Here is a 275,528-nt window from a genome sequence, read left to right on the forward strand (position 1 = left end):
AGCATCACTCAAGGATGAATAATTTTCCCCGTGTTTTTTCACATTTTCCATCATTTCTTTGCTCCTTCGACGCAAAAAGAATTTTTCAATTCGAACCAGTAGTTCCTGAGATTAGCGCGTTCAAACAAACAAACTCTTCAGCTTTATAATATTAGTATATATACCTACTACCGCTTCCAAAGCGCACGTGTAGAAGAAGCGGCGGAACAAACTACGCTACAGCTGCACTGATGCTGATAAAAACTAGTCGAATAATATATTTACATGCATACATACATAAATCACGCCTTTTCCCCGGAGGGGTAGGCAGAGACCACATCTTTCCACTTGTCATGATCCCTGCACACTTATTTCGCTTCATCCACAATAATATTTAATAGTAGCTGTGCCCGCAACTTCGTCCGCGTAGAATAATTATTTTGACCATCATTGAAGCCCTCAAAGGTGAAAAATTCTTCCTGATTTTTTCACATTTTCCATTATTATTTCGCTCCTTATAGTCTAAGATCCGGCTGCAAAATCACTACGTTCATCGCGTAGTTAATCAAACTCACATTTTAACATACATTTATGAATAGGATAATACATAGATAATAGGGTGCCAGTCAATAAGTGGCCGCAAGTAATTTTAATTAAATTAATGTTAATTAATTTTCCAAAAAAAATTTCGTTCACTTGTTTTTTAAATAAAATATCATCCACATCATAGAAATGTATGTAAAGAATTCGAAAATCAATGGGTGCCGTTACACACTCGGCCGCAACTACTACGCAGCCAGGTGTAAACAGGTAATATTTTGGTCTATTTATACGTTCATGTCGTACGCGCATGTTTTTTATATCAAATTAAAGCTAATTTTTTTTTAATATGATGATATATCGCTGCCTGTGAATAAATGGCCGCAAATTAAGGTTGCTAGCTGTTAAAAACTCGAGGTATCCGAGATAAAGTGATAGAGAGTTAGCGCGTAACGCCACTTGTTAGACAAGGATGGCGAGTACCAGCTGTGCGAGTATTTGAAGCCATTGCGCACGCGTCAATAGATTGGGTTCTCAGCCAGCGATGCAAACAGTAATACGAACGACTTTACATTTACTCCAAAATTATAATTAAGTAATTAAAATTCTGCAAAAAAAAAATGAAAATAAGAAAATATTTATTTCATAATAAAACATTGTTTATAAGAATAATTTAGCTGCACTGTTGAGAACCCTATCTATACGCGTGCGCAATGGCTTCAAATACTCGCACAGCTGGTACTCGCCATCCTTGTCTAACAAGTGGCGTTACGCGCTAACTCTCTTTCACTTTATCTCGGATACCTCGAGTTTTTAACAGCTAGCAACCCTAATTTGCGGCTATTTATTCACAGGCAGCGATATATCATCATATTAAAAAAAAAATTAGCTTTAATTTGATATAAAAAACATGCGTGTACGACATGAACGTATAAATAGACCAAAATATTACCTGTTTACACCTGGCTGCGTAGTAGTTGCGGCCGAGTGTGTAACGGCACCCATTGATTTTCGAATTCTTTACATACATTTCTATGATGTGGATGATATTTTATTTAAAAAACAAGTGAACGAAATTTTTTTTGGAAAATTAATTAACATTAATTTAATTAAAATTACTTGCGGCCACTTATTGACTGGCACCCTATTATCTATGTATTATCCTATTCATAAATGTATGTTAAAATGTGAGTTTGATTAACTACGCGATGAACGTAGTGATTTTGCAGCCGGATCTCGTACTATTATAGTTGAAGAGTGATGTAATATAGCCTAAAGCCTTCCATAATAAATAGTCTATTCAACGCAAAAAGAATTTTTAAATTCGAACCAGTAGTTCCTGAGATTAGCGCGTTCAAACAAACAAACTCTTCAGCTTTATAATATTAGTATTAGTATACCTATCTAATAAATTTAATTCCTTAATTTAACATATCAGATATAAAGAACTCGGCCCGTAAAATTCTACAGCCGTTCTGCATAGACACAAAGACTGATGACAGCGAGATTCTGTGGGGGATGATGCAGTGTGCTGACAAGGAGAACACTCCAAATAATCACAATTAATTATAATTAATTTTATCATTCAAGTAGTTTCATTTTATTCCTAAGTACCTGCTTATTTTATTCCTATTTACTGAATGTAATCAAGATGTTGAAATAATTAACTTTTATAAGTTTTCTTGATGTTCCGGCAAACGTTGTTTTGCCATATAGACGGCCTCTGTGGCGCAGCGGTAGTACGCTTGTCTGTGACACCGGAGGTCCCGGGTTCGAATCCCGGCCAGGGCGTGATGAGAAAATAACTTTTTCTGATTGGCCCGGGTCTTGGATGTTTATGTATATAAGTATTTATTATAAAATACAGTATCGTTGTGTTAGTATCTCGTAACAAAGTCTCGAACTTACTTCGAGGATAACTCGATCAGTGTAATTTGTCCCGTATATATTTATTTATTAATATAAATAATTATTTAGTAATTTCTAGTTAAAAAAGAAAATATTAGGGGTATGAAAAATAGATGTTGGCCGATTTTCGGACCTACTCAATATGCTATGCACAAAATTTCATGACAATCGGTCGAGACGTTTCGGAAGAGTACGGGAACGAACATTGTGACACGAAAATTTTATATATAAGATATATTTTTGGTTGTATTTCATTTATTATATGTATATGTATTTCATTTATTATATTGCCAATATCAAAAGTTTTAATTATTTCTTTTTTGTTTGATTTAAAATTGACAATCCATAAAAAGAAATATTTTTTTTTTATCATTTCATTACATAGTATAAAGCAACGTCTTTTCCCGCGTCTGTATGTATGTATGTAAGCTTATATCTTTAAAACTACACAACGGATGCGTTTTTTTTTTAAATAGATAGAGTGATTTAGGAGGAAGGTTAATATGTATAAATGATACCCGTGCGATTTTCAGACTGTTGTTAGAAATTTAAATAAAACAAATACATCGTAACAAAAAAAATATAATATATTCTAAGCGTTATGGAACACGCTTTTAGCTTTCTTCTCTTTTTTCCGCTGTTCCCGTTTCTTCTTAGTCTTCTCTGTTTTCCGGAGAAGATTCCTTATCGCTTCATCGGAGTCTTCTTTCGGATTGGACTTGACTTTCTTCGTAGGAATTGGATCTGATTCGATTGGTGTTTCACTGTGAAAAAAAAATAATGATTTATAAATGCGAACGTTATTTTGTTTGTTTGTTGTCTTTTCACGCGTTATCTTCTTAACCAATCTTCTCGAAATTTAAAATACATACATATATATAGTCATGCCTATATCCCTTGCGGGGTAGACAGAGCCAACAGTTTTGAAAAACTGAAAGGTCACGTTCAGCTGTTTGGCTATGATATACGTAATTGAGATTCAAATAGTGACAGTTTGCCTATCACCTAAAAGAATTCCAAGTTTATAAGCATCTATCTCCCTTAGTCGCCTTTTACGACATCCACAGGAAAGACATGGAGTGATCCTATCCTTTTTTTTATATTTGTTTTCATTTTGAGAATATTTGACTAGTTGTAGAAACTCACGTAAAATCAAGGTATGTATGAGTGTGTATGTGTGTTTGAGTGTGCGCATATACGATACTGTTTGTGTGTGTGTATGCGTGTGTGTTGTAGAATGTCACGTAATAGCAAGGTATGTGTGTATGTTTATGTATGTGTGTTTATTTGTTTGAGTGTGTACATACACGAGACTGTGTGTGTGTGTTGTAGAAACTAGCGTAACAGCATGCTATGTATGTATGTATGTGTGTTTGTTTGAGTATGTACATACATACACGAGACTGTTTATGTGTGTGTATGCGAGTGTGTGTTGTAGAAACTCACCCGACAGCCTCCATATCATCGAACAGCTGGTCCATCTCGTCCAATTCCTCCGTCTTTGCCGCTTCGTCGGGTGTACGCAACAGCGGTGTGTTCCTCTCAGTCTGAGCCAATACTCTTGCTAGTTTCGATGTTAGGTAATGCTGTTTAAAAAAAAGAAGGAAAATAGTCACGTCCATATCCCTTGGCGGGGTGGACAGAGCCGATAGTATTGAAAAAAACTGATAGGCCACGTTCAGCGGTAATGCTGTGTAAAAAAATAAGGAAAATTGTATCTACACAGGTACATGTACAGTCACGTCTATATCCCTTGCGGGGTGGACAGAGCGGACGGTCTTGAAAAAACTGATAGGCCACGTTTAGCGGTAATGCTGTGTAAAAAAATAAGGAAAATTGTATCTACACAGGTACATGTACAGTCACGTCTATATCCCTTGCGGGGTGGACAGAGCCGACGGTCTTGGAAAAACTGATAGGCCACGTTCAGCTTAATGATGGAATTGAGATTCATATAAAAGTGACATTCGCTAGCGCATCGCCTAAAAAGAAAGAATGCCAAGTTCAAGTTTATATGAGTACCTTAGTCGCCTTGCACGACATCCATGGCAAACACATGGAGTGGTCCAATTCTTTTTTTCTAATGCCGCCGGGAACCACACGGCGTTCATTTCAAAAACAAGCAACTCATCAACTACTTGAATTTCAATTCTATCTTAAAGCCAAACAGCTGAACGGTGGCCTATCAGTCTTTACAAGAATATTGGCTCTTTCTACCCCGCAAGGGATATAGACGTGACCATAATGTATGTATGTATGTATGGTAAATAAAAAGCTTATGGAAAAATTTTAGTCAATCTCAATGTTTATCCTGTCTATGTTTTTGTAAACCAAATTTTTTTTTTATTTAATATTTATCTACATATATCGTTATCATATATTGTATCTCTTAACTGTTTGCATTTTCTTATATGGTCTTCGTATGTAGGTACACTGTTTTTGAATTGTAGTGCAGATCGTAACCTTATAATTTTACTACTATGTATATTTTTACTACAATTTGTTATGTTGTATTTAAATAAATAAAAATAAAATTTCCTATACTAACATGTAGTTATGTATGTATCCGTGAAACCTATGCTTGGGCGATTAGTGCGGTATGTAGGTAGCTGAAGACCTAGAATAACATATAGGCTACTTTTTATACCGGCGTTCCCGCGGGATTGATTGTTATGATAGGGTTTCCACGTGCACAAAGACGCAGGCACATACATACATATGGTCACGTCTATATCCCTTGCGGGGTAGACAGAGCCAACAGTCTTGAAAGACTAAATGGCCACGTTCAGCTATGTATTTGGCTTAATGATAGAATTGAGATTCAAATAGTGACAGGTTGCTGGCCCATCGCCTTAAAAAAGAATCCCAAGTTTGTAAGCCTATTCCCTATTTTCGATTGACAGAGTCGCGTGATTTGCTGTTGTTAGACACTTACGGCATGGAGATATCGCCACACTCCTGTCTTGTTCCACTTACCTTACAAACCAGCTCCTTAGTATCGAACTGGTGCACCCTGAGATGTCTGTCCAGGCTGGAGCTGACCACGAGCCTCTCCCGGGGGAAGACGGCCACGTCGGTGACGGCCCCTGTTGCACCCTTGTAGCCCTTGTCAGGCTTGCCCCTGCGAAGGTCCACCAGGTGGAGCTGGCCGCGGCCGAAGCCCACCAAAACTTGGCTGGAGACGGAAAAAACAATTGGCGAAAAGTCTTCTTTCTATTGGTTTTAGTCCCGGTTGCATCCTCACCGCGGAGAGGAGCCCGGGGTGCGCCTTTGACCATGGACCCTGGATGGAAAACCTGACTCACCTAAGTCAGGTTTTTTCACGAACCACTTAAGCATAGAAGCACCATATCTTTTCCATGGATTTCAACGTATGTTCAATGTGTAACATAAACATAGACTACTTTTCATCCCGGAGTGCCTTGATTGAAGATTGATTGTTAAATTATGATAGGGTTTCCACGTGGACAAAGTCGCAGGCACAGCTAGTATTATAATAATTGGTGACTCACCGCTCGTCAAAACTAGGCGTAATACAGGTGGCGGCCATTTCGAAATCCACGTTGATAACTGGTCTACGTTGGGCTCGCGAGTCGTATAATCTGAAAATAAAAAAAGAAAATCCTACTACCTAATAATATAAATGCGAAAGTTTGTGAGTATGTCAGGATGTCAGTACGGATGATTGTTACTCTTTCACGCAAAAAACTACTGAACCGATTACGATGAAATTTGGCATACCTATAGGTAGCTGAAGACCCACTATAACATATAGGCTACTTTTTATCCCGGAGTTCCCGCGGGATTGATAGGGTTTCCGTGCGGACGAAGTCGCGGGCGGCATCTAGTACCTACATACATATATACAAAAAAAAAATCGCGCATTTTTCCCGGAGGAGTAGGCAGAGACCACATCTTTCCACTTGCCACGATCTCTGCACACTATCTTCGCTTCATCCACATTCATAACTCTTTACCTGACGTATCCATGCCTCGAACATGCCGCCACCAGGTTCCCCCCCTCGCCCGGCACGAAGGCCAGGTCGGTCACCCACACGGGCCTCCTCAGTTGAAGCCAGTCGTGTGACAAATTCTTCGCGGAGAAAATTGGTGTCTCATCGCCAATACGATAGACTTTCAGATCGTTTTCTTCGCCCCCTGTAGACATACATACATACATGTAATCACGTCGAAATACCTTGCGGGATAGACAGAGCCAACAGTCTTGAATTGACTGATAGGCCACGTTCAGCTATTTGTCTCAATGATAGAATTGAGATTCAAATAGTGACAGGTCGCTAGCCCATCGCCTAAAAGAAGAATCCCAAGTTTATAAGCCTACCCCTCGTGAAATCTTTGCTTGCGCGATTTAGGTTTTTCGCTGTTTTCGACTGACAGCGTCGCGTGTTAAATATAATTCAAACTTCGCGCCTTTATAGAATCATAGATTCATTCACTCACTTCATGTCGCTGCTCTGTCTACTCTGTGACATTATCGAAGTGTACATGTGCTACTATTAAAAATAAAAACCCGTTTTAAATCGTCTTCCATCATTTCAAAGTTTATCATCGTGTGATTCTATTTATCTTATTTTTGTCACTTGTGGCGTATAGTATAGAGATCGTGGCAAGTGGAAAGAGCGTAGTCTCTGCCTACCCCTCCGGGAAAGAGGCGTGATTTAATGTATGTATGTATGTATGTGGCGTATAGATGTCGCCACAATGGTAACACATCCAGTTGCCTACCAGGACTAAAAGCCTGGAGGAGGAAGAAGACTCTCTTCTCCCCCCCCCCCTGGCTTCAGTCCCACCAGCAGTAGGTAGGTATAGTATGTAGGAGACCCTACCTGTAGCGAACATAGTTGGATCATCAGCGCACACCCTCATCCGATCAAGTTTACCAGTTTCTATGGTACACTCCTCTTTTCTGCTCCAAATCTTGACCACACCAGCGGATAATGCAGCTATGACCTTGAACAGGCATCGTCATAATTATGACCTTTTTGTGTTGCTGCAACTCACACGTCTATATCCCTTGCGGGGTGGACAGAGCCAACAGTCTTGAGAAGACTGATAGGCCACGGTCAGCCGTTTGGCTCGATGATAGAATTGGGATTCAAATAGTGACAGGTTGCTAGCCTGTCACTAATCAAAAGAAGAATGACAAAATTATGACCCTATCCCTTAGTCGCCTTTTACGACATCCATAGGAAAGAGTGGTCCTATTCTTTTTTATTGGTGCCGAGAACCACACGGCATAACAACAATGCTGCAACTCACACCCTTATAAATTTGTTATTTTCTATGTACATTGTAAATTGTGTGTAGCAAATCAAATAAATGAATTATCACTACATAGTATAAAACAAAGTCGCTATTTTAGTCTGTTTGTCTGTATGCTTAAATCTTTAAAATTACGCAACGGATTTTGATGCGGTTTTTTGTAACAGGTAGAGTGATTCAAGAGGAAGGTTTTTATGTATAATTTTTTCCGAATTTTGCACCCGTGCGAAGCCGGGGCGGGTCGCTAGTTATCTATAAATTAGATAAATATCCAGGACCCAGGCCAATCAGAAAAAGTTCGTTTCTCAACATACCCTGGCCGGGATTCGAACCCGGGACCTCCGGTGTCACAGACAGGCGCACTACCGCTGCGCCACAGAGGCCGTCAAATATTTTGAATTTCAACAATTCCAGTGCCCAACAGACTTGTAGCTATCACATTTTTAGTTTTTCCTGGCAGTTTAGTTAGAGCTCTATTTGAAATTTCCTGCTTAACAGTACATAACTTGAGATCGTGGAGTACTTTTTTTTTATATTGTGATGAATGTTCTACATTCATTCATGTTTTTTAATGTAGACAATGTGCATTCGCCCACGATTTAGATTTAAGCGATCTGTGTTTGTATATTTTGTGGACGAAGCGAAAGAAGTATGCAGAGATCGTGGCAAGTGGAAAGAGGTAGTCTCTGCCTACCCCTCCGGGAAAGAGGCGTGATTTTATGTATGTATGTATGTATATTTGTATATTGACGTCCGATGACAATGCTGCAGTGTAGTTTGTTCCGCCGCTTCTTCTACACATGCGCTTTGGAAGCGGTAGTAGTTATAATTGGATTTAAGTGATGTGACGTCAATAAGTGATACCTTGTATCCAATTTTGAAAATAAATCTATTCTATTCTAATGAATGAATGAAAGAATGAATGATTTACCTTCCGTTTACATCGGCCGAGGCCCACAAGATGTCCTGTGCCGAAGTCGGCCGTGTAAGTTTTTGTAACTGTCCTTCCCTCGGTGTTATAGATTTGGATCTGAAACATTATGCATTTTAGTTACATACATACATACATATGTATATATAATCACGTCTATATATGCCGTGCCGTGTGGTTCCCGGCACCAATACAAAAAAGAATAGGACCACTCCATCTCTTTCCCATGGATGTCGTAAAAGGCGACTAAGGGATAGGCTTACAAAGTTGGGATTCTTTTTTAGGCGATGGATGAGTTAGAAACCTGTCACTATTTGAATCTCAATTCTATCATTAAGCTAAATAGCTGAACGTGGCCATTAAGTCTTTTCAAGGCTGTTGGCTCTGTCTACCCCGCAAGGGATATAGACGTGACCATATATATGTACGTCTATATTACTTGCGGGGTAGACAGAGCCAACAGTAATTAAGTAAATATAAAACAGTAGTTTAGTACAAAGGCGGGCTTATCCCTTAGTGGTATCCTTTTCAACCAACCTGACAATAATAAGTTTTAAACAGTTTTGAAGAGACTGATAAGCCACATTTAGATGTTTGGCTTTATGATAGAATTAGATTAGTAACATAAGTAAAAACACACATCGTCGTTCACGGAATGGTCAGTAGAGCCTTCAAAAAAAGGAGGATATCTGTTGGGGGCAGAGATGAACAGCAAAGAAGACATGGGGGGTGCGGGCTGCGACCTTCTGGATGCTGAATCTCAGCCTAGTCAGACATTCAGCCAATTGACTCGCAAGTGTTAGAGAGACAAACCTCTTTAGAGTTTTAGAGGTTTTTCATCTAATTTCATGTTTGAATTGATTCTATTTTTTGATAGATTTTGTTTTAACTTTCATATCATGTCTCCGCCTCTCATATTATATGTAACTTAAAATAAAATGTCTTTTATATTACCGAGTGCTCCGTTATTTAAAATAAACCACTACTCTGCTAAATTAGTATGTCTCTAATCCAAACCTAGAGGTATACTAAAAGCAAGGCGCTGCGTGTCTTCGCTTCGCTGCTATTGGCTTAATGTGTCATATTCTTTTCTATGATTGACAGTTGGTGTGTGATGTTAGTGATGTGGGTGAACTCCATTTTGTTGTAAGTACAATACAATAATGGCCTCTGTGGCGCAGCAGTACTACGCTTGTCTGTGACACCGGAGGTCCCGGGTTCGAATCCTGGTCAGGACATAATGAGAAAAGAACTTTTTCTGATTTGCCTGGGTTTTGGATGTTTATCTATATAAGTATTTATTATGACATATAGTATCGTTCAGTTAGTAACTAATACAAGTAATATAAGTCTCGAACTTACTTCTAGGCTAACTCAATCTGTGTAATTTGTCCCATATATATTAAAAAAAAAATTAAAATAATATCTCACCTCCTGATTAGCTCGCCCTAGTAGAATCTCTGTCTGATCAGCATTCCCCCACTCCATACATGTAATGCTGTCATCTTTCTGCAGAGATTTTATGTCAACAAGATTTTCTATACATTTCTTATTGTTTTTAGAACTGTCCGTGTGGTATTTGACATCTGGAATAAACAATTATAAAAGAAATAATGTCATCATCATCTTTCTGGTGTTAGCGCTTTTTGCGCCCCTTTTTTAGTTTGGGGGAGCCGCTTTTGAATGTCATAGAGCAACACAAGATAGACTTTAGGAATTAAGTGGAATTTATTCAGCTATGTTGTTGCACCAAGTGATAGTGTTTTTATCCTTGTGATCTCTCACGATATCTATAAAAATTATCGGGGCAGTAGGGTATAGAAGGAATTGATTAAGGTAATTAATTAGAACTTGTGGACTTACGTTTAAAAGAACCTATTTTACTTGCGACGAATATGTCGACCTCTTTGTCTTCTGTTAATAACATAGTTCTGTTGTAATTGTTCTGCAAAATATTCACAAATAACCGCACATCGTAATCAAAACACACGTGAGGCTGACTGAGCAATTGAATTTATTTACTGTCAATGTCAAAACTGTCACTGCCAGTGTAGTGTTGCGCGTGTGTTGCGGTTTTCTACTAAATTTAATTTTTGTAAAAGAAATCTTTTAAAAATCAATACGTATCGTAGCGGGACGTGGAAAATTTATTTGATGAATCAAATAACAGAATATAAATGTATTCTTTTGTTGTGTTGAGTTGTGAGGTGAGAATTTTTTCTTTCAGACCCGTGAAATATCAAAGTAAATATAATCGAGAAGTTTAGTGTTGGTAACACTCGTAAAGTTCATTGATCTCGTTCGTTTTCAATTTTCGTGTTTTTATGTTTTGTTGCAGTATGATAATTCAATTGTATTTTCAACTTATTTAAATTCTATTAAAAGAATTTCCAGCATCATTTATTTACACTATAAATTAAGAGGAAGTGGCATAGTTATTATTGCTATATTATAAAAATGCTAGCCGTTTTATTATTGAATCGAATGAGTATGAAAAGGCGTAGTTCTAAAAGGCAAAATGCATTTAAAATTGAGACTACAGTTGACAAAAAGCCTGGCGTACAGGATTTGTGCAGGACCTGCCTCAGTACGCAAGATTTGGTGTCTTTATTTTTCAATAAGGAAACCGAAAAAAAGAGGTCTGAAGACTTGAAACTTGTCACCGGTTTGGAGGTAAATTTATTTGTTATTAAAGTCCTTTGAGTTTTTGTTTATCTTTTAACCATGATATGGCAGAATTATGATTCTGCCATATCATGGTTAAAAGTCTGGTGGAAGCCATAACATAGAAAAGAAAGAGAGAAAGAGTTTTTGTTTACTTTGTTTTCTCCTTAAGTTATACCTACCACCAAATTTTTATTCACAAAATTCCTTTTATATGTGTTAGTTCTGTTTTAGGCAAAAGGGAAGTAAAATTAAATCAACAAAAACTAAAAATACTTAAACAACAAAAAATATTATACTCTTTAGTTTAATTTTTTTTTTCTTATGTATGAAAAGCGAAATTATTTTACAAAACAGTTAAAAATTTATTGTGATTTCAGTCTTCTCCTATTTAAGATATAATTTTGTAACTTGTAGTCCACCTGTGTAAAATGAAACATCCCTATAATTTCCTTAGCGTACTGCGGGTTTTTGAGAAATTGTTTCTTAGCGCACACCTAGACCACATAACTCATCATAGGCTCACAAGGGACCGGAAAAAGTGGAAAGATCTGGAGGAGGCCTTTGTGTCTAAAGGATACGCTGATGGAGACTGATGTGTTTTTATTATAACAGTTGTATATGTGTAATTGTAGAATCTGTATGTCAGCAATAAAGGCTTTTGAAATTGAAATATGTTTACAGATCAAAATGGACGATGAATTATCACAGAAAATATGCGTCAAATGCGTTGAAGCCATAAACAGCGCATTAACCTTTAGAAGGACGAGTCGGAAAGCCGAAAAAGCTCTGTTGTCTATGGCACCCGTACCAAAAACAAAGAAAAAACACGAGGGCAAGTGCAAAAAGAGAGTTGCCAAGAAGAAAAATAAAAAATGTACTGAAAATGCGGATTTGGATTTTAAAAATGAAAACGATTTCGTTAATGATGATGATAATAATGACGGATTCAATAATGACGATTATGTTAATGATGTAAATGACGATTTTGTTAATGAAGTACTCGGTGATGGTGTGAGGTCCGACAGTTTGAATGACGATACTCTAGAGGAGGCAGTTACGGTATATATTTATTTCTCATTAAAAAGGAGTTTTTTTTTTATATATTTTTGTGTGGTTCCCGGCACCAATACAAAAAAGAATAGGACCACTCCATTTCTTTCCCATGGATGTCGTAAAAGGCTACTAAGGGATAGGCTAACAGACTTGGGATTCTTTTTTTAGGTGATGGGCTAGCAACCTCTATTTGAATCACAATTCTATCATTAAGCCAAATAGCTGAACGTGGTCATTCAGTCTTTTCAAGACTGTTGGCTCTGTCTACCCCGCAAGGGACATAGACGTGACCATATGTATGTATGTAAATATATTTTTATGTTGGTAAAAATATTTAAAAATTTAATTTATGAACAGAAAATACATACATTAAATTACGCAGAGACTACATGTTTCCACTTTCTTCGATCTCTGCATACTTCCTTCGCTTCATCCAGATTCATAACTCTCTTCATGCAAGATCGGCAGTTTCGGGTACACTTGACCTGAACTTTTACCAAGGACGTCCTTAATTCGATCAAGAAAAAGCGAAATGAAATAACAAATTATATATTATTTTTGTTAAATGTTATTTTGTGTCATGGACATCATGACACAGTGACAGGTTGCTAACCCATCAAACCTACAAATTGAATCCCAAGTTTACTAGCCTATCCATTGGAAAGATATGGAGTCTTTCTTATCCAAAGTGCTGGGAACTACACAGCAAATAGAATAGAATAGATTTATTTTCAAAATTGGACACAAGGTATCACTTATTGACGTGACATCACTCAAATCTAATTATAACTACTACCGCTTCCAAAGCTTGTGTATGTGTAGAGGAAGCGGCGGAACAAACTACACTGCAGCATTTTCATGGAGTTAACATTATTTTTTTTTACAGACAAGAAAACGAGTACACATTCCGAATGCGTCTTCCTACAAATGTCCTACTTGTAATAAGGAGTTTCGTATGAAAACCACTTACAAGGCACATTTGAGATTCCACACAAATTATTGCGTTTGTGAGGTGAGAAACACATACATACATACATTCAATCACGTCTACATCCCCTGCGGGGTAGACAGAGCCAACAGTCTCGAAAAGACTGATATGTAATGTTTAGCTGTTTGGCTTGATGATAGAATTGAGATTCAAATATAATATAAGTGATATGTTGCTATCCAATTGCTTACAAGAGGAACCCCTACTTTATAAACTTAGCCCATAGTCGCGTTTTACGACATCCGTGGGAAAGATATGGAGTGGTTCTATTCTTAAGTGCAGGAAACCACATGGCAACATTGTAACATAATAAGGCGACTAAGGGATAGGCTTATAAACTTGGGATTCTTCTTTGAGGCGATGGTCTTGCAACCTGTCACTATTTGAATCACAATTCTGTCATTAAGCCTAATAGCTGAACGCGGCCAATCATTCTTCCACGACTATTAGCTCTGTCTACCCCGCAAGGGATATAGACGTGTTCATATGCATATATCTATGTATATTTACTGACGGCCTCTGTGGCGCAGCGGCAGTACGCTTGTCTGTGACACCGGAGGTCCCGGGTTCGAATCCCGGCCAGGGCATGATGAGGAAAGAACTTTTTCTGATTGGCCTGAGACTTGGATGTTTATCTTTATAAGTATTTATTATAAATATCGTTGAGTTAGTGTCTCGTAACACAAGTCTCGAACTTACTTCGAGGCTAACTCGATCTGTGTAATTTGTCCCGTATATATTTATTTATATTTATTTATTTATATATTTTTCCAGTCGTGCGGTAAACGCTGCAGAAACAACAATCAGCTGCAGGAGCATAAACGGGCCCGACACGGTCTTGGCAGGATACACAAGTGCGCTTACTGTGAATACAGCTCGGCGACTAAGGAGGCTTTGGTGGTGAGTTTTTCGACACATACATACATAAATCCTACTACTATTATAAAGGCGAAAGTTTGTATGGATGTTTGTTACTCTTTCACGCAAAAACTACTGAACCGATTACCATGAAATTTGGTATGTAGGTAGCTGAAGACCCAGAAAAACACATAGGCTACTTTTTATCCCAGAGTTCCCGCGGGATTGATAGGGTTTCCATGCGGACGAAGTCGCGGGCGGCCTCTAGTAGGTACTTACATACATCTAGGTATCTATTCTATTCTTGTCTTGAAAACACTGAACTGCTTTATGATGGAATTGGTTGATACATATGTATTTCATTCATTCATATAATCACGTCTATATCCCTTGTGTGGTTGACAGAGCCAGAGCCAGTCTTGAAAGACTGATAGGCCACGTTCAGCTTTACGGCTGAATGATGGAATTGAGATTTAAATAAGTGACAGGTTGCTAGCCCATCGCCTTAAAAGAAGTATAAATCCAATAACTGTTTTTGTAATTTGTTATATTTATTTTTATGTGCAATAAAGTGTTAACAACAAACAAAAAGTAAATAACCAAATAAAAAGTTGTAAACTACCTACAACAACAAAAAAAAAAATAAACATCAAAAAAATTATTAAAAAAAAAATTAAAATTAAATAATTATCCGTTATTGTTGTATGAAGATACATGAGCGGCGTCACACCGGCGAGCGGCCGTACGTCTGCGATCATTGCGGCGCGACCTTCCATCGGCGCTCCAATCTGGTGCAGCATATAGCCATACACCTGCCCGAGAAGAACTTCCAGGTGGGTTGTGGTCACGTCTTTTCACTTTACGGGGTAGACAGAGACTGTGACGGTTTGACATGACAGCATATACATAGCTATACACCTGCCAGCATATAGCCATTCACCTACCCGAGAAGAACTTCCAGATGGGTTGCGGTCACGTCTTCACACTTTACAGGGTAGACAGAGACTGTGACGGTTGGAGTATAATCAATTTGGTGCAGCACATGGCTATGCGAAGGTATGGCTATACCAGGTGTGTTGCGGTCACGTCTTTTCATTTTACGGGGTAGTCAGAGACTGCCGATTGGCGCCACGTTCCACCGGCGCTCCAACCTGGTGCAGCACATAGCTATACACCTGCCCGAGAAGAACTTCCAGGTGAGTTGCAGTCGCGTCTTCACAGTTTACGGGGCAGACAGAGACTGTGCCGGTTTGACATGACAGCATAGAGCTATACACCTGCCCGAGAAGGTGTTGTGGTCACGTCTTTTCACTTTACGGGGTAGACAGAGACTGTGACGGTTTGATATGACAGCATGTAGCCATACACCTGCCCGAGAAGAACTTCCAGGTGGGTTGTGGTCACGTCTTCACACTTTACGGGGTAGACAGAGACTGTGACGGTTTGACATGACAGCATATAGCTATACACCTGCCCGAGAAGAACTTCCAGGTGGGTTGTGGTCACGTCTTTACAGTTTATGGGGTAGACAGAGACTGTGACGGTTTGACATGACAGCACATAGCCATACACCTGCCCGAGAAGAACTTCCAGGTGGGTTGTGGTCACGTCTTCACACTTTACGGGGTAGACAGAGACTGTGGCGGTTGGAGTATAATCAATTTGGTGCAGCACATAGCCATACCAGGTGTGTTGCGTTCACGTCTTTTCACTTTACGGGGTAGACAGGCCTCGTGCCGGTTTGACATTATACACCTGCCCGAGATGGTGTTGTGGTTACGTCTTTTCACTTTACGGGGTAGACAGAGACTGTGCCGGTTTGACATGACAGCACATAGCGATACACCTGCCCGAGAAGAACTTGCAGGTGGGTTGTGGTCACGTCTTCACACTTTACGGGGTAGACAGAGACTGTGACGGTTTCACATGACAGCACATAGCGATACACCTGCCCGAGAAGGTGTTGTGGTCACGTCTTTACACTTTACGGGGTAGACAGGGCCTGGTGCAGCATATAGCCATACACCTGCCCGAGAAGAACTTCCAGGTGTGTCGTGGTCACGTCTTCACACTTTACGGGGTAGACAGAGACTGTGCCGTTTGGACCACATCCAACTTTATCCTGCTCAGTATTCATAATTATGTGTGTGCGTTTCGTGACAATAGGGATGATGTCAAGGTCAAAACAAACAAGCACATTTGACCAATTTATCATAATTATAAGCACTCCACTTAGCCAACTAGCGTTTAAAATTAAGTAGTAAGAATGAGTTTGTGTCTTAAATTCCGCGGGAAAAGTACTTTTTAAAGAGATGAAAGGTAGACTATATCCTGCTCAGTATTCATAATTATGTGTGTGCGAAATTTCGTAACAATTCGTCCTGACGATAATGCGTTAGGATAACACAAATAAACAAGAACATTTGACCAATTTATCGTATAAGTAAGTACTTTAAATAGCGTTTAAAATGAATTTAAGAAGTAGTAAGAATGAGTTTGTGTGTCCAACAGTGCGACATGTGTCCGAAACGACTCAAGTCGCGCAAGTTCCTGCAGATACACAAACACAACGCGCACACGGGCCGCCGCTACGGCTACCTCTGCGCCGTGTGCGAGCACAGATTGTAGACACAGTTTATGTCATGCATTATATCAGCAAAATACATCTTTAAATCTGCTGACTTATATTCCATAGTTTATTAGCAAGTCGCTATAGGCAATGCTCCGGTATTAAAGTCTTAAATTCCGCGGGAAAAGTACTTTTTAAAGAGATGAAAGGTAGACTATATCCTGCTCAGTATTCATAATTATGTGTGTGCGAAATTTCGTGACAATAGGAATGATGTTAAGGTCAAAACAATTATGATAATTATAAGCACTTCACCTAGCCAATTAGCCAAATGAGTTTGTGTGTTCAACAGTGCGACATGTGTCCGAAACGACTCAAATCGCGCAAGTTCCTGCAGATACACAAACACAACGCGCACACGGGCCGCCGCTACGGCTACCTCTGCGCCGTGTGCGAGCACAGATTGTAGACACAGTTTATGTCATACATTATATCAGCAAAATTCATCTTTAAATCTGCTGACTTATATTCCATAGTTTATTAGCAAGTCGCTATAGGTATTACAGTCTTTAATTCCACAGTAAAAGTACTTTTTAAAGAGATGAAAGGTAGACTATATCCTGCTCAGTATTCATAATCATGTGTGTGCGAAATTTCAAGGTCAGATGAATGGCGTCAAGGTCAAAACAATTATCATAATTATAAGCACTTCACCTAGCCAATTAGCCAAATAAGTTTGTGTGTCCAACAGTGCGACATGTGTCCGAAACGACTCAAGTCGCGCAAGTTCCTGCAGATACACAAACACAACGCGCACACGGGCCGCCGCTACGGCTACCTCTGCGCCGTGTGCGAGCACAGATTGTACACACAGTTTATGTCATGCATTAATATCAGCGAAATATCTTTAAATATGCTGACTTAGTTTATTAGCAAGTCGCTTTAGGCAATGCTCCGGTATTAGTCTTTAATTCCGTGGTAAAAGTACTTTTTAAAGAGATGAAAGGTAGACTATATCCAGCTCAGTATTCATAATTATGTGTGTGCGAGATTTCGTGACAATAGGGATGATTTCAAGGTCTAAACAATTATCATAATTATAAGCACTCCACCTAGCGTTTAAAATGAAGTAGTAAGAATGAGTTTGTGTCTCCAACAGTGCGACATGTGTCCGAAACGACTGAAATCGCGCAAGTTCCTGCAGATACACAAACACAACGCGCACACGGGCCGCCGCTACGGCTACCTCTGCGCCGTGTGCGAGCACAGATTGTAGACACAGTTTATGTCATGCATTATATCAGCAAAATATCTTTAAATCTGCTGACTTAAAATCCATTGTTTATTAGAAAGTCGCTATAGGCAACGCTCGGGTATTTAAGTCTGTAATTCCGCGGAAAAAGTACTTTTTAAAGAGATGAAAGGTAGACTATATCCTGCTCAGTATTCATAATTATGTGTGTGCGAAATTTCAAGGTCAGATTAATGGTGTCAAGGTCAAAACAATTATCATAATTATAAGCACTTCACCTAGCAAACTAGCGTTTAAAATGAAGTAGTAAGCATGAGTTTGTGTCTTAAATTCCGCGGGAACAAATAAGAACATTTGACCAATTTATCATATACCTAAGTACTTTAACTAGCGTGTAAGAATAAGTTTGTGTGTTCAACAGTGCGACATGTGTCCGAAACGACTCAAATCGCGCAAGTTCCTGCAGATACACAAACACAACGCGCACACGGGCCGCCGCTACGGCTACCTCTGCGCCGTGTGCGAGCACAGATTGTACACACAGTTTATGTCATACATTTTATCAGCAAAATATCTTTAAATCCGTTGTGATAATCTATTCGATAGTTTATTAGGAAGTCGCTTTAGGCAACGCTCGGGTATTAAAGTCTTAAATTCCGCGGGAAAAGTACTATTTAAAGAGATGAAAGGTAGACTATATCCTGCTCAGTATTCATAATAATGTGTGTGCGAAATTTCGTAACAATTCATCCTGAGGATAATGCGTTATGATAACAAATAAACAAGAACATTTGACCAATTTATCATATACCTAAGTACTTTAACTAGCGTTTAAAATGAATTTAAGAAGTAGTAAGAATAAGTTTGTGTGTTCGACAGTGCGACATGTGTCCGAAACGACTGAAATCGCGCAAGTTCCTGCAGATACACAAACACAACGCGCACACGGGCCGCCGCTACGGCTACCTCTGCGCCGTGTGCGAGCACAGATTGTGGACACAGTTTATGTCATGCATTATATCAGCAAAATATCTTTAAATATGCTGACTTAGTTTATTAGCAAGTCGCTTTAGGCAACGCTCCGGTATTTAAGTCTTTAATTTCACAGTTAAAGTACTATTTAAAGAGATGAAAGGTATACTATATCCTGCTCAGTATTCATAATTATGTGTGTGCGAAATTTCGTAACAATTCATCCTGACGACAATGCGTTAGGAGAACACAAATAAACAAGAACATTTGACCAATTTATCGTATAAGTACTTTAACTAGCGTTTAAAATGAAGTAGTAAGAATAAGTTTGTGTGTTCAACAGTGCGACATGTGTCTGAAACGTCTGAAATCGCGCAAGTTCCTGCAGATACACAAACACAACGCGCACACGGGCCGCCGCTACGGCTACCTCTGCGCCGTGTGCGAGCACAGATTGTAGACACAGTTTATGTCATACATTATATCAGCAAAATATCTTTAAATCTGCTGACTTAGTTTATTAGCAAGTCGCTATAGGCAACGCTCGGGTATTAAAGTCTTAAATTCCGCGGGAAAAGTACTTTTTAAAGAGATGAAAGGTAGACTATAGCCTGCTCAGTATTCATAATTATGTGTGTGCGAGATTTCGTGACAATAGGGATGATGTCAAGGTCAAAACAAACAAGCACATTTGACCAATTATCATAATTATAAGCACTCCACCTAGCCAATTAGTGTTTAAAATTAAGTAGTAAGAATGAATTTGTGTCTTAAATTCCGCGGGAACAAACAAGAACATTTGACCAATTTATCATATAAGTATTTTACCTAGCGTTTAAAATGAAGTAGTAAGAATAAGTTTGTGTGTCCAACAGTGCGACATGTGTCCGAAACGACTCAAATCGCGCAAGTTCCTGCAGATACACAAACACAACGCGCACACGGGCCGCCGCTACGGCTACCTCTGCGCCGTGTGCGAGCACAGATTGTAGACACAGTTTATGTCATACATTATATCAGCAAAATTCGTCTTTAAATCTGCTGACTTAATCTATTCGATAGTTTATTATAGTATATATATATATATATATATACTATAGGCAACGCTCCGGTATTAAAGTCTTAAATTCCGCGGGAAAAGTACTTTTTAAAGAGATGAAAGGTAGACTATATCCAGCTCTGTATTCATATCATTATGTGTTTACAAGGTCAAAACAAACAAGCACATTTGACCAATTGTCATTGTTATTAGCACTCCACCTACCAACTAGCGTTTAAAATGAAATAGTAAGAATGAGTTTGTGTCTTAAATTCCGCGGGAACAAACAAGAACATTTGACCAATTTATCATATAAGTATTTTACCTAGCGTTTAAAATGAAGTAGTAAGAATAAGTTTGTGTGTTCAACAGTGCGACATGTGTCCGAAACGTCTGAAGTCGCGCAAGTTCCTGCAGATACACAAACACAACGCGCACACGGGCCGCCGCTACGGCTACCTCTGCGCCGTGCGCGACCACAGATTGTAGACACAGTTTATGTCATACATTATATCAGCAAAATATCTTTAAATCTGCTGACTTAATCTATTCGATAGTTTATTTAGCAAGTCGCTTTAGGCAACGCTCGGGTATTTAAGTCTTTAATTCTACGGGAAAAGTACTTTTTAAAGAGATGAAAGGTATACTATATCCTGCTCAGTATTCATAATTATGTGTGTGCGAGATTTCGTGACAATAGGGATGATGTCAAGGTCAAAATAATTATAAGCACTCCACCTAGCCAACTAGCGTTTGAAATGAAGTAGTAAGAATGAGTTTGTGTGTCCAACAGTGCGACATGTGTCCGAAACGTCTGAAGTCGCGCAAGTTCCTGCAGATACACAAACACAACGCGCACACGGGCCGCCGCTACGGCTACCTCTGCGCCGTGCGCGAGCACAGATTGTACACACAGTTTATGTCATACATTTTATCAGCAAAATATCTTTAAATCTGCTGACTTAAAATCCATTGTTTATTAGCAAGTCGCTTTAGGCAATGCTCCGGTATTAGAGTCTTAAATTCCGCGGGAAAAGTACTTTTTAAAGAGATGAAAGGTATACTATATCCTGCTCAGTATTCATAATTATGTGTGTGCGAGATTTCGTGACAATAGGGATGATGTCAAGGTCAAAATAATTATAAGCACTCCACCTAGCCAACTAGCGTTTGAAATGAAGTAGTAAGAATGAGTTTGTGTGTCCAACAGTGCGACATGTGTCCGAAACGTCTGAAGTCGCGCAAGTTCCTGCAGATACACAAACACAACGCGCACACGGGCCGCCGCTACGGCTACCTCTGCGCCGTGCGCGAGCACAGATTGTACACACAGTTTATGTCATACATTTTATCAGCAAAATATCTTTAAATCTGCTGACTTAAAATCCATTGTTTATTAGCAAGTCGCTTTAGGCAATGCTCCGGTATTAGAGTCTTAAATTCCGCGGGAAAAGTACTTTTTAAAGAGATGAAAGGTATACTATATCCAGCTCAGTATTCATAATTATGTGTGTGCGAAATTTCAAGGTCAGATTAATGGTGTCAAGGTCAAAACAAACAAGTACTTTTGACCAATCCTACTACTATTATAAAGGCGAAAGTTTGTATGGATGTTTGTTACTCTTTCACGCAAAAACTACTGAACCGATTACCATGAAATTTAGTATGTAGGTAGCTGAAGACCCAGAATAACACATTGGCTACTTTTTATCCCAGAGTTCCCGCGGGATTGATAGGGTTTCCATGCGGACGAAGTCGCGGGCGGCCTCTAGTTTATCATATACCTAAGTACTTTAACTAGCGTGTAAGAATGAGTTTGTGTGTCCAACAGTGCGACATGTGTCCGAAACGTCTGAAATCGCGCAAGTTCCTGCAGATACACAAACACAACGCGCACACGGGCCGCCGCTACGGCTACCTCTGCGCCGTGTGCGAGCACAGATTCGAGAAGCCTAACAAAGTGCGCGCGCACACGAGACGCGTTCACGGTCTGCCGGATGAACAGCAACCGCCTATAGTTAGGGTGCAGTTGTAGTGTGGATTTTTTTTTTGTTTGCTAGCGGTTCCCGTTTAGTCTAATCTATCTAATATATTTAAACGAGCAATTCTTGTATATATATAATCAATATCTCGGAAACGGCTCCAACGATTTTCATGAAAGTTACAGATTAGGGGCTTTTCGGCTCAAGGAATCGATTTATCAAGGTCCTAGGTTCGAGAAAAGCTCGGTTCCCAAGATATTTAAACATTTTAAAAACCGCGTTTTAAGAAACTATATCAGCGCCATCTCTGGTAGACCGAGCAAAGCAAATATTATAAAGCTGAAGAGTTTGTTTCAACGCGCTAATCTCAGGAAGTAGTGGTACAAATTGAAAAATGATTTTTGTGTTCAATAGACCATTTATCGAGGTTTTAGGCTATTTAATATCACGCTTCAACTATTAGGAGCGAAGAAATAATGTTAATTATGAAAAAAATGGGGAAAATAATTCACACTTGAAGGCTTCAGTGATGTCTAAGATAACTATTCCACGCGGACAGAGTCGCGGGCACAGCTAGTACGTACATATGATCACGATCGCCCTTGGGGGGTAGACAAGAGCTGACAGTCTTGAAATGACTTGATAGGCCGCGTTGAGATGTCTGGTTTAATGTTTATGGGAAATTATTCTGAAAATTATAAAATATTTGCGCTTGAAAAGAAAGATGATAATCTATCTAAATTGTCTTTTGTTAATGTTTTCTTTTTTCTTATTTCAAATTGCATTATGCTTGTTTTTTTTTAAAAAGGAGTTCGTAACACTCTCTACCCGCCAAATGCAAACTGTTTCAGTATCTGGTTTGAATTTTAAGCTACGAAATCGGGATGATGCTGATACGCTATTTATATATTCGGCTACAAAATGAATTAAAAATTTGAAGTTTATAAAAAATAATATTTTAAACAGTATTTTCATGTAAATATAGGGTAATAAGTCGCACAAATTCGCTACAATGTATTAGGTTATTTTATATTTTTTTTTATTTTAGTATAGGTAGTAGGAATTCTCATTTTTACTCGTAAGTACTTATACTAATTCGGTCTAGTCAAAATAAATCAGTATTACTTAAATGCATAAAATCTATTAAACTATATTTACAAAATTGATTTTTTTTTCTCAAATTAATGTCATCAATATGCTAAAAAGATGAATAGGATAGGACTGAAAAAGATTTTAAATAAGCAATCGAAAGACTTGTATTCACGGACGAAAAAAGTATTTTTGTTTAAGCTGCAGTATTAAAAACTTCTTTGCGGTATATTCACTTTTATAAAAAAAATATCATAAAATATAAAAATATTTAGAAAATTTATAGTTTTAAATCCACACTACAGCTGTTACTCTATAAATCTATGTTAAATAAATAATCCTATTAATATACTGATTATTTATTTAGAATAGACAAAATGGCGGCGAAGACTAACACTGGAGATGTCAGGTAAGGTAAAGGCACTTATTGCTCTGACATTTCATAAGTTTCTTTCTTTTTTTTAATTTAATTCAATTTTTTAAAAATTATATGTATTGTGCCTAATTGTAGTAGCTCAGAAATTTTGTAAATCGTTTTTTTTTTCTTTTTACACTTTTAATGTTTAAAGGCAGTCTTTATTTTTTTTAAATTTTCTCTATTTCAAGAAGGCACTGGTGGTTGGATGATATTATATATAGTACTTAAATAAAAAAAAATTGCGATTAAATTTTGTGTTAAATGAATAATTTAAAAGTATTTCTTTTTAATAATAAAAAATACAATTTGTATGTCAAGCACTAGTGCCTTTACCTACCTTCGATTTTAAAATCTTAATATAAATATTTTTTGTAACTTACAACAAGTTTTACAACTTATTTTATATCAAGCCAATTATCCTTGAAGTCCAGTCGTCGGTCGGTTAATTTTATTTATAACATTTCATCATACAGACACGAAGAAATAGGGAGTACTTGTAGTCAATAAGTCATATTTATAAACAAATAGTTACACCCTATTTCCTCGTGTCTGTATGTATGCATGCGTTAATCTCGGAAACCTGTAGAAATTTTGTTCCTGTTCCGAAATGTAGTTGGTGCCGTGTGGTGCCCGACACCAATAGGAAAAATAACAGGACCACTACGTCTCTTTCCCATGGATGTCTTAAAAGGCGACTAAGGGATAGGATTATAAACTTGGGATTTCTCTTGCTATCAATTCTATCATTCAGCCAAACACCTGAACGTGGCCTATTAGTCTTTTTAAGACGGTCGGCTGATGTTATTGATGATGTTATATAGCCTAAAGCCTTCCTCTATAAATGGTCTATTCGACGCAAAAATATTTTTTCAATTCGAACCAGCAGTTCCTGAGATTAGCGCGTTCAAACAAACAAACAAACAAACAAACTCTTCAGCTTTATAATATTAGTATAGATATAGAAATATAACCTCTCTTTTTTCCCGCCAGATATAAAATATAACCTCTCTTTTTTTTTCTTTTTTTCAGTGTGAACATTGCGACAAACGCGAATATTCGCAGAAACGTCTCAACCTGCACATCTATTGCCGTCACAAGATAACCAACTACAGATTCATGTGTCCAATGTGCGCCGGAGTCTTCACCAGGCCGAGGAATGTGAGGAAGCACCTGACGAGGATCCATGGCGTCGCCAGGCCGGATCAGGGCCGGATTGAGAAGATAGAGAAGATGATGGTGCCGCTGGCGTCTTATGCTTGTTAGGGAATTAAATTTTTATTAAAAAATAAAAAAAAGTTGTATTGTGCATTTTTATTTGTTTAACGGGCCATTTAGCATACATGCATAGTCACGTACTTTATTTGCTAGCGGGCCATTTAGCATACATGCATAGTTACGTAAAGACGTGACTATGCATGCTAAAAGGGATAAAGATCCCTTGCGGACAGAGTCGACAGTCTTGAAGAGACTGGTTGGCCAGGTTCAGCTGTTTGGCTTAATGTTAGAATTGAGATTCAAATAGTGACAGGTTGCTAGCCCATCGCTTAAAAGGAAAATTCCAATTGTATAAACCTATCCCTGGATCTGGCACCTAACAATTAAATAAAAAGGAATAGGTCAGAAATCATATGCAATTATTTTAGCCAATCAACTGATTTTTGAAATAAATTATACATATGTAAATTTTTTGGTATGGACACAATAGCAATTTTTGTACCTACGTACTAAGTACTACATCAATTTATATGTTGTTATTTGTATATCTGTCATAATAATATGTGAAACTGTATAGAAAGCAAAATAAAAATAAACGCTTCTCATAAAGTATTAAAATGTTTTATTTTTTTAACAAAAACCATGATCAATCCAATACGGGTCAGGTTTATCTGCAAAGGTTGCGGAGGTCAGACGGGTGTCGCCTTGTGGAAAAACCTGACTCACCCAATCCAGGATCCATGGTCAAAGGCACACCCCGGGCTCCTCTCCAGAGTGGTGTGGATGCAATCGGGACTAAAGCCAGGAGGAAATAACGTCAACTTCACAATTATCAAACTTAGAACAGATATGTATACGAGAAAAAACATAAATTAAATCACGTCTATTCAAATTCAAATTCAAAATTTTTATTCATTATTATAGGATACTATTATATCGCTTAATAATTGTCGTATGGTTTAACAACATTGGTTGACGTCAAATAAATTACTTAAAAACTAAGTTTACTGCCGCTTCCAAGGCGTCAGTGCAGAAGAAGCGGTAACAAACTGCACTGCAGCATTTTCTTCAACAACGTCAACTTCACAATATGTATTAAATTATACTTAGAATAGAATGTGGACGGGAGAATACATTGTACAATATATCGCTTGCGTGGTAGACAGGGTCAAAATTCAAGGGTCAACTTGAAAAGACTGATAGACCCCGTTCAGCTGTTTGGCTTAATGATAGAATTGAGATTTAAATAGAGACAGGTTACTAGCCCATCGTCTTAAAAAAGAATCCCAAGTTTATAAGCCTATCCCTTAGTCGCCTTTTACAACATCCATGAGAACGAAATGGAGTGGTCCTTTTCCTTCTTTTTTATTGTTACCAGGAACCACACGGCGAGAGAATACATTGTTTTGATAAAGTACTTAATTGATTTAATACATACATACATACATACATAAAATCACGCCTCTTTCCCGGAGGGGTAGGCAGAGACTACCTCTTTCCACTTGCCACGATCTCTGCATACTTCTTTCGCTTCGTCCACATTCATAACTCTCTTCATACAAGCTCGGCGGTTTCGGGTACTTTTGACCTGACCCTTTACCAGGACGTCCTTAATTTGATCAAGATACGTTCGTCTAGGTCTTCCCACTCCGACCTTTCCCTCCACACTCTCCTTGTATATCTGCTTAGTCAACCTGCTTTCATTCATCCTCTCCACATGACCGAACCATCTTAACATACCCTTTTCTATTCCTGTAACTACATCTTCTTTCACATCACAACATTCCCTTATCACGCTGTTCCTTATCCTGTCACTCAATTTCACACCCATCATACTCCTTAACGCTCTCATTTCCACTGCATTTATTCTGCTTTCATGCTTCTTTTGCCATACCCAACTTTCACTCCCATACATTAATGTCGGGACCAACACGCCCCTGTGCACAGCCAGTCGAGCCTTTTTGGATAGTTTCTGACTGCTCATAAAGGCATGCAAAGCTCCATTCACCATTTAATCGAAATTTAAATAATTTTATTTCGCTTGCCTCGATTCCCGTAAGCGAGTAGGTATAAAAATCTTCAACGACGTTCATCAATCTCTTCATTCAAACTCGTTTGCACACTCTGAAAGAATGAAATGAAAACCATGTTTCTTTTTAACAGACTTCATCTTTATTCCAATAACCTAAATCGTCTAGAAAATTGACACTTGACAAATTATTGTTGTTGAAAGATTCTTAAAGAATATGTAAAGCCGGAAGCATTTATATTAATAAATAAATACAGGTTAGGAACACAAATTATCAGTAAAGGAACTGAGTATAAATATATATAGTATATAAACCAGAGAAAAACATAGATATCAAGGAGTAAGTATCGGCAGATATCACATCTTTCCACTTATTGCCACGATCCTTGCATATTTCACTCGCTTTATACATACATACAAACATACATATCATCACGTCTATATTAAGTAAGTATAATTAAGTAAGAGTTATGAATGTGGATGAAGCGAAGGAAGTATGCAGAGATCGTGGCAAGTGGAAAGAGGTAGTCCCTGCCTACCCCTCCGGGAAAGAAGCGTGATGTTATGTATGTATGTATTATTAAGTCAGTAAGCTTACATGAAGAAAGTTTTGAATGTTGATAAAGCGAATAGAAAAAAGGACTACTCCATCTCTTCCCCACGGATGTCGTAAAAGACGATTAAGGGATTGGTTTGTAAACTTGGGATTCTTCTTTTAGGCGATAGGCTAGCAACCTGTCACTATTTGAATCTCAATTCTATCAAAAAGCCTAACAGCTGAACGTGGCCTTTCAATCTTTTCAAGACTGTTGGCTCTGTCTACCCCGCAAGGATATAGACGTGACCATATGTACGGATGCAGGTTTATAATCAGACATTATTTTCTTCAGCCTCAAGATACGGATCCAATTAAAAATGTTTCACTAAATATTACATCATCAAACCTTGGATCTGATGTCAGGTCATCCCTTTTGAAGCCATCTCCTGTATTTCATGAGACGACGTCACATTTCGCCGGCCGCGGATGGGGAATGGGTTCCTGCCTCAGTTCTCCTGATAGGCCAAGTGTATGTGTACCTATATAGAAATTCCTAGATTTATTTTCGTAATAGCATACAAGGTATCTTTAACTTTAAAGGCTATGTATAATTAACTAGCTGTGCCCGCGACTTCGTACGCGTGGAATAGTTATTTTGGGCATCGTTGAAGGCCCTCAAGGATGAATACTTAGTTTTTTTCACATTTACATTATTTCTTCGCTCCTAATAGTTGCAGCGTGATGTTATAAAGCCTAAAGCCTTCCTCGATAAATGGTCTATTCAACACAAAAAGAATTTTGCAATTCGAACCAGCAGTTCCTGAGATTAGCGCGTTCAAACAAACAAACAAACTCTTCAGCTTTATAATATTAGTATAGATTACGTATTGTAAGTTGAATCGGTAAGGTGCACGCTTAAATGCGTGATGCGCAGAAAGGCGCAGGTTCAAATCCCACCTCGGTCATGTACCTATGACTATCTTCAAAAGTAACGTAACTACATTTGTTTGAATACTAACCGATGCTCTTACCTTGAGGGAAAACATCGTGAGGAAACCTGTACATTCAGGCAACTGGATGTGTGACCATAATCGATTTAATACGGGTTAGGTTTACTTGCAAAGAAAGCTCCTTCCGCAAGGAAGTCAAATGGGAGTCGTTTCGTGTAAAAACCTGACTCACCCAATCCAGGATCCATGGTCAAAGGCACACCCCGGGCTCCTCTCCAGAGCGGTGAGGATGCAACCGGGACTAAAAGCCAAGAGAAAGAATATAATTAAATCTATTACCGCTTCCAAAGCGCAAGTGTAGAAGAAGTGGAACAAACTACACTGCAGCGTTCGCCGGACTTCAACCCCAACTAACAAAAGTTTCTTTGTTTATTTTCACATCACGCGAATTTCACATTGAACCAATCTTATGTCGGTTTATTAATCTTCGAGGTATAAATAAAGCGACATTGAGACATATATACATATACTTGAGATTTTTCTTTTAGGCGATGGGCTAGCAACCTGTCACTATTTGAATCTCAATTCTATCATTAAGCCAAACAGCTGAACGTGGCCTATCAGTCTTTTCAAGACTGTTGGCTCTGTCCGCAAGGCATATAGACGTGATTATATGTATGTATGTTTGTTTGTTTGTTTATAATATCTTTATTGCATAGAAATTTGCACAGTAACAAGAAAATAGTAGGTTCATAGTTATACTTAAAAGAAACAAATCACTTGCAATGGCGGACTATGTTATATTTATTTAATGATGACTTTATTCTGATTAGCCTCCAAATCCGCCTATGATGCAGGCACAGCAGATGCCGCCGCAAGGCTACTCTGCCTATCCCCATCCAGGTATTACACATTAATTTACAATATTACCTTACTGTTTTTTTTTTATCTATAGCTGTAAAATTTTTTTGAGCATAACATTTTTTGGCATAATCATCGTTTGACATAATTTGTATGCTTATAATCTTGTCTACCAAATTGTCAAAAAATTAAAAACAAAAGGCAATTTTACAATTAATAAATAATACAGGTATTAAACGCGCGCGTAATGTAAGTACCTTTATTCGCTCGGTGACCATGACTGACAACATGATTAGTAACATGATTCGAAAAGTCCGAGACAAAATAATGGTACGTTACAAAAAATAATTGCCTTTTGTTTTTAATTTTTTGACAATTTGGTAATTTGGTACCTGAAGTCCTATTTACAAAAAGTACCTACTTATAATGCAAAACGAAAGTTTAAAATCAGTTTAAAGATGAGTTTTGTTGCAGGCGGCTATATTTAAATTCACATTATTAGTGCCGTGTGTTTCCCGACACCAATACAAAAAGAATAGGACCACTCCATCTCTTTCCCATGGATGTCGTAAAAGCCGACTAAGGGGTAGGCTTATAAACTTGGGATTCTTCTTTTAGGCGATGGGCTAGCAACCTAGTATAGCAGCTACTATTTGAATCTCAATTATTCTATCTTAAAGCCAAATAGATAAACGTGGCCTATCAGTCTTTACAAGATTGTTGGCTCTGTCTACCCCGCAAGGGATATATGTATAGACGTGATTATATGTATGTATGTACCTATGTATGTATTATTATTGTTACAGGTGCTGTAATGGTAAGATGTTGAAATTACTACCTCATAATTTCATTGGTAATGTGAGTAGTGTCATTCGTTAAAATAATTTGATCATATATGTATAGAAAAAATTAAACGTTACAATTTGCCAACAAAAAAATGGCGGACGACGCTCCACTTAACTCCACCGACAAGACTTAGTCTTATGTTTTAGAAGAAAATGATTCATTCCCGCCAAAACTCCGGGAAATCATCTTTGAATTAATGTCAAATTCTACAAAATGTTAGTTCTGAACAGCCCCTACTATATATACTACTAGCGACCCGCCCCGGCTTCGCACGGGTGCAAAATTATAAATGTTATTATACATAAAAACCTTCCTCTTGAATCACTCCACCTGTTACAAAAAACCGCATCAAAATCCGTTGCGTAATTTGATAGATTTAAGCATACAGACAAACAGACTAAAATAGCGACTTTGTTTTATACTATGTAGTGATTATCAGTCCCTTACATAAGTACAATATTAGCGAAAGATATTGCAATGTGAAGAGGCTGCTTTTTGTTTTTTTATTTTATACAGTAATTCTCAGTTAATTGTTTCAAAAAAGGATTAACTATGTAACTACCTACTAAAGTGTTAAAATCTTATGCGCAGGCGCCGCAGCCGGGCTACCACCAACCAATGCAACAACATCAACAACAAATGGGTAGGTAATTAAATTTGGATCCGTAATTACATAAGTAGTGCCCTTGTACTGAATTTCTCTTTATTTTAAGATTTTTTTTTCTTATTTTCCTTGTTGTACATAAATATATAAATAAATAAATAAAAATACATTTCGAAAGTCATTAGAATCTCATATTAGGTAGGTATAGGTACAGTTATAATCACTTTGTGGAAAAAAAATTGCCGTGTGAAATTAAAGTGTGCCGTGTGGTTCCCGGCACCAATAGAAAAAAGAATAGGACCACCCCATCTCTCTCCCATGGATATCGTAAAAGGTGACTAAGGGGTAGGCTTATAAACTTGGCATTCTTCTTTAAGGCGATGGGCTAGCAACCTGTTATTATTTGAATTTTAAAGCCAAATAGCTGAACGTGGCCTGTCAGTTTTTACAAGACTGTTGGCTCTGTCTACCCCGCAAGGGATATAGACGTGATTATATGTGTGTATGTGGAAAAAAGGAAAATAAACAAACAGAAAAATTTAAATAAAGGAACTATGTCGGATAACTGAAAAAATAGGACCACTCCATTTCTTTCGAGACGGATAGTCTTAATAATTCTTCGGATTCTTCTTTTATGCGATGGGGCAGCAACCTGTCATTATTTGAATCTCAATTCTATCATTGAGCCAAACAGCCGAACGTGCCAGTCTTTTCAGGACTGCTGGCTCTGTCTACCCCGCAAGGGGTATAGAAGTGATTGTATTGCATGTATGTATAGTATTGATAAATACTAATATAATGTTATTTTACATTGGACGCCGCCTATTTGCCTAGCCTGTAAAAGGTAGCAAAGTTTTAGCTCCATTCTTAATTTTAAAGACCAATGTACCTACACTTAGTTGTCAAATAAATGAAAATATATACATACATACATATCATCACGTCTATATCCCTTGCGGGGTAGACAGAGCCAACAGTTTTGAAAAGACTGAAAGGCCACGTTCAGCTATTTGGCTTAATGATAGAATTGAGATTCAAATAGTGACAGGTTGCTAGCCTGTCGCCTAAAAAAGAATCCCAAGTTTATAAGCCTATCCCTTAGTCGCCTTTTACGACATCCATGGGAAAGAGATGGAGTGGTCCTATTCTTGCGTGCAATACACGGCAAATGAAAATGAATAATTTTATTAAAACTTTTGATATTTTTTCTTTTGTTGCAGCCCCTCATGCGGTAAGTACCTAATTATTAGCCAATCACGCGACGCTATTAGCCAATAACAGCGAAGAGTCTGAATCGCGCAAGCAAAGATTTCACGGATGGGATCATCGGGTCGGAGCCGCGGTTCCCCAGTTATAACACCAACTCGTGGTCACCCCGACGCGAAGGATTAATTAGGTGATGGGCTGGCAACCTGTCACTATTTGAATTTAAATTCTGTCATTTAGCCAAACAGCTGTCTTGCATTTCCGCAACACATGTTTAACAACCCTGATATATGTCAGACCTCCTGGTTTTAGTCCCGGTTGCATCCTCACCCCTCTGGAGAGGAGCCCAGGGTGCGCCTTTGACCATGTTTCCTGGATTGGGTGAGTCAGGTTTTAACACGAAGCGACTCCCGTCTGACCTCCGCAACCTTTGCAGGGGAACCTGACCCGTATTGGATCGATCATGGTCACACATCCAGTTGCCTGAATGTGCAGGTTTCCTCACGATGTTTTCCCTCGCCGTAAGAGCATCGGTTGGTATTCAAACTAACATACATAAATTTGAAAATAGTTATTTGTACATGGCCGCAGAGGGATTCGAACCTGTGCCTTTTCGCGCCATCCGCATTTTAACCAGGCATTTTACGGATTCGACCATCGACGCTCTTGTTGTGTATATACTTAATCTATAGATACTAATATTATAAAGCTGAAGAGTTTGTTTGTTTGTTTGAACGTGCTAATCTCAGGAACTAATGGTTCGAATTGAAAAAATATTTTTGTATTGAATAGACCATTTATCGAGGAGGTTATATAACATCACACTGCAACTATTAGGAGCGAAGAAATAATGGAAAATGTGAAAAAACACGGGGGAAATTATTCATCCTTGAGGGCTTCAATGATGCCCAAAATAACTATTCCACGCGGACTAAGTCGTGGGCACAGCTAGTATTCTATATTGTCCGAATTATATTTTATAGTTAGCGTGTTTTCAAGTAACACAAAATGATTTATCTATGGAACCAAAAAGTTTAATAATCATTTCTCTTCACAGACGCCACCGCAGGCAGGCTACCAACCGATGCCACAACAACAAATGGGTAGTAAATATAATTTTTTATACTTAATTCTATCATTAATAGGCCTCTGTGGCGCAGCGGTAGTGCGCTTGTCTGTGACACCGGAGGTCCCGGGTTCGAATCCCGGCCAGAACGAACTTTTTCTTATTGGCCTGGGTCTTGGATGTTTATCTATCGCACACACACACACACATGGTCACGTCTATATCCCTTGCGGGGTAGACAGAGCCAACAGTCTTGAAAAGACTGAATGGCCACGTTCAGCTATTTGGCTTAATTAAAGAATTGAGATTCAAATAGTGACAGGTTGCTAGCCCATCGCCTAAAAAGAATCCCAATTTTGTAAGCCTATTCCTTAGTCGCCTTTTACGACATCCATGGGAAAGAGATTGAGTGGTCCTATTCTTTTTTGTTTTTTGGCGCCGGGAACCACACGGCACTTGTGGTTCACATGTTTATCTATATAAGTATTATAAAAATACAGTATCGTTGAGTTAGTATCTCGTAACACAAGTCCCGAACTTACTTCGAGGCTAACTCAATCTGTGTAATATGTACCGTAAAAACAAAATCCAAACAGCTGAACGTGGTCTTTTCGAGACTGTTGGCTCTGTCTACCCCGCAATTAATATAGATGTGATTATATGTTTGTATGTATGTACGACTACTTATATAATATTATATTTCCCTAAAGATTTGCTTGAAACCTTTTTTCTTTCGTATGTGGCGCGAAAGATAATAAAATGTGCCTTTTGTTATCCAGTTCCTTCATTATCAATATTATCTGTGTAAAATAAAATAAAAAATATGCGTATTAAGAGCATTAATTGCATCTTGCTTGGCTTGGGTTACTTTAAAATTTATTAACAAATATTTTTATTATTGTTACAGCCCCGTTGGCGGTAAGTATTATAAATATATATTTAAATCAAAAGCAGTACGTATTTAAGACAAAATAATTTCTAATGCCAAGTATTGATCGTTTAAATTGTATAGTGTTGCCAAATTCTTTCATTTCACGTTGCAGATTCTTGATGTTTTTCAAAACCTTGATCATTTTTACATATATACGTTCAGTCACGTCTATATCCTTTGCGGGGTAGACAGATCTAACAGTTTTGAAAAGCTTTATGATGGAATTAAAATTCAAAAGGCTGCTAGCCCATCGCCTAAAAAAGAATCCAAAGTTTTTAAGCATACATATATAAAGCTTTAGATTATTTAATTATAATAAATATATTATATAATAATTATTATACATAATGTATAATGTTTACAGCCCTATCCAGCCCCGTATCCTATGCATCCACAGCCACCCATGGGTAATTATACATTTTGATCAATGTTAATTCAGACTTCACATAATTATCTATACCAATATTATAAAGCTGAAGAGTTTGCTTGTTTGTTTGTTTGTTTGAATGCGCTAATCTCAGGAACTACTGGTTCGAATTGGGAAATTATTTTTGCGTTGAATAGACCATTTATCGAGGAAGGCTTTAGGCTATTTATCATCACGCTGCAATTATTAGGAGCGAAGAAATAATGGAATATGTGAAAAAAACGGAGAAGATTATTCATCATTGAGGGCTTCCTCAGTGATGATGAATGATGCCCAAAATAACTATTCCACGCAGACCAAATCGCGTGAAATAGTTATTTATGAGCGCGTAGATTAATGAATTTAAAAATATTACACAGAATGCGAACGGAGGCCTGGAGTCCGACTATGTTCACATTTAACATACATATAATAACGTCTATATTCCTCGCGGGGTAGACAGAGCCAACAGTCACGAAAATACTGATAGGCCACGTTCAGCTGTTTGGCTTAGTGGTAGAATTTAGTTGATTTGAATTGACACTATATTATACATACACTCACACACATACACATTTTCTATATTATTAAGGATATAGGACTATACCTAATGTTTAATGGCACAATTGATCATTTGGCATAATTTTTTTTCGCATAATTGCGAAACGATGATTAGGTATGCAAAAAAAACGTTATGTCAGAAGTGATTTTCTAACTAAATATTATGGAATCTATACTTATATTATAAAGCTGAAGAGTTTGTTTGTTTGAACACGCTAATCAGGAACTACTGGTTCGAATTGAAAAATTATTTTTGCGTTCAATAGACCATTTATCGAGGAAGGCTTTAGGCTATATCACATCACGCTGCAACTATAAGAAGCGAAGAATTAATGGAATATGTGAAAGGGCTGCAATGATGCCCAAAATAACTATGCCACGTGGACGAAGTCGCGAGCACAGCTAGTCCTAAATATAAATATATTGTTACCCGAATAAAAGTAACCTTTTTTATTATACACTTTACACATTTTTTCTCTTTATAATAAGTAAGTATACTTACATTGATCATGTCAGATCAGGAAAAGGTAAAGATAATTACATGAAATTTTCTTTATTTTTACAGCTTATGGACCACCACAGATGGTGCCCCAGCAAGTAAGTGTATTTATCTATACATATATATAAAAGCGAAAAACACTCACTTAGGAATCACGAAATCTCGAAATCTAATGAGCCAATATAGATGAAATTTGGCAGGAAGGTAGATTTTAATTAGGATTTTTGAAAATTGCATTCCTAAGGGGGTGAAATAGGGGTTGCAACTTTGTATGAAACTTCGTCATTTTTAGTGTGGGATAATTACTTGAAATTTTAGATTTAAATTTACGGTTAGATTAAAATAATAATTCATTAATTAAATTTTGAAAATTGCATTCCTAAGGGGGTGAAATAGGGGTTGCAACTTTGTATGAAACTTCGTCATTTTTAGTGTTGGATACATTATATTTAAATTCACGGTTAGATTAAAATATTAATTCATTTATTGGATTTTGAAAATTGCATTCCTATAGGGGTGAAATAGGGGTGGTAAGTTTGTATGAAATTTTGTCATTATTTCATGTGTCCAACATTATATATATAATGTTGGACACATGAAATTAGTAAAAAATTCGAATACAGTAATAAGATTTTAAAAATTGCATTCCTAATAAATAGGGGTTGTAAATTTGTATGAAATTTCGTCAATTTTAAAGTTGGGCATTTGAAATTTTATAATTTAATTTTGGTTAGTATGAAATAATCATTAAAACATTGGATTTTGAAAACTGCATCTCAAGGGCGAAAAATAAGGGTTGGAAGTTTGTATGAAACTTCGATTTTTGATGGGTGTCGAAGTGCGAGAAGTCTTAAATATTGGTTAGTAAAAAATAGATATGTACGTATCAGTTGCGGAAAGCAGGATGGCACTACATAGGATGGGATGGGACAGGATAGGACTGGACGGCGCAGAACGGGACACAACTTTTTTTTGTGCGATGGACTAGCAACCAAACAAAGGAAACAAAAGTTGAAAGCCAAACAGTTGAACGAACGAGGCCTATCAGTCTTTTTATGACTGTTGGCTCTGTCTACCCCGCAAGGGATATAGACGTGACCATATGTATGTATGTATGTATCGTTGAGTTAGTATCTCGAAACACAAGTCTCGAACTCACTTCGAGGCTAACTCAATCTGTGTAATTTAATTTGTCCCGCATAATATATATATTTATTTATTTAAAAAAAATACCAAAAGAATATAACTTATGTGTGTTTATACGTTATGTTTTTTTGGTAGGTATATATACCATATTGGTATATACAATCAACTATATAAATAATACAAGTAATATGTTATCTATATAAGAATTTATTATACAATACAGTATCGTTGAGTTAGTATCTCGTAACACAAGTCTCGAACTCACTTCGAGGCTAACTCGATCTGTGTAATTTGTCCCGTATATATCCTACTACTATTATAAAGGCGAAAGTTTGTATGGATGTTTGTTACTCTTTCACGCAAAAACTACTGAACCGATTACCATGAAATTTGGTATGTAGGTAGCTGAAGACCCAGAATAACACATAGGCTACTTTTTATCCCAGAGTTCCCGCGGGATTGATAGGGTTTCCATGCGGACGAAGTCGCGGGCGGCCTCTAGTATATATATATATTTATTCACAGCAAGCAAGAGGCGGCGGTGCGGGCGCTGGTCGAATGCTGGGCGCCGGCCTCGCTGGCATGGCCGCTGGGGGCCTGACGGGATTCGCAGCTGGTGGTGGATTTAACCCTAATGTAAGTTTATTATATACCTCACATCTATACTAATATTACATACATACATACATATGGTCACGTCCACGTACATACATACATACATACATATGGTCACGTCTATATCCCTTGCGGGGTAGACAGAGCCAACAGTGTTGAAAAGACTGAATGGCCACGTTCAGCTATTTGGCTTTATGATAGAATTGAGATTCAAATAGTGACAGGTTGCTAGCCCATCGCCTAAAGAAGAATTCCAAGTTTGTAAGCCTATCCCTTAGTCGCCTTTTACGACATCCATGGGAAAGAGATGGAGTGGTCCTATTCTTTTTTTTAATTGGTGCCGGGAACCACACAGCATTATAAATGCTATACTAATATTATAAATGCGTAAGTTTGTGAGTATGTCAGGATGGCAGTATGGATGTTTGTTACTCTTTCACGCAAAAACTACTGAACCGATTATTACGATGAAATTTTATTATGTAGGTAGCTGAAGACCCAGAATAACATATAGGCTATACTTTTTATCCCGGAGTTCCCGCGGGATTGATAGGGTTCCCTTGCGGACGAAGTCGCGGGCGCAACTGCGTAATACGTAATATAACTGAATGTAACATATAATCACGTCCTCATCCTCTGCGGGGTAGACAGAGCGAACAGTCATCATAAGACTGGATGGCCACGTTCAGCTGTTTGGTTTAATGATGGAATTGAGTTTCAAATAGTGACAGGTTGCTAGCCCATCGCCTAAAAGAGGAATCCTAAGTATATATGCTTATATACTTGGATATATAATAACTTAAATAGTTTATGATTTAGATGTACAATTCTTTATTTTCATAACTACTATTTAACGCAACGTTTTTTTTTTAATTTATTTATTAAGGTAGTCATACGAGTACAGACAGATTACAAAATTGCGCTATTATCCTTAGGAAATATAGTATTTATTATATAGTGAACAAGTAAAATGTCCAACTTTAGTGTAGGTACTACTAATGAGTCATCATTAACAGAACAAGAACTCGAACAACAAGACATTAAAACAAAAAAACGTTTGTATTACATGTACAATCGCGTCTTTCTATTTTCGAAAATTGATAATTGAATGAATATATATATATTGTTCCTTTGAAAACAAATTACGACAGTGTTCTTTTTTTTAAATTAATTTATAGTTTTTTTTTTTAAACATAACACCATAATTTCAGAACCCAAATCCGCAAGCGGCTCCCCCGCCACCGGCGGGCGCTCCGCCACCACCGGGCGCTCCGCCACCCTCTGCCGCTCCGCCGCCAGATACACAGCCTGACGAAGACAATGAAATTGACAACTATGATGGCGATGATAGCTACGGTGGATTTGATGATGCTGATGATTAGGGAAAATTTATACTTCCATCAAATCTCCACACTCCTCAGCCTGACTGTCCTCTAATAATACATATACTTACAATAATACTTATTATATGAGCTTGACGAAGACTAAGTACAACGAAACTGCATGCAGCCGAGTGATTTTTGTTATAAGCGTACGTAAGTGAAAAAAAAAAAAAAAATCACGAACGTTCGATTTTATATCGGACTTTTTGGCGGGAACCTAAACGTCAAACGTCATGTTATTTGTGTTGTAATATTTTTCAAAATTTGTGTTTCACTATTAATTTTGGATAGAAGTATACCTGAGCACATAAGGCTAGTCTTTATTGCGAAAAAAAAACTGCTCATAAGCAAGTTTGATCTTGCCAAAACGGAAAAAGAAACAACTTTCTTATATTTCTTTAATATAGATTCGTTCCACATGAAACAGGCTAAAGTCTCCAACTTTCTTAAACTCAATTGACATTTTATTTTTTTAATAGACTCAAGTTTGTGGCAATGACAAATTTTGAGATGGTATTTTAGTACTTATAACATTCTTTGGCGGGAAACTTGCTGTCATTGTCATATATCTTTCCTGACCTTTACTCTTGACCTGGAAAGTTGGAATAATAATGACACATTAAATAAATACATCACGTCTTTATCCTTTACGGGGTAGACAGAGCCAACAGACTCAAAAAAGCTGAAAGGCCACGTTTTGGTTGGATTGGATTTGCGAACACCACTGCGTTGGCACCTCGTTGTGCAGGATTTTACAAGTTAAAATTGACTTGTATTTACTTTACTGTACATAGATATTATTTATGTGATCAATTTTTATTTGTTTTGTAAGTAAATATTTATTGTTACATTTTTAAATATTAAAAAATAATAACAAGAAATAAAGGCTCGAGTTTAATTTTAGACTGCTCTGAACTTTTAAATAGGTATGTTGAGTGGACAATGTAATGTGTTAAGGAAACTAATTTAACTAAACAAATTTATATATCGCATACCTAACTCATATTCGTAACAATACTCTCAGTTTGGATTATATACGATTGTCCGCGATTATCTCACTTTTCGCTTAACCGATTTTAATGTGGTTTTTAGGTAATTGTTTGTTACGAATAAGTTTTTGGAAAATTAGCCTACTTCAAAAAAGTTTGATATCGATTGGAAGCGATTCTGTTTTTACAAACGTTATACTTAAATACATACCTATAAGCACGTCTATATCCCTTGCGGGGTAGACAGAGCCAACAGTCTTGTAACGACTGATAGGCCATGTTCAGCTATTTGGCTTTAAGATAAAAAAAAACGACATGATGGAAAAACTGACAGGTTGCAAGCCAATCGCCTAAAAGGGGAATTTTAAGTTTATAAGCCTTCCCCTTAGTCGCCTTTTAAGACATCCATGGGAAAGAGATCGGAGTCTGCTGGCACAGGCATTCATATGCTTAAAAGTAGGCTCCAACAACAAACCTATGTAAAGATCTGTAATTACTGAATAAATTCTTTTTCATTTTCATTTTTCATCTTTCATCTTCAAAGAGATGGAGTGGTCCTTTTCTTTTTTCTATTGGTGCCGTGAAACAAATGGCACATGTTATAAGTACTTACATACATACATACATATGGTGACGTCTATATCCCTTGCGGTGTAGACAGAGCCAACAGTCTTGAAAAGACTGAATGGCCACGTTCAGCTATTTGGCTTAATGATAGAATTGAGATTCAAATAGTGACAGGTTGCTAGGCAATCGCCTTAAAAAGAATCCCAAGTTTGTAAGCATATTCCTTAGTCGCCTCTTACGACATCCACGGGAAAGAGATGGAGTGGTCCTATTCTTTTTTCTATTGGTGCCGTGAACCACACGGCACTTATAAGTACTTAAAAGAATAAAATACAATATAGCCGACAAGTATCTCAAATTGTCCGACAGACATTCAAAACATACACATTGTATTTGCTACGGTATCCACTCCGATTGTTGTGAAAATTTTTCGGTGCATTCAGTTATTTTATGCCGTCACAAATTTGGTTAATGTGGAAAAGTACCATAAAGATGATGTTACCTTGTAAGTAGGTACACGTAACCATGACGTGAGTCATAAAAGCATGTCGGACAGTCAACGATTACCTAGTGTTCTACAAAATTTCCTCGTTTCAGGCAAGATATAGACCTAATTTATTTAATTATTTATAAGGCAACACAACGGGCACTAAGTAACAAGATACGAGGTTTCTTTATAAATAAAATTGTTCCAATAATTGTGCCGTGTGGTTCCCGGCACCAATACAAAAAAGAATAGGACCACTCCATCTCTTTCCCATGGATGTCGTATAAGGCGACTAAGGGATAGGCTTATAAACTTGGGACTCTTCATTTAGGCGATGGGCTAGCAACCTGTCATTATTTGGATCTCAATTCTATCATCAAGCAAAAAAGCTGAACGCAGCCTATCAGTCTTTTCAAGACTGGTGGCTCTGTCTACCCCGCAAGGGATAAAGACGTGACTATATGTATGTGTGTATTTACAATAATAAAGTACTAAAATTACAAATGCATACAATACCTACAGTTAATTACAAACAATTACAAAAACAATGCCAGAATATGTAGGTACTAATTGTAATCATGTATTTTATCCTTTACGTGGTAGACAGAGCCGACAGTCTCGAAAATACTGAAACGCCACGTTCAGCTGTATGGCTTAATGAGGAAATTGAGATTCATATAGACTATATGACGGCCTCTGCGGCGCAGCGGTACTTAGTACGATTGTCGAATCCCGGCCAGGGCATGATGAGAAAAGAACTTTTTCTGATTGGCCCGGGTCTTGGATGTTTATCTATATAAGTAAGTATTTATTATAAAATATAGTATCGTTGAGTTAGTATCTCGTAACACAAGTGTCAAACTTACTTCGAGGCTAACTCAATCTGTGTAATTTGTCCCATATATATTTATTTTAAATATAGTATCGTTGAGTTAGTATCTCGTAGCACAAGTCTCGAACTTACTTCGAAGCTAAATCAACCTGTGTAATTTGTTCCATATATAAGTATTTATTTATTTAGTGACAGGTTGCTAGTTTGTCGCCTAAAAAATAATCCCAAGTTTATAAGCCTATTTCTTAGTCGCCTTTACGACATCCATGGAAAAGTGATGGAGTGGTCCTATTCTTTTTTGCTTTAGTGCCGCGAATCACACGGCAAAACTGATTAAAACAGATAGATAGATAGACTCTTTATTGCATCATAAGAAAAGAAAAACAGAAATATAATAAACACAGGTAAAGGGGTACAAAGGCGGACTTATCGCTAAAGCAATCTCTTCCAGTCAAGGAAATTAAAATAGAAAGGCTTTGGCTTTGATATGGCTAAAACAGTCCCATCATGCAGCCACGAAGTGAATTTCTTCTGAATAATGTAAAGTATCTGTCCTTGCATTATTCAGAGCTACAGTGACCATCGACAAACCGTCTATAACGTGCAATTTTTCCATAAATATTCGGCGGGAAAGCTGTATTTTATCCGTCATCATAACATAATTGAGACTTCAAGTTGAGTTGAATCAGGGTTGACATATTCAAATTTCAAATTTATTTTTACATACAATACATATAATCACGTCTATATTCCTTGCGGGGTAGACAGAGCCGACAGTCTTAAAAAGTCTGATAGGCCACGTTCAGCTGTTTGGCTTAATGATCGAATCGAGATTTAAATAGTGACAGGTTGCTGACCCATCGCCTCAAAGAAGAACTCCAAGTTTATAAGCCTATCCCTCCCTTAGTCGCCTTTTACGACATCCACGGGGAAAAGATGGAGTGGTCCTATTCTTAGATATAAATTTTGCACCTACTTACATGAGTGTATTGTTTTGTTATTATGTTTTTATATTTTATCAAGTACGAAGCAATAATAAGAATAATTTGCCAAGGAACTTGACCGGTCACGCAAATAAAATCACAGTTTGCTATTTTCCCGCTTTGGCAGCCCTATTTCACTTTTTAAAATATGAATGACGATTGATTTTAGCTGATGTTTGAATGTTTTATTTGAAAAAAGTTCAAATCAATAATGTAACTCTTTGTGCAGTCTGTAACTTAGACTTACCTATTTAATTAAAAATAATAATTAAGTACCTATTAACAGGGTGTAGTTGAATTGAATTGTCGTAAAAGGCGACTAAGGGATAGGCTTACAAACTTGGGATTCTTTTTTAGGCGATGCGCTAGCAACCTGTCACTATTTGAATCTCAATTCTATCATTAAGCCAAATAGCTGAACGTGGCCGTTCAGTCTTTTCGAGACTATTGGCTCTGCCTACCCCGTTAGGGATATAGACGTGACTATATGTATGTATGTAGTTGAATTGATTATCGTTTGTGCTAATGCGCTATGCCTGTGGTGGCCCGGTTCAAATCCGACCCCGGCCATGTACCAAACACTATTTTCGACGTTACGTACATTAGTTTGAATATTAACCGATGGTCTTACGGTAAGGGAAAACATTGTGAGGAAATCTGCACGTTTAAGCAACGAAATGTCCATGTCCATGATGATGAATTAGGTTCCCCTGCAATGGCTGCCAGCGGCGGTCTTATGAGAGTCGCTTCTTGTAAAAACCTGACTCACCCAATTCAGGCATACCCCGGGTTCCTCTCCACAGTGATGAGGATGAAACTGTGACTAACGCCTGGCATACTTTATCAAACACATAGTTACGTCTATATCCCTTGCGGGGCAGACAGAGCCAACAGTCTTGAAACGACTGAAAGGCAACGTTCACATGTACGGCTTAATGATGGAATTGAGATTCAAATAGTGACAGGTTGCTAGCCCATCGCATAAAAGAAGGATCCCAAGTTTATTAGCCTTATCATGAAAACTGTATCACTACATAGTATAAAACAAAGTCGCTATTTTAGTCTGTTCTGTCTGTATGCTTAAATCTTTAAAATTACGCAACGGATTTTGATGCGGTTTTTTGTAACAGGTAGGAGTGATTCAAGAGGAAGGTTTTTATGTATAATAACATTTATAATTTTGCACCCGTGCGAAGCCGGGGCGGGTCGCTAGTATAATATAAGAATAACATGCTGTAAACTAAATATATAAGTAAAACAACCTTATATATGTATAGCATAAGCAACCTTTATTATGTACCAAAGTAGGAGTTACTTAGAATGTTGTCAACATACATACATACATACATAAAATCACGCCTCTTTCCCGGAGGGGTAGGCAGAGACTACCTCTTTCCACTTGCCACGATCTCTGCATACTTCTTTCGCTTCGTCCACATTCATAACTCTCTTCATACAAGCTCGGCGGTTTCGGGTACTTTTGACCTGACCCTTTACCAGGACGTCCTTAATTTGATCAAGATACGTTCGTCTAGGTCTTCCCACTCCGACCTTTCCCTCCACACTCTCCTTGTATATCTGCTTAGTCAACCTGCTTTCATTCATCCTCTCCACATGACCGAACCATCTTAACATACCCTTTTCTATTCCTGTAACTACATCTTCTTTCACATCACAACACTCCCTTATCACGCTGTTCCTTATCCTGTCACTCAATTTCACACCCATCATACTCCTTAACGCTCTCATTTCCACTGCATTTATTCTGCTTTCATGCTTCTTTTGCCATACCCAACTTTCACTCCCATACATTAATGTCGGGACCAACACGCCCCTGTGCACAGCCAGTCGAGCCTTTTTGGATAGTTTCTGACTGCTCATAAAGGCATGCAAAGCTCCATTCACCATGTTCCCCGCGTTCACTCTCCTTTCAATATCACTATCATACTTGCCATCTGATGTAAACTTTGATCCTAGATATACAAACTCTTTCACTTGCTCCACTTTTTCTCCTGCAATCAAAATATTACATGCTGTCATTTCTTTCTCCATTTCAAAAACCAGTGTTTTAGTTTTACTTACGTTCACTTTCATTCCTTTCTCTTTTAAAGCTTCATGCATACAGTTTACCATCTCCTGTAACTCCTCCGCTGATGACGCCAGTATAACCTGATCGTCGGCATAGAGCAGACATTTGACGAGTAACTCATTCATCCTTAATCCACTTTTAGACTCTTTCAAAACTGTCAAACAGCTATCCATAAATAGGTTGAACAGCCACGGTGACGCAACACATCCTTGCCTAACGCCTTTCTCAATCTTAAACCACTCAGTGTGCGCTCCGTTTATCCTGACACAAGCACTCGAATCCTCATATAAGGATTTCAGTGCTCGTATTAAGAGACTGCTCACCCCATGCATAGAAAGTGCTGACCACAATTCATTCCTCTCAACTCTGTCATAGGCCTTTTCCAGATCTACGAATGTGCAATAGACTTTTTGACTCTTGGCCAAAAACTTTTCGGCTATGCACCGCAAGGAAAAGACCTGATCGGTACATCCCATTCCCTTTCGAAATCCCGCTTGAGCATCCCATATTTTGTCATCAGTTTCATTCCTGACTCTATTAATCAATACCTTAGCATACAATTTGCCGACGACGCTAAGCAGGCTTATACCACGATAATTTTTGCAGTCCAGCTGTGACCCTTTTCCTTTGTAAAGTGGCACGATAACAGCCTTACACCAATCTTTTGGTACTCGGCCACTTCTCCAACACAAATTGAAAAGGCAGTACAACTGACTAGCTACTACGCCTTTTCCTGCTTTAAGCATCTCGACCGACACTCTATCACACCCAGCAGCCTTTCCCGCTTTCATACTCTTAAGTGCTTCCACAATTTCGAACATTTCAATTTCGCCTTCCATCTCATTCTCTTTTTCTTCGCTATAGCAGAAATCTTTCTTATTTCCTTCCTTTTTTTCAAATAAACTTTCAAAATAGTCCTTCCATATCTTTAGTACACATTCTTCTCCTTTCACAACGCTACCATCCTGGCATCTGATCCTAGTCAGCTCTCTGGTTATAGTATTTCCTCGGGCTGACCTTACGGATTTCCAGAATACTTTCAGATTTGACTGAAAGTCTTCTGATAGCCTTTTATCAAAATCCTCTTTATACTCTTCTTTCTTTCTAATCACAGCTTTCTTAACCAAATCTTTCATTTTCTTATATTCCTTACGTGCTTCATTCACATCTTCATCTATAACCTCTTGCATTCTTAAGTTAGCTTTTGCTGCTAACAAATCCAGCCATGCTTTCTTCTTTAATCGCACAAGTTCTTGCACATCTTTACTCATCCACGCATTTTTGTGATTTTTTCCTTTCCTTCTTCTACTTACACCACACACTTCAACAGCTACTTTCACAATTCTTTCTTTAAATTCCTTCCATCCATCTTCAATATCGCTCATTTCCTCTAAATCTTCAAATTCATCCTTCAGTCTATTAATATACTTCTTACCTACATCCATATCTTGCAAATTTTCTACTTTTACTCTTTCCAAAGCGCTGGTTTGCTCCCTTACCCTGTGCCGCCAGCGATTGAAGATACCCCTTATCCGGGATATCACCAGTAAATGGTCCGAGTCAATGCCAGCACCGCGATATGCACGGGTATCCAGCACTTTGTTCTTCAATCTTTCATCTACAATCACAAAGTCTATCATACTTTTTAAAATACCTTCCACTCTTGTGTAGGTGTGGATCTCTTTATGTTGAAACATTGAGTTCGACACAAAAAGATCCCACTCTAGACAAATTTCTAATATACTTAAACTGTTACTTACTTAAGATGTTGTCAACATATACTTCAAATTTAACTTAAAACTGAATGTTTTATTAATGGTAAAATCTTAAGGGTCATTTCCACTGTTATAGGGACTAGCACGTGCGTTTTAAACATTTCAAAGACACTAGACATTAAAAAGTAGTTGTTGCGAAATCTCATTGTATAGCAAAATAATATAATTTAATTATATAAGCCAAAGGTCAGGTCAAGAGTACCCGAAACCGAGCTTGCATGAAAAGAGTTATGAATGTGGATGAAGCGAAAATATTATGCAATGATCGTGGCTAGTGGAAAGATGTGGTCTCTGCCTACCCCTCAGGGAAAGAGGCGTGATTTATGTGTGTATGTTATTTGTATATGTAGCGCCTACAATAATTATCTCATCCATTGAGATAGTTAATGGTTTGGGCTGCCGCGTCTCATCCTGTCTACACTAAATTAAATCGATAACACAAGCACCCCATTCAAATTCTTCGGAAAATTTTCGATCGCATTAATGAAATCATACCTTAAACATGTTTATCGCGCACATAAATAAAACTGCTTTAGTTTTCGTACCATCAGTTCGTTACATGATTTTGCGCGGGACAAACAACATAACGTAACGTGTTATTTATAGATTCTAAATTTAAATTAAATTGTATTCTCAATTGTTTTAAAATGGCCGCCGTCCCATTGATGAAATTTGAAAATGGTAACACTTGTCCCGTTATTGGATTGGGAACGTGGAAGGTTAGTTTTTTTAATTATATTTATTTATTTTTATTTTCGGAACGACTCTAACAACTTCCGGTTTTTGATATACAGAATGGGTGCAACAGCTAAATTTTCTAAATAAGTTTAGCGAAACTTAGAGTCCTCTAAAATTATGCATTTCGCCGCTAAGTTCGTACAGGTTACAGTTTCTGTGCGGAATCGAACGTTTTCTGAATTAAAATAATAATTATATTGTATGTATATGTACTTAAGAAAGTATACCATAGCACAACTTTTTATCTGTGGTCTGTGGTGTGTTTTTTTTTTTCAGAAAATAATAAATGTCAAAATAACGCCTTTTTTAATTTCTAGAAAAGTAAAGTTTCAGACATAAATTAAAATAGCTCCGCAAAATTAAGAATAAATATTTCGTGGAATATTAAAAAAATCTTTTAATTAGCGTTTAACAAAGTTTGGTGCTGAGAGGGCTTAACCGAATCAGTTAAAATTTATTGAGAGTAAACGCTTGAATGTCGCGTTATTTCATGTTTCTCTAGTTATACCTCTTAAACTTATAGTCACAGAATACTCGTTATACCAAGACAAATCTGTAATAATAGTATCTAAATATATAGGAGATATAGCATAATTCGGGAATAATGCCCGTCGAACCACGTTTTTTTTACATGTAGCCTAACTTAGACACTTAATATAAAAGATTGGTACTTTAGCAAGTAGGATTTTTTGGCTGAAAAGGGATAGGTATTTGGACACCTAAAATACGAGAAAAAAAATGTCACTTTATTATGATCGAATTGCAGAGTCGAACTAATGAGAATGAAAATGGCGGCTATTTTATGAATTTTTATTCGTATGACACACATAGATTATATTCTTTTAGTATCTTTTAACGTTATAATTTATGTTCTTATTTCTAATAGTGCTGTGTGGTTCCCGGAATCAATTGAAAAAAGAATAGGACCTCTCCATATCTTTCCCATGGATTTCGTAAAAGGCGACTGAGGGATAGGCTTAGAAACTTGGGATTCCTCTTGTAGGCGATGGACTAGCAACTTGTCACTATTTGAGTCTCAGTTCCATCATGAAGCCATACAGCTGAACATGGCTTTTCAGTATTTTTGCGACTTTTGGCTTTGTCCACCCAAAATATTTAGACGTGTCTTTATGTATGTATGTGTTTAATGTGTATGTAGGTAATAACGCAATAAATATTTTTATTATAACCTAATTCGAAAGCGGCCCCGTAAAATAATAAATATAAATATATACGGGACAAATTACACAGATTTAGTCAGCCCCGAAGTAAGTGCGAGACTTGTGTTACGAGATACTAACTCAACGATACTATATTTTATAATGAATACTTATATAGATAAACATCCAAGACCCAGGCCAATCTGAAAAAGTTCTTTTCTCATCATGCCCTGGCCGGGATTCAAACCCGGGACCCCTGGCGTCACAGACAAGTGTACTACCTACCGCTGCGCCACAATGGCAGTCAATCCTACTAAAAAGTTGGTTGGAAAGGGAATAAGACTGGTGTGTCGCCGGGCCATCCGGAACAATAAAATAAAACTTTATATACTGCACTGCGTTTATTTGTGACCGAGAATATAGTTTAACAATTTTAATAAGTGGAAAGACGTTCTCTCACATGGAAGAAAGAGGTAAAAAGGAAGGAAGAGTTGTTTTCTTAATGTTGCCAGCTTGTGTTCCGGCGCATAAACAAATACAAGAGTAATCTTATTATTTATGGATACATCACAAAGACTTTTAACCGTCTCCTGCACTTTGATTTCCTTTATTTATTGTTTAGGTTCAAAGTCACAACGTGGTCACAGGTCACAGATAAGAAATTTTCATAAATCCCGATTAAATATATCGTTACTTGCAAAAATTAAGTATGTTTATAAATAAATCGGCTGTATGTTGTGTTTATAATTCAAAGGTCATAAAAATGAGTACAATGTTTCTATTTTTTTAAGAACCGTGATAGTTTGCAGCTGATTTTTTTACTATTGTTGTGTTTCTGTTGCTGCTATTGAAATATCGACTCAGTCTACCCTGTACGGAAGGAAGACGTGGATTTATTGATTGAATTGGCGTCGTAAATAATTTGACTTAGAAACCTTTTAATTTTTCAATTTGGTTATCAACTTAATTAACTTGGGATTTTAAATATTTCATTGTAGGCAATGGGTTAGCAATCTGTCACTATTTGCATCTCAATCTATAAGTACTTATATTATAAAGCTGAAAGAGTTTGTTTGTTTGAACGCGCTAATCTCATGAACTACTGGTCCGAATTGAAAAACTCTTTTGCGTCGAATAGACCATTTATCGAGGAAGGCTTTAGGCTATATAACATCACGCTTCAACTATAAGGAGCAAAGAAATAATGGAATATGTGAAAAAAAAAATGGGGAAAATTATTAATGCTTGAAGGCTTCAATGATGCCCAAAATAACTATTTTACGCGGACGAAGTCGCGGACAATGCTAGTTCGATCATAAAGCCATACAGCTGAACGTGGCCTTTCAGTGTTTCCAAGGCTGTCGGCTCTGCCTATCCCGCAAGGGATATAGATGTGATAATATATGTATTCATGTATGTAGGTATGCTGAATTTCAAAGTTAATTCTCAAACATGTGTAAAACAATTCGCCGAGGTCTTATTAGCGCCATTAAAAACGTTAGGTCATTATCAAATTTGTAGAAATACCAGTTTTATAGGTTATTACATTTGTCCCGCTATTTTTTCTGTGATGATTTGAAACCGATATAAATAAAATAATTAATATACAAATATATATATATATTAATTATTATATATAATATATATATATATATATTAACTAGCTGTGCAGTATAGATTCTCGTCTAGATTTTCATGGCATCTCACTTTCCGTTCGATCTCGCCTGACCATAGCTAAATGTAGATATCTAGAATAGAATAGCTTTCTTTTCAAAATTGGATTCAAGGTATCACTTATTGACGTCACATCACTTAAATCTAATTATAAGTACTACTCTTGTTTCAGTCGAAGCCCGGCGAAGTCACCCAGGCAGTGAAAGACGCCATTGACATAGGTTACCGCCATATTGACTGCGCACACGTCTATCAGAACGAGAAGGAGGTGGGGGAAGCGCTCAAGGCCAAATTCGATGAAGGCGCTGTTAAAAGGTACATACATACATATGGTCACGTCTACAACCCTTGCGGGGTAGACAGAGCCAACAGTCTTGAAAAGACCGAATGGCCACGTTCAGCTGTTTGGCTTAATGATAGAATTGAGATTCAAATAGTGACAGGTTGCTAGTCCATCGCCTAAAAAAAATCCCAAGTTTGTAAGCCTATCCCTTAGTCGCCTATTACGACATCCATGGGTAAGAGATGGAGTGGTCCTATTCTTTTTTGTATTGGTGCCGTGAACTTATTTATTTAAAACTTTATTGCACAAAAAAGTGTACATACTTACAAAAGGCGGACTTAATTATGGTAAGCGACTATCAGTATTGACAAAGGATGACTTGTCCACGAGCCACATTTCGCTGTTTGTTTGTTCGCGTCACGTCGCCACCTTATCTCCGTAACTTTACCTTGATAATGATTGATCTTGTTTCAGATAAGCACTAGTATATTACTATAATCTAGATCATAGATTTGGATGACGTGTTCTTGCGAAGATTAAAGACTTATGACATTTTTTACGAGATAAAATCACACAGATTGACGTAGACTAAAGTATAGGACCACTGCTTATCTTACTTATTTTTCGTAAAAGGCGACTAAGGGAAAGGCTAGTTAACTTGGAATTCTTATTCTAGGCTATGGACTAGCAACCTGTCACTATTTGAATCTCAATTCCATCATTGAGCCATACAGCTGAACGTGGCCTTTAAGCCTTTTTAAGACTGATTGCTGCAGAAAGAAAATGCTACAGTGCAGTTTGCAAAATTTTAAGTTATAAATTAATTTGACGTCAATCAATGTTGTGAAACCAAAAGATATGACAATTGTTAAGTGATTTTTGAAATGTCACTTATTCATGAATAAAAATTTTGAACTTGAATCGATTTTTAAAATCTGCGCGGGAATTAAAGCCGGTGACACTATTCGCTTTAACGGAAACTTGCATTAGATTAACATGCGCTTATTGCCTTAGTCGCCTTTTACGTCATCCATGGGATGGGAAAGAGATGAGGTATGGTAGTTTTCAAAGATTGACTTGTCGCTTTTTTTACTTAATTATCTAGTTCCTTTATTGTTTGCCGGTCGACTTGAAGAGATCCGTTCGTGGGATAAGTCCGCCATTGCAAGTGATTTATTTATTTTATAACTATGTATTATTTCTTGTAATAATATATATTGAATACATATATATTGTCACGTCTATATCCCTTGTGGAGTATACAGAGCCAACAGTCTTAAAAAGACTGATAGGCCACGTTCAGCTGTTTGACTTAATGATAGAATTGGGTTTCAAATAGTGACAGGTTGCTAGCCCATCATCGCCTAAAAAAGAATCCCAAGTTTGTAAGCCTACCACTTAGTCGCCTTTTACGACTACCACGTGAAAGAGATGGAGTGGTCCTATTCTTTTTTATACTGTTGCCGGGAACCACACGACACTTGTATTTCTTTTAACTGTGTAAATTTCTGTGCAGTAAAGATATTATAAATAAACAAATAAATAAACAAATAAACAAGATCTATTCCATTTCAGGGAAGACATCTTTATAACCTCCAAATTATGGTGTACGTTCCACCGGCCGGACCTCGTGGAAGGAGCCCTGAAGGTGACTCTTGAGAACTTGGGCCTGGACTATCTGGATCTCTACCTCATTCACTGGCCGCAAGCATTCCAGGTATGGTTACACTGTGATTTTCCAAAAAAATAAGTACATACATACATACATAATGGTCACGTCTATATCCCTTGTGGGGTAGACAGAGCCAACAGTCTTGAAAAGACTGAGCGGCCACGTTCAGCTATTTGGCTTAATGATGGAATTGAGATCCAAATAGTGACAGGTTGCTGGCCCATCGCCTAAAAAAATAATCCCAAGTTTGTAAGCCTATATCTTAGTCGCCTTTTACGACATCCATGGGAAAGAGATGGTCCTATTCTTTTTTGTATTGGTGCCGGGAACCACACGGTAACAATCCAAAAAATTAGACCGCCACCAAAGGGTAGATCTTCCGCCAGGCTAGTTGTTATGCCTGGGGAACCGCGCGACAGAAGATGTTGTGCCGGAGGTTGTATATATGCTCCAATCCGTGAAATCTTTGCTTGTCCGATTTAGGTTTTTCGCTGTTTTTGACTGATAGCGTTGCGTGATTTAATTTTTTATTATTCTGACTTGAAAAGAATAGAATAGAATAGATTTATTTTCAAAATAGGATACAAGGTAACACTTTTTGACGTCACATCACTTAAATCTAATTATAACTACTACCGCTTCCAAAGCGCATGTGTAGAAGAAAGAAGAAGAAGAAAAGAAAAGGCGGAACAAACTACACTGCAGCATTTACATCGGACGTCAATAAACAAATACTTATAGATCGCTTAAATCTAAATCATGGACAAATGCACATTGTCTACATTAAAAAACATGAATTAATGTAGAACTAGTTATTTCAATACGAATATTTCGTCTTGTGGCGTATAGATGTCGCCACATACCTAACGATACACAAAAATTTGACCGCCAAAATTTATTAACCAGATTTTATAGGTTATGTTATCATCAAGGCCAAATATGATGTATGGCTGTTTAGTTTCATTATCGGTAGTCTCACAAGGCAAAGAACCTTGAGTGTCGTGTCATAGTCGTGATTTTTTATAACGTCAAATTCCGCGATAGTTATCTACTCAGTGCGTGACCAGTTATCATAAACTGAAACTATAAAGACAACATCAAAACTTCAGCAACAACCTTCGCCTTTGGTCTACTTCAGCGTTCACCAAGTAGCTTACTAATTCAAAACTTTTATTCATTACTAGCTGTGCCCGAGACTTCGTCCGCGCGGAATAGTTATTTTGCGCATCATTGAAGTCGTCAAGGATGAATAATTTTCTCCGTTTTCTTTTTACATATTTCATTATTTTTTCGCTCCTTATAGTTGCAGCGTGATGTTATATAGCCTAAAGCCTTCCTTGATAAATGGTCCAATCAACACAAAAAAAAAATTTCAATTCGAACCAGTAGTTCCTGAGATTAGCGCGTTCAAACAAACAAACTCTTCAGCTTTATAATATTAGTATAGATTATGGGAAATTTCAATATAACTTAATAATTGTCATATCTTCCGGTTTCACAACATTGGTTGACGTCAAATAAATTACTTAAAACTAAGTTTACTGCCGCTCCCAAAGCGTCAGTGCCGAAGAATGGTAACAAACTGCACTGTAACATTTTCTTCGGGCACTCTTGACCTGATCATATTAAATAACGTATTCGTACATTTATTTCGAGGAGTAAGAAGTCTTGTGGTTCACTCCATCTCTCATGGATGTTGTAAAAGGCGATTAAGGCAAAGGCTATAAACTTGGGATTCCTCTTTTAGGCGATGGGCTAGCAATCTGTCACTATCTGTATCTTAATTCTATCGTTAAGCCAAACAGCTGAACGTTGGCTTTGTATACCCCGCGAGGGATAGAAACGTGACTATATATATATATATGTGGGTTGTGAACGTTTTTTTTATATAAGTTATTCGTTATTTTTAGTTATTGCTAGCACTGGCAACTTTATTTTAGAAGAAAAAATGACGTTAGATGTCAAGGTGTCATTAAGATTTTGAAGTTTGTAAGATGTATAAGTCTATTATAAAAACCGAAATAAGATATTTGTTTTACTTAATCTAACTGAGTAATCCCACAACTTTTTTGGGGGCTCGTCCGGGATGGTGCTCAATATTGTGGTGGTCAATATTGGATTGAAGTGAAACAACACGACTGAAGACGAAAAATCAAGACGACTATTTAAGAAGGCAAGTCGTCGACGGACATATTACAGACTGTTTTACCGACTATTAGTATCCGACGGTTCATGTTTAACCGCTACGTGACGTCATTTCTGAATTCTGTTTTACCGACGCTGATGGAAAAATATTGCCAGATACATGAATAACGTTATTCGTATTCGTTATTTATTAACGTTATGATAAGTTGATACAACGATTTATAATATTCAGAAATAACGTTAACCCGATTTTATTATGAAGAAATAAAGACTTTAATTAATTTTCACATTGAAGACGAATATTATTGATGAGTTCAAAGAAAATATCTTATTGTACGGCACAAAGACGACTTTCATTTAAGACGAATAAGATTGCAACTAAGATGCCGCCGAAGAAAAATACCCAAGACTCAGATGTAGAAGACGTTGAAGATGTTGAGGTACAGATATCATTCAGAGACTTGGAAAAGTCTATGAATACTTTCACTGGAGATGATACTTACCCGGTTAACGAATTTATTGAAGAATTTGAAGATGTTGCTGATTTGATGAAATGGACTAACGTCGAAAAATCAATTTACGCGAAAAGGCTTTTAGGAGGTACAGCTAAATTATTTCTACGTTCAATGGGAAGAATTAAAGATTACTCTGGGTTGAAAAAAGCATTAAAAGAAGAATTTGGTCCGAAATTAAACAGCGCCACGATTCATAAAAGACTGAGCACCCGCAAGATGAAGAATGATGAAACGTATCAACAGTATTTTTTGACAATGAAAGAAATCGCTCTGCATGGTAAAGTTGAAGATGCTTCTTTAATGGAATACGTAATTGATGGTATTAGAGACACAGAATCTAATAAAGCTATACTCTATGGTGCTTCAGACCTAAAGGAATTTCGGAAAAAAATGGATATTTACAGCGAGTTTAGAAAGAAGATGTCTTCACGTTCCAATTATGTTTCTCCTTCAACATCAGTCCAGTCTGGATCTAGAAAGAAAAATGACGCCGCACCACTTAAGAAACGATGTTATAATTGTGGAGATTTAAACCACCAATCATCAGCGTGTACCAAAGGCATTAAATGCTTTAGATGTAACGAGTTTGGACACAAAGGACCCGACTGTCCGAACCAAGTAAAAAAGACGTTAAATATTTTGAAGAATGACAAGATCGAAGCTCCTTTTAAGCTAGTCAAGATTAATTCTACCCCGATGATATCACTTGTTGACACCGGAAGTGATGTTAACCTCATAACTGAAACTGGATTTGAAGATATAAAACGAAAGATTACTGACTATAAAGATATGAAGATTTGTTTAACTGGCATAGCTGAAAAAGAAATGTTTACAGAAGGAATATTTACTGCAAAAGTTGAAATTGATGATGGATTCTCGGATATGACTTTCTACGTTGTGAAAGATAATTCCATTCCTGTAAAATTGATTATTGGCAACCCGATCCTGAAAGAGTTTGAAGTTAAGTTCACTAAAGATGGAATCGAAATGGAAAAGATCATGCATCTAACCCTACTTGTAGAAAAGAATGACAATACTGAAGAATTTACTATGGAAGACTCACAATACACAGCTGAAATAAAGAAAATGATAAAAGACTATAATCCTAAAGAAGAAACTAAGAAAAGTAATGTAACATTAAAAATAATACTTACCGATGAAACGCCGATATACCAAAGTCCACGTCGCCTGTCACCACTGGAAACAGATATAGTTCGTAAACAGATTAATGAGTGGCTGGATAAAGAGATAATAAGACCTAGTAAATCAGATTTTGCATGTGCAATAGTTTTAGCTAATAAAAAAGATGGAACCAAAAGAATTTGTATGGACTACAGAGGAATTAACAAGAAGATAATAAGAGAAAGATTTCCTTTGCCGCTGATTGATGATCAGATTGATAAATTAAAAGAAGCTATTATATTTACGTCTCTTGATTTAAAAAATGGATTTAATCACGTGGATGTTGATGTAGATAGTCGGAAGTACACTTCTTTTGTGACACCGCAAGGCCAGTTCGAGTTTATCAAAATGCCGTTTGGCCTATGCACAGCGCCATCCGTTTTTCAAAGATATATCAACGATGTTTTTCACGATTACATAACTGATGGTACTGTACTATCTTATCTTGATGATTTAATCATTCCCGCAAAGACAGAAGAAGAATCACTGGCTAAAACAGAGAAAATATTTAAAAGAGCGGAAGAATTTGGTCTGATATTCAATTGGAAAAAATGTCATTTTATGAAGAAGGAAATAGAATATTTAGGATACATAATTTGTAACAATGAAGTAAGACCATCCAAAGAGAAAATAAAAGCTGTTGCAAATTTCAAAAAGCCCACTAATATCAAAGCCGTTCAATCGTTTCTTGGTTTAACTGGATATTTCAGAAAGTTTGTTCAGAATTATTCTCTAATAGCTAAACCTATGACAGATCTGTTAAAGAAAGGAGTTGTTTTTAATTTTGACGAAATATGTGAACAAGCCTTTATAAGATTAAAAGATGTACTTACCAATTCGCCGGTTCTCCGAATTTATAATCCTGCTTTATATACAGAAGTACACACCGATGCAAGTGCAGATGGTTACGGAGCTGTTTTATTACAAAAAAATCCGATTGATGATCAGTTACACCCAGTGCACTTTATGAGTAAAAAGACTACTCCAGCTGAGAAGAAGTATCATAGTTATTATTTAGAAATTTTGGCTATTGTTGAAGCAATAAAGAAATTTAGAGTATACTTACAAGGGATACACTTCAAAATTGTAACCGATTGTTCTGCATTAACGATGACACTACAAAAGAAAGACTTACCTCCACGAGTTGCACGATGGGCCTTATTGCTCGAAGAATACGACTATGAGATAGAACACCGATCTGGATCACGAATGAAACACGCAGATGCGCTGAGCAGATATCCTGTCTGTTTAGTTCTTTCAGAAACTACAGCTCGGATAAAGAAAGCACAAAACGAAGACGAACATGTAAGATTGATTAAGAAGATTTTAGAGACAGAAGATTACAAAGATTATGTTGTTCAGAATGAAATATTGTATAAGTGGAAAGACGGAAATAAAATAATTGTTATACCTAAAAAGATGCAATGGGAGATCATTAGGAAGAATCACGAGAAAGGTCATTTCGGAATAGTAAAGACTGAGGAACTTATTGAAAGAGAATATTATATAGAGAATTTAAGAGAAAAGATTAAGAAAATTGTTGATAATTGCGTTGAGTGCATAATTGTATCTCATAAAAAGGGCAAAAAAGAAGGTTTGCTTAATCCGATTGATAAGGGTAGTGTCCCATTGTCGACCTATCACATAGATCACTTAGGACCCCTTACATCAACAAATAAAAGTTACAAGTACATACTTACAGTAGTTGACGCGTTTACCAAATTTACTTGGATTTATCCTGTGAAGACTTTAACAACAGAAGAGACTATTAACAAACTGACTTTACAACAACAAGTTTTTGGGTCACCCGAACGTATAATAACAGACCGAAACGCTGCATTCACTTCAAATGATTTTAAAGAGTATTGTAAGAATGAGAACATTACACATTATTTGATTACGACTGGTCAGCCAAGAGGAAACGGACAAGTAGAGAGGGTACATCAGATTATTATAAACGTACTAGCTAAACTAAGTGCCGATGATCCTACGAAATGGTACCGTCGTGTATCAAATGTACAGCGTTGTTTGAACGGAACTTATCAACGTAGCATTGGAATGACGCCGTTTGAATTGATGTTCGGAGTAAAGATGAGAGATAAAGATGATGGAATATTAAAATTAATTGAAGAAGAAATTATTCAAGAAGTAAACGACAAGAGGCAAGAATTAAGGGAGAAAGCTAAAGAGTCTATAAGGAAAATACAAGAAGAGAATGTGAAGTACTACAATCGGAAGAGAAAAGAGGCTTTTTCTTATGATATTGGAGATTTAGTAGCGATCAAGAAGACACAGTTCTCACAAGGGAGTAAACTGTACCCTAAGTTTCTAGGACCCTACGAAGTCACCGAAAAGAAACGTAACGACAGATACGTACTAAATAAAATAGGAACGGCGGACGGCCCTATTAAGACGACTAGTTCTGCAGATAAAATGAAGCCTTGGGTCTCCTCGGAAGATAGTATTTCATCTGGGACAGATGAATAGTCAGGACAGCCGTGTGGGTTGTGAACGTTTTTTTTATATAAGTTATTCGTTATTTTTAGTTATTGCTAGCACTGGCAACTTTATTTTAGAAGAAAAAATGACGTTAGATGTCAAGGTGTCATTAAGATTTTGAAGTTTGTAAGATGTATAAGTCTATTATAAAAACCGAAATAAGATATTTGTTTTACTTAATCTAACTGAGTAATCCCACATATATATATATATATATATATATATATATATATATATATATATATATATATATATATATATATATATATATATATATATATATATATATATATAGTATATACTAAGCCAACGTTCAGCTATATATATATATCTCATCAGCTTGACCTGACTGTACCATTTGATTAAGAAACTAACTATTTACAAACACGACAAAATCTAACATACAACTAAAGCCCAAAAACTACACACACAATCTTAGAATAAAAAGTAACTTAATTTAGATACTATTTGAGGGAGCACAGCTGTGCAAAAAGTTGCCTAATGAACTTAGAACAAGTATGAGCTTAAATGTATTTAAGAAAAAAACTTAAGACTACACATCGCGACCACTACCATATAATTTGTAGCGATAGATTCAAAGCTTACTTGATAGAAGGTGAAGCGCAGTCAGAGTAAGAGAATAGGGAAATGGATATAGGATGAAATAAAATAATTAAATTAATATTCAAGCGTATAGCAACAAACGGGCCTAGAAATACAAAAAGATTCACACTTGTCAAACTGTCATTTTTTCATTTTACTTGTCCGCCGAATTTATGGCAGGACGAAAGAGTTCCGCGTATGAGTAGTGATATAGGTTGTCCGTTTATTACTAAATTATAATTTTATTTATTATTTGATGTATTTACAATTAAAACTATTAAAATTATTATGAAAATCCCTACATCAGCCCCCCCTTGAGACCGTCAAGGGCGATAATAGTCGGGGAATCTTACCTTACGACCTGATCTAGTTTTAGTATTTACTTCTCGATCAGGTGGGTTCTGATTATCTGATTGTTGTACATGACGTGTATCGGTGTCGTGTTTGTCATGCTTTTGTGAAGTATGTGTGTGTGATGCGTGATCTGAAGGTATGTATGGAGTGGTGTCTGGGTCACACAGTATGTAGGCCGGCTTGACTCGGTCTATCGATACCGTGACTCGTTTACCCCTAACCAAGATAGTGAATGCCTTATTATCTCGCTGAAGTACCTCATATGGTCCGGAATATGCAGGTTTCAAGGTGCCACCAACCGTGCAATCACGCAAAAATACGTGAGTGCAAGTGGTTAATTCCTTGAAAACGAATGTTGGACGTTTTCCGCCATGATGAGAGGCTGGTGTGGGCTTCAGGCTTTGGACTATATTCCTAAGTCTTGAAGTGAACTCCGTCAAGTCTAAGGGATAGTCAGTTTCAGAATCAAAAAATTCACCTGGCAGACGCAACGGTTCGCCATACACCATTTCTGCTGAGGTAGCTCGTAAGTCGTCCTTGAACGCGCTGCGGACACCCAACAATACAAGAGGGAGAGACTCGATCCAATTTGTGTTACCGTGGCAGATTATGGCAGATTTCAGCTGCCGATGGAATCTTTCCACGAGGCCATTACAGGCGGGATGATAGGCGGTTGTTCGGCGATGAGTAAATCCAGCGATGCGTGAAAGATTTCCGAATAACGCTGATTCAAACTGTCTGCCACGATCTGTCACGATATCAGCAGGGCAACCAAACCTAGAAATCCAGCCACTGAGTAAGACTTTTGCAACTGCCTCAGCCGTAATTTCTTCTAAGGGTAATGCCTCAGGCCAACGCGTAAAACGATCAATGGCTGTGAGACAATACTTGTAACCTTGGCATGAAGGTAATGGTCCGATCAGGTCAATATGGACGAATTTGAAGCGAGCTGCAGGAAGTTTGAAGTTGCTAAGAGGAGCACTAGTATGACGCGTGATCTTAGACTGTTGGCACGCTATGCATGCTCTCACCCAGTTCCTACAGTCCTTTTTCACCTTCGGCCAAACATAACGTTCAGAGACCAATCTGGCTGTTGCATTGGCACCAGGGTGGCTGAGACAATGTAGACTCTCGAACACCCTTCTCCGTAACAGCTTGGGAACAAACGGTCGAACCATGTCTGTGCTGGTGTCACAAAACAGCTCTGTGTTGGAACCTGGAATCCTAACTTTCTTAAGGCACAGTGAAGTCGTACCTTCTGCAAGTTGCCTAAGCTCTGGATCAGAACGTTGAGCAGCAGCCAGCTGTTCTGAATCGATTGGCTGGGAAATTTCCTCAACTCGCGAGAGGGTATCAGCTACCACGTTGTCCTTACCAGAGATGTGACGGATGTCGGTGGTAAACTGCGCAATCAGATCCAGGTGTCGGAACTGTCTTGGCGAGCAGTTTTCCTTTCGACTTTGGAAGGCAAAAGTCAGGGGCTTGTGATCGGTGTAGACCGTAAAAGTTCTAGCTTCGAGCATGTGCCTAAAATATTTTATGCTCTCATAAATGGCGAGCAATTCTCGATCGTAGGGTGAGTATTTCTGCTGGGAAGGACTCAGCCCACGAGAGAAAAATGCCAATGGCTCCCAGGACTCACCATCAGACTGTTGCTGTAACACCGAACCGATAGCTCTGTCTGACGCATCAGTAACAAGCGCCAACCTTGCGTCACACTTGGGATGAGCCAGCAAGGCGGCCTGACACAGACCTTCTTTGCAGGCTTCAAAAGCCTCAAGTGACTTACCAGTAATATGTACCGGGTGTGAACCTTTCACTGATCCTGTCAGCAGTGCGTTCAGAGGACCTTGTTGTTTAGCGGCGCCTGAAATAAACCTACGATAAAAGTTCACCATACCCAAGAAGCGGCGTAGTTCCTTTACCGTCTTTGGGACAGGGAAATTGGTGATAGCTTCGACCTTTTCAGGTAGGGGTGTGGTACCTTTACCTGAAATTCTATAGCCTAAAAAGGTTACCTCAGACGCGCCAAAGACACACTTCGCTGTGTTGACGACCATGCCGTACTGCTTGAGTCTTTCGAAGAGTTGACGAAGGTGCTCTTCGTGGGTCTTCTGATCCTTCGAGAAGACCAGAAAATCGTCCAGATATGCATAGGTAAAATCCAGGCCCCGCAGCATCTCATCGACAAATCGCTGAAACGTCTGTCCGGCATTACGAAGTCCGAACGCCATGAACGGAAATTCGTAAAGACCGAACGGCGTTGTGATCGCTGTCTTCGCTATGTCGTCTGAATTGACCGGGATCTGGTTGTAGGCCTTCACCAAATCAATGGTAGAGAAGACGGTGCAGCCTGATAAAGAGTGGGAAAAATCATGAATGTGTTTAATGGGGTATCTGTCGGGTATTGTCCGGGCATTCAGCATGCGGTAATCCCCACAAGGACGCCACCCATTGTCCTTCTTGGGCGCAAGATGAAGGGGTGAAGCCCATGCTGATTCGGAAGGCCGACAAGTACCATTCTGTAACATAGACTCGAATTCCGATTGAGCAATTTTCAGTTTATCAGGCGCAAGCCTACGGGGAGTGCAAGAGACCGGTGGCCCAGGTGTAGTGCGGATGTGATGGACAGTGTTGTGGTGCAGTGTACGATGTATTCCATGTGGGCGAGTGATTTCGGGAAATTTTGCTAGTATGTTGTGATAGACAGAGTTACCAGAAACCACCTTCACGGAAGAAATACTTTCGTTACTAAAGGCAAGCGAAGCCACGGTCGCGACCATAGTGTTACCGTCGATAAGGCGTTGATTTCGGACATCTACTATAATATTGTAATGTGATAAGAAATCCACGCCTATTATCGCCCTCGTTACGTCGGCTACAATAAAATGCCAAGCAAAGTCACGACGCAGCCCTAGGTTTAGTACGCAATGATAGAAACCGTACGTATTTATGATTGACCCGTTAGCGGCACACAATTCAAAATTTGTTTTCGCACGATAATCTTTTAAAAATTTGCGAGGAAATACACACAAATCACTACCTGTATCTACTAACAATTGTAACTTCGTCCGTTTGTCCGTAACAAACAAGCGACCGGTACTTGGGCAGTCGTCGGTCGCCATTATCGACTGCCTTACGCATTTCCCGTATAGTCACACGGCTTGACACATCTTTTTGCTTTATCACCGAACTTGTAGTGATACCAGCATGTCGGGAACTTCCTGTAATTCGAGTGCGATCTTGTTGACGTAGAGCGACCTCGCCGACTTGAAGACTGCCTGGTTCTTGACTTTGACCGCGACATACGGTCGACCTTGTCAGCTAGCGCTTCGACTTGTCGTGTTAACGCAGCAATCTCACTCGACCCACTATCGTGTTTTGTGGAAACTCCTGCTGCTTGCAAATTCGGTGATACTGCATCCAGCACTTGATCAGCTAGCTCGGCGACCTCATCGAGTTTCATCCTAGCCTGCGACGCAATGATGGGTTGTACGCTGTTGGGTAAACGGCTGGCCCAGAGAGTTCTGAGTAAATCGTCTGGCACCTCAGAACCAGCTAATCCCCTTAACCGCCGCAGGAACTGCGATGGTTTGCGATCTCCCAATTCTTCATGATGAAGTAGTTGCTGGACCTGCTTTTCGCGGGACGCTGACAACCTCTTTACGAGCTCCGATTTAAGCGTCTCATACTTATCTGTCGTAGCTGGCGCCTCGATGATATCTTCGACGATCTCTACGTACTGAGGTTCTAGATGCGATACTGCATAGTGGTATTTCGTCGCCTCTGACGTAACTCCAGCTAGAACAAATTGGCTTTCCAGCGAAGCAAACCAAAGCTTGGGTTTCGATGGATAAAAAGGAGGTACTCTTACGCCCACGCGATCCAAGGAAAGCGGCTCTCCGGCTCCTTTGTTCTCACTTTTTGATTGCGACATCGTGTTAAAGCGGGGTCACCAATGTAGCGATAGATTCAAAGCTTACTCAATAGAAGGTGAAGCGCAGTCAGAGTAAGAGAAGAGGGAAATGAATATAGGGTGAAATAAAAGATTTGAATCTGAAATCTGAAAATTAATATTTAAACGTAAAGCAACAAACGGGCCTAGAAATACAAAAAGATTCACACTTGTCAAACTGTCATTTTTTCATTTTACTTGTCCGCCGAATTTATGGCAGGACGAAAGAGTTCCGCGTATGAGTAGTGATATAGGTTGTCCGTTTATTACTAAATTATAATTTTATTTATTATTTGATGTATTTACAATTAAAACTATTAAAATTATTATGAAAATCCCTACAAATTAATTTGTGATTTGTAAATATTTTTTGATGTACCCTACTCATGTCATTTTAAGTGGAAGTACCCGGTTGACCGAGCTTTGCTCGCTCTACCAGAGATGGCGCTGATATAGTTTCTTAAAACGCGGTTTTTAAAATGTTTATATATCTTGGGAACCGAGCTTTTCTCGAACCTAGGACCTTGATAAATCGATTCCTTGAGCCGAAAAGCCCATAATCTGTAACTTTCATGAAAATCGTTGGAGCCGTTTTCGAGATCCTGATTATATATATATACAAGAATTGCTCGTTTAAATATATTAGATGTGATTTCTTTATGAGAATGAAGTTCTTTAAACCTTATTACATTCTTTATCAGGAAGGCGACGACCTCTTCCCAAAGGATGAGAACGATAAGTTCATCCCCTCCGCTGTGGACTACGTAGACACCTGGGCGGCCATGGAGGCGCTGGTGGAGAAGGGGCTCGTCAAGAGCATTGGAGTCTCCAACTTCAACAAGAGACAGCTGGAGAGGGTTCTCCAAGCGGCCAAAATCAAGCCAGCTGTTCAACAAGTGAGTTTGAGTTACAAACATACATACATACATACATATACAGGGTGACCTTTAATTCAACTGCATAAATTTAACTGTTAAGTGTACTCATCTAAAGGATATTTAAAAACGTTAAAAGAAAAATATCGGTTCATATTTCAGAAAGTACGAAAAAAAATAAAAGTTTCAAAATCCACGATCCTAAATACGTAATATCACCCCGGTCGGCGGAAAAGCGACGCGTACGATTCAGAGGTCAACGACACAAGTCATTCAGCTGAGCGATCTCGACAACTCTGTGATCTACTTGATCTTGATACTAGAAAAATAATTTATTTTTCAGACATTTATTTACATGTTTAGTTTTTATTTCTTTTTGTAGTATTGGTCTTTAATAAAGCGTGTGACGTAGTTTTTGAGGGTTTTTGAAATGTGAAAATGATGACGTTTAATTTAAATAAAAATAGGCTTAAACGGCTCAGAAGCATGGGTATAGTCTATGTTTAAAAGGATGCAGTTGTTTTAAATGTCACCCTGTATAGGTAGACCCTCTTTTCTCCATCTATCTTCTGTTGGAATAAATAACTTTATAACTATACTTCCTACACATACATACTTACATAAAATCACGCCTCTTTCCCGGAGGGGTAGGCGGAGACTACCTCTTTCCACCTGCCACGATCGATCTTGAGTTACAAAATCTGGAAATTATCTGGGCCCAGAGAAATAGCATTGCCATTCAAATTGGCAATGCTGCCAGCTTTCTGGGCACACTCCCGCATGTCGATATGCAGGGACATGTACGATTTGTGAATTAAATTTTAGTTTGTACTCATCTCTTTTTCTTTCTTTTTTACAAGTAGTTTTGGTTTTAATTTGATTTAATTGTAATCTAATTATTGACTGATACATACATAATCAACACGTCCATTTCCCCTGTGGGGTAGACAGAGCCAACAGTCTTGAAAAGACCGATAGGCCACGCTTAGCATAGACTATATTGACTGATATTTTATTATATTTCTATCAATATAGTTACAAAATTCAGTTAGAAGTAACTTCTATCCGCAGAATAACCTGCGTTAATTAGGCGCCGCGCCGTAAAATACCAGCGAATATAACGCCATCTATAAGAAATCTTTTTTTCTATTGGTACCGGGAACCACGCGGCACCAATAGAAAAAAAAATGGGACTAAATACTCCATCTCTTTTTCCATGGATGTCGTAAAAGGCGACTAAGGGATAGGCTTACAAACTTGGGATTCTTTTTTTAGGCGATGGGCTAGCAACCTGTCACTATTTGAATCTTAATTCTATCACTAAGTCAAATAGCTGTGCGTGGCCTATCAGTCTTTTCAAGACTGTTGGCTCTGTCTACCCCGCAAGGGATATAGACGTGACCATATGTATGTATGTATGTATTAACGTGCTGATATAACATAAAACTATCTATGTGCAAAAAATGTCCTAGTCTGCGGTGGGTACTATTGCTATTGCTATTCTTCTCCTGTTAGATGCATTAAAATAGTACATACATACATAAAATCACACCTCTTTCCCGGAGGGGTAGGCAGAGACTACCTCTTTCCACTTGCCACGATCCCTGCATACTTCCTTCGCTTCATCCACATAACCCTCTTCAAGCAAGCTCGGCGGTTTCGGGTACTTTTGACCTGACCCTTTACCAGGACGTCCTTAATTTGATCAAGATATGTTCGTCTAGGTCTTCCCACCCCGACCTTTCCCTCCACACTCTCCATGTATATCTGCTTAGTCAACCTGTTTTCATTCATCCTCTCCACATGACCGAACCGATTTAAATAGTATATCCTCAATATTCCAGATCGAAGTCCACCCCTACCTGAACCAGCAGCAGATGTTCGATTTCTGCCGCAGCCAGGGTATCGTGGTCACAGCGTACTCCCCCCTCGGCTCCCCGGACAGACCCTGGGCCAAGCCGGGTGACCCCAACCTGATGGAGGACCCAAGGTTGACGCCCATCGCCGAGAAGTACGGAAAGAGTGTGCCTCAAGTTCTGATCAGGTTATTTATTTATTTATTTATTTAAACTTGCCGTTTAAGTGCCGCGTGGTTCCCGGCACCAGTACAAAAAAGAATAGGACCACTCCATCCCTTTCCCATGGATGTCGTAAAAGGCGACTAAGGGATAGGCTTACAAACTTGGGATTCTTTTCTAGGCGATGGGCTAGCAACCTGTCACTATTTGAATCTCAATTCTATCATTAAGCCAAATAGCTGAACGTGGCCATTCAGTCTTTTCAAGACTGTTGGCTCTGTCTACCCCGCAAGGGATATAGACGTGACCATATGTATGTAAATAAATTATAAGTTAGTAACAAATGGACAACTGTAGGTATAAAACTCATACGCGGAACTCCTTCGTCCCGCCATAAATTCGGCGGACAAGAAAATTTGACAAATGTCAGTTTGACAAGTGTCAAGTTTATTGTGTTTTTGCCCGTTTGTTTCTATACACTTCAAACCTTTCATTTTATATTATTCAATCTCTATTCTTCCATAGAATTCGGAACAGGAAAATAGAGAATAGATTGGATTAGAATGAATTAATAGGTCCATGCTATTCTCTTACACTGACTGCGCTTCACCTTCAATTAAATAAAGCTTTGTTTGAATCTATCGCTACAAAATAATTCATTTCATCCAACCAGATACGCCATTGACCGCGGCATGATCGTCATCCCCAAGTCTGTGACCAAGAGCAGGATCGCCCAGAACTTTGACGTGTTCAATTTCAAGCTGAACACCGAGGACATTGTCCAGATCGCCAGCCTGGAGTGCAACGGGAGACTCTGCAGTATGGGGGAGTGAGTATCACACACACACATACATAAAATCATGCCGAAAAAAAGAGAGAGGGAGAGAGAGAGAGAAAGAGTGTGAGAGAGAGAAAGAGTGGGAGAGAGAGAGATAGATAGAGAGGGAAAGAAAGAGAGAGAGAGAAAGAAACAGAGAGAGAGAGAGAGAGAATTCCCTTAGTTGCGCCGGCCTTTTATGACATTCATGGGTGTGGGAAAGAAATTGAGTGGTCTTAATTCAAATTCAAATTCAAAATTTTTATTCATTATTATAGGATACTATTATATCGCTTAATAATTGTCGTATGGTTTAACAACTTGGTTGACGTCAAATAAATTACTTAAAAACTAAGTTTACTGCCGCTTCCAAGGCGTCAGTGCAGAAGAAGCGGTAACAAACTGCACTGCAGCATTAAATCTAAACTGCAAGGGACCGTATTGAATTTTTCCTCCAACCCGTAAAAAGTATTATTGCGCAATTAAGACTCTTCGCTGCGATTGGTTGATGGCGTGTGACGTTTGAAATGTCACCACTATCAGAGGCGAATTAACTGTCAGTACCTAGGCTGTTCACATTTTGCCGCCTCTCGTGATCTGTGCATTTCGAGAGAAAATGAGTAGGAGGTGAAATGTCAAATTTTATAAGTAAAAAATGTTATATTTATGTTTCATATAGGACTTTATTACTTAATAAAACCACACTAAGATTCAGTTGCATGATGACGCCATCACAAACTTTTTTATTGTATCTCTCTCTTGACAATGACTTTGACAAGCATAGATAATTAATCATATGACACAATTTAAGTTGTTATTTTTTTTATTCTGTAACAAAGGAACAATTCTAGGGTCTCGAATTTGCCGCCATCTCAAATCCGTCGCCCTAAGCTTCAGCCCACTCAGCCGCCGGTAAATCCGCCGCTGACCACAACAACTAATGAATGATTCACTTTTCATTTCAGCGTCCACCATCCGGACTACCCTTTTCACGAGGATTATTAAACACGCACAATTAAGCAGAAATAACAATAGATTCATCCACGTGTCCAACTTAGGTTCGAATCTCTGAGACCAGGATGTGCAAGATCGATTAGCCTGGCACCACGCACGAGTGTAACATTTAAAAGCACGTCACAATTTTATTGGCGCGAAATTAGCGCAATACTAGTGATAAATTATGTCAAAATAAATTATTTTGTCATTATTTTTTTTTATTTTATCAACCCGTATCTGTGGTGTGGTACCCGGCACCAATTGAAAAATGAATTCGTTCATGTATTGATTGTATGAATTTTTTAATGTAGACAATGTGCATTAGTCTACGATTTAGATTGAAGAAATATAATTTTGTAAATTGACGTCCGGTGAAAATGCTGCAGTGTAGCTTGTTCCGCCGCTTCTTCTACACATGCGCTTTGGAAGCGGTGGTAGTTATAATTGGATTTAAGTGATGTGACGTCAATATGTGATACATTGTATCCAATTTTGAAAATAAATCTATTCTATTCTGAATAGGATCACTCCATTTCTTTCCCATGGATGTCGTAAAAGGCAATTAAGGGATAATCTTATAAACTTAGGATTGTTCTTTTAGGCGACAAGCTAGTAACCTGTCACTATTTGAATCTCAATTCTATCATTAAGCCGAACAGCTGAACGTGGCCTATCAGTCCTTTCAAGGCTGTTGGCTCTGTCTACCCCTCAAGGGAATAAACGTGACTATTATGTACACGTATCCAATCCATCTACTGTCAATCATCCTCTCCACACGACCATACCCATTAATAAAACAAACGTAATTCTTAAAACATTTATAAGTACTACGATTAAGACTGATGATTATATCAATAATCATCAGTCGATGGACTTTTTGTAGCTAAATATTGCAACGCGCGCTGAATTGCCGGCGGTATGGGCGGCGGTGTTGGCAAATGCTGACCCTGGGGTTGGAAGCCGTTCTCGTCTGCCTTGTAAAGGAGGTTTATCACCTGTAATAGAATAGACATTACATTACATTACTTTACATTACATTACATCACATTACATTACATTACATTACTTCACATTACATTACATTACATATGGTCACGTCTGTATCCCTTGCGGGGTAGACAGATCCAACAGTCTTGAAAAGACTGAATGGCCACGTTCAGCTGTTTGGCTTAATGAGAATTGTAATTCAAATAGTGACAGGTTGCTAGCACATCGCCTAAAAAAAGAATCCTAAGTTTGTAAGCCTATCCTTTAGTCGCCTTTTACGACATCCATGGGAAAGGTATAGAGTGGTTCTATGAAAACCACACGACAATATATATCACATCACATCATATAATCTTAATTCTATCATTAAGCAAATGCTGCAGTGCAGTGCCCGACACTGCGGCCGCTTCTTCGGCACTGACGCTTTGGAATAGTTACTAATAGAAAACGTAGTTTTAAGTCTGTATATGACAATTGATTAGTGACTAGAGGCCGCCCGCGACTTCGTCCGCATGGAAACCCCATCAATCCCGCTGGAACTCCGGGATAAAAAGTAGCCTATATGTTATTCTGGGTCTTCAGCTACCTACATACCAAATTTCATCGTAATCGGTTCAGTAGTTATTGCGTGAAAGAGTAACAAACATCCATACTGACATCCTGACATACTAACAAACTTTCGCATTTATAATATTAGTGGGATTCACACATTTTTAGAGATTAATTTCTTATATTTTAATTGATAACGTCATTGTTTTATAAATAATAATTAAACTGAACTCAAATCAAAACTAAAGCTATATCTACCATAATAATGAAAAAAAAACTCAAATTCAAATTCAAAATTTTTATTCATTACTATAGGATACTTCATATCGCTTAATAATTGTCAAAACGTATGGTTTAACAACATTGGTTGACGTCAAATAAATTACTTAAAACTAACTTTACTGGTGCAGAAGAAGTGGTAACAAACTGCACTGCAGCATTTTTTTCAACAACGTCAATAATTTATTATATATATTATGTTATACAAACAATAATAATTTGAATTAAAAATAGATACATTCTTTTTTAATTAAAAGTTTAATAATTTTTACCTGGCCATCCGGCGCTGTGTACTGATATTGTCCTTCAACGACTAAACTAGACTCGCCGCCCGGATTTGCTTGCAAGGAACCACGCTGCTCGTGGTAGATACCTCCCTCTGAAAAAATATCATTACGGTAAGATAATTTATATTTGTCAAAACACGTAATCGTACATTCATGTTTAACCGTTATTATGTAGTAGTTAAGATAAAGATAATTTATATTTGTCATAACAAGTAATCGTACATTCTTGTCCATTATTATATACTAGCTGTGCCCGCGGTTCGTTCGCGTGGAATAGTTATTTTAGGCATCAGTGAAGCCCTCAAGGGTGAATAATTTTCCCCGTTTTTTTTTCACATTTTCCATTTTTTCTTCGCGTCTAATAGTTTCAGCGTGATGTTATATAGCCTTAAGCCTTCCTCGATAAACGGTCTATTCAACACAAAAATAATTTTTCAATTCGAACCAGTAGTTCCTGAGATTAGCGCGTTCAACAAACAAACTTTTCAGCTTCATAATATTAGTATGTATAGATAATAGAACACTAAACAGTGTGGTTCCCGGCACTAATAGAAAAATAATAGGACTCTCTCCTCGTCTCTTTCCAATGGATGTCGTAAAAGGCGACAAAGGAATATGCTTGTAAACTTAGGATTCTTCTTATAGGCGATATGCTAACAACCGGTCACTATTTGAATCTTAATTCCATCGCTAAGCTAACAGCTGAACGTGGCCTGTCAGTCTTTCAAGACTGCTGGCTCTGTCTACACAAGGGTTATAGACGTGATTATATGCATACATACATACATATGGTCACGTCTATATCCCTTGCGGGGTAGACAGAGCCAACAGTCTTGAAAAGGCTGATTATATGAATGAATGAAAATTAAGATAAACAAAAATCGAAATACAAAAACACAAGTTACCAGTTTGCAACGCCCATTTATACGACCCGTCAGCGTCAGGTCCTTCAAAGTCATTCCGAACTATCATGTCATTATTCTGCCCTTGTATAGAAGTTACCGCCAAAAACTGAAAATTAAAAAGTTGTTTTTTTTTTTTAAATGGATAGGTTCACAAACTTGGGATTTACTTTTTTAGGCGATGGGCTAGCAACCTGTCACTATTTGAATCTCAATTCTATAATTTAGCCAAACAGCTATCCGTGGCCAATTGTTCTTTTCGAGACTTCTGGCTCTGGCTACCCCGCAAGGGATATAGACGTGATTATGAACATAACACATTTTTTTTAGTACATAGCATTACAAAAAAAGTAATGCATAGATAACGGCGGACATTTCCCTAAGAGGGATTTCTTTTTTTTTTATAAGAATGTCAATAAGTCAAAACTGGTAATGAAAGTTTGTTGAACTTTGATGGATAAATAAATAAATAAGTAGGTATATATGTGTAACATTTTCTTTTTTTCACCAGCAAATTGAATAAGACAATCTCGGGCTTCTTTTACGCGTGAAAAGTTAAAAAAGCTACCGATTTGTTTTCTGAATCTCAACATGTGGCGTATACCTATCGCACCTAAAGTTTATGAAATTGATATAAAACCTTTTTTTTTAATTGGTCGAATAATAAACAGTCGAGTCGAGTTTTGAAACTAGATGACATTTACCATGCCGTTTTATGTGCCGTGTGGTTCTCGGCACAAATAAAAAAAGAATAGGACCACTCCATCTCGTTTCCATGGATATCGTAAAAGGCGACTAAGGATGGGCTTATAAACTTGGGATTCTTCTTTAAGGCGATGGGCGATAGACAGGTTGCTCTGTCACTATTTGAATCTCAATTCCATCATAAAGCCAAACAGCTGAATGTGGCCTATCAGTCTTTTCAAGACTGTTGGCTCTGTCTACCCCGCACGGGATATAGACGTGATTATTTGTATGTATGACATTTACCAAAGATTTGAACCTCAGGATTTGAGATTGCCAGAATTCCCGCCAAAATGTCGCACAGTTTCTGGCATAGATAATAATCTATGGTAACCGAATTCAAATAGGTTACGTACAAAATAGTTTAGTCAAATATTTGCAAGATCGTGAATCGGTAAGTCGTGCCCTTCGGATCAGCATTTGCCCTTTTTAATGATATTTAGGATCAACATTGTCTCATGAGAGCGAAGATGTGTTTGACGTGACAATACTTTGTTTGGGCCACGAAAGGGCAGTCTTGTATAAAGAAGTTCGGGTAATAGGCACCTATAAAAATAAAAGCGAATTCAAATGTCATGTTGTTCAAATTGTAACGTTTTTCCAAATTGTACTTACCTACATATGTTTCATTGACTAATAATGATTTTTAAGTGGGGTTAATTTAATAATGTACCTACATTATTCGCGTATTTATTTAATTTTCTCATATTTCATTTTCATAATATTTATATCTATATATATATAAAAAATTAAAATTTAAAATTTGTATCTTCACCAGCGGCGGAGTGAAGCAAAAGTCAGGCAAAGTAAAGCTACTCGACCATTAAAGTTTAACATAACATGATGAGGACTGACATTAATAGATACATTATAAAATAGTATACCGAAGAGGACGTCACTTCGAGAATCGCCAAGGCAAGAGCAACCTTCGCACAGCTCCGTCCTGTATGGCAATCACGGAAACTGACAAGGAGAGTTAAGCTCAAAATATTCCGGTCCAATGTGAAAACCGTTTTTCTGTGTGGGTGTGAGACGTGGAAGGTGACTAAAGACATCTCGCACCGTCTCCAAGTCGTCATTAACCGCTGTCTTCGCCGTATTCTCGGTGTTTACTGGCCTGAGAAAATCTCCAACGTAGACCTGTGGGAACGCTGCGGTGAGACTCCGATCGACCAGCAGATCAAACGCCGCAAATGGAACTGGATCGGCCACACGCTCCGAAGGGACCCCGAACACATACCGAGGCAAGCCCTAGACTGGAATCCCCAAGGAAAGCGTAAACGTGGCCGCCCTAAACAGACCTGGCGGCCGACAATCACCGCAGAGGTGAAGAACCTAGGGAAGACTTGGAGCGAAATAAAACGCGAAGCTCAAGACCGAGCGGGATGGCGACGCACTGTGGATGCCCTCTGCCCCAGCTAGGGGACATAGGACCTTAAGTCAAGTAAGTCATACTCAACACTGGCACAAAATAAAGAAGTTTTAAAGCGACAATGAAAAAAATAAAAAAAGTTAAAGCGGCAAAACGCATAACTTGATAACTTGATACTTGACCTCATCGGCAAATCTATTGACAATTACATAAAAAAACAGACATCAAGAAATCGAAGCTATTTATGTTTCAGCAACAATTTATCACTTTACATCGCGTGAGATTTGCACATTGCGTAATAGAGAAACATTAAGATGTGTGTACATTGAGTGCCGAGTGATTTTTTTTTTTTTACTATGCTTAAGCATTATGTTGACAATATTTTTTCAAGATAGGGTTTTCAAAATTTATAGTAGACACAGGTCGCGCCGATGGGCACCTAGTGCCGAGTGGTTTCCCGCACTTCAGAATAGAATTACTCCTTTTTTTTCCTATTAAAGGTGGCCAAGAAATCAGGTAAGTTAGGTTTTTACAGCTGAACGTTGAAGCTGAAGACTGTTGGTTCTGTCTACCCCGCAAGGGATAAAGACGTGATTATGTATGTATTTACGACCGGAACTCCGTCTAACCTCCACAACCTTTGCGAGGACCTAACCAATAACGGGTCATGTTTACATAACCAGTTGCCAATGTGCAAATATACAAGGAGAGTGTAAATTAGAACCGCATAAGATGACATGCGAGCCAATGGACTGAAAGTCGAGGACGCCGGAAACCGGTCCAAGTGGAGAAAGAAAAGTCGGAAGACGGACTGTTAAATGTAATTCAAACTTCGCGCCTTTACCTATAGAATCATACACTCATTCACTCACTTCATATCGCTGCTCTCTCTCTACTCTGTGCCATTATCGAAGTGTAGATGTGCTCCTATTAAAATAAAGTTTTCTCGTTTTAAATCGTCTTCCATCATTTCAAAGTTTATCACGGACCCCGAGCCCCGAAACGCTTCTGTGAAGGGTGCTACCGGGAACACGCAGAGATGAAAGAGAATGTAAATTAGAACCTTAAAAACATTAATTAAAAAGTATTACCACACCAAGCCTTGCTAATTTGGTATCATTTGTATATTAAGTATTTTATGTAAATGCATTATTTGGTATTTACATATGTATTTTATAATATTTTATGTATGTTTTTATTTATATATATATATATAAAAAGTTGTGTGAGTTTAGTGCACGCCCGTCACTTTTTCCATCATGTCTCCTGTCTCGGGTCGGCTGGAAGAGATTTCTTTTGAAATAAGCAGAACCTTAGTACCTAATTTTGTTTCTTGTGATTCAGTCTCGATGTTTTCTGTGTACCTACATAAATTAGTGAATAAAGAAATAAACTTTTGAAGAGAATTATGAATGTGGTTAGAGCGTAAAAGTATGCAGTGATCGAGACAATGTAATCTGTGCCAACTCCTGGAATGGGTATGATTTTGGAAAAATAGATTTTAATATAGTTACGCCTCTTAACCAAATGGGTAGACAGTTACCGAATATTTCACAAAAATCTGCTTATTTTCTGTTGGTCGGTTAAAAAGTGAATGTCTCCGCCTAATTTTTTGCCTAATGCCAATTAGCAAGTTAAAGCTGAGGTTTTCAAATATATTACACACACAATAACTGTCACTAATGTTATAAATAGAATTTTTTATGCCGCTTCATAATAGCTTATTAAGAAAAAAAAATTGTTTATGTACCGACAGAGTAACATTACATCACTTTATTTAAAGTTTTAAAATAAGAACGTTTGAAATGGGAAGGCGATGACGAGCCTTGATCAAAATTGAAGTCTTAATCTTAATTGAAGTCACAATAACAGCGAAGAGTCTAAATGGCGCAAGCAAAGATTTTACTGACAGGAGCATTTCGCGGTTCCCCAGGCATCACCCCTTTTTTTGCTATCGAAGGGGAAATCGTTTTTCGGACAACCCCGGAAGAGTGTGGGATTCCTGGCATCTAATGTACCAGTCTACCCACTAAAAACTCTCCGTGCGCCCTTTCCATGAAATCTTTGCTTGCGCGATTTAGGTTTTCCGCTATTTTTGACTGATAACGTCGCGTTATTTTTTATTTTTGTGACGTGTGGCTGAGAGAGACAATCTCATTCATGCACCCCTCATTGTCATTGAATTAAAAGACGGAAAATTTGTGATTCAAAAAAAAAAGAAAGAAAGAAAAATATTTATTTGGCGCAAAAGGTAACATTACAGTGTTAATGAACATAGAAATATAAAAAAATTACATGATGCGACCAAAAGGGTTTCCACTCAGCATATGCATGTGTATGATGGGGTTACACAATGCGATGATTTTCAGTGCAAACTAGTGCGGAGGGGGCTTTGCCATTCAATATAAATGATACATATTAAAAATATCAATACAAAATAACAAGTAGACAGCAAGAGTTACAAATTTAAGCTTTTCAAGATGCGATGTTAGATGACCTTTTGTTTTTTTTTTACGATTTTAACAAGTTTTATTTTCGTTGCTCTGACAAACTTAATTTTAGTTTATTATGAATTAAATTATGTTAATTCCGTATGCTTATGATATTATAGTTTAGCTCCAGGCGTAATTATATTATTATTGCGAGAAAAAACGAGTTTGAAGTAATATAGCGGGCGAGAGATCGCGTGATTATTAATTTTATTGACTTTGATTGAGATTTCCTTGATCTTAGCCTAGACATCAAAAGGAACGTATTAAATTCCGTCATATAGTCACGTATGTATCCTATGCGGGGTAGACAGAGCCAATCGTCTTGAAAAGACTGAATGGCCACGTTCAGCTTTAGGGCTTTATAAATGATGAAATTGAGATTTAAATAGTGACAGGTTGCTAGCCCATCGCCTACAGAAGGGATCCCAAGTTTAGCTTATCCCTTAGACGCCTTTTACATGGAAGAAATATGGAGTAATTCTATTCTTAAGTGCCGAAAACCACACGGTATTTCTTCTGACTTGAAAATTCGCTCGCAAAATTTAATTGTCTTATTCGGCGTACTTAACTTATTTATTTTACATTCATTTGCTGTTGTTACTTAAGTTTTAAGGTTCAAGTAAACTAGTATTTTAAGTGCTAACGTATACTAATTCCAGCTTTTACCAGCCATGCAATAAAACGCCTAATCAGGCACTTACCATGAGAAATCCTATGGTGTTCTTCATTTTATGTAAAATTATTAAAAGACCTTGTGATCTACGCGGATCAATTTATTAAAAATACACCAAATATTTGCAAACGTGATAACTGATTGGTTTACCGACCAAATTATTTCCTTCCTTATTGAATATCCGTGCGCAAATAAAATAAAAACAAATCGCTAATACTCTATGAAAAAAAAAAAAAACACAGACAAAAAAAAATATATAATTGGGTAGCTAAAATTCGCGCCCTTTCTTTTAAATTTCGAATTTTCTGTCAAAATTTAATTCACCCAGTGATGGCGGGCGGGTTCCGCGACGTTCACTAAATGTTTGAGGTTGTAACAGGTAAGTACTGCGGCCTATGACCTCTACTTTTGATATGTATAACGTAATATTTGCGTGGGAGCAGTGAAAGAATGTTTAAAAACTCATCAATTCAAACGTGTCATCAATAAAACGCCATAATTATGTTATTTCTTGTGACTGTGTAAATTTTTGTGCATTAAAGATATTATTACAAAGAACAATTGTAATGTTTGCAAATGAATTTTCATAATTTTGTAAAAAATCTATACTTACTGATCTTATAAAGCTGAAGAGTTTGTTTGTTTGTTAGTTTGAACGCGCTAATCTCAGGAACTACTGGTTCGAATTGAAAAATTCTAGAGTTGAATGCGGTTTACAAGAACTGTTATTAAGATAATTTATATAAAGCTAGAATTTCTACTTAGGGCTTAGTGATAGAATTAAGATTCAGATGGCTTCAGGTTGCTAGCCTACCGCCAAAAATAATTATCCTAAGTTCATGAGCTTTTCTCTTAAATGACTTTTACATCGTCTTGTTCATAACATTTTTATTTGAGGAAACTGTCTAAACTTCTATGAAAACTACATTGAACCTTTTTGTATTACTGCTTGTGTTTGTTGCTAGCCAAGTGCTGGCCAGTTGTAAAAACTATATTTTTTTTTTAATTTATAGAATGTTGGTGAAAAAATACGAATTTTTTTTTCACGAAAAAGAACAATTAGGTATATAGTGCTTAGATAACTTTCTTCTTCGTCACAAGTTCCAGTTTTAATTTTTCTCCATTAATTTCAAATCCCAGCCAACCTACAACAGTTCAGTATTAAACACTGACCGTTCGACCACTGACAACAAGCTAAGATCTACCCATAAACATAGAAAACCAGCGTCATGACAACAGGTGAGTGGAACCTTTAATGATAGCGTAAAAGTAAGAAAAAGATTTTTATGTCATTACGTCTATATCCCTTGAGGGGTAGACAGTTCCAACAGTCTTGATAAAACTGATAGTCCACGTTCAACTAAACAGTTGAACGGCTTAATGATAGAATTGAGATTCATATAAAGTGAAAGGTCGCTAGCCCGTCGCCTAAAAGAAGAATATCAAGTTTATAAACCTATCCCTTAGTCGCTTTTTACCGACATCCATGGAAAAGAAATAGAGTGGTGCTATTCTTTTTTCTATTAAGGCCGGGAACCACACGGCATAAGTGTTTTAAGATATGTTTATTTGTATTTCATACTCCAATAAAAAAAATTCTTTCTTTCTTACTTAAAAATCCCAACTATCAATGATGATGAAATTAAAAGGTATCTAGGTTAAAATTAATTATACCATCACACCCATATATAAGTATAATTTAATTAAATTTCATTAGATAGATATGTTAATTAAATGCCACCATTACGTCTATTTATATTTTAATTTTTAATATATTAAGTGAATATAAAGGTCATGTCACATGTATCACGTAAGTGACCTTGGGGCCGCGATAAATCATCGGAACGTAGTGTAACTGCGCTTGCGACATGGAAAAGGTTGGGAATACATAAAATGATCATCTTAATGATCAATGTCAACATTTTTTATAAATTAGCGCGTTTTATTTTTATGAAAAAAAAAATACAGTGTCGTGTAGTTGCCGGCACTTAAGAATAGAACATATCTCTTTTCTATGGATGTCGTAAACGACGACTAAGGGACAGGTAAATAAATTTTGTATTCTTCTTGTAGGCGATAAACTAGCAAACTATTGCAATTTCATTATGTAGCCATACAGCTAAATGTGGCCTTTCAGTCTTTTCAAGATTGTTGGCTCTGTCTACCCCGCAAGGTATATAGAGGTGATGATATGTATGTGGATATGTCTATAAAATAGTGAAGAATATTCACCTCCATTCATATGTCAAGGGATATAGATATTTTGAAGGTTTACGAGACGTAATAAATGTGTGTATGTATGTATGTTTCATCTATCCGTAGAAACTGTAGAGTCAATCATGAGAGGCTAATACACTTAAGCCGTCACTGTATTAGTTGTTAAAGTTGGTAAAGGGTCAGGTCAAGAGTACCCGAAACTGCCGAGCTTGCATGAAGAGAGTTATGAATGTGGATGAAGCGAAGGAAGTATGCAGAGATCGTGGCAAGTGGAAAGAGGTAGTCTATGCCTACCCCTCCGGGAAAGCGGCGTGATTTTATGTATGTATGTATTGGTTGTTAGTGATAGTCTCCTTTAACCTCCTCTTACGACATCCGCAGTGGTCCTTTCGACGGAAAACACACGGCATAAGCCATTCGTATGAATCAGAATATTATTTGGCTTAATCATATTAGACTTACGTAATATAGTGTATGTTTGTCTTGTACTTGACTCAAAAACCTCGGATGAGGTCAAGAGCGATGTTTATGAGAAATAAACATACATACATATAGTCACGTCTATATCTCTTGCGGGGTAGACAGAGCCAACAGTCTCGAAAATACTGATAGGCCACGTTCAGCTGTTTGGGTTAATGATATAATTGAGATGATGGATACTACATACATATTGTCACGTCTATATCCCTCGCGGGGTAAACAGAGCCCGCAGTCTTGAAAAACTGAAAGCCCCGTTCAGCTAAGATAGAATTTCATAGAATTCATATATTCATCATTTCGTTTATAGAATTGATATTCAAATAGTGACAGGTTGCTAGCCCATCGCCTAAATGAAGAATCCCAAGTTTGTAAGCCCATTCCTTAGTCGCCTTTTACAACATCGATGAGAAAGAGATGGAGTGATCCTGCTTCTTCTACACATGCGCTTTGGAAGCGGTAGTAGTTATAATTAGATTTAAGTGATGTGACGTCAATAAGTGATACCTTGTATCCAATTTTGAAAATAAATCTATTCTATTCTATTCTTTTCCTGTTCTTTTTTATATTTGTGCCCGGAACCACGTGATTGATATCTACTAATGGGTATTAAATAAAATATTAAATTGGCATGTGGTATAAATATAATATGTACATCACTATTTACATGTTCATTACATTAAATAAATGTCGAAAACATATTACAAGCTAACATATAAAACATATCAATGATAATGAGTAAACATTTCTTTAAAAAAATAAACGATTACATAAAAAAAATTGTAAGTAGCATATTTTTTATTTTCTAAAACATATACATAATTGTTATGGATTCGTTTTGATCGGTAGACCTGAAGCGCTCCTTGTTTCAGAGATGCCTCTAAATAGCGGCAGGAATAAATAAAAATATAGATGAATGCAAAAATACGGTGTTCATTTTTCCACTGACAAAACGAGACAACATCAAAACACTATACAAAAAATTACATACATAAGAATAAAAGAAACATTGTCAAACCCAACCCTTTTTGGTCATCCACAACAATATTAATTCCTAACCAAAAAAAAACAGTGCAATATAAAAAAAAGCGAGCATTATAAAGTCAAATTAGTAACATAATTTTAATGAGTGTACATATTGGGTTCCATAATTTTTAAGGCATAATCATCATTTTTCATAACGCTCTTTGGCATAAACATCGTTCCGCATATTTTTTGTATACCTACGAAAAACGTTATGCTTATCGGTGATTATGCCATTAATTTTTAAGGTATACTCATCATTTTTCATAACGCTCCGCAGCTCCGACGATGTTGTGTCGGAGGTTGTATATATAGCTCCAATTCATGAAATCTCTGAAATCGCGATTTGGGTTCTTCGCTGCTATTGGCTGAGCGCGTCGATTTCTTCGAGATGATTGACACTTGTTGTGTGATTTGATGTTTGTGACGAGTGGCGTAGAGATGTCGCCACAGCATAAACATCGTTCCGCATAATTATTTTTTATACGAAAAGCGTTATGCTCATCGGTGATTATGACATTAAATATTTTTTGGGATCCAATAGACATTTTTCATTAGGTACTCACTATCGTCAATTTAAAATAAAAACACGTTTACATATCTATAAATACAGTGGAGTACATTTAAAAGTATATAGAGAAATCGTTACATACCTACGTTATAACTACTACCATTTTTATAGGTTACACCAATATACCTGCGCAGGAGTCTAATGTTTACTGATACCTTTATTTATTTTTTATTTTATTTTATTAAAGAAACCAACAGCGTATACATTAAATATTAATACAGTATTAATCTTATGCTATTATAAGGCCAATGACAGGTTTCTCTTACTATTACTGTAATAAAGTCAATAGTTACTGATGAAGAAAGTACTTATCGCTTAATCAAGACGCAAGTATGTTTTAAGTCTCTAATTTTAGGTGTGAAGTTAAATTTAACCGAATTGGAATGGCAATCTGTGGAATGAGTGGTTTGAAGTCAGACACTTCATCCAATATCACACCGAACTAAAATGGACTGAGAACCGAGTCTTGGTGAACTCCTACTGAGACAGAGAAGGGTTTAGAGCGGTCTGAACGAATTAACCGGAGTCGTGATATTTTAAAATTGCGATGCCCAACAGGGCTTATATTGTTCCTCTTTATAAGCAGTAACTGTAATTCAACTGATGTACTTTATGACGTGCAATAAAGATTTTTAACTTGAATTGATACATGTCGCGGATTACATCAATATTGATTTCAGGAACCCCTTTAGACTTTACATCAGAGGTGGTGGGGTAAGGTTTGATAGTTTTATTTTCTGTTTTTTTAACGATTTTCATGGTTTTTCTGACGTCCATCGAGCACCGCTCGGTCAACCAGGTACTGACTATTATGAGCGAGATAGCTGTAGACATGTTGTTTTTGGCTTTTAAGTTTAATATACTTGTAATAAGGCCTTTATTTCATTGAGTTTTCATCCAGATTTATACTCGGATGCGTTATTATCGCCTTATAAAAATGGTTGTAGCGTACGTACCCTATACTTTTAAGTGGCCCACTATAATTAAAAACATAAATAATAATAACATGTCCAATTTACTCCATGTACTATAACTAACCTTAATTAAAAAAAAAAACAAGAAAATCTGTCAAACGGACAATTTTGTATTGGTTCCCACGGTTTGGTCATGATGTTAATTACAAACTCTTTCTGATCTGCATAGGTGTTGGATGTTTATATATATATATATATATATATATATATAGTAGTATATATATATATATACTACTAGCTATGGTCAGCGACTTACTCCGCCTCAAATATCTATAAACTTATTGTGTCATTCCAATGTTTGTAGAGATTTGAAGACGAATTTTCATGAAACTATGCAGTAATGTATTTATTAGTACGTATGTCTGTAAAAGGTCGCTAAGTTATAATGTCCATTTCTAATTTTAAAACCTTTTTAAGTACCTTCTTTTTTAATTTTTCTGTGCCTACGGAGACGAAATAAATACTTTTTTACTTTACTTTAATTTACAAAATGAACATGAATCTAGCTTAGACATCACTGCAAAGTTTCATGAAAATTCGTTCAGTACTTTTTGACGTTACAAACAAACACACAATAATATTCGCACTTATAATATTAGTAAGATGTATTTTTATTTTTTTTCAAAATATATTTAAGTTATTCACATATGTATTTATTAATTTTTACATGTAAATAGTCCGTTTGACAGATCTCCCGTTTAAACTTTAAATTACATTAGATACATTAATTCACAAAAGGCACTATGAAATATTTCATCTTTTTTTTTGTAATTTTTCCAAATATTTTTTTTTTCATGACTATCTAATAATATATTTACATCATTTGTTTAATCCACTTAACCTATTATCACTCGTATTGGTTTTAAATATTAAATTTTAAGCTATTTTTTGCTGTGAGAATTTCCAATGATAACTACTTATTTAAAATAATGAACAGATTTCATATACAGTTTGTTTTTATTTCTGCCTACTGCAGTTCTGCCTGCGCTAAACTTAAATTTCCAATTTTTCACTTCCTTATGGAAAATTCGAAAAAAATGTATTATTATATTCACAGCGAAAACGGCAAAGATAATACATACAAAATTGAATTAAAATCGGTACAGCGGTTTCGCCGTGAAAGCGTTACAGACAGAGAGGCAATCCTTTGCATTAAAAATATTAGTACGGATTCAGCTTAACGTAATGACTATAAGAAATTAGATTAAAACTAAAGAGATGACGAAATTTAACATAACAATTTTTTTTTATTTTAAAATTTTTTGGTCAATTTTACTACGTCCAAATATTTTTATCTAATTTTTATCTTTGTGAAAAATTTTACCTAGACGATTATGGCAGTAGGTTTAATAATAGCTATTTTTTTAAATCTATTTACAATATTTTCCATACACAAGCGCTCTGAAAAGTAGGTACGTTACATAAATCAAAGTTTACAAATAAAACGAAAATACAAAAATAAATATGATAAATTTTACCTAAATATTAAACATGTTACCACTTCTGAAAAAAAAAATAATATAATTTTAAACAAAAAATGATCAAAATAATTTAAATTCAAATAAGTATACTAAAATCCGAATAAAATGAAATTATTTATTTTTTTTATAAGTTTTTTTGCTTTTTATTTTTTTTAAATCCCTTATGTGAAGTCCCTCAAGAGTGTCCTGACCTTGAAAATATATTTTACACACACACTTATATATACACAACATCCCGCCTCTCTCCCGGAAAGGTAGGCAGAGATTGCACTGTCCACACTTCCACTCGACCTCCGCCACCTTTGCAGAGGAACCTGACCCGTGTTGGATCGATCATGGTCACCCGTCCAGTCGCCTGAATGTGCAGGTTTCCTCACGATGTTATCCCTCACCACTATAATAACAAAGTCTCTATTCGTATCATACATGGAGTATATAACGTTCAAGGACGTTACAACTTGAACCCTCTCAAGTTCTTCAGCCTCCTCTCGAGGTCGTCCACGGCTTCCTCATCATCAGGCCAGGCCGGCTGCTTCTTCCTCTCACCGCCGGGAGCCATTTGGAACGAGCCACCGGTCTTTCCCGGACTCTCGGTACTGAAACAAATATACATATAATCACGTCTATATCCCTTGCGGAAGGGTAGACAGAGCCAACAGTCTTGAATTGACTGATAGGCCACGTTCATCTGTTTGGCTTATTGATAAAATTTATATTAGAATAGTGACAGGTTTCTAGCCCATCGCCTAAAAGAAATGTTCCAAGTCTATAAGCCTATCCCTTAGTCGTACTTTACGAGATCTATGGGAAAGAGATGGAGTGGTACTATTCTTATTTCTATTGGTGCCGGGAACCACACGGCCGGGCAGTATTAAAAACTGATAATATAAATAATCATTGCCTCACCGCTACCCCCAGTAACTGTTAGAGAACTTTTCATCCTACTCAGAGAGCAGGCAGAAGAATCTTTCAACATACAACGATCCCAGAATATTTTATTGCTTCACCTGCATTCATTGAAACATTATGGGCTCCTACATAATTAATTATTTAGTTATCCCACCGCTGACCCCCAGGATGTTAACGATGACCACGTATCAGTCGTGAAATCTCACCTAACCCACCCAAGCTGTGTAGCCCACTTCCGGCAGTTCTCACTTACTTAACTAAATAGTTGTGTCCCACCGCTGACACCAAAATTTCAACGATGAACTTTTTAGTGTTTTATGTGATAGATATAAATCTCACCTAATGTATTCTGTGCTGGCCGCAAAAGCGCCATCTTCCATGTTATTGTTGAAGTACCACACCCCGTTGTCTATCTTGTGGTCGCGCACTTGGAAGTCGCTGCTGTACAGCCGCGGCGGCGATGTGTAATCCACTTCCGGCGGTTGTCCTGTACCAAAAAAAACACATATATTAAAACATAAACTGACCGATGTTTGTACTTAAAAGATAGTATATAACGAAACATCAGAATGATCTGTGGCAACTATTCTGCTGTGGAAGTTTATAAGCCCATCCCTTAGTCGCCTTTCACGACATCCATGGGAAAGAGTTGAAGTGTAGTCCTATTCTTTTTTATATAGGTGCCGGGAACCACACAGCACTTTGTGTCCAAATAAGATATAATTAATGGTTACAATTTAAAATGTTCGTTCGATGCCTTGAAACTGTTACATTAAAAAAAAAAAACAAAAATACAATAAATATTTAGGAGTTCAACTAAATAAAAAAATCTAAACAAATATATACGGGAAAATATACACAGATTGAGTTAGCCTTGAAGTAAGTTCGAGACTCGTGTTACAAGATACTAACTCAACGATACTATATTTTATAATAAATATGTACTTATATAGATAAACATCCAAGGCCCAGGCCAATCAGAGTAAGTTCGTTTCTTGCCCTGGCCGGAATTCGAACACGGGACCTCCGGTGTCACAGACAAGCAAATTCAAAATACATAAATAACTTAAAATGGCCGTCAAAATTAAAAGTTAAACTTTAAAAAATTCTCATCAGGCAAATCTGTAACTCGTACCTGGATGTAACCTTTCGTCCTGTCTCAGCTCACGCGGCCACGTGTCGACGAGGCTCTGTCCGGCCGCCGGGTACCAACTCTTGGACGGTCTACTCGGAGATTCTTTAGATTTTTCTGTTGACAATAATACGTTATTATAGACAAAAGCGTCGTTGGTCGAATCGGTAAGATGTCCGGTTAAAATGAGTGTTGCTCGATTCCGTGTGATTCAAATAGTGACAGGTGGCTAGCCCATCGCCTAAAAGAAGAGTTACAAGTTTGGAAGTTTTGAAGACTGGCTTTTTCAATGTAAAATGTAATGATTAAAAAAAAATCAAACCTTCCACTGGCCAAACGGGTACAGCCACTTTTTCGGGTTTCTCGCGCCGTTTCTCGGGTTTCTCAATGTGTTTCTCGGGTTTAGGACTAGCGTCCTCGATGTCCAGTTTGTCCAATTCGGCCAGGATCCGCTCCTCGCCGTCGAACACGAACTCCCGCTCCGATACCTTGCGCGGTTCCTTCTTCGATACTGGAACACAAACAGACATACAAACCAAATTATCTCACATACATACGTAAATGTATTTTTTGTACTCGTGCCGTGTGGTTCCCGGCACCAGTACAAAAAAGAATAGGATCATTCCTTCTCTTTCCCATGGATGTCGTAAAAGGCGACTAGGGGATAGGCTTACAAACTTGGGATTCTTTTTTTAGGCGATGGGCTAGCAACCTGTCACTATTTGAATCTCAATACTATCATTAGGCCAAACAGCTGAACGTGGCCATTCAGTCTTTTCAAGACTGTTGGCTCTGTCTACCCCGTAAGGGATGGAGACGTGATCATATGTATGTATGTATGTACTATATGTATGTTTGTACGTACTACATGTATGTTTGTAATATATGTATGTATGTATGTACTACATATATGTATGTAAGTACTACATATATGTATGTATGTATATAAATAAGTACCTCTATCCTGCTTGCCGGGAGCGCCGCCCCCGGGAGCCCCCGGCGGCTGCTGCAGCAACTCCCTCAGCTCCGTCTCCAGCTCGGCCGCGTCGAAGTCGTCCACGGTCGAGCTGAGCGCTTTCTCCACCTCGTTATACTCTTCCAACACCTAAGAATTGGGTAGAGGTTCTTAAAACAATATATACTATAGTAGAACCGCCTAAATGAGTCCTCGCCCGCGGAGTACAGGGGCGCGGGGGTATGACGACGAAGGGGACCGAGAGAGGTGCGGGCGGCGGGCGCATTCTTGTAAAAACTCAGTTCGCTCGCTACGCGGTTAGCGATCACACGTGTTGACAGTTGCGGACGCCTTGTGAAAATTATACATGAGATTACATTCTCAAGATGAGTCGAAATATTTTCGGACATAGAATTAATAGTCAGTGCAAACAAATGGCGTTTAACGTATATGAATATTTTAGAAAAAAGAAACTCGACCCAAATTCTGATGAATATAAACAAGATATACCTTTAAATAAAACTGTAGCAGAAGTTACTGGACTATCAGAAAAGACTGTATCTAGAATTGTACAACAAGGGAAAGCATTAAATGACAACGAGAGATTTAAATCACCGAGAAAACCAAAACAGGTTCGTAGAAAAAGAGTGGAAATAGACGATTTCACAAAAGGAGTGGTAAGAAGAAAAGTCACTCAGTTTTACACAATTTTCAAAAAAATACCTACTCTGAAAACTTTGAACGCTGTACTTAGAGAAGAGAATATATTACACTGCGGCAGGGAATATTTAAGGCTATTATTACATGATCTAGGTTTTAAATTTAAGAAATGCGGATCTAAAAGGAAACTCCTTATCGAACAGCCAAATATCACATCGTGGAGGTGGAAATACCTAAATACTATTAAAAAATATCGTAGAGAAGGAAGACATATTTTATACCTTGACGAAACTTATGTAAACGCGTCTCATAACGTTTCAAAATGTTGGCAATCAAAGGATGAACTTGGCGTTCTATCTCATATTGGTAAAGGGGACCGTTTGATCATCGTACATTGTGGAGGTCAAATTGGATTTGTAGACGGAGCCCTTGTGATATTCAAATCCAAATGTAAAACAGGTGATTATCACGATTCTATGAATTTCGCAAATTTCAGTAAATGGATAAATGAAAAGCTCATGCCTAATATACCGCAAAATTCTGTCATAGTAATGGACAACGCAGCTTATCATTCGGTTCGAGAAGAGAAAAAGCCAACTATGGCTTCTACCAAGCCAACTATGCAAGAATGGCTACGACGACATAACGTGCCTTTTGATGAAAAACTTAGAAAGGATGACTTATATAAATTAATTAAAAGTAATTTCACAGAAGATATTTACAAAATTGACGAGGTATTGAAAAGAAACGGACACGAAGTATTGCGTTTGCCTCCATATCACCCAGACCTGAACCCAATTGAGTTGGTCTGGGGTGATATCAAAGGACAATTAGCACAAAAAAGTATCGACTCTAATTTGGACCAGAAAAAAGAAATATTAGAGAGATTATTTGCTGAATATCCCAAAGAGAAATGGGAGAATTGTGTTAAACACGTGATTAAAATCGAAGACGAATATTGCAAACATGATGGAGTCCTAGATGAAGTTGTTGATTTTATTATTAATGTGCAAGACGATTCTGATGATTCTGATGATGGCTGTTGTGAAAGTGAAGAATCAAGTTCCAGTGATAGTGATATTATGGACATAAGTGATTGATTTATAATTTTGATAAATTTTGCATAAATAAATATTACATACATAACTTTATTACCTTTTTTTTACCTACATATCATACCTATATATCATAAAATCACATTTTTATCGAATTGTTTTGTATGAAAAATAAAAATTTGAAAATAACAATAATCGAAAAATGCTTATGCTATTTAATTCATGTACGTGGTCTCGTTGATACCATGGAGTTATGGGATAACAAAAGGAACACGTTGTATAGTTTACAGTTGTTTCATTCAAATTTTGTATAGCCATTATTATTTTTTTAATAAAAATCTTCACCTGTTTGCCGCTAACCACTATGACGTCACATATCTCAAGAAATGTCCAGTAACATTTCGCCCCTTGTATTACACGCTACGCTCGACCGCCGCCCGCACCTCTTTCGTTCCCCTTCGTCGTCATACCCCCGCGCCCCTGTACTCCGCGGGCGAGGACTCATTTAGGCGGTTCTACTATAGCTACCCGCCCCGGCTTCGCACGGGTGCAAAATTCGGAAAGAATTATACATAAAAACCTTCCTCTTGAATCACTCTACCTGTTACAAAAAACCGCATCGAAATCCGTTGCGTAATTTTAAAGATTTAAGCATACAGACAAACAGACTAAAATAACGACTTTGTTTTATACTATGTAGTGAAGACTAGCTGTGCCCGCGACTCCGGCCGCGTGGAATAGTCATTTTGGGCATCATTGAAGCCGTCGAGGGTGAATAATTTATCCCGTCTTTTTTTCAAATTTTCCATTATTTCTTCGCTTCGTATAGTTGCAGCGTGATGTTGTATAGCCTAAAGCCGTGTGGTTCCCGGCACCATTACAAAAAAGAATAGGACCACTCCATCTCTTTCCCACGGATGTCGTAAAGGCGACTAAGGGATAGGCTTACAAACTTGGGATTCTTCTTTTAGGCGATAGGCTAGCAACCCGTCACTATTTGAATCTCAATTCTATCTTAAAGCCAAATAGCTGAACGGTGGCCTATCAGTCTTTTCAAGACTGTTGGATCTGTCTACCCCGTGAGGGATATAGACGTGATTATATGTATGTATGTATGTACTTACTTCCTTCAGATCGTCCATGGTGTCGTGAACGGCGTCTCCCTCCAGACCCGACTCCTTCATACCCCGCCGCATGGCTTGAGAGCTAGTCCTGAAATTGATATATATACAACTGTTAATATGTGCCATGTGGTTCCCGGCACCAGAAAAGAATAGGACCACTCCATCTCTTTCCCATGGATGTCGTAAAAGGCGACTAAGGGATAGGCTTACCAACTTGGGATTCTTTTTTAGGCGATGGGCTAGCAACCTGTCACTATTTGAATCTCAATTCTATCATTAAGCCAAATGGCTGAACGTGGCCATTCAGTCCTTTCAAGACTATTGGCTCTGTCTACCCCGCAAGGGATATAGACGTGACCATATGTATGTATGTAACTGTTAATACTGTTCTACGACCTCTGTGGCGCAGCGGTAGTACGCTGGTCTGTGACACCGGAGGTCCCGGGTTCGAATCCCGGCCAGGGCGTGATGGGTAAAAAACCTTTTTCTGATTGGCCTGGGTCTTAGATGTTTATCTATATAAGTGTTTATTATAAAATATAGTATCGTTGAGTTAGTATCTCGTAACACAAGTCTCGCATTTACTTCGAGGCTAACTCAATCTGTGTAATTTGTCCCGTATATATTTATTTATTTAATAGCATAGAAGAGGACTAAGGCGAAGAATCACGAATCCTCTGCCTACCTCTCTCAAGACACTTTGTTTACGTATGAGATTGCCTCAATATACCATTAGTTATGTTGACCGGTCAGGCGCATTATGTCCAATTCGAAAAATGTCCAATTGGTCCAGTTCGAAATTGGTCCAATTCGCGATTGGTCCAGGTAACTGAACCAATTTCGAACTGGACAATTGGACATTTTGCGAATTGGACATAAATGCGCCCAAAAGATGTTAACTACAAATGGGGGGAGACTAGTTTTTCTGAGATACAAGCATCTGCTTAGTTCAGACACTTGTCTTTCATAATCTTATGTAATGTTCTTACTGCTTATTATGACACTGTCCACCCCGCCAGCTCACCTGTAAATGTCCACTATCGCCGCGTTGACGTCCACCTCCCTCATCTGATGTAACAGTTGCATGACATTGTCCAACGCTGACTCGGCCACTGTCTCCCCCATTGTGACACTGTCTACGCCATTATGACACTGTCTCCCCCATTATGACACTGTCTCCCCCATTATGACACTGTCTCCCCAATTATAACACTGTCTACCCCATTATGACACTGTGTACCCCATTATGACACTGTCTCCCCCATTATGACACTGTCTCTCCCATTATGACACTGTCTACCCCATTATGACACTGTCTCCCCCATTATGACACTGTGTACCCCATTATGACACTGTCTACCCCATTATGACACTGTCTCCCCCATTATGACACTGTGTACCCCATTATGACACTGTCTACCCCATTCTGACGCTGTCTCCCCCATTTTGACACTGTCTAACCCATTATGACACTGTCCACCGCGCCAGCTCACCTGTAAGTGTCCACTATCGCCGCGTTGACGTCCACCTCCCTCATCTGATGTAACAATTGCTTAACATTGTCCAACGCTGACTCGCACCGAGTGAGCCGCTGCTGTGCTTTGTGCTTCCTACGGAGATGGTTCTTGGCCTAAGATAAATATAAGAAAAAATAGTTAAGTAGTTAGTATAGAAAATAAGTGAATACATACAAACATACATACGGTTAGTTAATAGAAAATAAGTGAATACATATCAGCACGTCTATATCCCTTACGGGGTAGACAGAGCCAACAGTCTTGAAATACTGAAAGGCCACGTTCAGCTGTTTGGCTTTTTGATAGAATTGATATTCAAATAGTGATGACAGGTTGCTAGCCCATCGCCTAAAAGTAGAATCTCAAGTTTATAAGCCTATCCCTTAATCGCCTTTACTATATGTTTGTTACCACTTTTGAAGCGGCAGTAAACTTAGTTTTAATTAATTTATTTGACGTCAACCAATGTTGAAACCGTATGATATGAATAAAAAAAATGAAATGAATTATTAAGCGATATGAAGTCCTAACCCATATGGTCACGTCTTCATCCCTTACGAGGTAGACAGAGCCAACAGCCTTGAAAAGGCTGAACGGCCACGTTCAGCTATTTTCGGCCATTTGGCTTAATGATAGAATTAATAATTTTTTAAAAAATTAATTATTATGTCCTAACCCATAATAATTAATAATTTTTTATTTTTTAATTTGAATTTGTGCCGTGTGGTTCCCGGCAGTGCCGTGCGGTTCCCGGCACCAATACAAAAAAGAATAGGACCACCCCATCTCTTTCCCATGGATGTCGTAAAAGGCGACTAAGGGATAGGCTTGTAAAAATGCGATCCTTTTTTTAGGCGATGGGCCAGCAACCTGTCACTATTTGGATCTCAATTCCATCATTGAGCCGAGCAGCTGAACGTGGCCATTCAGTCTTTTCGAGACTATTGGCTCTGTCTACCCCGTAAGGGATATAGACGTGACTATATGTATGTATGTGTGTATGAATTTGAAATTAAACTCACAGCGAGCCTGTTGCCAAGTTGCAACGCCGCCCGCGCGTCGCAGTCTGCGGTCGCGACGTCGCGCGACAGTCGCGTCGCGTCGCCCGACAGCCGCGACTCGGCTGTCATTAGTTTCACCAACGCTTTGTCGGTTTCTGACACAGGTGACGCTTTCTTGTCTGGCTCGGCTGTGGATTAAACGTTTGATATTAATTCTTCATCATTATCATATCATATGACCTATGACAGGAGAGTGTGGAGGGAAAGGTCGGAGTGGGAAGACCTAGACGTATCTTTATCAAATTAAGGACGTTCTGGTAAAGGGTCAGGTCAAGAGTACCCGAAACCGCCGAGCTTGCATGAAGAGAGTTATGAATGTGGATGAAGCGAAGGAAGTATGCAGAGATCGTGGCAAGTGGAAAGAGGTAGTCTCTGTCTACCCCTCCGGGCAAGAGGCGTGATTTTATGTGTGTATGTATGTATGACCTACATAGATATGACGGCCTCTGTGGCTCAGCGGTGGTGCGCTTGTCTGCGTCAAACGGAGGTCCCGGGTTCGAATCCCGGCCAGGAAATGATGAGAAACGAACTTTTTCTATTAGTTTAACTATTTATAAGCATTAACTATAATTCAACTGATGTTCTTTATTATATGCAATACAGATTTTGAATTAAATTTAATCTCAATTCAATTATCAAGCTAAACAGATGAGATTTTCCTTTCAGTCTTTTCAAGACTGTTGGCTCTGTCTACCCCGCAAGGGATATAGACGTGACTACATGTATGTATGTAACTTCAAACAAATCTTGTGTGGTTCCCGGCACCAATACAAAAAAGAATAGGACCACTCCATCTCTTTCCCATGGATGTCGAAAAAGGCGACTAAGGGATAGGCTTTCAAACTTGGCATTCTTTTTAAGGCGACGGGCTAGCAACCTGTCACTATTTGAATCTCAATTCTATCATTAAGCCAAATAGCTGACTGTGGCCATTCAGTCTTATCAAGACTGTTGGCTCTGTCTACCCCGCAAGGGATATAGACGTGACCATATGTATGTATGTAGGTATGCTTACCCAATTTAACCACATCATCTTCCTTCACGGCGCTGCCCGTGGACACCAGATATCCTAATAAGATCTCAAACGCTTCCCGTCCGTGCTTGTAACCGCTGGTTCTCATCAGCTCGTCTATTGTGCCAATTCGCTCTTCTCCGGCTGGGTAGTTGTATAATAGGTCTGTTGCTTGGTCCTGTGGGAGATATATGTATTAATAATAAATATATATTAAGCCAAATTGCTGAACGTGGCCGATCAGTCTTTTCAAGACTGTTGGCTCTGTCTACCCCACAAGGGATATAGACGTGACCATATGTATGTATGTATGTATAATAAATATATACGGGACAAATTACACAGATTGAGTTAGCCTTGAAGTAAGTTTGAAACTTGTGTTACGAGATACTAACTCAATGATGCTATATTTTAGATTAAATACTTAAATAGATAAACATCCAAGACCCATGCCAGTCTGAGAAAGTTCGTTTCTCATCATGCACTGGCCGGGATTCGAACCAGAGACCTCCGGTGACACAGACAAGCGCACTACCGCTGCGCCACTGAGGCCGTCAATATAATAATAATATATTAATGTTTTACATACCTATATACATATAATCACGTCTATATCCCTCGCATTTAGGTATTATCTCATAAAAAGACTCAAAAGGTATAATTATATTTATTTAATTAGACCCCACATAAAGTTCTCTGTCAGACCCAATGGTTGACTGGTAGATATGCTTCCAGCATTAAGTCCGCCAATTGTGCTATACATATGTTTTTTGTGCAATGAAGTTTAAATAAATAACTCATTTCTTTCTTACAGATTCATCTCTTAAAAAGCCATACAGTTGAAGGTGGCCTATATTCAGCAAAAGAACTTTTTCCGATTGGCCTGGGTCTTGGACATTTATCTATATAAGTATTTATTATAAAATATAGTATCGTTGAGTTAGTATCTCGCAACACAAGTCTCGAACTTACTTCTAGGCTAACTCAGTGTAATTTGTCCCGTATATACATATTTACCTTAACAGCACTCTCCAGTACAAATCTCTGTGTGGAATCAATACTGGCTTTAGGCAACCCGTCATTGTCTAACTGCTGTCTCGCCGGCAACAGGGACGTGACCGCTGTGAGAGCGAACGCCGCGGGTTTGAACGCTAAACGGGCCCCCCACCGGACCCAGCCCTCGGGGCCATTGTGTAGGATCTGCTGGTATTTTGAAAGAGGTGACAGTTCGCTGTTTCTGAAAAATGAAAAATATATTTGTATATTTTATATGCCTGTAATAACAAATTAGAATGTTTGGGGGTCGGCTGGAGACTGACTCAAACTGTATAATATCATGGAAATAAAAATGTATGGAGTTTGTAACTTGTATCTTTTGACAATTAGTAATAATTTAGAAGGTATAACTTAAATTTATTGTAATATAAAATTATGAGAAAAAGTGCTTGTGAAGGCTTATTTTCTGAAAAATATTTTATTTTGATTTTGTAACTGTGCTTGGAAATTTCTAAGCGTGGATTTGACTATTACAACCGTTTTACTAACTACCACAACAAGAAACTGTCGAATCTCTGGTCAAGTCAATTTTTTTTTTGAACCACAATCCTAATGTGTCAGATCTTACATCTTAATCAAAAATTTAGGCATCGTGTGCACATGACAAAAGATTCCCTTCATACCCAGGGTCATAATAACCGGATCGTTGCAGCTATCAACAATACATACATTCATAAAATCACGCCTCTTTCCCGGAGGGGTAGGCAGAGACTACTTCATTCCACTTGCCACAATCTCTGTCACACTCATATCTCTCTTCATGCAAGCTCGGCGGTTTCGGGTACTTTTGACCTGACCCTATCAACAACAATACAAATAGCTATTTATAAACACTTACCTGAACAGCTCTTCAATCACTATATCCAAGCAAGCGCAGGTTCTTCCCTTACGCTGGAAAGCAAATTTTGCGTCCGCCGAGCACAGTATGGGATCGCCCTTGTATTTACACCACTGTCTCAACATATCCGACCAAAATTTCATTTTCATATCCCAAGATTCAGGGTTAGCGGACTTTATACGAAATGGAGCGAATAAAGCATTCATTCGGACGTCGTCCGACCAACATTGCGGTAATTTGTCTTCGGGGAACACAGAACCGGGTAAAACCATATTGGTTTCGAGATAACAAAATCAGATTTTAAAAGGTTAAAGATTTTTTGCTACAGCAGCAAAATTAACTTCATTTAACAAAACACAATGGCGAGCGATTGACTTGACGGACGAAGCGAGGCTAGGTTGTTTTTCCGTTTTGACATTGACAGTTACGAGCACGTTACGAAGCACAATATATTAGGCAGACTGTATTCTTAGCCGAAAAAACACGGTATACTACATGAGAGGAAACTGTGTTTGTCCTCTTCTAAAATAAATAGATTTAGACTTTTCGTTGCTATTGACTGGGCGCGTCATTTCTTCGCTATGATATTAGTGATGTCGCCACATATGTATTTCTAGTAACTACATTTTTGAGCTTGTTGGGGTGGAAAGTTAGAAACCTTGGGTCCATCAGCTTTTTAATTTTACTTTCTAAGAGATTAGTCGAGATATCCCGTGACCAGCGGGCTGGAAACTTCTTAGGTCAAAGATTAAGCATTGTCATTCAACGTGGCAATGCAACCAGCCTTCTGCGCACGTTGCCATGGGCAAACGATTTACAGGTACTACATAATTTATAAAACGAGCTTTTTGTTTTTCATTTCTCTTTTTATTATTATTTAAAATTCCGATTTTGTGGTTACTTTTTAAAATTGTTTTATTAGAATACAATTTGACTAGATTGTTAGCCTCAAAGTAAGTTCGAGACTTGGGTTACGAGATACTAATCCAACGATGTCCAAGACCCAAAACGACTTAGAAGATAAAGTAAATGCGTTCCGGGATTCGAACTTGGGACCTCCAATGTCACAGACCAGCGCGTTACCGCTGCGCCGCAGAGGTCGTCAAAAAAGTAAGGCAAATTGTGGTAAAAAAATAAAACAAATTAATTGTAATAATAGTTTTAATTCTATAATATAAAACATTAAATAGCCCAAATTTTACATCACGTTGCGCACATAGTTCACTATAAATGCTAAACCTGCGTTAATATACAAAAAAAAAGAAGAAAAGTTCATGTCAAACGACATTATTTTAATAATCTGTAAACTACATAGGCAATGAGAAACTATAAATCAAAGATTTTTGACAATTGTCTGTCACACACGTCCATCCTTCATCAAAATAATTCTATCAATCAATATTTTTTTACAAATTCCACTGCCTACGATGAAGTTTTTCGCACAAGGATAATATCACATATCTAAAATACCGTTTCCATAGTCAAAACTAACCTCAATTGATACAAAAGTGTGATTCAAAGAGTACTTCGTTGACTTGTGAGGTGCATATGCAGCATTTTCAACCCCAGTGTAGAGTAAAATTACCTACTATTCATAAATTGCAGGCAAATGTTAAGACTAAAGAATTCTTCGTGTAACAAGTTTTTTACCGAAATAGCACATACATATAGAAAAAGAAAAATTCATTTAGTCGAAAAATCTATAATTCTACAGATAAAAACTAAGAGGGGTTGGCAACACTGACCAGTTGAGTTACCATTGTTACAAAGCTACCAATGGTAACAAATTCGGATCATAATTTAGTTTGTTGACATTAAATATATAAGATTATATTTTTACAGGAGAAATCATAAAACATAAATAGGTAAAATTTAAAAAGATGGTCTGTATTTATTACAAATTAAGTTAGCCTTGAGTTCGAGACTTGTGTTACGAGATACTAACTCAACGATACTATATTTTATAATAATTACTTATATATAGATAAACATCCAGACGCGGGCCAATCAGAGTAAATTAGTTTCTCATCATGCCCTGACCGGGATCCGAAACCCGGGACCTCCGGTGTCACAGACAAGCGAATTACTACTGCGCCACAGAGGCCGTCCAGATATTATACAATATCTTTGAGTTACAATTCCATAAAACAACCCTCTAACTTACTTACCTCTTTCAAATCTGATAAGCTAACTTTTCTATGACTTCTAAAACGAGGCACCACGCGGTTACAAAAGTACTCTCAATCAATCTGGCGCAAACATACAGAGTATTTTATCATTCGCATCGCCTTTCTAAGGCTAGTATATTATAGGTACATTTAAAATTCCCTTTAACAGAAGGGTTAGTGTGAGTTTTAGCGTTTTTTCGGGCGAAACGCGTCGAGTAAGTAAAACTCGCACTAACCTTTCTGATCAACGGCATCCGGAAGTAAAAGGAGAGAAATCCTAAAAAAAAATATATTCCTCGGTCCATTTTGACATCTGTCAAATTTTGGCGGGAATCGTAACGTGATCTTTCTCGTTTTGGATCTCCGCCAAAAAAGACGCGAATAACAGTAATTTGTGCATAGTATCTTCACGCAATTTAAAGTGAATACCAGGAATTACGTCTAAGAACTACATAGTTTCCCGGCTCACATAATTGTTCATGTAAACATCCCAAAATGTACAGACGTTTTTTCAAGATTTCTTATGCTTAAACAACGTCACTATAATTACATTTGTGATAAATTTTATACCGGGACTTCGCTCCAGTGGGAATTCCTAAAAGCATTGGCAGCTGGTTCAATTATAACAATGTATCTAAACGTAACAAAAACCTTGTCCGATGAACAAATAAGATATAAAAAGTGAAATGTAAAACAAAAAGAAATTAGGAAATAAAGTATAAATTTAAAAACTTTAATTTCCCCAATATTTGATATTGACAATGAAAATCGACATGCCCAAGTGTAGCCATATAAAGTTACTGTCTGTAAAATTAAATTTCATATACTTTTAATACATATATATAGTACATAATCAGAGATCGGATATTCGGATGCATATTTACCTAAAGTAGGGGTATTGGATTAGTATGGAACGTACTTCTGTAAAAAAAAACCACGTGGTATAATTCTGGAATCCCGGTAAGTAGGTAATTTTTTAATAAATATCCATCACTTATGTTTATAAAGGTGTTTATCATACCTAATATACGATAAGTTTCAATTTCTTGTTTAATAAAATTTCAGGGATTCAAAATAATTCGAATCCCGAAAGCAAGAAGCCGCCTCCATACTTTCTTAGCCGAAATATTAGTTTAGGTAAATATGCATCCGATTATCCGATCTCTATACATAATTCATATGAATTCTGTCACACACATAAATAGAACGTTTAGATACTTCCCAAGATGACGTTCAAAGCTCGGACAGAGTTTTCGTTACAAATATTCTACAGTCGCCCGTAGTCAAATACATATATCAAAATACAAACCAATATTAAAGCGGTCAGGTGTCCCTGCAGGTGACAGTACCGATGTGTAAAAGGTAAGTTTTGATCAATGCAGTGGCCGTGCCATAATAAATTCACCTAATTTTTTTTTTATTATACATTTCTCTCAAGTAATTTTAATTTAACAATCTTTAAATTACATTTATGACGAACTATTATGCAAAACAATATTTATGCATGATGACCTGAAACCTTTTTACTATAAACCCGAATAAATATTTACATTATATTCTACGACCTTGGGTAACTTACAACGCAGATAATTTAGATGGACCGCCATTTTTTTGTTTAGTGCAATCTGGATCCGGTGCCGTGTGGTCGTAAAAGGCGACCAAGGGATAGGCTTATAAACTTGTAGGTAGGCGATGGACTAGCAACCTGTCACTATTTGAATCTAAATTCCAACATGAATCCATCATAACGTGGCCTCTCAGTTTTGTCTCTCACTGTTGGCTCTGTCTACCCCGCAAGGGACATAGACGTGACTATATGTATGTAAAATTAGGATAATGCGACCTCGCTTTTTACGTTTAATTCTTAATTACGACAGTGTAAAATCAAGTAATTTCATGTTACTTTTTATACGACAAAATTAGCCGGTCCCTTTGACATAATTACGTCCGAATTCTAAATTAATTTGAACGATCACGCTTGCCAACGAATTGCACTATTTAAAAAGGCACACATGCCACTAAAACCCCATTGATTTTACTTTTCAAATTTTTATGCAATATAATATAATTTTACTAAATACCATTTTTTTTTTTCATAATAAATTTACGACAAAACTAAGTTATGCGTAAAAAAAATATGTGTAGGTACCGTTTCGAAATTACGCAACTGTAATATAACAATTGCTTTTTATGTCAGAAGATTTTATGCGTAATAAATAATCTTTATGTGTTCCAACCTCAATATAAACTTATATTACATTTTGCATCAACCAAAAAAAGAATTTTGTGACTTGTTGTACCCAGTATATTTTTTCTTCTTTTAAATTTCACTAAGTACCTATATAAAAAAACAAAATAAACATATTTCCAATTAAATAAATCTGAATAATAAAATATCTATCTGGAGCTCAAGACTTAAAAACAATTATACCAATAGTAACGATGATTAACATATTTATATAATCACGTCTAATCCCTTACGGGGTAGACAGAGCCGATAGTCTCGAAAAGACTGAAAGGCCAATTGTGTTCAAATTACTATGGTATAGACTACCGAACATACATTCATATAGTCACGTCTGTATCCCTCACAGGGTAGACAGAGCCAATAGTCTAAGTAGACTACCGAATAACAAAAATATTAAAATCCATTGACAATACAATCAACATACTATTAATATATAAATATTATCTCAATCCTAATCTCAGTTCTATCTTTAAGCAGCTAACAGCTGAACGTGGCCTATCAGTCTATCAACACAGCTTTCTCTATCTACCCCGCAAAGAATACAAACGTGATATATATGAATGACCGAATGATTCGTTTTACAATTTAACCCCGCATAAAATAATAATCACAATTCACAGTAAATCTGAATGTTTAAATATGATCTGCGAACCCGCTACCCGATGGTAAGCGGTCACCCCGTTGTTACCCTCGGTCTTTATTGCTCTCTAGCCGAACGTGAGCTCATCTGTCCTCTGCGTTGCTATTGGCATGCGCGTGCGCACTACCCTTCCGCCCGTTCAGGTGTAACAGACAACCTACGGCGCCGAAATACCTGAAAATAGAATAAATAAAATAATAATATATAGGTAAATAATCTATACTATATAATATTATAAAGCTAAAGAGTTCGTTTGTTTGTTTGAACGCGCTAATCTCAGGAACGACTGGTCCAAAATGAAAAAATATTTTTGTGTTGAATAGACCATTTATCGGGGAAGGCTTTAGGCTATACAACATCACGCTGCAACTATAAGAATCGAAGTAATAATGGAAAATGTGAAAAAAAAAACGGGAAAAATTTATTAAACCCTCAATTTCAATGATGCCCAAAATAACTATTTCGCACAGCTATATTTAATAAATTAGCTTAATTAATGTTTTTTAACCGGGACTAAAGCCAAGATGAACAAGATAAAGCCTCTTCTCACCCCTCGTGCTCCAAGAACAGCGCTTTCAAGGAGCCCCTGGACCAGTAGGTCATGGCGTATGACAGCAGCTTCATGGAGAGCGGGTTCACGCGGAGAAAGTTGCCACAGAACACCACCTGGAGACAAAAAAAATTAGGAAAAATTATTATTGAAATTCATTCAATGCCGTGAGGTTTCAAGCATTTTTTGTACTGGTGCCGTGCGGTTCCCGGCACCAATACAAAAAAGAATAGGACCACTCCATCTCTCTCCCATTGATATATTTTCCAACTCATCCTCTCGATCCCCTAGTTGCTGTTATGCAGAGATCGTGGCAAGTGGAAATAAGTAGTCTCTGCTTACCCCTCCGGGAAAGAGGCGTGATTTTATGTATGTATGTATAATTTCCAACTCACCCTCTCGATGCCCTAGTTGCTGTTATGCAGAGATCGTGGCAAGTGGAAATCAGTAGTCTCTGCCTACCCCTCCGGGAGAGTGGCGTGATTTTATGTATGTATTGTATGTGTTCGCGCCCAATACGAGGAACGGAACGCAATGCCGGGGAAGTGACGACTGCGTGCGCACACGTCATTTAGTATAAGTAAAATAGCGTGCTTGTACAGTATGTATGTATGTATGTATATATATTTCCCAACTCACCCTCTCGATGCCCTCGTTGCTGTTATGCTGAGATCGTGGCAAGTGGAAAGTGGTAATCTCTGCCTACCCCTCCGGGAAAGGGGCGTGATTTTATGTATGTATGTATAGAATAGAATAGATTTATTTTCAAAATTGGATACAAGGTATCACTTATTGACGTCACATAACTTAAATCTAATTATAACTACTACCGCTTCCAAAGCGCATGTGTAGAAGAAGCGGCGGAACAAACTACACTATAGATGTAGCTGAACGTGGCCTATCAGTATTTTCAAGACTGTTTGCCCTGTCTACCCCGCAAGGGATATAGACGTGACCATGTGTATGTATGTATGTTTAAAAAGATATATATTTTCCAACTCACCCTCTCGATGCCCTCGTTGCTGGCGCACAGCCGCGCTATGGAGCCGATGTTGTTCGTGATGGTGACCAGCGTGGCGCGCGCCAGGTCCTCGCGGGAGACCTTCGCCCGGCGGTCAGACGAGCACATGTGGCCGAAGCTGGAGGCGAGAAACAAAAATCAGAGATGAGAAACTGGGTGAGAAATAGTGAGAAACTATATTTTAAAGGTGAGAAACTAAACGTAAAAATTACATCTATATCCCTTGCGGGGTAGAGAGCTGACAGCCTTGAAAAGACTGAAAGGTTACGTGCAGCTGTATGACTTATAATGATGGAATTGTGATTCAAATAGTGGCAGGTTGCTAGGTTCTCGCCTACAAAAAGATTCTCAAGAGTTTATTACCCGTTCCCCTAGTCGCGCTTTACGACATCCATTGGAAAAAGACACGAGTGAACTGACGAGATTTGTATCGTGAAGCCATTAAGTTGAACGTGGCCTTTCAGCCTTTTCGGGGCTGTTGGCTCTGTATACCCCGCAATACATACAATACGTGATTAAATATATATGTTTGTATGTATGTTACTATACAACCACCGTTCTTCCGGCCACCAAAAAGCATATAGAATATAATTTGTAGCGCATTAATTCAAATGGTAGTGATATTAAATCCGATATGACGGTTTTTTTAAACTATAGTAAAAGGAAAAATTTATGGAAAGAGTGGAAGAGAAAGACCAAAAATAAAACTAGTTTGTAATTTAGGAATTTAACTTTTTTTTCAATTAGGTAGATTTGTTAATAGCATAGTTTAGAAATTGTAATGATCACATTTTGTCAACTTTATCCGCTTTAAGCCGAACAGCTCAACGTGGCCTTTTAGTCTTTCCAAGACTGTTGGCTCTGTCTACCCCGCAAGGGATATAGACGTGACTGTATGTATTTTTAATTTACTTAAAAAAATGTTAAACATATTTTGATCAGTTCAAAGAAAATAACAAACAAAACGAACGATGAATGTAGGAAGCTCCACGTAACTCCACAAAATACAAAAGCGTATTCCCCCCCCCCCGCCCTCCCCCTGTACACCCCCACCCTCCCCCTATACACCCCACCCTCCCCCGCACACCCCCACCCTCCCCCTGCACACCCCCACCTTTCCCTGTACACCCCCACCCTTCCCCTGTACACCCCTCCCTCCCCCTGCACACCCCTACCCTCCCCCTGTACACCCCCACCTATCCCTGTACACCCCCACCTCCCCCTGCACCCCCCACCTCACCCTGCACACCCCCACCTATCCCTGTACACCCCCACCCTCCCCTTGTACACCCCCACCCTCCCCCTATACACCCCACCCTCCCCTGCACACCCCCACCCTCCCCCTGCACACCCCCACCTTTCCCTGTACACCCCCACCCTTCCCCTGTACACCCCTCCCTCCCCCTGCACACCCCTACCCTCCCCCTGTACACCCCCACCTATCCCTGTACACCCCCACCTCCCCCTGCACCCCCCACCTCACCCTGCACACCCCCACCTATCCCTGTACACCCCCACCCTCCCCCAGTACACTCCCACCCTCCCCTGCACACCCCCACCCTCCCCCTGCACACCCCCACCTTTCCCTGTACACCCCCACCCTCCCCCAGTACACTCCCACCCTCCCCCAGTACACTCCCACCCTCCCCCTGTACACCCCCACCCTCCCCCGTGTACACCCCCACCCTCCCCTGCACACCCCCACCCTCCCCCTGCACACCCCCACCCTCCCCATGCACACCCCCACCCTCCCCCGGCACACCCCCACCCTCCCCCTGCACACCGCCACAGCAAGCGACACATCCCCCCGCGCGCCCGTTACCTGCTAGCCACCAGGTCGCCGGGCAGACCGAACCTAGCGTAGTCACCGCCGTATATGTCCCGCACCAGCTTGTCCACGGTCGTGTTGTCCCCGGACGCGGCGAGGGATATCGCCTCCTCGAAGCTGCTGCAGCCTGTCAGCAGGCAGCACAGTCCGAGGAAGGTGCCGCCGCCGAGACTGCGCGTGAGTATAATGATAAATATACACAGCTTTGCTGGTGAAGCTGACAATACAATGTATATGTATATGAGTTGCCCATAACAAAAAAATCCGTGTGGGTTCCCGGCATCAATAACAAAAAAGAATAGGACCACTCATTCTTTATACCATGGATGTCGTAGAAGGCGACTGAGGGATTATAAACTTGGGATTATTTTTAGGCGACGGGCTAGCAACCTCCCACTATTTTATTCTAAATTCTATCGTTTATCATGGCGGCTCTGTCCGCACCGCAAGGTATATGTATGTATGTAAAAAATAACATATGTAGTAGAAACATAGTACCTACATTAAGAATATGTTGAGCAAAGCAAAAAGATATAGACATGTCTATATGTATGTATGTTTAATCTATAATCAGTGTAGTTTGTTCCGCCGCTTCTTCTACACACGTGCTTCGGAAGCGGTAGTAGTTACAATTAGATTTAAGTGATGCGACGGCAATAAGTAGGTACCTATAGGTACCTTGTACAGTACTACCACTTTAGTGCGCCATTTGAACGCGGAATCAAAACCGTTCGCTATTGGCTAATTGCGTACGCGCCATGTCTGGAGTTCGCAGGAGCGCCACGCCCTCGCGGTAGTCGGTAATGAGCGAGATAAACGAATCCTGTTGTTTTGCGATTTAAAATCCTATGCAGTAGCAATAAGTTCGTTATTTCACTGATGTTTTCATTCGGCCAGATTCGGCGGTCGGTTGTTCTAATATCTGCGCCGTCGAACAATGCCGATAAATAAATAAATAAAGATGTATGGGACAAATTACACAGATTGAGTTAGCCTCGAAGTAAGTTCGAAACTTGTGTTACGAGATACTAACTCAACGATACTATATTTTATAACAAATACTTATATAGATAAACATCCAAGACCCAGGCCAATCAGAAAAAGTTCTTTTCTCATCATGCCCTGGCCGGGATTCGAACCCGGGACCTCCGGTGTCACAGACAAGCGTACTACCGCTGCGCCACAGAGGCCGTCGCCGATGTGACTTATAAAATTGGTAGACCTGTATCGAATTTTGAAAATAAATCTATTCTATTACCTATATATACCAATACAAACCTTGTGCCGCTGACCCTGTAATAGTCCTCGGGCCCGTTCACCACCAGCATCGAGACGCCGCTGCCGACATTCACCAGCAGGAACGGGTACGGGTTGGAGAAGTTGAACGGTTTCCTCACGTAAACGCTCAACGCCGCTTCCGAATACGGCGGCTGGTCAGGAGTGATAAACATTTATTTATTTATTTATGTACACAAAATTATATACAGAAGCAACAAACATTGTTTGTTTTTTGTTGTTGCGTTTTTTTCTATAGGCGCCGTGTGGTTTCCGGCACTTTAGAATTTATTTAGAGAATTTATGACCTTCTTATGTTATTACTTAACAGGTCATAAATTCTTGTTATACTGTTCTGTTGGTGCCGTGTGGTTCCCGGCACCAATTCAAAAAAGAATAGGACCACTCCATCTCTTTCCCGCGGATGTCGTTAAAGGCGAATAAGGGATAGGCTTGTAAAATTGGGATTCTTCTTGTAAGCTTGTATGTTTGTTTATACATACATATAATCACGTCTTTTAAACTTACCGTGAAGGCAGAGCCAACAGTCTTGAAAAGACTGATAGGCCACGTTCAGCTGTTTGGATTAATGATAGAATTGAGAGTCAAATAGTGACAGGTTGCTAGCCCTTCGCCCAAAATAAGAGTCCCAAGATTACAAGCCTATCCCTTAATCGCTCTTAAACGATATCCATGGGAAAACGATGCAGTGGTCCTATTCTCTTTTTCTATCGGTACCGAGAACCACACGGCACCAACAGAACAGTATAACAAGAATTTATGACCTTAATAGGTCATAAATTCTTGTTATACTGTTCTGTAATAACTTGATAGGTCATTAATTCTCTAAATTCTAAAGTACCGCTGTGAGAACTTATAAATAAATAGGTTCTTCTTATTATTTCAGGCGATGGTACTAGCAACCTGTCACTATTCGAATTTCAATTACATCATTAAGCCTGTCATCATCTTTTCATGACTGTTGGCTCTGTTTACCCCGCAAGGGATACAGACGTGATTATATGTATGTATGTATATGTAAGTTATTAATTATTAAGTTAATGTACACCAAAGGTCAAGTTTTAGCGAAACCTTGTAAATGAGTTTATGATCGCAGTTCAAACGTACATATAGCCACGTCTATATCCCTTGCGGGATAGACACAGCCTACAGTCTCGAAAAACTGCTGAACGAACCCAATGTTGCCAGATTAATGAAATGTGCTTTCCCGACAATGTTTGCGGTATAAAATAGTAAATTGACGTTCGGTGAAAATGCTGCAGTGTAGTTTGTTTCGCCGCTTCTTCTACACACGCGCTTTGGAAGCGGTAGTAGTTATAATTAGATGTAAGTGATGTGACGTCAATAAGTGATACCTTGTATCCAATTTTGAAAATCTATTCTATTCTAAAGAATGCCAATGAGAGCGTGAGATGAAATACCACCATTCCGCTTATAGGTTGCGGAGTTTTGAAAATGGAATCTACCCATTTTTTTAAAATTACCTTCGAATTTATGTAGTGTTGTATGTACCCATCCCAAAAACAATTAAGAAAAAAAAAGCATATTTCGTAATAATAAAGATTCCGTCGCAAGACCGCATGCAAAGCTTGAAATACCGTTACCAGCGCCTTAAAACAATCTTTTAAAAAGAATGATTTCAAATTAGGAATGTTATGAAACCGTCATACCAACCCACAACAAACTTTTTCAAAAAGAACCAATTCAAATGAAGAATTCGAAACGCCAAAAAGCTGCGTACACAACGGGCCAACGTAACTTATAAATTTATTCATTTGCTGTTCGCCAAATCATTTAAATACGACCGAGTAATGCCAGTTTTCACCAACGAGTCTCTTAACTCACCTTTTACTAAATACCATCAAAGCTAGGCGTCTCCTAAATTAGGAATCATTAGTAAAAACGGGAATAAGTCTTACAAAACCCATATATTGGTACAGTGATTTTATCTAACACCGTTTCTACCCTATTTAAATGAAAATAAAAGACTATTAATTCATATGTTGACCTGGTGTGTACGCAGCTTAATACCAACCAACCGAATTATACCGAAATCCCACAGGCCAGTAACACCTCCATAGAAAAAAAAACAAGTCTCACCGTACCCACGGGTCAGTTTCAGGCCAGCCACTCGGCGTCAGCTGAGGCAAACATTATTTCAATTTAGAACATGCGCGTTAATTAACGCCACTAAGATAATGGCAACTACAAATAAAGATTTAAAAAAAATAGGCACCGCTTCCATTTTTGAAATGTTACATTTTGGATACGAATAAGTTCCAACTTACACAGTTTCTTACGATACAAATAATATGTTGAATAGAATTTTAAAATTAATTAATTAATTTATAAGATTTTTTTGACGAATGCTACCCATCACCTATTAAATATTTAAATATCAAATATAAAAAATCCAAAAAAAAAATCATTTTTATATCACTGTTAAACTGACTTTTTAACGCTAAGAAAGTAAAACTTTATTAACGCATGAAAAGATTATTTTTAACGCTGCCAAAGTCAACTTTTTGTCTAGGTAATTTAAAAATTAAAAAATTGATTTTTATTAACGATAAGAAAAAAACATCTTTATAACAGTTTAAATCGATTTATTAGACTATTTATAAATAATACAGGTATTAATCGCGCACGTAACGTACCTTTATTTTATATCGTACAGATACATACATCGTACTTTACGAAATATTCATATTGAAATATTTAGTTTAACAAGCATTCATGTTTTTTAATGTAGACAATGTGCATTCGTCCACGATTTAGATTTAAGCGATCTGTGTTTGTAAATTGACGTCCGGTGAAAATGCCGCAGTGTTGTTTGTTCCGCCGCTTTTCTACACATGGGCTTTGGGAGCGGTAGTAGTTATAATTAGATTTAAGTGATGTGACGTCAATAAGTGCTACCTTGTATCCAATTTTAAGTTCAAATATGTTTATTTCTCAATAAGACATACATAGTCACTTAGCTGAGAATCTACAATATACTTAAAATAAGTTTTATCGTTTGCACTGCCACTGGGTAATCTGGGTATACGAACATTATCACAAAAAAGACTATTGAGGTAAAATTGCACAAGTCATTGGTTCATTAACTTAAATTTAGTATCTACTTAATTACATATTTTTATAAATGTAATTAAGTAGATAATAAATTTCAGTTAATAAAATTTTGAAAAATAAATCTATTCTATTCTATACTACATGTAAATAAAGGTACGTTACGTACGTGTTTAATACATGTATTATTTATAAATATTTTTATGCAACGCGTAAGTTTAAAAACGATATAATAGACTTACAAAAGTAGACTTTAACGCAGCCTCGCTATACCAAAGCCGTGATCAATTTTACACTGAAATAAAATACCATTCACTTCTACCTCCCGGCTTCAGTCCCGGTTGCATCCTCCCCGCTCTGGAGAGGAGCCCGGGGTGTGCCTTTCACAATTGGATAAACAAAAAATTCAATACACCTCCACCCAAAGCTAGTAGGGTACCCAAAACCGTAGCACGCGTTTAAAAAAAAACAATAATTACCCTTACCGAGTCACTCTCAGAACGTCGTGTCTGTAGGAAAGAATAAAAAAAAAATTCTTATTTAATTCTCAAAGTACTTGAGATTCAAATAGTGACAGGTTGCTAGCCCATCGCCTAAAAAAGGATCCCAAGTTTGTAAGCCTATGTCAATATTTCAATGTCAAATAATGATAATCTATACTAATATTATAAAGCTACAGAGTTTGTTTGTTTGTTTGAACGCGCTAATCTCAGGAACTAATGGTTCGAATTGAAAAATTCTTATTGCGTTGAATAGACAATTTATCGAGGAAAGCTTTAGGCTATAGAACATCACGCTGCAACTATAAGGAGCAAAGAAATAATGGAACATGTGAAAAAAACGGGGAAAATTATTCATCCTTGAGGGCTTCAATGATGCCCAAAATAATTATTCCACGCGGACGAAGTCGCGGGCACAGCTAGTATCTAATAAATTGGTCAAATGTCCACTCCTAATCAGTTCAGACTCGTATTAATGAAATGACGCCGTCGAACGACGAAATACTAACAATGTATTGGATACCTTTTTTAAATTACTTTATTGTTATAGAATTATTTATTTTGAAAGATAATATACAAATAGCTGAACGTGGCTTATCAGTCTTTTTAAGACTGTCGGGTCTGTCTACCCCGCAAGGGATATTTATAGACGTGACTATATGTATGTATGTATGTATAATATACAAATGTTAATCATGCTGACCTACACTAGTTTTTGGTTTTACAACTGGTCAGGTTTCTATTGTTTATTTTTATATTAAGTTTGGTTGTAAAACTGTTTTGTGTACCTAATAAATAAATAAATATTGTGTGAAAATCTTAAGCGTCCACATGTCACGGTTTTTAATATTGAGCAAAAACAAACACGTTCATTGTATGCGGTGCCCCCATAATAAATTTATTTTTAATTTTTATTCTTTGTTGTTTAAGACATAATTTAAAAAAAAAGCTTTCTAGCTATCACTGTTTACGAGATACAGCCTGGTGGAAAGACAGATGGACAAACAAACAGCGGAGGCTTAGTAACGTCCCGTTTTTACCTTTTAGGGAAAGGAAGGATTTTTTTTAAATCTGTGAACCTTGTATATATATATATATATATATACTAGAGACCCGCCCCGGCTTCGCACGGGTGCAAAATTATAAATGTTATTATACATAAAAACCTTCCTCTTGAATCACTGTTACAAAAACCGCATCAAAATCCGTTTCATCAAAAAGATTTAAGCATACAGACAAACAGACTAAAATAGCGACTTTGTTTTATACTATGTAGTGATAACTAAGTGCCTCTGTGGCGCAGTGGTAGTGCCTTCGTCTGTGACACCGGAGGTGCCGGGTTCGAATCCCGGCCAGGGCATGGTGAGAAAAGAACTTTTTCTGATTGGCCTGGGTCTTGGATGTTTATCTATTTAAGTATTTGTTCTAAAATATAGCATTGTTGAGTTAGTGTCTCGTAACACAAGTCTCGAACTTACTTTGAGGCTAACTCGATCTGTGAAATTTGTCCCGTATATATGTATTTATATACTAACTATATATATATATATATGATGACCAATAATAATCAAATTCTAGCATTGAGCCAAACAGCTGAGCGTGGCCATTCAGTCTTTCCAAGACTGTCGTCTCTGTCTACCCCGCAAGGGATATAGACGTGAGCATATGTATGTATGTATCTATCAATACTCACAGAGTCAGTGGCAGGCGCGGGCTCGTCCCTCGGCGCCCAGTAGTAACACTCCTGGGCGTACATTTGGTCCACGAACAGAACGCCAGCTATTAAAGCGTCCAACTCGTCCATTTTTGACAGACGCATGTTCACTTCCTGCAAAAAAAAAAACATATATATATATATAAACATATATATATTTAAACATATATATATATATAAACATATATATATAAACATATATATATAAACATATATATATAAACATAAATCTGTAATAGTGGTGGTAGTCACTGCCTACCCCTCCGGGAAAAAGGCGTGATTTTATGTATGTATAAACATAAATCACGCCTCTTTTCCGGAGGGGTAGGCGGAGACCAAATCTCTTCCACTTGCCACGATCCCTAAATACTTCTTTCGCTTCATCCACGTTCAGTTTCGGGTACTCTCATATATATATATATTTATATCCCTTGCGGGGTAGGCGGAGCGAACAGTCTTAAAAACACTGAGAGGCCACGTTCAGCTGTATGGTTTCGTGATGATTCAAATTGTGTTATTCTATGCTCTGCCATGGTGTAACTAAAATGCCGTTATCTGACATCAGGATTTACACCTTTTTTACCAGTAGAATAAGAAAAAAAAATCTCTTTCGATCTCTATTTACGACTTTTTGGTACCTTTAAGTCATAAATAGGCGTTCTTATTAATGAATGGCATCAGTTTAAATTTTTACCGCATTTTTGACGTTTTATTTAAAACAAGGATTTGGCAGATAACGGCATTTTAGTTATACCAGGGCAGTGCTAATAAGTCACGGCACCATATTGAGCCTGTCAAGAAGGAAAGAGATAAAGAATTTATGATACCCGAACTTTAGGATACAACCACTCTATATCTTTACCATGGATGTCGTAAAAGGCGTCTACGAAAAGGCTAATTAACTTGGGATTCTTGGGAACTTGGGATTCACAGATGGAGTGATCCTATACCTTTTTTGTAATGGTGCCGGGAAACCACACGGCACTAGATAGTTAGTACATACATACATACATACATATGTTCACGTCTATATCCCATGCGGGGTAGACAGAGCCAACAGTCTTGAAAAGACTGAATGGCCACGTTCAGCTATTTCGCTTAATGATAGAATTGAGATTCAAATAGTGACACAGGTTGCTAGCCCATCGCCTCAAAAAAGAATCCCAAGTTTACAAGGCTATCCCTAAGTCGCCTTTTACGACATCCATGGGAAAGAGACGGAGTGGTCCTATTCTTTTTTTGTAATGGTGCCGGGAACCACACGGCACTAGATATTTAGATATTTACCTTAATAAAGTCCTCCTCGAACTTGTAAGCGCCCCCGCCGGTCGCGTATATAGTGTTGACAAGATCAGCCATTCCCTTGGAGCGGGCGAGCTGAAGGAACGCGCCCACCTCCGATGTGGGGAACCTGATGAAGTGCAGTGTGCCACGTCTGCCTCGGATTGTCACGTTGTCCATCTAAAACAGAGAGTCCCAAACTTATTTTGTCTACTGCCCACTTTGAGAATAAATATATTTTTTTAGCGCCCCCATTTTTTCACCTATTTGAGTTTGAGCAATCTTTTAATTCATATTAGTTGATGTTCACAAGTTGTTGTGAGTCGAGAGCTATTGAAGTCGTTGTTTGAGAGGCCTCCTAGCTAAATAAAATAACAAATCACTCCCCCCCGCCTCTACACAACGCCCCCATTTTTTTTCTGGGTCTCTTACCGCCCCCCTTGAGACCTGCAGCGCCCACAAGGGGGCGTTATCGCCCACTTTGGGAAAGACTGATCTAAAACAATGAATATGTTTAACTACATACATACATGTCAAAAGTACCCGAAACCGCCGAGCTTGTATGAAGAGAGTTATGAATGTGGACGAAGCGAAAGAAGTATGCAGAGATCGTGGCAAGTGGAAAGAGGTAGTCTCTGCCTACCCCTCCGGGAAAGAGGCGTGATTTTATGTATGTATGTATGTATACATGTGGTTCCCGGCAGTGCCGTGTGGTTCCCGGCACCAATATAAGAAAGAATAGGATCACTCCATCTCTTTCCCATGGATGTCGTAAAAGGCGACTAAGGGATGGGCTTAAGAGCTTGGGTTTCTTCTTTTAGGCGATGGGCTAGCAACCTGTCACTATTTGAATCTCAATTCTATCATTGGGCCAAATAGCTGAATGTGGCCATTCAATCTTTTCAACACTGTTGGCTCTGTCTACCCCGCAAGGGATATAGACGTGACCATATGTATATATGTATGTATGTATGTAACAATATTCCTCACCTGCAGATAAGCATCACGCCTCCCCGTCTTGCCGTAAGCGGAGTTCCTCGTGAGGTACCTCCTTATATTCTTCAGCACCTCCGTCTCTTTGGCTATCTCGCGACGGTTTATCAACACACCATCATCCCACTCTGAAGTCTCCAAAGCCAAGCCCACCTATAAAGAACTGAGAAGAACAACTATTCCTCACCTGCAGATGAGCGTTCGTACTATCGACCCACTCTGAAGTCTCCAAAGCCAAACCCACCTAAAAGAACTTAGAAGAACAACTATTCCTCACCTGGAGATGAGCATCACGCCTGCCCGTCTTGCCGTAAGCGGAGTTCCTCGTGAGGTACCTCCTTATATTCTTCAGCACCTCAGTCTCTTTGGCTATCTCGCGACGGTTTATCAACACACGATCATCCCACTCTGAAGTCTCCAAAGCCAAACCCACCTAAAAGAACTTAGAAGAACAACTATTCCTCACCTGCAGATGAGCGTTCGTACTATCGACCCACTCTGAAGTCTCCAAAGCCAAACCCACCTAAAAGAACTTAGAAGAACAACTATTCCTCACCTGGAGATGAGCGTCGCGCCTCCCCGTCTTGCCGTATGCGGAGTTCCTTGTGAGGTACCTCCTTATATTCTTCAGCACCTCCGTCTCTTTGGCTATCTCGCGACGGTTTATCAACACACCATCATCCCACTCTGAAGTCTCCAAAGCCAAGTCCACCTATAAAGAACTGAGAAGAACAACTATTCCTCACCTGGAGATGAGCATCACGCCTGCCCGTCTTGCCGTAAGCGGAGTTCCTCGTGAGGTACCTCCTTATATTCTTCAGCACCTCAGTCTCTTTGGCTATCTCGCGACGGTTTATCTACACACCATCATCCCACTCTGAAGTCTCCAAAGCCAAGCCCACCTATAAAGAACTGAGAAGAACAACTATTCCTCACCTGGAGATGAGCATCACGCCTGCCCGTCTTGCCGTAAGCGGAGTTCCTCGTGAGGTACCTCCTTATATTCTTCAGCACCTCAGTCTCTTTGTCTATCTCGCGACGGTTTATCTACACACCATCATCCCACTCTGAAGTCTCCAAAGCCAAACCCACCTATAAAGAACTGAGAAGAACAACTATTCCTCACCTGGAGATGAGCATCACGCCTGCCCGTCTTGCCGTAAGCGGAGTTCCTCGTGAGGTACCTCCTTATATTCTTCAGCACCTCAGTCTCTTTGTCTATCTCGCGACGGTTTATCTACACACCATCATCCCACTCTGAAGTCTCCAAAGCCAAACCCACCTATAAAGAACTGAGAAGAACAACTATTCCTCACCTGGAGATGAGCATCACGCCTGCCCGTCTTGCCGTAAGCGGAGTTCCTCGTGAGGTACCTCCTTATATTCTTCAGCACCTCAGTCTCTTTGTCTATCTCGCGTCTATTGGTCTCGCGTGGTTCGAAGTACACCAGCTTGGTCAGGGTGCCTCCGATGTCCATGCCGAACCACGGCATCGCTGTAAAGGGCGAACGCATGCATGCATATCATCACGTCTATATCGCTTGCGGGGCAGACAGAGCCAATAGTCTTGAAAAGAGTGAAAGGCCACGTTCAGATGTATTGAGCTTCAAATAGTGACAGCCCATCGCCTTAAATAAGAATCCAAAGTTTTATAACCTTTCCCTTAATCACGACATCCACGTAAAAGACAGGAAACGATTGTCGTGCCAATCCCTTAATCGCCTTTTACGACGTCCACGTAAAAGAGAGGTAGCGGTCCTATTCTCAAGTGCCGTGAACCACACGGCAAACGATTGTCGTGGCAATCCCTTAATCACCTTTTACGACGTCCACGTAAAAGAGGGCGCGATCCTATTTTCAAATACCGGAAACCACACGGCAAACAATTGTCGTGTTAATCCCTTAATCGCCTTTTGCGACATCCACGTAAAAGAGAGGAAGCGGTCCTATTCTCAAGTGCCGTGAACCACACGGCAAACGATTGTCGCGGTGGTGTTTGGTTGTTAGTTACATACGCGGCGAGTTGTCGGGCGGCGCGGGCGCCGACGGCTCCGCCATTTTGTGGCGGCTCGTGCAGTGCGGCGAGCGCCTGGTGCGTTTCAGCGTTTGTTTCCTGCGAAAGAGAGAGAGAGAGAGAGAGGCGCGTGAGTTTAATTGTTCTACTACCACCTGGCTTCAGACACGGTCGCATCCTCACCACTCTAGGGTTAGGAGGTAAGCCCTTGACAATGGATGCTGGATTGGGTGAGTCAGATTTTACACGAACAATTTTATTTGTTACTGGCTGTGCCCGCGACTTCGTCCGCATGGAAACCCTATCAATCCCGCGGGTACTCCGGGTAAAAAAGTACGTAACTATATGTTATTCTGGGTCTTCAGCTACTTACATACCAAATTTCATCGTAATCGGTTCAGTAGTTTTTGCGTGAAAGAGTAACAAACATCCATACTGACATACCTACTCACAAACTTTCGCATTTATAATATTAGTAGGATTATGGGACAGAATAGAATAGATTTATTTTCAAAATTGGATGCAAGGTATCACTTATTGACGTCACATCACTTAAATCTAATTATAACTACTACCGCTACTGTACAGCTTTTTCTTCGTCGCAAGTGAAATGATGTAGTCCTCGATTACCCCCACCAGGAGAGATACGTGATTTTATGTACATGACAGGTTGCATGCCCATCGCCTAAAAAAAAGAAGCCCAAGATCCTTTAGTCGCGTTTTACGACATCCATGGGAAAGAAATCGAGATGTCCTATTCTTTTTTTTTTGTATTGGTGCCGGGAACCACACGGTTTATGTATGTATGTATATTTATACAATACCTTTGGAAAGAGTAATGCCTTTTCAACAGGCACTTGGTTGATATGAACGACGGTGAACACCTGTTTATGCCGGTCAGCGGCGCGGCGCGGCCGTCGCGCCCGCACGCCGCTGTACAGCCCTCACAACGATGCAGGCGCATCTGTGGATGAAGGATGATATTTATCGTGTTTATTCTTTGAAATATATTATTTAACTGTGTATTGCCCGCGACTGTTGGGATTGGATGGGATAGAATGGTATAGAATGGAATGGAATGGAATGGAATAGAATGGAATGGAATGGAATGGAATAGAATGGAATGGAATAGAATGGAATGGAATGAAATAGAATGGAATGGAATAGAATAGAATGGAATGGAATAGAATAGAATGGAATGGAATAAAATAGAATGGAATGGAATGGAATAGAATGGAATGGAATGGAATAAAATAGAATGGAATGGACACCAGTCCTAGACCTGGTCCAGTGTCACAGACCAGCGTACTATCGCTGAGACACAGTGGCCGTCAGTCAGATGATGAGCGATGATGTAGCAGAGTCCAATGCCCGGAGTAAGAAGAATTTCGGTGATATTATTTTAACCCATTTCGTTAAAAAGTGGTTGTCGCCCCGCACGCATTATGTCGCCACGCAAACGTCAGTAATACAAGCCTATTGTATTCCACAAGACAAAAGGTCATATAAATTTTAATGAATTTACTGAATAGCTCCATGTATCAGATAGGTACTCATTTGAATACTAAGTAAAATATACTTTGTTATAACATATAGGCCTATTATTTAGCTGCAGATGCATAAACGAAGTACATATATACATGTTAACGGAAATGTATAAAATCTAGGAATTGCATACAACTCCTAGGAAATGTATACAATTCCGAAGCTATTTAGGAAATGTATAAAATAATGTTTTAAAAATTATTAACGGGTTTTACATTTCCGATTGCTATTTAGGAAATGTATTTATTTCACACATTTCCGGGCTATTTTAGGAATTACATACATTTCCTAGGAATTGTATACAATGACGGTTTACATACATTTCCGTTAACATATACAAATATCAATGAAGTCATTATTAGTTTTTTGAAGTATTTATCTTTTTACTAGCTGTGCCCGCAACTTCGTCCGCGTGGAATAGTCATTTTGGGCATCATTGAAGACCTCAATGATACCCAAAATGACGATGAATAATTTCCCCCGTTTTTTTCACATATTCCATTATTTCTTTGCTCCTTATTGTTGCAGCGTGATGTTATATAGCCTAAAGCCTTCCTCAATAAATAGTCTTTTCAACGCAAAAAGAATTTTTCAATTCTAACCAGTAGTTTATGAGATTAGCGCGTTCAAACAAACAAACTTTATAATATTATATTAGTATAGATTTGTGCCATGTGGTTCCTGGCACCAATAAAAAAAGAATAGGACCACTGCTCATTCCCGTGGATGTCGTAAAAAGTGACAAAAGGATACCCTTATAAACTTGGGATTCTTCTATAAGGCGATGGTCTAGCAACCTGTCACTATTTGAATCTCAATTCTATCATCAAACCAAACATATGATCGTGGCGTATTGGTATTTCCGAGACTATTGGCTCTGTCTACCCCGCAAGGGATAAAGAAGTGACTATACGTATGTATGTACAATATAGCATTCTGTTAAGTGTCAGGTTTTTTCTCCGCAACCCTTGCAGGGGAACCAACTCGTATTGGATCGCTCATGATTTGAAATCCATTTGCCTGAATGTGCAGGTTTTGCCACGATGTTTTCCCTCACCGTAAAAACATCGGTTAGTACTAATTCAAACTAATGTACATACATAACTTCGAAAATAATCATTGTTACATGGCCTTATCGGGATTCGAACCTGTGCCTTTTCTGCGCCACACGCATTTTACCGGTCACCATACAAATCCGACCACTTACCTCCGACGCACGAGGGTATAAACCACATGAGCGCATGCTCATATCTACTATCACGCGGCTTGGTGTCACGTGATAGAAACGGAAGATTTATTGCTGTATGAGGTCAAGGGGTCACCTCTGCCGTGTGACGTCACTAATCGCGCGTTCACGTTTAATTAATTTCTACAGGAGGACAGAGCCAACAGTGTTGAAAAGACTTATCCCACAAAAACATTTCATGTTAAATGTTGCCAATACGATACCATATAGCTCGCACTGTCAAAAAGCAATCAGATCTCGTGTAGAGCCAAATTTCTAACCCCAAAATGCCCAGCCCTAAATCGATAAGCCCTAATTTTACACTCAAGTTACGGGGAAATACTACAGCCATAGCTCGTACTGCGTAGTTCGTAGCAGAGTTTTGCCACTATAATCTTGTAGGCGTGCAAAACGTGGATTTTTAACGACATTTATTGCTGTATGTGGTCAAGGGGTCACCTCTGCCGTGTGACATTGTGTGACGTCACTAATCGCGCGTTTACGTTTAATTTCTACAAGAGGACAGAGCCAACAGTGTTAGAAAGACTAATAATTCGGCTGTATGAAGACAATGTGCATTCGTCCACGATTTAGATTACTACATTTGTAAATTGACGTCCGGTGAAAATGTTGCAGTGTACTTTGTTACGCCGCTTCTTCTACGCATGCGTTTTGGAAGCGGTCGGCGTCGACATCAATAAGTGATACCTTGTATCCAATTTTGAAAATAAATCTATTCTGTTTGGCTAATATTTATTCACTAGAGGCCGCCCGCGACTTCGTCCGCATGGAAACCCTATCAATCCCGCGGCAACTCCGGGACAAATATTCTTTGTTTTATTGGTGTCGGGAACCACACGGCACATCTATATCAATAGTATAAAATACTAATAAATAAATAAGATCACTTGAAATATCTATACCGGCTCGACTGATAGTGTTATCGCAGAGAGAAATTAAGATAAAGGCAGTTCGCAGGTGGCGTACGCAAATATAAACTAAATATAATAAAATAAGTAAACATACATACATAAAATCACGCCTCTTTCCCGGAGGGGTAGCTACCTCTTTCCACTTGCCACGATCTCTGCATACTTCCTTCGCTTCCTCCACATTCATAACTCTCTTCATGCATGTTGAAAAATAAAATAAGTAAACTTTATTTATTTTTCAACATTTTCAATATTCTAAATTTAAAATTCCGTGTGATTCTCGTGCGCTTTAGAACGGGACCACATCATATCTTTCCTATAGTGTAGTATATAAGTGTCGTAAAAGGCGACTAAGGGCTTTTCCTTAGTCGCCTTTTACGACATTTCCATAATTTTTTTTTGTAGACTTTGGGCAGACAACCAGTGACTTTCTGAATTTCAATTCCATCATTAAGCCATACAGCTGAACGTGGCCTTACAGTCTTTTCAAGACTGTTGGCTCTGTCTATCCCGCAAGGGATACATACGTGTATATCTACATTATAAACACGTACATATATATATATATGTACGTGTTTATAATGTAGATAAAATTCTTAGATAATTCACCAAATTTCATTAGAAAATTGGTTAGAATAATTAATACATTAACATAATACGGATGACCGACCGACCGACACACTGACTGCCTTTATATATACGTAACCAGTAGGACGGGTTGTTTGCAAACGATTATTACGAAAATAACTGCTTTTTTAACACATCGGTCCATTTTGTCGAGTTAGGAAGCAAATTATTTAATAATTAGTGTGTAAAAGTAATAAGCCGTATGGATACCGCTACTAATAAAAAAAAATCCAATCTCGTTCCCGTGGTTGTTGTAAAAGGCGACTAAGTGATAGGCATATAAACTTGGGATTATTCTTTTAGGCGATGGGCTAGCAATCTGTCAATATTTGAATCTCAATTCTATTATTAAGCCTAGAAGCTTAACGTCGCCTATCAGTCTTTTCAAGACAATTAGCTCTGTCTACACCGCCAGGGATATAGACGTGATTATATGTATGTATATGCACGTTTCACGATATGTTAAAAATAACTTTTTATTTCTATTATGGACATTGCCAACAATCTTGAAAAGACTTAAAGGCCACATTCAGCTGTTTGGCTTAATGATAGAATACATATAAACATACATATGGTCACGTCTATATCCCTTGCGGGGTAGAAAGAGCCAACAATCTTGAAAAGACTTAAAGGCCACGTTCATCTGTTTGGCTTAATGATAGAATTGAGATTCACATAGTGACAGGTTGCTAGCCCATTGCCTAAAAGAATCCCAAGTTTATAAGCCTATCCCTTAGTCGCACCTTACGACATCCATGGGAAACGCAGTGGTCCTTTTCATTTTTTTATTGGTGCCGGTAACCACACGGCACTAATAAATAAAAATGTAAAAATAATCACATACACAGGTTATTTGCAATAACTGTTTACACAATTTGCGGAACTTATATCCTTTTAGAAGGTCATCAAGTGTCGGGAATGAGGCATGTCGACTTTGAACTTATAAATATCAATCAACACATTGGCCGTGCCGTGTGGTTCCCGGCACCATTACAAAAAAGAATAGGACCACTCCATCTCTTTCCAATGGATGTCGTAAAAGGCGACTAAGGGATAGGCTTATAAACTTGGGATTCCTCATTTAGGCGATGGGCTAGCGACCTATCACTATTTGAATCTCAATTCTATCATTAAGCCGAATAGCTGAACGTGGCCATTCAGTCTTTTGAAGACTGTCGTCTCTGTCTACCCCGCAAGGGATATAGACATGACCGTATGTATGTATGTATGTAACACACTAATAGCTGATCAGCTTCCACTCATGGTTCACCTGGGTGAGGAAATACCGAAATACTTTTATTAAAGTTAAAAAATTAATAATAATTTGTGATTGAAATACATAATTACATACATACATCAAAAAATCACGCCTCTTTCCCGGAGGGGTAGGCAGAGACTACCTCTTTCCACTTGCCACGATCTCTGCATACTTCCTTCGCTTCATCCACATTCATTACTCTCTTCATGCAAGCATTTGATGTCAACCAATGTTGTGAAACCAATCGTTTTGACAATTATTAAGAGATATGAAGTATCCTATAATAATGAATAAAAATTTTGAATTTGCTCGGCGGTTTTGTGATTGAATTTATTTTTTTAATTTATGTAAATTATCTATTCAGGTTAGGTGCCGTGTGGTTCCCGACATCAATAAAAAGAAATAACAGGACCACTCCATCTCGTGCCCATGGATGTCGTAAATGAATGAATGAATGAAACATTATTTATTCAAGCAACCAGACTCATTGTGTTAGTATACTTAAAAACTGGGATCCTTTTTTAGGCGACGGGCTAGCAACCTGTCACTATTCGAATGTCAATTCTATCATTAAGCCAAGCAGCTGAACGTGGCCTGGCAGTGTTTCCATGAATGTTGGCTCTGCCTACCCCGCAGGGGATATAGACTATATCACTAACCACGATCCCTGCATTTTTTACTTTCTTCATATTCATAATTCTCTTCATGCAATCAGTTTCGGGTACTCTTGATTAGCTTATCGCCTTAAAGTAGCATCTTTATTAGTCGCCTTTTACGACATCCATGTGAAAGAGATGGAGTGGTCCTATTTTTTTTATTGGTGCCGGGAACCACACGTCACGTAAGAATAGTGATTAATACCTTTGAGTAGTAGTTAAGTATAATTACCTATTTTAACTTAATTTGTAATGAACACACCAAATCTAAGATACCTATTATCAAACGACATTCAATTAAACAATACATTATAAATGTGGGCGCCATTACCTTCAATCAAAATATGATTCACATTAAGTAATTAGCGTTTAGCGAAATTTTTAAACATCGACCTCTATAGTGCTTATCGATAAGTGATTAATTAATTTATCGATAGTTTTTAATTGGGCCAATGTCATAACATATATATACATACATATATCTTCTTCTGACATACCAAAGCTATCGTATAGTATATTAGAGGCCGCCCGCGACTAGGTCCGCGTGGAAACTAATCATAACGTAACAATCAATCCCGCGGGAAATCCGGGATAAAAAACAGCCTATATGTTATTCTGTGTCTTCAGCTACCTGCATACCAATTTTCATCGTAATCGGTTCAGTAGTTTTTGCGTGAAAGTAACAAACATCCATACTGACATACTCACAAACTTTCGTATTTATAATATTAGTAGAATTAGTATATTGCTAAGATTGCACTTCACTTCAACAAAGGAGGTTCTTAATTCGACAGTGACGTGTGGTTCCCAGCACCAAAAGAAACAAGAATAGGACCACTCCATCTCTTTCCCGAGGATGTCGTAAAAGGCGACTAAGGGATATGCTTACAAACTTGGCATTTTTTTTATAGGCGATGGGCTAGCAACCGGACACTATTTGAACCTCAATTCTATCATTAAGCCCAACAGCTGAACGTGGCCTATCAGTCTTTCAAGACTGCTGGCTCTGTCTTCCCCGCAAGGGATAAAGACGTGACTATATGTATGTATGTACAATATAGAAATCTGCTAAATGGGAAATCCAATTCTTATTCATGAAACAATTAATATATTGCGTTTGTATTTCTTGACCATATAATGAGTAAATATTGCTAGTGATATCAATATTTTCCTTCCTTAGTTTTAAGACTGATTACAGATTGATAAAACTCACTTTAGACAATTGTGTGGATCAGTTTTGGCGTCAGTTCAGTCTATCAGTTCGCTCAGAATGATGCGAGAGTTATCTAGATACTATACGGTTGAATGACGAACTGATGGGCCAGAATGACAAATCTATCACAAACTATGTACAAACTATATACAAACTATACTAAATGATAAAAAATATTCGATTTTTGTCACTCTCATCACTCACATTTCCAAAAAGAAATGAAATCTTGACAAAATTGTGCCACGTCTTAAGTATACCAATGAATATTTTCGAAGTTTTGTACATTAGTTTGAATACTAACCGATGCCCTTACGGCGAGGGAAAACATCGTGAGGAAACCTGCACATTCATGCAACTAGATGTGTAATCATGATCGATCCAATACGGGTCAGGTTCCCCTGCAAAGGTTGCGGAGGTCAGATGAGAGTCGGTTCATGTAAAAGCCTAACTCAATCCAGAATCCATGGTCAAAGGTATACCCCAGCTTCCTCTCCAGAGTGGTGAGGATGCAACCGGGACTAAATGAATGAATGAAATAGTATTTATTTAAGTAACCAGGACTCATAATATGGTAGTTAACTTAAAGCTATGTTAGTACTAATAGTAAATAATTAAATTCATAAAATTACATTAATAAAATTCATAAAATTATATTAATAAAGTTCATAAATGTCATTTATATAATTTTATTGTTAAATGTCATAAATGTCATTAATATAATTATATTCTAAAGCTAGGAAGAAAAAAAAATGTATATCTATGTAGTTTATTATTGACATTTACTGTTCCATGTTTAATTATGTAAGTATTAGCATGTGTGTTTAGTTAAATATGTTAAACGTTATTTATGCACACGCCGTACCGCTGCAAAATTGATCTCTCCTCTTACGGGTCTACTGGAAGAGATTTCTACTGAAATAAGTAGCACCTTTGTACTAGAATAACAGTATTAAATGCTCCTGTATATAATTTTGTGTACATAAATAAATAAAAAAATAACAAACTTACATGATTTATAGTGATCACTCCTTGTACCGCCATTTCTCTACAATTACTACAACTAATATCACAGGTTGAATAAATAATTGTACAAACAAACAAAAATCACATATCACTCATAATCTTCATCAACGTCCAAATTCCACATATCCGAGACACTTATCATTAAATCTTTCACAAAGGAATCTATTATTTTATAAAATATTAAATTATATAAAAACAAAACGCAAGAATATTCAATTAAACAACGGAGGTCGACCAGCATGTGGACCGTTCGCAGCGGCGGTCGCGTTGCGAATGAGCCACGCCGGTTCCAATTTCGAACTTCAAGTTCCTCGTGTGACACGCGATGATGCGCGGGCGCAACGCACTGATAACCTGTTGTGCTTGCATTGGTGAAATGTGGTGATATGATTGTTAATTATAATTATTATGTTTCTCCTCTTGGATTTCACGGGTCTATACACCCCGGATTTTTGAGAGGCAAGCCTCTCAAAAATCCGGGGTGTACGCAAGTGTGGGGATATAAATCCAACACGTAGAGGCCCATTGGAGTAGTTGATGTTATGTTGTTCTCCTACCAATTATTATTACTTTTATACTTTTTTTTCTCGTTATAAAACCAGTTTCCTATTTTTTCCAATATTTACGCTCCAATGCCGAGTATACCTATATCGAGGTATTATCACGTCTATAGCCCTTGCGGGGTAGACAGAGCTGACAGTCTTTAAAAGACTTAAGGGCCACGTTCAGCTGTATGGCTTTAATGATGGAACTTAAGATTCAAATGATGAGAGGTGCTAGCCCATCGTATAGACCAGTCTTAATGACGTCAACAATTTATGACGCAACTAACAAGTAGGTATGGTTTATATATTTTTTTATTTTTATTCTAAAGATTATATTTTCAATGACGTCAATGAGAATACGTGGGTGATGTCATTAAATACAAAAGTAGGTATATTTTATTAATTTCAATTCTCAATTTTCAAGTAATTTTTTTTAATTAATAGAATCTACAAAAAAAAACAACCTTCGAGCGTACTCGGTAGTGTGCCTACCCAAGGCTGAGAAATTACAGAACTATCTTTTATAACCTGAACAATCTGTGCCCGCGACTCCGTCCGCGCGGAATAGTAATTTTGGGCATCATTGAAGGGTGTATAAATATCCCCGGTTTTTTTTTCCAAATTTTCCATTATTTCTTCGCTCCTAATAGTTGCAGCGTGATGCTTTTTAGCCTAAAGCCTTCCTCGAAAAATGATCGATTCGAATCAAAGTTCCTGAGATTAGCGCGTTCAAACAAACAAACAAACTCTTCAGCTCGGTTCGTCGGTTCCTAAAGCCCATTTCCTTGAATGTACCTTTCGCGGATTGTTTAATTCCACGACTGTCTAATATCCCGACAGCAAAATTAAAAAAAAATTGTACAAGTGAATTTATTTAATTCTATATATAATATTTATATAATTTTTAAGTAATTTTAAATTTAAAAAATATGTTAAAGGTGTGTCGGGTGTGCTCGCTGTGTCGCTCTACATAAAAATGCAATTCAGCAAGTTTGCATGTCGCTACATCTGGTTTGATTGATTGGACCATGCCATCTCAGGAACAAGCACTACCGCTGAGTCTGTCGAATTGTCAGCTTATTTGCCCCCACTATTTCCAAAAAATACTTTCTTTCAACATAAGCACCGTAACAGCATTTTTAGGTACTGGACTTGGCCATTTTTTTACATATTTTTTCTCTTGTAAAAAATTTCAAGAATAATTGTCGACCTTGCCCGTGTTAACCTTATTAGTGAAAACATGTTTCAAAGACAATGAAACGCGTTTTCAAAAACATAAAAAAATACAAAAAATACTTCTTTTTCATGACCACGCTAATTTCAATCTAGAATGTCCGTATGAACTTTGGTTTTGGGGCGTAAGGGGTTAAACACATCACACACATCTTTTCCGTAGGGGTAGGCATTCCATCACGAAGCCATACAGCTGAACGTGGCCTTTCTAGACTGTTGTCTCTGTCTACCCCCCAAAGAATATAGACATGACTAAATGTTTATACTATTTCACGCGTTACGTGCCGTGTGGTTCCCGGCACCAATACAAAAAAGAATAGGACCACTCCATCTCTTTCCCATGGATGTCGTAAAAGGCGACTAAGGGAAAGGCTTACAAACTTGGGATTCTTTTTTAGGCGATGGGCTAGCAACCTATCACTAGTTGAATCTCAATTCTATCGTCAAGCCAAATAGCTGAACGTGGCCATTCAGTCTTTTCAAGACTGCTACCCCTACAGGCTCTGTCTACTCCGCAAGGGATAATAGACGTGACCATATGTATGTATGTATGTATTTCACGCGTACGAAGTAGCGGGTCATCACCTAGTTATTAATAGCTGTAGAAACACAAAACGTCCGATTAGAACTTCAATAACATTTCTAGCCGTCACGCCAGCAAAAATCTAGGCCGTGTGATGCCGTGTAAAATTTCGAGACCCCCGACGCCATCTTGGTCCAGAAATAAATAAATAGGGGATGATTACAGGAATGCCGTGTGGCTCCCGGCAGCAAAAAAGAATAGGACCACTCCATCTCTTTCCCATGGATTTCGTAAAAGGCGACTAAGGGATAAGCTTAAAAACTTGGGTTTCTTCTTTTAGGCGATGGGCTAGTAACCTCAATTCTATCATTAAGCCAAATAGCTGAATGTGGCTCTGTCTACCTCGCAAGGGATATAGACGTGACCATATGTATGCATTACAGTAATCGAGTTAGCCTCGAAGTAAGTTCGAGACTTGTGTCACGAGATAGTAAATCAACGATACTATATCCTACTAATTATTATAAATGCGAAAAATTGTATGTCAGAATGTCAGTACGGATGTTTGTTACTAGAACGGTCTAATTGAGAACCACCTCCTTATTTAAATAGGTTAACAATAAATATTTTCACACGAATATGATATAGGAAAGCAAATATTTTGCAACATGTGACGTCACGGACACACCTCTAGCTCAAATCAAGTTTTCAAGGAAATTCAAATTATAGTACCTCTAATTGATAATGACACATTGTAACAATTTATGCCGTGTTATCCCGCACCAATAAAAAAAAAAAGAATAGGACCACTCCATCTCGTTCCCACGGATGTCGTAAAAGGCGACTAAGGGATAGGCTTATAAACTTAGGATTCTTCTTTTAGGCGATGGGCTAGCAACCTGACTGGTTGCTAGCCCATCGCCTATTGCTATTTCAATTCTATCATTAAGCCAAACAGCTGAACGTGGCCTGTCAGTCTTTTCAAGACTGTTGGCTCTGTCTACCCCGTAAGGGATAAAGACGTGATCATATGTAACAATTTATAAGTAGGTACACAGAGATATAATCACATCTTCATCCGTTACGGGGTAGACTTCAGAGATATTGGACGGACTCACAAAAAGACCGAAAGGCCAAGTTCAGCTGGCTGATAAAATTGAGATTCAAATAGCGACAGGTTGCTAGCTCATCGCCTAAAAAAAGAATCCCGAGTTTGTAAGCCCACCCCTTAGTCGCCTTTTACGACATCCATGGGAAAGACATGGAGTGGTCCTATTCTTTTTTGTATTGGTGCCGGGAACCACACGGCACTACACGAACATAATGAAAACAAGACTGTTGACGTCTACTAACATCAAAATATTGACTATGCTCATGTTTTGGTCATGTTCTCAAAGTTGTTACTTGTAATGCGACATTAAGTAAAGACATTGGAATACACGAAAGAATAAATGTACTGACATCACAGATAAAAAAAAACAGTTGAAATTAATTTGATAGAATAGAATAGATTTATTTTCAATATTGGACACAAGGTATAATTTATTGACGTCACATCACTCAAATCTAATCAAAACTACTGCCGCATCCAAAGCGCGTGTGTAGAAGAAGCGGCGGAACAAACTACACTGCAGCATTTTCACCGAACGTCAATTTACACATTTGATGTATATGTATGACGTGACCATATATATATATCTATATATCTATATACATACATATGGTCACGTCTATATGCCTTGTGGGCTAGACAGAGCCCACAGTCTTGAAAAGACTGAATGGCCACGTTCAGCTATTTGGCTCAATGATAGAATTGAGGTTTAAATGTATATGTATATACATTTATTCATACAAAATTAATTACAGGAGCATTTAATACAGTAATTCTAGTACAAGGTGCTACTTATTTCAAAAGAAATCTCTTCCAGTAGACCCGTGAGAGGAGAGATGAATTTTGGAGCGGTATGGCGTGTGCATAAATATAATTAATAAACATATATAACTAACTAATTAGGTAACTTCATAAAAAAATATTCATTACAACACACCTGTCTCCCATTGGGGTAGGCAGAGAATATGGAATTCCACTTGCTATGATCCTTACAGACCTCTCCCGCTTCCTCCACACTCATTACTCTTTTCATGCATATTCGACAACTAGCTGCGCCCGCGGCTTCGTCCGCGTGGAATAGTTATTTTGGGCATCATTGAAGCGCTCAAGGAGGAATAATTTTCTCCGTTTTTTATTGTTCTTATAGTTGCAGCGTGATGTTAAATAGCCTAAAGCCTTCCTCGATAAATGATCTATTCAACGCAAAAAGAATTGTTTTAATTCGAACCAGCAGTTCCTGAGATTAGCGCGTTCAAACAAACAAACTCTTCAGCTTTATAATATTAGCATAGATTACGGGCACTCCTAACATCTCCCGTTTTTTATCTAAACTACACAAAGTTATGTAACTACTTCAATAATAGGATAGGATAAAGGTCAAAGGATAGTCTTACAAGAAACGGGCGGAGGATCCTGAGGGAAGCCCTATTCAGCCTCCTCAGAAAAGGTATACCTGGAAGAAGGCCCAGTCTTATTGAATTCACCCAAGGTGGTCACTATAAATATATATACGGGACAAATTACACAGATTGAGTTAGCCTCGAAGTAAGTTCAAGACTTGTGTTACGAGATACTAACTCAACGATGCTATATTTTATAATAAATACTTATATATAGATAAACATCCAAGAGCCAGGTCAATCAGAAAAAAAAAAGTTCATACTGTACACAATATTTCTTGACATGGATTAAATTTAAAAAAAAAACAGAGAACACTCACCCATTACGATGCCACGGGACAGATTTGCCTGGATGCGGCTCCTCATTGAAGGTCACCGACCGGTCATGCTATAACTGAAAAAAAAAAGTCATAAAGAATTAACAATTCACTTACTGAGAAACTTACAATATAAGTATAGCATGACAGCGAGCGTATAAAAAACAAAAATATAAATAAGGAACTACATATGTTTGACGGCCTCTGTGGCGCAGCGGTAGTACGCTTGTCTGTGACACCGGAGGTCCCCTGTTCGAATCTCGGCCAGGGCATGATGAGAATAGAACTTTTTCAGATTGGTCTGGGTCTTGGATGTTTATCTATATAAGTATTTATTATAAAATATAGTATCGTTGAGTTAGTACCTCGTAAAACAAGTCTCGAACTTACTTTGAGGCTAACTCAATCTGTGAAATTTGTCCCATATATATTTATTTATTTATGTACTTTTATTTACCATAATTTATACCGGAATGAAAAGTACCCCATGTCCAAAGTGCCCTAATAAATATAAAAATACTTTAAAATTTCCTGTTTCAAAGCCGTGTGGTTCCCGGCACCAATACAAAAAAGAATAGTACCACTCCGTCTCTTTCCCATGGATGTCGTAAAAGGCGACTACGGGATAAGCTTACAAACTTGGGATTCCTTTTTAGGCAATGGGCTAGAAACCTGTCACTTTTTGAATCTCAATTCTATCATTAAGCCAAATAGCTGAATGTGGCCATTCAGTCTTGTCAAGACTGGTGGCTCTGTCTACCCCGCAAGGGATATAGACGTGACCATATGTATGTATGTTTCCTGTTTCACTTAGCCGGAAACCAGGCATTATTGTTATGCCAATTAATTTTATGCCGTTCAACGTTATGTTAATATCTATTGTGTTACAGACACGCTGTTATCCAGATTATTCAAGTACGTCTCGTTATCATTCTTATCAGTGTAACCTTTTCATCTTCAGTCATACAATTCTATTCTTAAGGTGACTTGTGATTTATCTGTAGTATTTTTTTTTAAAGGCGCCTGTATTTTCTGTCTCAAATAAAAAAAAATTGGATCTTTCCTCTTACCCATGGCTCTCATACAAGGCGACTAAGGGATAGGCTCATAGAATAGATTTATTTTCAATTCTATCATTAAGCCAAAAAAGCTGAATAGTGTTTACAAGACTGTTGGCTCTGTCTATCCCACAAGGGAAATAGATGTGGCTTATATGTAAAAAAAAATATTGTGTAATTGAGAACCTCCTTTTTTAAGTCGGTTAAAAGGAACCTTCACTGGAACATGACAGATTGGACTTCAAAGTTTTTATCAGTAAGGGAATTAATTACCCAGTAGTCTGAGAGTAAAGAGACTCTCAGCTACTGCTCAGCAAGAATAAAGTTTCCGAATTTTATAGTAACTCAACATACAAAATAATCACGCCTCATTCACGGAGGGGTAGGCAGAGACTATTTTTTTTTTAATTTGCCACAAACACTGCATTCTTCAGCCACATTTATAAATCTTATCATGCAAACTCGCCGTTAAATAGTATAACCTACATCACAAAAGTAAATATTACCGATGTTACAGTTCAAACATCACTAAACAAATCATACAAAGTCCAAACCGGTTTGATAGGCACACACTTCGAAATAACACAATTTGTATCAAGTAACTTATAGAAATGATTCAGAACTGAAGTCCGTTGCGTTATACGGCGTAGATGTAACAGTAATTCGAGAAGATTAGTCAATTAAATGTAACAATTAGACCTCAACCAAAAATCGCTATACGTAACGAACCGCGGTCACCGTGTTACATGAATTCGAGATATTTTGCGATTCGATAAATGAATATAAGATAGTACTTACAGAGATATATACCAAGATTGAGCGCCGTAGACTTATTTTGCATAAAACAAATAATTTTTAAGAGGAAAGTTTACAAAATCACGTTACGTACACTGCACGGGAAAGTGACAAGACGGACAAGCGAATGACTTTTGTTTTTCTTCTATTCGGCGTGGCACAGATCAAGCTCAAAATCAAGCTAGCGAGCGCTAGTGTCTATGCCATAGAAATTGACACAAGGGAAAATAACATGTCAAGTCAACTCAACAAATTAGGTTATGTTTTCATTTACGAGTTTCTTCCTCCTAGCTTATTTATTTTTTTCGTAAATTAAAAATAGCTTAAAAACTAATTGCCTGTCTAAACAATTAAACTTGGTTTTTAAAGGTTCTAGCTACCTTTTCATTGCGCACAAAATGTCTCCATCAGCTGGTAAAACTAAGGAGTTGGACTCAAAATACGATGAAGTTGTCGTGAAATTCGTGTCTGATGTAAGAAGTGGGTAAGTCGTGGCAATTGCTATGTTAATTTAATACAATCATAACGATAGAGATTGAGATTCAAATAGTGACAGGTTGCTAGCCCATCGCCTATAAGAAGAATCCCAAGGTTATAGCCTATCACTTAGTCACCTTTTACGACATCCATGGGAAAGAGATGGAGTGGTCCGATTCTTTTTTCTAATGGTGCCGTTAACCACACAGCACTTGAATGAATCAAATCCTCCTATAATACGTATTATAAATGCGAAAGTTTGTGAGTATGTCATTGTGCATGTTGTGACTTTTTCACGCAAAAACTACTGAACCGATTACGGTGAAATTTAGTATGTAGGTAGCTGAAGACCCAGAACATCATATAGGCTACTCTTGGTCCCAGTGTTCCCGCGAGATCAATAGGGTTTCCATGCGGACGAAGTCGCGGGCGGCCTCTAGTAATTTCATATTTTGGTTTCAGGAAACTGCAAGGTTCATACAACACTGCCGTGTCGACGGTGAACCTGTTGGAACAGCTTATTGGAGATTGTCAAAATGCTACAGCTTTGTGAGTATTTTTCCGAATGTGTAAAACAAGGGATAGGCATATGAACTTGGGATTCTTCTTTTGAGTGATGGTCTAGCAACCTGTCACTATTTGAATCTCAATTCTGTCATTGAGCTTAGAATCTTTGAATGTGGCCTTTTTTCAAGATTGTTGGCTCTGTATACCTCCGGCAAGGGATATAGACGTGACTAGAAAGTAGAAACTCAACAGCCTGCTAGGCCGATTTTAAATGACAATCAAAGGGAAGCCAGGCTAGGAGTGACGCCTCGGAAACCTCATGACACACAATGTTGTGTTGGAGGTTGTATATTATATGCTCCAATCCATGAAACTTTGCTTGCGCAATTTAGGTTTTTCGCTGTTTTTGACTGATAGCGTCGCATTATTTTATTTTTTACTAGCTTCTCCCCGCGACTTCCTCCGCGCGGATGTGGGTTTCGCGTGGATGGTTTATTTCTCCATTTTGAGTAACTCTGACAATAACAACTTATAAATATCTATTGGACCCAATTACGGCTAGTCCTATAATAATTAAGGAGGTCCCTCTATTGAGCTACTGCTGTTGAGCTCGCGTTCTGTAGTAAGTTTTTCTTTTCATAGTAATTAGTAGCGGCCCGCGTGTGCCGCAAACGGTTCAAGCCAAATCCGACTTTCGGCGCTACAAATTACGGCGCTGAATTCACTGCGGGTAACGTAACGTGTGTTCGCGGTTCTACAAAACATCGTCTATGGATAAACAGAAATATAAAGAATTTTTTTTTCGTATTTTTCCAGGATAAAAAGTATCCTATTTTATGCCCAGGATAATAAGGTGTAATTATACCAAGTTTCATCGAAATGGAACCGTTAGTTTTCACGTGATACATATGTGTATGTATGATTACTAGAAAAAGGTTTATAAACGTTACACGAGCGATGCCGGGGCATGTATTGAATTTTCAAATATTTAGGGGTACTCTTTTGTTTATTAAGCGGCTACATTTATCACACATATGTATACAATTGAAACTTTAAGTCACGACACGAGTCTTTGTTTATTTATGTTTATTTTTTTGTTACGTGCGCAGATTGACCTGCACTAGCACCTAGGTCATAACTGAAAATCAGCGTATTGCTCTACAGCAATAAATTCGTTGAGTTGTGACCTTTTTGTGTTGCTGCAACTCACACCCTAGTAAATTGTATTACATATGAAATTGTAAATCGTGTGTAGCAAATCAAATAAATGAATTATCTATCTATCTATCTATCTATTTTTAAACGGTTTTATTTAGCTCACCCCGTTTGTTTTATTCTTGGGTCAAATTTAGTAATTCAAATTTCACCCTCTTCCTGTCAACCGATTAATCTGAAATTTTGTATACACTTTGGATTTTGGTGACAATATAATTATGTTTATTCATTATCATTATAAATTCAAGATGGCCGCCGTTACAAAATGGCGGATAATTTAGGTTTCATTAATCCCATCAATATGGGTATCAAATGAAAGGGCTCAACAAGCAGAATACAATATACTATAAAAAATTGAAATCCAAGATGGCGGCCTCTACAAAATGGCGGATAACTTAGGTTTTATCAATCCCATCAACATGGGTATCAAATGAAAGGTCTCAACAAGTAGAATACAATTTACTATTCAAAATTAAAATCTAAGCAGTGGGATAAAATGTAGCCTATGTTACTCCTGAAGGTTAAGTCTATCCCTGTGCCAAATTTCATTCAAATCGGTCCAGTAGTTTTTGAGTTTATTCGTTACAACTAAAAACTAGAAAATAAAAATAGGTAAAAAAACTTTTTAAGTTAAACGGTTTTATGTTAAACATACATTGCAATGTTTAATATAAATGTACTAAAAACCAAAAAATAATAAAATAGATACAGTCGTGGGAATTATAAACATATGCATAGACTAGACTAAAATAAAACCGTGGGGCACGTCAATTGTCTACAATCGTTGATTAAAATGTTTGTTTTGTAATGTTACTGTTGTTCAACCGACAACGATGGACGTGTGATAAGTAGGGCTAGAATGTGGAAACAAGTAAGCAAGCTCGATTAAGCGAGTTTTAGGGTTTCATAATGTTGAGCGAGTAGTACTTTTATCATAAGTTTTGTCGATTAAAGACAAACTACGAGCAGTGAAACGATTCCTCGCTAGCCAGCAAAATAGTAAGTAATTTGCGCACCGTCTGCGGGCCAACTGCCTAACGACGAATTAAACGATTCTTCTATCGCACATTAAGTCTATAATTTGTAGACAATTGACGTGCCCCACGGTTTTATTTTAGTCTAGTCTATGCATATGTTTATAATTCCCACGACTCTATTATATTATTTTTCATCACCATCATCACGTATCTATTTTATTATTTTTTGGTTTTTAGTACATTTATATTAAACATTGCAATGTATGTTTAACATAAAACCGTTTAACTTAAAAAGTTTTTTTACCTATTTTTATGTTATATACAGCGAGCTGTGTGGCGCTGTACGGGCGGTCGGTAACAGGATGTGCCGCGCCCTGCCCCAGGAGCTGGTGGCGGCCAACATGGTCCGCCGCGTGCTCAGGGCCATCCGGGACGAGCACAGCTCCCACGCTAATCAGGTTTGAAGAGTTTTGTAGCATTCACACACACACACATACAGATCTCACGCTAATCAGGTTTGAAGAGTTTTGTAGCATACACACACACACACATACAGACACATACACATACAGCTCTCACGCTAATCAGGTTTGTTGTAGCATACACACATACACATACTCACAGACACACACACATACACATACAGCTCTCACGCTAATCAGGTTTGTTGTAGCATACACACACACAGACACACATACACATAGATATACAGCTCCCACGCTAATCAGGTTTGTTGTAGCATACACACACACACACAGACACACATACACACACACATACACATACAGCTCTCACGCTAATCAGGTTTGTTGTAGCATACACACATACACATACTCACAGACACACACACATACACATACAGCTCAAACGCTAATCAGGTTTGTTGTAGCATACACACACACAGACACACATACACATAGATATACAGCTCTCACGCTAATCAGGTTTGTTGTAGCATACACACATACACATACTCACAGACACACACACATACACATACAGCTCTCACGCTAATCAGGTTTGTTGTAGCATACACACATACACATACACACAGACACACACACATACACATACAGCTCAAACGCTAATCAGGTTTGTTGTAGCATACACACACACAGACACACATACACATAGATATACAGCTCTCACGCTAATCAGGTTTGTTGTAGCATACACACATACACATACTCACAGACACACACACATACACATACAGCTCTCACGCTAATCAGGTTTGTTGTAGCATACACACATACACATACACACAGACACACACACATACACATACAGCTCAAACGCTAATCAGGTTTGTTGTAGCATACACACACACAGACACACATACACATAGATATACAGCTCTCACGCTAATCAGGTTTGTTGTAGCATACACACATACACATACACACAGACACACACACATACACATACAGCTCTCACGCTAATCAAGTTTGTTGTAGCATACACACATACACATACTCACAGACACACACACATACACATACAGCTCAAACGCTAATCAGGTTTGTTGTAGCATACACACACACAGACACACATACACATAGATATACAGCTCTCACGCTAATCAGGTTTGTTGTAGCATACACACATACACATACTCACAGACACACACACATACACATACAGCTCAAACGCTAATCAGGTTTGTTGTAGCATACACACATACACATACTCATAGACACACACACATACACATACAGCTCAAACGCTAATCAGGTTTGTTGTAGCATACACACATACACATACTCACAGACACACACACATACACATACAGCTCTCACGCTAATCAGGTTTGTTGTAGCATACACACATACACATACTCACAGACACACACACATACACATACAGCTCTCACGCTAATCAGGTTTGTTGTAGCATACACACATACACATACTCATAGACACACACACATACACATACAGCTCAAACGCTAATCAGGTTTGTTGTAGCATACACACATACACATACTCACAGACACACACACATACACACATACACATACAGCTCTCACGCTAATCAGGTTTGTTGTAGCATACACACATACACATACTCACAGACACACACACATACACATACAGCTCTCACGCTAATCAGGTTTGTTGTAGCATACACACATACACATACTCACAGACACACACACATACACATACAGCTCAAACGCTAATCAGGTTTGTTGTAGCATACACACATACACATACTCACAGACACACACACATACACATACAGCTCTCACGCTAATCAGGTTTGTTGTAGCATACACACATACACATACTCACAGACACACACACATACACATACAGCTCTCACGCTAATCAGGTTTGTTGTAGCATACACACATACACATACTCATAGACACACACACATACACATACAGCTCAAACGCTAATCAGGTTTGTTGTAGCATACACACATACACATACTCACAGACACACACACATACACACATACACATACAGCTCTCACGCTAATCAGGTTTGTTGTAGCATACACACATACACATACACACAGACACACACACATACACATACAGCTCTCACGCTAATCAGGTTTGTTGTAGCATACACACATACACATACTCACAGACACACACACATACACATACAGCTCAAACGCTAATCAGGTTTGTTGTAGCATACACACATACACATACTCACAGACACACACACATACACACATACACATACAGCTCTCACGCTAATCAGGTTTGTTGTAGCATACACACATACACATACACACAGACACACACACATACACATACAGCTCTCACGCTAATCAGGTTTGTTGTAGCATACACACATACACATACTCACAGACACACACACATACACATACAGCTCAAACGCTAATCAGGTTTGTTGTAGCATACACACATACACATACTCACAGACACACACACATACACATACAGCTCTCACGCTAATCAGGTTTGTTGTAGCATCAAATCAAATCAAATATTTTTATTTTCTCTCAAATATCAAGTAGTTAATACATAACATAGGTAAGAATATGAGAGACTGGTGTCTAAACTAAGCAGATGCCTGTATCTCAGAAAACCAGCCTCACACAGAAGTCTTGAAAGAAAAGTGTCATTAAGTCAATGATTGAATTGAGATTCGAATAGTCACGGGTTGCTAGCTCATCGCCTATAGGAAGAGTCCCAAGTTTATAGTTAGTACAGTAGTAGTAGTTATATAGTTTACCATATGTATGTATGTATATATGGAATGGATAATGGTCCCGTTTCAGACTGGAGATAGCTTGGGGGAGAGTCTGCAGCGGTTGGTGCTGGCTGCGCCTGCGCGGCGCGCCACGCTAGGGGAGAGGGCTGACCTCCGCGGGCCTCTGAGGGACCACATCGCAGAGGTATGTATGACTGTGTTACAAGTCTTAGTCTGTGTAAAGTTCAAATTTAATTTAATTGTTTTTTTTTTCAGTATCGTGCATTTCAAACATCTCCTAACCTAACCTAACCTAACTTTTTAAACTCATACATTACACGGTCGTCTTATAAAGTTTTATTTATCACTTAATAATTGTCATGTATTCTGTTCTGTTCTGTTCTATTGTATTCTACATAATATATAACTATCATCACGTCTATATCCCTTACGGTGTAGACTGGGCCAACAGTATAAAAAAGACTGATAGGCCACGTTCAGCTGTTTGGCTTACTGACAGAATTGAGATTCATATAAAGTGACAAGTTGCTAGCCCGTCGGCTAAAGGAAGAATGGCAAGTTTATAAGCATAACCCTTAGTCGCATTTTACGACATCCACTGGAAAGAGACGGAGCACACATGCACACACAGCTAGTGACATCTATATACATATAATCACGTCTGTATACCTCGCGGGGCAGACAGGGTTAGCATTCTCGAAAATACTGACAGGCCACGTTCATTTGTATGGCTTGCTTAATGAAGGTATAGAGATTCAAATAGTGAGAGGTTACTAGCCCATCACCTTCAAGAAGAATCCCAAGTTTGTTAGCCTTTTATCGCCTAATCGCCTTATACGACTCTACTCACTAATTATTAAATAAATAAAAAAAAAACTATTTATAATACTTCGCCGTGTTTTTCCCGGCACCAATATAAAAAAGAATAGGACCACTCCATCTCTTTCCCACGGATGTCGTAAAAGGCGACTAAGGGATAGGCTTAAAACCTTGGGATTCTTCTTATAGGCGATGGCCTAGCAACCTGTCACTATTTGAATCTCAATTCCATCATTAAGCCAAACAGCTGAACACGGCCTGTCAGTTTTTCAATATTGCAGGCTCCGTCTACCCCGCAAGGGATAAAGACGTGATTATATGAATGAATAAATGAATAGGAGGAAGTGTGCAGAGATCGTGGCAAGTGGAAAGAGGTAGTCTCTGCCCACCCCACCGGGAAAGAGGCGTGATTTTATGTGTGTATGTATGAATGAATCTATACACTTACAGCTGCGCGCCGAACTGGAGTCGAGCAAATCGTCCATATGCTCGCAAGCTCGCGAGCATGTTCACGCGGACGAGCTACTGCTCACGTACGGTGCGAGCGGACTCGTCGAGAAGTTTCTGAGGAACGCGGCGCAGAGGAGGTACCGGCTGATATTGGCCGAGGGCAGCGATGTGGCTCAGGTGAGTTGACCTTTGACCTTAGTGTGACCTTTGACCTTGATCTCAAGGACAAAATGTAAAGGTCAACCTTTACTCTATTTTCGCTCTTACTGTGAGGCTTGACCTTAAATTGACCTTTGACCTCAACTTGACCTTTGACCTTGACCTTCACTGTAGGCACAACAACTGACCTTAGACCACAATCTTAATCTTCTGACCTCTTATGTCTTTTTACCTTTTGGAAAAAACATTTGACCACAAACCATTAACCCTGACGATCGACTGCTCACGTACGGTGCGAGCGGACTCGTCGAGAAGTTTCTGAGGAACGCGGCGCAGAGGAGGTACCGGCTGATATTGGCCGAGGGCAGCGATGTGGCTCAGGTGAGGGGTCATTTTGATCTGAAACTTGATCTTTGACCTTAGTGTGACCTTTGACCTTAATCTCAAGGATACTCGATTTTCGCTCTCACTGTGAGGTTTGACTTTAAATTGACCTTTGACCTCAACTTGACCTTTGACCTCGACCTTCACTGTAGGCATAAAAACTGACCTTAGGTCACAATCTTAATCTTCTGACCTCTTATGTCTTTTTACCTTTTGTAAATAACATTTGACCACAAACCATTAACATTGACCCTGACGAACTACTACTACTCACGTACGGTGCGAGCGGACTCGTCGAGAAGTTTCTGAGGAACGCGGCGCAGAGGAGGTACAGGCTGATATTGGCCGAGGGCAGCGATGTGGCTCAGGTGAGGTCATTTTAATCTGAAACTTGACCTTTGACCTTGGTGTGACCTTTGACCTTAATCTCAAGGACAAAATGTAAAGGTTAAGGTAAAGGTCAACCTTTACTCGAATTTTGCTCTTACTGTGAGGTTGGACCTTAAATTGACCGCTGACCTCGACCTTCACCGTAGACAAAAAAACTGACCTTAGACCACAATTTTAACATTTTTTTTCTGGCAGTCTCCCGCGATGGCGTCACGTTAGGCGTCATCCGGCGTCGCCGTGACCATGTAATTAAAACAACATTTTGACAAACATACCCTAAATTTTTTGATTTTCATGCAGTCTCACTAACTTCTCACAAATTATGAAGAGTAAAAAAAACACACAATTGAGCAACACATCCACAATTGTTATAATGGTTGAAAACAGTTTAAATATGGCGTCGTTCGGCGTCGCCGTGACGGTGTAAAACAACATTTTGACAAACATACCTTCAATTTTTTTGATTTTCATGCAGTCCCACGCGATGGCGTCACATTTGGCGTCGTCCGGCGTCGCCGTGACGGTGTGAAACAACATTTTGACAAACATACCCTCAATTATTATTATATTATGTCGTAAAAGGCGACTAAGGGATAGGCTTACATACTTGGGAATCCTTTTTTAGGCGATGGGCTAGCAACCTGTCACTATTTGAATCTCAATTCTATCTCAAAGCCAAATAGCTGAACGTGGCCTATCAGTCTTTACAAGACTGTCGGCTCTGTCTACCCCGCAAGGGATATAGACGTGATTATATGTATGTATGTATGTATGTGCCCTCAATTTTTTGTTTTTCATGCAGTCTCACGCGATGGCGTCGCGTTTGGCGTCATCCGGCGTCGCCGTGACCGTGGTGGATAACGCATCAGTCTGCGCGGTCATGCCCAGAGTAAATAAGGTGACGAATAGAATAGAATAGATTTATTTTCAAAACTAGCGGCCCGGCCCCGGCTTCGCACGGGTGGACATATTTTTGTGTTTTATATTATATTGAAATAAACAAAGAGTAAAAACAAATTTATGCCTATGTCACTTTTGAAGGTCTATTCTATATCTGTGCCAAATTTTATCAAAATCGGACCAGTAGTTTTTGAGTTTATTCCACACAAACATACAAAAATACAAATCTTTCCTCTTTATTATTAGTGTGGATAAAGTTGAAAGCAGGTTGACTAAGCAGATGTACAAGGAGAGTGTGGAGGGAAATTCGGAGTGGGAAGACCTAGACGAACGTATCTTGATCAAATTAAGGACGTCCTGGCAAAGGGTCAGGTCAAGAGTACTTACCCGAAACCGCCGAGCTTGCATGAAGAGAGTTATGAATGTGGATGAAGCGAAGGAAGTATGCAGAGATCGTGGCAAGTGGAAAGAGGTTGTCTCTGCCTACCCCTCCGGGAAAGAGGCGTGATTTTATGTATGTATGTAGGTTTATTTTCAAAATTGGATACAAGGTATCACTTATTGATTATAAGGTAGGTAACGTATTGTATAGGGTTAATTTTAATTAAACGCGAACACATTAATTGTTATACGAATTTGTGAATTAAAAAAAAACCAAAGTACTTGACCGATTTTGATGCCTTGAAGAACTTAAGAGAACTACAGAGATTTGAAGAACTTAAAAATTGTATTTGTATTTTACGTAGGTACATAAATATAATCACTTCTATATCCATTGCGAGGTATATATATATATACATACCTACATACATACATAAAATCACGCCTTTTTCCCGGAGGGGTAGGCAGAGACTACCTCTTTCCACTTGCCACGATCTCTGCGTACTTCCTTCGCTTCGTCCACATTCATAACTCTCTTCATGCAAGCTCGACGGTTTCGGGTACTCTCGACCTGACCCAGGACGTCCTTAATTTGATCAAGATACGTTCGTATATATATATATATGTTTATTCCAAATATACATTGTACGCAGGTATTAGTGTCCGTTCGCACCGTGCTGCCGGGCGGCGCGGCGCTGGGCGCGGCCGGGCTGCACGCGCTCACCGCCGCGGCGCGCTACTACAGTGTGCCCGTGCGTATACGTTTCTTTACATTATAAACTAGCTGTGCCCGCCCGACTTGGTCCGCGTGGAATAGTTTGTTTGTTTGTTACCGCCGCGGCGCGCTACTACAGTGTGCCCGTGCGTATACGTTTCTTTACATTATAAACTAGCTGTGCCCGCCCGACTTGGTCCGCGTGGAATAGTTTGTTTGTTTGTTACCGCCGCGGCGCGCTACTACAGTGTGCCCGTGCGTATACGTTTCTTTACATTATAAACTAGCTGTGCCCGCCCGACTTGGTCCGCGTGGAATAGTTTGTTTGTTTGTTACCGCCGCGGCGCGCTACTACAGTGTGCCCGTGCGTATACGTTTCTTTACATTATAAACTAGCTGTGCCCGCCCGACTTGGTCCGCGTGGAATAGTTTGTTTGTTTGTTACCGCCGCGGCGCGCTACTACAGTGTGCCCGTGCGTATACGTTTCTTTACATTATAAACTAGCTGTGCCCGCCCCGACTTGGTCCGCGTGGAATAGTTTGTTTGTTTGTTACCGCCGCGGCGCGCTACTACAGTGTGCCCGTGCGTATACGTTCCCCTATGTTATAAACTAGCTGTGCCCGCCCCGACTTGGTCCGCGTGGAATAGTTTGTTTGTTTGTTACCGCCGCGGCGCGCTACTACAGTGTGCCCGTGCGTATACGTCTCCCTATGTTATAAACTAGCTGTGCCCGCCCCGACTTGGTCCGCGTGGAATAGTTTGTTTGTTTGTTACCGCCGCGGCGCGCTACTACAGTGTGCCCGTGCGTATACGTCTCCCTATGTTATAAACTAGCTGTGCCCGCCCCGACTTGGTCCGCGTGGAATTGTTTGTTTGTTTGTTACCGCCGCGGCGCGCTACTACAGTGTGCCCGTGCGTATACGTCTCCCTATGTTATAAACTAGCTGTGCCCGCCCCGACTTGGTCCGCGTGGAATAGTTTGTTTGTTTGTTACCGCCGCGGCGCGCTACTACAGTGTGCCGGTGCGTATACGTCTCCCTATGTTATAAACTAGCTGTGCCCGCCCGACTTGGTCCGCGTGGAATAGTTTGTTTGTTTGTTACCGCCGCGGCGCGCTACTACAGTGTGCCCGTGCGTATACGTTCCCCTATGTTATAAACTAGCTGTGCCCGCCCCGACTTGGTCCGCGTGGAATTGTTTGTTTGTTTGTTTGTAATATCTATTTTGAATGTGGCACTATCAATCTTTCTGTTGGCTCTGTCTACCCCTCAAGGGATATAGACGTGATACTCTCAAGGATGAATAATTTTCCCCGATTTTTTTTCACATTCTCCGTTATTTATTTTTTCCTTTTAGTTGCAGTGCGATGTTATATAGCCTAAAGCCTTCCTCGATAAATGGTCTATTCAACGCAAAAAGAATTTTTCTATTCGAACCAGTAGTTCCTGAGATTAGCGCGTTCAAACAAACAAACATACTCTTCAACTTTATAATGTTAGTACCTATAGATGTACAGGTGATAATGACGGCCTCTGTGGCGCAGCGGTAGTACGCTTGTCTGTGACACCGGAGGTCCCGAGTTCGAATCCCGATCAAGGCATGATGAGAAACGAACTTTTTCTGATTGGCCTGGGTCTTGGATGTTTATCTATATAAGTATTTATTATAAAAAACAGCATCGTTGAGTTAGTATTTCGTAACACAAGTCTCGAACTTACTTCGAGGCTGACTTGATCTGTGTAATTTGTCCCGTAGGTATATATTTATTTATTTATTAACAGGTTGTGGTGTTAGCGCCGCTGTACAAATTATCGCCGCTCCACCAGCACCATTGCAACTGGCTATCGACCCCGCACACCGCGGTCCCTTACGGGTGAGTTTACCGTTAATAAAATGTGAAACGTTAATTTTGACATATCAAAACCTATATTTCAAAGATTTTTATTATTAGATATTGCCGTGTGATTCCCGGCATCAATAAAAATAAAGAATAGGACCACTCCCATTCCCATGGATGTCGTAAAAGGCGACTAAGAGATAGGCTTACAAACTTGGGATTCTTCATTAAGGCGATGGGCTACCTGACACTAATTGAATCTTAATTCTATCATTGAGCATCAAGCAGCTGAGCATGCCCTATCTGTCTTTTCAAGACTGTTGGCTATGTCTAACCCCCAAGGGATATAGACGTGATTATACATGTATGTATGTATTTCAGAGTTTAACATTAAAAGAGGTTACCAAAAAAAAAATATTTTTAATAAGTACTTGTTAAGATTTTATTCATACAAAGCACGTTTATATCCCTTCCAAGATAGGCACAGCCAATCTTGAAAAGACTGATAGGCCACGCTCAGCCGCTTAGCTCAATGATGGGAGTCGCTTCGTTTGTCAAAGGATTCAGGGTCCATGGTCAAAGGCGCACCCCGGGCTCCTCTCCAGAGCGGTGAGGATGCAACCGGGACTGAAGCCGGGAGGAAGAAGACATATATATTACGTTTTCATCGCCTTACAGAGCGGTCAGAGCCTTCAAAACAAGATAACTTAAATTTTAAAAACAGTATTATGATTATGATAGACGAATATCTTATCTTATATCTTGATCAAATTAAGGACGTCCTGGCAAAGGGTCAGGTCGAGTTATGAATGTGGATGAAGCGAAGGAAGTGTGCAGAGATCGTGGCAAGTGGAAAGATGTGGTCTCTGCCTACCCCTCCGGGAAAGAGGCGTGATGTTATGTATGTACATACATACATATGGTCAGTGCCTTCAAAACTGGTTAACTGAAATTTTAGCATACTTCTTTTTATAAGTATAGGGTTTTTTTTTCAGGGCTCTGGCCGTGTCAGAAGCACACGTGGTGGCGCCATTGTACGACTTCGTACCGCCAGACCATATCACGCTGTTTGTCACTAACCTGTAAGTATACATATATACATACATTTGTCACGTCTATATCCCTTGCGGGATAGACAGTGCCAACAGTCTTGAAAACACTGATAGGCCACGTTCAGCTGTTTGGCTTAGTGAGAGAATTGAGATTCAAATAGTGGGACAGGTTGCTAAGCCATCGCCTAAAAGAAGAATCCCAAGTTTATAAGCCTCTTCCTTAGTCGCCTTTAACGACATCCATGGGAACGAGATGGAGTGGTTCAATTCTTTGTTTTTATTAATGCCGAGAACCACACGATTGTTTATTACAATTTATTTCACTGTTAGGTAGTAAGAGGTAGTCTCTGCCTACCCCTCCGGGAAAGAGGCGTGATTTTATGTTATGTTATTTCACTCTTTTTGTTTTTTTTTCCAGCGGCGGAAGTTCCCCGTCATACATATACAGGCTGTTGTCGGAATTGTACGATTCCAACGATCACCAGCTGTAGACGGCATGTATAATGTCATCAAATGTCATGAACATACTGACTGGACTGTGTAGCGCATGTAAATTAAAATTTTCAGTTTTTTTTTCATTATTATAGGAAGAGTACCACTCCATCTCTTTCTCATAGGTGTCGTTAAAGGCGACTAAGGGATAGGCTTACAAACTTGAGATTCTTTTTTTAGGCGATAGGCTAGCAACCTGTCGCTATTTGAATCTCAATTCTATAATTAAGCCAAATAGCTGAACGTGGCCTATCAGTCTTTTTAACACTGTTGGCTCTGTCTAACCCGCAAGGGATATAGACGTGATTATATGTACTTCATATCGCGTAACAATTGTCATATCTTTTGGTTTCACAACATTGGTTGACGTCAAATGAATTACTTAAAACTAAGTTTACTGCCGCTTCCGAAGCGTCAGTGCAGAAGAAGAATAAAAAAAATTAAACAAAAATCATTTCATGCATCAGCTCGTCGATTTCGGGTACTCTTGACCTGAAAATGCCAATTTATTAGACTTTCCTTTGACTGACTTTTGAAATCTGCACGTCTATAGCGAGGCAGCCGGGGAACACTGTTTTTTCTGCAAGAAATGTAACATACATCTTATTCCGCCATATTTGTCAAATGTAAATATTTACTAAGTGTGTAATAAATATGATTTTTGTATAATAATCTTTTTCTTTATTTCATGCTTCCTTTTACATACATCAAACATGTAATCATGTCTATCCCTTGCGGGATAGACAGAGCCAGCAAACTTGATACTGATAGGTCATGTTCAAATGTTTGGCCTATTGATGGAATTGAGATTCAAATAGTGACAGGCTTTTTCGGCATCCATGGGAAAGAGAGTATTTTCCTTGGTGAAATTTGTTTTGTGTTAAGCAGTTTATTGAAAATGCTTTAGGCATGTAATTGCATGCCACTTACATGCAATATAGTTTTGTATAAGAATAGAGAGTGGTATAAAATGAAAGAATATTTTAAGTCCAAAAATATGTATTCCCATCATAATATAATAGTACCTATATTATACAAAAGTACATAACTCTTTTTTAAATAAACATGCAGATTTTTATTGCTTCACTTACACTATTGCACATTGAAAGCGTACAATCATAATAGAAAATTAAATATATTACATACACAAAAAAAAACTTTGAACCTAAATCAAAATTCAGTACTAGACTAAGAGCCCGCGACGCCCAGACCTTCGTTATATTATAAAAGCTGAAAATTCTTCTATACATAGATATGTATAAAAAATTCTTCTATACATATCTATGTATAGAAGAATTTTCAGCTTTTATAATATAAGTATTATAATATAAGGTATTATACCTGTATAGGAGTTCCTATACAGGTATAATACCCAGCCTATGTATACTATAGAATAGATACATTACATACATACGTACACACTTATGCTGCAGTGTAGTTTGTTCCGCCGCTTCTTCTACACATGCGCTTTGGAAGCAGTAGTAGTTATAATTAGATTTTAGTGATGTGACGTGAATAAGTGATCCAATTTTGAACATTATTCTATTCTTATTGACGTCACATCACTTAAATCTAATTATAACTACAACCGCCTATAGCCTGCTGCCTGCCTTTATATACGTCGCGGGCTCTCACTCTATACACTCTGTACATCAATTTATTTAAATTTGACATTCGAAACGAAATTATTTTTTTTTTTATTATTTAAATTTCGATTAAATGAATGTTAAAAATGTATTCTCTCGTCCACATTTCTATTCTAAGTTTGGATTGTTGTGAAGTTGACGTTACTGAAGAAAATGCTGCGGTGCTGTTTGTTACCGCTTCTACTGCACTGACGCTTTGGAAGCGACATTAAACAGTTTTGTGTAATTTATTTGACCTCAACCAATTGTTGTGAAACCGAAACATAACACAATTATTGTGTGATATTGAAATGTCCCATAATAATGAATAAAATTTTTGAATTTGAAAGTTCCTTTTTGCATAATATAATAAAAAAAAAATTCATGTGTAAAGTTTTTGTTTAGTATATGTACAGTAATACCACGTTTAAAAGGACACTTCGACAATATTCGACTAAGCAGAATATCGCGACCTACCGCCGAACACAGAATGAAAAGTCAATGAAATAACGACCATATTACAAGTGCATTAAACTTTTAATCCAACAACAAAAAGTCTTTTGCTATCTCGACAGTTAGCGGGTTCAAATCGCGTGCTGTCAAATACTTTCGCGCCATACAAAAATTAACACTTTGCAGGTACTACGGTGCCGTATGGTTCCCGACACCAATAGAAAAAAGAATTGGACTACTCCATCTCTTTTCCATGGATGTCGTCAAAGGCGACTAAGGGATAGGCTTATAAACCTGAGATTCTTCTTTTAGGCGATGGGCTAGCAACTTGTCAGGATTTCAATCTCAATTCTATCATTAAGCCAAACAGCTGAACATGGCATATCAATCTTTTTAAGACTTGGTTCTGTCTACCCTACAAGGGATATATTTGCATGTACATCGGTGTAACTCATAAAAGTAGTATAACTATAAACTTGTGTTGTTTTATAATCCTAATTTGTGGCATCATTTAGGCAAATATAAATTATCTGGCTCTGTCTACCCTGCAAGGGAAATAGACGTGATTACATGTATGTAATATAAATTATTCCTCTTTCCAAATAAATCCACTAAGTCTAAAAGCACCACTCATGTCCCAGTTAAAAATCCGTTCACCAGGCTTTGAACCTCCCGCCCCAGCTATCACTATCAATGGCATGAAATGCTCCGCTGCGCGTATCGGATGAGCGTCCGTTGCACCCGGTTGTTGCCGCCAAGCCAGCAATCCGTCTCTTCTTTTACTCTCATCGTCTGCTGTGCAAACTCTATTCAGAAACTCATCGAATTCTCCATTAACTACCTCTCGCTTCGTACGTGATTGGAACTCTCTCATGTTATGATATGACATCCCGGATCCTATTATTGCTATGCCCTCTTTCCTGAATTGATGCAAAGCCTTTCCCAGTTTAAAATGCTCCTCCGCATCTTGGTTGCTCAAAACTGAAATTTGAACTATCGGAATGTCAGCTTTTGGGTTAATTAACATCATCGGAACAAAAACTCCATGGTCCCAACCTCTTTTCGGGTCTAATTTTGAATCTATACCACTGTTTTTTAGCGATTGATGGATGCGTTTAGCTAATTCCGGATCACCAGGCGCATCGTATTCATATTTATATGATTCAGGCGGAAATCCATAGTAATCGAAGTACAGACTATGGTGGCTGCCTGAGGATATAGTCACGACATTTTCCTCCCAATGGGCTGTCACAAGAATAATGCCCTTGATCAGCTTTAGATTAATATGTTTCTGAATATCGTCACGCAAGAATTTTGTCAATCCCGCATGATCCTTGTCCCCCAGAAGTGGCAGAGGACCTCCGCCGTGATTGACGAAGAGTGCAGGAGCTACAAAAGCCATTTGACGAGCACTGCCGCTGAAATATTTTATTATGTTCATAGAAATCAGTGACATAAACACTATGAAACAGATTTGTATCAAAATGGTCAAAGTATTGAGGATCAGCATGTAAATGATTTTTTTTTCCTTGAAATCTTATAAAATATTGAACTTGGAAGTTAGGAACTTCATTTAATTTGTATTATATTTCACTTTAATTAAGTAATTTGAATGGGTTTATTTGAAAATCAACAAATCAATCATATGATTTTGACAGTATGTTTTTTTTATAAATACCTTAAGTTTATTGAGAAGGCAAAGGATAATAGCCCATGCAGTCTAGCAAATTTTGACAGAGTGACATGGATTGGACAGCTGATATTTTTGTGGGTTGCCATTGTTTTAAAATTTAAGGTAGAAGTTCTGAGACCGTGACCGTGAGGTCCATTCGGCCATTAAATTTACCAAACGAATTAGAAATAGCAATGTAAGAGAAATGTGTGGTGTGAAAGAGAACGTTGTGAATAAAATTAAACAGGGTATGTTGAGATAGTTTGGTTTGTCGAAAGCATGAACAATGTAGAGCTGGACAAAGCCGGCTTCGTCAAATTTTCAAGGACCAAATTTCGAATGTGTTAATAAAGGCAGATGTTAGGAGTACTTGTAATCGTCGATTATGCATGAAAAGAGTAATGCATGGAGGAAGCGGGAGAGGTCTGTAAGGATTCTAGCAAGTGAAAATCCATAATTATAGCTTACCCCAATGGGAAACAGGCGTGATGTATGTATGTATGTATTAAATTTTGCAAATATCTTTGAAGACGTTAGTCGAGAAAACTTGTGTCGTGATTAATCTGGCTGGAAATAATATGGTCAGATAAGGGAAAATAGACTGTTTAATTACAAACTTTAAATTGAGGCTATTTGTATCTAATGCAAAACTTTCCAAAGGCTACTTTAATAAGTACATGAAAACAAGCAACTTAAATTCTATGAGTTCTTGTGATTTGTATATTTTTTTTTTGCTAAAACAAATACATTCCTTTTTGAAATTCCACACATCTTAACATTAGGTTTACGAATGTTTTTCTTCTTTTACTAGTCTTTATTGGAAAATCATTAAATAGTTTATCAACTAAATACTAGGTTCATAATCGACTACAATTATTAAGTTTTATTACAATCGATTTAATTTGACAACCACAGACAATATCGAAATGAAAACAACCATCGCTTAATTTAAATGAAAGAGACAAATCTATATCCACAAAAGAGAAAGCATGATCATCAAGGCAAAGATGGCGTCTTTCTGAGTTGTCCTTTTCGCACCTAATCTTTCTGACATAATTTCAAAAACCACCACGGCAACTTGTAAAATGATGAAAGCATCTATGATGTGTTTTTCTGTATTGTTTACTAATAATAAAAGACTAGTATTTGAAGCAATATCTTGTGCTTAAGTGGGACAATGCCTATGTTTGGGCGAGAAGCTTTTAGCGTGTTTTCACGACAATATTTGATCAACGGCGCGTCCCGGCGATATATTCGCGGGTTCTTGTAAATAATAGTGAATTAAAGTGCAAAAATGGACAAGAAAAATAAAAAGAAAGTTGTGATTAAGAGGAAAAGTGACGAACCAGTTGATGCAGAGAAAAAGGCCAAGATTATGGTGAATAGGAAGGCTGAGGGTGAAAAGGATAAAGTTGAGGTGGTGAACCAGGTGGTGGAAGTGCCTGTGGAACAGGGTCAGCAGATAGTTCATACAGGACAGCTTGTCGAAGGAAATTTTGAGCAACCAGTTTTTGTCAATATGAAGGGAGAGCCGGTTCAATTAGGTAAGTTTGTGATCGAATATTTGGTTATTCCTCACCTGATTATTGTTTAAAGTTATATTTACAACTCGCCCACGTCAACAATGCAATGAAAAACCTTGGTTTTATGTCAATTTGTGTTATTACTCATCATTCTTCTATATGTTTTGTCCCTTTCTAACTCAGATCGTTACAAAAAGTGACAGGTTGATGTTTTTGTGGGAAAATTAAAAATTACTAGTTTAATAAAACTCATGTTTTATACCTATGAAACTGTAAAAGAAAGAAAGAAACCAAAAAAATATTGTTTATTTGGTACAAAATACAGAGAAAACAATTTACATCTAAAAACAAGTGCCGTATGGTTCCCGGCACCAATACATAAAAGAATAGGACCACTCCATCTCTTTCCCATGGATGTCGTAAAAGGCGACTAAGGGATAGACTTACTAACTTAGGATTCTTTTTTAGACGATGGGCTAGTAACTTGTCACTATTTGAATCTCAATTCTATCATTAAGCCAAATAGCTGAACATGGTCATTCAGTCTTTCAAGACCGTTGGCTATGTCTACCCCGCAAGGGATATATACATTACCAGTCACTCAGCAAATGTCACAGTCCAAGCTGCCATGCTGGTCTTCCGCGAAACTCTTTGATACAAAATAAAAAAATGAAAAATAAAACATTAACAACATACTGAATAAAAATTAAGGATTTAGTGGTGGTGTGGTACTCTGTGTAGAAATATAAAAAAAAAAGTTCAATAAAATATAGACGAATAAAGATGAGTTTAAATAAAATATGGAGGAATAAAATAGCACAGCATAATGATATATGCACCATGTTCAATAAGGGTCCAATTAAATAAAAATACCGTGTCCTAAGCGAACTAAAAAAGAAAAATTTATTCCTCCATCTTACCAACTAATAACAAAGATAAAAAACCATAGCAACCGAACAATGCCAAAAATCAAAAGAGTCCATAAACTTACAACAAAACTTAATGCTTGGACATTCCGCCCACCATGGACATTATGTCCATAAAACAATGAATGAGATGTTATAAACATTCACTATGCTATCTTTAAACTTAATGTTTTACTTAACTAAAATCAAATCTTCATAAATGTAACGAAAGTAAAAATAACAAAAAGAAACTAACCTACTAATTCATAAGAAAAGGTTAATAGAAGTGCATGTGTATCACTGTAAATGATAAAAAAAATACCACACATTTCTATTTAGCTAAAGGTAAAATACACAACTTTGAGACGGGTCTCTTAATTATATTCCCTTTACATTTTAAAGTAACAACACGCGTAATCTTATCCAACCCAGGGTGCTTTTGAGTTATAACTCCATACAACCATCTGGCAGGGGGAAGATCATCTTCCTTTACTAGTACTATATCACCAATATTTGGTTCTGGCGTTTGATAACTCCATTTGTACCGATGTAAAAATTGTGTAAGATACTCCTGAGACCACCTTCGCCAAAAATCTTGTACCATGCGTTGCATAAACTGCCATCGTTTCAAGCTACTCATGTTTGACGTTTCATAGTTTGCATCTGGTACAAGTACTAATGGCTTCCCAATCAAGAAGTGACCTGGTGTTAAAGGCTCGGGATCATCAGCCGATGAGCTTAAGCTTGATAATGGACGCGAATTTAGACAAGCCTCAATTTGAGATAAGAGAGTGCTCATTTCTTCAAAAGTAATTGTAGAAGTTCCGATTATCCGTCTAAGGTGATATTTAGTGGATTTTACGCCAGCCTCCTTTCCCATATTTTACCGCCGAGCTTGTATGAAGAGAGTTATGAATGTGGACGAAGCGAAAGAAGTATGCAGAGATCGTGGCAAGTGGAAAGAGGTAGTCTCTGCCTACCCCTCCGGGAAAGAGGCGTGATTTTATGTATGTATGTATGTATGGAGGAATAAAGATGAGTAAAATATATATATGTACAATGAAAAATTAACTAGTTAAGACTTTGAGTAGACTTTATCCCCCAGTGGGCTTGACAAAGTCAACAATCTTGAAAGACAGCCAAAGCGACAATCTTAACTGTTGGCTTATTGATAGGACGGAGATTCAAATAGTGTCAGGTTGATAGCCCATGGCCCAAAAAAAGAATCCCAAGATTATGAGCATATCCTTCGATTGATATTTCAAATCCTATCCCTTGGTCACTTTTTACGACATCCATGTGAAAGAGGCTGAGTGGCCCTATTCTTTACTTTCATCAGGTCATATGTAATCTTTACTTTTATGGGGTAGCGCGGCTGATATACAAACTATTTTTATAATTCAGAAAAGGGCCGTTCGCGCAATTTACGGCTTAGGACCAAGAGACTCGTTAAGACAACTCTTTAAGAAAATAAACATACCTACAGTAGCGTCCCAGTACATTTTTGATCTTATAATGTATGTTAGGAAAAATACCTCTTTTTTTCAAAAAGTTAGTGCCACAACTGATAGAAATTTACGTAATAAACATAAATTAGTCATGCCGTTTCATAGGCTTAGCAAAGTCAGTAAATCATTTATGGGGAACTGTATACGATTTTATAATAGGTTGCCGGAGTCTGTTCTTGATATGCCCAACCGAAAATTCAAAGAGTATGTAAAGAAAGTACTTTGTGAGAAGGCTTATTATAGGACTGATGATTACCTTAATGATAAAAACATCTGGCTCGAGCTTGGCACAGGAACCTCGTAATTAATTGTAGTTTAATTTGAACTTAAATCAAAATTTCAGTACACTCTGTACATAAATCTTTTTAAAATTGGCAATCCATAAAATATATATATATATTTTTTTTTTCTTTTTTCAATATTAAATCTCATAAATATATAAATCTCCCGTGAACAATGTATTCTCCCGTCCACATTCTATTCTAAGTATAATTTAATATTGTGAAGTTGACGTTGTTGAAGAAAATGCTGCAGTGCAGTTTGTTACCGCTTCTTCTGCACTGACGCCTTGGAAGCGGCAGTAAACTTAGTTTTTAAGTAATTTATTTGACGTCAACCAAGTTGTTAAACCATACGACAATTATTAAGCGATATAATAATATCCTATAATAATGAATAAAAATTTTGAATTTTGAATTTTTTTGAATTTTAAATTTTGGCTCAGTTAAGAATTAAATATTATGAATCAATTATACTGTGAAAAGTTTCTGTGATTATGATTTTATCCTGATAATATCACTGTAGTAATTGAGACACACAAATCCACATTTCTATTCTAAGTTTGGATAGTGAAGTTGACGTTGTTGAAGAAAACTTTGCAGTGCAGTTTGTTACCGCTTCTTCTGCACTGACACTTTGGAACCGACAGTAAACTTAGTTTTAAGTAAATAATTTGACGTTAGCCAATGTTGTGAAACCAAAAGATATGACAATTATTAAGTGATATGAAGTGTCCCATTATAATGAATAAAAGTTATGAATTTGAATTTTGTTGGTTGAACCCTGATTTATTATTTCGCTACCCACATATGGTTCAATTAAATTAACAAATTTACCAGTATACTGCATCAACATACTATAATCACTATCAAATCCTACTACTATTATAAAGGCGAAAGTTTGTATGGATGTTTGTTACTCTTTCACGCAAAAACTACTGAACCGATTACCATGAAATTTGGTATGTAGGTAGCTGAAGACCCAGAATAACACATAGGCTACTTTTTATCCCAGAGTTCCCGCGGGATTGATAGGGTTTCCATGCGGACGAAGTCGCGGGCGGCCTCTAGTTTTCTATATTTATTTGTTAACTGATGATCTGAAGTTTAATTAAATTCCAAAATTTCAGGTCCAAACACCGTTATCCTGTATGAACAGAGCGGGAACCCGTCAAACTTTGCATTTGGCAGCATGTGGACGATGGACGGTTCGGGACGGATAGTGATGGCCGAGACCATATACGATGTGAAGGGTGAACCAGAAGAGGAGAGTGCGACGTTCGTTCAGAACACCAATGAAGTTAGCAATGTAAGTGGTTGTTAAGTAACTAGCTGTTGCCCGCGACTTCGTTCGCGTAAATTTCGATTTTTTTCTAAGTGTCCCTCTATCTAAAGTGCCCGAAACCGCCGAGCTTGCATGAAGAGAGTTATGAATGTGGATGAAGCAAAGGAAGTATGCAGGGATCGTGGCAAGTGGAAAGAGGTAGTCTCTGCCTACCCCTCCGGGAAAGAGGCGTGAGTTTATGTATGTATGTATGTATGTCCCTCTATCCATTTCAGTCAAAAATACTCAATGTACAGACAAAATATTTTTACTGTTTTATTATATGTATAGAAGAGATTGATGGACGCCGTAAAGGATAGTATGAGGAGAAAGGGAGTGACCAGTGAGATGGCAAGTGATAGAAGTAATTGGAAAAAACTAAAATACTGTGCCGACCCCAAGTAGAAAGTGGGATAAGGTAATGACGAAGAAGAATATAGAGCGTTGGTGGTTTAATTGGTGCCTGGTTAAAATGTGTAATGCGCAGAAAGGCACGGGTTCGAATCCCACCCTGGCTGTGACTATTTTCGAAGTTATGTACATTAGTTTGAATGCTAACCGATGCTTTTATGGTGAGGGAAAAACATCGTGAGGAAACCTGCACATACATCTATAGTAATATTATAAAGCTGAAGAGTTTGTTTGAACGCGCTAATCTCGGGAACTACTGGTTCGAGTTGAAAATTCTTTTTGCGTCGAATAGACCATTTATCGAGGAAGGCTTTAGGCTATAAAACATCACGCTGCAACTATAAGAAGCGAAGAGAAATAATGGAAAATGTGAAGAAAAAAATACGGGGGAATATTATTCATCCTTGAGAGCTTCAAAACATACATACATATAATCACGTCTATATCCCTTGCGGGGTAGACAGAGCCAACAGTCCTGAGCGGACTGATAGGCCACGTTCAGCTATTTGGCTTTAAGATAGAATTGAGATTCGAATAGTGACAAGTTGCTAGCCTATCGCCTAAAAAAAGAATCTCAAGTTTGTAAGCTTATCCCTTAGTCTTAGAGAGCTTCAATGATGCCCAAAATAACAAATTCACGCGGACGAAGTCTATCTATATAATAAACTAGAGGCCGCCCGCGACTTCGTCCGCATGGAAACCCTATCAATCCCGCGGGAACTCTGGGATAAAAAGTAGCCTATGTGTTATTCTGGGTCTTCAGCTACCTACATACCAAATTTCATGGTAATCGGTTCAGTAGTTTTTGCGTGAAAGAGTAACAAACATCCATACAAACTTTCGCCTTTATAATAGTAGTAGGATAATATCACCATTGTCACAGCAACAAGTGGAAGAGCAGGGGGGCACCTTCCAGCAGTATCAGATCAGCAACAGTCAGGTGGAGCCCCACGAGTTTGAGGTCGCCATCATTGACAGCCCGCAGAACAATGACAGGTGATTTATATTATAAACTAGCGGCCCGCCCCGGCTTCGCACGGGTGGACATATTTTTGTGTTTTATATTTTGAAATAAATTTATTTTTAAAACAAATTTATGCCTATGTCACTTTTGAAGGTCTATTCTATATCTGTGCCAAATTTTATCAAAATCGGACCAGTAGTTTTTGAGTTTATTCCACACAAACATACAAAAATACAAATCTTTCCTCTTTATTATTAGTGTGGATAATACAGGTATTGGTGCCGTGTGGTTCCCGGCACCAATACAAAAAGAAAAAGAGAATAGGACCACTCCCATCTCTTTCCCATGGATGTCGTAAATGGCGACTAAGGGATAGGCTTACACTAACTTGGGATTCTGTTTTAGGCGATGGATGAGCAAACTGTCACCGTTTCTCATCATGCCCTGGCCGGGATTCGAACCCGGGGCCTCCGGTGTCATACATACATACATAAATATGGTCACGTCTATATCCCTTGCGGGGTAGACAGAGCCAACCAGAGTCTTGAAAAGACTGAATGTCCACCTCCGGTGTCACAGACAATAATTGTAATAATTTACATGAACAGGGAGACCGAGTCGCAAGTCGTAACGACCGAGGAGCAACTCGTAGCGACCGGCACTGGCGCGGTGCGCTGGTTGAATCAGAAGTACGATTTTGTCGTGAGAAAATTGCAGCTTAATTATGGTAAGTGAATATATATGGTAGATATCATGCGAACTGATGTGATTCTAAAATCATATTTGTAGTGGGAGCGATGAATCGGCTCGACCGCCACCAAATGGCAGATCTCCCTGCAGGCTGGTGTGACGCCTGGGGAACCGCGCGACACACGATGTTGTGTCGGAGGTTGTATATATATATATACAACCTCCGACACTGTTAGTGCCGGGACCCAGATTTATAAGCCTATCCCTTAGTCGCCTTTTATATATCAAACGGTCGCCTATCCTATACCAAATGGCACTATATATATATATATATATATATAGTGCCGTTTGGTATAGGATAGGACCACTCCATCTCTTTCCCATGAATGTCGCAAAAGGCGACTAAGGGATAGGCTTATAAATCTGGGATTCTTCTTTTAAGCGATGCGCTAGCAACCTGTCACTATTTCTATCATTGAGCCAAACATCTGAACGTGGGCTATCAGTCTTATCCAGACTGTTGGCTATGTCTACCACGCAAGGGATATAGACGTGATAATATGAATGTTCGAGGAATTGTCATTCTAATTTTCATTTAGGCTAACTTACTTATAATACATTTATTTAATGAAAATCATGGAAACGTTTTGTTTATAATTACATTTCGTTTATAATTACGTTTTGTTTATAATTACATTTTGTTTGTAATTACGTTTTGTTTATAATTACGTTTTGATTATAATTACGTTTTGTTTATAATTACGTACATACATACATACATACATATGGTCACGTCTATATCCCTTGCGGGGTAGACAGAGCCAACAGTCTTGAAAAGACTGAATGGCCACGTTCAGCTATTTGGCTTAATGATAGAATTGAGATTCAAATAGTGACAGGTTGCTAGCCCATCGCCCAAAAAAGAATCCCAAGTTTGTAAGCCTATCCCATAGTCGCCTTTTACGACATCCATGGGAAAGAGATGGAGTGGTCCTATTCTTTTTTCTATTGGTGCCGGGAACCACACGGCACATATATATAATTACGTCTTGTTTATAATTACGTTTTGTTTGTAATTACGTTTTGTTTATAATTACGTCTTGTTTATAATTACGTTTTGTTTATAATTAACAGATGCCGGCGTGAAACTCCTCCACTCGGCCTCGGGTTGCATCCAATGCGTGTACTTCACCACTCCCAGCATGCAGTTGGCTTTCAACGCTGTGCCGCAGTTCCTGTGTATTGAGACGGGTATGTGTGTACAGGTTATACATCTGTTATGAATGAAAAATTATTACATACATACATAAAATCACGCCTCTTTCCCGGAGGGGTAGGCAGAGACTACCTCTTTCCACTTGCCACGATCTCTGCATACTTCTTTCGCTTCGTCCACATTCATAACTAAAAATTATTTATTCAAGTAAAAAGATTCATTATGTTAGTATACTTATAACTAGAGATCGGATAATCGGATGCATATTTACCTAAAGTAATATTTTGGCAAATAAAGTATGGAGGCGGCTTCTTGCTTTCGGGATTCGAATTACATATTTTGAATCCCGGAAATTTAATTAAACAAGAAATTGAAACTTATCGTATATTAGGTATGATAAACACCTTTATAAACATAAGTGATGAATGATCATATTTATTAAAAAATTACCTACCTACCGGGATTCCAGAATTATTATACCGCGTGATTTTTTAGTCAGTACAAAAACTTTCTGAGGTTATTGAGACCATAATTAGAACATTAAGTGTATCAATGCCGAATCCCGGAATTTTTGAGCTTTCTCTGACTGCGTTTCACCTTCGATTGAGTGGTGCTTTTAACTCTATATTATTCACTTTATATTCACAGGCATAGAGTTCAATTCCAACATACCGACAGTGGGGGGTACTGGGACGCCCAGCATCAAACAAAATGTCACATTGTTCCTGGCTGAAGACGGCAACGGGAAATCGGTGGTCGTGAGCGCTGGTGAGTTATAATACAGCTACTAGCTGTGCCCGCGACTTCGTCCGCGTGGAATAGTTATTTTGCCCGAATAATTTGGCCCTTTTTTTTTTACATTTTCCATTATTTCTTCGCTCCTAATAGATGCAGCGTGATGTTATATAGCCTAAAGCCTTCCTCGATAAACGGTCTATTTAACGCAAAAAGAATTTTTCAATTCGAACCAGTAGTTGCTGAGATTAGCGCGTTCAAACAAACAAACTCTTCAGCTTTATAATATTATAGTAAATAGTAATATAGTAATAGTAATAGTATATAGTATAGTATAATAGTATATAGTATAGATTGTTCCGCCGCTTCTTCTACACATGCGCTTCGGAAGCGGTAGTAGTTATAATTAGATTTAAGTGATGTGACGTCAATAAGTGATACCTTGTATCCAATTTTGAAAATAAATCTATTCTATTCTATTCCACAGAGATCGGAATAGGTAGATTTGAAATGGAGTCAATGAACTGAAACGTATATATTAATATGGACATGCCTCCGTCCGGGATTGCGGGATTTGTAAATTATTAAGATTCTTTCCGGAATTTTTACAAGTGATGGATGAAGAATATATTAGTGGTAGCTGTTTTTCCCCGACTTCGTTCACGTAAATTGTAGTCCTATGTTATGTTACCCGCGGACAATGTAGTTTACTGTAAGTGTAAGTACTGAAATGGAATCCTGGAAAAGAGGCTTATCCATGTTATGCTTTCTATGGTAATTCATGATCATGATGCAAGTACATAAAATCAATCTACCTATTCCGATCTCTGGTTATATACTAATGATATATCCGTCGCGGGGTGGACCGAGCCAATAGTCTTGTTAATATTGATAGGCCACGTTTGGATGTGTGTGTACCTAATATACTCACGTCTAAAAGACTAGCGTTTAGCTGTGTATAGCTTTATGGTGGAATTGAAATTCAAATAGTGACAGGTTGCTAGTCCATCGTCTAAAGGAACAATCCCATGTTAAAAGCCTATCCCTTAGTCTCCTATTACGACTTCCATTAAGTCTATTCCTTAGTCGCCTTTCACGACATATGTACATGGAGACGAGGTGGAGTGGTCCTATTTTTTCTTTTTTTTTGTTATTGGTGCCGGGAACCACACGGCACGGTATGGCTTCGTGAGATTCAAATAGTGACAGGTTGCTAGCCCATCGCCTCCAAAAAGAATCCTTAGTTTAAACAATTTTGAATTATTTGTTTGTTTGTATAATTATTAATATTGTTAAAATAGAAAACAAGTCATTGGATTAAGAAGAATATGTACAATGGCGGACTTATCCCAATCGTAATCAGAAAATGTTGCAGTGCAGTTTGTTACCGCTTCTTCTGCACTGACGCCTTGGAAGCGGCAGTAAACTTAGTTTTCAGTAATTTATTTGACGACAGCCAATGTTGTGAAACCAAAAGATTTGATAATTATTAAGCGATATGAAGTAACCTATAATACATACATACATAAACATAAAATCACGCCTCTTTCCCGGAGGGGTAGGCAGAGACTACCTCTTTCCACTTGCCACGATCTCTGCACACTTCCTTCGCTTCATCCACATTCATAACTCTCTTCGGGTTTCGGGTACTCTTGACCTGACCCTTTACCAGGACGTCCTGAATTTGATTAAGATACGTTCGTCTAGGTCTTCCCACTCAGACCTTTCCCTCCACACTCTCCTTATATAATGAACTAGCGACCCGCCCCGGCTTCGCACGGATGCACAGCCGATACTAAATATATCTCTATTAGAACTAACTAAAGCACCGCCCGCTAAGCGGCTAACTAAGTCTTGCTCCCGGCAAAAGTGTCACTTCTGCCTGCAGTCCCGCAGTGCATCGTGATATTTTAATTTCACCACAACTTAAAAACCAAACGTCCAATTTTAATCATTCAAAGACCAAATATTATCTACATAAACTGTACTTATTGATGAAATTATTTATTTTGATAAGGATTAATAGCATGAGTAAAAAAAACGCGTTTAAATGTAGACCAAAAAAAATCAAGATTTTTAAATAAAAATGTGGTTGTTGTGCCTCACTCGACATAGATAGGTATAGTGTGTCGCGGACTTTTTTGTAGATATTTATAAGATCTACAATTAATTAAAACATTTTATGGTTCTATCTTTTGTAGTTTAGGCAGCGTACGCAAAATAAGTAACTTTATTGATTGATTTTTTTCAGTTTGTGTCCGAAAAATCCAAATATATTACGGAACCCTATTTTTTTCCAAAATAAAATATAGTCTATGTTACTCGTGGATAATGCAGCTTTCGAATAGTGAAAGAATTTTTAAAATCGGTCCAGTAGTTTTTGAGCCTATTCATTACAACCAAACAAACAAAGTTTTCCTCATTATAATATTATATATTAATATATTATATTATAGTGTAGATAAAAAAAAAAAAAATTGAATCTGTACCGACTTGTTTCAGGTATATCCACTCTGATCGGTGACGACCTGACGTGGCTGCTGGACACGTTCAAATCGTGCAACCCGGCGTGGCGGCAGGTCAGGTGCGTGGTCTGCGACCCCACCAAGTGTCAGCAGGTCAGTGATACAGCGATCAATGTGCGGCAGCAGCGTTCAACGTTACATACATACATATCATCACGTCTATATCCCTTACGGGGTAGACAGAGCCAACAGTGTTGAAAAGACTGAAAGGCCACGATCAGCTGTTTGGCTTAATGATAGAATTGAGATTCAAATAGTGACAGGTTGCTAGCCTGTCGCCTAAAAAAGAATCCCAAGTTTGTAAGCCTATCCCTTAGTCTCGCCTTTTACGACATCCATGGGAAAGAGATGGAGTGGTCCTATTCTTCTTTTTATTGGTGCCGGGAACCACACGGCACAACATTTGTTTGTGTTTGTTATCTCTTCACGCGTTATGTACTGAACTAATTGAAATTCTTCTGTAATGACTTACCAAACATCTCAAGTCATCTCGTTCTCATTATGGCGTTCTCAATGGCCTATTTTCTGAATATTGATTTTGACTTTGTACATCTACGATCTAAGATAAGTTTGAAGCTTTTCTTTTAAAAAAAAAACGAAATAAAAGTCAGACAAGATACGCAAAAAAGTAAAATAATTCTTTTCCAATGAACGGCTCATAAATATAATATCGTCCAAGTAGCTAAAAATTAGTGAATCTGACTTTTGTTTTAAGATTTGATCTACCAACCATTTTTGTGTCTGATGACTTTTTAAGACCAAAATTTTGGTCTTACATTGAAAGAACCACAGTTCGGCATTTAAAATTCATTTTTGTAAGGGTTAAGCTTTTAATAGACATTTGCTGAAATGCTCTGTATAGATCAATATTAGAAATTTTCACATAGTTCAAAGACGAATTAACAAAAAAATACTAGCATTTAAAGAATAGTAATTGTAGTGCTCGACAGGGCTCATATTTATACTTTGCTTTTATTTTTTTGTCACCATGTAAACTCATGGAATGCAATAAATGATAGAGTATTGATTATTTCGTCAATGCTAATTGCCAACTTCGGGTCGTTTCGAGACCATTCATTCTGACCACCCCGTGGCGATAAAGACATATAATAAAATACAATTTAACATACATACATATTATGGTCACGTCTATATCCCTTGCAGGGTAGACAGAGCCGACAGTCTTGCAAAGACTGAACGGCCACGTTCAACTATTTGGCTTAACGCTAGAATTGAGATTCAAATAGTGACAGTTTGCTAGACCATCGCCAAAAAAAAAAAAGAATCCCAATGTTGTAAGCGTATCCCTTAATCGCCTTTTACGACATCCATGGGAAAGAGATGTATAGGTCCTATATCTTTTTTTGTATTGTTATACAATTTAATTTTAATGTATGTATTATTGTGTGTATGTTGTTAAACCAAAAGATTTGTATAGGTATATATATATATATATACCTGTACAAATCTTTTGGTTTATTTAGCTTTATATATATTATATATATATATATAAATACAATATCTGTCCGCAGTCGGTCCGCGCGGCGTTCCCGTCGGCGCACGTGACGTGCTCGGTGTGGCAGGCGGCGCTGGCGTGCGGCCGGCTGGCGGCGCGGCGCGCGGAGCCCGGCGCGGGGGGCGCGGCGGGGGCGGCGCCCGAGCTGGCCGCGCGCTGCAAGACGTACGCGCTGGCCGTGCTGCGCGGCGACCACACCGCGGCGCAGCTGCAGGTGCGCTCACATCACACAAACACACACACACAGACATACATACATAAAATCACGCCTCTTTCCCGGAGGGGTAGGCAGAGACAACCTCTTTCCACTTGCCACGATCTCTGCATACTTCCTTCGCTTTTTCGGGTACTCTTGATGAATAGAATAGAATATTTATTTGCTTTTGACTAGGGTTTACAAAAGGTGTAAAACATAACATATTTCCTCCCGGTCAGCCATTAATTATAGCATGCAAATTATTATAAAATTACACATAAGTCACTTCTTCTTCAGCCCATATTCATCCACTGCTGGATGTAGGCCTCTAGTAATGCACGCCATTTTCCACGGTTTTGTGCTTTTCTCATCCACCTCCTTCCAGCAATCTTGACCAGAACGTCCGTCCATCTGACAGGTGGTTTACCCACATTCCGGCGACCAGTTCTGGGTCTCCACTCCAGTACCACTTTGCCCCAGCGGTCGTGATATATGGCCCGCCTATCGCCACTTTCTTTGGGCTACTTCCTGAGCAAAGTCGGTGAGACTTGTCCGTCTTCTGATTTCCGTGTTTCTAATTTTATCCCGGATAGAAACACCAAGCATTGCCCGCTCCATAGCCCTCTGAGCGACTTGTAGCATGCTTACAAATTGCTTTGTAAGCGTCCATGTTTCCAAGCCGTACACTATTACGGGAATGACACATTGTGCAAAGGCTCTTCGTTTTAGGTTTATAGGTATCCTTGAAAACATCAGACAGTTTACCGAGCGCTCCCCATCGCTTTATTTCCCCCTTCTGTCTGCTATTGTCGAGGCTCAGCCGTTGACCGAGATATATCACTTAAGTCAAATTAATTCTCAATAAAATGATGATATTATTATGTCTATTTGTTACAATAAAAAAAAAATAACATACATATGGTCACGTTTATATCCCTTGCGGGGTAGACAGAGCCAACAGTCTTGAAAAGACTGAATGGCCACGTTCAGCTGTTTGGCTTAATGATAGAATTGAGATTCAAATAGTGACAGGTTGCTAGCCCATCGCCCTATCCCTATCCCTAGGCTAACTCAATAAAATGATGATATTATTATGTCAATTTGTAACACGAAAAAAAATAACTTCATAATAATAGATAGTACGCCTTTACTATATGTATGTATGTATGTATCAATGTTTCAGGTGCTGAAACGCGGCATAATCGGCACAGGAGCAGGTACTCTTCGATTATGGGAATCTCTTTTAAGGCCCAACGGAGCCATCACCAAGTTGGACTCCTGGTTGGAAGCTGATAATTACACGAACATATTGCACAAGGTGAGTTGAGCCTGTTTTTTTGAGTTGAGTTGAGTCTAGCGTTGAAAATTCCGAAAGAAACAAATTGGTCTTTTTTTCGGTAAAAGAAACGTTTTTTTGTTTTTTACCGTTTTATTGGTTTGTTACATTGAAATATATCAGATTAAAATCTTGGGGAAAAAACAGTTTTATTGAGATTCTCGTCGTTTGTTTCGAAAAATAAAAAAAAAACGATTGGAAAAAACACGTTTAATTACCAATTTTTAAAACAACAACTTTTCCTTCGTATTTTTCCGTTTCTTTCATATTTTTCCGTTTTATTAATAAAAAAACATGAAATATTTCATTCTTATTTTTCTTGAAACTTTCGTAAAAAACTTGTATAAATACGAGGGAATTTGAAAAAAAAAAACAGAAAAATTTCCCGCTTTTTTTAACCCTAGTTGAGTCACGTCCCAAATATCGAATATTTGTTACGCGTACTCCTTTTCCGAAGGACCAACATTTAGTAATTTAATACTTAATAAACAGATAAGAAAAAAAAATTTATAATAATTAAATGACAGTTTTGAGAGTGCATCATCTTTTCTTTTCATACATACATATGGTCATGCCTATATCCCTTGTGGGTTAGACAGAGCCAACAGTCTTGAGAAGACTGAATGGCCACGTTCAGTTGTTTGGCTTAATGATAGAATTGAGATTCAAATAGTGACAGGTTGCTACCCCATCGCCTAAAAAAAGAATCCCAAGTTTATTAGCCTACACCTTAGTCGCCTTTTCGCCTTTTACGACATCCATGGGAAAGAGATGGAGTGGTCCTATTCTTTTAAGTAATGGTGCCGGGAACCACACGCCAAATCTGTGTAATTTGTCCCTTACATATATTTATTTATTTAATTATTTAATCCACTCGCAGGGCCTGGAGAGGCTGTTAGCCAAATTCAACGGTGTGATCCGCTCGCCGCTGCAGCCGGAGGAGTTCGTGTCCCAGTTCTTCAACGTCGCCAACCAGCTGGAGGACGATAGGAGGAGCTTCGCCGTCAGCAGGCTTCGGGTGAGGGAACCCACATTATTTTATTTATTTATTTATTTTTTTACGTGTGGAAAGACCTTCGTGTGGTTCCCGGCACCATTACAAAAAATAATAGGACCACTCCATCTCTTTTTCATGGATGTCGTAAAAGGCGACTAAGGGATAGGCTTATAAACTTGGGATTCCTCTTTTAGGCGATGGGCTAGCAACCTGTCACTATTTGCATCTCAATACTATCAATAAGCCAAATAGCTGAACGTGGACGAACAGTCTTTCCAAGACTGTTGGCTCTGTCTACCCAACAAGGGATATAGACGTGACCATATGTAAGACCTTCGTCTACCCGGCCGGCTACGGGAAGCCGGACGGGTTATGTGGGGCTTGAACCCACTAAAACCACACGGTGCCATCGCCTACCGCTTCGTTGCCAGGAGTGGGAGCTGCCCTCGCTCATATTCCACATTATTACCCCAACACCTGAATGAAGTTAACGTATTGTGAAGTTGTAAATAACTAGCGACCCGCCCCGGCTTCGCACGGGTGCGAAATTATGAATGTTGTTATATATACCGTGTGGTTCCCGGCAGTGCCGTGTGGTTCCCGGCACCATTACAAAAAATAATAGGACCACTCCATCTCTTTCCCACGGATGTCGTAAAAGGCGACTAAGGGATGGGCTTATAAACTTGGGATTCCTCTTTTAGGCGATGGGCTAGCAACCTGTCACTATTTGAATCTCAATTCTATCACTAAGCCAAACAGCTGAGCGTGGCCTATTAGTCTTTTCAAGACTGGTGGCTCTGTCTACCCCGCTAGAGATATAGACGTGATCATATGTATGTATGTATGTATGTTATACATTCCTTCCTCCTCCTTCCTTCCTCTTGAATCACTCTACCTGTTACAAAAAACCGCATCAAAATCCGTTGCGTAATTTTAAAGATTTGAGCATACAGACAAACAGATTAAAATAGCGACTATGTTTTATACTATGTAGTGATTGTGAAGTTGACGTTGTTGAAGAGAATGCTGCAGTGCGGTTTGTTACCGCTTCTTCTGCACTGACGCTTCGGAAGCGGCAGTGAACTTAGTTTTAAGTAGTTTATTTGACGTCAACCAATTTTGTGAAACCAAAAGGTTTTGACAATTATTAAGCGACATGAAGTGTCCTATGATAATGAATAAAAATTTTGAATTGAATTTGAAGGTCATGTTGCGTGCGCGTTTAATACCAGTTATTATAAAGCTGAAGAGTTTGTTTGTTTGTTTGAACGCGCTAATCTCAGGAACTACTGGTTCGAATTGAAAAATTATTTTTGTGTTGAATAAACCATTTATCGAGGAAGACTTTAGGGTATATTACATCACGCTGCAACTATTAGGAGCGAAGAAATAATGGAAGAAGTGAATAAAAAAAAAACAGGGAAAATCATTCATCCTCGAGGGCTTCAATGATGCCCAAAATAACTATTCGAACACGCGGACGAAGTCGCGGGCACAGCTAGTTAATAATATAAAGAAACGTATACGTACGGGCACACTGTAGTAGCGCGCCGCGGCGATTTATCGACCGATTACGATGAAATTAGGTATGTAGGTAGCTGAAGACCCAGAATAACATATAGGCTACTTTTTATCCCGGAGTCCCCGCGGTAATGATTCCACGCGGACGTAGTCGCGGGCGCCCTCTAGTTTTACAATAAAAATAATATCTGATTTTTTTCTTTCTAACTAACAAGTTTTAAAGTTGGTTAACTGGTAGAAATGAACATTGGTTGACTGGAAAAAATCCCATTGGGGATAAGTCCGCCATTGTACATATTCTTCTGAATCCAATAACTGTTTTGTAATTTGTTATATTTATTTTTAAGTGCAATAAAGAGTTTACAAACAAACAAAAAAAAACAAGTCATGGCAACCGTTGCTATGTCTTAAGTACGTGTTAAGAATGTTGCCCACATCTTAATTTGTTGTTTTTTCTTTTTTTTTTTCAGGACACAGAAACGCTGAAGCAGTCGCCGACTGACACGATCACCCAGTACGCCTACAATCTGATGAGCCATCAGACGAAACTCGCGCAGAAATGTTTAGACGACCGAGCGGGGAGGTGAGCTTGTGTTTCATGTATATATTTGACGGCCTCTGTGGCGCAGCGGTAGTACGCTTGTCTGTGACACCGGAGGTCCCGGGTTCGAATCCCGGCCAGGGCATGATGAGAAAAGAACTTTTTCTGATTGGCCTGGGTCTTGGTTGTTTATCTATATAAGTATTCATTATAAAATATAGTATCGTTGAGTTAGTATCTCGTAACACAAGTCTCGAACTTACTTCGAGGCTAACTCAATCAGTGTAATTTGTCAATAAAAAAAAAAAAAAATAAATAAATAAATAAATATATATATATATATATATATATATATATATATATATATATATATATATATATATATATACAGTAGGGCCTCGGTAATCCTGAGAGGCATAAACAAGACCCCCTGCCGAATTATGGAGGCGTCCGGATTATAGTATACCATATTTAATAGAAATAAAAAACATCCTTAACCTAAGTTTCTTTTATCATTAGAGCATAATGACGAAAATGTACATGTTAAAAATTATGCACATACATCCATTTAAGAAAAAAGTTTAAATATCACATTATCATTATTTCTTCTTGAAAAAGTCTGTAATACTCTTCTGTTTATAATTGCACTTCGTTTCAAAAGCACGGTCTCGAAGTCGACGGAGAAAAATAACTTCGTGGGTATCCAATTCGTTATCTTCAGCCCATTTTAAAGCAGTGTTTAAAGCTCCTACTGCCTACTGACTAACGACGAATGTTCATGGAAGCCCGCACCTACCCGATCACCGAATTAGCGAAACTCCGGATTACCGAGGCCCTACTGTATATCTATATATTATATATATCTATATAAACAGGGTGACCTTTAATTCAACTGCATAAATTTAACTGTTAAGTGTACTCATCTTAAGGATATTTAAAAACGTTAAAAGAAAAATATCGGTTCATATTTCAGAAAGTACGAAAAAAAGTAAAAGTATCAAAATCGACGATCCTAAATACGTAATATCACCCCGGACGGCTGAAAAGCGACGCGTAAGATTCAGAGGTCAACGACACAATTCATTCAACTGAGCGATCTCGACAACTCTGTACTTAACTTGATCTTGATACTAGAAAAATAATTTATTTTTCAGACATTTATTTACATGTTTAAATTTCATTTTGTAGTATTGGTCTTTAATAAAGCGTGTGACGTAGTTTTTGAGGGTTTTTTAAATGTGAAAATGATGACGTTTAATTAAAATAAAAATAGGCTCAAACGGCTCAGAAGCATGGGTATAGTCTATGTTTAAAAGGATGCAGTTGTTTTAAATGTCACTCTGTATAGATATAGATATAGCTGTCCCGGCAAACGTTGTTTTGCCATATAAATAATTTTTAAGTAATATCTAGTTAAAAAAAATGTTAAGGGTCGACAAACCTTATCACTAAGGGATATGATAATAAGAAGCGTACTGCCGCTGCGCCACAGACGCCGTCAATGGTTCCTCTTCTTCTCCTTTTTTATTAATCTCGGCAACCGCACGGCATATAATCGAATCAAAATGATTGATTGTGCCGTGTGGTTCCCGGCACCAATAAAAAAAAGAATAGGACCACTCCATCTCGTTCCCATGGATGACGTGAAAGGCGACTAAGAGATAAGGGATAGGCTTATAAACTTGGGATTCTTCTTTTAGGCGACGGGCTAGCAACCTGTCACTATTTGAATCTCAATTCAAATTATCATTAAGCCAAACAGCTGAACGTGGCCTATCAGCCTTTTCAAGACTGTCGGCTCCGTCTACCCCGCAAGGGATAATGACGTGATCATATTATTTATTATTGAATTAAATGATTGATTTTTATTATTATTAATTATTAAATGATTGATAACAGACGCCACAGCAGCGCGGCGATATGCAAATACGGCACGTCCACTCAGGAGTGCTCGTGCCTGTTCAGCAAGGTGTTTCGGCTGCCGTGCCGCCACATCCTGATGCTGACCACCGAGCTCAAGGTAACGTGCCTCCGTGCCGTCAAACCAGCGTCAAACTAGCTTCAATCCATCGTTTGTCTGACGTGAAACCATCGAACTAACATTGATATAGCACAAATCCATCGTCAAGCTGCCATCAAACCATCAATCCATCGTCATACTACCGTCAAACCAACATCAATCTAGCCTCAAACTACCGTAAAACCATCAATCTGTCGTCAAACCATCAGTCTAGCACCATCAATCCATCATGAAACTACTATCATTCTAACATCAATCCATCATCAAACTACCGTCAAACCATCAATCTAGCATCAATCCAGCGTCAAACTACCCTCAAACCAACGTGTGACCGGCGTCATTGTTACTCGTGCCTGTTCAGCAAGGTGTTCCGGCTGCCGTGCCGCCACATCCTGATGCTGACCACCGAGCTCAAGGTAACGTGCCTCCGTGCCGTCAAACCAGCGTCAAACTACATTCAATCCATCGTCAATTTATCGAACAAACGTTAAACAACCGTCAAACCATCAATCTAGCATAAATCCATCGTCAAACCAACATCAATCTAGCATCAATCCATCGTCAAACAACCGTCAAATCATCAATCTAGCATAAATCCATCGTCAAACCAACATCAATCTAGCATCAATCCATCGTCAAACAATCGTCAAATCATCAATCTAGCATCAATCCAGCATCAAACTACCCTCAAACCAACGTTAGACCGGCGTCATTGTTACTCGTGCCTGTTCAGCAAGGTGTTCCGGCTGCCGTGCCGCCACATCCTGATGCTGACCACCGAGCTCAAGGTAACGTGCCTCCGTGCCGTCAAACCAGCGTCAAACTAGCTTCAAACCAACGTCAGACTAACGTGAAACCATCGAACTAACATTAATATAGTACTAATCCATCGTCAAACTACCGTCAAACCATCAATGCAGCATCAATACATCGTCAAACTACCGTCAAACCATCAATCCATCGTCATACTACCGTCAAACCAACATCAATCTAGCATCAATCCATCGTCAAACAACCGTCAAACCATCAATCTAGCATAAATCCATCGTCAAACCAACATCAATCTAGCATCAATCCATCGTCAAACAACCGTCAAACCATCAATCTAGCATAAATCCATCGTCAAACCAACATCAATCTAGCATCAATCCATCGTCAAACAATCGTCAAATCATCAATCTAGCATCAATCCAGCGTCAAACTACCCTCAAACCAACGTGTGACCGGCGTCATTGTTACTCGTGCCTGTTCAGCAAGGTGTTCCGGCTGCCGTGCCGCCACATCCTGATGCTGACCACCGAGCTCAAGGTAACGTGCCTCCGTGCCGTCAAACCAGCGTCAAACTAGCTTCAATCCATCGTCAGACTAACGTGAAACCATCGAACTAACATTGATATAGTACTAATCCATCGTCAAGCTGCCATTAATCTAGCATCAGTCCATCGTCAAACCAACATCAATCTAGCATCAATCCATCGTCATACTACCGTCAAACCAACATCAATCTAGTATCAATCCATCGTCAAACCAACATCAATCTAGCATCAATCCATCGTCAAACAACCGTCAAACCATCAATCTAGCATAAATCCATCGTCAAACCAACATCAATCTAGCATCAATCCATCGTCAAACAACCGTCAAATCATCAATCTAGCATAAATCCATCGTCAAACCAACATCAATCTAGCATCAATCCATCGTCAAACAACCGTCAAACCATCAATCTAGCATAAATCCATCGTCAAACCAACATCAATCTAGCATCAATCCATCGTCAAATCATCAATCTAGCATAAATCCATCGTCAAACCAACATCAATCTAGCATCAATCCATCGTCAAACTACCGTCAAACCATCAATCTAGCATCTAACGTCAATGAATATTTTCAAAATTATGTACCCATTAGTTTGAATACTAACCGATGCTCACACGATGAGGGAAAACATCGTGAGGAAACATGCACTTTCTCTGATTGTCCTGGGTCTTGGATGTTTATCTATATAAGTATTTATTATAAAATACAGTATCGTTGAGTTAGTATCTCGTAACACAAGTCTCGAACTCACTTCGAGGCTGACTCAATATGTGTAATTTATCCCGTATATATTAAGGTATTGTATTGTATATAGCGCCGTGTGTTTCCCGGCACCAATAAACAAAAACAATAGGACCACTCCATCTCGTTCCCACGGATGTCGTAAAAGGCGACTAAGGGATAGGCTTATAAACTTGGGATTCCTCTTTTAGGCGATGGGCTAGCGACCTGTCACTATTTGAATCTCAATTCCATCATAAAGCTGAACGTGGCCTATTAGTCTTTTCAAGACTGTTAACTCTTATTCCGCAAGGGATATAAACGTGATTATATGTATGTATGTTGTATTGTATATATTTTTTTTTATGTGAAGACACACATCCCTTTCGATAGTATATTGTATTGTATATATTTATTTGTGTTTAAGGTGAAGACACACATCCCTTTCGAGTGTATATTGTATTGTATATATTTATTTGTGTTTAAGGTAAAACACATCCCTTTCGAGTGTATATTGTATTGTATATATTTATTTGTGTTTAAGGTTAAGACACACATCCCTTTCGAGTGTATATTGTATTGTATATATTTATTTGTGTTTAAGGTGAAGACACACATCCCTTTCGAGTGTATATTGTATTGTATATATTTATTTGTGTTTAAGGTTAAGACACACATCCCTTTCGAGTGTATATTGTATTGTATATATTTATTTGTGTTTAATGTGAAGACACACATCCCTTTCGAGTGTATATTGTATCGTATATATTTATTTGTGTTTAAGGTGAAGACACACATCCCTTTGGAGTGTATATTGTATCGTATATATTTATTTGTGTTTAAGGTGAAGACACACATCCCTTTCGAGTGTATATTGTATTGTATATATTTATTTGTGTTTAAGGTGAAGACACACATCCCTTTCGAGTGTATATTGTATTGTATATATTTATTTGTGTTTAAGGTGAAGACACACATCCCTTTCGAGTGTGTATTGTATTGTATATATTTATTTGTGTTTAAGGTGAAGACACACATCCCTTTCGATAGTATATTGTATTGTATATATTTATTTGTGTTTAAGGTGAAGACACACATCCCTTTCGATAGTATATTGTATTGTATATATTTATTTGTGTTTAAGGTGAAGACACACATCCCTTTCGAGTGTGTATTGTATTGTATATATATATTTGTGTTTAAGGTGAAGACACACATCCCTTTCGAGTGTGTATTGTATTGTATATATTTATTTGTGTTTAAGGTGAAGACACACATCCCTTTCGAGTGTGTATTGTATTGTATATATTTATTTGTGTTTAAGGTGAAGACACACATCCCTTTCGAGTGTGTATTGTATTGTATATATTTATTTGTGTTTAAGGTGAAGACACACATCCCTTTCGAGTGTGTATTGTATTGTATATATTTATTTGTGTTTAAGGTGAAGACACACATCCCTTTCGAGTGTGTATTGTATTGTATATATTTATTTGTGTTTAAGGTGAAGACACACATCCCTTTCGAGTGTGTATTGTATTGTATATATTTATTTGTGTTTAAGGTGAAGACACACATCCCTTTCGAGTGTGTATTGTATTGTATATATTTATTTGTGTTTAAGGTGAAGACACACATCCCTTTCGAGCCTCGCTGGACGGTTCAGCACTGCCTCTTCGGATGCGAGACCGCCACTACACAGCAGACTGGTAAATAATATATATAAAATTCTCGTGTCACAATGTTTGTCTCCGTACTCCTCCGAAACGGCTTAACGGATTTTAACCAAATTTTGCATGCACATTCAGTAGGTCTGAGAATCGGCTAACAACAATTTTTCATACCCCTAAGTGTTAAGGGTTGTCCACACTTAAATTTTTTTTAAATTACTTAAGAAATATTTATATGGCAAAACAACGTTTGCCGGGACAGCTAGTACATATATAATATTGTATAGCTGAACTCGGCCATTCAGTCTTCTCAACACTGTTGGCTCTGTCTACCCCACAAGGGATATAGACGTGACCATATGTATGTATGTATGTATGTATTATCTATATATTAATATTGTTACAGGCGCCGGCGGCACATTCATGGAACAAGTCGTGGTGGAGACGGACGGACAGCACAGACAGACGGTGCCGCAGACGCAGCAGATACACCAGGTATACATATAATCACGTCTATATCCCTTGCGGGGTAGACAGAGTCTATTTTGAAAAGACTGAATGGCCACGTTCAGCTATTTGGCTTGATGATAAAATTGTGATTCGAATAGTGACAGGTCGCTAGCTCATTGCCTTAAAGCAGGATTAAGAGTTTAATAATCTTATATATCCCTTAGTCGCCTTTTACGATACATATGGGAACGAGATGGAGTGGTCCTATGCTTTTATAAATACATACATACATACATACATATAATCACGTCTATATCCCTTGCGGGGTATATATATATATATATTTATTTATAAAAAATAGCTGATATATATATATACGGGACAAATTACACAGATTGAGTCAGCCTCGAAGTGAGTTCGAGACTTGTGTTACGAGATACTAACTCAACGATGCTATATTTTATAATAAATACTTATATAGATAAACATCCAAGACGCAGGTCAATCAGAGAAAGTTCTTTTCTCATCATGCCCTGGCCGGGATTCAAACCCGAATAACTAACTTCGCGACTATACTTCCTACAAACAACTTGTATTGGGACTGACTGAAGCCGGGACGGAGAAGAATAAATGTTTTGAAATTAAATCTATTTTGTTATGTTTTCTCAAGGTGGGCGGTGTGAGACAACAGCAATACGTTTTAGCAGCTCCCGGACAACCGGCCACGCCCGTGTCACAGGTAATACATACATACTTGCATACATACATACATAACATACATACATACGTACATACATACATGCATAGATACATCGAACATACATGCATACCTACAAACATACATGCATACATACATACATGCATACAAACAAACATACATACATACATACAATTGAAAGAGTCCTATACATACATCTATACTAATATTATAAAGCTGAATTTTAAGTGATAACTGGAGAATCACTTTAAAAAATAGTTATATGGCAAAACAACGTTTGCCGGGACAGCTAGTATACTCGTATATATATAACGTTTATTTTTAGTTTCTTACAAAGATGATAACTTATTTAAACACACTATTATTATAACCTTACCTGAAAACAAAGAAACGACAATTAAAGTTTATTCTTCCACCAATTCTTCTTATTTATATATTAATTAATAAATCTATTGACAATGTAATTCTTGTCCAATGCAATATCCAACATAACCTCTCAACCGACCACAGGCTCTCGCAGTTGTCAATGTCACCGGCAATGTCGAAAGCGCGGCAAAATTCAAAATAAAGAAATATGCTATTCTGCTGCAAATGAGGCAGAAAACCTCAAAAGGCGCAAATATGTAGGTATCGGTAATACCTATACTTTTGAACCTTTTGGGCTAGAAACTCTGGGACCGTGGGGCCCATCTGCCCATCAGCTTTTCCGACAATTGTCGAAAAAGCTGATTGAGGTATCTCGTGACCGGAGGGCTGGAAATTATCTGGCTCAGAGAATCAGCATTGCCATTCAAATTGGCAATGCTGCCAGCCTTCTAGGCACACTCCCGCATGTTGATGCTATGCAGGGACTGTACAATTTATAAATTAAATTTTAGTTTGTAGTCATCTTTTTTCTTTATTTTTATAAGTAGTTTAAGTTTTAAATTAATTAGTTTGTAAGTATCTTTTTTCTTTCTTTTTATAAGTAGTTTTAGCTTTAGTTTTAATTTGATTTAATTATAATATTTTAATTTTAAAAGTAAAATATTATTAGGTAAATTAAAAGTCCTGAATATAATAAAGAAATATCATTTCTTTACATATTATATATGTCATATTGTCCAACAGGTGATATTCTGCGGCAGCGGCGTCGGGTCAGTGGGTTCCGTGGGTTCCGTGGGGTCGGTGGGGTCCGCGCCCGTCATCACGTCCGTGCTGCCGGCGGGCGGTGCAGTGCTCACACCACATCACACTATACATCATTGAAATGTTACAACAATTTATACAAGACGCGTCTAAAGAAAAAAGTTAAGATAAATTCCAGTGGGAATTTTTTTGGGAGCTATTCTCACCTGTACATACATACATATGATCACGTCTTGCGGGGTAGACAGAGCCCGCACTTGGAACCTTTTTGCCGTGAATATCATTCCCGCGGTAATTCTCGAAATTCCATCAACTATATGTATTCGAAACAGGAATAGTATATATCATTTATCTCATTAAAATGATGGTAGGCTATTAGTATTAAGATGTAAATATTAATTTTAAGTAGTATATAAATTGATGTTCTGTTGACATGACAAAAATTTTTTTACCCTTTTGTGTAATAGCGGTTGTGTTTCGAAATTTAATATATAAATAAATAAAATAAAAAAGTTGGCCTCGAACCAAGTCCGAGACTTGTGTTACGAGATACTAACTCAACGATACTGTATTTTATAATAAATACTTATATATAGATAAACATCCAAGACCCAGGCCGATCAAAAAAAGTTTCGATTCTCATCACGCCCTGGCCGGGATTCGAACCCGGGACCTACGGTGCCGCAGACAAGCGCACTACCGCTGACTGACACTAGAGGCCGTCTAGGATAATAATAGAATCAATGCTATCTTTAACTTTTATTCAACTTTTGATAGCAAATTGGCAACGCAAGTTACCTGCATTGGCAGAACACGCATAATACATACATACATACATATGGTCACGTCTATATCCCTTGCGGGGTAAACAGAGCCAACAGACTTGAGTTCAGCCACGTTCAGCTATTTGGCTTAATGATAGAATTGAGATTCAAATAGTGACTGGTTGCTAACCCAACGCCTAAAAAATAATCCCAAGTTTGTAAGCCTATCCCTTAGTCGCCTTTTACGACATCCATGGGAAAGAGACGGAGTGGTCCTATTCTTTTTTGTTTTGGTGCCGGGAACCACACGGCATAATACACAATACGCATAATGGAGATAATAATTTGTCTATGTCAACAGAACTCAAAAATGTGTATAAGTTCCGACGGAGTTATTTAAAGGACTTTTGTAAAAAAAAATATAGGTTTTATATACAATTGTGAGGGGCGAATCAGGGCGATAATTCTTGTGTGTTTAAGATTTCATCGGATTCTTGTTTTTGATATATATGCAAAATTATTGGTAACATAATTTTTATGGCTCACGGGGTAGACGGAGCTAATTAAGGGAAAACATGCAAGCCACGTTCAGCATGATGTTAAAAGTGACTAAAGTTTCATTTTAAACCGAAACTTCGATTGCGCGATTTAGACTCTTCACTGCTATTGGCTGAGCGCGTCGCAATAATCGCTGTGATTGGCCGATGACGTGTGACGTTATAGCTCAAGTGTATAATGTAAATGTATGTGCGAGACTGAATAAAAATTTGATGATTTCCAAAATTAAGTTGTCGCATTGATTCGCTCCGACTTATAGCCCTATGTAACTTATTACTACATAGCTTATATATATATTGTATCAAGTAAACTGAAGGTGGTATAATTGTGTGGTTTTATTTATTGAAGCTGTGACCCAAATTAGTTTAATTAACAACTTAACAGCACTTCGGAGCGCTATCGCTCGCGCGAGAAACTATAGCTGTCCCATTTCTTTTCATAATATGGCGAATAACAATACATACATACATATGGTCACGTCTATATCCCTTGCGGGGTAGACAGAGCCAACAGTCTTGAATAAACTGAATAGCCACGTTCAGCTATTTGGCTTAATAATAGAATTGAGATTCAATAGAGACAGGTTGTTAATCCATCGCCTAAAAAAGAATACCAAGTTTGTAAGCAGCTAGATTTCAATAAAAAGCGAAACAATGTCAACATCATCTAAAAGATGAAATTTATCGGAATGGGAATTATTAATAAATACAAAGTTTATGGTTTGTATTGGTTTAATTTTCAAAAAATTATAAAAAATAAAAGCCTTCAGTAGGTATGTATAAGCTACTGGATTTATTCATTTCTTCTACTATGCTCAACGGAGATATGTAGTGAGTCACGTTATTCAAGTGTTGCAAAAAAGTTACACTATTAATTGTAAATTCATCTTAAAACTAAATTGCGCCATGCGTGAATTAAATTAATCTGTATTAAATTCACTTTTACACCTATTAATAAAAGTGACAGACACAGAAACTTTCTCAATTTTCGTTGCAAAATTAAAAAGACAGCGCCAAAGTGAGCATAGACAAACACCGTTCTCGACGACAGTGCTTTGCATTAAAAAAATATAAATATTCCGCTCAATTTAAAAAAGGCGGGCGAACACAGTGACAGCTGTCAAAGTAAGCACAGATAACACAGTTCTCGTGGCAACATCGGGCACGGGCCCAGGCGAGGCCGCGCCGGTACAAGCCTCGAGATGTCTAAACAGCTCTACATAGTTCCTCGCTTGCTCGTTCCTGGCTTCAGAGCTGTATTCTTCTAGACCTGGAAGTAGAAAGCCGTCGTTGTAGATTCTTTGAATATTTATTATTTGCAGGTAGTTCAAACAAAAGTTTTATGCCTGGAGATCTCAAGCAAAGCACATTTTCTTTTCGGCTCGTGGTTTGAGCAAATAGCTCTAGCGTTGATACGTTACATATTATAGAAGCCTGCATTTCTGGGGCAAGTCGGCTATTCTGATTATCCTTCAAGGTCCATGTAGAATGGGGAGACCGAACAAATCTTGGCTAGACGTCGCGAAATATGCCCGAGAATATTTCACGAATTAACTTAAAACTAAGGTCACCAACGCTCGGACAAAGTGGAGAGAGAAAAGTTGGAAGGCCGTGCTATTATATACTAAAACTCCGGGCACTGAAGCATTTACGTCCAGAATGAAATCGGGAACACGTTTAATTTTTTTTAATAGATTTGAGTGCTTTTAACCTCGAATCTGTCTGGTGGTAAGCATTGTCTTGCTTAAAGTTATGCATGCAAGCTCAAATAGTGCCTATTCACTCTTGCCTTGAAAAGATGAGAGAAAATCCTACTATCCTACTAATATTATAAATATGAAAGTTTGTGAGTATCTCAGTGTGGATGTTTGTTACTCTCTCACGCAAAAACTACTGAACCTACTACGACGAAATTTGGTATGTAGGTAGCTGAAAACCCAGAATAACATATAGGCTACTTTTTATCCCGGAGTTCCCGCGGGATTGATAGGGTTTCCATGCGGACGAAATCGCGGGCGGCCTCTAGATAAAGATAAAAAAAAAACAAATTATAAAGATATAAACAGACCTATGGTAGTGTCCTTGAAGAGTAAGTCGCTGGAGCCGTCGAAAGGCGAGTACATGTGCAGGTTGATGAGCTGCTGGGAAGCGGCGACGTTGTAGCCGAAGAAGCGGTCGAGCGAGTCGAATAGCGTGTTCAGAGCGTTGTTGGCTGGGTCGTCTCTGTAAATTGATAATACACACATACATACATACATAAAACCAAGGCTTTTTCCCGGAGGGGTAGGCAGAGACTACATTTATTTATTTACTAGAGGCTTGCCCCGGCTTCGCACGGGTGGACATATTTTTGTGTTTTATATTTTAAAATAAACAAAGAGTAAAAACAAATTTATGCCTATGTCACTTTTGAAGGTCTATTCTATATCTGTAAATTTTATCAAAATCGGACCAGTAGTTTTTGAGTTTATTCCACACAAACATACAAAAATACAAATCTTTCCTCTTTATTATTAGTGTGGAAAATTTTATCAAAATCGGACCAGTAGTTTTTGAGTTTATTCCACACAAACATACAAAAATACAAATCTTTCCTCTTTATTATTAGTGTGGATGTGGATATTATTAGTGTGGATGTAGGTACACAATATTATATAGCATTCAATACAGTTAGATACTCTAGTACAAAAGTGCTACTTATTTCAAAAGAAATCTCTTCCAGTAGACCCATGAGAGGAGAATGAATTTTGGAGCGGCATGGCGTGTGCATAAATAACATTTAACTAAAGATAAGTACATCTTTCCACTTGCCACGATCTCTGCACCCTTCCTTAACTTCAACCACATTCATAACTCTCTTCATGCAAGCTCGGCGGTTTCGGGTACTCTTGACCGGACCCTTTGGCAGGACGTCGTTAATTTAATCAAGATAAAGACATCATTTTTCATCATCGACATCCATGGGAAAGAGATGGAGTGGTCCTATTCTTTTTTGTAGGTACTGGTGCCGGGAACCACACGGCCTTACCTTAAATACTAACCCACTTTATTTCAATCCTACTACTATTATAAAGGCGAAAGTTTGTATGGATGTTTGTTACTCTTTCACGCAAAAACTACTGAACCGATTACCATGAAATTTGGTATGTAGGTAGCTGAAGACCCAGAATAACACATAGGCTACTTTTTATCCCAGAGTTCCCGCGGGATTGATAGGGTTTCCATGCGGACGAAGTCGCGGGCGGCCTCAAGTTTGCAATAAAATAAAGGCACCACTAACCTTCTCGCCAAGACCTCAGCGTCCACTACATGCGCCATCAGGCAGCCATCGTCGATGTTGACCCCCGTGCTGTTAGCGAGGGTGTTGTTGCGGCAGAGCGCTCGATAATTCGCCGGATTCAAGTTGAGCGCCGCCATTTGCGCTGAAAAACCGAAATTGATAAATTATAATGCCGTGCGGTTCCCGGTGTTAATAAAGAAAAGAACAGGACAACTCAATTTCGTTCCCATGGATGTCGTATAAGGCGACTAAGGGATAGGCTTATAAACTCGGGATTATTCGTTTAGGCGATGGGCTAGCGACCTGTCACTATTTGAATCTCAATTCTATTATTAAGCCAAATAGCTGAAGGTGGCTATTCAGTCTTTTCAAGACTGTTGGCTCTGTCTACTCCGCATGGGATATAGACGTGAATATATGTATGTATGTATTTCTTTTTGATAAAAATATCATTCTACTCCATGCAAGAATATTTAGATTGAAATAATATATAAACATGACGTTTTTACTCTGCTCCCTTGATTTATTTTCTTTTATATTATTACTTTAGTATAAGTTAATTTAAGTAAAATTAATGATAATCGCCCATCAGTCTTTTCAACCCTGGCTCTATCCACCCCGCAAGGGATATAGACGTGACCATTATGTATTTATTTATGTACACAAAATTATGTACAGGAGCATTTATTACAGTACCTAATTCTAGTACAAAGGTGCTACTTATTTTAAAAGAAATCTCTTCCAGTAGACCCATGAGAGGAAAGATGAATTTCAGAGCGGTATGGCGGCCAATCAGTCTTTTCAACCCTGGCTCTGTCCACCCCGCAAGGGATATAGACGTGACCATATGCATGTATGTATGCTCTCGTTTCTCCATACCATCCTTTAGTTTAAATTAAATTAAATAATTAAATATATACGGGACAAATTACACAGATTGAGTTAGCCTCGAAGTAAGTTCGAGACTTGTGTCACGAGATATTAACTCAACAATACTATATTTTATAATAAATACTTATATAGATAAACATCCAAGACCCAGGCCAATCGGAGAAAGTTCGTTTCTCATCATGCCCTGGCCGGGATTCGAACCCGGGACCCCCGGTGTCACAGACAAGCGCACTACCGCTGCGCCACAGAGGCCGTTAAGTTTGTGTACTCACCAGCCAAATACTGCGTCTCCAAGAACGCCACGTCTGTGGCGGGGTCGGCGAGGCAGGCCAGGGAGCCGTTGTTACCGAAGTAATAGTTGGTGTAGTCCCACGCGCACGTGACTGGAAGATAGTGTAAATATAAATATTATATAGAAAGAAAGAAAGAAAAATATTTTATTTGATATCACAAACTTAACTATACTAAGTAACAGGATTTTACAATCTGTGCGTTTTTGTGAATATCTATCAAAAAGGCTATATAGGAAGTATAGTTATTAAAGTTATTTATTCCTACAGAAGAAAGAAGGAGAAATAATCAGTTTTTAAAATAACTAGATATATTATTAACATAAAAATTAAGAACATCTAACAATAAAAATTATTTTTGATAAACAACATCATCGCCGAAAAGTACCCGAAACCGCCGAGCTTGCATGAAGAGAGCTATGAATGTGGATGAAGCGAAGGAAGTATGCAGAGATCGTGGCAAGTGGAAAGAGGTAGTCTCTGCCTACCCCTCCGGGAAAGAGGCGTGATTTTCTGTATGTATGTATGTATGTAACATCATGGCAACCGTTGCTATGGCGTATATCAAGAAGGTTGCCTACAAATAAATAAATATAAATATATACGGGACAAATTACACAGATTGAGTTAGCCTCTCGAAGTTAGTTAGAAACTTGTGTTACGAGATACTAGCTCAACGATAGTAGGTATATTTTATAATAAATACTTATATAGATAAACGTCCAAGACCCAGGCCCATCAGAAAAAGTTCTTTTCTCATCACGCCCTGGCCGGGATTCGAACTCGGGACCTCCGGTGTCACAGACAAGCGTACTACCGCTGCGCCACAGAGGCCGTCAAACTAGATAACCTAGACTTCTTCTCCCACCTGGGTTCAGTCCCGGTCGCATCCTCACCACTCTGGAGAGGAGCCCGGGGTGTGCGTTTGACCATGGACCCTGGATTGGGTGAGTCAGGTTTCCACACGAAGCGACTCCCGTCTGACCTCCGCAACCTTTGCAGGGGAACCTGACCCGTATTGGATCGGTCATGGTCAACACATCTAATTGCTTGAATGTGCAGGTTTCCTCACGATGTTTTCCCTCACCGTAAGAGCATCGGTTATTATTCAAACTAATGTACATAACATTGAAAATAATCATTGGCACATGTCCGAGGTGGGATTTGAACCGGTGCCTTTTTTGCGAAACACGCATTTCAAACAGGCTCCTTACAGATTCGAAGACAGAAACTCTTCACGTGATTATATATGTATACTTACTTATGTAAAAGTCGTTTAATGTAGTTATAAACAAGCATTTACGTTATTACAGACTAGCTGTGCCCGCGACTTCGTCCGCGTGGAATAGTTATTTTGGGCATCATTGAAGCCCTCAAGAATGAATAATATATACCTATATCTTTTTCACATTTTCCATTATTTCTTCACTCTTAATAGTTGCAGCGTGATGTTATACAGCCTAAAGTCTTCCTCGATAAATGGTCTATTCAACGCAAAAAGATTTTTTCAATTCGAACCAGTAGTTCATGAGATTAGCGCTTTCAAACAAACAAACAAACTCTTCAGCTTTATAATATTAGTATAGATAACAATAATTTGTATTGTAATGTGATAACTTACACTGGTTATTAGCGATGACTGACACTGTAGGCTTACACGCCGTACACAATACAGTCGAGTTGAAGTTCTGAAAAAAATTGTCAACAAAAAATCATATTTTATTTCTTTCTTTCTTTTTTCTTTTGCCGTGTGGTTCCCGGCACCAATACAAAAAAAGAATAGGACCACTCCATCTCTTTCCCATGGATGTCGTAAAAGGCGAATAAGGGATAGGCTTACAAACTTGAGATTTTTTTATAAGCGATGGGTTAGCGACCTGTCACTATTTGAATCTCAATTCTATCATTAAGCCAAATAGCTGAACGTGGCCATAAAGTATTTTCAAGTCTGTTGGCTCTGTCTACCCCGCAAGGGATATAGACGTGACCATATGTATGTATGTGTGTTTCTTTCTTTCTCTAATCTTCTAATGACCTTTGTGTGTCTGTGTGACACCGGAGAAGGTCCCGGGTTCGAATCCCGGCCAGGGCATAATTCTATCGCTTAAAACGTGTTCGTTCTCAGCTTTGGAATAGGTAACCTCCCACAAGATATGAGATCTGCTCTTAACCTTAGTTCTTTAAAAACACTAATCAAAAGACTGTATTGTACATATTCTTCTAAATCAAATAACTGCTTTATATATACATACATATAATCACGTCTATATCCCTTGCGGGGCAGACAGAGCCGGCAGTCTTGAAAAGACTGATAGGTTCAGCTATTTGGCTTTAAGATAGAATTGTTTTTTAAGAAATTTGTTATATTTATTTTTATTTGCAATAAAGAGTTTACAAAAAACAAACAAAAATAGGTATTAATTTAGAACGATTGATCTTGTGGCATTCTGGTTAATGTTGCTTATTTTTAACCGCCTTAAATAAAAAGATGGTTCTCATTTCGACATGTGTATGTATGTCTCCTATTAAACAATGAAAACATTGTATTTCCTTTTCATATAAGTAATTATCCTAGCCAGCCTAACTATTGTGATAAAAAAATTTAAACTTGAATAAATAAAAAAACAAAACTAACGGACTCCTCGGTGAGCGCGTGCGTGTCGCTGTTGGCGCCGGGTGCGCACGCGCCGCTGAAGTACTCGCCGACGGCGCGCGCGTAGTCGCACTCCGCCGAGCTGATGATCTGCCGCTCGTGGGCCGTGCGCACGAACGCCACGTACGCTGTGACATACATATGGTCACGTCTATATCCCTTGCGGGGTAGACAGAGTCAACCGTCTTGAAAAGACTGAATGGCCACGTTCAGAGCTATTTGGCTTAATGTAAGAATTGAGATTCAAATAGTGACAGGTTGCTAGCCCATCGCCTAAAAAAGAATTCCAAGTTTGTAAGCCGAAAGTTTGTAAGTTTGTTTGTGTGTTTGTGGCCGAATTAATACATATATTGAAAAAAATATTAAGACATAAAAAAGAATAGGACCGACCACTCCATCTCTTCCCCATGGATTTCGTAAAAGGCGACTAAGGGATAGGCTTATAAATTTAGGATTCTTCTTATAGGCGATGGGCTAGCAACCTGTCACTATTTGAATCTCAATTCTATCATTAAGCCAAACAGCTGAACGTGGCCATTCAGTCTTTTCAAGACTGTTGGCTCTGTCTACCCCGCAAGGGATATAGACGTGATTATATGTATGTATGTATGTATAAAAAAAAATAGGACCACTCCATCTCTTTCCCATGGTTGTCGTAAAAGGGGACTAAGGGATAGGCTTATAAATTTAGGATTCTTCTTATAGGCGTTGGGCTAGCAACCTGTCACTATCTGAATCTCAATTTTATCATTGAGCTGAACGTGGCCAGTATTTCAATACTGCTGGTTCTATCTACCCCGCAAGAGATATATACGTGATTATATAACGGCCTCGGTGGCGCAGCGGTAGTACGCTTGTCTGTGATATTTGTGTGTGTATTTATTATAAAATACAGTATCGTTGAGTTAGTATCTCGTAACACAAGTCTAGAACTTACTTCGAGGCTAACTCAATCTGTGTAATTTGTCCCGTATATATATATACATACATATGGTCACGTCTATATCCCTTGCGGGGTAGACAGAGCCAATAGTCTTGAAAAGACTGAATGGCCACGTTCAGCTATTTGCCTTAATGATAGAATTGAGATTCAAATATGTAGTGACAGGTTGCTAGCCCATCGCCTAAAAAAGAATCCCAAGTTGGTAAGCCTATCCCTTAGTCGCCTTTAAGACATCGATGGGAAAGAGACGGAGTAGTCCTATTATTTTTTGCATTGGTGCCGGGAGACACACGGCACAGAAGATACATATATACCTACTCGTATATACATATATTTATTTATTATATGAATGAATAAATCACCTAATCCGCCATATTCCGGGAAACAGGCGACCTTATCCCGAAGGTTCTCGAACCGGGTGACGTTGCTCTGTGCCGACGCCTCCTTGACAAAAGCGGCTATACGCGATGCGTTCGCTCTGGTATTCTGTACCAGTTTTACGGCGGAGAGGCGGTAGTTTCTGCAAAAAGACAACGGGTTTACATACATACATATGGTCACGTCTATATCCCTTGCGGGGTAGACAGAGCCCATAGTCCCGAAAAGACTGAATGGCCACGTTCAGCTGCTCGGCTTAATGATGGAATTGAGATCCAAATAGTGACAGGTTGCTAGCCCATCGCCTAAAAAAAGGATCACATTATAAGCCTATCCTTTTAGTCGCCTTTAACGACATCCATGGGAAAGAAATGGAGTGGTCCTATTCTTTTTTTGTATTGGTGCCGGGAACCACACGGTACTAAGGTACATCAGCTGAATAAAATTTAGAAATGCAAGCACAAATTGGCATCTTTACCTACTAATATTATAAAGCTGAAGAGTTTGTATGTTTGTTTGTTTGAACGCGCTAATCTCAGGAATTACTGATTGAAAAATTATTTTTGTGTTCATCAGACCATTTGTCGAGGAAAGCTTTAGGCTATATAACATCACGCTGCAACTATAAGAAGCGAAGAAAAGAAAAAAAAAACGGGGGAAAATTATTCACCCTTGAGGGCTTCAATGATGGCCAAAATAACTATTCCACACGGACGGAGTCGCGGGCACAGCTAGTTTGAAATAAAGGTAGTTAAAAACCAACTTCTCTAGGGGTCACTAGGCCTATTTTACTACAAAAACTCATGAGTCAACTATCTGACTTACATCAGTCCTGTGGTCACATTTGCACTTGGCCAATTTACATTAAGTACCCGGTCTACCAGAGATGACGCTGATATAGTTTCTTAAAACGCGGTTTTTAAAATGTTTATATATCTTGGGAACCGAGCTTTTCTCGAACCTAGGACCTTGATAAATCGATTCCTTGAGCCGAAAAGCCCCTAATCTGCAACTTTCATGAAAATCGTTGGAGCCGTTTCAGAGATCCTGATTATATATAATATACAAGAATTGCTCGTTTAAATATATTAGATATATTATAGATGTAGCTACATTTCTCTTAATTATCATAATGCCATGAAGCAACTTCTGGATAATGGCGTTTCTATATCTCCATCCTGGACTTCTTGGCTGTCCAAGAGAGGTAGAGGTGTCCTGTCGGTATTTTTATTATGCTTAACCGATTGAAATAAAATTTGAAATAAAGGTAGTTATGAGGTAGGTACTCATGAGTCAACTGCCTCACTTACATCAGTCCTGTGGTCATATAGTCTAACCCCGTGCTCCTCAACATAGAACTCTTCCCGGAGACGCAATCTGGACTAGGATTGCGTCTCCGGGAAGAGTTCTATCCAGAGTTTCGTCCAGTAGGATGATGTAGGCTATAATGACTTACTTCCTAGCGATGTATCCGTAATGTGAGTCCACAGAGAACAGGTCTGATCTCCTGTCCCTAATGTCGGTGAGACACGCGAAGGTATCAGCTCTGCGTTCACAGGAGATGGCGGGCTGGATGCCCAGGGTGTACGCTGAAGCCGCCAGCCACTCGCACTTGGCCATTTCGGCCACGGAGACGGTACACCAGCGAACAGCTGCTAAGCAACTGCTGGATGTTGATAGGTTCTCGATCGGGCGGACTGTGGGAAATAACGAATAGGTAAATTGTTAATTATAAAACACTAGTGTTGGTAAAAGGTCAGGTTAAGAGTACCCGTAACCGCCGAGCTTGCATGAAGAGAGTTATGAATGTGGATGAAGCGAAGGAAGTGTGCAGAGATCGTGGCAAGTGGAAAGATGTGGTCTCTGCCTACCCTTCCGGGAAAGAGGCCTGATTTTATGTATGTACTATATATGTATGTATTACAACACAAAGGTTCTAGGTTAGATAATGGTTTACAAATTGTAATCTATGTATACTAATATTATAAAGCTGAAGAATTTGTTTGTTTGAAAGCTTTAATCTCAGGAACTACTGGTTCGATTTGAACCATTTATCGAGGAAGGCTTTAGGCTATATAATATCACGCTGCAACTATTAGGAGCGAAGAAATAATGGAGAATGTGAAAAAATCGGGGAACGTCCTAGAGACCTTCAATGATGCCGAAAATAACTATTCCACGCGGACTAAGTCGCGGGCACAGCTAGCAAAGAATAAATACTATTTAGAGACACAAAATTTAAGAAGTTTAATCCCAACTTAATATTATTAATGCGAAAATGAGTTTATTTGTTTTTTGCCTCTTATAGGATTATATATTGAATAAATCTTCTTGAAATACGTAGGTATATATAACTAACGAATGCAGGAATGCACATTGTTTGTTTGTTTGTTTGTTTGTAAACTCTTTATTGCACATAAAAATAAATATAACAAATTACAAAACAGTTATTGGATTTAGAAGAATATGCACAATGGCGGACTTATCCCAAATGGGATTTCTTCCAGTCAACCAAAATATAAAGGAAAATCCAAAATTTAAAAGGCAGCGCACATAAAAAGCAATGAAGATGCTATATAATAAACAGTACATTTCTACATAATTTAAAATAAACATACATAAATAATATATATATATATATATATAAACTTACATATTTATGAGTACACTCAATTGTTAGATGCATCAGAATACAGTCTTTTGATAAGTGATTTAAAAGAACTAAGGTTAAGAGCAGATCTCGTATCTTGTGGGAGGTTATTCCAAAGCTGAGCGGAACGAACACTAAAAGACAAGCCATAAGTCCGAGAAGAATAAGGAGGAATAAGTAATTTAAGATTATTATGAGATCGCATGCGACTATCCGTCTCACGGAACGAGAAATTTTTATGAAGATAGTGAGGAAATGAAGGATTGAAAAGGATATTAAACAAGAGAGATAGTGTGTGAACATTACGTCTAAGGCGAATTGGGAGCCAATTCAATTGGCGACGAAACTCAGAAACATGATCAAATTTGCGAAGACCGAAAACAAAGCGTATGCCCTGGTTCTGTAAACGCTCCAGTTTGTCAAGCAACTCTTCAGTAACATTTAGACAAGCAACATCGGAATAATCAAGAAGAGGAAAGAGAAGTGATTGTACAAGTAAAATTTTAGTGGCGGTGGGTAAAAATTTTTGCATTCGGCGAAGTGAATGTAACGACACATACATCTTACGGCTGATTTCATTGATATAGGGACTCCACGAGAGAGTTTGGTCCATGATGACACCCAGATTAGTCACTTTGGAAGATAAAGGAATAATATTGTTATCCAGAACCAAACTAGGAACCATCATATTTGCAAATCTTGAAATATAATGTGGGCTACCTATAACAATAGCCTGAGACTTGGCAGCGTTAACCAAAAGACCAAAACGGCTTGACCAATCTGCAATCCTTTCCAAATCCAAATTTATGGTACTAAAAGCATCGTGAATATTATTCAAACTGGCAGACGCATAGATCTGCAAGTCATCGGCATAAAGATGAAAATTAGAGGAAAGAGACGCAGTAATACCATCAATGAAAATTGAGAACAGAACCGGAGAAAGAATGCCACCCTGCGGAACACCAGCCACTAGATCACACCAGTCCGAAAAGCCATCATTCAGTTTTACACGTTGTCGACGTCCAGTTAGATAAGATGAAAACCAACAAAGGGAATTAGAGGAAAAATTTAAAGAACGTAGTATTTCAATCAAGACATCAAAATCAACTGTATTAAAAGCGCTTGTAAAATCTAAAAGGACGAGTACGGTAAGCTGTTTATTATCAATATTTAAACGTATGTCGTCCGTTATCTTCACCAGAGCTGTCGTAGTACTATGGCCACATTTAAAACCCGATTGAAAGGAACTTAACATATTGTAACGTGATAAGTGTGCACTTAACTGTTGATGGATATGATATTCTAAGATTTTCGAAAGTACAGAGAGAATAGAAATAGGACGTAAGTGAGATGGACAAGAAGGAGGTATTTTTTTAGGAAGAGGAATTATTAGAGCGTGTTTCCAAGCAGTCGGGTAGACACCCGTTGAGATAGAACAGTTTATAATATCTGTAATAAAAGGGGCAATAAATTCTGCAATTGGTTTAATCATATCAAGAGATATAGCGTCTTCCCCAACCGCCCTAGACTTTATGGACTTTATTAATTTTATTACGTCGTCAGCGGTAATTTCGTTTATACAAAAAGAGGGGTAATCATAGGCAGGATTAGCAGCTAGACCAGCAAGCGTAGCCTGTTTAAGGACTGATGGAAAATTCCGAGGTGAAGAACAAAAGTGCCTATTCAAATCATTGACGTCCATAACAAAACTCTCGTCAGGCCCACGCTTACCGAAACCCAGACCCCTCAAAAACTTCCATAGTTTACCAGGTGGACAGTTTTCTACATTTGAGTGAATGTAATTTCGCTTAGCCTCCCTACACTTTTTATTACAATGATTGCGAAGATATAAATAAGCAGAATGACTTTCCACAGACGGGCATTGGCGCAATCTTAACTTGGCTCTGTCTCTTCTGGCCATGCATTTTCTGATTTCGGGTGTGAGCCAAGGAGCTGGGTTATATTTAATACGAACAGGATGAATAGGAGCATGCTTATCAAAGAGCAATAACAAAATTTCATAGAATTTAGAGACTTTCAAATTAACATCTGGAGCAATCAAAACAGCGTTCCAGTTCGCATTATTAAAATCAGTTAAAAATGACTGTTCATCAATTGCCGTGAAATCACGACGGAATATAAATTTGTGTCTACGCTTAGGAGAACGCAATTTGAAAGACGCATAAATAAGATCATGAGCCGAGAAACACACTGCATTAATTTGCCCATGCGCTGACACAAGATCCGGGGAAGAAGTGATTATTAGATCAAGAAGAGATGGAGGACCATTGTGTGGAAAATGAGTAGCATTAAGAGGAAGGCAATGTAAATCTAAGGAATGAAGAAGAGAAAGGAGAGATCTTGATCTAGAATCATTTTTAATAAGACAGGTATTAAAATCCCCCATTATAATAATATGTTCAAAACGAGTACGGAAATCCGCCAAAAGAAGCTCAAAAGAATCAAAGTAATTTATATGAAGAGATGGGCTATAGTAAACACCTAGAAGAATTTTAATATGAGAAAGAGTAATTTCTAGGAAAAGATGTTCAGGATTTTCGTGAACAGATGGAGATTGAGATAAAATTTGGCATGGTATATCGTCTCGTAAGTAAATAGCTACTCCACCACACCTCACCATTCTAGAAACACCATTAGTGACGATTTCGTAAGTCCTATCATTTCTGATAAGTTTGAAACCAGGAAGAGGGTACATTGTAGAAGGAAGGGAAGGTTTTAGAAAGGTTTCCGAAATGAGAATAGCGTGAATGGAATAATTAGAAAAGTTTGACAATAAATCATGGTAATGCTCAGGTAAGCTTTGGGCATTTATATGTATAACATTAAAGTCCTTTGGAAAAGAAGAAAAGGTAATGTTCAAGTTATCACCTAAACATGGTTCAAAATCATTAACACTGTGTAGGCTGTCCGACGAAGGTGAAAGAGAAAAATATTCATCATCAGAACTGTCGCCAAAAACATTAGACATTGAGCGTAACAACAAATAAATAAAATAAACTATTTAACAAAAATAATATACAAAAATTAATATACAGTATACAAAACCACATTGTATACATTAAATAAAAGTAAATAGGTAACCATTTTTCAGATTCAAAACCCGCAATTTTTGATGGTAAAAATCTTCAAAAAACCTAAAGTTGCCTACCATTGTTGGTGTAATTAGAGACTGTGGTGATCTCCTCCTGGATAACCCTGAAGCCGGAGCCCCCCACCAGGGTCTGGTACAGGGTGGAGGTCCAGCCGACGCCAGGGTCAGCTCCATTCGGCCACCAGGTCGGCAGACGGTTGCGTAGCGATGTGGCTGTGTTGCTGTGAATTATTTGAGTATTGAGTAAGTCCCGGCAAAATATAATCTTGACAGTCTTCAATATTATAAAGCTGAAGAGTTTGTTTGTTTGAACGCGCTAATCTCAGGAACTACTGGTTCGAATTGAATAGACCATTTATCGAGGAAGACTTTAGGCTATATAACATCACGCTGCAACTTTGAGGAGCGAAGAAATAATGGAAAATGTGAAAAAAACGGGGTTTTTATTCATCCTTGGGGGCTTCAATGTTGCCCTAATTAACTATTCCACGCGGACAAAGTCGCGGGCACAGCTTGTTTCATATAAAAAAGGACAAAGAACAAGTATAATATGGGCAAGAAATTAAGAAAAGTTACTTACAGAAACAAACAAGGTGCCGTGTGGCTTTCGGCACCATTAGAAAAGATGGAATAGGACCACTCCGTCTCATTCCCATGGATGTTGTAAAAGGCGACTAAGGGATAGGCTTATGAACCTGTGACTCTTCTTTTAGGCGATGTTTTCATTAATACATCCTACTACTATTATAAAGGCGAAAGTTTGTATGGATGTTTGTTACTCTTTCACGCAAAAACTACTAAACCGATTACCATGAAATTTGGTATGTAGGTAGCTGAAGACCCAGAATAACACATAGGCTACTTTTTATCCCAGAGTTCCTGCGGGATTGATAGGGTTTCCATGCGGACGAAGTCGCGGGCGGCCTCTAGTACATACATAAAAATCACGCCTCTTTCCCGGAGGGGTGGGCTGAAAAAAGCGGGAAATTTTCCGGTTTTTCTCAAATTCCCTCGTATTTATACAAGTTTTTTACGAAAGTTTCAAGAAAGATAAGAATGAAATATTTCATGTTTTTTATTAATAAAACGGAAAAATATGAAAGAAACGGAAAAATACGATAGGAAAAGTATTGATTACCTTACAATATGCATAATTTTTTTTAACAATTTTAAATAAAATTATGCATATTGTAATTATACATAGAATATATATATAGTTTTCCAATAGTTTTTTTTATATTTTTTTATTATTAATAAAACGGTAAAAAACGTTTCTTTCACCGAAAAAAACAACTTGTTTCTTTCGGAATTTTCAACGCTAGTAGGCAGAGACTACCTCATTTTCGTTTTCATAAATCAATCACAACATTAGCAGAGGAACCTAACCCAATTAGATCATAGCTTTATAACTAGCATCAAAGATATAAAATTTCTTACCTAGAAGCGACTACTGTCTTCCAAGGTTGCCTGACCACAGAGCAAGGCGAGGTGGGGAGCGCTACCACCTCAGCAGACAGAGGTACCGTGGTGCCATTGGGGCACAGAGCTGAGAACTGGTTCACGTTCTGAGGGTTGCGGAGCTGTTGAAGATTATTTATACATACATACATACATATGGTCACGTCTATATCCCTTGCGGGGTAGACAGAGCCAACAGTCTTGAAAAGACTGAATGGCCACGTTCAGCTGTTTGGCTTAATGATAGAATTGAGATTCAAATAGTGACAGGTTGCTAGCCCATCGCCCAGAAAAGAATCCCAAGTTTGTAAGCCTAAAACTTAGATAATTAATGATGAAAAAATTTCTACTTAAATTTTATAATCTGAAGACAGTTTCCGAAAAAGCTGATTGAGGTATCTCGTTCGTGAGTTCGTTACTGGAGGGCTGGAAATTGTCTGGCGTTGAGAATCAGCATTGCCATTCTAAATGACAATGCTGCCAGCCTTCTGGGCGCACTACCGCAACTTGATGCTATGCAGTGACTGTACAATTTGAATTAAGTTTTAGTTTTCAATCATAATGATTAATTTTTTATTACATACCTAATTGTATAAAACGTATTTTAATGACACGTTATTTACTTTAATGAGGTCATTCAAGGATCGATGCTAGTTTGATGATATGTAGATTGATAGATACATGATTGATGAAGACTCGTGAGTCTTAACTTTGGCACGCTGCCACACTTCACATTCAACCCACAGAGAACAAAATCCCTGTATTCCGTGGTACCACCCTAATTTCTACTAAACTCACGGTAAAGAACTCCTGCACGTGCTGCCACGCGACGTAAGCAACAGTGCCTCTGCCCAACAAGCAGGCCAGGGCCTGGATGTGGCGGTTGTTGTTGGAAACACCGGCGACGTTAACAACATTCGACGTGCTGTAGCCTTTGATACTGATTGACGCTAGATTGATTGAGATGAGGAGGATTGACGATCAACATAGCCTGGAATGCTGGGTCATGCAAGGCTCAAGGCTAGACTGATACTAGGTCGATGATAGATCGATGCTGGACTAATGCTGGATTGATGAAGACTCGTGAGTCTTAACTTTGGCACGCTGTCACACTTCATATTCAACCCACAGAAAGCAAAATCCTGATACCACCTTAATTTCTACTAAACTCACGGTAAAGAACTCCTGCACGTGCTGCCAAGCGACGTAAGCAACAGTGCCTCTGCCCAACAAGCAGGCCAGGGCCTGGATGTGGCGGTTGTTGTTGGAGACACCGGCTACGTTGACAGCAGTGGAAGTGCTGTAGCCGCCATTACAGGATGAGTTGTCGCACAACGAGCACAGGTTCGGGTAACGGCTCTCTGGAACATACATATAGTCACGTCTATATCCCTTGCGGGCTAGACAGAGCCAACAGTCTTGAAAAGACTGGTAGGCCACGTTCAGCTATTATGCTTTAAGATAGAATTGAGATTCAAATAGTGACAGGTTGCTAGCCCATCGCCTAAAAGAAGAATGTCAAGTTTATAAGCCTATCCCTTAGTCGCCTTTTACGACATCCATGGGAACCACACGGCACACTCTCTGGAATTGACAGATAATGATGTGGGTGTTGTAATTTCTGCCGTGTGGTTCGCGGCGCCAATGAAAAAAAGAATAGGACCACCTTGTCTCGTTCCCATGGATGTCGTAAAATGCGACTAAGAGATAGGCTTGTGATATTTCTTTAAGGCGAGGTGCTAGCGACCTGTATTCACAATTCACTATTTGAATCTCAATTCTAGCATCAAGCACAAAAGCTGAACGTGGCCTATCAGTATTTACAAGACTGTTGGCTCTGTTTACCCCGTAAGAAATATAGACCAGGGATATGTCTATGTTATGATGTGAGATTTGTTTAGATTTCTCTCAAATTGACACGAAATTTGGTGTTAGAGAGCTTATTAGGATTACATACATACATACAGTCACATCTATATCCTTTGCGGGGTAGCCAGCATTCTGGAAAGACAGGCCTCGTTCAGCTGTACGGCTTAGAAATGTTAATGAGATTCAAATAGTGACATTTTGCTAGCCCATCGCCTAAACGAAGAATCCCAAGTTTATTAGGCTATCACTCAGTCGTTTTTTACGACATCCATTGGAGCCACACCGTCTCTCATGGATGTCGTAAAAAATGACTGAGGGATAGCATAATAAACTTGGAATTCTTCGTATCGATCGATATCGATCTTATTTCTTTATTCTAAACATACAATACTTATCAGTAGTGCCGTGTGGTGCCCGGCACTACTAATAATTATGTATTATACGTACTGAGATCAGCATCAACAGTGCTGTTGTAGCTCCAAGGTCCAGGTCTGCAGGCCTCGCTGAAGAACCCACTGAGGGTTTCCACCTCCAACTCCTCAGCTGTCTTGCGCTCCGTGCCCGAGCCGGGACAGCGGTCCGTGCGAGCAGCCTGGAAAAATGTATACGATTCTTCCACCTCTTTCTCCAGGTTAAGTCCCGGTTGCATCCTCACCACTCTGGAGAGGAGCCCGGGGTGCGCCTTTGACCATGGATCCCGGATTGGGTGAATCAGGTTTTCACACGAAGCGACTCCCGTCTGACCTCCGCAACCTTTGCGGGGGAACCTGACCCGTATTGGATTGATCATGGTTACAGATCCAGTTGCCCAAACTAACAAGAAACAGTTTATTTAAAAAGTATGACGGCCTCTGTGGCGCAGCGGTAATACACGTCTGTTACACTGAAGGTCCCGGGTTCTAATCCCAGCTAGGGCATGATGAGGAACGAACTTTCTCTGATTGGTCTGGGGCTTGGATGTTTGTCTATATAAGTATTTATAATTATAATAAAATATAGTATCGTTGAGTTAGTATCTCGTAACACAAGTCTCGAACTCACTTCGAGGCTAACTCAACCAGTGTAATTTGTCCCGTATACATACATACATACATATTTACATACATACATAAAATCACGCCTCTTTCCCTTATATAAAATAAAATTCCTTTCTTTCTTTTTCTTTTATATATATTTATTTATATTTATGTGGTTCTGTTCCATATGGCTATCGGTAGATGCAATATCTTCCAGTCAACCTTTAGGTGGACACCAATAAACCAGTGTAATTTGTCCCGTGTATATTTATTATGCTTTACCGAGACTTCTAAGGCCTTCAGCACCCTGGGCGACCAGCGGACCTCGGTGGAGTCGAGCCCTGGATGGCAGTATCTTCCGTTCCTCAACCCCTCAAGACCACCAGTGTGATTGTTAGGCACTATGGCTACTGACTCGAACGCGTATGGGACCGCTGAAAAAAAAATGAATCAATGTGTCATATGATTTATTATCTATGAGTGTCAATGTCATTGTCAAGAGAGAGACTAACAGTTTCAAATTCAAATTCAAATTCAAACTTTTATTTGTAACGGACATACAATAATAAATCAGTTTTGTGATGGCGTCATCGTGTAATCGAAGCTCGCTTTTATTTCATAAATTTCTATATGAAACAATCAATGTTAACAATTTTTGTTTATTCCTAATGCGATGAAAGTTAAATGTCAAAATGTAGTAACGAAAATATACATGTAGCAAACGGAAAGATCTGCCTGAATTGTAAGAAAATAATATTCGTATCTTATCTATTATAAAAGCGAATGTGTAGAAGAAGCGGCGGAATAAACTACACTGCAGCATTTTCATCGGACGTCAATTTACAAATATTGTATCTCTTAAATCTACATCGTGGACGAATGCACATTGTCCACATTAAAATATATTATAAATCAAAGAATATTTTGTCAAATGTAACAAATAATTTAAGCTAATAAGCTAAAGTAAAATAAAATACATAGTACCTAATTTTATATTATTTAAATATAATAATGATTGTACGCTCAACATATTTATCTGTAATAAATGAATTTTATTTTTTATATTCAATATTTATTAAAACTAGTCAAAACTAAATAAAATTAAAATAAATTTGTTTGTTCGAATATTTAAATAATTAAAGTTTTCCAAAGAAACATCGTCCCTTACCGGTCTTTTCAGTACTCCTGACAGTCGCTATCACCTGATGAGTGAGCGGCTGCATCTGAGACAGCAATAGAGTTTCTTCTTCAGAGAAGGCTCCAAAATCCGCCTCATTACGAGATATCTTGAGTGCGCAGTCCAATCTAGTAGGTAGAAGAACATTTGTTAGTGTCTATAATACCTACATAGTATACATATAATCACGTTTATATCCCTTGCGGGGTAGACAGAGCCAAAAAAAGTAAATATACAATACAATACAAATTATCTTTATTGCCCATAAAAAAATATAATACATATGTAGTAGAAACAAACATTATAAATATGATTAGACTATCTCCTCTATAGTATCCCTATTTGAAAATTAAACAACTATATTACTCACCTGGTTTCGACTGGCACGCAGGAGACTTCGCTGCCGCCCGTCTCGACGCTCTGGCACGCCACGGAGTCCCTGGCAGGAACGCATACTCTGTCTGGATGACAAATCATCATCATCGTCAGTTTACATATATATATATATAAAGTCGCTATCTTTGAATGCCTTTAAAACTAAATTAAAACTGTGAAATTTAAAAAAAATTAAAAATCGAAAACTCGTTTTATACTTACTGTTGACGAATATTTCGATAAAAAATAAATTTTGACAAGAACATTTTTAATATGACATTATTTTATTTAATTTAATTTTCATTTCAATTTTAATTTTCACTTAATTTTAATTCTCTGTATTTTTGCATGCCATGACTGGTTAAATGCGCGACATGTATATGCTTTGTAACACCTATAATTGTACCGCATTTATAGCAAATAAAGTATTTGTATTTGTACACATTTGTTTTGAAAGAGGCTCTAGCTACCGACACAACTCTCTCTCTCTCATCTCTGCGTGGTCGTGGTAGCACCCTCCACAGAAGTGTTTCGGGGCCCGGGGTACGCCTTCAGACTTTTCTCTCTCCACTCGATCCGATTTTTAAGTTATACCAAGTCTAACACATCCAGGAAAACGCAATAGTTTTCGCATCATACAAGTACAAACATACGAGTACATTTTTTTTCATGGATGTCGTAAAAGGCGACTAAGGGATAGGCTTATAAACTTGGGATTCTTATTTTAGGTGACAAACTAGCAACTTGTTACTATTTGAATCTCAATTCTATCATTAAGCCGAACATCGTGAACGTGGCGTCGTCAGTCTTTACAAGACTGTTGGAACTGTCTACCCCGCAAGGAATGTAGACGTGATTAGTTTTTTTGTCCTTGATTTGCTGTAAAGGGCAAAATCCATAGCAACTACAGTCGGCAATAACATTTCTCAGAATTTTAGCTGTTATCGCATCGCCCCAGTCATAAGAATACAATATATGTACCATGAAATAACATTTATTTGAACTTGATATGATACGCAATCTAATCTCAAAGCGGCAGTTACCTATCTACACATCTACATATACTAAGTCAGTTTGGTTAATGTGTATATTTTTAAATTAAACGGATTAATTTTAGATTAACTCTCGTGTCCTTCTTATTTGTCTTTTCGAGACTGTTGACTTTGTCTACACCGCAAGGGATATAGACGTGATTTTACCTATGTACATTTAAATAATTCCATACAAACCTACTTAAGAAGAGAAGTAACTAATCATAAAGTACTCGTAACATAATTATGCAAGGATCGTGGCAAGTGGAAAGATGTAGTCTCTGCCTACCCCTCTGGGAAAAAGGCGTGATTTTATGTATGTATGTAAACGTAACTTCTCTTCTTTCCGTGCATATTGTAAAAGTCAATGAAGGGAAATGCTAAAAAACTTAAGATTCTTCTTTTAGGTTATATGCTAGCAACCTGTCACTATTTGAATCTCAATTCTATCATAAAGCGAAACAGCTGAACTCGGCCTAGACGTAACTCGGATATAGACGTGATTGAATGTAAGTCTGTATGTTTTAATAGTTTAGCCGTGAAAGTATAACAGATTAGTGTAGATACCATAACAATCTCAATTTTGACGGCCTCTGTGGCGCAGCGGTAGTTCGCTTGTCTGTCTGGTGTCTGGGTCTTGGATGTTTATCTATATGAGTATTTATTATAAAATATAGTATCGTTGAGTTAGTATCTCGTAACACAAGTCTCGAACTTACTTCGAGGCTAACTCAATCTGTGTAATTTGTCAAAAAAAAAATCTTTTTTTCAAAATTTTTTTTTTTTTTTATATTTATCCATGACAATAATTATTTAAAAAAATTATTGTCATGGATATACTTTACCTTATTTCTTTTATCTATTTGTGCCGTGTGGTTCCCGGCACCAATGGAAATAGAAAAAAGAATAGGACTACATCTTTCGACTTGCCACTATCAATGCATACTCTTTCGATAATCATACAGTCATAAATCTCTTCAAGAGCCTGTTGGTTTCAGATACACTCGGGTACCATTTCCCAAACGGTCTTCGATTTGATCAAGCTAGGTACGTTCGTCTGGGCGTTTCCACTCCGATAAATTAAAAAACATACATATAATCACGTCTATATCCATTGCGGGGTAGACAGAGCCAACAGTCTTAAAAAGACTGATAGGCCACGTTCAGCTATGCGGCTTTAAGATAGAATTGAGATTCAAATAGTGACAGGTTGCTAGCCCATCGCCTAAAAGAAGAATCCCAAGTTTATGAACTATTCGAAGTCGCCTTTCACGACATCCATGGGAAAGAGATGGAGTGGTCCTATTCTTTTTTGTATTGGTGCCGGGAACCATACGGTACATGAAGTTTTTAATTTAATTGTTTTCCATGTGTAGACACACACGCTTAGTGGCCGACTTATGGCACGCCTTATTAAGAATATGACTCACTGATGATAAAAAAAATTACATAATACTTACAGACTTGAGCGTGGCTCACGGCTATGACTAGCAAACACAAAAATAGTCCTCTTAATCCCATATTGTCACTAAACTACACTAAAAACTGCCTAAAATTAACCGGGCCGACCACGCCCAGTGCAAATAAAATTTTTACTTTTTTGCAACGAATTTAGTGAGGCGTCCGACACTGTAACACTATATGTAAAGCTTATTTAAAATGATACATAAAATGGTTTACCGCTATCTTATCATATTTCAAAATACTGTGTAAAGGTAGGTGAGATATCTGTCTTGATAAGGAGATAAAAAGCGTTATATCGATTGGGAGTTGGCGGGCGCTCCGCAAGGCTCATTACTATGACCAGTGGAGTTTATAAATATATAGATATATACAGGTTGTTAGAAATATGCTTTCGTTTTGTTGAAATAGAAAATTGATCGCTAAGTTGCCTTTTAATCAAATATTTGGATCCACGAATACAGAACTTGCGGATGATTCAGATATCGCATTTTGGACAAAGTGAATTAACAAATAATACCAACGGTGGACCTAAAGCCTATGGCGTTTTCTATAAGTCGTTTTCTAAATTCGGAACGTCGAGGGAGTTTCAAAGTTGCCCCAATTTCAGAAAAACGTTTCCGACATGTAAAAAGTCCTTACGTAGATCATATAATAAAGGTCGCTTTGAAACTGCCAACAAGGAAGCGAGAACCAAGCATACCACACTCTATCTGGTTGACCAGGATCGAAAAAGACCTGAATTAAGCCCACTTCCGATGAAAATGCTGCAGTGTAGTTTGTTCCGCCGCTTCTTCTACACATGCGCTTTGGAAGCTAAGTAGTTATAATTAGATTTAAGTGATGTGACGTCAATAAGTGATACCTTGTATGCAAATTTGAAAATAAATCTATTCTATTCTACTTAGAAGCCGAAATGGCTCAAGATCGTCCGTTGTGGAGAAGAAGAACATGGAGTGTCGACCCCAAGTAAATCGTCATTCATTCAAGTCATTTTACCAATTAAACACATTATAAATTATATTTATTTTATTAATATAGATAGACTTATAAAGTTGGGATTCTTTTTTTAGGCAATGGGCTAGCAACCTGTCAACTCAATTCTATTATTCTATTATTATTATTAAGCCCAACTGAACGTGGCCTATCAGTCTCTGTCTACCACGCAAGGGATTATACACGTGATTATATCAATGAATGGGTCGCAAGTTTTATTATAAACTAGAGGCCGCCCGCGACTTCGTCCGCATGGAAACCCTATAAATCCCGCGGGAACTCCGGGATAAAAGTAGCCTATATGTTATGTTCAGCTACCTACATACCAAATTTCATCGGAATCGATTCAGTAGTTTTTGCGTGAAAGAGTAACAAACATCCATACTGACATACTCATAAACTTTCGCATTTATTATATTAGTAGGATATGGATTAATTCATCCTGTGTAGACGGATAAGTCGAAACGGAAAATAAGTAGGTAGTATGTTATCTATCAACCATATCATCACCCCTTTTTTCAAATGTGAGTCAACGATTAAGTAGAAGTCTGAGTGAAGCATATTTCTAATTTTATGACAGATATCTAGCGTCTGACAATGCCGTTTCCGGCCCTTAAGAATTATTTTCTGTGGATGTCATAATTATAAGCAGTAAGAGAATTTTTTTTCAATAGAAAAAATAATGGACATCTCTTACCAATTGATGTCGCAAAAGGCGACTAAGGGAATTAATCCTAAGCCATATCCAACTGTTTTACCGACAATGCGTGTTGGTCCCGACATTAATGTATGTGAATGAAAGTTGGTATGGCAAAAGAAGCACGAAAGCAGAATAAATGCAGCGGAAATGAGAGCGTTAAGGAGTATGATGGGTGTGAAATTGAGTGACCTGATGAGGAACAGCGTGATAAGGGAATGTTGTGATGTGAAAGAAGATGTAGTTACAGGAATAGAAAAGGGTATGTTAAGATAGATGGTTTGGTCATGCGGAGAGGATGAGTGAAAGCAAGTTGACCAAGCAGATATACAAGGAGAGTGTGGAGGGAAAGGTCAGAGTGGGAAGACCTAGACGAACGTATCTTGATCAAAGGACGTCCTGGTAAAGAGTCAGGTCAAGAGTACCCAAAACCGCCGAGCTTGCGTGAAGATAGTTATGAATGTGGATGAAGCGAAGGAAGTATGATGTCGTCTCTGCCTACCCCTCCGGGAAAGAGGCGTGATTTTATGTTATGTTTTACCGACCGCAACGGGATCTTTGGTAAGTAAAACCCCTGAAGCTTAGTCAAACTTAAATCGAACATAACATTTTGGTAGCAATTTGATTATAATCATTATGTCAGGTTGGCTGGGAGAGATCCCGCTTAGGGATAAGACCGCCTTTGTACCTTACTGTTTTTTTATTTGTAATGTACTCCTTTAATGAACAATAAAGCATTTACTTTCGTATTAAGTTATGATAAAAAAAAAACTATCATGAAGCATAGAAAAATTTAATCATGGATTGTGGACATAGGCGTACCCTGGATTCCTCCCAGGAAAGTGATCACGCAGCAGAGACTAGCGTCATAAGGATAAGACGAGGAATACCCTTCTTCCTCCCGGCTTCAGTCCCGGTCGCATCCTCACCGCTCTGGAGAGGAGCCCGGGGTGCGCCTTTGACCATGGACCCTGGATTAGGTGAGTCAGGTTTTCACACGAAGCAACTCCCGTCTGACCTCCGCAACCTTTGCAGCGGAACCTGACCCGTATTGGATCGATCATGGTTACACATCCAGTTGCCTGAATGTGCAGGTTTCCTCGCGATGTTTTCCCTCACCGTAAGAGCATCGGTTAGTATTCAAACTAAAATAGTCATTGATATATGACCGAGGCGGGATTCGAACCCGTGCCTTCATAAGCACCACGCATTTTAACCGGGCACCTTACTAATTCGACCACTGCTCAGACGAAGAGAACCCTATATTATATGATGAAAATGCTGCAGTGTAGTTTGTCCCGCCGGTTCTTCTACACATGCGCTTTGGAAGCGGTAGAAGTTATAATTAAATTAAAGTTGTGACGTCAATAAGTGATACCTTGTATCCAATTTTGAAGATAAATCTATTCTATTCTATAAGAAAATAATTACGTTTACATAGAAAAAAAGGAGACAAATTATTACAAACTCTTTATTTCAAAATAATACATTGCACGTGTTATTATACATTATATATAAAAATAATAAAAATAATTCGGCAAAACAATAATACTGCAACCTTACTTAAAAAAAAAAAACAAGGAATGTGACTAGCATAGTTTTAGAATAAGCGATATATGATTCACAGTAGCGCCATCTACCTAATGAAAAATTAAAATATATGCTTGTTGACGACTAAGTAGTTCTTGTGGCGTAACACAGATGTCGCCACCGTAAATATTAAAGTTACTTTATCGACTTATCCGTGTGACTTAACCTATAAACTTACAGGTACCCAACATAGAAAAAAAACTCGTGTATTAATTAAAATAAAGGGAAGGTTTACAAACTTGGGATCTTTTTTAGGGCGATGTGCTAGCAACCTATCACTAATTGAATCTCAATCCTATCATTAAGCCAAACAGCTGAACGTGGCCTATCAGTCTTTTCAAGATCGCTGGCTCTGTCTACCCCATAAGGGATATAGGCTCTAATCTCTTTCTAATCAGCTTAATTAGGAAGACGCTTTTTCAACATAGCGCTAAATTCATCGCTTGTTTTTGACATACATGTACATACACATGTCATTAAATTAAAAAATTACATGTCTTTAAACTAAAATTCGTCGCTTATCATACGCGGCGCTATATTCACGCGAGCGACGCTAGTTAGTTACATAGCCGTCACACAGATGTCGCTACGTTACACGTTAAAGTCACTTTACCGACAGTTATCGACGGAGTCACTGTCGCTGACGCAGCGCGGTGTGCGCTAGTTAGTTACATAGCCGTCACACAGATGTCGCTACATTACACGTTAAAGTTACCTTATCGACAGAGTCACTGTCGCTGACGCAATGCGGTAGTTAGTTACGCAGCCGTCACACAGATGTCGCTACGTTACACATTAAAGTCACTTTATCGACAGTCCTTTCAACACTGTTGGCTCTGTCTACCCCGCGAGTGATATAGACGTGACCATATGTATGTATCGACAGAGTCACTGTCGCTGACGCAGCGCAGTGTACGGTAGTTAGTAACATAGCCTTTACACAGATGTCGCTACGTTACACGTTTAAGTCACTTTATCGACAGTTATCCACAGAGTCACTGTCGCTGCCGCAGCGCGGTGTGCGGTCGGGGCACCGCCGACGTGTTGGGCCGCGTGGCGCGTCCGTTCACCGCGTTGTACGATAGATAGCGATCGGATAAGTCCGGCGGTTCAATCTGTAACAATGTATAATTAATTAATCCATACATATATATACGTACACTAGCTGTGCCCGCGACTTCGTCCGCGTGGAAGTTATTTTGGGGATCATTGAAGCCCTCAAGGATGAATAATTTTCCCCGGTTTTTCACATTTTTTTATTTTATTATTACTTTGCTCCTTATTGTTGCAGCGTGATGTTATATATGTATATAAATATATAAATGGTCTATTCAAAGCAAAAATAATTTTTCAATTGTATGTGTGTATGTATATGTATATGTGTCCGTGTGTGTGTGTGTGTGTGTGTTGTTTTTGTAGTAGTTTCTTTGTTGTGTTTATTAAAAACTAAATTCAAGCGGTCGTAATCGCAACAACTAATATCAATTAATACTAACGTGTCTATGCGTCTGCGCAGGTTGACCGCTCATGTTGTTCCCGGTGTAGGCCACACACTTGACCTGCCACTCGCCCAGCTGCTCGTTCCAGTGCACGTACTGCTCGATCAGCGCCTGCGCAACGTGAAAGAGCAATGTTAATTTTATAATGACGAAAGAACAAGCCGTGTGGTTCCCGGCACCAATACAAAAAATAATAGAACCACTCCATTTCTTTCCCATGGATGTCGTAAAAGGCGACTAAGGGATAGGCTCACAAACTTGGGATTCTTTTTTAGGCGATGGGCTAGCAACCTGTCACTATTCGAATCTCAATTCTATAATTAAGCCAAAAAGCTGAACGTGGCCATTCAGTCTTTTCCAGACTGTTGGCTCTGTCTACCCCGCAAGGGATATAGACGTGACCCTATGTGTGTATGTACGAAAGGACAAACTATAGCGCCATTTTAGAGCCTCTGTGGCGCAGCGGTAGTGCGCTTGTCTGTGACATCGGAGGTTCTGGGTTGGAATCCCGCCCAGAGCATGATGGGATAGTTTGACATCGCCATAATTGTGTGGGACTCAGTGGGACAGACAGAAGCCTCAAAACACAGCATTATTCTTCATTAATCTTACTTGATACGCCTTAGTTTTTTACGAGTCCAAGACTTTATCAAATAATATGATTGAAACATAGGCTAACAAACTTGGGGTTCTTTTTAGGCGATGGGCTAGCAACCTGTCACTATTTAAATCTCAATTCTATCATTAAGCCAAACAGCTGAACATGGCCTATCAGTCTTTACAAGACTGTTGGCTCTGTCTACCCCGCAAGGGATAAAGACATGATTATATGTATGTATGTATTGTACACAATTTTGAAAATAATTCTATTCTCTGGTGGAACCCAGTATCATACCTGATACTCCTTAGGTTACACGTTAAAGTCACTTTATCGACAGTTATCGACGGAGTCAGTGTCGCTGACGCAGCGCGGTGTGCGCTAGTTAGTTACATAGCCGTCACACAGATGTCGCTACGTTACACGATAAAGTCACTTTATCGACAGTTATCGACGGAGTCACTGTCGCTGACGCAACGCGGTGTGCGCTAGTTAGTTACAAAGCCGTCACACAGATGTCGCTACGTTACACGATAAAGTCACTTTATCGACAGTTATCGACGGAGTCACTGTCGCTGACGCAATGCGGTAGTTACCTGATACTTCTTAGGTATTTACCAGTCCAACATTTTATCACATAATATAATTGAGTTTTGGGATAGGCAGACGTCACAACAGTTGCTTTGGAAACTTAACAAGGATAAAATTCAAAAAATTCAAAATTCAAAATTTTTTATTCATTATTATAGGATATTATTATATCGCTTAATAATTGTCGTATGGTTTAACAACTTGGTTGACGTCAAATAAATTACTTAAAAACTAAGTTTACTGCCGCTTCCAAGGCGTCAGTGCAGAAGAAGCGGTAACAAACTGCACTGCAGCATTTTCATCAACAACGTCAACTTCACAATATTAAATTATACTTAGAATAGAATGTGGACGGGAGAATACATTGTTCACGGGAGATTTATATATTTATGAGATTTAATATTGAAAAAAGAAAAAAAAATATATATATATATTATGGATTGCCAATTTTAAAAGATTTATGTACAGAGTGTACTGAAATTTTGATTTAAGTTAAAATTAAACTACAATTAATTACGAGGTTCCTGTGCCAAGCTCGAGCCAGATGTTTTTATCATTAAGGTAATCATCAGTCCTATAATAAGCCTTCCCACAAAGTACTTTCTTTACATACTCTTTGAATTTTCGGTTGGGCATATCAAGAACAGACTCCGGCAACCTATTATAAAATCGTATACAGTTCCCCATAAATGATTTACTGACTTTGCTAAGCCTATGAAACGGCATGACTAATTTATGTTTATTACGTAAATTTCTATCAGTTGTGGCACTAACTTTTTGAAAAAAAGAGGTATTTTTCCTAACATACATTATAAGATCAAAAATGTACTGGGACGCTACTGTAGGTATGTTTATTTTCTTAAAGAGTTGTCTTAACGAGTCTCTTGGTCCTAAGCCGTAAATTGCGCGAACGGCCCTTTTCTGAATTATAAAAATAGTTTGTATATCAGCCGCGCCACCCCATAAAAGTAAACCATAAGATAACAAGCTATGAAAATAGCTAAAATAAACAAGCCTAGCTGTAGCTACATCTGTCAATTGTCGGATCCTCCTAACAGCATAAGCGGCAGAGCTAAGTCTATTGGATAGTTTAGAAATATGAGCACCCCACTGTAGCTTTGCATCAATTATAATTCCTAAAAACTTTGTATTTTCAACAAATTCTAATTTCTGGCCTTCCAGTGTTATGTCAGTATTGGCCTGCCTTACGTTTGGAAGGGTAAATTTAATGCATTGGGTCTTATTAGCATTTAAAAGAAGATTGTTGGTTGAGAACCAGATAGATATGGCCGACAGTATATTATTAACCGAACTTACATTTTCGCTATGGCGATCTAATTTAAATATTTTTTTTATATAGATAGATGACTAGTTTTAAACATATTTAGCTTTAATCTTGATTATGATGAAACCAAGTATCATACGATTTGACTGCGCCACAGAGGCCGTCATTCATAGATTGACGGCCTCTGTGGCGCAGCGGTAGTACGCTTGCCTGTGACACCGGGGGTCCCGGGTTCGAATCCCGGCCAGGGCATGATGAGAAAAGAACTTTTTCTGATTGGCCTGGGTCTTGGATGTTTATCTATATAAGTATTTATTATAAAATATAGTATCGTTGAGTTAGTATCTCGTAACACAAGTGTCAAACTTACTTCGAGGCTAACTCAATCTGTGTAATTTGTCCCGTATATATTTATTTATACCTGATACTCCTTAGGTATATACGAGTCCAGAACTTTATCAGCCAGCTGCAGCTCCCGCCTCAGTGCCCTGATACTGTCCAGAATCCCCTCCATCTCCCTCTGCTGTTCTCGCTGCTGGTCAGCCAACTCGGCTTTGGCCGAGTTGAGCAATTGCACGGCCCTCTTCAACTTCCTCGATTTGGCAGCATTCTCTTCTTGAAGGCTGGAGTAACGTTCTTCTAAGTCTAGACGTTCGGCCTGTGGTAACAGAGTTGAATGTTGAACGATATAACGAGAGACTTTTTTTTTGTTATATAAATTTACGAATAAGTCATACATACATATCATCACGTCTAACAAAATATTAAGAGATACATACATATGGTCACGTCTATCTCCCTTGCGGGCTAGACAGAACCAACAGTCTTGAAAAGACTGATAGGCCACGTTCAACTTTATTGCTTGATGATAGAATTGAGATTCAAAATAGCAATTATATTTATTTTATTTATTTATTTATTATTTATTATGAGAACGAGATGGAGTGGTCCTATTCTTTACTAAGGGATAGGCTTAAAAACTTAGGAATCTTCATTTAGGCGATAAGCTAGCAACCTGTCACTATTTGAATCTATTAAACCAAACAGCTGAACGTGGCCTATCAATCAGTATTTCTAAAACTGTTGGCTCTGTCCACCCCGCAAGGGATATAGACGTGATTACATACACATATGTGTATGTAATCACGTCTTTATCATGTGTATTACATATATGTGTATGTCTATCTCATTTCAAAAATGACACAATCTCAACAAACACTCACCTCCTTCTTCATCAGATGATCCTGGAGCCTCGCCTCGTTCATCTTCCTCAGCTCCAGCTCGGAGGCCGCCTGCTCCAGCAGCCTCCTCTGGGCGTCCGCCTTGTCCAGCAGGTTCTCCCCGCCCACCAGGACCTTGGACTCCAGCCTCTGCAGTTTATCCTTCAGTTCCTCCTGTTGTTTCCTGTTGTTGAAGTGTCAAAGAATTAATATACAGGGTGTAGGCAATATACATGCATATATATGGTCACGTCTATATCCCTTGCGGGGTAGACAGAGCGAACTGGCTTAAAAAGACTAAATGGCCACGTTCAGCTGTTTGGCTTGATGATAGAATTGAGATTCAAATACTGATAGGTTGCTAGCCTGACGTCTAAAATAGAATCTCAAGTTTGTATGCCTATCAATTAGTCGCATTTTACGACATCCATGGGAAAGAGATGGAGTGGTCCCATTCTTTTTTTGTATTGGTGCCGGGAACCACACGGTACAGTGTGTGACCCGTATTGGATCGATCATCCAGTTGCCTGAATGTGCAGGTTTCCTCACGATGTTTTCCCTCACCGTAACAGCACATTTTGCATCGGGTGTTAAAAAGAAGATAAAGGTAAACTCACTTCGTTTTGAGCAGTTCAGCCTTCTTCTCCTCCAGAACCTTCCTCGCCTGGTGAGCCTTCTCACGGTTCAGAATCTCCTGGAGAATTATAGTTATTAATTTCTAAAGAACTTTTTTTTAAAAACCTCCGCCTCCAATAGATGTCCTCCTTTTTTGAAGCCGGTTAAATTTCTAAAAACCACCTCCTGAAAACCGCATCAAAATCGGTTCAGCAAAACGCGGGATAATTGCGCAACAAACATACATACATCGTACATGTCTAAGCGGTTAGAAAGTTATAAAATTAATGGAAATGTTTATATATTTATGTACTAGAGGCCGCCCGCGACTTCGTCCGCATGGAAACCCTATCAATCCCGCGGGAACTCCGGGAACTACTTTTTATAGTAGCCTATATGTTATTCTAGGTCTTCAGCTACCCACATGCCAAATTTCATCGTAATCGGTTCAGTAGTTTTTGCGTGAAAGAGTAACAAACATCCATACTGACATACTCACAAACTTTCGCATTTATAATATTAGTAGGAAGTAGAATCATATATTGATACTAGCTGCGTCCGCGACTCCGGCCGCGAGGAATAGTTATTTTGGGCATCATTGAAGCCCTCAAGGGTGAATAATTATCCCCGTTTTTTTTCCACATTTTCCATTATTTCTTCGCTCCTAATAGTTGCAGCGTGATGTTATACAGCCTAAAGCCTTCCTCGATAAATATCCTAATCAACACAAAAAGAATTTTTCAATTCGAACCACAAGTTCCTGAGATTACCGCGTTCAAACAAACAAACAAACTCTTCAGCTTTATAATATTAGTATAATACTGCCCTGGTATAACTAAAATGCCGTTATCTGCCAAATCCTTGTTTTAAGTAAAACGTCAAAAACTGCGGTAAAAATTTAAACTGATGCCATTCATCAATGAGAACGCCTATTTATGACTTGAAGGTACCAAAAAGTCGTATATACAGATCGAAATTCTAAGTATAATTTAATATTGTGAAGTTGACGTTGTTGAAGAAAATGCTGCAGTGCAGTTTGTTACCGCTTCTTCTGCACTGACGCCTTGGAAGCGGCAGTAAACTTAGTTTTTAAGTAATTTATTTGACGTCAACCAAGTTGTTAAACCATACGACAATTATTAAGCGATATAATAGTATCCTATAATAATGAATAAAAATTTTGAATTTGAATTTGAAAGAGATTTTTTTTTCTCATTTTACTGGTTAAAAATGTGTAAATCCTGATGTCAGATAACGGCATTTTAGTTATACCACGGCAGTGTAGATTACAATACCTTCTGCTCCCTCAAAGCTCTCTTCTTGATCTTCCTCTCCTCAGGCTCCAGCCCCTCCAGCTCCGACTCCGAGATGTCAGACATCTCCAGCTCGGACAACTCTTCGGCTTCCTCCTCCAATTCTGTATAAGACACATACAAACATACATACATAAAATAACGCCTCTCTCCCGGAGGGGTAGGCAGAGACTACCTCTTTCCACTTGCCACGACCTCTGCATAGTTCCTTCGCTTCATCCACATTCATAACTCTCTTCATGCAAGCTCGGCTCAAGGAAAATGTACCGTGTGGTTCCCGGCACCATTACAAAAAAGACTAGGACCACTCCATCTCTTTCACATGGATGTCGTAAAAGGCGACTAAGGGATGGGCTTACATACTTGGGATTCTTTTTTAAGGCGATGTGCTAGCACCCTGTCACTATTTGAATCTCAATTCTATCAATAAGAAAAACAGCTGACCGTGGCCGATCAGTCTTTTCAAGACTGTTGGCTCTGTCTACTCCACAAGGGATATAGACGTGATCATATGTATGTATGCATCATGCCCTGGCCGGGATTCGAGCCCGGGTTAAGGATTTTATAAATAATATTATATATGTATATATATAAATATTAATAATATATATTTTTAATTATTTCAATTCAATATAAACGTGCATACCGTTGGTAGTTTCCTCCAGCTGTTTTTTGAGTTGATCGATCTCTTGCTGGAACCTGTAAACGAATAAATAATATCAAATGCTCATTCATTCATTCATATAACAACACTAGCTGTGCCCGCGACTTCATCCGCGTGGAATAGTTATTTTGGGCATCATTGAAGCCCTCAAGGATGAATAATTCTTCCTGTTTTTTTTTCATATATTCCATTATTCCTTGTCTCTTAAAAGTTGCAGCGTGATGTTATATAGCCTAAAGCTTTCCTCGATAAATTGTCTATTCAACGCATAAAGAATTTTTCAATTCGATCCAGTAGTTCCTGTGATTAGCGCGTTCAAACAAACAAACAAACAAACATGTATAAGCTTATAAATTTGGGATTCTTCATTAAGGCGATGGGCTAGCAACCTATCACTATTTGAATCTCAATTCTATCATCAACCCAAACAGCTGAACGTGGCCATTCAGTCTTTTCAAGACTGTTGGCTTTGTCTACCCTGCAAGGGATATGGACGTGACCATATGTATGTATGTATGTACATATGTATGTAATGTATGTATGTATGTATGTATGTTTCCCGGGACACTAAGTTCTTCTATAAAAACAGTCACTCACCTGGTGAGAAGCGCTTCTTGACCCCATATGTATGTATGTACGTATGTATATATGTATGTAATGTATGTATGTATGTCTGGTTGTAATGTATGTATGTATTTAATGTATGTATGTATGTATGTACGTATGTATATATGTATGTAATGTATGTATGTATGTATGTACGTGTGCCGGGACACTAAGTTCTTCTATAAGCCACTCACCTGGTGAGAAGCGCGTCTTGACCATATGTATGTAATGTATATATGTATGTAATGTATGTAATGTATGTATGTACATATATATGTATGTAATGTATGTATGTATGTATGTACATATATATGTATGTAATGTATGTATGTATGTATGTACGTGTGCCGGGACACTCAGTTCTTCTATAAGCCACTCACCTGGTGAGAAGCGCGTCTTGACCATATGTATGTAATGTATATATGTATGTAATGTATGTATGTATGTAATGTATGTAATGTATGTATGTACATATATATGTATGTAATGTATGTATGTATGTACGTATGTAATGTATGTAATGAATGTATGTATGTATTTAATGTAATGTATGTATGTATGTACGTTTGCCGGGACTTTCTTCTATAAAAACAGCCACTCACCTTGTGAGAAGCGCGTCTCCCGGCTCGGTGTTCACGTGCGTCTTGTTCTCAATGTTCTTCGCCCTGTTCGCGTAGCGCAAAGTGCTGATTGTCTCGACATAATTGCATTCAGCCGGTCCTATTGTCGCTATCTGTGAATTAATTTACTTTATGAATAATCATACATACATACGTATAATCACGTCTATATCCCTTGCGGGTTAGACAGAGCCAACGGTCTTGAAAAGACGGATGGGCCGCGTTCAGCACTGTTTGGCTTAACGATAGCAATGAGATTGAAATAGTGACTGGTTGCTAGCCCATCGCCTGAAAGAAGAATCCCAAGTTTATAAGCCTATCCCTTAGTCGCCTTTTACGACATTCATGGTAAAGAGATGGAGCGGTTCTATTCTTTTTTATATTGGTGCCGAAAACTACACAGCACTAACCACATAAATAAATCATAATATGCATGTGGCGTGTTATTATAATAGAACAGATTTTAATTAAAAATTGGACACAAGATTGCCGTGTGGTTCGTGAGTTAGCGTCGATGTAAGTGCGGGTCAAATTACACCGATTGAGTTAGTCTCGAAGTAAATTCGAGACTTGTGTTACGAGATACTAACTCAGCGATACTATATTTTATAAGAGTAACTGCAAAATCTTAATCGCGTGATGAGAAACAAACTTTCTCTAATTGGCCTGGGTCTTGGATGTCTATCTATACATATAAGTATTCATTATAAAATACAGTATCATTGAGTTAGTATCTCGTAACACAAGTCTCGAACTTACTTCGAGACTAACTCAATCTGTGTAATTTGACCCGAATATATTTATTTATTACTAGCGGCCCGCCCCGGCTTCGCACGGGTGGACATATTTTTGTGTTTTATATTTTGAAATAAATTTATTTCAAAACAAATTTATGCCTATGTCACTTTTGAAGGTCTATTCTATATCTGTGCCAAATTTTATCAAAATCGGACCAGTAGTTTTTGAGTTTATTCCACACAAACATACAAATCTTTCCTCTTTATTATTAGTGTGGATTATCCGCTAGTAAAACACATGTCCGTCAATAGATGGCGCTAAATAAACTTTTTACCAACAGATGTCTCTTAAAAAGAAGAAACTGACCATGACAGTCTTGGAGTTCCCCCCCAGGGAGTCCTGCAGCAGGCGGGTCAGCTTGCTGTTCCTGTAGGGGATGTGGGTGGACTTCCCGTCCACCAGCGCGGAGATGACATTACCCAGGACCGACAGAGACTGGTTTATCTTCGTTGCCTCCTTCAAGCGCGTTCCTGACGCTTGAGTCTTGCTTTGGCGTTCGGAACCCTGTGACAAGTAAATTAATATATGTATTTACTAGCTGTGCCCGCGACTTCGTCCGCGTGGAATAGTTATTTTGGGCATCATTGAAGCCCTCAAGGATGAATTCTCCGATTTTTTCACATTTTCCATTATTTCTTCGCTCCTTATAGTTGCAGCGTGATGTTATACAGCCTAAAGCCTTCCTCGATAAATGGTCTATTCAACGCAAAAAGAATTTTTCCATTAGAACCAGTAGTTCCTAAGATTAGCGCGGTCAAACAAACAAACTCTACAGCTCTATAATATTAGTTTAGATTAATTTTATTAACTTTATTATGTTTTCGTGGGATTCTAAATTCCCACAAAACAGTGATCTTAAATTTCTCATCAGCCGCCTACATCGTTGTCACCACAGTGATGTAGAATATGGCGTGCTTACGAGAACTTCCTGGTGCCTGACCTCCTTGACCACGGTCAGAGGGATCCCGTTTTTAAGGAATCTAGGAGCAACTAGGTATGGTATTTATACAAAAATAAACTAAGTAATTTAATAAAACCAAGATCATGAAAGTAAAATTTTGGGAGTAATTTTATGTCACCAAGGTTAAGAAACTTGAGAAGTAAATTAATGACGCCAATGTAACGGTGGTCAAATTTATTATAGATATAATAGATTCAAGGAGGTCAGATGCAAGACACTGAGAGTAGATAACGAAAGACACTCTTCTGACCTTTACTTAGTGACCGATGTCAAAGAAAGAAAGGAAGGTCATGGCGGTCAGATTTTAAACACAGTGTCAAACAGTTGGTTATTACACTAAAACACTTCCGTTCGACCGAAATCTTACCAAGGTCAAAAAGGTCACTGAGGTCACGGAGGTCAGAATCTCAGAACAGCATCAGACACTCACCGCCAAGTCGACCAGATGGAGTTTCCCCATGGTAACGTGCAGTTTCTCATCAGCCGCCTTCTTCGATGACTCCACGGTGATGCAGAAAATGGCGTGCGAGCGGGAGCTCTCCGTGTTCATGGCGGTGGCGCCAATATGGCGGTTCTTGTTGCCGACCGCCATTATCTTTTCCAATTCGTCAGCGTTGTGGACAACGTAACCTGTTTGAGGGTATGTATTTGAGGATATATACGAGGCATTTCAGTCTTTCAGCAGAAAGGCCTCGTTCAGCAGTTTGGCTTGATGATAGAGTTGAGATTCAAATAGTGAAAAGTTGTAAAGTAAAAAAGCCTATCGCTTAGTTTCATTTTACGACATCCATTCCTCCTTCCATTTTCCATTTCCATTCCATCCTTCAGACATAAGAGGTCCTATTATTTTTCTAGTGCCGGGAACCACACAGCACAAATACAAAAATGTTTCTTTAAATAAACTTACATAAAAATAAATACAGTATATATTATGAAGAGAAAAGTGAAAACAAGGAGAATAGAGAAGAATTATAGATTCAAGACCCTTCAAGCATACCAGTGAGATCTTTGACAAACACGCCGATATCAGGTCGCTCCTTGACCTCCAGACTCTGATGGGGGTTGTTCCCGAGAAGGTCACGGACTTCCTCGTTGTAAATCTCCAAGTAGGTCACGCATACCAGAAATCTGATGAGGAAATAGTGAAAAGTCATATCAAACTGCAATTCTAAAAAAATATTGTAATGAAACTAAGAAATAACAGAAAATATTATCCCATCTCATTCTAGTTCGCTCGCGTTCTCATTCAAACGCATATCCGGCCCGAAGGACCATTTTGTACATGGTCCTTCGAATCGGCTATAAACTTATTAATTTTACTTATAATTATAAATGAGAAAAATTCAGGCACTTTCTTAAGTCATTTTACATTTCAATAAATGAAATTTAAGACCTAAGGATGTATGGATGTGTGTGTTACTCTTTGACAAAAGAACTAATAAACGGATTCTCATGAATCTGCAGTAAGTAAAAATTTGATATTTAGAGTAGGCGAAATCGCGGGCTACGAATAGTTTTGTTATATGCCCATTATTTTAAACAACGCTGTGAAGACTATGTGTCTATGGGCAAAATCAAGTCACTTCAAAAATAACAAACTTTTTTTTTCCTCCTGGATTTAATCCCGGTTGTATCCTCACTACACTGGAGAGGAGCCCGAGGTAGGCCTTTGACCATCCTAGATAGGTTATTTAAAAAAAGAACGCGCATTCTCTACACAACGCTGTGTAAATAATCGGTATATAATTATATCCAAATCCGGCTCGAAGGACCATTTGGCAGCTATACCAAATGGTCCTTCGACCCGGATACGGATTATTTTAAAAAGCGGCAAGGCGCAACAACTCACTTCACATCATCTTTCGCTTTAGCGATATGGCTGAATATATGAGCGAAGGAGTTAGGTATTATCCCCCTCAGTTCTGGAGCCGAGTTGCTACCGGCCATGGTGTACGTCTTCCCTGTACCCGTCTGACCGTACGCGAAGATAGTCCCGTTGTACCCTTTGAGGACCTCCTCCACGATCGGGCTAGCCGTTTGTACGTAGATGTCCATCTGGAATTGAATCAATTATTCATTTATTTTAAACTTGTGTGGTTCCCGGTACCATTACAAAAACAGAATAGGACCACTCCATCTCTATCCCATGGATGTCGTAAAAGGCGACTAAGGGATAGGCTTTTAAACTTGGGATTCCTCTTTTAGGCGATGGGCTAGCGACCTGTCACTATTTGAATCTCAATTCTATCATTAGACCAAATAGCTGAACGTGGCCATTCAGTCTTTTCAAGACTGTCGGCTCGGTCTACCCCGCAAGGGATATAGACGTGACCATATGTATGTATGTTTTTTAATCTTTATTGCACAACAAATAAAAAATGTACAAAAGGCGGACTTGATGCCGTTTGGCATTCTCTACCAGTCAACCAGCTGACCAAACAGAAAAAACTTTAAGTTGGTGGTGCGATAAAGTGCACATGCATACTGTAAAATACATACATTATTGTTGGTAAGCTAAATAAATTTACAAAGGGATGTGCTTAAATTAATTTGAGATTCTCCTTGTGGGCGATTGGCGAGCAACCTGTCACTATTTTGATCACAATTCCATCAATAAGACATCATCTGAACATGGCTATATATCAGTCTTTTTAATTCTGTTGGCTCTGTCTACCCCGCATGGGGTAAAGACGTGACTATATCTATGTATGTATCGTTGAGCTAGTATCTCGTAACACAAGTCTCGAAGTAACTTCGAGGCTAACTCCAATCTGTGTAATTTGTGCCTTATATTATACTAGCTGCGCCCGCGACTTCGTCCGCGTGGAATAGTTATTTTGGACATCATTGAAGCCCTTTCAAGGATGAATAATTGCCTCCGTTTTTTTTTTCACATATTCCATTATTTCTTTGCTTCTTATACTTGCAGCGTATTGTATATATGCTAAAGCCTTCCTCGATAAATGGTCTATTCAACGCAAAAATATTTTTTTAATTCCAACTAGTAGTTCCTGAGATTAGTGCGTTCAAACAAACAAACTCTTCAGCTTTATAATATTAGTATAGATTATAATATTAGTATAGATTTGTTTTATATTCCTTACATAACGATACATAATCTTTATTAATTATCTATACAGATTATTATATTAATAGATATGTAATATTAATAAATTAATGGCTTCGCTCCAGTGGAAAATTCTAACGTAACTCCCGAATGTCATGTATCCTATATATGTACCAAATTTCTTGAAAATCAGTCCGTCGGGTCATGAGCATATTCGTTACAAACATACAAAAAATATAAATATTTTCATTTTATTATTAACGTTCATTATATATAAATAATCTCGTGCCTTATTGAACAAAAAAAAAACAAGCACAGTACTGCCAACATTTAAGAAATATTCGCGCCCGTTTCCGTGAGGTTGGCATTCCCGGCTGGGCGGGTGCGATCAATAGCTGACGCTTCGCGCATTGAGGGCATGACCTACTTAGAAGAACCATTGGATTAACTTGCTTTGTTCGTGAAACGATGCAAATTAGAGATGCTTGTGGCATATTAACATCATTGAAAATAAAAAACATTTAATATTTTATATTGTGCAGTGTGGTTCCCGGCACAAATACTTAGAAAAAAAGAATAGGACCACTCCATCTCTCTCCCATGGATGTCGTAAAAGGCGACTAAGGGCTAGGCTTATAAACTTGGGATTCTTCTTTTAGGCGATGGGCTAGCAACCTGTCACTGTTTGAATCTCAATTCTATCTTGAAGCCAAATAGCTGAGCGTGGCCTATCAGTCTTTACAAGACTGTTGGCTCTGGCTGTCAAGGGATATAGACGTGATAATATGTATGTTTGTATATTTTATACATACATACATAAAATCACGCCTTTTTCCCGGAGGGGAGACTACATCTTACCACTTGCCACGATCTCTGCACACTTCCTTCGCTTCATCCACATTCATAACTCTCTTCATGCAAGCTCGGCGGTTTCGGGTACAGCTGACCCTCTGCCAGGACGTCTTTAATTTGATCAAGATACGTTCGTCTAGGTCTTCCCACTCCAACCTTTCCCTCCACACTCTCTTTGTATATCTGCTTAGTCAACCTGCTTTTATTCATCCTCTCCACATGACCAAACCATCTTAACATACCCTTTTCTATTCCTGTAACTACATCTTCTTTCACATCACAACGCTCCCTTATCACGCTGTTCCTTATCCAGTCACTCAATTTCACACCCAACATACTCCTTAACGCTCTCATGTCCACTGCATTTATTCTGCTTTCGTGCTTCTTTTGCCATACCCAACTTTCACTCCCATACATTAATGTAATATTTTACAGTTAATATTAATATTATATAGGCTTAGCTATGTCAGTAAACCTTTATGTGTAACTATATACGATTTTATAATAAGTGCCGTGTGGTTCCCTGCACCAATAGAAAAAAGAATAGGACCACTCCATCTCTCTCCCATGGATGTCGTGAAAGGCGACTAATGGGTAGACTTATAAAATTGGGATTCTTCTTTTAGGCGATGGGATAGCAACCTATTAGTCACTATTTGAATCTCAATTCTATCTTAAAACCAAATAGCTAAACATGACCTATCAGTATTTTCAAGACTGTTGGCTCTGTCTACCCAGCAAGGGATATAAATGTATGTATATTATTAGCTATAGCAGTAAATTATTTATGAGGAACTGTATACGACTTTATAATAGGTTGCCGGAGTCTGTTCTATCAAGAATGTTGTTTGTATATCAATACATGACCATAAATTCAAAGAGTATGTAAAGAAAGTACTTTGTGAGACTGCTTATTATAGGACTGATGATTACCTGAATGATAAAAACATCTGGCTTGAGCTCGGCGCAGGAAACAAAGGAAAGGTATTGTAGTTTGATTTGAACATTTATTAAAAAATCAGTACACTCACACAGTTAAATAAATTGATATTATCAATTTATTTAAATTTGACTTCCTATTTAAAATTATATTTTTTATTATTAAGATCCTACTAATATTATATAAATGCGAAAGTTTGTGAGTATGTTAGGATGTCGGTATGGATGTTTGTTACTCTTTCACGCTAAAACTACTGAATCGATTACGATGAAATTTGGTATGTAGGTAGTATCCCGCAGTTCCCGCGGGATTGATTCCACGCGGACGAAGTCGCGGGCGGCCTCTAATTTTGCATAAATCATTTAATTGTAACAATGTATTCTGTCGTCCACATTTCAATTCTAAGTTTGGATAGCTGTGAAGTAAACGTTGTTGAAGAAAAGGCTGCAGTGCAGTTTGTTACCGCTTCTTCTGCACTGACGCCTTGGAAGCGGCAGTAAACTTAGTTTTGAGTAATTTTTATTGACGTCAACCAATGTTGTGAAACCAAAAGATATGACAATTATTAAATGATGTCAAAGTGTCTCCCATATTAATTAATAAAAAAAATTAATTTTAATTTGTGGCAATTCTAATGCAATCATTCATTTACACGGATGTAGTAATAAGCGACTAAGGAAATGGGAAAATTCATATAAACCTCTCATGGTGATCTGTTCGCAAGGAACAAACATAGTAGGTATACCTAATTTTGTTTGTTGCGATTTTAGGAAGTATAGTCGCAAACTTAGTTATTCACTACAGAAGATGGAAGGAGAAAAAAGGAGAGAAATATTCAGTTTAAAATACTATAAATATTATGGAAATAAAATTAAAATATTTGACATTAAATACAATCTCTGACATTATTTCCTAACTAGTTACGTTGTTGAAGAAAATGCTGCAGTGCAGTTTGTTACCGCTTCTTCTGCACTGACGCCTTGGAAGCGGCAGTAAACTTAGTTTTAAGTAATTTATTTGACGTCAACCAATGTTGTTAAACCAATGTTTTGACAATTATTAAGCGATATGAAGTATCCTATAGTCTATACTAATATTATAAAGCTGAAGAGTTTGTTTTGTTTGTTTGTTTGTTTGTTTGTTTGTTTAAACGCGCTAATCTCAGAAACTACTGAACCGATTTGAATAATTCTTTCACTGTTAGATAGTCTATTTATCGAGGAAGGCTATAGGCTACATTTTATCCCGGATTTCCTACGGGAAACGTACACAATGCAGGTGAAAGTTGAATGAGTCGGCCATCTGCGAGCTTTCCACGCGAACGCTGCGCAAACCAAGAAAGATATAGTAAAACAATGTACTAAACATGTGAAGTACTCATTTTTTGCCACAAAAAAGTCCGCGAGAGCATATATCTATCTCTTAAGGTTTACTTACAATAACCACTTTTATGTTCATTTTTTAAGATTATTTTTTTATTATAAACATAAGTTATTTTGAAACCAATTTTCTTTAATTCAGTATTAATCCTTATCCAAATAAATATGTTTATTACTTTCGGCTTTTCATGTAGACTAAAATTGCCATTTACAGTATATAAATCAGACGAATAGGTTTTGAGATATAGTCGTTATAAGCAATTTGCAGCGAAACATTTAATACGGCGAACCAGCGTTCTTTCTAATACGCGTGACCGCCTGACCTAAATATGATGCCCAAAATAACTATTCCACGCGGACGAAGTCGGGGGCACAGCTAGTAATGAATAAAAATTTTGAATTTTGTCAGTAAATACAATCTCTGACATTATTTCCTAACTAACTGACCATGGCAACCGTTGCTATGGCGTTCATAAATAAGGTTGCCTACATGATTATCAATCTCGATGTATACTGGTTACATAAATCCTACTAATATTGTAAATGCGAAAGTTTGTGAGTATGTCAGGATATCAGTATGGATGTTTGCCACTTGCGATGGGCTAGCAACCTGTCACTATTTGAATCTCAACTCTATTATTGAGCCACACAGCTGAACCAAGACTGTTGGCTCAGTCTACCCCGCAAAGGATATAGACGTAACCATATTCAGGCGGCGTCTGTGTTGCCAGTTGCCATAAAATTGAATTTACAAAAAATAAATCCCGAAAGTACCGAAAATCCTGGTTCTTTTATTACTAAAAAAATACCGGGATTTTCCCGATTCTATACACTACGGCCAATCAGTCTTTTCAAGACTGTTGGCTCAGTTTACCCCGAAAGGGATATAGACGTGACAATATGTATGTATGTACCACCCTGTATGCACAAGACAACCTGTATACACAGCGGACCTAGCGGTCGATAGCGGCGTCGTCGCGCATCGAGGTCAGACCGGTGACCTAGTTAAAAGATACCGAATAGATTCGTCAATCAATAGTAACAATAATATACCAGTAAGTTTGTTACCTCTGCACACGTAATCTAAAAAGTAAAAATGTAAAGTAAAAATAATTTATTCACAAAAGACCATAAAAATTAAGGACGTCCTGGTAAAGGGTCTGGTCAAAAGTACCCGAAACCGCCGAACTTGCATGAAGAGAGTTATGAATGTGGATGAAGCGAAGGAAGTATGCAGAGATCGTGGCAAGTGGAAAGAGGGAGTCTCTGCCTACCGCTCCGGGAAAGAGGCGTGATTTTATGTATGTATGTATGTAAGACCATAAAAACGAAGGAAACAATAATACATACATATGATCACGTCTTTATCCCTTACGGGGTAGACAGAGCCAACAGTCTTGAAAAGACTGATAGGCCACGTTCAGCTGTTTCGCTTTGTGATATAATTGAGATTCAAATAGTGACGGGTTGCTAGCCCATCGACTAAAAGAAGGATCCCAAGTTGATAAGCCTATCCCTTAGTCGCCTTTTACGACATCTATGGGAACGAGATGGGAGTGGTCCTATTCTTTTTTTAATAAACAATAATATGTACAAAAATAGACATGTAGTGAAAGAGGCGTGATTTTATGTATGTATGTATAGACATATAGTATGGTGCTCCCGAAAGGGTTCCCTCAGCATAATAATGGCTTTAAAAAATATGCTACACAGCCAACGGGATATAGACGTGACCATATGTATGTATGTATGTACATTTAAATGCTCAATAATAAAACACACAACAAGAAGTGTACTTGTTCAAAATTTCTCCTAAGTCTAAGATCTAGTCGTATTTTTTCCCTTGATGTACATAAATGTATAAATAATAAATTAAATTAATAACATGCATTGCATAAAATATTAAAAAGCGATAGGAATACAATTCACTACTTCAGAATTTACAGCATAAATTTGTGTAAGTAAATATATTTTACAACATATTTTACATAGATATTTACAATTTTTACACATATATTCTTTGATGATACTGTTATTTATTTTAACAAAAAAAATTGTGAATTGTATAATTAGTTTTATTTCAAAACAAGATTGAAAATGTCATAACTAAAGATAAAAACACAAAAAATAATCGCAATAACACTAAGAAGTATTTATACAACAGATACATTTGCAAATACATATTCATTAAAAAAAATATACGAGTATATAGGACATTAAGGTACAACTTCTACTTAGAAATTAACAATGATCGTGCATATATATTCATAACAATTTACATTTAACATAAATATTATTCAAACATTTTTTTACACTACAACATATTTTACACAGATAATGTATATAAGGTACATCACACACAGCACTCCAAACTAAGGGTTTCTTCACACAATCGCAGAGTATTGACTTAACATTCCCGATGCACAAAGCAACTGCTATATAACCTTGCAACGTCCACTGGTTATTCACCAAAACGCGACGCAAGATGCAATAAGAATGTTACGCCATGTTTGTTGATATTAAGAGTGCTAAATAGTGTGCATTTGAAAGATAAATAGTATATAATATAATATATATATAAGTCATGAAAATTAGAAAGTTTGACACTGTTCTCAAATAAAGCTGCGGTCATCAGAAAATAATGTTATTTACAGGTAACATACAACTTATACAGATTTTTCATTATATGTAGAGCCTTTGTTTTTGAAGGCACATATTTTACAAAATCAAATATATCGAGTTATTATTTTTTTTTAAATGCAATTTATTTTATGGTAAAAAAGGACCTATTGAAAAAGTTAAGAAATACTGATTCATTCATCAATATTAGCCACAGAGATCACTTCATAAGATACGTTTAGGAAGAAAATACGACTACTTTTCGAAGCGAAGTCGCGAGCTAAATTCTACTTGTAAATACATACATAATTTTCAAATTCAACAAATAATAATTACACTTTACAAGCAAAAAATTTTGCCACAGATAAGTTATATTCAAACTTAACCATTGATTAAAAAAATATAGATACGTCAATAATATAATAAGCAAAAAAATTGTCACAGATAATATTCAAACTTAACCATTGATTAAAAACAAAAAGGTAGATACTTCAATAACATTATAAGCCTCTGGAATATTCTTCAACGCATCTTCTCTCTTCTCCACAGATGTAATATGCAAATCTAACCCACCATTCGACAAGACTGATGCAAATACCGCGTTAGTCGAGACGAATCGTGGATAAGACGTGCACAAATCTTCTCTTCACTCTTCTGTCTTCAAAATTGTTCTATGTCCACGAATCTTCTAAGTCTTCCTTCTAAATATGAACAAACAAACTGTGCCCGCGACTTCGTCCGTGTGGAATAGTTATTTTGGGCATCATTAAACCCTCAAGGATGAATAATTTCCTCAGTTTTTTTTTTCACATTCTCCATTATATCTTCGCTCCTAATAGTTGCAGCGTGATGATAAATAGCCTAAAGCCTACCTCGATAAATGGTCTATTCAACACAAAAAAAGAATTTTTCAATTCGAACCTTAGTTCCTGAGACTAGCGCGTTCAAACAAACGAACCAAACTCTTCAGTTTTATAATATTAGTATAGATATTATAATCACGTCTCTCTAAGCCTCAAGTCTCGATAATACTGAAAGACCGCGTTCATAAATTTCAACTTAATGATTGAACTGTTTGCTAACCCGTTAATAACTTTTATTACACATAAAAATTACAACATTATCTATACTATATTTGTGGTAAAATGATACACAAAAGAGGAGGCTTAATCGCATCGTACAATCTTTTTCAGACGATCACAAGAAAATTGAACATAATATCGTACGACTCAACGACTCGACAGCGTAACGAAAAATAACTTCAGTTCCCGCTGGTATAAAATGAAATCCTGTCTTAAGACCGCACAATATTAAACATTTTAAAATCTCCAGCACTGAGGGCGTTGATATAACAGTCGGTCAGTCAGTGTCTTCTAGTTTTTGATATTAAGATTAGCAACTAAATAAGAGCCAAATTGACCAAGTTAACGCGACCGCTTCCGAGCGATACTGAAGGATTATCACGCGCGTTGACAGGGCAGGTCTTATCTTGCCTCTCCCTCTAACTTTGAGGTTAAACACAAAGATAGAATGAGACGGAAGATAATGTATACGACTTGTCAACAATGGTTAACGTTAGTTGTCTTTTCCATAATATATAATCACGTCTATGTACCCTCACTGGGTAGACAGAGCCAACTGTCAGCTGTATGGCGCAATTTATATTTTTATTATGATTCAATTGGTTTGTTGCAGTTATTTTTTCATTTGTCAAAATTTAATAGCTGCTAAAAATTTAACGCTTCTTGAGGAAGACATTCTAAGAAAACTATAACGCGTTAATATTTTTTTTGTCCAGAATAGAATATATTTATTAAATTTTATAATAAATATATTCTATTATAATAATAACATAAATAGCTTTTTTTCCCGGAGGTGTTTCGAGAGCCTCCATCTTTGACACGAACTCTGCACACTATGTACTTTTATTCCATCAACATTCATTATTCTTTCCATGCAAATTTTATCATGTCAGCCATAAGACGTCTACTGCTGAAGATAGACCTCCTCAAATCACTTTCACCTCGCTCTGTTGGAGAACCTGCTGCCTCATCATCTATTATCAGTTTAGTTTTGACTTTATTGTTCTTTCTAAACTAGTTTAAATGAAAAATTTAATACAAACACAGGATGAAAATGAGAACTTAAACATATCAAATATTCGAAATTCTTAAATATATTAAGTGATTTTATCTATAATCTGTGAAATAAAAAACAAATCAAAGTTCTACAATATACATCCTACTAATATTACAAATGCGAAAGTTTGTGAGTATGTCAGTTTGGATGTTTGCTACTCTTTCACGCAAATACTACTGAACCGATTAGGTAGCATGACCCAGAATAACATATAGGCTACTTTTAATCCCGGAGTTTCAGCGGGATTGATTCCAAGCGTACAAAGTCGCGGGCGGCCTCTAGTAAAATATAAAAATATATGTCTGACATACATAAGACATATTTTTTTAGTCTTCCAATCTACCAGCCCCCTTAGCATGAATAGAATAGATTTATTTTCAAAATTGGATACAAGGTATCACTTATTTGAAGTCACATCGCTTACATCTAGTTATATACTGCTTCCATTGCACGCACAATGACGTTTTATCCTGCGAAATTTCTATTACTGTTACACTTTTTATTTTGTCGAGCGCCTGGTGGAAGCTTCACAAGCACGAATTCAAACACACTTACCTGAGAAGTGTTGCTATCAAAGACAGCATCGTAAGCGTAAATCCTCGGAGGCTCCGGTGGATTCACATTGTTCCCACGCGTGACAGCTATGGTGTTGTTCACGGGGTCGACTGACACGCAGTTGTATGAGTTCTCCAGTTTCTCGCGCTGGTCCATCGGACGGACTCGGACCACCACTCTGACGTTCTCCACAGTGGGAGCTTCAGTGTCTGCATCCTGAGTTAAATTCGGGTTTGGCTATGATATTTAATACGGGAAATTCTATAGAGATTGTAGTCTATGGATCCTAAGGCTGTCTCTTACCCATGAACAAGAATCATTCATTCATCATCAAATAATTTCATAGTTTATTTCTCGCCCACCTAGTGTTTCATTTGCATCTAAAGAAACAGTTTCATTTGCATCTAAAGAAGAAGCCCCAGGTTATGGACCAGAATGGGACGTACTTATGCTATTCTAAAATGTAGGGACACTAATGGATAGATATTGCCAAATACATATTGACATTCATTATGATTTTATATCTATAGAAATATTGTAGTCTACTTTAAACCTAATCCCAGTCTGGGCATGATGAAGAAAGAACTCTCTGATTGTTCTGGGTCTTGGTTATAAGTATTTGTTATAAAATATAGTATCGTTGGGTTAGTATCTCTTATTATTTATTTATAAGTTTAATTAACAAAGAAAAAGTGATTTGGTACCATCCAAAACTGTTTTCTGCACTTCTTTTATATTACCTGATCACAATTATCTATGTAGAAACCTTGACATACTTAAACCTTGGTTACTACACGACCAGAACGCGTGTCCCGCCCTTTTTGTAATTTTCTAATGAGTCATGAAACTAAATGCTTTACCAAGCGTTTCATTGCTGTGTTGCGTTATTATAAACAGAATTATACCTTTATACCCGGAAGCCAACGTTTGCATAATTAACAGCAGCCCAAGAACAATACAATCTTGCAACTACGCATTAAAAATGTAGGTGTAGAATGACCCTGAGAGCTTGAAACTATGAGTCATACTCTAAAATGTGTGGTCACGATCGCAAAAATACATGATATTAACATTACAAAGTCATCTATTGGAACAAAGGTAGCTAATTGTGACGAAATAATATAATTAGAAAGGAAAATTCAAGGATTAAAATTAAGACGGATGTTTCATGAATATGATGTCACATGACACAATTTCTACTTACTGGCATCTTTGCTGCTGTTCCTATGCTGTATCACATTAATTTGAATTAAATTATCACTTGAAGCAACGTTATGTCTTTTGTTCGCCCAATAATGTAAAAATCAATAACGGCGACCTACTTTCGAAGGCACGAGCGGGAGCTGTAGTTATGGCAATGGTGGCAATTCGGCATGGTATGGCAAGTGTAATAGTGCTGCGCAACTTATTATAAAATTGTCGACATCGTATCGGCCACAGTCATATTCTGCGATACTATTGACCAAATTTAATAAAGTTATTTGTATTACAGAGATACATACATAAAATCACGCCTCTTTTCTGGTAGGATAGGCAGAGACTACCACTTGCCACGATCTCTGCATACTTCCTTCGCTTCATCCTCCGGTTTCGGGTACTTTTGACCTGACCCTTTACCAAAACGTCGTTAATTTGATCAAGATACGTTCGTCTAGGTCTTTCCACTCCGACCTTTCCCTCCACACTCTCCTTGTAAATCTGCTTAGTCAACCTGCTTTCATTCATCCCCTCCACATGACCGAACCATCTTAACATATCCTTTTCTATTCCTGTAACTACATCTTCATACAGAGATACGACACAAATAAATTGGAGGCAAAAATACAGTTAAATATCTATGCAGTTTTTCACAGCGATAACTTTCCAACCGTTAGTCTAAAGTTTGGTAGGAAAAGTTACAATTATTTTCAAGTTCGTTAAACATCAATATCAATGCTTTAGTTCACAAAATAATCGCGCGTTCGACCTTTATGGCAAATGACAGGTAATGATAATGTTAAACATGTGACATTAGTTCATACAGATGTCTATTAAGACAACTTGGGACAATAAGACTGAAAAATAACATCAGTTAATATTTGATAATAGTACACTCTATTATCACCAGTACTACTTAGATGTCACGAAGTTGTTATAGCTAACTGTAAAGATGGCAAAAATTAGCTTTTATCGACAGCACAAAAATCGATAGTTTCGAACCCCTAAAATACAATGACGTTGCAACGACGTGACGTAACCTTAGTGTTGCCAACCTAAAGTTGTATCCGTTCAATTCCGTTCCAGGCAAAGCAATGAATTTAATAAATAAATGTAAAACTTTTAAGCAAGGCATCCGAACGATTACTTTTTTAGTTTCATTTCACCATTTAAATAACAGTTGATAATAATGCCTATATCTGATGTTCAAGATGTATTGTGTATACATTGTACCAATATCTAGGCAGTATAGTCTTTGATCTTTGCCAAATAAATCTTTTTTTATTTAATAATAGAGACAAAGAAAAATTTTTACAAAGCCAACTCTTTTGGCGCCATATCTTTTTATTTCTTTGCTTGTAATTGTTCAAGTACTCGGATGCTACCATGACCCAATCATATAATAAAAATCTTTCCAGCGTTGAAGTCTTAATTCGCGTTGGATATCGTGACGCTGTAAATCCGTCCCCGTGAGAATTAAATTATCCTGTTAGCCTAGCATGTAGCAAACATTAATTTGGTCCAGTAGAATCAGAGTGATTCGTTACATCCATAACGTCGATGACGACGACGACGATTGGGATCAATGAAGAATAAATAAATCAAATAAATATAAAAAAAAATCATAGTCCACGCTCAACTGCATGGCATATTGATGGAATTGAGATTCAAATCGTGACAGATTGCTAACCCATCGCCTACAAGAAGAATCTTAAGTTTATAAGCTTTTCTCTTAGATATCTACTACAATTTACGCGAAATAAAAGCAGATTAAAAAGGAAAAGCAGATAGCACACACTACATAACCAAGTTTTTCTCTGCTCTTCTCCGACCACAAATAAGTAAGTACTTAAATCTTTTCTATTTAATCAGTGTGGAAATATAGATCAGAGGTAAGGGAGTTGAAAAAAAATAGAACAAATTTTTGATAACTTTATTTCGTGTCGATAAACAAAACCTTTTTGAAGCGTAAACACACAGGAAACTTTACTCTGACAGAGGTTTTAAGACTGACCTGTGACCACGAAAGTAGCCTGATACTCTGGTATCATATACATACGCGAATTAGGTATTTTTTCTTCGTTGTAGCAATCAAACTTCTTCATGAGCTTATTATTGCCAGTGTCGAGTTTTAGTCAGCCCTTATAACAAACTATACATCTTATTACTATATAGGTCTACAAAAACATCAAATGTCACTAATTTTGTTATTGTAACACTCCAACACTCATGCTTGTCCACTAAGACAGAATAATCAATAATCCACACTTAAAAATCATTAATCGTCGATCGAAAACATATTTTGAAAAAAAAAAATTACAGCATAAACAACATGACGTTTGAGTTCCCGCCAAAAGCTTACTGAACTCCCTACAATATCGGTACTAGTGACACCTCTTTGTCTAGTAATTTTTCCCTGTATGTTTAACGCTAAAAAATAAACATTTAATAAATAATAACAATATAGTAGGTACACGAACTAAGTGCGTTCATTGTTCGAGAGTGATATAATTAAGCTAGGAATTGCGAAACATACACGATTATTTATAAAATCCGGTCAAATACAAGTTCGCATCGCTTGCTATTGCTAGGGATCTATATAATCTGGTAGGATAATATTTTTAGTTTTTTTTATTAGTAAATTCGCCGTTTTTTTTAAATGCATAGATATAGGTACTTATTTGAATTTTTCAGATTAATTCTTGTCTTTAAGTCGCATACACGGCAAAAATTTCAAACAACGTATTTTTGATGTCATTTCCGAAATACATTGAAGTATTATTTGATATAATAATTTAAAAAATACATTAGCTGATACTAATATAGTAATTTTGATACTTTGGCAAAATGTTATCAAATTTATATTTAGAAAATAAAAGCGATATTACGTTAGGTATATGAAAATTATATCCACGCAGTTGACTTTTAACATAATATTATGCAAACTTAACTACTTGCTAAATGCCTAAATCAAAATGGATGGGTTTGTTTATAGGTAATGATTTTATTGTGAAAATGCATAATGCGACATAACGGTGATAACATATCTCAAAAAAAAAAAATAAAGATTTTAAACCTTACTACTACTTTAAATAGATTTTATTGCTATCCACCCCGCCGTACTTATTAACCGCTGACCGCTGAAACAATTTTTCTATAAACACAATATCCTCCTTCTGTCGCGGTCGGGTAAATAGAAAAACAAATGAAAAACCCACCAATTATAATTTTTGATCGAAACCGTATCTTTATCAGTATCGCTTACACTGTATTAATTTATCTAAAGGCATAACTTAATAATTTTTATAAATAAAAAGGGAACCGCCTCAAATCGATATCCTCCTTTTTTCAAATAGATATCCTCCTTTTTTGAAGTCGGTAAAATTTCTAGAACCTTCTACCAAGTGCAACAAACACTTTCCTGCGAACCGCATCAAAATCGGTTCAGCACAACGCAAGATAATGTCGGGCAAACATACATACTACTTTTTGGAGGCGGTTAAAAACTGTTGAATATATGTATATATTTTTTTTATTTTTGGTTTCAACCTAACCTCTTAACGAGTACCCCAAAACCGCCGTGCAGTGCACGTTTGGATGTAAGTAAATTTGAAGACACCCCGTCGCCATTTTGGATCAAGTTATGTTCCTGCAATTACTTTTACCATTTTACACATAACACAATGGATTAAATAAATGTGTTTATTTTGGATAAAAAACTATTTCATGTTGAAATTTGTCAATAGTAAAGATGTTATTAAGGTAAGCTTCAGTACATACATACATACATAAAATCACGCCTCTCTCCCGAAGGGGTAGGCAGAGACTACATCTTTCCACTTGCCACGATCTCTGCATACTTCTTTCTTTTATAAATTTACATAAATCCTGTTTTATCGATGTAACTGTTAAAATATATTATATTTATTCATACATTTTCTAAGTCTTTCTATGACCACGATAAAATATATATATAGTATCGTTGAGTTAGCATCTCGTAACACAAGTCTCGAACTTACTTCGAGGCTAACTCAATCTGTGTGATTTGTCGCATATATATTTATTCATATTTATAAACAACAATAAAAACAAATTTATCGCGTCTCTAACCCTTCCTACTGACAAAACTCAAGACATACAACACAACCAAAGATCGGATATTCGGATGCATATTTACCTAAAGTTGGGGTGTTGGGTTAGTATGGAACGTACTTCTGTACCTCAAAAATTCCGGGATTCGGCATTGATACACTTAATGTTCTAATTATGTATTCGAATGCAAATTTACCTAAAATATCACGCGGTATAATTCTAGAATCCCGGTAGGTAGGTAATTTTTTAATAAATATGATCAATTCATCACTTATGTTTATAAAGGTGTTTATCATACCTAATAATAAGTTTCAATTTCTTGTATAATAAAATTTCCAGGATTCAAAATGATTCGAATCCCGAAAGCAAGAAGCCGCCTCCATACTTTCTTAGCCAAAATAGTTTAGGTAAATATGCATCCGATTATCCGATCTCTAAACACAACACACATCTACCCTCCCAAAAAAAAAAAATGTTCACCCCGCGTTTTAACGAATCGATCAGCGCCATCTACCGGTGGTAGGACTGCAGCTTCTCGCAGCTGGGCGTGCGCAGCTTCTGCGCGTCCGCGTACTGGCGCGAGTCGCCGAAGTTGCGCGCCTTCCACGCCATGCTGTCGCGGTAGTTGCGCTCGCGCTGGCACGCGTGCCGCAGCCCCACTGCAGCGTGCAAAGTGTGTTATGATACTTGTTTATATATATATATATCAAGGGATAGGCTTACAAACTTGGGATTCTTTTCTAGGCGATGGTGATATATTTATAAATAACATACATTTTGACGGCCTCTGTGGCGCAGCGCCAGTACCTACCCTTTTCTGTGACACCGGAGGACCCGGGTTCGAATCCCGGCCAGGGCATGTTGAGAAAATAACTTTCTCTGATTGGTCTGGGTCTTGGATGTTTATCTATAGAAGTATTTGTTGTAAAATATAGTATCGTTGGGCTACTCTTAACGCAAGTCTCGAACTTACTTCGAGGCTAACTCGTGTAATTTGTCCAGTATAAATATATTTTTTTTATACAGACATACATATGTTCACGTCCATATCCCTTGCGGGGTAGACAGAGCCAGACTGAATGGTCACGTTCAGGTAGTTGGCTATATAGTGACAGTTGCGCTATCCCTTAGTCGCCTTTTACAACATCCATAGGAATGAGACGGAGTGGTCCTATTCTATTTTTTTATTAGTGACGCGAACCACACGGCATTTATTTATCGTTTTATAAATCTATATAATTATCCGTGCTATATATGTATATCCGTGTGGTTCCTGGCACCAATATAGGCTTATAAATTTGAGCTTCTTCTTTTATATATATATATATAAATCTAAATTTATTGTATAACTCACCAATATATTCCTCTTCTATGGCCATCTCGAGTCTCCGCAACGATCCCTGATAGTCCGTGTGGAAATTCTCCTTAACATAATACGGGACCTGGAATTATAATAAAAAAAAACATTACAGACAATTTTAATGCCGTGTGGTTCCCGGCACTAATATAAAAAATAATAGCACCACTCCATCTTTCATTACCATGGATGTCGTAAAAGGCGACTAAGGGATATGCTTATAAACTTGGTATTCTTTTTTTAGGCGATGTGCTAGTAACCTGTCATTATTTGAATCTAAATTCTATCAATATAATATAAATCCAACGGATGAACGTGGCCTATCAGTATTTTCTAGAGTTTAGGCTCTGTCCGCCCCGCAAAGGATATAGACGTGATTAAATGTATGAATGTATTATCAGGAAAAAAAATGTTTTATGCTAGACCTTCTGTAAACTTTAAAATCCAAACAGTTTCATAGTTCTTAATTATGGGACACTTCATATCACTTAATAATTGTCATACATACATTCCGGATTGACTACATCAACAATCACAAGCCCACCTTCAGATTGACAGTCTCCCTGGGCACCGGGTACTTGGCGCCGGGCGTGAGGCTGAACACCGGCTCGCTGATGAAGAAGCCGGACATCATGGAGAGCAGCACCAGCACCAGCACGGGCAGCAGCTGCACCAGCCCCGCGTGCGCCTCGCGCGGCGCCGGCGAGCGCGCGCGCCGCCGGTACGCGGCCGGCCCGCCGCCGGGGAACGCTGCGGAGGGCGTCCCGTTTAGCGTTGAAAATTCCGAAAGAAACAAATTGTTTTTTACGGTGAAAGACACGTTTTCTCGCTTTTACCGTTTTATTGGTTTGTTACATTGAAATATATCAGAATAAAACCTTGAGGAAAAAACAGTTTTATTGAGATTTTCGTCGTTTTTTTCGAAAAATAAAAAAAAAACGATTGGATTGAAACACGTTTAATTACCAATATAAAAAAAAAATTAAAATTTTTCAAACAATGATGCATATTGTAAGAAAATCAATACTTTACCGTTTCATTAATAAAAAACATGAAATATTTCATTCTTATTTTTCTTGAAATTTTCGTAAAAAACTTGTACAAATACGAGGGAATTTGAAAAAAACAGGAAAATTTCCCGCTTTTTCAACACGTTACACTCAACATCCGATAGGCATGATGGCAATAGGCTATTACACTCTTTTTTGAAAACTGTTTTAAATCAATCCTGAGACTGTGTTATACCTATAGAATTTTTATTAAAATTTTTTGAAGCCGAAAAGTGCTCTAAAAACGATTTATTATTTATGATTTTGTATTTTCGCGCGAAAACGCCATCCGCCATGCTGTTTTGACTCGTGACGTCATACTTTTAGTAAACAATACGGCTCTACATAAGACTAAAGTAAAAAGATTTTTGTAATAATGAATTACAATACATATTGTTGGTGTCTTGTTCCTGAATGCAAGAATACAAGTATAAAAACACCAGAAAAATTGTGGATTCCACTGCCAAGTGATATTAAAATGAGAAACACTTGGTTGAAATTAGCAAGAAGAGTCTTCCGGACCTGATTACAAAAAATAGGTTATGTTGGATTGGTTGTGTAATAATTTACCTATTATAATTGTGTATTGTAAGAGAATGTTTAATACAATAAATACTTACATCGCTGTTTTAACATTTCTTAACTCAGCAGAACAGAAATCGGGATTGGACGCAAAAAATTTCGCCACCATCAACGTATTAATCCTCGGTAGATTTATATTGTCTGCTTTCACAAAACCGTCTTCCATGTTTCTATTAAATTATTAAAGAGTAAAAACCCAAAAACGTGATAGAAATTTTAAAATTTCAAAATAAACAGATCCTGACATCATCAATATGTTTTCGATTTGATATTTGTTTACTAAAAGTATGACGTCACGTCAGTACCCAACATGGCGGATAGCGTTTTCGACTTTTGAAGAACAGATTAAAAAAGAGGATTTTTTAAATTGAATTATAAAATCCATATTGCACTTTTATGAATAATGATCGATGTTTTTCTTTTATTTTTTACAAAATCTATAAGATACGTGCATTTTTATATTTTTTTTTACATGGTGTAAAATAGCCTATTTTATGTTTATGTTTTTGTTTTAATTTAGTTTCACAACGACTAAAACATTGGTCAAATGATGGCGGCAATAAACTGCCTGAGACAACATGACATTGTATTTTATGCATTGACATTGACATTTGTATTTTATGCAATGAAGTTTGAATCTTAGGTACCTACTCATATTATTGATGAAATATTTATTTGCAAAGTTATAACAAGCGCCATCTATCACTATGCATGTGAACAAAAAGCGACTCGCGCTTTGCTCCGTGTTTGCAGCCATTGTATTATTGTATTGTCTTTGATATACCACAGTGAACCACGACATTGTTGTTTTATTTAACTTACTAAAGACGATCCAGTTTATATATCATATTAAATTATCAACTATAAATAGGAAAGTTTGTGAGTATGTCAATCGGAATGTCAGTATAGATGTTTGTTACTCTTTCACGCAAAAACTACTGAACCTATTACGATGAAATTTCGTATGTAGTAGCTGAACATCCAGAATAACATATAGGCTACTTTTTATCCCGGAGTTCCCGCAGGAGCGGGACTGATAGGGTTTCCATGCGGACGAACTCCCGGGCGGCCTATAGTAAATAAATAAATTAGTTGAAGCATAAACACAAAGCAGATATACAAGGAGAGTGGAGGGAAAGGTCGGAGTGGGAAGACCTAGACGAACGTATCTTGATCAAATTAAGGACGTCCTGGCAAAGGGTCAGGTCAAAAGTACCCGGAACCGCCGAGCTTGCATGAAGAGAGTTATGAACGTGGATGAAGCGTAGGAAATGTGCAGAGATCGTGGCAAGTGGAAAGAGGTAGTCTCTGCCTACCCCTCCGGGAAAGAGGCGTGATTTTATGTATGTATGTATGTGCCGTGTGGTTCCCGGCACCAATACAAAAAAGAATAGGACCACTCCATCTCTTTCCCATGGATGTCGTAAAAGGCGACTAAGGGATAGGCTTACAAACTTGGGATTCTTTTTTAGGCGATGGGCTAGCAACCTCTCACTATTTGAATCTCAATTCTATCATTAAGCCAAATAGCTGAATGTGGCCATTCAGTCTTGTCAAGACTGTTGGCTCTGTCTAGCCCATAAGGTATATAGACGTGACCATATGTATGTATGTGTGTAAGTATGTATAAACACAAAGTACAGTCACAGACCTGTAGCCCCGAAGAACATGTTGAACAGCTCCTCAGCGGTCAGGTCGGATTCGAACCCGCGCGCGTAATACTGGTGATGCGCGTGCGCCTGTTGCACCGGCTCTTCACCGCGCAGGTCGTACTGCTTCCTCTTGTCGGGATCCGTGAGAACCGCTGCAGCGTTGCCGATTGCCTGGTAGAGTTATGAATAAATAAATATATACGGGACAAATTACACAGATTGAGTTAGCCTCGATGTAAGTTCGAAACTTGTGTTACGAGATACTAACTCAACGATACTATATTTTATAATAAATACGTATATAGATAAACATCCAAGACCCAGGCCAATCAGAGAAAGTTCGTTTCTCATCATGCCCTGGCCGGGATTCGAACCCGGGACCTCCGGTGACACAGACAAGCGCACTACCGCTGCGCCACAGAGGCCGTCGTTATGTTTTATATGACCATGGATCCTGGATTGGGTGAGTCAGGTTTTCACACGAAACGATTCCTGTCTGACCTCCGCGACCTTTGCGGGGGAACCTGACCCGTGTTGGATCGATACATATGATCACGTCTTTATCCCTTACGGGGTAGACAGAGCCAACAGTCTTGAAAAGACTGATAGGCCACATTCAGCTGTTTGGCTTAATGATAGAATTGAGATTCAAATAGTGACGGGTTGCTAGCCCATCGCCTAAAAGAAGAATCCCAAGTTTATAAGCCTATCCTTTAGTCGCCTTTTACGACATCCATGGGAACGAGATAAAGTGGTCCTATTCCGTTTTTTATTGGTGCCGGGAACCACACGGCACATGGAACGATCATGGTTACACATCCAGTTGCCTGAATGTGCAGTTCACATCACGAAGTTCGTGAAAGCATCGGTTATTTTACAAACTAATAGAATAGATTATTTTCAAAATTGGATAAAGGTATTTAAGCTTATTGACGTCACTACACTTAAATCTATTTATATCTACTACCGCGCATGTTTAGAAGAAGCGGCGGAACAAACTACACTGCAGCATTTCACAAATCACCCGATGTCAATTTACAAATATTTATATGTAGATCTCTTAAAACTAAATTGTGGACGAATGCACAATGTCCACAAATGTCTCGTGTCACAATGTTTGTCTCCTTACTCCTCCGAAACGGCTTTACCGATTTTAACCAAATTTTGCATGCATATTTAGTAGGTCTGAGAATATCTGTTTTTCATACCCCTTAGTGAACTTTTTTTTTTAACTAGAAATTACTTAAAAGTTATTTATATGGCAAAACAACGTTTGCCGGGACAGCTAGTAACTTCTAAAATAGTCATTGGTACGTGGCCAAGGCGGGATTCGAACCTATGCCTCCGTACAGGTATAGTATTTACCTTAAAAGCCTCTGCAGCTCCTGGAGCATGATTCTTGTCTGGATGGAGCTGCAAAGCGAGCTTCTTATAAGATTTCTTGATGTCAGAGTCAGTAGCCTCTTTCGTCACTCCTGCAATAATTAATGTTTAATGAATGAGTGGCAGGATCCTTTATGGCATTATGAAATATTATAAATAATAAACCATTTAGTTATTTATTTGACGTCAACCAATGTTGTGAAACCAAAAGATACGACAAATATTAAGTGTTGTTTGAAGTGTTCCATAAAGCATGAATTTTGAATTAGATGTCAGCAACACTAATATTTATAACTAGCTGTGCCTGCGACTTCGTCTGCGTTGAATTGTCATTTGGGCATCATTGAAGCCCTCAAGGATGAATATAATTTTGTCACAATTTTCTCACATTTTCCATTTATTTCTTTGCTCCTTATAGTTGCAGTGTGATGTTATATAGCCTTAAGCCTTCCTATATAAATGGTTTATTCAATGCAAGAAGAATTTTTTAATTCTAACCAGCAGTTCCTGAGATAAGCGCGCTCAAACAAACAAACAAACTCTTCAGCTTTATAAAATTCAAAATTTTTATTCATTATAGTAGGATAATTGGTTGACGTCAAATAAATTACTTAAAACTAAGTTAACTGCCGCTTCCAAGGCGTCAGTGCAGAAGAAGCGGTAACAAACTGCACTGCAGCATTTTCTTCTTATATATAATATTAATTATATAAAGTCAGCTAGTCTAAAGGGTTACATCATTGTTATGTTTTTTCTTTCTGTATCCTTAATCTTTACTAATATTTTCCATATCATCATCTCCTCGTTCAGTCGACTGTTCACCGCTGTGTATTCAATCTAGTTTCCTCACGGTCTTTTGCCATCTGCAGCAATCTTTTACCAGTTTTAATGCATGCATTTAATGTGCTGTGTGGTTCCCGGCACCAATATAAAAAAAGAATAGGACCACTCCATCTCGTTCCCACGGATGTCGTAAAAGGAGAATAAGGGATAGGCTTATAAACTTGGGATTCTTCTTTTAGGCGATGGGCTAGCAACCTGTCACTGAATCTCAATTCTATCATCAAGTCAAAAAGCTGAATGTGGCATGTCAGTCTTTTCAAGACTGTTGGCTCTGTCTACCCCGGCAAGGGATATAGACGTGACTATATGTATGTATTTTAATGCATTAAAGAATAGAATATTTATTTGTTTATGAAAAGGTGTAAAATAAAATATATTTCCTCCCAGTCAGCCATTTATTCTACAGAGACTTTTGTCTTGAGATGATCTTTGATTCCACCGGTCCATTGGGCTAAAGACCATGAATGACAAATTACACAAACAAAATCTACTAATTAAACAGACTCACCCAGAATTTCATAGTAGTCTTTACATTTAGTATTTATGCGTCTCACGGCTGCAATCTGTTCCGAGGTGTACTCCCGCTGTGGTGGCTGATGGTTGGGTCTCCTCTTCCTGACCTCCTCGTTGCTTGAAGAGGGACTGGTCGGCGGCGTTCTCTTCCGTTCCGTTCCAGAACTCGCGGCGGCCCTGACTCTCGTAAGAAATTCTTTTGCCTTAGCAGTGGGATACAATCTCTCAGCTTTGAGAAGAAATCTCTCGGCTTTCTCCACGTTCCCAGCGGCGAAGGCTATTTGGGCCACTTCAATGCACTTTTCAGCCTCGTCCTTGTCTTCAATTGTCATTTTAATTCAAGGAGTTTGTCGTTTGTGTAACACAATACTATTGCAACTATATTGCAGTAACGAAGGCAAGGAGAAAGTGGCGTCAACCACCCGTTCACCACGTAAACTTGGTCTGTTAATCTAATTAGGGTAATTTAATGATTACTTCGATTTGTTAACTCGAAATGCGTAATTATTAAAAATTAATCAACAATACCCCAATGACATCAAAAAAAAGAACCAAGAAAAATCTTGGACTACAGTAATGACAGTGACAGTTGTGACATTTTGTTTCATAGACAAACGCTATGGTTGCCAAAATCCATAACTCTACATAGGTAGGTATCTCAATCGTTTGTCCGATTTATAGCTGGAATCGACTACCTTCGATTAAAAAAAGCCATAATGTGTATGTCGCGGAGTAGTTTTATCCTAGAAAGTGTTTTTTTTTGTCATGGAGCTGGCGATAAACAACTATGTAGGCTAAGCTGTGGACTTATGTACTTACTTGGGTTTGCCTAAATACGTTCCAAAGAGCGGGTAAGGTAATTAAATGAAACGACAGCATTTTATTCAACTCAGGTGTTTATTCGCTTTATCGGCTCTTACGACATCTACGAGGAGCCACATCATTACTTTTCATCATCTTTTTACAAAAGAAAGAACCGAGTAAGATTTAATAAATATTATATTCAAATCACAATCATCAGGTCATCACACAGTCGCATGAGAGAACTACTTCATAAATCATAAAGTAGTTTGATTGGTTAGAATCTTCCATTGTCTTCCAGTGGCTATGATGATGACGATCACATTATAATTAATAACAATCCTCAAAACTTAATACAAAACACTTGAACTGTATTTCTGATTAATTACGGGGTTAACCATTTACGAACATTGACAAGTTAGGTATTTTGTATAGCCTGGGAAGTGAAACTATGCTCTTGTTCCATGAGCGATAGCGATGAACGGGAGAAGCATTAAGTAAAAACCTGACTTATAAAATCAAGGATCATTAATGACATAAGGGCCCCAGGCACTAGCGTCTTCTACAAAGAGATAGGGACGCAATTGGAACTCACGCCAAAACAAAGTTCATTGTTAATTTATGCAGTAAATAGCACTGCAGGTGCAGCATCCACAAAATCATGCCTGGAACTGATAAGATTAAAATAAAGTAGTATATTAGTCTGTCTGCAATCTTGATGTACATCTTATATCGATAATAAACATAACATCATCCCTTTTGTCGCATCCCTAATTACTAAATTCCGCTTGCCATAATCGAGATTAGTCAATCTGAAAAAAAAAAACAGCTATGTTTGTAGACTTGTACATGCATCATACATATATACATTATCATCACGTCTATATGGCTTTGCGGGGTAGACAGAGGCAATAGTTTTGGAAAGAGTGAAAGGTCACGTTCAGTGACGGAATTCTAAAATTCCTGGCAAAGTGGAATTAGACCCTGCCCACCCCAGATAACAATAGTGATCATGGAAATTGGTGAGGCTCACCGTCATCGTCATTACCGTTGCCCATGCCCAACAGAGGGCCCAGCGATTGGCATATCGAACAGCATATGCAAGTCATGCACGCCATCCATGCTGCCGCCGAGAACAGCTTTCCGCAGACTCCGCTATCTTGGGCTGAAAAAAAAAACTACTCTGGACTACTTCAGGAAGAGATCCTAATCATATGAGTGGTTATACATTAAATCCCACATCTTTCCCGGAGGGGTAGGCAGAGACTACATCTTTCCACTTGCCACGATCCCCGCATACTTCTTTCGCTTCATCCACATTCATAACTCCATGCAAAGTCGGCGGTTTCGGGTATTAACTAACTTTGGCCAGGACGTACATACATACATACATACATAAAATCACGCCTCTTTCCCGGAGGGGTAGGCAGAGACTACCTCTTTCCACTTGCCACGATCTCTGCATACTTCTTTCGCTTCGTCCACATTCATAACTCTCAGGACGTCCCTATTTTATTTCAATATTTACCTATACACACATATTGTCACGTCTATATCCCTTGCGGATTAGGTCACACCCTTAGTCTATTACAACATCCACGGGAATGATATGGAGTAGTCCTATTCTAAATTGCCAGGAACCATACGGCATTGTAAGCACTGTAAGTTTTTTATTTAATACTTAACTCGAGGAAGTGAAAATAAAAATATAATATTAATAAAATAAAAACTAACTTACGTGGCCCTTGTTGTTGATAGTATTGTGGTTGTTGGGGATGGTACACGGGTTGTGGGGGCGGGTAGTACATAGGCTGTTGCTGTGGGGGGTAGTACCCTTGAGGTGGATAGCCCTGGAATAAATTATACGCGAATGGATAGGGATATCTGCGAATATGAAGGAATGCCCTTGATTTTGATCAGCAGTAGGATAAAAAGTGCCGTGTGGTTCCCGGCACCAGCACAAAAAAGTATGGGACCACTCCGTCTCTTTCCTATGGATGTCGTAAAAGGCGACTAAGGGATAGGTATACAAACATGGGATTCTTTTTTTGGACGATGGGCTAGCAACCTGTCACTATTTGAATCTCAATTCTATCATTAATCCAAATAGCTGAGCGTGGCCTATCAATCTTTTCAAGGCTGTTGGCTCTGTCTACCCCACAAGGGATATAGACGTGACCATATGTATGTATGTATGTATGTAGTAGGATATAAATGACTAAAAAAGAAAATACATACATACTTACGTACAGTCACTTCTATACACAATACACATATAAAAAATCTCGTCTATATCCCTTACGGGTTAGACAGAGTCAACAGTCTCGAAAAGGCCACGTTCAGCTGTATGGCTTCATGATGGAATTGAGATTCAAATAGTGACAGGTTGCTAGCCCAGCACATTTTTATCGCGCGAAAATGTATTGCTGTTTCGTTTTTTATTATGACGTAAAACGGGACGGCGTACCTACACGTCGGCGTATACAAAGAGCATAAAAGGTTTTACTAAATAAATGTGTCTACTCCTTTAGTCGCCTTTTACGACATACATGGGAAAAAGATGGTAGTGTTCCTATTTTACAGGGCCAGGAATCACATGACTTTCAAGCCAATTCGTCGTCTTCTTAAATATAAGAGTTAACACTTGTCGGTAGAGCGGCTTTCCAGTGAATTTTTATTACCTACTGTTCATTTACCTGCATAATTTTGACGGTAAATTATAGATATTCAGTAAAATAGATACTTTAAAAACCTTAAACAATATTAAAATTGTTGTATATTTAGGTATAAATAATAACAATGTTTATAAACTGATAGAATAATCTGAATTGACATTGATGCAAAAATACAGAACGATTCACGAGGTTTTAACTAAGAAGTTTACATACCTAGGTAGTTAGAAGGATATAGTTACTATATAACATCACAGACTTACATAATCTTAGGTAACCAGAATGATAAAAGATACTTGAAATATGTATTAGTATGTATAGTATTCTACTATCACTACATTTGCTACATCCGAAAGGGTAAATAATGAAGATCTGGTATACATGAAGAGAGTTATGAATGTGGATGAAGCGAAGGAAATATGCAGAGATCGTGGCAAGTGGAAAGAGGTAGTCTCTGCCTACCCCTCCGGGAAAGAGGCGTGATTTTATGTATGTATGTATGGTATACATGTTAATTTAAGATCTTGTTGTTCTCATATTATGCAATTAAAAATTTGAATTTGAATATAACCGTGTGAAATTATTACTATGCATACATCTATACTAATATTATAAAGCTGAAGAGTTTGTTTGTTTGAACGCGCTAATCTCGGGAACTTCTGGTTCGAATTGAAAAATTGTTTTTGTGTTTAATAGACCATTTATTGAGGAAGGCTTTAGGCTATATAACATCACGCTGCAACTATAAGGAGCGAAGAAATAATGGAAAATGTGGAAAAAAACACGGGGAAAATTATTCATGCTTGAGGGCTTCAATGATGCCCAAAATAACTTTTAAACGTATAACAAAATATGAACTTGGGGTTCTTCTTGTAAGCGATGCGACCTACTAACAACCTGTCACTATTTGAATCTCAATTCCATCATTACCTAAGCCATACAGCTGAACTTGGCCTTTCAGTCTTTTCAGGACTGTTGACTTTGTCTAACCCGTAAGAGATGAAGACGAGATTATATGTATGAATGTAAGCAGTCATAATGCCAGCTGAATAATATCACATCTGATAAGAATACAGTTCAAAGATATGTCGTTATCCCTCTATCAAAAAATCACAAGCTCATAGTGTGACTGACAACTATGTGAACCTTTTTATTGTAATACACTAGCTGTGCCCGCGACTTCGTCCGCGTGGAATAGTTATTGTGGGCATCATTTAAGCCCTCAAGGATGAATAATTTACCATGTTCTTTTTCACATTTTCCATTATTTCTTCGCTCCTTATAGTTTCAGCGTGATTTTATATAGCCTTAAGCCTTCCTCGATAAATGGTCTATTCAACACAAAAATAATTTTTATTTCGAACCAGTAGTTCCTGAGATTAGCGCGTTCAAACAAACAACTCTTCAGCTTTATAATATTAGTATAGATTAGCGATACAGAATTTCAGTCTGTGGCAGATTTACAATGAAATAATTGTCGGAGATGGCGCACTGAACATAAATGAAATTCATTTAACTAAATCTGTTACATTAAATTTTTTCTACTCTAAAATATGACGGATTATATATTTTTCAATTGTCAAATATTTTCTGAGCTACTACATACATACATCACGTCTTTTTCCCTTACGGGGTAGACAGAGCCAACAGTCTTGAAAAGACTGATAGGCCACGTTCACCCTTTTTGGCTTGATGATAGAATTGAGATTCAAATAGTGACAGGTTGCCAGCCAACGCCTAAAAGAAGCATCTCAAGTTTATAAGCCCATCAATTAGTAGCCTTTTACGACATCCATGGGAAAGAAAAGGAGTGATCCTGTTCTTATATTATTTCCTATTCTAGTGGTTCTTTAGAGAATCGTAAAGTTAGTTAAAATGTTTTAGATGAGATAAACTATTTCTGTTATTCCATCAAAAACGTTTTAATCAACTTTAGCTAACAAAGCGCTAATTTACATGTATAGAAAACCAATGGTATTGTTTTTTATAAATGAAAGATATCAATTATGGTATATCATTTATTTATCGTCAATCTTCCACCAAACATATAATAACAATATAAAACAAATATAAAAAGAATTATATACAAAAAAATAAATTATAAGTAAGTACTATCAACAATCATCTTTTAGTTAATGTGCTTACCACTAAATCCCAAGGTCCCAGATTCTATACACGGTCAGGTCATAATGGAAACTTCTTTTGGTCGGGGATATTAATTAATTTAAATGGTTTTTTTTTTAAATAAATCTAGCCTAGGTCCGAAGTTCGTTCAGTCAGTACATTTCTGTCTTCTAACGACTGTTGGTTCTGTCTACCCCGCGGGGGATACAGACGTCTTATGTTATGTCCGAAGTTCGCTCATGTGGAATTAAAAAAAAAAAAAATTATTTTATTTTTATTTTATATATTTGGATGACCAACAGCAAGTTATACAATCATTAGATTTTCAATTATACATTTAAGAGCCAATTACAGGTCTTCACTAATAAAATTTTTAATTTTAAATTGCATTTTTTATGTTTGTAATCGGGAAATTAGCTAATCTTTATCGACATAAAATTTCATAAAAATCGATCCAATGTATATCCGTGACAGATAGACGGAGAGGCATTAATAACATATAATAACATCAGTTAATAGTTTATGTATGTTTATTTATTAATAAGTTTATACATATATATTTAGTGGATAGGTATTACTACTTTTTACTGAATTATCTAGTTCCTTTATTGTTTGCCGATGGCTGGAAGAGATGCCTTCATGGGATAAGTCCGCTATTGCAAGTGATTTGTATCTTTTATAAGTATGTTCTTCTCATAGTGTAAATTTCTATGCAATAAAGATATTACAAACAAATAAACATCGTTGGGTCGCTCAAACTTCATTTAATCCACAATATACATATTTATACAGGGTGACATTTAAAACATCCGCATCCTTTTAAACATAGACTATACCCATGCTTCTGAGCCGTTTGAGATATTTTTTATTTAAATTAAAAGACATCATTTTGAAATTTAAAAACCCTCAGAAACTACGCACACACACGCTTTATTAAAGACCAATACTACAAAAAGAAATTAAAACTAAACATGTAAATAAATGTCTGAAAAATAAATTATTTTTCTAGTATCAAGATCAAGTAAAGTACAGAGTTGTCGAGATTGCTCAGCTGAATGAATTGTGTCGTTGACCTCTGAATCTTACGCGTCGCTATTCCGCCGGCCGGGGTGATATTACGTATTTAGAATCGTGGATTTTGATACTTTTATTTTTTTTCGTACTTTCTGAAATATGGACCGATATTTTTCTTTTAACGTTTTTAAATATCCTTTAGATGAGTACACTTAACAGTTAAATTTATGCAGTTGAATTAAAAGTCACCCTGCATATATATATCCTACAATTAAAACATTCACAATTTAGCCTTACTCTCAACCCCCTCTAATCCGTACAGCAAAAACTGTGTCACAAAACCGGCGACTCTCTCCGGATTAACAAAATGCACATCGTGACCCCCCTCCACTCTTCTGACCCTATAATTGTTCGCTTTAAAACTACCCTCGTCTAGTAAAAACTCCGCGTTCCTATATAAGCCTTTTTTGATTGAATTTTCCGCCATTATGCTCAATGTGGGCGTAGTGATACTGGTAAATACCCGTTTCAAATGTTCGGGAGAGAATGGAACGGCCGCGATGTATTTGTATCGGCGGTCGGAGGTGAATCTGTAAAGGAAATAAGCGATCCCAACTAATAATATTATACTATAAAGTAGTAAGTGATAGACTATAAAGTAAATTTAATTTTCATCATTGCATTTTTTAATTTTCATTATTTCATTTTTTAATTTTCATTATTTCATTATTTCATTTTTTAATTTTCATCATTTCATTTTTTTAATTTTCATGCCAATTTAATTTTTTTTAATTTTATGCCACGCGGGCGTATAGGAGAGATTAGAAAAAAATGATAGGACCATATCATCTCTTTCCCATGGATGTCGTAAAAGGCGACTAAAGCATATGCTTATAAACTTGGTATTCTTCTTTTAGGCGATGGGCTAGCAACCTGTCACTATTTGAATCTCAATTCTATCATTAAACCAGACAGCTGAACGTGGCCATTCAGTCTTCACAATACTGTCGACTATATCTACCCTGCAAAGGATATACACGTGATCATATGTATGAATGTAAATTGTAAAATAAATTAAATTCACAGCGAACGGCAGTAAACTTAGTTTTAAGTAATTCATTTGACGTCAACCAATGTCGTTAAACCATACGTTTTGACAATTATTAAGCGATACGAAGTATCCCTATAATAATGAATAAAAAATTTGAATTTGAACGGTTAGTTAAATAAAATTGACTCGTACCTGACTCTACCCCGCCCGGCTGGTTCAGTCATTCTGTCTACTGTATCGGCTGCAGTCTTTTCGGTGAGACCTCTGTTCTCTTTAATCGAGTCTATCGCCTGTTATTATTAAAATAATTCATTAATAAATCATTCCTGCACTAGCACCTAGGTCATAACTGAAAATCAGCGTATTGCTCTACAACAATAAATTCGTTGAGTTGTGACCTTTTTGTATTGCTGCAACTCACACCCTAATTAATTTGTATTTCATATGAAATTGTAAATCGTGTGTAGCAAATCAAATAAATGAATTATCTATCTATCTATCTAATAATTAAGGACGTCCTGGTAAAAGGTCAGGTCAAAAGTAGTCACTAAGTTGTTGAAGAAAATGCTGCAGTGCAGTTGGTTACCGCTTCTTCTGCACTGACGTTTTGGAAGCGGCAGTAAACTTAGTTTTTAAGTAATTTATTTGACGTCAACCAATGTTGTGAAACCAAACGTTTCGACAATTATTAAGCGATATGATAGTATCCTATAATAATGAATAAAAATTTTGAATTTGAATTTGAGTACCTGAAACCGCCGAGCTTGCATGAAGAGAGTTATGAATGTGTATGAAGCTAAGGAAGTGTGCAGAGATCGTGGCAAGTGGAAAATGTAGTCTCTGCCTACCCCTCCGGGAAAGAGGCGTGACTTTATGTATGTATGTATGTATTATTGAAATAATTCATTAATAACTAGCTGGTCCCGGCAAACGTTGTTTTGCCATATACTTAAATGTTAATTATTTTTAAGTAATTTCTAGTTAAAAAATAAAAAATACACTGAGGGATATGAGAAATACTAGATGTTGGTTGATTCTCAGAGCTACTAAATATGCTCACAAAATTTCATGAGAATCAGTCAAGCCGTTTCGGAGGAGTACGGGAACTTCTTTTTGTGTTGAATAGACCATTCATCGAGGAAGGCTTTAGGCTATATAACATCACGCTGCAACTATACGAAGCGAAGAAATAATGGAAAATGTGAAAGAAAAAAACGGGGAAAATTATTCACTCTTGAGGGCTTCAATGATGTTCAAAATAACTATTCCACGCGGACGAAGTCGCGGGCACAGCTAGTATATAAAAGTTAGTATTCCTCACCTGCCGCCTGGTATAAGAAGGTGCCTTTTCTTTAGGCGAATTCAATTTCTCGTACTGCTCGTAAAAAGCCGTAAACGATCTGTGGTACCTGAAATATATATATTATATGTATATAATATATATACGGGACAAATTACACAGGACCAATCCATCTATCTCCCATGGATGTCGTAAAAGGCGACTAAGGGATAGGCTTACAAACTTGAGATTCTTTTTTAGGCGATGGGTTAGCAACCTGTCACTATTTAATCTCAATTCTATCATTAAGCCAAATAGCTGAACGTGGCCTATCAGTCTCTACAAGACTGTAGGCTCTGTCTATCCCGCAAGAGATATAGACGTGATTATATGTATGTATGTATGTATGTTATATTAGAACATTATTTAATAATGTACTCACCATTCAGCAAACTTGCTGGGTGGCACTGTTATGTGTTTAGTGACAGGATCCAGCTCCACCACCTTGGCTATTGAACCGCGGTACGATAAATCGTATAGTTTACCTGGAATGTTACAATTAGAAAGAGGCTTTCCTTGAAGTTGGTTTGCCGTGTGGTTCCCGGCACCAATACAAAAAAAAATTCTATCATTAAGCCAAATACGTGGCCATTCAGTCTTTTGTGAAAAATGTGAAAAAAGGGAAAATTATTCATCGTTGAGGGCTTCAACGATGCCCAAAATAACAATTCCACGCGGACGAAGTCGCGGGCACAGCTAGTATATAATAATACTTGTGTCACTTACACAAACGAAAACTTTAGACATATGATAACTACCACTCCATCACTTTCTCATGGACGTCATAAAAGGCGACTTAGGGAATAGGCTTGTAGCGGGAGCGATGATTCGGCTCGACCGCCTACAAAGGGAAGATCTTCCAGGCTAGTGTTATGCCTGGGGAACCGCGGCTCCGACGATGATGAGTCGGAGGTTGTATTTATGCTCCAATCCGTGAAATCTTAGCTATCGCGATTTAGACTCATCGCTGCTATTGGCTTAGCGCTTCATTCTCTTCGCTATGAGTGACAGATAGCGTTACCCAAGCGACAAGCTCGCTAATCTGAAAACACCTTTTCACAAAACTGAACTTTTAACACTAAACAAAATCTCACCAATGAGCGTCCCGAGCGAGTGTCCCACGAACGTGAATCTGTCCCAACGGAAATGTCTCACGACCAACGTGACGACGTACACGAGGTCGTAAACGCTGATCATCATGCCGGGCGGATAACTGTCCGATTTGCCATTACCTGGCAGTTCTATTGCTGTAACAATGGCACATACATACATACATATGGTCACGTCTATATCCCTTGCGGGGTAGACAGAGCCAACAGTCTTGAAAATACTGAATGGCCACGTTCAGCTGCTTGGCTTAATGATAGAATTGAGATTCGAATAGTGACAGGTTGCTAGCACGTCGCCCAAAAAAGAATCCCAAGTTTGTAAGCATATCCCTTAGTCGCCTTTTACGACAACAATTGTATAAATAAATATACATACATACATAAAACCACGCCTATTTCCCGAATTCCAAGTTTATACGCCTATCCCTTAGTCGCTTTTTACGACATCCATGAGAAAGAGATAGAGTGGTCCTATTCTTTTTACATCTGATGCCAAGAACCACACGTCACATTCTAAACAAATGTCATAATTACTTGTTAATTCACTATTGTCATAAAAAATATTTGCACAGCTGTTGGAACTCAAATGATATCTCTACATTGCATCGTGTCTATGATAGAAGTCATTCAAGCGATATTTGTACGAATAAACATACATACATATAATCACGTCTATATCCCTTGCGGGGTAGACAGAGCCAACAGTCTTATAAAAACTGATAGGCCACGTTCAGCTATTTAATGATAGAATTGAGATTCATATAAAATGACAGAAAAGAAGAATCCCAAGTTCATAAGCTTATCCCTTAGTCAACTTTTACGACCACCACGGGAAAGTGATGGAGTGGTCGTATTCTTTTTTTCTACTTGTGCCGGGAATTAACCTATATAGTATGATATGATATTCACCTATATAGTAGAATTTATCGGGCAACATTGCCACTAGTGGTCTGAAGGTAGCTGCCGTGTCTCTGGAGCCGTGGACGAGGAGAACTGGAGGGTTCATGCAGTCCCCCCACGCTACCACTGTGAACGAAATGAGTTAAAGTAACGCAATTATTACATAACAATATTTACATGCCATACTTCTGGCGGAACATGCAAGATCACATATATTTCTCACAACCATTTGTGCCATGTTTTAAGTAAATAAAGAATATTTCATTTAATTTAATTTCAATAAAACCTCATTAATATTTGTAGTATGTGAAACCGACGAGATTGCACGAAGAGAGATATGAATGTGGATGAAGTGAACGAAGTGTGCGGGGATCGTGGCAAGTGGAAAGATGTAGTCTCTGCCTACCCCTCCGGGAAAGAGGCGAGGTGAGGGATTTATGTATGTATGTTTAAGATTTGTAGTCAATTCAAATAATTGTGAAGTGGACTTTATTGCACAAAATACTATATAGGGGCAGTAAAATTAGTTTCAAATAATTCATTCAACATCACCCAATGTTGTAAAACCAAAAGATATGACAATTATTTATAGTAGGATTTTTATATAACTTTATTTCACTTTCATTTCAAAATATGTTAACTAGGTATAACAAATAAACAATAATTAAGCAAGATAATGAAGAATGAAGAATAATTAATATGGATCATATTTGGTATATATACAAAACTAGCTTCCATCCATGGATTTCCTTGCATATGAATATTGTTTGTAAATACTTTATTGTACATAACAAATTATTTGCTGTATGTACTAAATAATACATTTAAAAATGCACAATGGCGACCCTATAAGGGATTTATTCCAGTCAACCGTAACATTAACTCAAATTATGTATTGTTATGTTGTAAAAAAAACCATTTAATACTATAAAGTTATAGGATATATTATAAGTAAACAGTGTGAAAAGGAACAAAAATACACAAAACATTTGCATTTTTTTATTTTAGTATGCTGTGTGTGACTGACGTCAATAATTTTTGCTAGCTAACAAACACTGTAATTCGATGTCAGTAAAAGATAAGGTTGGATTATAAAATGCAAATGAACAGACCAAAGTTCAATTTAACAATAACGAAAGATCCCAATTTAATATTTGAAAATTTTTACTCACCACATAACCTGCCCCATGGTGCTTCGATAAACCATTCTTTTTCAGATATACTCATTTTAATAGGTTTTAATTAAAATGTAAATCTTAAAAGTAAACTTTAAACTTCGGTCTTGCCGCTTTTGACTTGTCTTTCTATTTAGCTTTAAGTCAACGCTTCAGATTCAGGGTGAATTTGTTTACTGCGTCACTAATAACCAGCGTGAATTATTTGTAATTACTGAATCATTATTTACACTTTAAATTATCAATTTTTACGAAGAAATGAAAACGAAATTGATAAAGTTTTTCAAGTTATATACGTCAATGTCAATACACAACGAAGATTGACAACGTCACTATTATTTTTCTCTCATTGCTACTGATGAGGTCAAGGCAGGCTAAGATCAAAAACCATCGTCATCGTACATAGTATACATGATTCCATTACTTATTATCATTTCTGCTTTTTCATTATCCTTTTTTTCGAATACATTAGATGGAAATTATTCAAGCTACTTTATGCCACTCGTGTGATACGAAAAATCTCGTTTGTGTCTTGTTTCCTAATTAATTTCAGGAACCCTCTCTTAACCCTACCTACTTTTAACTTCTAGATTCTTACGGTACCTTCATACCCAGTTGTTAAGTGTTTAATTTTTAAATGGTTTGTAAATGGGTAAATCAGTTACCTACCCAATGACTCTTATCATGGTTCGGACAAAAAACGATGCACGAATAGCGATGAATAACTTCTATAATCTTGGAGACTTGAATCGTCAACGCCAAATCGTTCGCGACACATCCAAACAACATCAATGAAATCGATGAAGCGAAATCCATTCGTTATATTTTTTGGCCTGGTGTGTACTCAGCTTAATAAGAGTAACAATACCAATGCCTACATAAAACCAATGAAAAAATATTCTTCAGAGCATAAAACAAAACGTTCCGAAAGAGAAAGAACCAAAGTTTGAATCCATCATTTTAAAAGAGGGCGGGAAGAGAATAGTTTCTAAAAAAAAGAATAGATTGTTTTTAAAAATACACGTTCTTTACAATAAAATAAAAATGAACAAATATTAACTAAGTACGTCGGCTAGGTAGTACCAACAATATAATAATTTAAAACTGATGCAAGTCTTATTTGTACTTATAAGTATACATCGTCTTTATCCTGGGCTCCCGGGGCACACAGAGTAAACAATCTTGAAAAGACTGAACGTAGGCCACTTTCAGCTGAACGGCACAATGATGTTCTTGTTCCTATTTTATTGTATTTGTGTTTTGTATCAGTGAGGACCTGTAATTGACCATTTGTTTCACACACGTGGCGCTATTTTTGTAAACTTCCAAATAAATAAATAATAATAGATTAAGATTAAAATTATGACAAGTTGCTAGCTCATCACCAGAAAAATTAATCCCAAGTTTATTTGACGAAATATTCGTAATGAAATCATTAGTTCTACATTCATTCGTATTTTTTAATGAAGACAATGTGCATTCGTCCACGATTTAGATTTAAGAGATCTATATTTATTTATAGTGTAGTTGTTCCGCCGCTTCTTCTACACCATGCGCTTCGAAAGTGGTAATAGTTATAATTGTTATAAATTAGATTTAAGTGATGTAACGTCAATAAATTTTACCTTGTATCCAATTTGGAAAATAAATCTATTCTATTAACCTTTCTTTTAATTGGCTGTTACATATACATAACTATACCAATACCATTATTTTTAATTTTATATTAATAAAAACCGCCATTTTCATTTCCATCAAGACCGAATCAGTTAGAGACTGTAAATATACAAACATTCAATTGACCCCTCAGATTACTAAATGATAAATTACGTATTATAATAATTATGTTTTAATCAGTAGATATCAGATTATAACCGGAACTTTTTGGACTTGATAACATGATGAACACAGGCGTAGGTAACTTATTTAATAGAGACTCAACAATTAATGTATAATATACCTATTCTAATGAAAATCAGTACGTATACTATCCTACTAATATTATAAATGCGAAAGTTTGTGAGTATGTCAGGATATCAGTATGGATGTTTGTCACTCTTTCACGCAAAAACTACTGAACCGATTACGATGAAATTTGGTATGAAGGTAGCTAAAGACCCAGAAAACATATAGGCAATTTTTTATCCCGGAGTCCCCTCGGGAATGATTCCAAGCGGATGAAGTCGCGAGCGGCCTCTAGTATTCTATAAAAGTGTTAACAAAACAATCTGCATGCACACGACATAATTTACTGAAGGCAAATAAAAACTTTTATTAATTTAAACTAAAAAATATAAATTATTCAAATTTTTACTTCTCGGTAAGGTTCCATATTGAAAAATATTATTTTTTCGTTGTCCATTTGACAGACCTACTGAACCGTACATTTGACAAAAGCATATGTAAGGCAGATAAATTAATAATTGCTTTACTATTTCTTTGAAAGTACCTAGAACAACTACTAACCTACTAACAAGGAATAAGTAGATTCAGAGACTGGTAGTTTGTTTTTTTTTTTTGCATCGGAAGTTAGTACTAAAACCTTCGCAGACAGCAAAATACAAGCCAATCAATGTTTTTGTTTTATTTTTATTTATTCTTCTCCTGAGATTTAGGCCCCTGGAAATAATTAATAATTTTCAGTTAATAATGAGATACTAGCGCCATCCTTTAAAGATTGGAATATGTAGCCAATGAAAAAACCAGGGCTATAGAACATTTTATTCAAATTAAAAAGTTTTTTTTTTAACTGTGTAGTTACGTGGAACATTTTGTCTATACCTAAACTTTTTTAAATGTTTAGACCCTTTAACTTCCCCTGGCTTCTAGAACTTCTTCTAAAGATAATAATGTCATTTTGTCTAAAAAAATATGCAGTCAATAAATTTTATTTTTATCTTTATCACATAAGGATACCTACCTATGTCCAGATAAAAAATAATCTGCAAATTAGGGGGTTAAAATAAATCATTTTATTATTGTTTAACAATATCTCCAGTGTTAACATTACATCAATAAAATTAAAAAAAAAAATTGTGTCAATTCTTCTACATATTTTTTTTTCTTAATAAAAATGCCTGTGGCCACAAAAAGTGCAGTATTAAATGTAGATCTTTTGGAAAAGGAATGGTATATAGAATCACCCTGGGGAAAAATAGCGGGTAAGTACCGTGGGCTCAAGATACAGTTACGACACCTCGCCTTGATTGGAGTTGACTCAGGTATCTGCTGAGCCGTGTGTACCTACCTCATACATTTTCGTACAACGTTATTTCGTGCACACATATAGCCAAGTCTGTATCATTTGCGGGGTAGACGGAGCCAACACTCTTGAAAAGACGAAAGGCTACGTTTAGCTGTGTGGCTTAATGATGGAATTGAGATTCAAAACGCGACAAGTTGCTAGCCCATCGCCTAAATGAAGAATCCCAATTTTATAAGCCTATCCCTAAGTCGCCTTTTACGACATCCGTGGGAAAGAGATGGAGTGATCCTATTCCTTTTTCTAGTGGTGCCGGGAACCACACAGCACTGCAGTTGAAAACATTAATAATATTGATGGAAGTTATTTTTTTTTTAATCTACCTACCTTAATATATGTGTTAAATACAAATTAAGTTAAATGCTACGAGTATCATTCACATCATGTTGACATTCGTGTTTTCAACAGTGATAGCGTGGGGGGACTGCTTCGACCCCCCCGTGCTGCTCTGCCACGGGCAGGTGGACTCGGCGGCCTGCTTCCGACCGCTCGTGAGACTATTGCCCAGGGACTACTTCTATATCGGTACGTTGCGCGAGTTAAGGGTAGTAAACCCCCTCAATTCAGACTACTAATTCAACTGATGTACTTTATGATATACAAGAAAGATTTTAAATTGAAATGAATTGAAGACATGGAATGTTCCTATTCGAAAGTGCTGAGAACCACACGAAAATAAATAGTCATATTTATAATCTCTTTTTCTTTAAAGAATAGGACCACTCCATCTCTTTCCCATGGATGTCGTAAAAGGCGACTAAGGGATAGGTTTACAAACTTGGAATTCTTTTTTAGGCGATGGGCTAGCAACCTGTCACTATTTGAATCTCAATTCTATCATTAAGCCAAACAGCTGAACGTGGCCATTCAGTCTTTTCAAGACTGTTGGCTCTGTCCTCGCAAGGGATATAGACGATACCATATGTATGTATGTTGTAATCTCTTTTACAGCTATGGAGCTTCCAGGGAATGGCAAGTCAGATCCAGTGCCTCCTGGCCTGATGATGGGTGCCTGGGATGTACTATACGCCATCAAAACTGTAGCTGATCACTTCAGATGGGAGAGCTTCATTTATATCGCCCATTCTTTGGGGACGTTATTAGGTAAGTAGGTATTATTGAACGGCCTCTGTGACGCAGCGGTAATACGCTTGTCTGTGCACCGGAGGTCCTGAGTTCGAATCCCGGTCAGGGCATGATGAGAAACGATCTTTCTCTGATTGGTCTGGGTCTTGGATGTTTATCTATCTAAGTAATTATTATAAAATATAGTATCGTTGAGTTAGTAGGTATCTCGTAACATAAGTCCCGAACTTACTTCGAGGCTAACTCAATCTGTGGAATTTGTCCCGTATATAAGTTCTTATTTATGGTTCATTAATAAGTCGCCTGAGGTTCAATGCTAGCCATAGACTTCTTCCAAGACTGCAAGAATCTACCTGGTAGATGGAGGGATACATACATACATACATACATATGGTCACGTCAACGTCAGAGCCAACAGGCTTAAAAAGACTGAATGCCCACGTTCAGCTGCTCGGCTTAATGATGAATAGAATAGAATAAAATAGGTTTATTTTCAAAATTGGATAAAAGGTATCACTGACGTCACATAACTAAAATCTAATTATAACTACTACCGCTTCCAAAGCGCATGTGTAGAAGAAGCGGTGGAACAAACTACACTGTAGCATTTTCATCGGACGTCAATTTACAAATAAAGATCTCTTAAATCTAAATCGTGGACGAATGCACATTGTCGGTCGATGGAATTGAGATTCTAATAGTGACAGGTTGCTAGCCCATCCCCTAAAAAAAAGGATCGCAATTTCATAAGCCTATGCCTTAGTCGCCTTTTACGACATCCATGGGAAAGAGATGGAGTGGTCCTATTCTTTTTTTGTATTGGTGCCGGGAACCACACTATCAAACGGATTGTATTTCATTCAAACAGGCAAACTCTACAGCGTGACTTTCCCCGGTAGAATCTCCCTGATAGTAGACTTGGACCCTACAGCAGCCTACATAACGGTGCCGCCATCAGAGCTGCCGAAATGGTACAAGCAATATTTCACCAGCTACTTCGACAAATACAAGAAACTCACATCGCCGAGGGAGAATGCGCCGAAGTACACTTATGAAAAGGTATCTAACAGCAGTGCCGTGTGGTTCCCGGCATCAATAGAAAAAAGAATAGGACCACTCAATCTCTTTCCCATGGATGTCGTAAAAGCCGATTAAGGGGTAGGCTTATAAACATGGGATTCTTCTTTTAGGCGATGGGCCAGCAACCTGTCACTATTTGGATCTCAATTCCATCATTGAGCCGAGCAGCTGAACGTGGCCATTTAGTTTTTTCGGGACTATTGGTATACTCTGTCTACCCAGTAAGGGACGAGACGTGACTGAAAGACTAAGACGAACGCACCATGATCAAATTTTTTCATGTCCTGACAGAAACTGACGGCCTTTGTGACTCAGTGGTAGTGGAATAGTAATTTTGGGCATCATTGAAGCCCTCAAGAATAAATAATTTTCCCCGTTTTTTCACATTTTCCATTATTTCTTTGCTCCTTATAGTTGCAGCGTGATGTTATAGAGCCTAAAGCCTTCCTCAATAAATGGTCTATTCAACGCAAAAAGAAAACAGACAAACAAATTCTTCAGATTTATAATATTAGTATAGATAATTGGACAACTGTACAAAAATGGCAAGATCTTGATGGTAACATTTGTCTTCAGGCGTTCTCCATGATGAAGAAAAACCGAGGTTTGACAGACGACGCGACGCGAACAGCTCTCGAGAGAATTCTAGAACCTGCGGGGAAAGGGCTTTACAGGTAATTCGAGTTCTGAGGGGTTAGTGCGAGTTTCACTTGATCAAACATCTGACACAACAGCCAAAAGACTTTCCACTAGAATCTAGTGACTAGATACTTTAAAATGGCTAAAATACATACATACACACATATAGTCACGTCTATATCCCGTGCGGGGAAGACAGAGCCAACAGTCTTGAAAAGACTGACAGGCCACGTTCAGCTATTTGGCTTAATGATAGAATTGAGATTCAAATAGTGACAGGTTGCTAGCCCATCGCCCAAAAAAGGATCCCAAGTTTGTAAGCCTATCTCTTAGTCGCCTTTTACGACATCCATTGGAGACCTATTCTTTTTGTATTGGTGCCGGGAACCACACGGCACTGCTATGGCTAAAATCATATTTTGTTTTGCAGGTTTACATTCGACCAACGCGCGAAAATAATAACACTTCCTCCCCTCCCTCCGACATATCTCAAAGCTTTAATGACTTCTATCCCCACTCCTACCCTGTCCATCCTTGCGGAAGAATCTATTCAAAATGGCGCATACAAGATGGCCGATTTTGTGTTTGAAGAAGATCTGAAGAGAAAATATCACGTACGGAGAGTGCTTGGAAATCATGATGTTCATGTTAGCTATCCAGAGAGAATAGCTCCGCATGTTGTGGAGTTTTTGGCAAAATATAGAGTGGTAGAGGTGTAATTATGAGTTGCGGAGTAAAATGGAAGTATTATCTCCAACTCTGAATCAACGTCATTGGCGTTGTCAATGTTTCCGAATTTAAAAAGGTGGGCTGGTCCCACTATCGCCGTCCGGGCTGGTTATTTACGTACGCCTATGACATTAAAATAAGGGTCAGTTCCCATCGGAACGATACTAGGCGTCATTTTAAAACGACATAAAATTTAACGAAATTTACGTATTTACATAACATTTCCGCCACACCTATTAGATAGTTTGCTCTTATCCTGTAAAAGATTAAGATAAAATTTTAATCTCTTCCATTAAATTTCGCTTCACGTTTCACCGTGGTGTGAATTAACCCTATGAACTTAAAGTAATGTTTTTAAATCTGTGTCTAAGAAGAAGGTATGTGTGTAAACAGTTAAAAGTTTCATAAAACTTAGCTAATTTTAACGTAACTTATTTAGCATAATAAAACAACTTAAAACTGGCTTTGTTTCTTGTTCTTTTTGCCCCAAATCACATTGTATCACCCCCTCTTCAAGCCAATTTCTAATATAGAAATTTATACTCTTCGTATATTATATTGAATTTTTTTTTTAAAAAGGAACATTTAAAAACGAAATAAAATTATTACTAACTGATAAGTGCTGTTATAGCGTCAATGACTTTTTAAAAGATATTGTGACATAATTATTATATTTTATTTTTATTAAATATTAATTGATGACATTATTGCTAAATATATATTAATTTTAATTTAGTAGATATAAATTAAGGCGAATTTTAAATTTTTAATTTATTATTGAATGATTTAAATTTTAAATGAAAAAAAATGATCTGACTGCATTATTGTACGTCTTGTGAAGACAGATCACAGTGACACGAACTGTTTTGTATCATCTTTTCTACCTGTGTTTCCGCAATAAAGAGATTTGAATAGATAGATAGCATTACCATACATACACTGTTACTGTGTGCAAGTTACCAACAAATTCCCTGCGTGGCCACTTCACTTTGAAAATGCTTTTAATCCGTCAGTGTCTTCACCCTAAGATCAAAAGTTTAGATTGCCAAGAGCAAGGTTTGAACGTTTGCCTAAAAATAATTAAAAACAAACCATATATGTCAAATCAGTTGTCAAGATTATCAAATCGTGAAAATAACAGTAAATAACAATTTTTGTGAGAACAAGAAGTGAGATTATTAAAATTAAACATAATTTTTCTATTATTTGCGTAAGAAAAATTATTATTTTAAAATGCAGGCGTTAAAGCATGAAACAGCTATTTTATCAAAAGTTTAACCAAAGAGGTTATAAAGTGTAACGAAACGGCATTACAGTAAAAGGTTAGTGTTAAAGTTACATTAATAATTAATGTCGGGCACAACTTTTGACTGGTCAAATAAATAGTTATAATAACGAATTTCCGAAGAAAATTCTGATCATCCAGCTGGTAACCTAATCCGGTAGATATGACCAACACGAAAATATCATATTTGTGTTCTTTAGTTCAATAAGACTTAATTTTTCAAAGTTAGATCAGAATGGGATAGAAATATATTTCTTATTGAATGTTTTGAAATTACATATCATGTCTTTATTCTTCAAGGGGTAGCGAGGGACAAAAGTCTTGAAAATACTCAAATTACATGTTCAGTATGATTGATAGTTGTCTTTTTTTATTCCATACATACATACATAAAATCATGCCTCTTTCCCGGAGGGGTATGCAGATACTACCTCTTTCCACTGGCCACGATCTCTGCCTACTTCCTTCGCTTCATCCACATTCATAACTCTCTTCGTGCAAGCTCGGCAGTTTCGGGTACTTTTGACCTGACCCTTTACCAGGACGTCCTTAATTTTTTTATTCCAGATGGCGCTATATCTGAAGCAGGACTTCTCTCCGCCTGTACTCTCTCGGAGATGGATTGCCATGCAGTTTAGACCGAATATGGTGACAATACATATAATTACATTAGTTACAATACTAACCAATGCTCTCAGGAGTCGCTTCGTGTAAAAACCTGACTCTCCCAATAGATAATGTATCTAGCATTAAGTCAGCCAATTGTATTTTGTACAATGAAGTTTAAATATTGTGCCGTGTGGTTCCCGGCACCAATACAAAAAAATAATAAGACCACTCCAAATCTTTCCCATGGATGTCGTTAAAGGCGACTAAGGGATAAGCTTACAAACTTGGGATTCTTTTTAAGGTGATGGGTTACCAACCTGTCAATATTTGAATCTCATTTCTATCTTAAAGCCAAATAGCTGAATGTGGCCTATCAATCTTTAAAAGACTGTTGGCTCTGTCTACCCCGCAAGGGATATAGACGTGATTATATGTATATATGTATGTATGTATGTATGTTACTTTTAATATAAGTCTGTGTCATGTTTAGATTGTGGAGAAAAAATGAAGAAATTTGAATTTGAAGTTGTTGTAATGTTTCTAGGTCATCAACAGCAGACGTCACATAGAATCTATACTGGAGAGCGGTCTCCTGTTCAGGGAGGATAGCGTGAGCGTTGAGCAGGCGGCGCCGGGCGAGCGCGAGGTGTGGCTCGCGGCGGGCGGGGGGCGCTCGCTCACGCGGGGCGAGCGAGCGCTGGCCGTAATGGCCGCCGCGGTCGCTGTTGCCGCGTCGCCGCCGAGGAGGTAACTATTTATTTATTTATTACATACATATGGTCACGTCTATATCCCTTGCGGGGTAGACGGAGCCAACAGTCTTGAAAAGACTGAATGGCCACGTACAGCTATTTGGCTTAACGATAGAATTGAGATTCGAATAGAGACAAGTTGCTAGCCCATCGCCTAAAAAAGAAACCCTAAGTTTGTAAGCCTATCCCTTAGTCGCCTTTTACGACTTATCCATGGGAAAGATTTGGAGTGGTCCTATTCTTTTTTGTGTTGGTGCCGGGAGTCACACAGCGTTATTATTTATTTATTTAAAACTTTATTGCACAAAATAAAACAGGATTCGAACCCGGGACCGCCGGTGTCGCAGGCAAGCGTACTACCGCTTCGTCAAAGAGGCCGTAATAATATAGGGAGGGAATAATGAATTTGTTTATATATATCTGGGTGACGTTCTCGGCGGACGTCACAAAAATATAAGATGAAAAAAAAAAAACATAAAATGTAGTAAAAATGTATAAGCATCGTTGTGTTAGTATCTCGTAACAGAAACTTCGAACTTACTTCGAGGCTAACTCGATCTGTGTAATTTGTATACATATATGTATTTATTTATCGATACTAATAATATAAAGCTGAAAAGTTTGTTTGTTTGAACGCGCTAATCTCAGGAACTACTGGTTCGAATTGAAATATTCTTTTTGCGTTGAAAATACCATTTATTGAGGAAGGCTTTAGGCTATATAACATCACGCTGCAACTAAAGCGCGAAGGTCTCTGCCTACCGCTCCGGGAAAGAGGCGTGATTGTTGATTTGTATGTATGTACTAGCTGTGCCCGCGACTCCGTCCGCGTGGAATAGTTATTTTGGGCATCATTGCAGCCCTCAAGGGTGAATAATTTTCGCCGTGTTCTTTTCACATTTTCCATTACCTATTTCTTCGCTCCTTACAGTTGCAGCGTGATGTTATATAGCCTAAAGCCTTCCTCGATAATTGGTCTATTCAACACAAAAAGATTATTTCAATTCGAACCAGCACTTCCTGAGATTAGCGCGTTCAAACAATCAAACTCTTCAGCTTTATAATATTAGTATAGATGTATGTACATTTTGTTTCAGTTTCAACCGCTCTATCGTCCTCAAGCTAGTTGCGTACGCGTCACTTCCGTTCATCATCAGAGCGTGCCACCGCAGCCTTTGTGCCGGATCCCTGACCAGCCTGCTCGCCGCCATGAGACGCTATCTCGCTCTGGCGCGCGCGGCGGCCGCGTGTGCGAGGGAGAGCGCTGCGGTGCACGCCCAGATGTGAGTTGTCTTTTGATTTTCTCTAGGGAGCGAGCTGCGTTGTTTTTTTTTTAATTCGTCTATATCGCTTGTGAGTTTTTTTGGTTTTTTCTAGGGAACGCGCCGCGATTTTTTTTTTTAATTGTAAGTATACATGTTATCTCGTCTATATCGCTTGTGAGTTTATTCTTTTTTTAAAACGACTTCATAAAAGAAGGACGTTCTCGATTTGAATGTATTTAATTTCTATGGCATCAACCTAAGTAGCATTGCCGACCTCCGTGCTAGTTGAAATATCATGACGATATTGTGTGAAACATTGGCTCTTTATGAAGAAGACTTAAAAAGACTGATAGGCCACGCTCAGCTGTTTGGTTTAATGATAGGATCGAGATTCAAATAATGACAGGTTACTAGCCCATCGCCTTAAAGAAGAATCTCAAGTTTATAAGCCAATCCCTTAGTCGCTTTTTACGACATCCTTGGGAAAGAGATAGAGTGGTCCTATTCTTTTGCCGATTGGTGCTGGGAACCACATGGCACTAAATAAATAAAAAATATATAAGTATTAGTTGAAAGTGGACATATACGGAGTTTCTTTTAGTTTTATGAGTCACAGTCTGGGTCTGACTCTGGTTCATAAGCAGAGATCGGAATAGGTAGATTGATTTTATGTACTTGCATCATGAATTACCATAGAAAGCATAACATGGATAAGCCTCTTTTCCGGGATTCCATTTCAATACTTACACTTACAGTAAACTACATTGTCCGCGGGTAACATAGGACTACAATTTACGTGAACGAAGTCGGGGGAAAACAGCTACCACTAATTATTCTTCATCCCACTTGTAAAAATTCCGGAAAAAATCTTAATAATTTACAAATCCCGTAATCCCGGGCGGAGGCATGTCCATATTAATATATACGTTTCAGTTCATTGGCCCCAATTCAATCTACCTATTCCGATATTTATTCATAAGAGAATCCTCAGAGATCAGAAGGTCACAAAACTTACATTATCTTCATTATCTGTGTAACTTTTTCCTGCAGCGAGTCAATAACCTCGGTGATATCATCCTGTAACACGCTCCTGGTGCGGCAGCAGAGCGCCCTGGCGGTGCTGCTGGCCAGGGCGTCGTCGGCGCTGCTCAGCAACACGTGGCTGAGCGCCGAGCACGGCTGGCACCACGTGACGCGCTGCGACGGTGACCTCACAGTGAGTAGTGTACACACGCACACTTTTTAAGGAGGTCAAATGTGAGCCGGTTTTGAAGGAGGTCACGGAGGTCAAAAGGGAGTCACTTTAAGGAGGTCACGGAGGTCAAATGGGGTCACTTTTTAGGAGGTCACGGAGGGCAAAATGGAGTCACTTAAAGGAGGTCACGGAGGTCAAATAAGAGTCGCTTCGGTAGGAATGTCAGGAAAATCATGGAAGTCAGATGGGCGTCGTTTTGTATAGAGGTCAGATGGGAGTAGCATTTTATGGAGGTCACGGAGGTCAGATAGGAGTTTGTTTTTTAAGGAGGTCGGGAAAGTCACGCAGGTCAGATGAAAGTTGTTTTTCTAAGGAGGTCACGGAGGTCAAACGGGGTCGCTTTGCTAAGCAGGTAACTTTCCTGCAGAGAGTCAATTACCTCGGTGATATCGTCGTGTCACACGCTCCTGGTGCGGCAGCAGAGCGCCCTGGCGGTGCTGCTGGCCAGGGCGTCGTCGGCGCTGCTCAGCAACACGTGGCTGAGCGCCGAGCACGGCTGGCACCACGTGACGCGCTGCGACGGTGACCTCACAGTGAGTAGTAGTGTACACACACACATACAAACAGCCGCAGTGTCTTTTGCAAGGTCACGTCGCTTTTTGAAGGAGGTCACGGAGGTCAAATGGGAGTCACTTTTTAAGGAGGTCACGGAGGTCAAATGGGAGTCACTTTAAGGAGGTTACGGAGGTCAAATAAGAGTGGCTTTGGTAGGAATGTCAGGAAAATCACGGAAGTCGTCCTCGTTTTGTATGGAAGTCAGATGGGAATCGCTTTTTATGAAGGTCACGGAGGTCAGATAGGAGATTATTTTTTAAGGAGGTTACGGAGGTCAAACAGAAGTCGCTTTGGTAGGAAGGTCAGGAAAGTCACGGAGGTAAAATGGGAATCACTATGTGTACGTATGTTAATTTGAATATATATGTATTACCAAAAGATTGTCGTTTAGCTCCCCGCCATGAAGCCTATCTATCTGAATGTGGGCCTTTCAAACTCTTCCAGTCTACAGCAAAGCATAAAGACGTGATTATGTAAATTTAATTATTACTTTCTCTATTGTTACAGAAAGTACACTATACGTTTCTGGTGGTCCAGTCCACTTTTTTGAAGCACGTAGCTATGGTCCATTTCATACCCCCCTCGCACGCTCGAAAGGTTCACAAGAATCACAACGAAATACTTTATTGGTTACATTACACTCTCATACCGCAACTAACTGCGGAATTCGTCGAAAACTATGAAAGTCTAGACAGAATGTACAGGCTGTTGAAAAATTTCAATGTTAGTGATGATGAAAATAAAAAATTAGGTAATGCAGCTATAGATAATTGGCTTTATAGTGATGTACATAGCGGTGTAGCGAGAACGTGTCTAGAATTGAAATTGAATTTGAACAAATGCAATTCCCTTGATATATTTCTCGATTCGTGCGCTATGAACAATAAAGAATTGAATTTGGATGTGCTCGACAAAGATATAGATGATATTGTCGATGGTATAACGAAATGTCTGACCGCGATGCAGAATTCGCAAATACGTTTGCGCAAATTAAAAAATAAATTCAACGTGAAAATAGCGGTTGTGGAAAAAGAAAAAGGTGATGAGGAGACGAGTGAAATTTTGAAAATCGAAGATCGAGAGCCGGTAGTTAGGGATGAGGTTTTTTATTTTGTTAAAACTGTTGACGATGATGTTAAAACTGTGCAGCCAGTTGATTCTGTTACAGCTCCTGGGAAGAAGGAGGTGGAGAACACTAAAGTGGTTCTCAGTGAGCTGAGGAGGAAGCTGGGGAAGCGGGAAGATGTAATGCGAGAAAGAGAGAGGCAAGCTCTAGTCAAAACTATGCCGGAATTCAAAGATAATGTCCCAGAATTCCCAAGGCAGATAAAATTTGAAGAATTCGTCGAAAGGAAAGGAGTGATCAAGAAAATTAAAAAGAAATTAAGAAAAAGAAGATTGTTTAAGAAATATAGGATACATTCAAGAAAAAATAAACCTATGAAGTACAGATTAAATATTAGGAAATATGAAGTAGATCAAGATATTGATACTCCTTATTACGAAGCTAATGCAAAGCTTAATGTTAAAAGTAGGCTTGTTACATTTTGTAAAAAAAATAAAAACATAGTTGTAACGAAATGGTGTAAATATGTGCAAATGCCGACTAATTCGAATAAAAACGAAAAATTTAACAATTCTAATGTGGCGTTAGATCTGAATGCTGATAGCTCTATAGAAAATGCAATGTCTAACTTTAAATTTTTAGAAAAAATTACTGACGACGAGTCTAGTTGCGACATCCCTGCTGAAAACGCACATTCTATGTTCAAATTTTCAAAAGTAAATCTAAACGAATGTAATGAAAATCCGGAATCTAAATTTAAATTTTCAAAGCACGATTTAGAACTAACTCCGACTTCGTCGGACAGCGATTTTGAAATTTCGAAGGAAAAGCAAATGGCGCTTTTGAAGGACGCGCGGCGTCACAGGGCGGTTCGAAAAAAGAATCATCCCGCCAAACGAGCGTCCATAGACAAAGATGTAGATGAGAGTTTGAAGCCAATAGAGTATAGTTTCGGGACGGGAATGGCTATGGCGTCCGTGTTACAAGTCAATAATAATGCGAGATTACATAATATGGCGCAAGAAGAGGTGTTTATTGGTGACGGCGAAGTATCCAATGACAGCGGGAACGATGAAGACGCTTAAACGAACTTTTTTCATACATACATACATAAAATCACGCCTCTTTGCCGGAGGGATAGGCAGAGAAAACATCTTTCCACTTGCCACGATCCCTGCATACTTCCTTCGCTTCATCCACATTCATAATTCTATTCATGCAAGCTCGTCGGTTTCGGTTGACAGGTTGACCTGACCCTTTACCAGGACGTCCTTAATTTGATCAAGATACGTTCGTTTAGGTCTTCCCACTCCGACCTTTCCCTCCACACTCTCCTTGTATATCTTTCATTCGTCCTCTCCATATGACCAAATCATCTTAACATACCCTTTTATATTCCTGTAACAACATCTTCTTTCACATCACAACATTCTTTCATAAATATTTTCAACGGCCACGGATACAAGACAATTATGACTAAGGCCTTTCTGAATTTATTAAAATCTTGTGGCCCTGCGTTGTCCTGACAATAATGGCAGACTAAAAAAATAATTTAATTCATAATTATGTTCACCTTTTTTCCCAAAAAATATTTTCATATGTTTATGATAATTGAACGCATAAATCCTTATAATAATATACTTAAAGAAAACAAATAATAATGTCAATAATAAGTTCTTAATTAACTAATTTAATAGATAATTATTTTAATAATCAGCTGTGATTGTATTATTTTTGTAATTTTAATGCCTAATTAATAAAATGCTAATTCTTAATATGTTTTTTATTTTAATTTTAGGAAAACTACTATTATAAGTAGGTACTACTTAATTTTTATTCGGGAAATGTTGACTCGAGATTAGTGTTATAATAAACATACAGTGCTTAAAATGCCGTATGATTCCTGGGACTTTAATACAGGACCACTCCATGTCTTTCCCGTGGATGTTGTAAAAGGCGACTAAGGGTGTGGCGTTTAGGTAAAACGTCGCAGGTAAGAGAGATGAGAGATAATTTACAGAGCTCTAGAATAATTACAACCTTTATTAGCGGACTAGTTTAACTATGTTTAAGAGAGCGTTGGGTTTAGCTATAGTCACGAGATCCAGCAAGAAGCCGGTAGTAGAGGATAGCGAGCCATTTAACTAGGTGAGCGCTGAAGTAGACCAAAAATACTAACAAAATCGATGAATATCTGAAATAAATTATTATTCTTATCTATAAATACATACTACATTGAAATATATCTCTACAAATCAAATCAAATAGATAATTATGGCAACCTACAAATATATCTATACCTACTAACATTATGTGTTATGTGTTGTAATAGTGCCGTGTGGTTCCCGGCACTATTACAAAAAAGAATAGGACCACTCCATCTCTTTCCCATGGATGTCGTAAAAGGCGACTAAGGGATAGGCTTATAAACTTAGGATTCCTCTTTTAGGCGATGGGCTAGCAACCTGTCACTATTTGAATCTCGGTTCTATCATTAAGCCAAATAGCTGAACGTGGCCATTCAGTCTTTTCAAGACTGTTGGCTCTGTCTACCCCGCAAGGGATATAGACGTGATCATATGTATGTATGTATGTACTAACATTATAAAGCTGAAGAGTTTGTTTGTTTGAACGCGCTAATCTCAGGAACTACTGGTTCGAATTGAAAAATAATTTTTGTGTTGAATAGACCATTTATCGAGGAAGGCTTTATACAATACGCTGCAAGTAAAAGAAGCAAAGAAATAATTCATCCTTTAGGGCTTCAATGTTGCCCAAAATAACTATTCTAGTAATTATGCTAGTATAATATAAGGCACAAATTACACAGATTGGAGTTAGCCTCGAAGTAACTTCGAGACTTGTGTTACGAGATACTTACTCAACGATACATACATAGATATAGTCACGTCTTTATCCCTTGCAGGGTAGACAGAACCGTGTTGAATAGACCATTTATCGAGAAAGGTTTTAGGGTATATAACATCACGCTGCAACTATTAGCAGCGAAGAAATAATGGAAAATGTGAAAAAAACGGGGCAAGTTATTCATCCTTGAGGGCTTCAATGATGCCCAAAATAACTAATCCACGCGGACGAAGTCCCGGGCACAGCTGGTACGTGGAATAATATAAATTAAGAAAGTGTAGAAAGATAGTGAGACTTAACCTGATCTATGAAACTGCCTGTAGTCTGGGCTTTTCGTATGTGAACAGGAAGAGCATTCCACAGGCACAGTGAAGGAGTGAGAAAATATTTTTTTGATGTAGGTAGTCGTCTTAAGCCATACCTTGGCATTTCAGTATTATCAAGACTGTTGGCTCTGTTCTGTTGTCTTTTATGGGCATTAGACGTGATTATGTAGGTATGTAATGTGCTTATGTTCATCGGTGATTAAGTATAAGATTATTTGTATATCAATTTGTTATTCCCATTAGATTTCCGTATCAGATTCATCTCCAGTCATTATAGTATCGTTAGAGGTCGTCATTTATAACAAATTAATATTGTTATCAGTATTGGTTGAGATCCAGCAAAATGTACGCGTTGAATACGTTGTAAGTTTTTATTTATTATATTCGATTTAATTCAGGACAAAATCGATCCAAGTCATACCCATTTGAGAATATTTTCCAAACACAAATTTAAAATGTTTTAGGTATTCATTATCAAGGGACATTTCAATATATTTTAATAAGTAATTGTCATAATCTTTTAGTTTTACAAAATCGGTTGACGTCAAATAAATAAATTAAAAACTAAGCTTACTGCCGCTTTCAAAGCGTCAATGCAAAAGAAACGGTAACAAACCGCACTGCAGCATTGTCTTCAACAACGTCAACTTCACAATTATTCAAACTTAGAATTAGAAAAGAAATGATGACGATCACTACATTGCAATGCTTGGGTTGATTTAATTAAAATTAATGTTATTTATTTAAACTTCATTGCACAAAATACAAATGTATAGCACAATTGGCGGACCTAATGCTAGATACATTATATACCAGTCAACCATTGGATCTGACAGAGAATTTTATGTGTTATTTGTTTTATATGTTACTAGCTGTACCCGCGACTTCGTCCGCGTGGAAAAGTTATTTTGGGCATCATTGAAGCTCTCAAGGATGAATAATGTTCCTCGTTTTTTTCACATTTTCCATTATTTTTTCGCTTCTAATAGTTGCAGCGTGATGTTATATAGCCTAAAGCCTTCCCCGATGAATGGTCTATTCAACACAAAAAGAATTTATCAATTCGAACCAGTAATTTCTTCTCTTTCAGCGCGTTCAAACAAACGAACAAACTCTTCAGCTTTATAATATTAGTATAGATTAAATTTCTTTAGTTTAAAATAAGATAATATTCTCAATTGTTTTTTTAATATTTTTATTTTTAACCAGCCTTCTGTTTATGGTGTGTGGTGTATCTTACGGACAGACAAACATTCCGACAGTCCCTGTTACAAATGCGCCGAACAACATCACCACGACATCAACGGCAGCGAACACAACAGGTGATTTTATTAAACGTAGATAGATATATACAAGTGCCGTGTGGTTCCCTGCACCAATACAAAAAAGAATACGACCACTCCGTCTCTTTCCCATGCATGTCGTGAAAGGCGACTAAGGGATAGGCTTTACAAACTTGGGATTCTTTTTTAGGCGATGGGTTAGCAAGCTGTCACTATTTGATTGCGGGGTAAACAGAGACGAGTCTTGAAAAGACTGAAAGGCCACGTTCAGCTGTAATGATGGAATTTAGATTAAAATAGTGACAAGGTGCTAGCGCATCGCCTACAAGAGGAATCTCATGTTTATAAGCCTATCCCTTAGTCGCCTTTTACGACATCCATGGGAAACTAAGTTATCTTTTATTATTAATGCTGGGAACTTTGCGGAATCCACCCTCGAGAGTGATCATCAAAAGAATAGTTCATATTAAATTAAATACTAGCTGTGTTCACGCGACTTCGTCCGCGTGGAATAGTTATTTTGGGCATCATTGAAGCCCTCAAGGATGAATAATTTTTCCCCTTTTTTTCACATATTCCATTATTTCTTTGCTCCTTATAGTTGCAGCGTGATGTTATATAGCCTAAAGCCTTCCTCGATAAATGGTCTGTTCATCGCAAAAAGAATTTTTCAATTCGAACCAGTAGTTCCTGAAATAAGCGCGTTCAAACAAACAAACTTTTCAGCTTTACAATATTAGTACAGATAATGCATCTTTCTCTTCTCAGAATTCAATATAGCAGATTCCCTCAACTGCACGACGACTTGGCGGTTCCCAGGAAAGTGTGTGACGAGAACAATGTGTGATAATAACACGCCGGCCATCGACCTCACCCCCTACGCTCCAAGGGGAGCGAAAAGGTAATGAGTTTCACGAGGAGTTTATCATTTGTAGGAAGTAAAGTAACAAAGTTAGTTATTCCTATAGAAGATAGAAGGATTTCACATTCTATTTATCCATTTTTCATACATACATACATATAATCACGTCTATATCCCTTGCGGGGTATACAGAGCCAACAGTCTGAAAAAGATTGATAGGCCACGTTCAGCTGTTTGGCTTAATTATAGAATTGAGGTTCAAATAGTGACAGGTTGCTAGCCCATCGCCTAAAATAAGAATCCCAAGTTTATAAGCCTATTTCTTAATCGCCTTTTACTACATCCATATGAAAGAGATGCAGTGGTCCTATTCTTTTTCCTATTGGTACCGGGAACCACACGGCACAAATGTTAAATTCTTCTTAATTTACAGGATATGCCCAAAAGGTCAAGTGTGCTGTCCGCTAGACGTCATAGTGACCCAGAACTCGAACCCGGAACCCTCCAAGACGGACCACCAGTTCGAATTCGATGAAGATGATTAAGACAATAAAATACAAATATATTTTTTATCAAATCTTGTCATTATACCTACCTACTCGTATTAACCTTTATAATTGTGTCAAGGGGATTAATTTATAAAAAAAGGTTCCTAATGGCTCAACTAGTTTTGCATATCAGTAAACCCACGAGGAAATCGTGAAAGGAGAGGAGTCAGGAGTATGCCTTTGACTCAAGGCTTCTCTGAAGGACACCACTGGAGTTGTCATGGGAAGATTAATTTGGACTCATGGAACCCCTAATTTAACAGTGGACCTTGGATTGGGCGAGTCAGGTTTTTACACATCCAGTTGCCTGAATGTGCAGGATTCCCTCACCGTAAGAGCATCGGTTAGTATTCAAACTAATGTGCATAACTTCGAAAATGGCCACGGCCGATGTGGGATTTGAATCTGTGCCTTTTATGCGCATCACGCATTCTAACCGCACTTTACCGATACGACCACCGACGCTGTCGACTTTACGTACAACACAATATTAGTTTAAGTAAACTAAAAGTAATTAAATTAACCATACATACATACATAAAGAACGCCACTTTCCCGGAGGGGTAGGCAGAGACCACATCTTTCCACTTGCCACGATCCCTGCACACTTCTTTCGCTTCATCCACATTCATAACTCTCTTCATGCAAGCTCGTCGGTTTCGGGTACTCTTGACCAGACCTTTTGCTAGAACGTCTCAAATTTGATCAAGATACGTTCGTCGAGGCCTTCCACATTATTATTAAGCGATATATAGGTATATGTATACACAACTTGTATCCTATAATAATGAATAAAAATTTTGAATTTTGAATTTGAATTTTAAATTAAATTAACCAACATATTGATAAATCACTTTAATAAATAAAAATAAATATCAAAGAAAAAATTGTTAGTTCAAAAACTCAAACACAGATGGCGTTAGTCACGAGTGTTGCCGCTATCGCGCAGATTTTCCACTTTTAGCGCGAGTGTTGTCATTGCCGCCCTACTCATCCTGGTAATTGCAGAGGCTGCAGTCAGGACATCGCCTGTGGGGTTTCCTGCCCCGCCACGAGGTCTTGTTATCCAACTTGTAACCGCATCTGGTGCCTGACTTCGATCTGAAAAAATTTAGTTTAATTTCAAGGCGCTGTATCTACAAGTGTCGTTGGTTCCCGGCACCAATACAAAAAAGAATGGGACCACTAAATCTATTTCCCATGGATGTCGTAAATGGCGACTAAGGGATAGGCTTACACACTTGGAATTCTTTTTTAGGCTAGCAATCTATCTGTATTTGAATCTCAATTCTATCATTAAGCCAAATAGCTGAACGTGGCCATTCAGTCTTTTCAAGTCTGTTGGCTCTGTCTACCCCGCAAGGGATATACCTAGACGTGACCATATGTATGTATATATGTACGGCTACATTTTATGGTTGATTTTAGCAGAATAGAAGGACTGTGTAATAAGCGTTGTCCGCCCTTAACTTCTTTAACTAGAAATTACATACATATCATCACGTCTATATCCCTTACGGGGTAGACAGAGCCAACAGTCTTAAAAAGACTGAAAGGCCACGTTCAGCTATTTGCCTTAATGATAGAGTTAAGATTTAAATAGTGACAGGTTGCTAGCCCGTCGCCTAAAAGAAGAATTCCAAGTTCATAAGCCTATCCCTTAGTTGCCTTTTACGACATCCATGCGAACGAGACGGAATGGTTCTATTCTTTTTTTTTATTGTTGCCGGGAACCACACGGCACTAGAAATTCCTTAACAATTATTCATATGGCAAAACAACGTTTGCCGGTACAGCTGGTAAATAAATAAACAAAAAAATAGCCACCTGGACCTCGACCTGGAGGCCTTGGACTGCACCCGGTCCAATTCGTAATCCCGCTGCTTGAAGATGATGTCCCAGTACTGATAAAGCAGATACACTATTGTCAGAAGGCCGGCTATCTGCAAACATGGACGATAATAATGTTGTAGTACTTATAAAAGTTATACCACGGCATTATAGGTAGGTTCCCGGCACCAATAAAAAAGAGAATAGGACCACTCCGTCTCGTTCCCATGGAGTTCGTAAAAGGCGAAGAGGGGATTAGCTTATAAACATACATACATACATAAAATCACGCCTCTTTCCCGGAGGGGTAGGCAGAGACTACCTCTTTCCACTTGCCACGATCTCTGCATACTTCCTTCGCTTCATCCATATTCATAACTCTCTTCATACAAGCTCGGCGGTTTCGGGTACTTTTAAATAAACTAGCTTAAAAACTTGGGATTTTTCTTTTAGGCGACAGGCTAGCACATTCATATAGTCTGATCTTATCTCAATTCTATCATTAAACCAAACAGCTGAAAGTGGCCTATCAGTCTTTTCAAGACTGTCCGCTCTGTCTACCCCGTAAGGGATATAGACGTGATTATATGTATGTATTAAGTAATAACTGAGTAGTTATTACTAAGTTATGTATTTCTGCCATTTTTTCCCTTTTACGGCCTCTGTGGCGCAGTGGTGAGTGCGCTTGTATAGACACCGAAGGTCCCGGGTTCGAATCCCGGCAAGAGCATGATGAGAAAAGAACTTTTTTTGGTAGGCCTGGGTCTTGGATGTTTATCTATATAAGTATTATAAAATATAGTATCGTTGAGTTAGTATCTCGTAACACAAGTCTCGAACTTACTTCGAAGCTAACTCAATCCACGTAAGAAGCCTACATGCCAAATCTTCAAATCTCAGAGTCTAATGTGTTACGTACTTATTTAATTAAATACAAAATCAAGTGCTGTGTGGTTCCCGGCACCAATACAAAAAACAATACCCAGCCAACACAGTATAGCTGTATAAATTTTGCGTAAAAGCAATCTTTTAACTTTAAGCTGGATAAAGTATTTGTATAACTTCTGTGTAAGCGCTTATACAGGTGATATTCAAGCAATTTGGGCACAAAATATCTTGCTTCAATTTGGTTAACAGTTGATTAATAGCCACATAGCAGCTGAATAAATGTACGACACACTGAATATCTTCTGCATAAATTCTGATTTTTCTTTAGTCCAGAAATTATACATCTTTTATGCAGTTGTTAATTTGTGAGTTCAGATATTCAAATGATATACGAAATTCCGATCTTTGGAGTAGTTTTACAAAGAAATTATTCAAGTAAAAAGTATTTTTTATTGTGACGGGATAAATTTGTGTCGCTTAGTTCAAAATATTGTAAATGGTCGCCGATATAAAATAGCGTAAATGATTTCATACATTTTAAGTTAGTTTAAGGTGAATTATATAAACGCATGGCACTTTACTGTGAATTATCAACATGATCATTATACATTTTTTGAGCGCCTCAAGATAAAGCTATATTTTAAAAGGTAAACAAATGTGAAATATATTTAAATTAAATGATCTTTACTTTTTATCAAATTTCAGTCCCAGCAAGTAATGAGAATCAAATTTTGTATAACTGATAATGTTTCCTACTCACTAAACAAAGTGTTTCATAAGATAAATGTTGAGGATTTATAAAAATAGGTTTATGTCGAACGTTAGTTAATGGCGGAAGGCCAATTTGAATTAAAGTGTTTATATCAGTGATTATTTTGCTTATTTTTGCATAATAGTTCACATACTACTACATATCCAGAAATTATTTGGTTTAAAGTACAATAATTATATATTTATCAGCAAAAGGTCTTAAATTACATAAAACAGTATACTTTGATTCAGCTTTTTAGGGTGCTTTTTTATAGAAAATAAATCCATGAATATTTGAGGGTGATGGGATTTATAGTATTTATAGTACTACTATGAATGACGCATTGCGTAATATTTAGTTTGACAATTGTTTATATTACCAACTAAAATTGTAGGTAGTTGCAACCAAAAGTTTCGCGCTTGTTACAAAATACACCCAAGAGCACCTAATTATATTTCCATTTAAATCTCTTTTTTAATATCTTTCACACATATGTATGTATTGTCGTTATCTGCACCTAAAGTTGGACCCAGTCTATGTGTTTGAATCACTAATCCTGATGGTGATGCATAATCATCGTGTACAGAACCCTCTTCAACTGTGTTGGTCGCACTTGGCCCGGGCCCATTTGTATCAGATGTTAAACTCTTTTCTATTACTGTACAGATACTATTTTTTATCTTTACATACTCTCGTGAACATTTTCTTGTTCCTCCCGTTCTCTTTTTTTTCCATGAATCATTTACTCTTTTGTTATTATTTTTCTGAAGAAGGCATATTGTTGATTTTGTCACAAAATGGTGAAATATCTGGATATAAACATACGATATCTTCAACTAATCAGTTATTTGCTGCTTAAGATACCCACATTTGTAACTGATATTGTTTTAAGTTTAACATAAAGACAATTGTATGCTTATAGCGCTATAAGTTTGGTAAAACAAGGAGTTTATTTTCAATTTTGCAGAAGTTAGCTGTAAAAAGAAGAAAATATCTAAATTATTCAGCATCTGAATAAATTAGTACCATTTCGTACACTAAACAGCTTAAAGAAAGTATTTCGTCTAATATTCAGAGTTTTGCTGTTTAACTGCTTTTCTTTAAAATTTTATACAGGTCAATGCAAAAATTTCAGCTAATGTACAGATAATAGCTGTTTCAATTACTTTTATTTGAATATCGCTTGTTTAGCAGATACTACTCTTGATTATTATTCAGCTTGAAAAAATACCGCGAACTTTATGCAGAATTTAGTAAGCTTACAACATTATTTTAATTTAAGAACTCTCTTATTCAAAACTAGCTTTCCCCCGCGACTCCGTCCGCGCGGATGTCGGTCTTCGCGTAGATGGTTTATTTCTCCATTTTATTTTCAGTCCGGTCAATTTAGACCAAAAAATAGGAATGAAGCTACATTAATTCCCATCAAGTTGAAAATGAGTAATTGTTTAAAACGCAATCAAAGCATTATTTCAAAATTGCCCATGATTCCGGTTTAAGGAAAAAAATTACCCAAGGTCAAAGGTAAGAAAATGGGATTTTCACGATTTTCTTCAAAACGGTAAGTTTTATAGAAAAATTACCTCAGACATAGATTGTAGATCATAAAGATATCTATAAAAAGGAATCAATTTTTTTTTTCAATAAAGCTACCGTTTCTGATATATTACGATGCAAAAAGTTGCAAGCGTCATAATATGCATAAGCACGTCTCGTATATACTCTATGTAGCAGTAATATAAGTAAAAATATTGTTCTGTCGGTAATTTTAACTTGAATTCAAAATATAAAATATACATAAGTATAATGAAACCCAGTCCCTTCATTTATACTGTAGTGAAACCTTGAGACAACATCTGTCTCTTTGTTTAATTGTGTACGTGGCTAGGGTCGTATAGCTGCTTTATCTCAGAATGCTCAACACATGAAATACCGTTAGTCTTTAATAATAGTTGTCCTTGCGAGGATACCGTTGTCGGCTATGGACACCACGGCCTCTCATGCCCTAGGAGTGCCGGCCGTTTAGGGCGCCATGCCGCCCTAAATGATATACCTAATCCTCCGTGCTCTTGCCACCATCCATGTTCCAGCCGTTCTAGAACCAAACGGTCTGGCTCGGGATGATGCCAAGAGACCGGATGGTATGACTTTGGTACCCTGGAGATTGGGGCGGCCTTTGGTGTGGGATGCTACTTGTGTCGACACACTTGCGCCGTCTCATCTTCAGGTTACTAAATCTAAGGCCCTTCTGCTTCAAATGAGGCAAAAAACCTCAAAAGGCGCAAATATGTAGTTATCGGGATCAAAGTTTACATCAGATGGCAAGTGTGATAGTGATATTGAAAGGAGAGTGAACGCGTGGAACATGGTGAATGGAGCTTTGCATGCCTTTATGAGCAGTCAGAAACTATTCAAAAAGGCTCGACTGGCTGTGCACAGGGGCGTGTTGGTCCCGACATTAATGTATGGGAGTGAAAGTTGGGTATGGCAAAAGAAGCACGAAAGCAGAATAAATGCAGTGGAAATGAGAGCGTTAAGGAGTATGTTGGGTGTGAAATTGAGTGACCGGATAAGGAACAGTGTGATAAGGGAATGTTGTGATGTGAAAGAAGATGTAGTTACAGGAATAGAAAAGGGTATGTTGAGATGGTTCGGTCATGTGGAGAGGATGAATGAAAACAGGTTGACTAAGCAGATATACATGGAGAGTGTGGAGGGAAAGGTCGGGGTGGGAAGACCTAGACGAACGACGAATATCTTGATCAAATTAAGGACGTCCTGGTAAAGGGTCAGGTCAAAAGTACCCGAAACCGCCGAGCTTGCATGAAGAGAGTTATGAATGTAGATGAAGCAAAGGAAGTATGCAGGGATCGTGGCAAGTGGAAAGAGGTAGTCTCTGCCTACCCCTCCGGGAAAGAGGCGTGATTTTATGTATGTATGTAGTTATCGGTAATATCTATACCATACGACAATTATTAAGCGATATAATAATATCCTATAATAATGAATAAAAATTTTGAATTTGAATTTTGAATTTGAATTTTGAATTTGAATTTTGAATTTGAATTTGAACCTTTTGGGGTAGAAACTCTGGGACCGGGGGCCTATCTGCCCATCAGCTTTTCCGACAATTGTCGAAAAAGCTAATTGAGGTATCTCTTGACCGGAGGGCTGGAAATTATCTGGCTCAGAGAATCAGCATTGCCATTCGAATTGGCAATGCTGCCAGCCTTCTGGGCACATTCCCGCATGTTGATGCTATGCAAGGACTGTACAATTTATAAATTAAATTTTAGTTTATAGTCATCTTTTTTCTTTCTTTTTATAAGTAGTTTTAGTTTTAATTTGATTATTGCATTGAATTTGATAATTGTAATCTCTATTATTGTCCTAAGATGATTTTCTTCACTTAGGGTTATTCTATTTTTTTAAATAATAAATGCGAAAGTTAGTCTTGAGTGCCACTGCGTAGTGAAAACACGTGTTTTAATGTGAGGTAATTTTTTTAAATAATAAATGCGAAAGTTAGTCTTGAGTGCCACTGCGTAGTGAAAACACGTGTTTATTCTAACCTATTTCAGACTTTTTCAAGTTTAATAATAAAAATGTTAAAAAAAAACGCGCTAATAGTACACTACGTCAGAGGTGGCAAGGAAACGGTTGCATATTATGACGGTTGCAACTTTTTGCATCGTTATATCACAGAAACGGTAGCTTTGTTGAAAAAAAATATTGATATCTTTTTTATAGATAACTATATGATCTACAATTTATGTCTGAGGTAATTTTCCGATTTGAAAAACTTACCGTTTTAAAGAAAATTGCGATACACCCATTTTTTACCTTTGACCGTGAGTAAATTTTTTTCCTTAAACCGGAATCATGGGGAATTTTGAAATAATGCTTTTGATTGTGTTTTAAATAATTATACTCATTTTCAGCTTGATGGGAATTAATGTAGCTATGTAGTATTTTTTTCATAGTAATTAGTAGCGGCCCGCTTGTGCAGCAAACGGTTCAAGCCAAAGCCGACTTTAGGCGCTACAGGTTACGGCGCTAAATCCACTGCGGGTAACGCAACGTGTGTTCGCGGTTCTACAGAACAACGTCTATGGATAAACTGAAAAATTAAGATTTTTTTTTCTTCGTATTTTTTCGGGATAAAAAGTATCCTATTTTACGCCCAGGATAATAAGGTATAATTATACCAAGTTTCATCAAAATCGAACCGTTAGTTTTCACGTGATGCCTGAACATACAGACAGACAGACAAAAATTTTTTTAATCACATTTTTGTGTTTGGTATCGATCCAGTAACACCCCCTGCTATTTATTTTTTCAATATTTTCAATGTACAGAATTGACCTTTCTACAGATTTATTATATGTATAGATTAAGCCATAACATCAGCTGTAATACATAATTAATAAAGCTTGACACTGCTTATTGTGGTATATTTTCGCTATTATCTGGCTTATGTGTTGGCTGGGTAGGACCACTCCATCTCTTTCCCATGGATGTCGTAAAAGGCGACTAAGGTAAGGCTTACAAACATGGGATTCTTTTTTAGGCGATGGGCTAGCAACCTGTCACTATTTGAATCTCAATTCTATCATTAAGCCAAACAGCTGAACGTGGCCATTCAGTCTTTTCAAGACTATTGGCTCTGTCTACCCCGCAAGGGATACAGACATGACCATATGTGTGTATGTATGAATGTATCAAGGAAACATAATCTAAAAGATAGCCTACCCATTATTTAACCTTTACCCCTAATGGCCGATTATATTTGATTATTCAAAGTATAATGGATTACATTTGGGTTAATTGACTGAAAATTTCTATACATAATTGATGTACCTATAGATATTTTTAGTATTTATCAGCTTCGTTTTAATTAAACCTCCTTCTTCACTTCTCACCACTCTGGTGAGGAGCCTGGTGTAAGCCTTTGACCATGGATCCTAGATTGGACGAGTCAGGTTTTGACACAAAGCGACTCCCGTCTGACCTCCGCAACCTTTGCGGGGGAACCTGATCCATATTGGGGCGATATGTTTACACATCCAGTTGCCTGAATGTGCAGGTTTCCTCACGATGTTTTCCCTCACCGTAAGAGCATCGGTTAGTATTCAAACTAATGTGCGTTACTACGAAAATAATCATTGGTACATGGCTGACGTGGGATTCAAACCTGTGCTTTTTTTGCGCATCACACATTTTAATCGGGCACCGTACCGATTACACCACAGACACTCTCAAGACTCTTAGATACATTCATACATATAGTCACGTCTATATCCCTTGCGGGGTAGACAGAGACAACAGTCTTGAAAAGACTGAATGGCCACGTTCAGCTATTTGGCTTAATGATAGAATTGAGATTCAAATAGTGACAGGTTGCTAGCCCATCGCCTAAAGAAGAATCCCAAGTTTGTAAGCTTATCCCTTAGTCGACGTAGTACCGTTGTTTTACGACATCCATGGGAAAGAGATGGAGTGGTCCTATTCTTTTTTGTATTGGTGCCGGGAACCATACGGCACTCTCTAAGACTCTTAATTAAATAAAAGCGAAATTTCAAAAA

The 275,528-nt window shown here is 38.0% G+C and overlaps 18 protein-coding genes and 1 long non-coding RNA gene across 27 annotated transcripts in view; 9 read left to right on the forward strand and 10 right to left on the reverse strand.

Moving 5' to 3' along the window:
* LOC106138591 (uncharacterized) overlaps positions 1–2,085 on the forward strand; it is a 4,411-nt gene extending 2,326 nt beyond the window's left edge. The window contains exon 5 of the mRNA XM_013339780.2: positions 1,958–2,085. Coding sequence (XP_013195234.2) covers positions 1,958–2,085 — 128 coding nt within the window. The remainder of the gene's footprint in view (positions 1–1,957) is intronic.
* Positions 2,086–2,993: 908 nt separating this feature from the next.
* LOC106138597 (WD repeat-containing protein 74) lies at positions 2,994–10,661 on the reverse strand. The gene is made up of 9 exons (XM_060953180.1): positions 10,505–10,661; positions 10,073–10,227; positions 8,642–8,740; positions 7,275–7,398; positions 6,405–6,585; positions 5,940–6,029; positions 5,404–5,602; positions 3,874–4,013; positions 2,994–3,191 (listed from the first exon to the last, which is right to left on the reverse strand). Exons 1-9 carry the CDS (start codon positions 10,566–10,568, stop codon positions 3,020–3,022), a joined length of 1,224 nt encoding a protein of 407 aa, XP_060809163.1. The 5' UTR covers positions 10,569–10,661; the 3' UTR covers positions 2,994–3,019.
* Positions 10,662–10,957: 296 nt separating this feature from the next.
* On the forward strand, positions 10,958–25,270 carry LOC106138621 (transcription factor Ouib). Its single transcript, XM_013339826.2, has 6 exons — positions 10,958–11,314; positions 11,990–12,367; positions 13,248–13,373; positions 14,124–14,249; positions 14,918–15,040; positions 24,558–25,270. The coding sequence occupies exons 1-6, from the start codon at positions 11,099–11,101 to the stop codon at positions 24,789–24,791; spliced, it is 1,203 nt and encodes a 400-aa protein (XP_013195280.2). The 5' UTR covers positions 10,958–11,098; the 3' UTR covers positions 24,792–25,270.
* Positions 25,271–32,839: 7,569 nt separating this feature from the next.
* LOC106138623 (small nuclear ribonucleoprotein-associated protein N) lies at positions 32,840–38,482 on the forward strand. The gene is made up of 5 exons (XM_060953156.1): positions 32,840–32,880; positions 34,139–34,181; positions 35,307–35,338; positions 36,912–37,022; positions 38,213–38,482. Exons 2-5 carry the CDS (start codon positions 34,160–34,162, stop codon positions 38,381–38,383), a joined length of 336 nt encoding a protein of 111 aa, XP_060809139.1. The 5' UTR covers positions 32,840–32,880; positions 34,139–34,159; the 3' UTR covers positions 38,384–38,482.
* An 8,179-nt stretch (positions 38,483–46,661) lies between these two features.
* LOC106138594 (aldo-keto reductase family 1 member B1) lies at positions 46,662–67,802 on the forward strand. The gene is made up of 7 exons (XM_013339782.2): positions 46,662–46,824; positions 49,850–49,992; positions 51,536–51,677; positions 63,587–63,781; positions 65,605–65,804; positions 66,452–66,607; positions 67,561–67,802. The coding sequence occupies exons 1-7, from the start codon at positions 46,753–46,755 to the stop codon at positions 67,598–67,600; spliced, it is 948 nt and encodes a 315-aa protein (XP_013195236.2). The 5' UTR covers positions 46,662–46,752; the 3' UTR covers positions 67,601–67,802.
* A 640-nt stretch (positions 67,803–68,442) lies between these two features.
* Positions 68,443–76,058, reverse strand: LOC106138592 (endocuticle structural glycoprotein ABD-4). The gene is made up of 4 exons (XM_013339781.2): positions 75,905–76,058; positions 70,599–70,704; positions 69,679–69,785; positions 68,443–68,586 (listed from the first exon to the last, which is right to left on the reverse strand). Exons 1-4 carry the CDS (start codon positions 75,929–75,931, stop codon positions 68,443–68,445), a joined length of 384 nt encoding a protein of 127 aa, XP_013195235.2. The 5' UTR covers positions 75,932–76,058.
* Positions 76,059–79,196: 3,138 nt separating this feature from the next.
* LOC106138605 (charged multivesicular body protein 7) lies at positions 79,197–94,322 on the reverse strand. Its single transcript, XM_060953150.1, has 11 exons — positions 93,939–94,322; positions 93,062–93,281; positions 92,048–92,222; positions 90,994–91,160; positions 89,948–90,084; positions 88,455–88,542; positions 85,618–85,765; positions 84,983–85,171; positions 84,664–84,777; positions 83,868–84,015; positions 79,197–83,215 (listed from the first exon to the last, which is right to left on the reverse strand). The coding sequence occupies exons 1-11, from the start codon at positions 94,208–94,210 to the stop codon at positions 83,071–83,073; spliced, it is 1,803 nt and encodes a 600-aa protein (XP_060809133.1). The 5' UTR covers positions 94,211–94,322; the 3' UTR covers positions 79,197–83,070.
* On the forward strand, positions 85,917–87,931 carry LOC132903878 (uncharacterized). The gene has a single exon (XM_060953254.1). The coding sequence runs from the start codon at positions 86,002–86,004 to the stop codon at positions 87,373–87,375; it is 1,374 nt and encodes a 457-aa protein (XP_060809237.1). The 5' UTR covers positions 85,917–86,001; the 3' UTR covers positions 87,376–87,931.
* A 763-nt stretch (positions 94,323–95,085) lies between the features above and the next one.
* LOC106138606 (pantothenate kinase 3) lies at positions 95,086–122,024 on the reverse strand. 5 transcript variants are annotated; one of them, XM_060953155.1, is made up of 11 exons: positions 121,728–122,024; positions 114,088–114,227; positions 113,265–113,362; positions 112,566–112,744; positions 110,263–110,436; positions 108,955–109,089; positions 103,672–103,823; positions 102,388–102,564; positions 100,548–100,683; positions 99,545–99,660; positions 95,086–99,168 (listed from the first exon to the last, which is right to left on the reverse strand). In XM_060953155.1, the coding sequence occupies exons 1-11, from the start codon at positions 121,758–121,760 to the stop codon at positions 99,078–99,080; spliced, it is 1,431 nt and encodes a 476-aa protein (XP_060809138.1). In that variant the 5' UTR covers positions 121,761–122,024; the 3' UTR covers positions 95,086–99,077. The 5 variants fall into 5 exon arrangements, with proteins under 5 accessions (XP_060809138.1, XP_060809136.1, XP_060809134.1 ...); XM_060953153.1 differs by lacking the exons at positions 112,566–112,744; positions 113,265–113,362; positions 114,088–114,227; positions 121,728–122,024 and adding exons at positions 105,795–105,830; positions 107,241–107,270; positions 111,527–111,647 and having other exon boundaries at positions 102,421–102,564; XM_060953151.1 differs by lacking the exons at positions 112,566–112,744; positions 113,265–113,362; positions 114,088–114,227; positions 121,728–122,024 and adding exons at positions 105,795–105,830; positions 107,241–107,270; positions 111,527–111,647.
* A 7,011-nt stretch (positions 122,025–129,035) lies between these two features.
* On the forward strand, positions 129,036–143,422 carry LOC106138598 (translation initiation factor eIF-2B subunit beta; the record flags this gene model as incomplete). Its single annotated transcript, XM_060953100.1, has 10 exons — positions 129,036–129,208; positions 129,664–129,750; positions 132,226–132,358; positions 135,165–135,281; positions 136,367–136,543; positions 138,102–138,197; positions 139,234–139,332; positions 141,078–141,169; positions 142,129–142,215; positions 142,604–143,422. Coding segments are annotated over 10 exons (1,134 nt in total), but the record flags the coding sequence as incomplete, so codon positions are not given.
* A 573-nt stretch (positions 143,423–143,995) lies between these two features.
* On the reverse strand, positions 143,996–148,119 carry LOC106138612 (uncharacterized). Of its 2 annotated transcripts, none has more exons than XM_013339813.2 (2): positions 148,007–148,119; positions 143,996–146,173 (listed from the first exon to the last, which is right to left on the reverse strand). In XM_013339813.2, the coding sequence occupies exon 2, from the start codon at positions 146,155–146,157 to the stop codon at positions 145,342–145,344; it is 816 nt and encodes a 271-aa protein (XP_013195267.2). In that variant the 5' UTR covers positions 146,158–146,173; positions 148,007–148,119; the 3' UTR covers positions 143,996–145,341. The 2 variants fall into 2 exon arrangements, with proteins under 2 accessions (XP_013195267.2, XP_060809300.1); XM_060953317.1 differs by lacking the exon at positions 148,007–148,119 and adding an exon at positions 146,434–146,452.
* LOC106138611 (uncharacterized) lies at positions 147,399–174,283 on the forward strand. Of its 3 annotated transcripts, none has more exons than XM_060953316.1 (17): positions 147,399–147,971; positions 151,772–151,950; positions 153,260–153,372; positions 153,949–154,067; positions 155,165–155,281; positions 155,895–156,014; positions 158,484–158,599; positions 160,039–160,236; positions 161,402–161,536; positions 162,435–162,572; positions 164,546–164,658; positions 166,516–166,585; positions 167,002–167,052; positions 170,301–170,385; positions 170,753–170,841; positions 171,467–171,535; positions 172,625–174,283. In XM_060953316.1, exons 1-17 carry the CDS (start codon positions 147,722–147,724, stop codon positions 172,760–172,762), a joined length of 2,100 nt encoding a protein of 699 aa, XP_060809299.1. In that variant the 5' UTR covers positions 147,399–147,721; the 3' UTR covers positions 172,763–174,283. The 3 variants fall into 3 exon arrangements, with proteins under 3 accessions (XP_060809299.1, XP_060809298.1, XP_060809297.1); XM_060953315.1 differs by lacking the exon at positions 167,002–167,052 and adding an exon at positions 167,894–167,944; XM_060953314.1 differs by lacking the exon at positions 167,002–167,052 and having other exon boundaries at positions 166,516–166,636.
* A 394-nt stretch (positions 174,284–174,677) lies between these two features.
* On the reverse strand, positions 174,678–196,768 carry LOC106138610 (transferrin). The gene is made up of 16 exons (XM_060953313.1): positions 196,547–196,768; positions 194,051–194,141; positions 193,672–193,808; positions 192,786–192,937; positions 191,935–192,079; positions 190,792–190,979; positions 189,598–189,740; positions 188,218–188,381; positions 183,855–184,095; positions 182,383–182,540; positions 181,060–181,205; positions 180,046–180,112; positions 178,407–178,517; positions 177,244–177,385; positions 176,032–176,186; positions 174,678–175,233 (listed from the first exon to the last, which is right to left on the reverse strand). The coding sequence occupies exons 1-16, from the start codon at positions 196,605–196,607 to the stop codon at positions 175,052–175,054; spliced, it is 2,283 nt and encodes a 760-aa protein (XP_060809296.1). The 5' UTR covers positions 196,608–196,768; the 3' UTR covers positions 174,678–175,051.
* A 2,929-nt stretch (positions 196,769–199,697) lies between these two features.
* On the reverse strand, positions 199,698–223,535 carry LOC106138616 (kinesin-like protein KIF3A). The gene is made up of 14 exons (XM_013339820.2): positions 223,356–223,535; positions 222,152–222,367; positions 212,450–212,655; positions 211,598–211,728; positions 211,031–211,230; positions 209,946–210,143; positions 208,824–208,954; positions 207,598–207,650; positions 206,934–207,055; positions 205,641–205,717; positions 205,027–205,207; positions 204,225–204,461; positions 201,327–201,440; positions 199,698–200,945 (listed from the first exon to the last, which is right to left on the reverse strand). The coding sequence occupies exons 1-14, from the start codon at positions 223,359–223,361 to the stop codon at positions 200,826–200,828; spliced, it is 1,992 nt and encodes a 663-aa protein (XP_013195274.2). The 5' UTR covers positions 223,362–223,535; the 3' UTR covers positions 199,698–200,825.
* A 1,732-nt stretch (positions 223,536–225,267) lies between these two features.
* Positions 225,268–235,409, reverse strand: LOC106138617 (dnaJ homolog subfamily B member 12). The gene is made up of 6 exons (XM_013339821.2): positions 234,815–235,409; positions 233,446–233,555; positions 232,080–232,251; positions 229,342–229,547; positions 228,795–228,882; positions 225,268–228,099 (listed from the first exon to the last, which is right to left on the reverse strand). Exons 1-6 carry the CDS (start codon positions 235,149–235,151, stop codon positions 227,951–227,953), a joined length of 1,062 nt encoding a protein of 353 aa, XP_013195275.1. The 5' UTR covers positions 235,152–235,409; the 3' UTR covers positions 225,268–227,950.
* Positions 235,410–235,648: 239 nt separating this feature from the next.
* LOC132903886 (uncharacterized) lies at positions 235,649–237,470 on the reverse strand. Its single transcript, XR_009657510.1, has 3 exons — positions 237,359–237,470; positions 236,654–236,785; positions 235,649–236,432 (listed from the first exon to the last, which is right to left on the reverse strand). It is a non-coding gene; the product is annotated as an uncharacterized LOC132903886 (long non-coding RNA).
* Positions 237,471–240,484: 3,014 nt separating this feature from the next.
* Positions 240,485–247,311, reverse strand: LOC106138595 (serine hydrolase-like protein). Its single transcript, XM_060953291.1, has 7 exons — positions 247,002–247,311; positions 245,839–245,955; positions 244,915–245,067; positions 244,203–244,305; positions 243,803–243,890; positions 242,674–242,771; positions 240,485–242,020 (listed from the first exon to the last, which is right to left on the reverse strand). Exons 1-7 carry the CDS (start codon positions 247,054–247,056, stop codon positions 241,711–241,713), a joined length of 924 nt encoding a protein of 307 aa, XP_060809274.1. The 5' UTR covers positions 247,057–247,311; the 3' UTR covers positions 240,485–241,710.
* Positions 247,312–249,963: 2,652 nt separating this feature from the next.
* Positions 249,964–254,247, forward strand: LOC106135360 (serine hydrolase-like protein). Of its 2 annotated transcripts, XM_060953301.1 has the most exons (6): positions 249,966–250,165; positions 250,675–250,791; positions 251,218–251,370; positions 252,221–252,411; positions 253,009–253,106; positions 253,502–254,241. In XM_060953301.1, the coding sequence occupies exons 1-6, from the start codon at positions 250,078–250,080 to the stop codon at positions 253,788–253,790; spliced, it is 936 nt and encodes a 311-aa protein (XP_060809284.1). In that variant the 5' UTR covers positions 249,966–250,077; the 3' UTR covers positions 253,791–254,241. The 2 variants fall into 2 exon arrangements, with proteins under 2 accessions (XP_060809285.1, XP_060809284.1); XM_060953302.1 differs by lacking the exon at positions 250,675–250,791 and having other exon boundaries at positions 249,964–250,165; positions 253,502–254,247.
* A 634-nt stretch (positions 254,248–254,881) lies between these two features.
* Positions 254,882–262,206, forward strand: LOC106135357 (uncharacterized). Its single transcript, XM_060953157.1, has 6 exons — positions 254,882–255,122; positions 255,653–255,733; positions 256,239–256,441; positions 257,544–257,729; positions 259,334–259,499; positions 260,029–262,206. Exons 2-6 carry the CDS (start codon positions 255,653–255,655, stop codon positions 261,670–261,672), a joined length of 2,280 nt encoding a protein of 759 aa, XP_060809140.1. The 5' UTR covers positions 254,882–255,122; the 3' UTR covers positions 261,673–262,206.
* The last annotated feature ends 13,322 nt before the right edge of the window (positions 262,207–275,528 follow it).

This window comes from Amyelois transitella, chromosome 31, assembly GCF_032362555.1.
Source record: "Amyelois transitella isolate CPQ chromosome 31, ilAmyTran1.1, whole genome shotgun sequence".
In the NCBI taxonomy this organism is placed as follows: Eukaryota; Metazoa; Arthropoda; class Insecta; order Lepidoptera; family Pyralidae; genus Amyelois; species Amyelois transitella.

Coding starts and splice junctions, on each gene's coding strand:
- LOC106138617 (XM_013339821.2), bottom strand. CDS start 235,151: ATGACAATTGAAGACAAGGACGAGGCTGAAAAGTGCATTGAAGTGGCC. Junction 232,252..233,445: donor GAGCTGCAGAGGCTTTTAAG/GTAAATACTATA, acceptor TAACTCTACCAG/GCAATCGGCAACGCTGCAGC. Junction 228,100..228,794: donor CATAGAAGAGGAATATATTG/GTGAGTTATACA, acceptor TGCACGCTGCAG/TGGGGCTGCGGCACGCGTGC.
- LOC132903878 (XM_060953254.1), top strand. CDS start 86,002: ATGAGTCGAAATATTTTCGGACATAGAATTAATAGTCAGTGCAAACAA.
- LOC106138597 (XM_060953180.1), bottom strand. CDS start 10,568: ATGTTATTAACAGAAGACAAAGAGGTCGACATATTCGTCGCAAGTAAA. Junction 6,586..7,274: donor TCCAACTATGTTCGCTACAG/GTAGGGTCTCCT, acceptor GTATGTCTACAG/GGGGCGAAGAAAACGATCTG. Junction 6,030..6,404: donor TCGAGGCATGGATACGTCAG/GTAAAGAGTTAT, acceptor TTTTATTTTCAG/ATTATACGACTCGCGAGCCC.
- LOC106135360 (XM_060953301.1), top strand. CDS start 250,078: ATGCCTGTGGCCACAAAAAGTGCAGTATTAAATGTAGATCTTTTGGAA. Junction 250,166..250,674: donor ACCCTGGGGAAAAATAGCGG/GTAAGTACCGTG, acceptor TGTTTTCAACAG/TGATAGCGTGGGGGGACTGC. Junction 250,792..251,217: donor CAGGGACTACTTCTATATCG/GTACGTTGCGCG, acceptor TCTCTTTTACAG/CTATGGAGCTTCCAGGGAAT.
- LOC106138594 (XM_013339782.2), top strand. CDS start 46,753: ATGGCCGCCGTCCCATTGATGAAATTTGAAAATGGTAACACTTGTCCC. Junction 51,678..63,586: donor ACTGGCCGCAAGCATTCCAG/GTATGGTTACAC, acceptor ATTCTTTATCAG/GAAGGCGACGACCTCTTCCC. Junction 63,782..65,604: donor TCAAGCCAGCTGTTCAACAA/GTGAGTTTGAGT, acceptor TCAATATTCCAG/ATCGAAGTCCACCCCTACCT.
- LOC106138621 (XM_013339826.2), top strand. CDS start 11,099: ATGCTAGCCGTTTTATTATTGAATCGAATGAGTATGAAAAGGCGTAGT. Junction 11,315..11,989: donor AACTTGTCACCGGTTTGGAG/GTAAATTTATTT, acceptor ATATGTTTACAG/ATCAAAATGGACGATGAATT. Junction 13,374..14,123: donor CAAATTATTGCGTTTGTGAG/GTGAGAAACACA, acceptor ATATTTTTCCAG/TCGTGCGGTAAACGCTGCAG.
- LOC106138595 (XM_060953291.1), bottom strand. CDS start 247,056: ATGAGTATATCTGAAAAAGAATGGTTTATCGAAGCACCATGGGGCAGG. Junction 245,068..245,838: donor CGATAAATTCTACTATATAG/GTGAATATCATA, acceptor CCATTGTTACAG/CAATAGAACTGCCAGGTAAT. Junction 242,772..243,802: donor CTTCTTATACCAGGCGGCAG/GTGAGGAATACT, acceptor TAATAATAACAG/GCGATAGACTCGATTAAAGA.
- LOC106138606 (XM_060953155.1), bottom strand. CDS start 121,760: ATGGCGGTACAAGGAGTGATCACTATAAATCAT. Junction 113,363..114,087: donor AGGCATTACTCTTTCCAAAG/GTATTGTATAAA, acceptor TCTCTTTCGCAG/GAAACAAACGCTGAAACGCA. Junction 99,661..100,547: donor GCAACGAGGGCATCGAGAGG/GTGAGTTGGAAA, acceptor TTTTGTCTCCAG/GTGGTGTTCTGTGGCAACTT.
- LOC106138610 (XM_060953313.1), bottom strand. CDS start 196,607: ATGGGATTAAGAGGACTATTTTTGTGTTTGCTAGTCATAGCCGTGAGC. Junction 193,809..194,050: donor TGCGTGCCAGTCGAAACCAG/GTGAGTAATATA, acceptor TCTACCTACTAG/ATTGGACTGCGCACTCAAGA. Junction 177,386..178,406: donor GGAGACGCAGTATTTGGCTG/GTGAGTACACAA, acceptor TCGGTTTTTCAG/CGCAAATGGCGGCGCTCAAC.
- LOC106138623 (XM_060953156.1), top strand. CDS start 34,160: ATGCATCCACAGCCACCCATGG. Junction 35,339..36,911: donor CACAGATGGTGCCCCAGCAA/GTAAGTGTATTT, acceptor ATTTATTCACAG/CAAGCAAGAGGCGGCGGTGC. Junction 37,023..38,212: donor GTGGTGGATTTAACCCTAAT/GTAAGTTTATTA, acceptor CCATAATTTCAG/AACCCAAATCCGCAAGCGGC.
- LOC106138616 (XM_013339820.2), bottom strand. Junction 212,656..222,151: donor TTGATAGCAACACTTCTCAG/GTAAGTGTGTTT, acceptor ATTCAATTCCAG/ATGGACATCTACGTACAAAC. Junction 208,955..209,945: donor GGAACTCCAAGACTGTCATG/GTCAGTTTCTTC, acceptor ATTAATTCACAG/ATAGCGACAATAGGACCGGC.
- LOC106135357 (XM_060953157.1), top strand. CDS start 255,653: ATGGCGCTATATCTGAAGCAGGACTTCTCTCCGCCTGTACTCTCTCGG. Junction 256,442..257,543: donor GCCGCGTCGCCGCCGAGGAG/GTAACTATTTAT, acceptor ATTTTGTTTCAG/TTTCAACCGCTCTATCGTCC. Junction 257,730..259,333: donor GCTGCGGTGCACGCCCAGAT/GTGAGTTGTCTT, acceptor ACTTTCCTGCAG/AGAGTCAATTACCTCGGTGA.
- LOC106138605 (XM_060953150.1), bottom strand. CDS start 94,210: ATGGTTTTACCCGGTTCTGTGTTCCCCGAAGACAAATTACCGCAATGT. Junction 92,223..93,061: donor TACTGGAGAGTGCTGTTAAG/GTAAATATGTAT, acceptor TATCTCCCACAG/GACCAAGCAACAGACCTATT. Junction 83,216..83,867: donor GCCAGCACAGAATACATTAG/GTGAGATTTATA, acceptor TATTTGTTTCAG/TACCGAGAGTCCGGGAAAGA.
- LOC106138592 (XM_013339781.2), bottom strand. CDS start 75,931: ATGAAGAACACCATAGGATTTCTCATG. Junction 69,786..70,598: donor TAAATGGGCGTTGCAAACTG/GTAACTTGTGTT, acceptor ATATTTTTTCAG/AGGGAGGTATCTACCACGAG. Junction 68,587..69,678: donor ACACAGCGCCGGATGGCCAG/GTAAAAATTATT, acceptor ATTCTATTACAG/GTGATAAACCTCCTTTACAA.
- LOC106138612 (XM_013339813.2), bottom strand. CDS start 146,157: ATGGCTTTTGTAGCTCCTGCACTCTTCGTCAATCACGGCGGAGGTCCT.
- LOC106138611 (XM_060953314.1), top strand. CDS start 147,722: ATGGACAAGAAAAATAAAAAGAAAGTTGTGATTAAGAGGAAAAGTGAC. Junction 164,659..166,515: donor TTAGACGACCGAGCGGGGAG/GTGAGCTTGTGT, acceptor GATTGATAACAG/ACGCCACAGCAGCGCGGCGA. Junction 170,386..170,752: donor CGCCACTACACAGCAGACTG/GTAAATAATATA, acceptor ATATTGTTACAG/GCGCCGGCGGCACATTCATG.